Below are 269,137 nucleotides of genomic sequence, written 5' to 3'. Positions count from 1 at the left end.
AATTTTTGGAACCTTTATAACAGAGATAGCTCTCTGTTGTCCGAAGATCTTTCTGAGGACGCCTTTTTTCTTCTCAAAGGTTCCTTCCTATTGATCATCAGGTCCTATTCCGTTGTCATTGTGTCTTGGTGTCTCTTTCTCTTGCTGTCTTTTGCTGTCTTTTGCTGTCTCTTGTTGTCTCTTGTTGTCTCTTGTTGTCTCTTGTTGTCTCTTGTTGTCTCTTGTTGTCTCTTGTTGTCTCTTGTTGTCTCTTGTTGTCTCTTGTTGTCTCTTGTTGTCTCTTGTTGTCTCTTGTTGTCTCTTGTTGTCTCTTGTTGTCTCTTGTTGTCTCTTGTTGTCTCTTGTTGTCTCTTGTTGTCTCTTGTTGTCTCTTGTTGTCTCTTGTTGTCTCTTGTTGTCTCTTGTTGTCTCTTGTTGTCTCTTGTTGTCTTGTTGTCCCATGTTGTCTTGTTCTCTTGTTATATCTTTCTCTTATTGTCTCTTGTTGTCTCTTTCTCTTGTTGTCTCTTGTTTCTATGTCCACTTTGTTGGTGTCTCGATGTACTTCAAATATTCAACCTCAGCAATGAAGACGATGAGTTTTTATTAAGCACCCCTGCTATCTAGCCGCAATTCTAGTGATTGACTAGGAACTATAGTAGGTTGATAAAGATACACCGCAACAGCATATATGAAGTCGTCAAACCGAATCGGATGTTTCGCTAGAAAGAACCTTTGTTTTCCTATTCCCGGTTAGGAATTTTATGCAATCATTATCTCAATAGTCTAATTTAACTGAGAGTATAGCTATGATTGATAGTCTAAAGATGATTTCCATACGCAGTAATTTCCCCTACGCGGTAGTTCCCTAGACGGAAGAGGGCTCCGTGAGGAAGACTATATATGAAGACTCATGGAGACCTGATTGCCAACCCAAAATAGGGGTGGTTAATGCGAGGTATCATTGGCTAGCTAGATGTTCTGTTTCCAGTAGATCGTGGTTTATAGTCAACAGTGGGTCAGAGGGCGAATGTGTGATTAGTTTCTGACTACTTGCTCCATCTTAGAGAAGCTTCAGTCCACTACATAACTATCTCAGTGTTTCTTTTGCTGCAAAAATTTTATTCCTCGGTCTCTAACTCCATTATAACTCGATCATAGAGACCAAGCTTCCCAACACTAGTATACGCCCCATAAGAATACGCTATAGCCTGGTTCCTCTTGCTGCTGAGGCAAGCCGAGAGCAGGCTATCTTGAAGCTCAGCTGATTTTACCATTTCGATATACTCCCCTCGCTCGCGCCACGTTTCTCGTAGTTCCTCATCAAACGGCTGCCCATCCTGATCGTATTTTTGAGGCAGGTCGAAAGAGACGGGCATAGCTGTAAGAAAGTCGGGGAACGAGACGAGCTCATAGGGAACTGTACATGCACCTTCCCAATCGATGATTCCCGTGACATCAAAGTTCTCATCCACCATGATATTACTATGGAGGAAGTCATCATGAGCTAGAGGGAATGGACCTTCGTTGCATAAGGACAGCCGGCTCGCTATCGCTTTGATCTGCGATGGGAAGTTCTCGATAATCGCTACCATCTGTTCCGCCGGGATTGGACTTCTCTGCATCATCTGTGTGATTGTTTCTTTATCCAACTTAAACTTAACGCTATCGGCCCACGCATTAAAGAATGCGGTTGCTGTGTCGAACGGGCCGCCGATTCCTGGTAAGGGACCACACTCATACCCACCCTCGTGATTCCGGACAATCGTCCCAATCTTTGGGAGTCGTAAGGAAGTCAACTGGACCTTCAATATAAAGTGAGCGGGGAGAGACTATAGACCGGGGGGGCTAACATGACACTTTGCGACGGAGCGGTAGAAGTTTTGTCGGTATTCTTTAGGGATCACACCACGATGGGCCTCGTAGCCGCCTAGGGCGTCCATAGCAACGGTACCGGGGAGCACCTCCATCAGTATGAAAGCGGCGCTCACTGAATTGTTCTCGTCGAAATCATACGCAAAAACTCGAGGTACTGGCAAGCTGGAATGTTCCTTAATGAATTGCATTGTTGCAACTTCGTTTTCAAGCTTGGTGCTCAGGGAGGAAGTGTTCCTTCTAATATGAACCCGGGCCGCCCAGCGGGTCTTGTCGGAGAATTCCAATAAACGGACAATATTGTTGAGCCCACTTGCAACCTGGTTCAAGGCCACGCACTCTAAATGGCCGGAAAGACCTGAAGCGATTCGACAGAGCTCATTCCATTGGGTTCGATGGAAACAATCGGTGGTTTGGCTGTCACTATTTTGAAGAAAATCCTGGACGATAGCCCAAGAGGTTGAGTCGGTAGACATAATCACTCAAACAGAAGACAGTAGTTGACGGAGTAGAGGTAGAGTCACAACTCGCTGGGACTTGAGGGGATTAAGAGTGGGATATATTTCTTCTCGTAGGTATTTATAAGACGAAAAAAGGAGAACAAAAAACTGAAAGATAACTAGCGGTGTGATCCATCGGCAGATACTTATTGAAACAGAGGACTAGCACATTCTGTGTGCACATGGTGGCTGACGAACGACCGGGCCTAGTGCTAGCCCGCCAAGATAAGGTACGAGACAGAGAGGGAGCATGGTGGAGCGTGATTTTGATCATAAAGACTGAGGGGAATTAATTTAAAAAGAAGTTGTAGGAGATAGAGAGTCAAGGCTCGATACAAGTCACTACTCCGTACTGTTGTTGTAGACACCTGATAGATCAGGCATGATTGTTAGGCTGTCACCACCCATAAGTAGCTCTCAATCAATCAACCTTTCTTCTCTCTCTCTTGCTCCATTAACTGTACTTCATAGTAATGAAACAAACCCCTCGAGATGGCCCAAAACTCGAGAAATACCTGACTCTGTATTGTTTCGATATCATGTAGTTATATAGTTATATCTCATATGTACAATCGGGTGCCCATGTGGCTTTTTGGCCCAATGGGTGTTTTTGTCAAGTATAAACGAGATACACTGAGGTAGCAAATCATCGAATCACAAACGAAAGAAGCGAGGGATAGTGGTCCCAGGCTATGTCCAACTTATTCCCAATTACTCCTCCCCATCATTTTTGGGACGTTCCCATCCACACTTCTTAGGGCATTTGTCACCACGCTTAATGTCCTTTCCCTCACATCCATACGTAGCGCAGGCTGTATATAAACTTTTCGACCCCTGAGGCATTTCTTCGATGGATATAAGCGTGTGTCACTTGCCATCCGAGGCAAACAACATTGGACTCTTACCTTGGGATGAAGAAATGGATAGCGAAGTATAACTGGCGATGCCTAGGTAGACAGGTTAGCTTTGATAATACATCTAGATGTACTTAGGCTCACTATTGATAGTGGGTGAAATGGCAGGCTCGAGATAGAAATTGGTTCTGATAGAAGCTCTCTCAAAGGGCGGGAGTCTCCCAGTCTTATATTATATATAGCACGCCGTGATAGTAGCCTTGTAGACTATATTAAGTCGCTCCCCGTAGGCATGTCAGAATCACTTACCAGTTATTTTCCATTTGATCATTATTCATTGTCATCCTGTCAAATGATTGGTATTAAGCAGTATTTTGGCAAACCATATAGTATGCGACCTGGGGCAATGCCTCATAACCTGTTTTCATTAAGATCCCTGGATGGAAAAAGCGTACGTTGTATGAAGTGATGCCAATGCATCTAATGTCGCAGGGATGGGATATGTATGCCCAGGCACACATATCCCATCCCTGCGACATTAGTGGCCAATTTCCGAATGAGGGTGAGCTCAAATAAAGAAGTCACATGCGCAGCAACTCTACTGAGAAATTTGAGCTGCCCCTCCATCCAAACTTCACGTAACACTAACGATGGGCTTTCAAGTAAGTCTTCCAAAAATCAACCAAAAATCAACCTTTACTGATTCATAATAGGTTGACCGAGCATTACGTGCTACTCTTTCGCATCTCGAGCTAATACTCCGTGAGGCTGGTGACAATGTGTGACTCACAGGTTTATCGTGGATTTAGTGACTGATTTGACTAGGAAACCTGCGACCTGCTGAGAAAGATACTCGAATCCCCAGGGCAGATAACTGCTCTTCATCAGATATTCGCCTCGAACTTAAAGCGGACAATTCGGGATGACTCTGCTTTGTCTGAACGTCGCTTATGGTTCCAGGGCTTCTTATCACAATCTGGAGAGAATCTAAACGAGAAGCAAGTGAATAAACTTACCAATATTACCAAAAACTGGGCACTTTCGGAAGAGAGAGTTGAAGCTCTCTTGCTGTGCTCAGTTCTCTGGTCTGGTTGTCCACAGCTATTCTGGGATGGTGATATCCGCGAACGAAACATATTTCGACGTTGCTTTGTTGACCTCGAGCGTATCAGAGAGATTGATCCATTAAGAAGAAAGGTGTTGTTGATCATCTTGTCACAACATGTCCAGGAAGAGCAGCGTCAATGGCGTATCAACGGCAAAAGACAAAGATCCAGGTCTAAGAGTTCGAACGCAAACCTTCCGAAGGTCAACCGAAATAGGATGTTTCTTCTAAGCTCCTTGCGTATCATTGTGCAAAGTCTTTGGCCGGATGCCGATGTTACGAAGCAAAGAAAGACAAAAAAGGCACTTTCACTATATTCTCGATTTGGATGGAGATGGCAGCACATTGAACCTCAAGGGATTATCCTTTCTCTGCCTGACTCCGCCGCAAAAAGGTATTTGTACTATTCTTCGATGTTGAATTGGTATTGACTCTCTTAGTTTTGAGATACATCCATGGAGCTCAGTCGAATTCGAGGCTATCAATCTATTTGTGAAAACACTACCTCAATATCGAATCCGATCTCATTTAGGGCGGGCCATGGGGTCGCTAGAATCTCATTATTATGGGAGAACAACGGCAGTTGAAACGCCCACAGGAGTCGGCCAACAGGTTGAGCGCACGAGCAACCAATATGGATCAACTACTCTACACAGACGTAGGTTTTGATCTATTCTCTTATCAAAACCTGAACATTCCTGACATTCCCTGGCCATTCGATCCATAGGCTCTTCCACAGCAAAACCGGCGGAAAGACTGGTTTTGTTTCCAGACGGGTCGGACAAAATTTCGGAAGCACATGCTTCTGGTCAAAGAGGGATTGAGTTCTCTTCAGGGGATGAACAGACTGCTGAGACTCCAAGTATTGCAACAAGCTCAACTTGCAGCGTCGATGGACAAAGTTCCCCGGGCTCTCCGATGAGTCTCTCCCATGTGTCAGCATTCCCAGAAAGACATCAATACTTTGAAAACCGATCCCCCTCGATTTCTCTTGAGACGTATCAGATGATGCCTTCTCCTTCCAGTCCTGAGATCTCGTCAAGAGCTAACATAATCCCTGAATCTTTGGTGAACCCATCTTTGTTCTCCCAACAAAATTCAATATCACAATATACAGGCTATGGTGAACCTTTCGCGGTAACTTCAATCCCACAAAATTCTATCGGCTGGAACGTCCATCATGAATCACGTCAACAACCTACCCCCCCATTTGAGAGCAGGTGCACTTCTGCTACTTGCAGCCCTTTCTGTACCCTCAATGATACGAGTTTCGCAATGGAGAGCATTTCAGAAGGAAACTCCATTATCCCGAGTATCCCAGACATCAATGATACAAGCGCTGCTTTGCTCGGAATCGCTCTAGGAAACGAAAATATTGTGCCTTTGTCGATTTTCATTGATACTAACACTGCAATGTCAGCATTCGTGCCTGAAACGCCGGACATGCAAAGTGAAATGATTCATTAGGTGTTAAAAGTTCGTTCAGTATGTTTTCAATAATAAACACCAAATGACAATCCGAACGCTAATAAGTAGACTCATCAAATATGCAAAACCTTGCTCGTAAAAAAGTCTCATTCATTGCACGATGTTGTCTATTATCAATGCTACCAATCGGCCACCCTCTGGGATATCAAGCGAACATTCCTGCAGAAGAATGTAATAATAATGTTTTGTATCGACTTCCATTCCGTAGATCTGTACATTTCCTCGTATGGACATCGGTATATCATTATTGTGTGCGTAGGAGATCTTATACCTTACCTGGATATTCTTCCATAGCTCCATTCATGACTTTATAGCAGAGATCACTGGTAGGAACCCTGTTGCTTTTCCAATTGTCGGTTCAGGAACAGAGTGTAGGTAACTAACTGCTAACTAACTAACTAGTTAGTGATTAGCCTATGTAGTCATGGTCTTATTTATTTTAAACCCGTTTACTCCGTACCACACTCACCCAATTTACCGCTGAAATCTCTCCTCGATTGAAGCTAGTAACCCATTAATAGTGATCAAGAAATTAAATACTCGTAGAGGTATAGAGTTAAGTCACTTAAAGCTCAAGGTCACTATCTCAATGAGATAGCTAGTTACGGCAAACCTAAAATATTGCAGGGATGGGATATGTGTGCCCGGGCACACCATGTTCATAGAAAGGAATCAAGTTCATTGGTTTTTGCAAAATAAGTAAGATAAGGGGTGCAATTAACAAATGCAAGGCTAAAAACAAGAAAGGGACTTTCTATATATAATATGCTTGATTGGTTTCAAGCTTAGAGCTCCATTTTCCCAGACAAGGCATCACTATCTATCTGATCCTTGCTGCCACGACTGGAACATGAGAGTTGCAACGTTCCGGCCCATCAACGCACTAGTCTCCATTGTCGAGATGAAGCTCTCGATGCCACCCGTATACCACACACCTGGAGCCAGAAGAGTATCCTCAAATGTCACTCGCGGATACAAAAGAGGATATGGGTTCCATAGCTTCTCATGGAACCAGCTAATATCATCTATCAAAAGGTCTCCAATTGTTGTATTGCTCCCCACAGTCTCGCTCTCTAGCCCCAGAATCTGGGCAATCATCTCACCCGTGGGCCGCTCTGGCGAGAAGATTTTGTACACGTAATGTTGCTGTGTCTCTTCGGATTCCATGACAGAATGATCTACTGTTCGAAGCGTACTGATACTCCAGAAGCCGCTAGGCCCAACACCATCTGGGTTTGAACCCAGATCAAGGCCCTCGGGTAGAGTGGTCAGAATAGTCTCAGGCGCTCGAGCATTCGAATCCTTCGAGCCAAAATACTTTGGTGAGATGCGGTGTGGGGATGCAAATAGTGTAACGTGCAGATTCGCATATGGAATCTCATCTGGGGTGTACTCCAAGGGAGGGGAGATAGAAATACCCGAGTACTGCAAAGGACCGGCAATGACAACTTCATCAAATACTTCATGCTCTGAGTCGGTCGCGGCATTTAGCTTTGAGGAGACCCGCACAGTCCCATTATCATTGCGCAGGATCTCAGTGGCAGTTGTATTCACTTTGATATTCGCTCCCGAGGCTCTCAGCGCGCCATCGAAAATGCGCCAATTTCCACCTTCGATAGAAACCGCTCCATCCGTAGCCATACAGACGGTAGATTCCAAGCCATGGATCAGCTGTAGATTCTGTCCATAATTCACTCGAGTACTTGCTTGAATGATCTCCCTTGCAAACAACGAGTCGATGCTGTTTGTCTGGAGAAACACATCCCCTGAGGACACAGTAGCATGGATCAAGTCAGCCGCGACAGCCGCCTCGGTAAGAGAGCTGAAAGGGAATAAGGGCTCTTCATAAAGGCGGAGAAACTTTCCAACGACACTCTTCACGAGATTTTGGGTACGCAGTGGCGCCAGCCCATACCGCCAGAAGAGCCGGCCGATATTCCACCAGCTATACGAATTCTTCAACGTGAAAACAAACTGGCTCCCATCCCAGATCCCGATGCTCTCCTCGGCCTCTCTGGGCCGTGCATGGTCAGCATTACTGACCGTCAGACCAAGGTCACGGGAGGCGTTGACCAGGTTGTAATTGATCTGGACAAAGATAGAAGCGCCCAGTTCAATGGGGTACGCTGGGTTGTCGAATACATTGACTGTTGTTGAGCGGCCGCCGACATATGATTCACGCTCATAGACTGCGATATCGACAGGGATGTCGGCTTTATCTGCAAGCTTGCGCAGTTGATACGCAGCAAACGAGCCTCCGGCTCCGGCGCCTTTGAGGAATATCAGCCCCGTATAGAACTGTGTTCTTTAGAGAGAGGCATACCGATTATTGCCACCCGCTTGGGGGGCAGTACTAGCGGCTCCTCGCAGTTGCTCTTGTTCTGCTGCATTGCCAAACGAGACGAGTAAGATGGTTAGGATGGAGTATAGGAAGAATGGGACATGCCGTGGCATAGACGCCCGCATGATTATGGTAGTACTAGAAGATGACAGAGCTAATTGGTAGTTTAATAGCAAATCTTGATTAACCAGAGTCTTAGATGTAGATTAAATCGACTCCCATGGATGGATGGAGTTGAAGTGTCAAAGGGAGGAAGGTGATGCGATGAGGGAGGGTAACTTGGACTTGGTAATCAATACCACGCTAGTCTCTTTTAGGACTGGCGTATTTCCATATCGCTTATCTTTTTTGAGGGGCATCACAGATTTGATTCACTTAACTCCGAATCAATTCAAAATGGATCCCTATGAAAGTGACTCCAGTCTCGATGAAGACTTCACCGATACCGGTGTGCTTCTAGGCTATGCCGCTGAAGATGTCATCGAGGATGTAATCAGCCATCTTGGAGGCTGGCCGGTACGTTCTATTCCTGCGAAGACTCGCTCTATAATTAACTCCAACTAACACCTTTTTTTTTTGTTCAGAAATGGCTCGATGAAGCCTCCCCAGCACCTGGAGATTTCGCCAATTGCAAAGTCTGCAACAGCCCCATGCTCCTTCTCCTCGAATTGCACGGCGATCTGCCCGATCACTTCCCAACCGACGAACGACGCCTATACCTATTTGGCTGCCCCAGAAAACCCTGCAACCGCAAGCCAGGCAGTATCAGAGCATTCCGCGCAGCGCGCAAGGTCACCGTCGGCGGACAAAACAAACAGGTTGAAGCGAAAACAGAGGAACCCCAACCCGCCGCACCAGAACAACCCAAGCAGGACCTAGGAGCGAGCCTGTTCGGCGCAACAAACCTGACAAGCAACATCTCCTCGAACCAGAACCCCTTCTCATCCGCTGCGGGCCCAACCCCCGCAGGAAGCAACCCCTTCGCAACACCGGCCCAGGCAACAGCACCTACAGCTGAAAAGCCCGCCGTGTCTGCTAGTACCCTTGCCTCATCTTTCGCCGACAAAGTGCGCATCTCCTCGCCGCCCCCTTCAGCCGCGACAAAGAAAACACCGGAATCAAGCACACCGGTGCCGTGGCCTGCACAGTCCGCATTCCCTGCGCCATACAAGAATTTCTACCTCGACGCAGAATACGAGACTCTCTCGCGGCCATCTTCACCCGAAGTGCCAGATAATGTGCAGATCGAGCCAATGGAGGAAGAAGGCGCTGGTGGCGCCGAGCTCAAGGACACTTTCGAGTCCGAGCTCGACAAGGACTTTATGAAGTTCTCGATGCGTCTCGAGCACAACCCGGAGCAGGTGCTGCGGTATGAGTTCCGCGGTACGCCGCTGCTGTACTCGACTGGCGATGAAGTCGGTGCCCGGCTGAATTCTCACAACGCTCCTAACGCCAAGGTCACCACAATCGGTGCGGGAAGTATCCCGGCTTGTGAGTACTGTGGAAGTCAGCGTGTGTTCGAGTTCCAGATTGTGCCGCACGCTATTACTATGCTTGAGGAGGGACGTCCTGGTGTTGGGCTTGGCAAGGATGATGCGGGCATGGAGTGGGGCACTATCATCATGGGGGTTTGTGGTAAGAACTGTACGCCGCAGGAGTTGGGCGTTACTGGGTGGCGAGAGGAATGGGCTGGTGTGCAGTGGGAGGAGTTGAGATAGGTGTAGACATTTTACATTAGATGAGTATTGTGCCTCCCTTAGCTTGTACATAGCAATGTTACTAGGAAAATCAAGCATTTTCTACATTTTTTGGTCTGCGTTGGCATTTTGGATACATTGCCGAGAGATCACCTTGTAACTTTTATTATCACATTCGATGCAGAGGATAGCTTCACATGTGAGTCAAACTCTTCCAAGTTGAAACGGGGTTTGTAGACATAGTCCAGCTGGTTTATGTTATGAACGCGAGTTACATGGAACTAACTTCCTTGGTATATAATTCTAAATCGTCTTACTATAAACTGATATCTGTGCAACTTGGTACAGCTAACTATATATGTCAATAATGGACACTGTAATTTGTATGCTAAGGTCTATGGGTAGATGAATAACCCTATATCGCCTCTTGTCTTGAAGCCCATAGACATCTGTCTACTTGCTCTGCACTTCAGTCACAGCAACATCAAGATGTCCGTCTACTATCGAACAACCGTTAGAGAAGTTCAATGACATAGTGATCCGAGTCCCATGTCTATATTCATTGTCCCCTTCCTGGCATTCGACGGTAGTTCCATATTTGAACGGAAGTAGAACCATGGCGTCAGCGGTATGTAGTTTTAGTCGAATGATATGTTTCAGCAACGGTGAAAACCACACTCTTCCACATGCTGCGCCACAAGAGCAAGACCTCATAGTGTATATCAGTTTCAAGCTATGACAGGCTATGGAGATTGTAGCAGCGAAACCCAGCACAAAAGCCATCTACGCCTGCGATGTCAACACGAGCTATTTTGCAGATCTCCAAAACACCGTGAAACCCACTGGAAGTGACACTATAGTGGAATGTCGTATACTCGACGTCTTATCCGAAGGACCAAACCCTCAGCCTAATACAGATATTGAAGTCTTGCTATCAATTGGAGATGGTTTGTAGAACTTGTATATTTCGTAATGATACCATGTCGTGCTATATCCCCATTGCATCTACATCTGGAACTGACTCTGTATGATTTTTGATATTGGCAGCAAAGTCGGCCTTACATGGAGGCACGACTGAAGTTATGTTATGATATGGACATGACATCTCTCTCTCTTCCTCATATTATCCAGTGCAAATATTTGCATGGATAAGTAAAAAAAAAAAAGAATCCAATACAGACAAGAGAAATGGAAAAAAAGTGTAAAAAAACGCCAGATGCGCCAGGTCCCGACTCATCTCCGAGCCCCTCCTCCATGCGAAATCTATCGTCTGTTCGTCACTTGATCGGGGGTGGGATTCATGAACTCATGTCATGGATGGAAATCAAATTTTCCCTCGCACAGCTTTTTGAAGATTTTTTAAAAAAAGGTGATACGAAAAAGAGGAAAGAAGTGAAACATTTCGAATCGACGCAGAAAAAAAAATTCAAGAATAAAGAGAGAGCTTCCGCAGTAAGCGCTTATGCGGGCAACTCAAAGCCACGACGGATGACACGACCGAACTGCTCGATGCCGACGTGCTCGCTCTTGACCTCGGAGCGGGCCTCGTTCTCCTTGTTGGTAGGCACGCGGATGACGGCGCCATCGACCTTCCAGCCACAGACATCGACGACGAACTTGTCGAGAGCGTCACGGCTGCGAATATCGAGCCAAGACTCGAGGTTCTCGGCGGTGATAGAGCGGAAGGTGTTGCCGACCTCGATGGCGATGCGGATGCGGACGAGCTCCTCGAAGCCGGCCACGTCGGCGGTCAGGTCTGCGTACAGATCATCCGAGTTCAGGGTGGACCAGAACTGGGCGTACTGGGCGGACTCGAGAAGAGTGGACAGGCGGGTGAGCTTCTGCACGGACTCGACAAAGTCGGAGGTCTGCGAGGCGGTTTGAGCTTCGGTGGTGGTGGGGAAGGGCTGGGTGTTTGTTGGGAGCAGGGCGAGGCAGAGCGAGAAGGCGGGCGAGGGGAACACAGTCAGGGCCTTGGCCAGGATGTTGGTCACGGTATCGGGTTGGATAAGGTGGGGGTTGAACTGGAAGCTGGATTTTTTGAAGAGGGTTGTTGTCAGCTTGGATTCGAGGATGTCAAGATGATTTGAAGTGTTTGTGAGAAGTATTTATGCTGTTGATTTCAACCAATGCATGGGTTCTTCCCATTCAGTATCTTCACAGAATTTCTCAACATGCCCAAGTATATTATGGGGATGTCAGGTAATAGGAAACGTTTAAAAGATACTCATCATAGTAGAGCTTCTCAAATATGATTTTCGCAATGCAGTCCATGAAAAAAAAAAAGGGGGTCCAACTCACAGCTTCAGCAGGGCCAAGTTGGCGTAGCAGTCGAATGACCGGTCCTCGCACTGCAGGGCGACATAGTCCTGGAAGACGGTGGTGGTCTCGGGGTTGTACCGGTCGAGGCCATTGAGGATGGCCTCAATATGGGCCGGCCGGGTCTCACACTTGTCGAAGGCGACCATTTTGATATTGCTGGAGGAAGGTGGGAGGTGATGCGGGTCTTTTGTCTCTGCTGTTCTTTTTGGTGGGATTTTCCAAGGTTTGATTGTGGCCGTGGCCGGATTAACCTAAAAGGGTACTTTTACCCGGAATTCTTCCGGACTATAATACACATGTGCATACAATAACTAGTTAACTAGTTAACTAACACTCGAGTCTCCGAAAAAGTGGCCAATGACCGTGAATTCATTCGTGTTCAAATAATACATAGAATACATATCTCTTGAATGCCTCATGGGATCGTGACATCTCAATCATAGCCTAGCACCAGTCCCAGGAATGGAAACCCGCTAACCACACGTGCTTGAATCCTTGAACTTCGTGAAGATCGAACGAGATGCCCAGAAGAAGCTTATCACTTCAAGAAAAAAAAAAGATAAGAAAAAAACTGAAATCAAGGCTGGTAAAACAAGAAACTCCGTTCCGTGTTTATCAGACGCCATTGTCTATGCCCATGCCCATATTGCAAAAAAAAAAGCCGAATCCGTATGCAAAATGAGCAATGCAGAAATCGACCGAAACACCTTGCCAACCTGGACCAAAACGCGAGAGAAAAAAAAGCACAAAAAAGAGAGAGAATAAAACAAGGTCAAAGTTGAAGGTGCCTGAAAGACAAAAAAAAAAACACAAAGCAGGCGGGTATCTCAATAAGAGGTTCATGCAAATGATGGAAAAAAAAGTATTTCAAGCCATGACGGGCCGGCGAGGCGCAATGGGAATCGCCTTGGGTCCCGCGGAAATTTCAAGGTTCGACATGTCGAGGTCATTGCCGTCATAATTCTGGTCATCCTTTGGCTGTCTTGCCTTGGAGACTAAGACTGGCTGAGAAGGACTGGCGCTTTCTTCGTCCCCGACAGTGCTGCAGACAAAACGTTCCTCGTTGAGAGGGATTCCGCCAAACATGGAGCCCAGCTGATGGAGAAGTGCGACGAAATGAGCATGTAATTCGGTAAAGATGTATTCATTGCCGACGATTTCGGCCAAATTACGGGCACGAATCTGGCCGGCTGCACGGCGGCCTGCCGGGTCCATACCCCGGCCGGTGAGGAAGGATGAAACGGGAGGGTACTGGCGGCCGGGCTGTCTTCCCGGGTTGTTCTGCTCGTCGCGAATCTTCTCGTCTTCCTGGAAGCGTTCAGCGGCTTGAACAATGCTGGTTGCGATGCGACCGAATGCGCGCCAGATGATGGGGCATGCGCGGAATGCTCTTCCGGCATCGCGTCCCGCCAATGCGACCAGTGCATAACTTCGTCGCTTGCCGCGGGCCATGGGGTCTGGAAGGCGGAAAATGTAGGCGATTGTGTAACCAGCGACGCCGTCACCGAAGCAGATGGGGCCGGAGGAAAGTCCCCGGGGCAAGAGCTCACAGCTTAGGGTGCGAATAGAGGAGCGTCGGAGGAGGGCATAGTCAGCGGGGTTAGGCGGGCCGCGCTGAGAGAGGTAGGTGTGGACGTGTGTGTGACATGAAGCATCGGAGGCAACTGAAGCAGAGTGAAGTGAGTCGGGAGGAGAGGCATGGGTGTGATAGTCGGCTTCGTCATCCACCTCTGAATGGATGTTGCCACATGAGTAAACTAGCTCGCGCGAGCGTAGTACCGGGCTAGTGGAATTGCCCTTGGCGTCGCGACTTCCAGGCGCACCGGGAGGTAACTGTTTGCTGACATTTTCTGGCAGAGACAAACTGCAACTGGCGCAGGTGTCACCATTTGCACCACTTCGGCTGGATTTATCTTCGGGTGAGGTCGGATGTCCCTTGAGGAAGTATGGGTGATCCTCAATTCTGGGGGACTTTGAGTCGGTAGATTTCTGAGATCGAGACGACTCTTGATCGAAGCGAGACTCATGTGAAGCCGGGGTACTCTGGGGAGATTCGGATTCGGGGTGACATTGCGGACATGAAAAAGGTAGAACCTGCGAGCAAATGATAGAGGTAGGACCATGCACCTCACAGAAGTGCGTCAAAGAGAGCTGAGAAAGTCAGTTCAAGCTCATGATAGTGTGTGTATTGTATTTTTTACTCACAATGAAATCCATGGTGGACCTGATCAAGCAATAACCAGCATCTTTAGTCCATTGTCCGAAGGCATGCTGTGACTGGATAATGACGAAAGACTGGTTATCTGGGTATCTGAGTATACGGGCTCCACACAGTGACCAAGGTTAAAAGCAAAAAAAAAAAAAGATAGCAAAAAAACAATAAAAAAGAAGTGAAGGGGGTAATAAAAGAGTTGAGAGAGAGATATTACGGAGTAAAAGAAAGAGAAGAAGAGTAGAGTAGAGTGGAGTGTTTGGTAATATGTGATAAATAATAAGAAGACAAGCAATAATAATCGAAGGGGCTAAGGCTCTCTCTCTCTGGTCTCTCTGGTCTCTCCGGGGGGGGAACAGGGTTTCGGTGGAAGATCGGGAGTTACACTCTTTTACGGGCAACTTTCTCTCCAAATCTCCCAAATGGAAGGTCAATGGAAGAATAGAACTTCTCCACTGGAAATCCACTTCTCTTAACTTCTCTTTTAGTATTTTTTGGATTGGATTTTCTTCTTTTAATTCCCTTTTACACCTTTTTTTTGGTTTTGTTTTTTGTACTCTATAACCATTTTAATATCTTTGTTTCTTTTAGTATCTATCGTACTTTCTACCTTTTTACCTATAGTTACACATCACCCTTCCGGATGCCTTCCGGATGCCTTCCGATCACATTCTTTTTCATGCTCTTCTCCTGGATTGCTGCATGTGAAAGTTCTAAAATCGGGCCGACCATTAATATTCATGGGTTTCCGTGCTTTGCCTATCTTTGCCTAGCGTCTTGACCCGAGGAGCCGTTCTCGTCTGCCCTTGGACAGTTTGCGTCCAAGTGGATAAGGTGGCTGCAAACAGGGGCTCCATTGTGGGAATATTTGTGGTACCAATGATCGTGCAGATAAATTCAGTAACCAGGACTATGATCTTGATCTTGATACATCTGTGGTGAAGGGTATTATGATCTATCAAATATTAAATAAATCGTCAGGGATTCACTACTCCCATTTTAGGCATGTCGCTTTGTTTGTTTGTTTTTTCTTTTTTTTATTATTTTTTTGCTTTTGATGTCACTCGAAAATCAGCATGTGTCAGATCAGTCGACAGCCGTCTCTATTCCAGCCATCAGCCCGGTGGATTACCTCGGGGAGTAATCTGGAGATACCTCCGTGTTAGGGGCACCGGTAAGGAGGTGAAAGGAAGAATTCCCTGACCTCCGATTTGCTGAACCTCATCATATATTAAGATGTGTATATATAAATTTCTGAGGAGTTCAGCTATACTCCCCTCGCTTCTAGACGATCTTTCCAAAGATGCAAAGATGTTCATCTTTCCCCAAGTGGGACAGCAAACAGTTCCGTGGGAAAAGTGGGAATTCGGGGGAAATGATTCCAAAGGTTAGCGTGTGCAACAGGGATCTAAACTTTATGGGATTTCCCGACAAGCCTCCGGGAGTCGTAGGATCATACTTAAGTTCCTCCGTACTTTTCGCCGGGACATTCTCGTTTTAGCTTTTAATGATATAACGACTGTTGTAACGATATATACTTTGAACTGGAAACTCATGCTTCAGACAAGTCAATCCAAGGATATCCAATATACCCCCTTCACCCGGATGAGGATCAACTTCGGAGTTAATTTCCAAAGTGAACTCCCATTTAAATCAGCCTTTCATCCGTCCCATCCAAATTGACAAACGGATGCGGCTAATGTACCATCTCCGATCCTACTCCGAGGATATACAGGCTATGTTGTATATCCAAAAAGATGAAACAGACCTTAACACTCTGAAATAGTAGTTGTCCCGGCATTGAGCAGGGATCATAGATCCTAGATCCTTGCCGACATAGGTCGCCAGGTGACCTCTTACCTTGCAATCAGGCAGCCTTCTACCACTAGTTGACCTAGTCGCACACTAAGTACACTAGTGTTCATCCTGTGTAGCATCCTTCAAAGTCCTGTCATCTACTCCGTACTTTTATAATATACACCCCGTCTCATCATTCCTTCTAGATTATTCTCACCCTATCACACCGAGGATATAGTTGATTTTCGATCCAATTTAAATTTTATGGTGAGGGATTTAACATCTGGAAGAAAAAAAAAGGGCAAACCCACTAATCCACTGAACGCGAGCGGATCCCCTTATTTTCGCCAAATAGGCACACGACACTTTAACGGTTCCCGAGGTCGGCTTTTTTAATGGATTGCCGGTTTCTCCATACGGAGGATTGAATTCCGTCCATATGTTGTACCTACCTAGGTAGGTAGGCCCATTTTACTAATAAATCTTGGACGCCCTAGAGTTACATATGAATTTACTAGTATTTACTAGACTCACGTTAAAACACTAACTTCAGTGTTCCACAATATTCTACACGTGAGACAATGTAAATTATATGGGGTTTATATATTGGGAGGGTTAGACACGGAGCTTTAGACGGAGGATACGGAGTATGCGGAGTACTACTAGTTATATGGAGAGTGCAATTTATTACCCAAATCCAATTATTTCGGGAAGGTGGTTTATGTACATTCCGTAGTACGTAAACGCCGATGTGTTTTTCGTGCAGAAAGTGGATCGGCTATGAGACATCCTTATATTGTCCTCGAGGTCAGGAACAATCGGTAAGCTAAACCTGGAACACTTGGGCCGATCCAAGACATGGACGATCTAGCCAATCTCGCCACGTGGAATGCCCAAAGTACTAGATTGTTGATCAGCGGTCTTAAATGCAACCTTACTATACTTACAACCTAACTAGAAACCTAACGACAACCTACAACCTACAACATTGTACGAAGTACAATAGTTAACTAACTAACTAACTACCCCATGTTATTGGAGTCTATGGCTGCACAGCATTAATAGAGGCGAGTCACAAGATCTGGTCAGTTGGCCACTCTCGACAAGTCCGTTGCTCCATCGGACAATTAACCGCTAATATATATGGGTACTCGCTGTTGTCGCCACCCTGCGGGTATGCTAGTCTACGTGGCTTATCGGGTTGATTATGTATCATGTATGCGTGTTGTGCAGCTAACTATAGTTATGTATTGGTGATGGATTGTCCCTACTAGTTAGCTAGCCCCACTAGCACCAACTACTAAGTTATCCAAGCAACTACTAGTACTCCGTACTCCATAGGGACCGTCCCGTTTGAACCATATATCCTAGGAGAGTGGAACAGGTTTAATGAAAACAAGTTTTATGACTAGTATTACACTTGCAGGTCTTTAGTGTAAGCTTAAACTATCACATGGCATTTGACCGGAAGATGTGACGGGTCTAGCAAACAATTGATTTATTTCCACAAGCTACATCTTTAAAGAGGTATGTAACTAATTACTTGACCTAGAGAAGACATATCAAGATTGTGAGATAGTAAAGCTTCATTTAGCCGCCCTGGGCGGAATCGTCAAGTTTGATGTATGATCACCCGTCAACTGCCCAAGGGATGTCGGGCATGCCCCTGGAATATGGAATCAGAAGTGTATTTCTTTCTTGTTTTCCATCAATAGCCATCATGACACTTGCGAGATGTTGGCTCATCGTCGCGTTATCAGCCCTACTATCCACGTAGGCGAGTGTGGAAGGCGATACCACAGAACACTGACCAGCATCCAAGTAGGAATAACCCCTTATCTTTGGTAGAGGGATCGTTTTGTCTAGCGAAACAAGACATTTATTCAGTCAATCGCATGGGGCTGGTATTGAATCAAATGCTGAGTTCCACTGAGTTCCACTGAGTTCCATTGCTGATTCAGGGTCTGTTCTCAGGCATGACCCACAGACATAGTCCGAGCATGTCCTATCCTCTTCAAGGACGATCATACTTAGGCATGCGCATGTTCATCATTGACAGCATATTACCCGCCGGACCAGAGGTTCCAGCTTGGCCCTGAAGACTCTCCAGCAAATTCTTAGCGAGGTTGATGTTGATGTTCTCATCCTCGTCATCTTCACTGGAGATCTTGGCAGCCTTTCCTTTGGATGCACTTGCTTCGTCAGAGGACAATTCTTGCGGGCGCCGGTTGAGATCGAGTACACCCGTCCCTTGCAATTCCGCCTCCATCCGCCGGGAAAGCTCCTTGATCTGCTCCGTATCGTCTTCCCCGTCCGAGTCGAGTTCTTCCACTCGTTTGCGGATGGAATCTGATCCGGAGGGCATGCCCATCATCTCTTTCATCATTTTAGAGAATTCCTCTTCGTTGAATGATGCGTCCTTGTCCTCGCCTTCACTGTCGACTTCTTCGTCATCATCATCTTCATCGACGTCAGAATCCGACCCAAAGTCATCAATGAAATCGGCACCATCGAAGCCTGCTGAGTTATCATTCAGGAACTCTTCAAAGCGAGACACAATACGTTGAAGATTTTCCTGGGCACCAGAGTCACCGAATTTGCCAGCATCTTCTCCCTTTCCTTCACCCCTTCCTTTGAGCTCTGCCTCCAGATCTTCATAGTTGATATCGAGCCATTTTTCATCGTCCTCTCGCTTGTCCCAGGTTTCTTGAATTTCTTTATCTGTGGGAAGGGGTTCATCCCCCGTCTCCACATCCTCGAGCAGGAACTTCATTTCCCTGACTGCAGGCTTGTCTTGATTTTGGGGATCGTACAGCAGCATCTCGAATCCACACGCAAGTTTCATTCCCGCTTCCGCCCGTTCATATGCTTTGCGATCCTCACTTGACGGCAGCTTGCCCATCCAGGTATTTGGCACAGGAAATTCCTGGCTCTTGAGTTGCGCGTATCCAACACGGGTAAACCGAACACTAACGTCGACCAAGTCGTCCGGCTTGAAAACAAGGTCGGTCGCATCCTTAGCTCGTAGTGGTCGCAGCGCGATCGGATCACGAACATAGAACGCCTCCACAGCAGGTGAGATATAGGCTGGCTTTTGGTGTAGGAGGAATGCAACCTTGCGGGGAATTGTGATGATGGCGGAGTGAAGGTTTTCGCTGATTTGCTGAGGGTACTTGCGCAGACGGTAAAAGGCCTCTTCCTGAATTATTGTCGAGCGAAGAAGGCGAACAGGTTCATTCTGGATGATCTTTCGTGCTTCCGGAAGTGTGATTCTCTCGGTGACCTGTCTCTTCGTCTCTTGCTTGGGTTTGATGATTCGGAGCTCTCCCTGGTTGATCCACACCTATCCCATGGATTGGCTGGTTAGTATAATGTCTCTAACAAACCGGTGTGAATTAACTGGCCATAACTCACCCTATTGTCTGCGACATCTGGCTCTATCCATGCTGGGAGTGTTCCCGCAGCTTCAATGAGAAGAAACTCGCCATCGCCGTCCGCCACTTTGACCCAAATATCTTTGTGTCGCTTGGTCAGTTCGCGGAGGAAGTAGACAATGACCCATTCATCTTCAATAGAGTCACCGAAGATCGTGCGACCCTGTAGTGAGGTGATTCCTAAACCCCGCGACAATTAGCTTTACGTTTTGGTTTAGATGTAGGTCTCAAGAATAAGAGTTCCGTACCATCTTCTTTTGTAATCTCCAATTTGAAGGCCTCACGCTGCCAGATGTAATCCTTGAGCAAATCTTTGGTTATATCCGCTGCTGTACGTTGCACCTCAAGCAATCGTGCCCGGGTCTCGGCAGCTTCATCGATAACGGTGGGGGTGGGGGGAGGGCGGGATGTGATAAATCGAGTATTCGACAGCGTCGTCGGGAAGCTCTGGTTTTGGGATAGGACGGAAGGTTGATTGAAACCATGCGATATCCTCCTCAGAAGTCATGATTGGTCTTGTGCTGTCAAAGATCAATGACCTCATGCATTCTTCGATCGAAAAAAAAGTAAAAGCGGCGAAATTCACATCCCGTGATCTACACGCTAATCCCAATTAGGTTAGAAATCAACAGAGGTGTCCACGCTAAACCTAACACAGCCGGGAATAACTCGCCCAAAACACGTCTGTGATTGTCAAGCGTGAACTTTCAGTCTAAACTTCGCTCCTGCCCTTATTGACGGTGATGGTCACGCGCTGAAAGGTTTTGGCCCACCTCTCCCTGTTCAAACATGGCCTTTCCTTACATCGACACGCCGCGCACCGAATACGACGGCAACGCGACTTACCTTACAACCGGGTTTCGCAGCGCGGGGCGGCATCACTTGTCTGCACTCGATTCCCTTGAAAATTCGTTCCAAACACCATCTAAGGACAATGATGTGATCAAAGGTTTCGATAAACGCGTCACTCCGCGTGTCGGTGCTGCTTCCAAGTCAACAAGAGGCGCGTTACGACATCTTCCAGCAACAGCCCCCGAGAAGGGAGAGTTTACCCCGTTAATGAAGAGTGCGACGAAGAACAATCTTCTGAGGAATATGTCTGCGGCCCGAGGAACAGATGGTCCGAAAACCCCGGGATATCAACGAGAGACCCATCGCAGCAACGCCCATACACCCGGCTTGCCTGCTATGGACATGTCTGACATATACGAGGAGGATCGGACAATGGAAGAGCCAACTCCGGTTCCACATGCTGCAAGCAGTAGTGCGCAAAGCACACCGTTGCCCGCACTTTCAGGACGCAACGGAGGAGTCCTTGGTGATGGAGGGAATAATTTGTCGCTCAAGGACCAAGCCATGGTATGATGCATATCCCAACCATTATCCTTTTGCACCCAACAAATGCTGACGCCAACAGGCCATTGATCAACTCAGCAAAGTCAATTTTAGTTTGAAGCTGAGGATTCACTTTATGGAAGAACAACTGCAAAAGGCTGGCCCGGAATACAATAACGACGCCCTCAAAGAAAACAGAGAGCTCAAGGTCTTGCGATTAACGATGCAACGCGATATTGCCCGATACCGAAAGAGCCTACAGCAGGCAGAGAAAGACCTTGAGGACTACCAGCTACAGCTTGTGGAATTAAAGGAGAAATCTTGGAGGGAGCAAGCGGATCAGACGGTACAGCGTGAAATGGATATCATGCGCGAAGAGCTTGAATCGCGTGACATCGAACTCCGAGAAGCGCGCAACGAGTTGAGGCACGTTAAAGATACCCAATCGCAAGAGACCGATAAGCTTCGCGACGATATTGAGGATTTAGAAGCAAGTTCGAGAGAGAAAGACCGGCTACTCGAGGAACGCGAAGAAGAGCTGGAGGATCTGAAACGTAACGCCGAGGAGAATGGCGCAGCTTCGGAGCTCCAGCTTGAGCTAGACCGTGCTAAGGAGCAAATGCAAGAGCTCCATGATAGTCTTTCCCGGGCCAAGTCCGAAACCAGAGAGTCAGTGGATGCCGCAAGGCAGGCTATTGAAGAAAAGGACCGCGCTGAGGAGGATTTGAGAGAATTGCAGGACGAAATGTCGAACAAATCTTTTACCACCAAAGGACTGAGCCGGCAAATGGAGGACAGGACCGAAAAGCTCGAAGAAGAGATACGTGAGCTGCAACAGGATAATGATGCTCTGAGGACAGAACTGAAGAGTAAAACCAACCATGCGACTCTCCTCGAAGAGCGTTACCAAACTATTCAACATGGCCTAGAAGATAACGCCCACCAACTGGTTGAGGACCTTGATGTGGCCAGGCGTGATCGCGATCAAGCTCGACAGGACCTAAAAACTACTTCTGCTCGACTACAGGAGGCCTTGGACGAACTCCAGCGTGGAACGGACGAAAAGGAACTTCTTCAAACTCGCCATCACGCACTGACCGATGAATCGGGAGGACTACAAATTGAACTTGACCGTGCGCAATCCAGAGTCCGCGAACTTCAAAAGGCAGTTCAAGATGCCACATCTCGCGCTCAGGACGAAGGACACAACATTCGCTGGCAGCACAAAGCGGAACTTGAACGGCTGCAAGAGGAGATCGAAAACCTTCACCACGAGATTGAGGAGAAGGAGGGCCGATTTGCCGTCGATCAGAGCCGTTGGGAAAGCAGCAAGCGGACTCTGCAATCAGAGAAAGCATGGGCAGAAGGCCAAGCGGCAGACTTGAAGCGCACTATCGATGCACTTCAGGAAGCTGGCAGCACATATTCTGGGAAGGAGTCTAGGCTTCAAGAGGCCATTGATAGCGAGAAAAAGCGCTACACGCAAGAAAAGTCTATGCTGAATCGCCAAATCCAAGATCTGAAAGACGACCTCGATAAGACGAGACGCGACCTTGATGAAAAACGAGACGAACTTCTTACAGCGAAGCAGGATGCTCGGGTATCTAGACGCGAAGAGCAAGCACTTGTAGACAAGGTGCGAGCTCTGGAAGACGAGGTGATCGTTTTACAATCGAGTTTGGCGGATGAGCAAGAACTTGCTAAGGGTCGACAAAATGGGACATCTGACCTGGACAAAAACCTGGAAAAGTCTATTGCCGAAAGACAAAAGCTCCGTGATCAGCTTGCAAATGCTCATGTGGAGATATTTGACCTGAAAGCTTCGGCGCAGGAGATTGAGGTTGAACGCAACGAGCTCCAAGCTCAACTCGACCGAGTCCAGAGTGCAGATGACACCACCCGGTTTGACCGCGACAAACTTGAACTACGCAAGACTGTAACACGACTCGACAACGAACTCAAAGTACTGCGAGACGCCAAAGTGTCCCTTGAGGACCAGCTTGTCTCAGAAAGTGAACGGTTTGCAGCAGAGGAGGGTCGTCTTTCGGCTGAAATTGACCGCCTTCAGGACAAATTGCTTGCTGGCTCGGGCAACCGAGATCGAGAACTCACTTCGGCCAAGACGAAGGTACAGCGCCTGGAGCGTCGCGCCCAAGAACTGGAAGCTCTTCTTGAGCAGCAGCACCCTCTAGCAGAGAATGAACAATCTGGCACACATGGGGACTTGTCTTTACTTCGACACAGCCTGGAGGAGGCTAAGAAACGGGAAAAGATCCTCCTCCAGCGTGAATCCAAGCAAAAGTCTTCTGCGCAAAGCTACAAGTCCCGAGTTGAGGAATTGGAAAAGGATCTTCATGATGCGATGATGAACAAATTTGAGTCCCACTCCTCCCATAATTCTCCATCAAACAAGCTTCATGAAGAGCTGCGCAGTCTACGAAAACAAGTGGCTGAAGCACACCGATCCCTCCAGAAGGTGAACACGAAGAACCGAGAGCTAGAACGTGCCGTGATGAAAGAAGAAGACCAAAAGGACTTCCATGAGCTCCTCAGGTCCTCCACCCTCGAAGCCGAATCACTGGCCCTAAAACTCTCCGAACGAGAAGCACGCCTGAACGAATTGAAGTCACATGTGCGCCGGATTCGCGAAGAACGAGATGCCCACAAACGCGAGGCTGAAGCTGTAACCAAAAATCTCGATATGTTACAAAGACGCCACGACGAAATCCTCGAGAAAACCTCCCTTTCCAAGTCAACCAACAAAACCAAACACGAGAAAGAAATCCGAGGCTTAGGCAAGGAAATCATCTGGCTTCGCGCTCGCCTACAGCGTGAAGAAAAGTTCCGCCGTGATCTTGCCTGGAGCAAGGGCTTGATGGAACTTGGTGAACGCGTCCGGGTTGCATGGTTCGTACCCCCATTTCTATCTAATACTATCTGCAATATAGCTAACATGTTACCGACAGCAACGATGCTGATCTCCGTATGATTTCCGAGATGGGTGTGCAGGCCCGTGACCGAGCTCCTATCCGCACTCCCCGTCATAAATTAAAATCTGCCATATCTCTTGTGAGGGCCGCTGTTCGCATGCAAAAGATGAGCAGTGATTGGAAGCGGACCAAGAAACTGGGCGAGGGCTTGAAGCGTGCTAAGACTGAAATGCTCAAGCGTCGTGATAGCTCGAACAAGAGCTTGCTTGGTCAGTAGATGGATCGGTGCTGTGTTTTATGTCATTCGTGATTTTGTCTGTTCTTCCAGCGTCGACCTTTAGTCATGAGAGATTCCCCCGACATGTCTTGCAAGTATACTAGCTTTTTTTTTCCAACTTGTTGTTCGTGGTTCTGTGTCTACCTTCATTTTTATCGAGGCGTTCTAGGGCTGGCTTTATGTCAGTTTGTTCGAATCATTTGTGCATAGTGTCATCCCAGTGAAGAATTTAATGATTAACAGTTATTTATGTAGCATCTGCCAGTACAAAAATTGAGTCTTGAATGGCATTAATTACACCTACAAGCTACGGCGAAAGAACCATATAAGTGTGTAGTCTTCAAAGCAGTATGTATGCAGCTACTCACACGCTTTCCTATAACTCGCCAGGATAGACACATGAAAATATTTGCTCAGCCAACGCCGGCCATTGCCAAAAAAATAATTGAGAAACGCTTCTAAACACCAAACTCTTCGGAGACACCCACCAAAAAACCACAGTAATCCGAAATGAAGCAAGCATTGACATGGACACAGATAAAGCGCAGGGGTAAAGGAGACTATGAGCAAGGCCATGAGATATTCAGCTTTCGTCCTCCCTGGAACAAGCCAAGGGAGCCAGGATTTTATGCTGTCGATCGACTGGGATAGAAAAATTCGCATTTCGGAGGCCATGATGGGAAGAATCTCGTTCGGAAAATACAATCATGCGCCTTCACTGCCGAATTCTTGGGTCCATTCAGAGTTCCTTGTGAGATCCTCTCCGCTAACGGTTGGCCGAGAGTTCTTAACTGCCTTGATGAAATCCTTCAGATTGAGAGCTGGCTCTAGAAGCTTATCCGCATCGACGTCAAGCCAGTTCATTTCCATTGCGCCCGCATCCCCTGGTGAGCAAGGCGTGAGTTTCTCTACGCCCTCGTCGAGTACCTGTAACAGAGTTGGGTCAGTCGCCGTGGATTGGAATGGTGAGGACTGAGTATACATACCTTCTTATAATGTGTTGCTCCTTGGATCTTGCGGATTGGCTGCATCAGTGCATCCTGCACGCAAATACTAATATCGCTACCAGAGTAGCCTTCGCTTAGATCGGCCAATTGACGATAGTCGGTCTGGGTCATCTGGCACGGCGTCGAGCCCACGGCTAGCATGAACATCTTCATTCGTGCATTGAGATCGGGAAGACTGATGTGTACTCTTCGCTGGAATCGTCGCCGAATAGCAGCATCCAGTTGCCAGGGGATATTGGTTGCGCCCAAAATCAGAACACCCTTCGAGTCTTTGCCGACACCGTCCATCTGTACAAGTAATTCTGTTTTGATACGCCGTGAGGCCTCGGACTCTCCTTCGCCACGGGGTCCGCACAGCGCATCGACCTCGTCGATGAAGATAATCGCTGGCTTATTCTCACGAGCCATGTTAAACAACTGCTTCACGAGTCTAGACGCGAGTTAGTACGCAACTCTCGAAGCTCCCGTAGATGAAGATGTTGCCCTACCTTTCACTCTCACCCATCCACTTCGAGACCAGGTCACTACTGCTGACACTGAAGAATGTGCTGTTTGCCTCCGTTGCCACGGCTTTGGCAAGATAAGATTTTCCCGTTCCCGGAGGGCCGTAGAGCAAGATACCCTTCCAGGGTTGACGCTTGCCAGTGAACAAATGAGGGAACTTGATGGGAAGAATGACAGCTTCCTTCAATGCTTCCTTTGCATTCTCCAGGCCAGCAACATCCTCCCACTTCACGTTCGGCTTGTCTGACAGAATAGCTCCCTGAAGCGCCGATCGAAGCTTTTTCGCATCCGCATCTTCGCCGTTATCGTCATCTTCCTTCCTGTACGATCCGGTGCTGTTAGCGGGGATAACATAGGACAATAGCCCACTCGCTAACACTGTCTATCACACATATGAGGGGTGCTAGAGCGAGAAGCTCTTGTCAAAAGACGTCGAGTACATACCCTCCCTTCCCACTGCCTTGCGCCACCTTTCCATTTGCGCCAACCGCACTTGGTTTTTTCCGGTCCTCAGCCAGGTGATTTTTAAGCTTCTCCGCGCGATCCATATACTCGCCGGCCTTTGAGCGGATCATCTCCTTCGATTTCGGGTTCTTCTCCCATTTCAAGGCCAGCATGAACAACTCGAGTGCGGAGTAGTACATCTGATAAGCCTTTTCGTACTCGCCATCGTTGTCATTCTCGATCGCCTTCTTGACCGTATCGATCGCCCGCCCCAGAAAATCGGTATTACTCATAATGGGCAATGTGTGTGCTGTCTGGGGTAGAGGGAGCAAGTCGACCGCGGAGGCAGATGTGATAAAGCGGGGAGAGGGGAGCAAGGGTTGGGGGGGGCAATGGGCCAAGGCTGGAGGGATAGGCAACGAGTTGCTAGAAGAGAAAACTTGAAGATCCTTTGGTTGTAGAAGAAAAGAGGTACAAAACAGCCCTAGAACCGAGGGTTGATGGGAATTGGAGGGGAAAGTGAGAGTGGAAGTTGTTTACGGGCGGGAAGCCATTGATTTTCCCTCCTCCCACTTCACCTCCAAGTTCACCATGGACGCCCAGAAACAGCTTCAAGCACTCTCGGAAGAGTTCCAGGGATTGCAGACCGGTATGTCTAGATATCTAATTGATCACAACAATAGCTACTGACCTTTCTCGCACATCCAGAGCTTGAGGTTCTGGTCGATGCCCGCCAGAAACTCGAATCGCAGCAGCAAGAGAACGAAGGCGTACAGACCGAGTTCGCCCAGCTGGACGATGAATCCAACATTTACAAGCTTGTTGGCCCGGTGTTGCTGAAGCAGGATAAGACCGAAGCCACCATGGCCGTCAACGGTCGGTTGGAGTTCATTGAGAAGGAGATGTTAGTGCTACTACCTTGGCCACTATGAACCAACGAAAATATGTGCTGACCGAGAACCAACAGCAAGCGAATTGAAGGCGAGATTGAGGCGACACAAGAAAAGAGCGAGAAGATGCGCTCAGAGGTAAACCGCCCTCATCCAACTACAATCCACCACCCCACCATATGCATATTCTAACCCCTCATTCAGCTCATCCAACTCCAAAGCCAGGCTCAACAGCAGGCGGCTGCTGCTTCGGCGTCCGCATAAACTCAAAAGCTCCCTGGACCCGCAGGCGAAGAAGGATATATCACCCGGTGACCCGGCGATGCGATAGGTGGCGTGCGGGCTACGAAGCTGGCGTCGGATGGGACCAACCCTCAACCAGTTCACTGTGATTCGGTACGTGCACTATGCAACTGTGAACCCTACTTTGGAGGTACGATATCTCGAGGAATTACTGGGCATTGACCGAATCCCAATTGAGTTGGGATAGCTTGGAGGAAATGTATGATCTGTGCAGGTGCCTGACACCAGAACAGCGCATGGATCGGTTTAAAGATATACCCTCAAAATTTTAATACAACGCTATCAAAAGTGATCAATTGGTCTTTGGATGTGGAATTATCTGATAGTGTCAATCATTCTGAAAATTGATATACTTGCACGATGAAGTCTCCCCATGCCTATATACGTAGGTTAATTCAAGTTCGATATTTCAATAATATCTTCCCATCAAGAAGGATGTACACGAATGAAATAAAGAAGGCTTTGAAAGCATCCCAGAGCAACTAGAAGATGGATGACTTCTGATACCATAGAAGCAAAAGAAAACATCATGTGTATATTGACAAAATTCTATTCATTGATTCATAATCAAACATTTATGTACGAAAAACTCTAGTTATCTAGGACTTGACCAGCAGGTTGGCACCAGTCATCTCCTCGGGCTGCTCGACGCCCATGGCGGCGAGAACGGTAGGCGCGACATCACCCAAGACACCGTCCTTCTTGAGGCTCCAGCCCTCTGGGGCGTTGGCCATAACGAAGGGAACCTTGTTAAGGGTATGGGAGGTCTTGGGGGTGCCCTTCTCGTTGAGCATCTCCTCGGCGTTTCTGCGAATGTGGGTTAACTAGCAATCCTCTTGATGAACAGTGTTCCTGTGCCGCAGGATAACTTACCCGTGATCGGCGGTAATGAACAGAGTGTAGTTGTTCTTCTTGCAAGCCTCATAGATCTCGCCAATGGCCTTATCAGTGGCAGCAACACCCTGGATGGCGGCCTCGTACACGCCAGTGTGGCCGACCATGTCGGGAGGGGCGAAGTTGTTCATGACAAAGTCGAACTTCTTCTCGCCAAGGCGCTCAGCCATCTTGGTACCGACAGCAGCTGCACTCATCTTTGGGTCAAGATCGTAGGTAGCGACTCGGGGCGAAGGAATCATATCGCGGGTTTCGCCGGGGAAATCCTTCTCAATACCACCGTTAAAGAAGAAAGTGACGTGAGCGTACTTCTCAGTCTCAGCAATGTGGCATTGCTGGAGGTTCTTCTTGGCGAGCCATTCGGCCAGCACATTACCCATGTGCTGCGGGGGGGAAAGCAACATCGAAGGTGTAGTCAGTCTTGTACTGGGTCATGGTGGTGAGGGAGATGTTCTTGGGGTAGGGGAAGTCGGGACGCGGGGAACGGTCATAGTCGCCCAGCAGCTGGGTGATTTCACGGACACGATCCGAGCGGTAGTTGAAGAAGAAGAGGGTATCGTCATCTATACAGGCTCAATTAGCTGTCATGACATTGTCTTTTGGGCTCGGACCTCACGTACCTTGGACACGGCGTTCCTTGCCGCCAACAATGATGGGCTTCAGGAACTCATCGTTCTCGTTCTTCTCATAGCGCTCCTTGATGGTTTGTAGCGGGTCCGAGCTGTCCTCACCCTCGCCAGTGACCAGACCCTTGAGGCCAATCTCAACACGCTCCCAGCGCTTATCGCGGTCCATGATGTAGTAGCGGCCCACGACAGTGGCAATTGCGCCGATACCGATCTCCTGTGTCTTCTCAAGCACCTGTTGCATGAACTTGTCGGCGCTCTTGGGGTCGGTATCACGTCCATCGGCGAAGAAGTGGATGAAGACCTCGGGGATCTGCATGTCCTTGGCGACCTGGAGCAAGGCGAACAAATGAGTGATGTTGGAGTGAACACCACCATTCGAGACCAAGCCCAGAAGGTGGAGACGTCCATTACCCTCCTTTGCACGGGTGAAAGACTTGATGACACTGGGGACCTTGCCCATCTCGCCCTTCTTCATGGTCTGGTCAATGCGAACACTGTCCTGCCAGACAACACGACCAGCACCAATGTTCAGGTGACCGACCTCACTGTTGCCCATCAGACCCTCGGGCAGACCAACAGCGAGCGAGGAGGCATCCAACTCGGCGAAGCCCTGGGCGGTCTTGGAGTTGGGCTCAGCGAAGCCTGACATGTGTGGGGTATCGGCCGCAGCGATGGCATCTCCCTGGGGTGGGGAGTTGGGGCCTGCAATACCCCAGCCATCAATCACAACTATAAGGCTTGTATTAGCCTGCATATCCTTTGGGGACCTGGGTGGCAGTCAATCATACTCAAGGCAACTTTTTGGTCAGCCATAGTGGGGTTTGTTATTGTGATTTGAATCACACCTAGAATTATATGAACAATGATCAATTGCTGAACCAAGAGAAACTCGACAGTAAACCGACAAAGCTGCTTACCTTTCAACAGATGTTTAGAGGAGAAGAGACAGAGAGGAGAATCAGACCACCAACGAAGAAAAAAAAGGCCGCCGGTGAAGGAGGGGCATGGGCCCCGACGTCACCGTCACCGGGTGCCAGGAGCGTATTTGCTGAGATAATCATGTGTTGCGGCCGAATCTACAGGGCGTCTTCCGACTCTTCCCTAAAAACTTAACCCCAGCCGGGATCTACTCGTCCTTTAGATCTCTTTCCTCGGGATCCTTTCAGACAACATTCCCGACAATGGCTTCTCGATCCCCGCCAGTGGGCACCCCGCTGCTGAAATCCCCTGTGCCTGAGACGCCCTTGAAAGATGCGCCAACACCAGCGCCTGAAACAGTACCGTTCCCTTCACCACAGACCTTTGAGATAATCCCACCATTGCATGGTATTCTTTCTCGCTTGCTCTCCTCAAAAGGGCAGCAAACCGGTTCATCGGACGCACCCGGAGATACAACAGGGGTCCCAGGAGCTTCCCAGACGCAGACCCAACAGACACCTTCAAACATCCCTAATGGTGGACACAATGGCAACACCACCTCTTCACATGCTGTACCAGAAGTATCAGTCCTTGGTTCAAGCGCTCATCCGCCGCTCGATGTGAAAAACCTCCCTACCGAAACCAGCTCTGTCAGGATTCGAATCCAGAAGGCTCGTACAGTCGTCGAAGGGCTACCGGATGTGCATCGGTCTGTCAATGACCAACAAAGGGAGATTGCAGAGCTGGAGGATCGTGTGAGACGTTTGCGCTCTGTCATCTCTGACTTTGGGAGTCGAGCAGGAACGCTACATGAGGACAATACGAGGACCGTGGAAGCATGAGGACCGTGGAAGCATGAAGCTTGAACTTCGAAAATCCCGGTTCAGAATGGGAATTCTCAAGCCAACCAGGTGCCACATGCCTTTCGATTCAATTCATTTGGCGTTTATAATAAGGAAATACCCTGGTGTTTTTTTTTTTAGCGATCATTTCAAGACAACAAAAGGCGCCATCATTTCATTAGCTGTGGCAACTCCAACAACTCATAATATATTTCCTCTTCTCTCTTTTCTCGAATATTCAAAGGGATTTGCCAATTATGTAATTGTCTTAAACCTCCAATTGTACCAATTTGCTGCAGTTACAAATTCTATAACCTAAAACCCTAATCCGGTCAGCTCTCTCCGATATCGTTCGGTGTGCTAAGGTTCAGCGCCTGAGGCAACCGGCAGATCCCCTCCCCCACCACTTCCATTTAATTTTTCCCCTTCTCTTCACTTCCCCTCCTCCATATCCAAATTTTTCTGTTTATTTCCAGGCAGATTACCATCCTTCATCATGACTTACGCTCTTTCCGAGTCCCACCGGGACGTGAGTAACACATCTACCCTCATTTATAGCATCTGGATCATTAACTCATCGATTACAGCAAATGCACAACTCCCTCGTGTCTAGCGACCCGGAGATTGCCTCCATCATGGTACGTTAAAACTATACCATGGGACTTGCAGTCGAATGCATTTTCCCCACCAGAAAGTTCAGCTGTGCTAATTCTTCTATCCGTACAGGAGAAGGAAGTCCAGCGTCAGCGTGAGTCAATCGTTCTGATTGCCTCCGAGAACTTCACTTCTCGTGCTGTCTTCGATGCTCTTGGTTCCCCCATGTGCAACAAGTACTCCGAGGGTTACCCCGGTGCTCGTTACTACGGTGGCAACCAACACATCGACGCCATTGAGATCACCTGCCAGCAGCGTGCTCTGAAGGCCTTCAACCTCGACCCCGCCAAGTGGGGCGTCAACGTCCAGTGCCTTTCCGGTAGCCCCGCCAACCTCCAGGTCTACCAGGCTCTTATGCGTCCCCACGACCGCTTGATGGGCTTGGATCTCCCCCACGGTGGTCACTTGAGCCACGGCTACCAGACCCCCTCCCGCAAGATCTCTGCCGTTTCCACCTACTTCGAGACTTTCCCTTACCGTGTTGACCTTGAGACCGGTATCATCGACTACGACACTCTCGAGCGTAACGCCGAGATGTACCGCCCCAAGTGTCTGGTCGCCGGTACCTCCGCCTACTGCCGTCTGATTGACTACAAGCGCATGCGCCAGATTGCCGATAAGGTTGGCGCCTACCTCATCGTCGATATGGCTCACATCTCCGGCCTGATCGCCGCTGGTGTCATTCCTTCTCCCTTCGAGTACGCCGATGTTGTGACCACCACCACCCACAAGTCTCTCCGTGGCCCCCGTGGTGCCATGATCTTCTTCCGCAAGGGTGTCCGCAGCACCGATAAGACCGGCAAGGATGTCCTTTACGACCTCGAGAACCCTATCAACTTCTCCGTCTTCCCTGGCCACCAGGGTGGACCCCACAACCACACCATCACTGCTCTGGCTGTTGCCCTCAAGCAGGTCGACACCCCTGAGTTCAAGCAGTACCAGGAGCAGGTCATCAAGAACGCCAAGGCTCTCGAGGAGGAGTTCAAGGTTCTTGGCCACAAGCTCGTCTCGGACGGCACTGACAGCCACATGGTCCTCGTCGACCTCCGTGCCAACAGCCTCGATGGTGCTCGTGTTGAGGCCGTTCTCGAGCAGATCAACATTGCCTGCAACAAGAACTCCATCCCCGGTGACAAGTCGGCCCTCAGTCCTTGCGGTATCCGCATTGGTGCCCCCGCCATGTCTTCCCGTGGTATGGGCTCCGAGGACTTCAAGCGCATTGCCCGCTACATTGACCAGTCCGTCGCCATCTGCAAGAAGGTCCAGAGTGAGCTTCCTAAGGAGGCCAACAAGCTCAAGGACTTCAAGGCCAAGGTTGCTGATGACAGCGTTCCTGAGATCCTTGCTCTCCGCAAGGAGATTGCTCAGTGGGCCAGCACCTTCCCTCTCCCCGTTTAAATGGGATATTGAGGTCCGAGTATGAGTTGCGGAAAAATAAGAGGGGTCCTGAATCCAGGATCTCACGAGTTCAACATCATTTCGTATAACAAAAGAAAAATACATGGGTGCGTTTTTAGGGGTTAATTACCGGACTGCTTTTTCAACCTGACGCGGGTCATTGGGATATGGGAAATGCTTTTTTGCATGTGAAACGAGCAATGTTATTTTTGGCGGTTGGGCCTCGCACTTATTCAACAGCGGGCTCAACATGAATTTCTAAGGGGAAAAGTTCAACATTAATTGGGCGTCCTATGTACATTCTACAATCTGTTCTCAACACAAGGATCTATAGAATCCAAGGACTATTTTCTTCTCATCTGCTTTTCCAGGGTTATTTCCTATCTAGGTAATACCATAGTGTAGCCATCAGTTGCCTTTGCTGGTTAGTCTTGCCTGGTTCTGAATGCATCACGCTACCAGTCCTCCCAGGCGGGTGAAAAGCTCAACCTCCATTCGTCCAGCCGCGTCTGGCTGCATGAGAATGCTGCCTATCGGATCTTCCTCAAGATCCTCCTCCCACATCGGCCTTGGTTCGGCATTGGCCTTGAATCTATTGTACAGGCACATCCGCAGGTGCCAACGAAGGAGGTCAGGACTCACACGCTGGGTTCCACTTCTGGCAGAGTCTCGGAGGCGAGTACCACCCATTCCCGTAGGATCACTTCCGAATACAATAATCTTGTAATTGGCCTATGTTTATCGCCATTAGTACGTATCGGCGAAATAGCAGATCTGACTATAGAAGGGGTCTTACATCGGGGTCAATTCCAATTTGGAAAGCATTGAAGTGTGCGTGAATATCCGCACGGAGGAGAAGCCCATTCTGGGCAGAATAGAGGCCAGAATCTCCAATCTCACTATTGGGGCGAGTGTCCGTAATACAGCGCCGGTATCCGCCTCGTCTCCATTCCTCCAGCCTGATTACAGGGAAGACATGCGTAGCGTCAACATCTTGGAAAGGGTGCTCTTCGATAAAAATGGTAGATAGCCCGGTAATTGTACAACATCTGTCTCTGTTGCGGAGGCTGTCGCGAAATGACCTTTGCTATAGAAATGATTAGCTCTGTCGCTACATGCTTCTGATCATTCCGATATCGACTTTACCAAGCGGTCTCGTTCACTCTGACCCTGGTCCTGGGAACTGATGTCACGAGTTCTGATGCGGCGTGGAGCACTCTCAGTCGTGAGGTTGACAGTAGTGGGATTTCTCTCTGTACAATCACCAACATTGGAAACCACAGTGATGCTAGGCGTATCAACGTACTTGTATCAAGGACTATGTAGTTGCCGGGGCTGACTAGAGCCCGACTACTAGACGGGAGTGCAGCACCTGTTGTGCCGTCCTCCTGCAATTTGTAAATTTTCCACATCTTCTCCTCGCCGGGAAAGATAAATATTAGTGAGCAGTATCGATAAAGCATCTCAGGAGAAATGTATTGATATTGCTCGTCAGTTGGGATTTCCAGGGCTATAACAAGGCTGTCAGTTGTCGTACTGGTTCCTATGAGGCAGGCTATCGTGACTTACCAGCCAGAAGAGAACCGTTGTCCTGGTAAATCCGGAGGTTCAACCGCGGGGATCTGGGTGGTTGGAGTTCACGAGTGGCCATGTTGAAATAGATTAGTAGAGAACAATTGATAGAATAGAAAGAAAGGTAACAGAAGAGTGACTGGGAAGTAAAGCCATACTTCCCGATTGGGTTAGCTTAGTGACGTCATGTGATAATGCTTTACTGCTGCCACTTGTTTCTGCCTTACCTTTCAATATATCTACGAGCTACCTATGTTGTACACATGCGAGACCATAGTAAATACGACAAACTATACAGCGTGTAGTTAGCATATATCCTAGCCAAATATTTCACCCTTCTCCCCTACCATGGATTCAAAGCTATACTCGCGATGTGGGCATGTACGTCCCTTACATCAATTTCTATCAGTGTTTGGTCGAGAGACTCAAAGTTGTGAACATTGCCGAAGCATCGTGGCTAGAACCGGTGCGCGTATAATGGACCCTCCACCTACCGAGGAGCTGTCGGCTCCAATCGAGTCGTCTCCAGATCCCCTTACATTCTTATTTCCAGCTACAGAAGTCTATATAGAGGGTTCGCTAGATCCCCTATCTAGAACCTATATATAGTGTTGAACAATCTCCCATGCATGCATGCATGTTGTTTTCTGCAGACTGAGCCTTTTGATATTTGTTTGCTATTTGCTATTTGCTATTTGTTGTTTGCTACAATTGAGCAATGTTCAGATAGTTTCTACAGGGTATATAAACCCCTGCATTTCTAGTTTTACCAATTAACAATTCTTGCTTTGCTTTCTCCCACACACATAGTAGTAATCTACCATAGATTGCTCATCATATAGTGCTCGCGAACGCTACCTCTGGACCAGTTCCGCTCCAAGTTCCGCTCCGGCGAAGTCAAAAGATGCCAGAGGCAAAGCTAGAGCACAAGCCAGTATATAAGCAGAAGCCAATATACAAGCACAAGCACTCCCTCAAGAATCTACCACGGGTCAGTCGCCTCTTCTAGAACAACCAATTCCTCAAACGATAGCCGAACCCCAAACTCGTACCCCTCCGATACCACTACTGACCCCGCAGTCTCTAATCAAGAGTGGTCCTTGATCCAGTCGTTCTACAACCGCCTACAATCATACTCGATGGAGACCTGTTCCCGTTGTCGTTAGCGATGGTTCAATATAGAGCTTGCCGATGGGGTTTGCTCCAACTGCCGAAAGGCTGATAGAGGTCAGGCTGCAGGGTTATTTAGTACGCTAAATAACATGCAGCCGGATGAGATGCCTCTTATATTGCCGGAGCTCACTCAGGTAGAAGAGATCTTGATATCGCGGGTTCATGTATTTATCGAAGTTCGCTTGATCCGTGGCCAGCAGTATCGCTACCAAGGCCACGTTGTACATTTTCTAAGAGACATTGGCATAATGCTTTACTGCTGCCACTGTAAATCGTCTGTTTCTACCTTATTTGTGCCTTATTTACACCTTACTTCTGCCTTACGTCTGCCTTACTCTTCAATATATCTACGAGCTACCTATGTTGTACACATGCGAGACCATAGTAAATACGACAAATTACAACTTGATATCTTAACAATAATAGACTATCACATAGGCTTATACCTTAGTGCTTTCTTAGTACTACATTCGTTTTACAACCTCGCCAAGGAACCCGTGGTATAAGAGCAGTGACTTCCAGCGAAAAGAACTTCCCCTTGTCAACAACACACATCTCATCACGCTTCGCCTGCTGTCGGCCTCTTTTCTTTTTTTTTTTTCTTAAAAAAAAAAAAACATGGCGGACTCCGAGGGCCCTCGTGTAAGTGTTGACACCACTGCCATGACTTCGTTTCCCCAAGCCTCCCATTCCCCAATGCAATCAGACCTCTACCATGACCATCATACTCCCAACGATTATCACATATTCATCGATTGTTGAAATATGGACTAATAAATGATAGCTTTTTTGTTACTATTATTATATGCCGGGCCATACGGAAGCCAGCTGCCGCCGCTTAAGGGCGCCTGGGCGCCCTTAACCGGATGTCCCTCCCCCCGCTCCCTGTAAGATCCACATGCCTGCTTTGGGGATATATTGTTGATTTGATATCTGACTGCTGCAGACCAAGCGAAAGGCACACCGCGCCTTTCGAGGCGGAAAGGCCAAGAAGGGTATGTCATGCTGTTGTCCATGATACCTTACCCAAAAGTTCCCTCTCAATTTCGTCTCACTTCACTCTCACTTCACTCTCACTTCTTTCTTGCTTCTTCCTTTTTCACGTTACTCTGCTGCTCTGTTGTTCATAGACGAGTGGCTAACGTATTAACAGCCAAGACTGCTATAAAGGAGGGTACGTGTTTATCCCAAGCGCAAGGCACACTAGGCTAGAAGCCGCGGCATCCTTTCCCACACTGATGACTGCCGCGAGCCGCTTAGAGGCCCTCGCAGCGAGCTGTGCAGCAAGCAAAAAGGCCGCTAACATTCTTACGTCTCGCCGGAGAACATAACATGACGGACGTGGAAGCTGCCACGTTCTTCCAACGCACGAAACAGCCAGTTCTTCCTGCCTATATGAACAACACCTTGTCTATGATTACCAGCGACACCGAGGCTGCGCAGATCAGAGACGCTCCTCGCTAGTGTTGGTGAAGCGCTCGGTAACCTCGACAGTGCGTCTGCAATTCTGTTCATCTTGCCTTCCCCTAGCTATCAGTGTAACCTGTGTAACCTTTATCGATAGCTAACTATGTATCGGTAGGCAATATAGTTGTTAAGATACGAAGATATAAGTATAGAATATATCGCACTTACTATAGGCTCGTATATAAAACACGTTAGCGAAGAAGTATGTTGTACATGACTCCACAAAAGTGTCAACACCCCTTCCGCTACCGCCTTCTTAATTAATCATACCGCCCTTCACCCCTTAGCTTTTATTGGTGGATATCAAGCTGGCAGAACCTGGGGTGTTCACACTTTTACGTAGTGACTTGTAGTTTCAAAATAGTAGTTTTATATTAAGCAATTACCAGCAAAACAACTGAAATTTATTTATGATACGAAATAGTGAGCCCAAGCTCCATGGTCACATGACATTATTAGGTAATTGGTAACCTGACCGAGCTGTGTTCTGGTTCGTTCCAGCATCGATAAGGACCCAGTACCTTATCGCCCCGGACCCTTGCGGAGACCTCATACTTCCCCCAACTTGTCTTGGATTAAAACCTGAAGCAGTGCAGCACTTCTTGAAGAAGTCACCGGTGAACCAAAAGAGGACAGGACCTTACCCGACATGGCAAATACCGCACAATGCTACTATTGCTTTGAGTCCCTCCTCGCTTCATTCGAGGATCGCCAGCCCCCCACTCTGGCAGCCGTAGAGGCACTATGGGAACAACACGAGCAAACTAAGAAGTTGTCGAGCCTTGAAGAACAACTCGAAGTGGAAGATACAGACCAACAGCAGTCCGTAAATGAACAGGACGAAGATGACGATTGCAACCAATCGATCCAATCGAGTAGTCAGCCCAAGAAGCTGCAACTGCCCAGAATCAGCCGTCTTCAGAGCCAATTCTCCGCCTCTTCCAGTGCAGCCACATCTTCGTCGTCGTCCGCATCCAATACTTCATCCAACTCGCTACAGTCGAACTCAACCAACATCACCACGCCAAGTGCGGTTACCGAAACCCCCCAGCTGAGATCACCTGATCAGCGATATCCCCTGTTTGTGACATGGAACACCCTGTCACGAAGCGGACACAAGTCTCTACGCGGGTGCATAGGCACATTCGAGGGGCAGGAACTTGCAGCGGGGTTGAAGTCCTACGCTTTGACCTCGTACGTGGTTCCCATTGAATACCCCCTCTTTCGCTACAACGCTACAAAGGTACATTCCTATCTATATATCACACTGACTCACATGTGATCTTGCTTTAGGGCTTTCGATGACACCCGTTTTGAGCCCATTCCCAAATCTCTTCTTCCCTCCCTATCATGCTCCCTCACCCTCCTTGGGTCCTTCGAGCCGTGTGCAAATGCCTTGGACTGGTCTCTGGGTACTCACGGGCTGCGGATCTCCTTCATCCACCGCGGTCGTCGCTATGGCGCCACTTATCTTCCTGACGTCGCTGTCGAGCAAGGCTGGACCAAAGAAGAGACCGTGGAAAGCTTGATGCGCAAGGCGGGCTGGGATGGTGGTAGTGGTGGCAGTACTGCACGAAGACTGCTACGTGGTGCAGCTGGTGGGAACTCCGGTGGTACTAAGCCCTGGGATCAGGTCTCGGATTTCCGTACCGTCAGATATCAAGGTCTCAAGGCAAGCGCTAGTTATGCGGAGTGGCAGGAATGGCGAGGGTGGGTTCTCTCTCTGGATGATGGGGAGGAGATCCTGGAAGGCACAGATTGATCCGCATTTATTTCTAGATCAATTTGCCTTTCGTCCCACATCTCAACGCTTGAAGTGGGACTGATGATTGTAATGACTATGATGATACTGCTCCTTTAGTTTCCTTCGTGGGTTTTCCGTTCACAGCTTTTCGGCATGGGCATTAATAAGGGATGGCAATGGTTTGGATGTCCGCAGTCATGACGAGGATTTGATATGACATCCCAGCTTTATAAAGATAGTGAACGAGCATTTCAAACCGAGACTCATCAGATAATTATTGATTATAAAACACTGGCATACTTCATTGTATTTGATAATAATGTGATATGCAGAGACATTGAAAAGACCCAAGTAATGCAAAAGTCCCAGGCCAGAGAAGAGCAGCCAATGATTCTTTCAAATCCGAATATGAATATTCCCACGGACGAAACAACCATACACAAAGCCAAGGATACATATCCACGCCTCCTAACGCGGAGTACGACTCCATAAACCGGCAACCATCTCCTTGACCCTCCGCTCCTGTGCCCGGATCTGCTCCTCAGTCTGCCCACGCGCATTACCACGACTATCAATCTGCATCTGAGTCGGACCACCAGCATTAACCGGCACAGGCGGAGGAGCATGGTGCTTCTCCTCGATAATCTCATCACCATTAACACGCTCAGGCTTAGGATCAACGCTCATAACGCCATCCATCGTGAAACCGCCTCCCTCACGGAGTTTGTTGATAGCGCGCACGGTATCGATAGCACGGTGCAGCGTGCGACGCGCATTGAAGTTTTTCTTGACCGTTGGCAGCAGATCTTCGCCCGAGCCGACCTTTCCACTGTCGGAGGCCAGGTTAACCCATGGGTGCTGGAGAGCTTCGTGCGATGTCATCCGGGACTTCGGGTTGACTGTCAGACAGCTGTTGATGAAGCTACGGGCTTCCTGCGATACGCCGCGCCAGTACTCGATCGGTGTGAAGGAGTAGTCTGCTGCTAAGATCGCTTGCATCTCTTCGAGATTGGAGTCCCGGTCGAAGGGCGTGTATCCGCATAGCAGGAAGTAGGTGATTACGCCGATGGCCCAGATGTCGCTAGAAGGGGATGTTGTCAGTGAAAGATAAAATAATCGCAGATAAGATGGACTTACACTGGCTTGCCGTGGCCGCTCTTTTTGAAGATCTCCGGTGCCATGTATCCTGGCGTTCCGCAGGTTGTGGTCAGGACGTGGAACTGCTCCTCGTCCATGATCCTCGACAATCCGAAGTCGGCAATCAATAGATCCGCGTTGTCTTCCGGCGTGCGGAAAAGCAGGTTCTCCGGCTTCAGATCACGGTGCACGATGCCATGGTCGTGCAGATAGGCCACGGCGGAGAGCACTGCGCGGATCAAGTCTGCAGCGTCAGACTCATAGTAGCTGCCTTTGCGACAGATGCGGTCAAAAAGTTCCCCGCCCAGCGCGAGATCGGTGACAAGATATACTAGACAGCATCATTCGTCAGCGGGGGCGCTATTAAAGCGATTGTAGAGGAGCAAAACACACAGTTGTTCATAGTCTCGAAGTAGTCAACCAGTGTGAGGATGTTCTGGTGGCCCAGCGACACCTTCTTCAATACTGCGATCTCATTCCTGACCTATATATTTCAGAAGAGGTCAGTTAATGCTCCCGTAGTTGTAGTTCTCCCAGCACACACCATATGTTCTCGCCCGGACATGAGACGCTTGTTGATGACCTTTGCCGCATAATAGCGACCGGTATCGATGTGCACACATTCCTTCACAACAGAGTACGAACCAGCGCCCAGTGTCTTTCCGGTCTTGTATCGGCACGGTTGAACCTTCGGCTTCTGACCGCTCGGGGGTTGTGCCGCCATTGCGAATAAAACCAAGTGGGGGATGCGCGACGCGAATTGTGGGGGGAATGGGGAATTCGTGTGACGCAGAAGACGAGTGAAGGACTGAGCGCAGTTGCTAGAGAGATTTCGACCCGAAGGTTGCGCGATAGTTATGTACGCCTGTCCTTATGTACCTGCGCGAGTCAAAGTCAGCCTTACGGTAAAGTGGCACAGGAGTCCAGCGCGAAAGACCCAGGATGAGAGTGCGCAGAAAGTACTCACAGTTGGGCGACAAGGGCTGATTACCCGTGGACAACTATATGGCTTATGGTATTGCCAACGGTTTCTGATGATCGAGGGCTGCGGGGGTTTGAAGTCGGAGATCGTGGGGAATCGCTGGCAGGGCTACTGGGAAGGGCTGAAACGTCCGATGAAACCGTTAAAGACAGGTTAATTTCTAGGAATTAAAAATATAGAATCTTGGAAGAAAAAAATAAAAAAGAAGGAATTTGAATTATAAAAGCCGAGGCTTAAAAAAATAAACAGCGCGATTATTAGAGAGGCATTTCTGTCCAGTTGACTATTTACATAACATTTGCCCGACTCAACGCCAACCCAATGCAAAGCAAAAAGAAAAACAAAGAAAAAACAAAAATAGTACATTCAAAATCGCTCCAGCACTTCCCCGACAATGTGTTCCAATAGTTGTAGCTTGTGGAATTTGGCTACACTCTCCAACACTTGTAGTTTCTTCTCGATCTCCTTTCGATCAACTGTCGCAGTCCATGTACCACTGCAAGAACAGTGCTCCATGAAATCGCTGATCTTCAGACTACTGCACTTGGAGCACTTGATATCCTGTGTCTGCCATTCAACAACAAAGCCATGGACTTGACCAATGAGGAATTCTTCAGTCGCCAAACGGTCGTACTCAGCATGACAGAAGGGGCATCGCCAGGGTTGGGTAGATTTGCTGGCTTCTGCGCTGGCATCAGGCAGCACATCTTCGTCGCGGCAGAGATCAAGATCTCGAATAAGACAGCAGGAGTTGCAGGACATTTCCGGGAGCTTCAAGCTAGCACTAGGGTTCTCGAATCGGCCCTCCTTGCTGAATTCTCGGACCTCGAAAAGGGCAAGAAGCTCGCGTCGCAGCAACCGGGATTCTAGGGTTGTTGTCTTGGACAAACTCAGAACCTGCATCAGCAATTTTGTCAATTCCAAAGATGGGTTGCGTTTGTCCTTGGGGCCGACTAGGACTCCTGGCAAAACGGGGAAGGCATAGTCGGAGGCAAGCTCGGGATGAAGCATCTCGTCGCGTTGTCTGCGGATCAATCCCGAGATTTGCTTCTTCAACGGCTTCGAGAATCGATCGGAGAGGATGGCAGTGATCTCATCGTCGTCCGCTTCGTTTGTCCGTCCAATGGGAATCTGTGTTGGCCGAGGCGTTGAAGACAAATCTCCGTCTTGGAGCTCCGGCCGTTTCAAGCCGTGCATCAGATCGATGTACTCGACAATCCAGTCATGGAAGATAGTCTGCATGGGCATTGGTAGGAACCGGCTGAGTTGCCAGTGCATCGCTGTTTCGAGATCCTGTTCATCCGCTTCGGTGACCTCTCGACAGCCCTTGCCTCCGTAGTTGTATTCATCGTACCAAACGAGATAGTCCCAGTACTCCTTGATCTCTAAATCGATAAAGTGGAATGAAGGGTTGGCGCGGATTGACTTGAGGACATACTGACTGTAGGCATAGGCGTTGCCAACCTCGGTCTTGGTTGTCTGGAGAAGGAGGCGTGTAGGGCTGGCAAAGATGACATGCGAGCCAACGCGTCTGAACTCTGCCATCAATCTCTGGAATGACTTCCGTGACAATAATCGCACGTAATTGTGCAGAGACCGGTCGTACAGACAAGACACATGGCTTTCCACCCATCGGATAAGATGCTGGACCATGATATCGGCCATGTTGTTCCCTGTACAGGCCTCAGTCCACCAGTGTTTTACCATCTCTCGGAGAACGACAACACCGGCGGAGGCAAATGCTTTCTCTGAATAGAAAACACCAGTATCTTCACCGTCCCCGGAAGGAGCCAGTAGCGTATCACTGCCGTCCATTTCATTGATGATAGAAGATGTCAGGATTGTGTTGATCGACAGATTGCGAACCTCGAGTTCAATGCATACTGTAGAGTAAGCACCTGGTACATTGACAGATGGCATGTTGACCTTGTCCAAGGCACCTAGGATGTCATCCCTTTCATAGCCCGCGTGATCAGGACGCGGGCCAGATGACCACCAGAGTACAACATTGTTTTGTTGAAGGCGTCTGGCGTACGAGATATCGATGAGGTATCGAGGATCCTCACTTTCCAGGTTACAAAGCGGAACATCACCGAACCGCGCGAGCATGGTCAAGTGCTGAATCCAAGAAGACAAGTATAGATAGCGTGTGACTAGACGTCTTGCAACGAATGCCTGCCAACCTAGTGGAGGAAGTTCCATATCCGATGCTTCGGGCTTCACGGATAATACTGGATACTCCTTCAAGATCGGAATGTCGTGACACAGTCGGTCTTTTTGTTGGGATTGAATGACAAGAACAGCAGGCTGAGCCTCATCATTTCGAATCTTTCTGATCAGATCACCAACTTCAAGATGAGCCTTCCTTCGCGTCATCACTTGGGTGGTTTTGAAATGAATTTTGTCCTGGTAGTCGAACGCATGCTGCGACTCATCGCCAGATGCGGCTTGAATCTTGCGTGTGAGAAGCTCAGTGTAGAGCTTATCGACGTTGGGAAGACCCTGCACATCTCTTGTGCGGTTGAGAACGATAATGTGCGCCTCATTCTTGGATGTCGAGAATATTGCGAAGACTTGCCTATCTCCAGAGACAATGTGGTATAGGTAGTGGTACACTAATGACGAGTCCATCAGATAGGGTTGCTCAGAAGATGTGTGAAGTAATGTTGAAAGGTCAAATCCCTTGTCCAAGCCGTCACCTAGGACGCCACGCTGCTGTTCATCGAACGTACAGTGGCTTCCTAGCTTGAGCACCGCTCGAGTACTTAGCGGGATGTTTCCCTCGTAAACACCCTCAACGCTAGGGTGCTGGAAGAGAATATCCATCTTGTCGGCTTCTTCTAGATATTTCTCTTCTGACAAAGACATCTTGAACAAGTAAACCGAGGGATGTCCATTGGGTAGGGTATGGTTGACCTTCTCGACTTCACAGTCTGGAACTTCAATGTCCGGCAAAGAGTCTCGTTTCAAGTTCAAGAAGAATTGCCGTGGAACTCTAACGCTGAGGGCATGGATCTTTTGGTCAATCAGTACAAAAGCTCGCACAACTCCCGGAACGCCCGTTTCGCAAAGCTGCAGGACCTGCCAGGTGCTGATGTACAGCATTTGAGCTTGATTGCGGAAGAAGTTACTCAAGGAATCTGAGGCAACGTTGGTTCGTTCACCAAACAGCTGACGACGACGAATACGTGCTTGTTTTTGGATCTTCCATTTTTGCTTCTGATACTTGAGGAACCCTTCGTAGTTTTCTGACATCGATGGCATAACTGCTGGCAAGCTAGCGAAGGGGTCAAGAGCTGTCTTCGAAGCATTTTCTGGATGCTTTCTCTTGTGGGAAACCTTATTGTTGTTGGGCGAGTTCGATTTTTGAGTCGAGCCCGCAATTGCTTCATCTATATCGCCAGCATGCTGAACCCGATGCTCTAGAATATTGGCATTTGTCGACGAAAGTGGCGTCTTGTCGGACTTGATGAATAGGTCAGTCATCTTCTTCTGCTTGAACCTGTCATCCTTCGTGTTGATGCGACGTTGCAACCAATCGGGGTGGGCAACTCGGGGCACTGGGTTTCGAAGCTTCTGAAGCGCAGCTGGAATGGTAATCAACTTCTGGATCACGGAACCCAAACGCTCAAGGTAATAGTCCCAATCGATCACAGTTCGGGGATCCATATCACCAGGATCTTCTTTTAGCCACTTGCGCAAGAAGAATCGCTTGATGTTCTCTTCAGCTGAAAAGATAGCCACAGGAATGGCTCTTTCGGTGACAGGCGTATTCCGTGGGCGTGATGAGATGATGTATTTGCAGTTAAGGCCTTTGTCCTTGATCATCTGTTCGCCCAAGAACTCCGCCAAGCGTTTTGCCGTCGTGATGGATGTGGACTTTTGGGAACCGTACTCTTCTAGGGTCTTTGACATGCTTCGATTTTCCGAAATAAGATCGATCAGCTCTTCGTCGGCCAATGTCGTTCCGTGCTCGTATAGAACGTCCAACCATCGGTCAGCAACACGGGCCACAGCGGCGTAGGTCTCGGCAAGATTAGAGCCCTCTAGAAAGAATTTGAAGAGCTGCGTCTGGAAGATCTTAATCAACTTCAGCTCTCCTCTTCGCTTGACTTCGAATCCCTTGAGCTCAGCTAAAGAGCCGTCGTGATTGAAGACTGCATATCGTTTCTTCAGGTTCTTGTCTTCCTCCTTCGAGGTTGGCAAAATCATTGCCCGGTACGGTCCATCCACTTCGAAGAAGATGGAATTTTCACTGTGAGTCTCGTACTTGAAAGATTTCGGATCGACAAGCGCCTGGTACTGGTGGTTGGTGTATTTTGCATGGACAAGGTGGTTGAGCATGACACAAGGGTATGAGATACCCAGTTTCTTCCCGTTCTTCAGAGTGAAGGAGAAGTTATCGGGGAATCCTCCCGGAAGCATACACCAGATACCGTCAGTATCCAATTCCAGGGGACGACCAATGCGTTCGACAAGCTCTCTCGCCATTTGAATGATGTGAGCTCCTGTCAAACAAGTGACACCGGCCATTTCCATGGAATACCACCGAGAACCCTTTCGCATCACATATCCGTAGAAACTGTTGAGAATGACCTTGTGGGCAAGCTGGAGAGAATCGTACAGAATAATCATCTTCTTAGCCTCCTCAATTTCAGCCGCTGAACCTCCCGACGACGACAAACCATCGGCTTTGTTCTTCCAGGATTTTTGCTTGCCCTTGAAGTCGTATCGTCGATCACGGAAGTCTCTGACAGTATCGACATAGAACGGGTTTTCTCGTTGGCAAATGATAGCCTCTCGCTCCATCGTCTTGCTGTCGTGAATCTTGTGGTAAATCTTCTTGCTGTAATCTTGCAGCCGTTTCTTGACCACTCCAGCTTGCTCTTCAATGCTGAGTTCGCCGAAGGACCTCATTGGCGAGTTTGAATACCGGCCTGGGAAACGTTCATTTGCTGTGGCACGTCGGATCATGTTATATTCATCACGTTTGGCAGGCAAGAATTCACCTCGCCATGCCCAAGGCATGCGTCTATCACAGGTTTTTCCAGGTCGGTTGAAGTCGCAGGCGGCGCAATTCGACTCATCAATCAGCGAGTCTGGTTGCAATCGGTTGGTGATCATGATGTTGGGATACATGGAGGCGACATCCAAATGGTAAATGAAAGGCACTTCATTCCGGACTGGATTGTTCTTAAGATCGAGCAAACGCTCCACAATTTGTGCCCTGACCTCATCATAGTTCACGACATCATCCATGGATTTCTTCTCTTCAACCTCAATACTGAACTTGAGGGCGTGATCGAGATCCTTGAGAAGCTCATCAATCGCAGTAGGATCGACGGTAAAATGAGTCGGGATATCACTTCGGAATACACCAGCTTCAATACTTTCGACGTGGCCGCCGACGTAGGTCTCTGACTCAAGAAGATGACCTTCATAGAAAGCTTCTGGGGGATTCTTGTGTTTGTTGGGCAAGACAATCTCATGCTGGTAGGCCTGAACCATGAGAAGCATCTCACACAAAGTTCCAGTTCCCTTCCGCAAAGTTTCGTCGGCATTAAGCGGAATGATCGTGCAGAGCGAGAAGATGAACGGGTGGACATATTTCATGTACAGGTAATAGGTTGCAACAGCATCGGAAACTGAGTATTCAGCCAAGGTCTGTGGCCTTTCGCTCGCATACGGTGTCATAAGCTCTGGGTCGAGTTCATCCGGATCGTAACCAAGCTTTGCAACAGTCACAGCTTTCAAACCACGACTTCCCTGAGGAAGGTAACTGTCACGGTTGACCCAGGCGAAACAATCCATATGCACACAGTTGTCGGCTTGGTAGATGTCCTCGCTGTTTTTCCGGAAGCCGATCTCCATATACATGTCAAGTCCCAGAATACTGGCTCGTGTCTCCACAAACGGCCAATCGAAGAAGTCACCGTTGTATGTCGCAATAACAGTAGGCTTCGATATTTTGATATGCTCAAAAAATCGCTCAAGGACTCCTCTTTCATTGGGTTCATTGAAAATAATGAAAGGTCCATTGTACTCTGGTTTGGGGGTGTACTCGAAGTCATGAATGTCCTCGGACACAATCTCTCTGTTAGTAATTAAGAACCCTTGTCCATCAATCATGTATGAAATCATCATAATCTGATCCATCGTGGCGTCGGGGAATTTCAGCGGTAACTTCGTACACTCGATATCAAAAGCGAGAACGACAGGATCGGCACGCTGAAGCCGGTCTTCCAGACAGGTCAGCGATATCACGCCATGGTCTGCCTCGACATTGTACCACTTTCCAATCCGAATGTCTGCAATATGTCAGCTATTAGGCCTCGCCGGGAGACACAGAAAATACCAACCTTTGTCAATGCAGACCCGGACATGGTATGGCACGTCGTATTCTCGAATATCAACAATAAAATCACTCGCTTGTAGATTGCCATTAGGTCGTTGCTCATTAATTATTTCGTCGTCAAAAAGGTCGATTCCAGCAGTCGCACTATGAGAACCATGAATTAGCTAGTGGTCAAATCGAATCATGTAATGCAGAACAAACCTGGTCATCTCAACGTATGCGTCCATCGCACTCTCATTTTTCTTGTTTTTTCTCTGCGAGAGGTAGGAGGGTCCTCCTAACCTCTAAAAGGTTGCTCACGTTGGCGAAGCTGAGCTTGATGTAGGTCTTCCGGTAGCCGAGAAGGTGATTTGGGAGGTTGAGATCTTCTTTCTCAAGTCGCTTGAATTTTTTGATCATGCCCTCAAAGGTTCGGCGACACCACTCTTCTACATCCATCTCGTAGCCCTTTTTGACTGCAATCAAGAAATATGGATCGTATTCCACAGTTGCTTTGAAACTTCCTCCGTCGTCCTGCAGGAAGTAATAATCCACGCCGGCACGACCTCCAGGAACGTCCGAGTCCTCAATTGATGTGCTATGCATGTTGACCAACCAGCCGGCCCTTGTCTCGCCAGACTCGAATCGTGGGAAGCCAAGAGTCTCATCGATGCTGTTGGCCAACCGAATGGCCTCAAATTTCTCATCTTGGGAGGTTGCCTCGGTCGATCGTAAGGAGTTGAATTGGACTGTTTTGGAGCGTCGAGGATTCGAGGATGCGGTATTAGATCGGAACTTGTTTCCATACTTGCTAGGCTTTCTTGAAGGCATTGCGACGCTTCGCCCGGCTGGGCTTGTGTTAAAGTACCTCTTTCAAAGGGCGGGACCAGTGTAGAGCATTAAATGCGCACTTGGTGGATGTCAGACGAAACAAGAAAAAGAAGAAAGAGTAGATGGGCGCAAATATAATGAGATCTGGTTCTGGGCTAATTGTGCCTCTAGGAGGGTCCAGCAATGGCCTACGATCTGCTCTAATCAAATCGATTTCGATGGTCCCGACGCGTTCGCGTACCGCCCATGCGCGTGTCCAAGATGTTAGTCAGCCTTCCGGAATAACCATCTACTTTGGAACAAAGTCTGGATTATCTATTCCTCCGATATTGATGATCTTCTTCGATAGCGGATGAAGACAGCAAGTGGGAATCTATTCTACACAACTATGGCGGAAGACTCACGAGACCCCAGCTCTCTTCCGGAGGCTGGTAGCAACACACAAACCCCCAACGACCTAGCCGATTCGCAGAAACAGAAACACAATCCGTCTCAGTCACAAACTGGAAAGCTATGGGATGCCTTCGGAAACCCCGAAGAACCCGCGAACGCGCTCGCCAAAGCGACCTATAAGCCCCGAGGCAAGAACCCTAAGGATGTGCCATACTCCGAGATTATTGGAACATTCCCGGTCTCCGAAATGTCAACTCTTCACAAAAGACCGTGTGCTCGGGAATCTTTGTTGACTGGCATTGGTGTCGGATTTGGAGTTGGTGGTCTACGAGGTGTGCTAAAAGGTATAGCTGCACTCTTTTAGTATTGGAGCACTGGAATCACGGGGCTAATATACGCATGTAGGACGGTACTATCTATGGTCTGCTGGAAACTGGGCTGTTGGCATGTTTGCGATCAGTTCATTAGCCTCATATGAATACTGCCGCTGGCGACGAAATAACGAATTGAGTGGCATGGCAGAAGCGCTCGATCTGATGAACCAATTGAAAGCCAAGAAACAACGTGAGAAGGATACGGCAGAGGAGGAGGCGGCATTGCGCGCGCGTCTTGCTGAGGAGGAAAGGAAGAGCAAGAGTTGGACCAATCCCTCCAACTACAAATTCTGGTAGTACTGTTAATTCACGAAAGGGAGTCGTGGAGTTTATGTGGTGTTTCGAAAACTGTATATTCTGATCAACGGATCAAGGTGAAGTGGTGATCGACGTCATGTCATAAGTCATCTCTGTGTATCATAGCTCTCTGCAAAGTTCATATTGTCCAATCAATCATCGTTGGATTCTCTCGTTTGTCTGAAAGAAAAAGAGAAGGGAAAAAGAACCGCCCATATGCCTGCGCCTGAAGAGAGAAACGCCGAAGTAAAGATATCCAAAATGTGGCTGCGTGTTGCGCAGTCTTGCTTGCCCCGCTAGAAATTGAATTTCACTCGCTTCTGAATCGCGCCTTCGTTCATGCCGTGCAAGTTGTCCAGCTCAACGCCATCCCTCCTTCTTTCGCGTCGTCTTTCACGAGCCTCCCGGGCTTCGCGATTCTTCCATTCTGCCACTTGCTTTTTTCGCTTCTGTGATCGCTCCCACGCAATTGAAGCGGTGGGCTTGAAGCCTATACCATTGATTCCATATCCATCATCCGTTGGGTCGGATGGATTGTGGCCTGTTATTTCCGAATCATGCCATACAAGCGGGTCTTCTTCAGACGGAGTATCCGCAAGAGGAGGGGATAGTCGTTGCTTGCGTTTGGATGGCGATGAGGGATTCACATGCTTCCGAGAAAAATTTGCGGACTTCTTCTTTGATGGGGAATTGGGCAAGGGAGTCTGATCCTGTGTTGCGGGCGGCTCGAATTGTAGCGCTTGGCGGTCACCGGGTTCGCTGCTAGTGGCCGGTAGGGCATCAGGCATATTCTTGAGCTCGTGGCTGTCAGGTTCGCATGCTTCCGGTGCCGGTAGAGCCAAAGATCCCCGTGGGTTGACAGTCAAGGTTCTAGGATCTGAAACAAGGTCGCCACGGATGGCTAACTCTCCGAATCGTCCAACAACTGCAGTGCGAGGACTGTAGCTTTCCAGCTCGCCCTCGTCCCGAAGTGAAACTTCTTCAAAACTGTCAATAGAGGCTATCGATGCGGGTGATGCCGAGGGGCTATAGTAGTCTGATTCCGAGGGCTCTCGTTTGCGCTTGGGAGAGAAAGATGAAGGTAAGCCTGTCGGCATCATACTGAAAACGGACGTAGTGGGGACGTCACCGAGCAACCCGATGGATCTCATTTGTAAATAAATAGGGTATCCACCACCAAGTTGTTCTCACGAAACGAAGGTCTTCATTCTACAGAGCCCATGGAGGTCAGGGTTAAGAGGGGTTTTGGTCTTGGACGTTCGGCATTGAATCAGACTGTGGGGTACAATGATCGCCACTAAAAATGGCCGCGCATATAATTCAAGGGATTATTTTTAGTCTCTTTTGTCTTTCACTTTTGCAAGGAATAAAGATAAGTTTTTTTTTTTAGTTAAATCTGGCTTTACTCCATACATGCACATTAGCGTACTAGTATTCATCCAATGAACAACTTAAAACACTTAATTGAAAAATATCAGAGCAGCGATAGTCAGAGCTGCTGAGGCAAAAGGCCTGGTAATAATTTACAAATACCTGCAAGCCGTACCAATCGAGTGATGAAGACAAAAGCAAAACCTAACGCCATGACGAAGACTCCCAAGTCCAAACATTTTGCACATCTAGGCCTTTTGCTTCTTCTTGGAGGGCTCGGCATCCGTGTCGTGCTTGCGCTTCTTCTTCTTGTCAGACTCGCCTTCACCACCCACGGACTTTCTCTTCTCCTTCTTCTCCTTCTTCTCCTTCTTTTCTTTCTTCTCTTTCTTCTCCTTCTTCTCCTCCTTAGCCTTGGCGACTTCAACATCCTCCATCTCCGCATCACTCTGGTCAGCATCGACATCAAGGTCAGCGAGAACAGCATCCATGGCGGTTTTCTGTAAGTTATTAGCACTTGTGTCCATTCAGTATGGTGATTAGAGCTCAACATACCATGGCGACCTCGTTCTTGGTAGGGGCGGCGCCGGAGGAGTAGAATTCCAAGCGCTCCTCAACCTGGCCCTTCAGGGCCTCACCGAACTTGGTGTTAGGCTCCTCGGAGAAGTTGTCAATACGGGAAGCAATGGAACACTTGTTGGCGAGGAAACGAGAGATTCTGCCCTTGTTCTTGGGGCCAGCACGGCCGATGAAGGAAGAGTGGTACAGCAGACCATACTTGGGGGTGTTTCCCTTGGTCTTCAAGGCACGGAAAAGGGCCTTCTCAGCACCGAGAATCTGAACGGTAGAGGCGGGGTACTTGGAGAGGTTGGTCAAGCTACCAGCGTGGGAGATCAGACGGGCGCCGACGACTTCACCGATCAGAGCGGCAAGGTTAGGGGCGACGACGCTCATCTTGGCGACAAGGTAAGCGTAGAGAGACTTGCGGTACTTGGCGAGCTTGACAACGCGCTCGGCGAAAGCGACAACGTTCTCCATGTCAGACTCGGAGATCTCTTGACCCATACTGGTCTTAGCAGCATCAATGATGCTCTGGGCAACAGCCTCGTCATCCTCGACAAGTGCAGCAATGTCGTGCAGACGGTCGTTGGTCAGGGCTTGCTTGTCCTTAATGAAAAGGGCGAGCTCGGCGTAGCGCTGGTTGTCGGAGACAATCTTGACGAGCTCGGGGAAGTGCCACGAGTACCACTCGCGAACTCTCATGGAGAAGGTGTTGATGGCCTTGTCGAGCTGATCCAGAATGGCGATAGCCTGGATAATGTGGTTGTCGTCACGCTGGACGGAGAACTTTACCTTAGCACGGGAGTAAGCGTGACCGAGACCGAGCTGGGCAGTGTCCATATCACCATCGCGCAGCTGCTTGAGGAGCTTGCCGGCGTGGAGACGGATACCACGGAGAAGATCCTGGACGACCTCGCTGGTATCACCAGTCTCACAGTCCACGAATGAGAAAGCGGACTTAATGCTTCCTGCCAGAGCCTTGTCGGCAAGACCCAGGATGATCTTCTTTTTCTTGTTCGGCTTGGGGAGGTTCAATTCAAGGAAAGAAACTAGAGTCTCGGATGCGACACCTTCGGAAATGTCATTGATTTCTCCAAGAGCCTGCTTGTTGTTCCTACACATTGTTAGTGAACGATGAAAAATGAAAAGGTTTTCATTTAGACAGATAAAGCGTACTCGAAAGGCAGGAAGCTGGAAAGCTCGACCATCTTGCCAAACTTAGCAAGGTCATTGACACCCTCCTGGACTTCCTTCAAGGCATTGCCGACAGAGTCACCTTGGTGGGCGACCTTGAAAAGCGAGTAACCCATAGGGCCCTCGAAAAGTAGGAAATCGGCCATCGTGTTAGGGCCAATACAAGGTCAATCACAAGATAATGATAAAAACTTGCAACACCGGCCAGAAAACCTCGCAAAGTTCAATTTGATGGGTTGCTGGTGAGGTTGGCGACGGCTGGAAATGGACAATTTTTTTTTCTCGCCGCTAGTGCGAATCCTAAGGCACCGAACCGGAGGTATGACGGTACGTATCGGAGCAGATGTTTACCCGTCCCGCTGATATAACCACGTGACGACGTGGATGCTCGAATGTGGGCTTTTTGGCCGCGGACCTAACGTTGAACAAGCGCTCTATCATCCCTTAATTTAATATTTTTGAGTTATTGGACGTGATACCCTGTCATTCATTACCTGGGAGATGTCTGCAACTCAACTACTTAACCCCAAGGCGGAGTCGAGGGTATGGAAAATATTCCCAGATGGCCCCTCAATGATGTGCCCGCACACTAACATTTCACGCAGCGGAGAGGAGAGGCCTTGAAGGTGAACATCGGTGCCGGTGAAGGTCTTCAAGATGTTCTCAAGTCCAACTTGGGTCCTTCGGGAACTTTGAAGATGTAAGTTTTCTACGAACACACTTCACATACAAAGGCAATGGAGCTGACAAAACTTAGGCTGGTTGATGGTGCAGGCGCAGTATGCAATCCCCGATTCCTCTCGGACAGCACGAAACATCCCTTTTCTGATACAGGCTTGCTATGATAGATCAAATTGACCAAAGATGGAAACGTTTTGTTGCGGGAGATGGTTCGTTCTGCCCTCAAAATCCACAGCATTTGGAGCTTCTAAGCTAACATTTAACAGCAAATTCAAAACCCCACGGCTGTAAGACGAAATTGCCTCAAGAGTCTCGCACACATTGCTGATGAAAATTAAAAGGTTATGATCGCTCGCGCTGCGACCGCACAAGATGATATTACCGGTGATGGAACAACATCTGTTGTTTTGCTGGTGGGAGAGCTTTTGAAGCAGGCGGAGCGTCACATCTCGGAGGGTTTGCACCCCCGTGTCATCACTGATGGCTACGAGATTGCCAAGACCGAGGCCTTGAAAGTATGTAATGGTGATTGAAAGTCGAATCTCGAGATCTAACATATTGCCCACAGTTCCTTGAAAACTTCAAGCTCGAGCGTCCTATTGACCGAGAGCTGTTGCTTTCTGTCGCCCGTACCTCCCTCTCCACCAAGCTTAACGGTGCTCTCGCCGAGAAGCTTACCCCCGACATCGTCGATGCCGTGCTCGCCATCCACAGAGCCCCTGAGAAGCCCGATTTGCACATGGTCGAGATTATGACGATGCAGCACCGGTCATCATCGGATACTCAGCTCATTCGTGGTCTCGCCTTGGACCACGGTGCCAGACACCCCGACATGCCCAAGCGGGTGGAGAACGCTTTCATTCTGACATTGAACGTCAGTCTGGAGTACGAGAAGTCCGAAATTAACTCTGGATTCTACTACTCCAACGCCGAGCAGAGAGATAAGCTGGTTGAGAGTGAGCGCAAGTTTGTGGACGCGAAGCTGCAGAAGATTGTGGAACTCAAGAAAGAGGTTTGTGGAAACGACCCCAACAAGGGATTCGTTGTCATCAACCAGAAGGGTATCGATCCCCTCAGCTTGGATGTTCTTGTTAAGAATGGCATTTTCGCTCTTCGCAGAGCCAAGCGCAGAAACATGGAGCGTCTTCAGCTAGTCTGTGGTGGAACTGCTCAGAACAGTGTTGAGGATTTGTCTCCGGATGTTCTTGGGTGGGCTGGTCTGGTCTACGAGCACCAGCTTGGCGAGGAGAAGTTCACTTTCGTTGAAGAGGTCAAGGATCCTAAGTCTGTGACTATCCTCATTAAGGGTCCTAATGGACACACCATCACTCAGGTTAAGGATGCCGTTCGTGATGGTTTGCGCTCTGTCTACAACACCATTGTCGATGGGTGTGTCATTCCTGGAGCTGGTGCATTCCAAGTTGCATGTGCCGTACACCTGCAGTCCCAGGCCTTCACCAAGACCGTTAAGGGTAAGGCCAAATGGGGTGTTGGTGCGTTCGCTGATGCCCTTCTGATCATCCCCAAGACTCTTGCTGCCAACTCAGGTCACGATATCCAGGATTCGCTGGCTGCTCTTCATGATGAAGCCACTGATGGCAACACTGTCGGTTTGGATCTGGCCACTGGCGAACCGATGGACCCAATCCAAGAGGGTGTCTTCGATTCTTTCCGTGTTCTGCGCAACTGCATCGCTTCCAGCACGGGCATCGCCGCTAACCTCCTACTGTGCGATGAGCTACTGAAGGCTCGGCAGATGAGCAAAGCCGGTGCTGGTGGCCCCGGTGGTCAGGAAGAGTAATGCACTTTCTCATTTACGATGTCAGGCGGTTCATGTAAAGTTTAAAGGGGTTAAAGACTTGATCCCCTCACAAGGTTAGGGGCCAAGAGCCAATCTATTCAAAAATGCACAAACTTCACGTTGCTTCTCATTGTCGTCGTTAAAAGGGAAATAAAGTAATCAGCGTATCGTACATAAACTTGGAAGCTGTCTCATTGAGAGGATCAGTCTTCTTCTGAGGCAACGCTTTGGCCATCCCCATCGGACACAATATCGGGGGGCCAAAGTCCCTCAAAGCCTTCTTCCCTGACTGGGTCGTCCAGGGAGAGATGATGTGCTTGAGCCCACTCCCACACATCAGATTTGCAAATGGTGACCATCTGCTCTGATTGTGTAGTAATTTCCTCTGCAGCTGTACGGGTAGATTTACGTTTTCTCGGGGTGGCCTGGGGTTCAAAAAGTCCCATGCTCTTCAGTGCAGTAATCACATCCTCAGTCAGCATACCAGTTCCCAGGCCGAGTTCTTCAACGGTAATGGTCTCACGCAAGGGTCTCTTGCGGGAGCCTTTCGGGGTGAACTGGGCTTCTGTTGGTCGATTTCAAGGGAGCTACCGTTAGGTTTGCCGCGGAGCAAGAATCGGGCAATCCGTTCGGCCCAAAAACGGACATAGCTTTTGTGGCCCAGCTCACTCAGTGGCTTCTCTGGACCACCGATGCACCCACCATTCGAGTCCCACCCGCTGAGCTTGTAGCTGACTCCCATCAACAACTTCCCAAGCTGTTTGTGTTGGTAAGGCGGGAATATCAGAATGCAGGCAAGGTTGTTCGCGTCCCATGAGAGTTTCTCTTTTGAAAAGAAGCCGAGCACGTAGTAACTGTCGGATTGGTCCGGGTCGGTGAAAGTAAGGATGTAGTACAGGAAGGTCGCGACATCGAAAAAGACTGTCTTGTGGTCGAGGAAAAGTTTCGCGAAAAGGGACAGATTCTGTCCGAAAAGTTTGTGGTTTTGTCCATCAACCTCCCACACTGCATACCCGCCATGGTCGTAGACTTTCGTGCCTGGTGGGGTTATGCGATGCTCGCAGGCCCGTTTGTGTTCCTCAAATATATCCACGTCACACGAGTATCGAAAGCACCAGCGGCAGACGTAGAGTCGATCGGCATCCTTGGCGACGAGGTCTTCAGGGTAGATGGATTGGTTCCATGGCTTGAACAAGAGATCGCCTAATACGACGTTGTTCACGTTGCGATTGGCTGAGGTCTGCAATGGTGCAGACTTCGGGGTCGCCATTGATTTCTATGCGTATTCGAGCGGCGCGACGCGATATCGAAGTTGTTGGAATGCTAGGTTTCTGGGGCGTTCATGCGATGTACCGTCTCTAATGGACCAGCCATTGGTATTATCGTAGAAATGAGAGATGTAGATAGATGAAAAGAGTGAATACGGTCGCACAGGCATTGAGGGACGTTATGAGGACATGATTCTCAATTACTATTATTCAATGTCCATTGAATCCATTCAAATGTCCGCTATTCAGAGTCGACGCCTTGGATTCGAGGCGAAAAGCTAGTGACACGTGATTGGAGCGGGGATCCACCAGAGAGAGCTTCATGATGTTCTCATCTCTCTCTCTCTCTCTTTATCCTGTTGCCTGAAACATATCTCATGTACTTTTTTTGGAAATTCTTTGGATTTCCTGTTTCTTGAATTTCTTGCTCCATTCCTTACATCTGGAAAATTCGAACTTGAAAAAATTGGAAGTGTTTGCCACAGGCAGCAGCATATGAAACTCGTGATCTTTTTTCCCGTTTAGACACACCCCCCGTCTCCAAACTAGCCCCAAAGGCATCATAATTCCAAACCATTTCATTTCTTTATCAACTCTATCAACTCTATCAGCTCTATCAACTCTAGTTCTCGTTCTTTGGTTTTCGATTCTGTAACACCGTCCCACCTATTTGTGTTCCTGATCCGCAGGCTCACGGGGCATCTTCTCCACGATGTTGAAGCCCTTCCAGATCAGAAACCTTCGGGTATCCACTCAGAATCAACCCGAGCAGGTTGCGGATTCTCGTACCCATGCAGGAGTGGTCCAGATTTCTGCTACAGATTACGATGATTTAGCCTCAACCCATCCCCGCGCAAGATTGACTTACATGGATGACGATGATGATGACGACGAAACAATCACCGTAAGTTCACCACAACCTGTCGGCTCTCTATCATCAAATCAAAATCTCACCCTTTTCCCTAGGTTGGATCCGCTCTCGAGCTCTCTCAGCGCCTTGAGGAGCCCCTGGACATTAATACACAGCTTGAATCCATCGAACTTTCTCCCGGTGACATCAGTCCGATGCATATATTTGATATTCGCCGATCGAACTCTGTGACCGAGTTGTGGAAGCGATTTGAAGACAACGTTCCGAAACAAGACTTGGATGATAAGAAGAACGGCACGCAAGCTACTTCCAAGGCTATTGTCCTCGGAGAGCAACATGAAGTCCCAGCTCCTCATATTACTACTACCTCGCCATCGGTCTCTGCAAATCAGCCTCGGCCTCTTATGGAAGCATTTGAGGCTGAGCTAGCAGAGATGCTCAGTGCTGCTGAGTCCCCGGAGACTCGAGGGCCTCAACCTAATTCGCCACCGACTACTGAGCCATCAGCCAACACGAACTCAGAGCGATCCCCTCATCCCGTTGAGATTCTAGCGGCACAGGTTCTAGAACATCTTACCAACGGAGCTACTATGGTACAATCTGAATGGAGATCAAAAATTCCTGAGCTACAGCGACAGTTACAGAATGCTCAGAGACAATTTGAGACTGCACAGAAATCTCTGCCTGTGAACGTGGAAGCGTCATTGCGGACACTACTCGCCACGGTTGAGGCTCACCTAAGAACCGCTTTTAACAATCTCCCAGACGGCGGAAGGCAAATGGCAGAGGATGCATTCCAAGCAGGAAGGCCTGTCGCTGAGAATGCCGCTGATGGTTTTCGTATGATGGCCTCCGAACTCAACGAGGTCGGAAGAACATTATTTGCCGCATTTGAAAGCGAGTTCGGACGCGCTGCGTCAACAGCCCCTACGTCGACCTCGACTTCCGAGATGCCAAACCCCGGAGTATCCGGGCCATCCTTTAACACTGCTGCAGACAATGGATCTACGGCTATGGGCACTATGTATTCCCAGACCTGGAACTCCAATCCTTCAAGCACAGCCACAAATGAGAAATCAACAGCAGGCCCAGGCCAATCGACCTCATCTAATACCACACAAACAGTAGTACCTCCATTCCAAAATCATCATGGTCAATCTACATCCGCTCAACCAAATCATTGGGCACCCCCCTCGTGGCCTGCTCCATTGTGGAATCCATTCCAAACCTATACTGCACCCCAGCCTCCCTGTCCTCCTCTGCCGAATTTCACTTACTGGCCGCAAGGACCACCTGCGCCTGCGCCCCGGTCACCTCCCCCTGCGTTCAATACCCCGTTGAATGCTACACATACATCACAAGTCAAGTCTGGGGGATCGAAAATCGGACCAGCAACTAAATCCTTGTTTATTGGGAATGTTGGTTTCAAGGTTACCGACAAGATGATACAGGATGTGTTTGCTGCCAAGGGATTCCTTGTCAATGTGGATCTTCCGCTAGATACCGAATCAGGAAGACATGCAGGCTTTGGTTACGTTCATTTTCCCTCAGATTACCCGGCTTTAGCTGCAATGGAAGCCCTGCAAGGTGCCGTAATTGACGGTCACTCGATAAACCTTGAGCCTATGGACCATCCCCCTATTGAAAGTGTGCAGATTTCGCCCAATACCAGTACAACGACACACGACACCCAGACAGACCACCGCCAGGTTGAGACGAGCAATGCCGTTTGGTCCCCGCTTGGTGTCAAGCAACAAAAGAGTCCATCCAAGCCTGGCAAGACGGACAGTCGGAGAAAGTCTGTTAGCTTCATGGATCTCACGCAGAGTGTTGATCCTGGTCACGCTCGGACAGGGTCGTCCGCACTACTTGACTCTCCAGGCGAGGACCCTGCATTCAGCGCACGGTTTCCCTCACTTTTACCCGAGACGAGCGCACAGCATAACGATCCACCGAGTGGCCGGGGTGTTTCCTCAGATTTGCATACGGAGTCACATTTCCCACCTGTGTCTCAATGGGAAGCCCAACTTCTTGCAAACCGGCAGGAACGCAGTGGAACAGCACCTATAACTAGTGATTTGCATAGCCAATCACCAAATAACACAAAGCACCGTGAAGGATCTTCCACTCACGGTTTACCCTTGTATCCTACACCGAAGGCGTTTAGTCAGCCTCGGCCAGCTTCTCATCTCGATGCAGCCGCCAATCTATCATCGGCCGTTGATGCCGGACAACCTTCCGACCATAGCAAAGAATTTCGGGATCAAATTGGCCATTCTTCCGATTCCAACAAGACTGTGCGCCCAGTGATGGATCTCAATGGCCCCCAAAGGGCGCCCAAATTGAGGCGTCGAGCCACTGAGCGCAAAACTCATAAACCAAACCATTGGCATGCTGCGGAGACTGACCGTCACAATCCCCTCAAGCATTCCGCAAGTATGCGTAGTCTTGGGGATAGATCGCATGATCCTGTGGAAACAGACACATGGGCGCGTCTGTCTAGGCGAGAACGAAATGGCGCCTCTTCTCACGAGCAGATCCCCGGAAGCTTCCCGGTGGAACATGCGACGATGGCTGAAATCTCTGATACACATGATACCAGTGCTATTGAGGCTGAGGATGCGGCAATCGAACGATGTGCCTCCGCTCTTGTCGACATAGGCTACGGGGACGAACGGGCGGGCGGACGGTCGAGGATGGCTGTGTATGCGGCTATGGCAAATGGTGACCTCATGGATGCGATTGATATGATTGAAGAGGAAAGATCGATCTATGAACGACGGCCTTCGCAGTAAGGCATTGAACATCTGTTTCTTTTTATGTTTCGGGGTTATCGAGTGACCCAGTCATTCCTTTAGCTGCAGTTTAGCTTAATTGGGACTCTTGTGGCGTCATTTACTCTCGGTAGTGTTGAAATTCCACTCTTTGTTTTAATGACTTGCTAAGCGAATTATTCATGGATGTTTCGAGTCCTCAAACTATGTATCCCACGCAGCGTTAATATAACTACCCACCTTTTAATCGGCCTTCCTTGTATTATGTTGTTTGATATCCTTGTCAAATGCGACAAAGTGTATACCTACATTGATAGGACTGACTCGGTAACATATATAAACTGTTGTATAACATCCTGATAATATGCTAGTAGTGAGATTGTAGTCAAGAGACATATTTGCTTGGATATATATGCCTTTCTGAAATAAGAAGTTACTACCAACATAACATCTAGTCATGTAGTGCTATAACTAACATAGTCAATGGTTCCCAACAAAATAGATACTATTACCTATATTTGTTTTCTTTAGAAAATCCCAAAATCTCAAAGACCAATATGTGGCCGGGTTAACATAGTGAATGCTAACCGGACCGACATCAACGCCGATAAGTTTTCTGGCACCTCCGAACTCCCCGATCATCCAACCCACACCTTCAGCAATGCAGATATGGCGGCGAACCTTCGCCACGTCTGTGGGCAGACTCACCCATAGCTCAATTAATTCCCGTTCTGTCGTGCGATGCGCGCAGATCCTCCAAGCCAGCAAGAACGGTGGAGTCAGTAGCTTCGAGGACCAAGAAATCAAAGTCAATGGGGTTATTCGGTCTGTACGGAAACAGAAACGCTTTGCGTTCGCGGAAATATCTGATGGCTCGACCGTGGAGCCACTGCAGGCAATTCTTAAACCTGCGCAAGCAGCAGAGTACGTTAGACCGCGCGCGAGCTGTGATTCTCGACCTGTTTGTCAACAAAGACTAACTTGAGCGTCTCTTCTCTAGTCTGTCAACCGGAACTGCGATCGAAATATCAGGCATATGGAAAGCTTGCCCACCGGGCAAAGAGCAAACTCATGAGCTCCAAACAAGCGATGTCAAGGTTGTGGGCGCATCGGACCCAGAGGTGAGCCCAACAGCTTTCCCCCAGCTGTCGTCAGACCTCACGCTAACCATAATATCTATGGTTGCAGACGTTTCCGATCCAGAAGAAGTACCACAGCCCCGACTTCCTGCGCCAGATTCCACACCTTCGCATTCGAACACCCTTCAATTCTCTCCTTTCGCGCTTCCGATCCGAGTGCATGTTCCAACTTGGCAATGTCTTCCACTCTCATCCGGACGGAGCTTTTACACAAGTTCAACCTCCCCTAATAACGTCATCGGATTGTGAAGGCGCAGGCGAGACGTTCACGTTGGCACCACGCGGTGCTGCTATACCCAGCACCGAGAGCGAGCATTTCTTCCGAGCGCCGAAATACCTCACGGTATCGTCGCAACTTCACCTTGAAGCTTATGCGGCGGAGCTGGGCAACGTCTGGACATTGACACCCGTCTTCCGGGCGGAGAAGAGCGATACGCCGCGCCACCTCAGCGAGTTCTACATGCTCGAAGCCGAGGTCAATTTCATGTCCGATCTTGACTCGCTTACTGGCTTAGTGGAACATTTACTACGCGATCTGACGCGTCGTCTATATAATACTCCTGTGGGCCAAGAGATCTTGTCGGCAAAGAGGTCTGGCGAACCGGGCCAGGATACTAGCGCTGAGGAGACGGGATCTCTAAGGCAAAGATGGACCGATATAATGGATGGGCCAAAATGGCATCGCATTACATACACGCAAGCAGTGGAGATGCTCCAGCGTGCTGTCACCGAAGACGGGGCATCATTTGAGCACCCCCCAACATGGAATGGAGGTCTACAACTTGAGCATGAAAAGTATATCGTCGAGGTGCTCCATCAAGGGCGTCCTGTCTTTGTGACGGACTACCCGAAATCCGTCAAGCCGTTCTACATGGCCCCTTCGCAGGTCGCCGACGACAGCATCACGCCCGGGGAGACAGTAGCATGTTTCGACCTGCTCCTCCCCGAAGTCAGCGAAGTCGCCGGGGGTTCCCTACGCGAGCATCGCCTGCCCGAACTCATCCAGAACATGCGTGAGCACGGTCTGATCAAGCCCCGACAGATTCCCGAGTCTGGTGATCCAGCTCCAGGCGAGTCGCTATACCCTCATCTCAACCCCGACGAGGACCTGAGCCACCTCCAATGGTACGCTGACCTCAGGCGCTGGGGCTCTGCTCCTCATGGAGGCTTTGGGCTCGGATTCGATCGATTCCTGGGATATTTGACTGGTGTCTCCAGCGTTCGGGATATCGTATCCTTCCCGCGATACTTTGGTCGAGCTGATTGCTGAGACTTATCAGAGGTATCATTCTGGCTAGTGTATGATAGGTCTGTAATATAATATGCATGAAAACTATATAGATAAAAGAGAAATTTGCAAACCCAACCTAAAGCGACATGAGAGCTGATCCACCGTGTAACCTAGAACTGAGCCTGGTTTTGCTCCATTGACAATACAGATACCAAGTACGAAGTACTAAATGGGTTGTACTATATCCCCAAACGGCGCCAGGAGTAAAGTCGCCGATTGATTCCCGAATAGAGTCAAAACAGGGGGAACGTATCCGCAGACATCCGCATAACGGAGCCTCCGTCGCTCATATATCCCAATCTGACTAGCCAGAATACAACTTTCTTACCATCTGAACCATATGAAGCAATAAAACAAAGAAAACAAAGAAAAGACAGCGCTCGCAGATAGTAACCGGTAGTGTCCGGCTCAGCTTACCTTGTATATTACTCTCCTTTTAATCCTCTCACAATTATTAGGCCCCCAAAGTACGGAGTAACATGAAGTTAACTAGTTAGTTAGTTATAACTACTAACTAGTTAACTACATACCTGCAACATAACTAGGTGTCCCGTGTACTCCGTACTCCATAGTTAACTAACTAGTTCCCCATGTGATTAATAAAACAAGGGAGAAGCAGTGACTAAATTTCATTTTCATACTCCGTAAACCGTCGGATAATAATTAGAAGCTATGCGGTGCGTCTCCGTAGAGATTATTGACCATGGGATTTACCCACCTTTGTATGCCGATTTTGCCTATCCTTTGCTAGAGATTCTAATTTTAAGTTGTGACCTCACAAAGCTCAAATGATCGGATAATCGGCCGAAAAAGAAGATGACTAGGGTTATGGGGATTTATTCTTTTTTACATTATGGAATCTGGCCCCTGTCCCACGGCTCAGCCAAGTGATCATCCTAGACAACCAGCCGAAGAAGCTAGAAAGTGAAACACCAAGAATCCGAAGGAATGCCAGAGTCCAATGTCCTTATACCAAGCATGAGAACAGTACATCATTATGTGATATGGAGACATGATGACAGCAGTCTGGCCACAGCGGCGGATCCACGTATGCTTACTCCATATTTTGACAGAGATTCGTGAACAGGGCTGAACATCGAAGGAACCAGGAGTAAGACAATTCGACGAACTAGAGTACAAAATAAACAAGGTTAACAAGCGCTAAGTACCGCACGGACGAAAGGAATGGGTGCTTGAGTTTAATTTAGCAGAAGGAATAAAATTAAGGCACAGATCTTGTTGCATTAGTAAAGCGCCAGACGTAGACGATCGTTTCATGATAGGAATAACTTCACGGAGTGAGACTGAACGTTTTTATACATGCATACATGGCTGGGGTAGTATGTTGGCATATGTTATATACCTACGGAGTATGTTGTAGTAATTTCTTTTTATATACGAAGCACATGTACTCTTGTACGGGCACATTTTATCCCTGATTTATGCACCGGAGGATCCGGACCCCAAGCAAAGCCAAGCACTCTAGTCTGGAAATGAGGCGTCCCACAGACCGAATGTAAAAAGATGGGGCGTCGGGGGCGCACTAGCCCTTGGCGGCAGAACATCGGTCGATGATTGCTGGAAAAGTAGATACATATCAGTACCCTAATTAGGAAACAGGACAGCGAAACGGATATCTACGGCAACGGACTTCAAGGACAGGCCTCGGCATCCGGCGAAGTCCAACGGAGAGAACGTGGTCCCCCGAGTGGATTTGGTGCATTTTGGCTCATGAGTTACTTTGTCTCGGGTCTCTCGCTTATTTGTGCCGAGCATTCCAATTGTCAGTTTAGATTTATAGATTTTGTATTGCCACTTGTCCTGATGGATGATTATTCTGCCGAGAGTTGCCATGATTATATTGTTGTAGTTAATAATAATAATAAAAAAAGGCAAAAAGAAAAGAAAGATCAACATTGGATTAGAATTGTATTGGGAAAGTAAGAACAGCCTCACAGCCTCATAGAATAATAATGGCAGCGCACAGCCTTGAATTAATATATTTGAGTTTGACAAAACGAGCATTACTTTTACGCCAATAAGGGGACCAGGATCAGCAGGCCAAGGGGCCCCAACCTTACCAGGGTTAAGCATAAGCAAAAAGAAGTTTGGGCAGTGCGCGCCTTGTACGAGTCATGCAGTAGGGTATCCCTGCCTGACGTATCACATTGCAGATATCCTACATACAGAGAGTACAGACTGAATATGTGATTTGTGGTCGTAATATAATTACGCAGTTAAAATCCAATTATTTTAGTATGCACGGGCAGGGTAATTGATCCGTAATTGATAATCCCAGGATGATTACTACCTAGTATGGCACCTGGGCAGTATGTCAAAATTACACTCAAGTCTTAAGACTTAAAATATTAATTCAAGATCAACCTTCGTATTCGGCTTCAAAAACTCCCGAGTAAATATACATAATGCATTATTTCACCACATGGTTTATGCCTAATGTAAGATGGGGAGGTCAAAGCAAGTTTGAACCTTGGAAATGCCTAGGTAAAGTAAAGTAAAGTTAAGTAAAATAAAGGTACGGAATAAACGTTAACCATAAATCGGCAGCCACAGTTTCCATGGTTCACAAGAGGAAAACTGGATTTTTAGGCTTTCAATGACATTGCCCCCCTCTCCAGACCAACCACGGGTCTAGCCAACTCAAGGTTGGCATCCTCTTGGCATTTACAAATCTTGGGGCCAAGAGCCCAAGATTTATCCAGGTAGTTTCTTACCATTTTGGGGTAGGCACCAGCATTTGTCGGTGCACTGTCTTTTCTTGGACTATGGAGTAGTTATGATATGTTGAATATGTTAGTAAAAATAAAAAGTCAATATTACATACAAACATTGGACCAGAATGAAATGAAACCCTTTGACCCATGCAATGAAACATAACCATAGTACTATAAAATGAAACAAAATGAAATAAGTGTAAAAAACAACAAGTAAAAAAAAAAAAAAAGGTAAAAAGTAATTCCAATCCTTCAACCAGTCCAGCACATTCCCTACTCATCTGGACAATGGATACCTTAATTATGCTAGTGGAGATAAGCTCGTGTGACGTTTCACAAAATTAATTCTTGGCAATCTTTAATTCCAGGGTTGCAACGAATGCATGACAATACTCCGTACAAGAAAACAATCAATCGCACAGCATTTTCCATTCTGTGATGGCTTTTTTAATGTCGGTTGCCTAATATTATCCCATTGTCTTGTGTCTGACTGGAGGAATAAAAAAGAAAACTCTAAAATACCCTGGCTGACTTGGGGCTCTCGGTTATAACGTTCCAAGGTTAGGCTGCCCGTCTCGGCTCATCAATCGGAGATTATTCATGAAAGCAAATGCTGTGTAGCGGAGTTAACAGCTCAGCTATGTCGTATCTCCAACCATCCGAATGTAATCCGAGCCCATTAATAATAGATTAGCAGCTAACTAGTTAACTAACGAATACAGCTGTAGAAGGTCCACACGAAACTACGGTCGGCGAAACAGTCGGTTTATCCCGCAAGGGCACTCACTCTATGTTGTATCAGCAGGTGAGATATACATAGTTAGCGAGATGTGGAGCTGGATCCACTCAGAAAAAAGGAGTCTTCGGATAATCGGATAGCCTTTGGGGGCGTACGCAATCCACGAGATTTGTTTTCTTTGTTGTACGGAGTAGGTAGGTCTCTTTGATTAGAAATATTCGTATTCGCACATTGGTGTTACTATGCTTTTAGGTGTGGATAAGTTAGGGGGCCGATGTATATCCGATAAACTGGAGATGATTTTTCGCCTGGGGGAAATGAGAGACACCAGACTATCCTAATGTAGCAAGACTTACGGAGTACGGGATCACGGCTCTTAAGGGTGGATTCAGGCGATCTTTAGAATTAAAAAAATCCGGTCGGGGCCTGAGCTTCTACACGAACGTTAAAGCAAATTTATACATTGTACGTTGTTGTAGTTAACTAGTTAACTAGTTAGCTAGTTATGCTTCAGGTAAGGGAACACATGTGACTCGTGCTGTTGGTTATGCTTGTTTTATCGTGTTGATTGGAAGATAACCAAGGCAGAGTCAATATTAAGGCGAAAATGTAACGATTCCAGTTTCCTTTTGCGACATCGTAATAATCAGCTGCACCAGTCTGATTGGAACTTGGGCCTTGTCATTAACCTCGATTATTGCCTAGAGCCTATCATTAACCGTTGAACCATTTTGGCTGTGGCAGCACAAGCACACAGCATAATTGTATGGAGTACTAGTCCGCTAATCTTTATAGCTAGCTTGTATGTTAAATCATACACACTACACTATATGTTTCATACCTTGGTCACCCAAGCCTTGTTTCTTATTCCATTGAACCTACAACAAGGAAGCGGTGCGACCTTGCACACACACTCCATAGACCTGGTAGATGGAAGACTGGGTCAAGACGGTGATGTTTTAGTCACACAGGACGGCGCCATGTGAGACATGTACATATAATGCAGACAACACAATGTATGGATGAAGTACGATGACACCATGACCAACTCGTGCTATGCTCTTTCGTTGGAGTAGAAACACATGGACCCCAAGCCTTGTAAACTCCAAAATCTGAATCAGGGCTGAAGCCAAGGAGAAAATCAGCTGCCAAGCTTAACCAGCTCCCCCGAACCCTAATAGAGTAATCCTTGTACAACGGGGACTCGTTGGCGATAGGCTTTCAGTGGCTTGCATTTATTTGACCCGTGCGTGACATATTGAATCAAAATAGGGCTATGGTACGGAGTACAAGTTCAAATGTTCATGGATGATCAGAATATAAACGTGGCGGCAGTTTCCGAACATTTCTGGTATCTTTCACATCTTATGCGATGTACAGGGTTTTAATATTGGATCTAGAATGAGGCCCTACCCACCTGCAAGGCTAATTAAGTCCAAGGCTAGCTGCATGGTGAACATGAACGGCACGGAGCGCAGACTCGGACTAGCTAACCTTATTGCTGAGTCAAAGGTGTCAGCAGATATGCTTCAGTCGAATCATGATTTAGCCGACCGCTTGGTAGTTTACGAATCATATTAGTTTTAAGCCATTATTTATTGTTATCTTGATCGAACACGAGCGATGTCAGTCAGGTGCGAAGCAGCTCTGTACCCTTTCTATGAATACATAGCCTGTACGGAGTAGTTAAAATTGTATAGCCAGTCGTCACCCATCGAGTATGTTGTCTTTGCCCGTAAGGATCCTGTTACGTGTCTTCCTTCGCCGTGCATTATTTTACGCGCGCAAACAATGCACGTACATACATGGGATCAACAGGCTTTGAAACCTAGAGATTTCTTGTCTGATCCACAATAATCCGTACGGAGTAAACTGCACCTATTTTACTTTTAATAATTTCTTTTCTTCGCATTACTGCTTTGATCTGGACTAGGATCTTGTCAAGCTTTGTGGTCAGCGCAGTTAAAATCAAAACACACTGCGTCACTGGACCTAATACGAATACGAGTCACGAGGATATAGCCACAGTGACTTCCTTTTATGGATTCTATCATTTTTAGCCTATGAGGATATTGAATATCGGATATAAATTAAAATACTTGGCTAGATTCGCTAAGATCAACCTTGTTTGGATGTGACTCGTATGGGACTTTCCGCCAAGGGATAGGGTACTGGATAAAGCCACATCGGATAGGACCGCCCAAACCCTGTTTTTGCTATTATTAATCAATGGGGGATCCTCGGTTGCATTGGGGTGCTTAATCCCGATAGTCAAGTGGGCTTGTTTCTCTTCTCTGGTAGGTTAAAAAAATATTCTTGTGTAAGAATGGCAACTATTGAAATTAAGCTTACCAAGTCTGATTGGAAGTCCGAAATATAATATATATATATTATATATATATATATATATATATGTTTAACGACGTTGTGCACGAGATAGGTTTATCTGAAGGACAACCTAAAGTTCCTCTAGAATATAGAATTGCTAAAGTTCCCCCCTCTCTCCCCCTTTGCCAAGAATAAAAATAAATCGAAAGTGGAGGAGGGGTGGATATGACCTCTGTAAGCGAGCATAAAGTTCAGCGCCGGCCCCCTCGTGTTGGATTAAGCTTAAGAGTTCCGCACTAACCTTTTTTTGCGACCAGAGCGCCACTTTTCTGACACAGACCATTTTATGTGTAAACCTTTTCTTTTTTCTTGTGGTATGTACCTTTCTATTTATGCAGTATTACCATACAGAGTACGGAATACATTGTACTCTTATCTATTATTAATGTTGACCCTTTATCATATTCTTTATCCATTTTAGTTTAATCTATCAGGAATGGGGTCTTTGAAGGGGGCCTTTTTAACCTTACTGTCTTCCAAGGTTTTCTAAAACCCCGTAAAGCCGAGCCAAGAATTGTCATGGAATTAAGTCCAGTCCAAAAAAAATTAAAAAAAATTAAAAGAATAATTTCACTCCCCGTAACAGGATAATTAGAAACATAAATTCCAATTCTATAGTAATAAGGTCTGTCGACTCACTTTGAGTATCAATGACGTGATTATATAATTATACTTTTGGCACATTTACATTTACAACATACTACATACAATATAAATTACCTAGGCTACACAATATTAAAGCCTTTGTACAGAGTACATATTACCTATAACTGTGCCACTTCTCATCTCCTTACCCAAGGTTCCCCATGCATAAATAGTTCGAGTGGATTTCAAAGAGATTCATAATGTTATTCCCATGTGTACGGAGTATTACCGAATCTAGGATAAACTACGTAAATACGCCAAATAAATTAAAATAAAGTAATTAGAGTAAAAAAAAAAAAAAGAAAAAATTAGTAATTCTTCTCTCCATTCTTCGAACCTCGGCGTTTAACAAGTTCCGTTCGATCTTTTCGCTTGGATCGCTTGGCCCGCTCTTCTTCTCTCCGCTTCCCTTATTTAACCTTCTTTTTATGATTTCTTGATTGTTTCTTATAAACCTTTGGGGCCATTTAGTTGAAAGATTTCTCATTCTTTTTCCTTCTTCTTCTTTTCTTTTTCCCTTCTTCTTTAAGCTTCCAGCTTTTCCTTATCTTCCCTCTCACTCCTTTTTTTCTTCTCCCTTTTTCAAAAGAGTTCCCGAGACAAGAACAGTTAAGCCATTCCTTCAAAAACCTTGTGGAGTCATAAAGTAGGTCCCCCACTATCTCTCTGTCTCTTTGTGCCTTTTCAGCCTTGGCTCTCTCCCTTGTCTGTTCGGCATTCCTACGCCTTCAAGCCCACTTGCTCCACATCAATCTCTTCAGTTCTCTTTTGATCTTCCATTTTGGGACGAAGTCTTGAATCAGATAATTAAAAAAAAAAACGGGCAAAAGGCAAAAAAAGAGCAAGAAACGAAAAAAAAAAAAAAAAAAGGAAACAAAAGAAGAGCCGGTCTAACCGTCTTGGGTGACGTAAAAGCTCGGCCTTTTGCCCACTACAGGCTACCCCATACTGACTCGGATCCTGGTTCCTTTTATATTTGGACCTGAACCCTATTTTCTTCCTCTCCACTTGTGCCTCTTTCTTTTCCCTTACCAACTTAGATCTAACTCATCCCTCTCTCAGAGACCTTTCGTACTCTACCCTTAAAAAAAAAACCCTTTTATCCTTCAACCTGGCAATCAGACCAAATCAACCGGGGTCGTCGGTTGACTCGAGAGCTTGGATGGAGACGTATTACGGGCACGTTCGCACACCTGCGGACGCTATCATTCTTTTCGAGGCTTGCCGAATCGGCCTTCTACCTCGCGTGCAAAGACGATTATCAGAGAAAGAGCGACAGTCGATACGTTCCGGTTCGGTCTTTGTATGGGATGAACGAGAAGCGGGTATGCGGCGATGGACCGACGGGAAGTCATGGAGTGCCAGCCGTGTATCTGGTAGCTTTTTGACTTATCGCGAAATGGAAGGCAAGCGCGGAGGTGGCAGTGTCTCTCAGGGTTCTACATCCCGAGGTGGCAAGACACCTGAGAGTCGGGGAAGTGACGATGAGCGCGCTGATGGAACAGACGAGGGACCAGATGGATATCGTTACAAACCAGATGGTTTGATGAAGCAGTCTTTCAGTATCACGACATCCAACGGTCAACACTTGCATCTGATCAGCTACTATTCACGATCCCACCCTTCTGCCGCCAACCTACAACAACCAACTTCCGATCCTGCGTTGCGTCATGTTCGACCCCAGAAAGGTCTCTATCCCGAGTCGACAGTTAATGATCAGCAAAATCTCCCTGTTGTTACCCGTGGGCCAATGGCTGGCGCTGCTTACCCCATTACTCCTCATCCCCTCGGTGCATACCCACGCGTCACTCATACACAGCCATACCCGCCTGCCTATGCTTGGCCGCCCACCCCTCTAGCCACACCACCGACCGTCTCGGTTCAATATGGCCCTGGTCCTTCATATCTCCCCCCGGTAGGTGCCAATGGACATCCTCATTATGGCCCACCACATCATCAGCCTCCACCTCATCAACATGGCGGTGGACTCCCACCACCTCCACACGGGATGACAGGCCCATATGATCGTCCACCTCATATGGAATCAACATTACCTCCAGCTGGACCGCCACCACAACAACCAAGCTACATGAACCGGTCGCCGCGCTCAATACACGACCATGCTCAGGCCCAGGCCCAGGCCCACGCTCAAGCTCAGGCCCACGCTCACCAGGCTCAGGCCCACGCTCACCAGGCTCAGGCCCAGGCCCAGGCCCAGGCTCAAGCTCACGCCCACGCCCATGCTCACGAGCAACGTACCCCACCGGTCTACGGACATGCGCTGGTTGATCCTCGCATGGCATCGCCGCGCGTGCCAGTCCAGTCCCTGGCGCAGTCAAATGGACATGTCCGCAGTCCTCACCCAGTGAAGCAGGAGCATTCCGCTGCGTTGCCCTCTCTCAACCCTATCGCCGTGTCACCGAAGTCTTCCGATCCCTCAGGTGCTGGAAATGCAGTTCCTGGCATCAACTCATTGATGAATGGTGCAGCGCTGGCCCCTCTTTCCTCAAATGTTTCTCCCGGTGGCCCCGCACAGAGTTCAAACGGAACCTCCACACAGAGTTCTTTCGCCGAGGGTCCACGGGATATCCCCAATGAGAAGATCGGATTCGGAGGCGAGGACACAAGGGCGTTGCGCCAGCTGGACCGCGCCTTCATTGCATGAAGCGTTTGATTAAGCGGTTATTTGATGCATTCACTCAACCGATGAAAACAGAACGAAAAAAAAGAAAAAGAAAAAAAACCTCTCAAACTCGAGCCCATTCACATGGTTGATGCCCAGCTTAACCTCACGCTTTTTCTTCATGTCCATGTTCCTTTACTTGCCGTGGCTCCCTACGAAGGGAGTTCTTGCTGTTTCAGTGATATCCTTTGTTTTTAAATTTGTCATTATTAGCATCTTGCATGGGTCGGGGTAATTCGATTTCTTGTTTTTCTTTTTTTTTTTCCATGTGATAGGGTCGTGGCTACAGGTTCAATGGAACCTTTTGCATTGGGATCGGTCTACATGGTTGGGATACGGCTTTTATTTTTTAAATGGGCTACTTGTGTATGTATTGTCAATTGACTTGCTTCTATCCTATGATAATTGTACTGTGCTCTTCGTGTAATTAGATGCATCGCTGCGTAGAAGAAATGTCGCACCTTAGAGCTAGCTTGATATGTTGCTTTAGCCTTGACTCTTCCAACTCCCACTATCCAGGGCTAATACCTAGAACCTCACATCTTTCAGACGTACCTAGGCAATAGGAATGAGAAAGCGATACCCAAGACCAGTAATTGTGATGTCGACCGCGATGGATATGGGTATTGTGCAAACTCTGTTGATCCAAGTGTCCATCCTAAGCGATCATGATCCCTTTTAACGATCCGACATTTCCGACCCGTCATAGTCTCTTACGTTGCTGGTTATTCCCTGGCCCAAACCGACCTCGTGATCTAGGATGCTCTTCGTGGGAACATGGATTATCATCTCCGACCAAATTTAATTGTTAGTTCGACTTTGTTGGGGGATTCTATTGAGATTCAGATATTCTTGCAGATCTCCCATGTCGTACACCGGAAGAAACTCGTAGGGCGTTCATCGTTCATCCGGTGCGAGGTATAACATGAGCCTCAAAATAACCCAAATGAAATCGTTGAGAGCTTTCCCCCAGAGCTTTCCCCCAGAGCTTTCCCCCAGAGCTTTCCCCGGGCCGGGGATGTGCATATTGGTCATGCAAAGTTAAATTTATCGAACGACTATCTCATGAACACGTTAACCCCGAGGAAATATGAATTTCTGATCTGTCAATTCGATGGTACGAATCCTTCGAAAGAGCCCAGCCCGCAGTGCAAAACTCAATTCTGCAGGACTAGAAATTACTTAGAATTCAGTCTGACATAACATTTTTATTCTAAGGTCTACTTTTAGGAGATATGTGAGGAGGGTTATGTCAAACTCATCAAACTAGGTGTTAGGAGAGGTCTACGTGGTGGACGTCGAAGTGCATGGTGCAATGAGAGCTTGATAGATTGTTGAAGAAGTTAACTACGGAGAGACTGAGAAATCTGACACTAGACAAGGCATAGGAGCCCTGGATATTATGACAGATCAACGCTGGAGAAGGGCTCCCCAGTGATCGTCGAGTATACCGTTGCCCGATTTGAACCGGTTGGATATTGAACGGCGTATCCAGGCTACGTTCTCCGTTGAACTAGTGAAGTGTGTGCATGATCCGTCTGTTCATCGCTGCAATGCCAGGAGTCACCATCGAATTAGCTCTTACTATTCCTTGCAATACAGGTATACATCTTGTTTACATTTAGTCATCTTTTACTTCAAGAGAAACTGACGTTCAAAATATACTGCCATAGGTTAGAATTCCGACGCTATACAGATTTGTCGTAAGAAGCTGGAACCCCGTGGAATCTTTGGGCCCTTGCATAACCTCGCAGAGTAATTCGGAGGACTCGCACTATAAGAAGATTCTACATTGTTCTAGTAAGCCCACAAGAAGTTATTCAAGCTACCAATCATATAAAACAAGCATATCCAAGATGGCGATATATATTCATTCATTCCAGGACATCTGAAATCATGAACTTCCAAGATACCTGATTCTATGGAATTTGCTATATTTTATCAAGGTAGTGTAGACACTATGTCAAGTTCCATAAATTATATACCAAGGGGGACTTACTGGCTGAGAAATCTATCAGAATGCGGTCCAGAGGGTGGATTGTGTGGCTCATCCAACATACTGAGTAAACATGTTCTGGCTGTGACTGGATTTCGTATGTTATGGCGGGACATCAGTCTGGGTGCCTTCAATGTTAATTCTGCGCACCCTAAGCTCAATACAAGCCTACCCCAATCTGTATGATTGCATGCCTTGAGACTATACAAGACGATCTCATGGATATAATGGAAGCTTCCAACGACGACATCTCAGGTGACGTAAAGCAAAACAGTAGCGCCGCTATTTGGGCTGCTAGGTTGGGCAGATATATGGCTAACAGGAGGTTCTGGGCCCAGATCAGATGGTGATACTATGCCTGTCTCATGAATGTCAAGCAACAAGGCTTCCCGTTAGTCATTCTCGCGGGTAGATTTCGCGCAGATCATGATAATATGCCCGAAATCTGGCATTGTTTCAAGAATCGGCAAATACAGAGTGAGTGTAGCCAATTAAGCCAAAGGAATTCGTCAGCCCTATGTCCGGAATCCGATGTCCGAAAACATTGAGATGTGACGTTTTCTCAACCCTCACGATAGAAATAAGCGAAATACGCTGGGCCTTGATTGGAAGCGAAATACGCTGGGCCTCGATTGGTCTTCTTTTAGAAGGTTCGGGCGGATCTGCGAAGAAAGAGGAACCTCATGAATATCACTTTCCTGAGATTGTTTTTATCCACAATCCACCACCGATCTGGATGTCGATCACGTACGTGCTAGCCCGTGTCATATGAAAATCAAGTTCATCCATCGCTTGTCTCGGCAGAGGGGATACCTTTGATTTCTCTTACCTAAATTGAATGGGGCTCCAGTGTCCAGGTAGTCTCCTGATTCAGTGGCTATGAGAAGGTCAAGCATAGAGGGATCGTGATGTAGTTGATCAAGTAGTATTGACGGCCTGGTTTGTCAGGCTGAATTGTCCGAGCTTTGCCCGACCAGCTACTCCGTACGGAGCAGTCCGTACAGTATGTAGCAATGTCTTTCCTATTCCGCATACTCCATACGGAGTACGGAGTACAGTGCGTCATATTATCTCGAAAGAGACATGTTTCAGATTTCGATAGTTCCCCGCTAAATCCCAGCCCAAAATAATAAGAGCTCGTGACCAACGCCGACGAAATTTCGATGGGCAGTTGGGGCTGAAAGACCGAACAGAACCGGCACCAAGTGGAGCGAAAAGAGGTCAACTTTTTTTTCCGTACGTTATACAAAGTAGGTTGGAAGACCATCAACTGCTTATTCCGGATCGTTTAATTGGAGAGATGGGTTGGACAAGTTGAATGGAGCCTATGTGCATCCAATAGGAAGGTGGAAGCCACAAAACTTTTTTTTCGATGATCTGACTAGTGTCCTGCGCAGACTGCAATTCATTCGATTATATCTGATTGGTATATTCAGCATCATCAGGTGGTGGAGCAGTTCCGGTGGTGCCTGGCGGAATTTCCCTCATGCGGCGAACAACGGTTGGACAATTTCTCCTCGTGTCTACATCCACTGCTGGCGTGCAAGCCTTCGGAGAACGCCCGAGGTTGAGTGGGGGTAACTTGATTAGGCAATAGCTTCACTCCACATAGTATGTACGGGGGGAGGAGGTCAAAGATCAAGAGAAAAGAGAAAAGAGAAAGAAAGAGAGGCCGAGCGAGAGAGAAAAGTACGAAAAGAAGATGGTCCAGACCTCAGCCTCGGCTTAGTTGCTATATTGGTTTACGCCCTGGATGGTCATACGGCCCCGTCCTATTATCCCGAACCTAGAAGCTTCTTGGTCAGTACTTCGTACTCGCACCTAAGCTATTCCGTATGTACGGAGTACCCCGTGCCCATATAGCTCATTGTTTCATACTCCTTACTCCTTACCAGGAACGAGATCAGTTATACAGATTGAAAGCAAAAAAAACTACTTTTTTGTTTTACGGCCCCACTGGTCCCGGTGACGGGAACAACCGTTGACCCGCCTTGGACCAAGGTTGGAAGCAGATACTTCATTGTATAAACGAAAGAAAGGGGAAAGAGAAAGAAAGACAAACAATAGTGCCCCGGACGAGTACGGAGCAAGGACAGGGATTTGCGACAGAAAGGAAAGGGACTTCGCGTTCTCCATATTTTTACGCTAGATCATCCATGTACATTGCCTGACTCTCGTTAGCGCCACATGCCCCGTCATCGAGTCATTGGTCTATATTGTTGGTTCCACCCCGTCAGATCAATGGACTTGCATAGTCGATCTTATTGAGCATTAAAAAATCGAAGACTAAAAAAAGAAATTTAATTTACTCACACTACTCACACAGCTAGCTCAACCCTAGTGTCACACTACTCACACAGCTAGCTCAACCCTAGTGCATAAACTTCCATATGAAACTCCCACACATTGGATTTGTACCAAGACACTAACTAACTAGCAGGGAGATGAAAATCATCCAACTTTCTGCCGCGTGTCAGGTGATGGGTCAAAAAGGTTAAAGGGGTAGGAGGAAAAAAGAGGGCCACAGTATTAGCCCGTTATTAACTCCAACCGAGTGTGTTTCCTTGTTAGTCTCCCGGCAGATCCATGGGGGCCTTGCGCAGTCTGTACTTTTGATGACCCTCGCCACATTCCACCCCTTTGGGCAGTCACAGGTCACAGAAAGCGAGGACACGATGAAAAATGGCAGTATGTAGCCGCAAATAGTAACTAAGGTGCGAATGAAGAATACTGATGGATCCTCCGCAGAACATTGCCTATATTCCATAGGCGGAATGATGGGTGACGGATTCCGATCCTTGTCAATTCCTTGCAGCGGATGTCCGTGCTGGTTGCACTCAGAAGATCTGGCCCACTCTTTACCCCAGATTTGCTGGCGTTACACAAAGGGGGAATAATAAACGAAAATAAATGAAAATTTCAACATGGTCGAGGGCGCTTGGACCCGAACGATGGGAATTATCTAGAATAGACGATCTTCCCATCAGTTTCACCGGGATCAGCGCGCTTCTCTTCAAAAAAGAAAAAGAAAAGAAGAAAGAAAAAAAAATAAAAAGGAAAGGAAGCTAGGATAGTGCGGGGAGTGGCTTGTACACCAGCTGAATGGTTCGTGAGAAGTAATGTCACCAATTAATTTCTATTCGTACACATCATTCTACTTCCGCGGACCAGGCATGACCACATCCGGGGTTATTTGTCTTGGCTCCAGGCCAACGGATCAAGGGGGAATGTCTTACAGGTTTTACATCTGGAGTACATATGGACTCGTGACGAATCACCCACGTTATTTTAGTAAGGTCATATGTACGGAGTATGGAGTACTGCATTGACTACTATATTGTACGCAAGACAAGAATCATATTGAGGACTTGACGGATATAGATTAGAAGCCGACCCCAAGGCAACGGGTCATTTCCAAGAGAAAAGAAAAGTCAAAAGAAAAATATTTGAAATATAAAAACAGTCTCCAAAAGCAAACAAAACGCAAAACCCCATAACGATGCCCTGGTCAATTTGCTTTTTTTGGGGCTTCTTCACTGCAAATCAGAGCATCAGATCCAACATGCTTGGCAGCCTCCCCCGCATACAAAGTTTATAAGGGAAGAGGGAATAAGTAGTACTCTGTACATAGAATTTATAGATTATTTATTAAATAAATAAATATCCTTTTTATTTTATTTTGTTTTTTATTTTTTTTAATGGCTCCAATATTAACTTGGCTATAATTTTATAGGCTAATGCGTTCATAGCTAGAAACTATTACGCATTAGATTCACCCAAGCCTTTATACTCTACACTAAGAACCTAGTAGGCTGCTCATTTGTATATATTAATGTCCTTAATGTCCTTCAGATCGAACTAGTTTTTGTTTTTGTCTTTTTGCTCAACTACTATTTTGTTGAATTTCCTAACGGAAAAAAAAGTGTATTCTCTGATCACACGCACTGTGGTGGACCAAGCACATTTTCCCGTACTTCGTACCTTCCCCTCCATTTATACCCGACAGCCCGCCTTCCACCCCCTCTCGTCAGCAGAGAGTGTGCATCTGGGCTCTTATCGGATGCCCTTCCTTCAATGTTGTCCATGCATACCTCATATTTTACCCATCCGGATTTGAATGACTCTGACATTCAGAGAGAGAGTCACAACCGATCGGATATTCCCATACCTTCATTAAGTATCCGGGGCTCCGTTATCCGAGGAAGCACATCCAGCGCCAGCACCGGTGTTAGCACCGATGATGCTTCAATCGATTCACTGGATTGGAATGGCGAGAAATCGCCGTCGGTCGACCAAGAGCACCAAGATTATGAACAGGTGAAGGAATATTCGCATTTCGACATAGCGCAATTGGATGATATTATGGAGATGCCTAAAGTGGAAGAACTGGAAGAACTCGACGATGACTTGTTGAGTATCAAACAGGCGGATGTGGAGTCGGGCGCTCCCGCTGCTGTTCCACGGAAACGTGGTCGCCCGCGCAAACATCCGCTACCAACCCCCGGAGGTCAGGCCAAGATCACTAAAGGTCGCTCCAAGACTGGTTGTATAACCTGTCGAAGGAGAAAGAAGAAGTGTGATGAGACGAAGCCTTCGTGAGTTATTGTGTTGCGACTAGTGAGTTGTTTTGTCTAACACGGGATAGTTGTCAAAACTGCCAGAAGAATGCCGTCGTTTGCGAAGGCTATCCACTCAAGGAGATTTGGAAGAGTGGAAGACAGAGAATGGCTGATGGTAGGTGCATTCTACATTTTGATTTTGACTGTTCCTGATGCACTAACTTCCTTTTTTTCTTTTTCTGTAGCTCGATCCCAATCTCTTACAGCCGTCCCGCGCAGTTTACCCCTCCTCATCGACGGCATCGAAACGGATGTCGACCGTCGCTTTTTAGACCATTTTGTGTACGGTTTCAGTCGCGTGCTGACCCTCATAAACGATGATTCAAATCCATTCAAGGAGATTCTTCTGCCGATGGCGACACAACACAGGGGGCTGATGCACTCGCTAATGTGCTTGTCCGGATCGCATCTCTCAGGTTTGGATCCCGAACCCAAGCTGAGAGAGCGAAAGTACTTTCATTTTCATCACGCTATCCAAGATCTGAAAGACAATATCAATGCGTCATCATCAGCCAAGAGCCCCGACGAGGATGATCGATTGTTAGTCGAGGACCCGATCATCGCATCCACCATCGCCCTCAGCTTGAACACCATCTGTGAAGGTGAAACAAACGGCGAATACCGACCGCACATGGATGCCGCCCGGTATCTGCTACTGTCACAACAGCCACGGAATGAAAAATTCCGCCAGTTCATCGTCGAGTTCTTCCAGTACCACGACGTCTCAAACTCCCTCACCTCGCTTGACCGCCGTCCAAATTTCTTGCAAAACGACCTGCACATGCCCGATTGTGTACCCGGCGTGTCAGCTGGGATGTTTCTCGGCGTGTTTGATGGTCTCTTCAACTACATCTCGCAGATAACCCAGCTCCGCGACCGTATCCGCGAACGCTTCAACGAGGGCTATGAGCCAGCAGTGGACTACCAGACACTGAGCGAAGCAGTCTCCATTGATATGGCCATCCGTACTTGGGAGACCTCGCACGAGCCCGACACCCCGAACTGGTGTCTGGCCCAGCTATACCGTCAGTCAACCTGGGTGTACCTGTACCGGACGATCCGGCCCTCGCGACCGAGCGATAAAATCGCACAGGTTGTCAACGACGGACTAGACTACCTGGACCAACTGCCACAGGATGCATCCGCTTTTAGTATTGTGTTGATGCCACTGTTCTTGCTGGGTTGTTCTGCGTTCTTGACCGAGCAGCGCCAACGCATCACGCAGGGCTTCGAGAATCTCAAGTCCTACTCTAACCTGCGAAACATCGAGCCTGCTTTCAAGGTCGTTACGCGGGTTTGGGAGATTATGGATACCCGGATGCAGGATAGCTGGGACTGGGAAAAGATCATACGTGATATGAATATGGATTTCTTGATTACTTGAATCGTCCTCTCCCATATCCTGCTTTCTTCTCCTCTTACCCTTCTGATACCCTGTGGTTTTCTATTTACTTTACCTTGTCTATTTCCTTGCTCTCTCCTTGTTGATTATTCCCGTCTTGGAAGGGAATTCTCCCTTTGTCCCATACTGGGACCCGACGATTACCCCTCAGATGAGGCTGTACCATGTTGCGTTTTGATTTGATTGTTATTGTGACTGTGATGATGATGATGATGCATATGTATTTGCATCTCGGTGGCCGGGGGTACTATTAATTTTGCGTCGGTGTTTTTCTATTCTTTTCTTTCGGTTTGCGAGCATCGGTGCGTCGTGGACTCTCAGTGTCAAAAGACATATTAGCCAAGCCGTTCCTTCCAAAAAAAAGGCTCCCGATTCAAAAAAAAAAAAAAGTGGAGTTGGTGTTATTTCTGTGGATGAGAGATGTCGAGAGGTTGGATGATCTCATGAGTTGATGGAGGCGTTCTTGTGCTTGGAGGAATATGACCAGGCCAGGTCTGGTCTTGTTATTTGGTTTTAGGTAATTGTATATATTCAGATTTCCCTTGGGTTTCCTGTGTTGCCGAATAGGAATTGGGTCTTCATCCTTGTACAGTATCGGATTTTATTTCTTTTAAGTGTATTGGGGGTGATCACAGAGTCTAGACTTGGATCTCTTGCATCTCCTTACTGTACTTCTTTGTTCTTTTACTGGCCGTTCTAGGGACATCCTTGACTATAATGCAGTCAGATTAGTGCTCTTACGCATGACTGTATATCTGGGGATAGAAACACGAGAAGTTAGGACTTCTAAGAGGGCCCTGGCCTGAAACATATTTGTGTTCTTAGATGTCGTATCTAAAACTGCCGGAGGAAGATGGACGGCATGGTGATCCACAGAGACATGCGCCTACTCCGACAGTACATCCAACAGGGAAGAATAGCTTCACGTCCGAAGATTGGGCCTTGGCAGTTCTAGCCCACCTCCCCTATCAAAACTGCGAGTTCCATCTTCATACTCATTTCTCTACCTCTCTCCTTCCCTATTCCTCCGATTCCCTTCAGATTTCGCCTACTTATACTCCGTACTCTCCATTTGTACTCCACTAAATCTCAACCGCGTACAATAATGCGTCGTAGTATAGTTGCCCTTTCTAGTCTCCTTAGATGATAATATACTGGCCCGTTTCACAGGACTGTAAATCCTAGGAATATGTACAGCATACACAAGTGATTCCTAGAGCTGCTTTACCATTTTTTATGCCTGCGATTTTAAATACTAAATGGTAATTACAGATACGGTATTGAATTCTTACTACTAGGCTGCTAAGATAAGACTGATACAGATCGGTATCGGGGCCTGTATTAAAGTCCGCCGGTCGCACCCCACCAAAAAAAGAGTCTAATTTCAACTTTACTTCTTGTACCCACCTTTACGCACCTTCCGGGCCAGCCATCTTTCCCAAATTTGGACCGTATATAATTCACTAGTACCTCCAGGGCTACAATAGAGCCCCCTAAATTTTCAGACCGTGCTAATGTACTCCACATACCAATACGTGGTTAAGAAATGCTTTAAGAACCATTACTTGACATCGCTCAATGCATACTGACCACTGTCGTCTACAGTTCACCAGGTAGACTCCCAAGCTTGGAATTAAATTCAGGGAATTCCGATTTCCTTCGAGCACCCCGCATCCTTGCAGATGCCGGTTCTCCCACAGCTACCAAAGCTATTCAAAATGATCAAATTACCACGATCGTCAATAGCAATGTCTAGGCAATCTTCCGCAGCCTGAGATGAATGAGAAACCATAATTCACCGCAAGGAAAAGTGCCGAGTGAGAATATAATACTCCGTAACCCCTCGTCAATTAATTTGTTTTTTCTGGAACGCCCCAATTGTAGGGTGAATGTGGGCTATCAGAGTGGCGTCAGCTCTTCTGTATATGTACGGAGTAACTTCTTGCCTACCACTGTGTACTTGATATGGGAGTTCAGTGGCAACGAGGTCGTACCTAGCGTAGTGTGCTTCCGAATGCTATGCTAGCGTAACTATTGCCAGAAATATATCCCAAGCGCTTAGAATAGGTTCTGCTCAGATGGATCAGATCTCGGGACAATCTCTCAGCTCAAAAAGGGGTGAAGCATGTGCACTTAGGGCTTCTCCCCCTTGCATATAGCAGTGGACTTGTGTACAACATAGCAGCTGAAGAGTGGGGTCGTATGCATATTTTAGAAAATATTAGGATATGCATATCGCTAGTCTATACAATCTAATGAAGATCACCTCTGCAACCAGAATAAATGTTTTGTGTAAACAGAGGGAATATATAAATTGCAGAATTCCTGACCGAACCTACTCCAAAACAACTCAACCTTTTGAATAACTTCAATCATCTCCACATATCTTGTTTCCTACCTTCAATTTACTATTTTATCAATATGAAGACCTCCCTTGTTCTCAGTATCTTGGCGACCCTTTGCCAGTCAGCCGTCAGTCTTGAGGAGGGGAGTTATACAATCGGATCTAGTCTCGAAGACAATGAAGTCTTGACCCAGACCGGGATCGGTGGGGCTGTGACATTCGAAGCCAAGCGGGATGGTGAATCTTCCCAAACTTGGCACTTCACTCAAAGCAGCGACAGCAAGCGCGATTTCCTGATTGCCGACCCTGCCGGTAACTTCATCAACTGTGGCGATGAAGCAGGTTCTCCTTGTATCCTCGGATCGGAGCAGGAGGTTTACACCACCGAGCTTGTTGGTGATGACAGCTATCAGCTCGTTGCAAAGAAGTCCGGATACTTCTTGCGCACCGATGGGGATGATTTGCAACTTGCTGAATGGGATCAGAGCCCTAACGAGGTGTTCTTATTTAAGCCGGCTCTATAGTAAGTCATGGAGATATTGCTATAAGAAAACAATCAAGCTGATGAAATCCAGGGAAAGAAAGAGATATTCTTTTCAACTTGGTGATACGAGGGCGGTTGTTTGACGAGGGAAATGATGGATCTTCCACACAGCCATAAATCTCGATGGTTCCTGGAAGACTTGAAAGCTATAGACTGAGAATGGTGTATGTTATGCATACGAATGGCTCATATTCATGATCTCCTCTCAAACATGCTTAGAGTATATGAGCCTCATTTGGTTCGTTGTCAATCAAAGCGCACATATCGCATTATAGGTTGGTTCACTGTAATACCTATACTAAATGAATGTAATATATATATATAGTCGTAGGTGATCTCAGTAATAGTCCTTTGGCAAACTAAAAGTTAGGATCTGTGGAATTTAAAACCCAAGTCCTCTCGTCGGTCAGCTTGCAAACGGGCTAAGTGGCTTAAGTCATGTCTGGCATAGCTCCTTCAAGTGTATCGAGCTTGTAAAATAGACTCTCTTCTGGCTGCTCACGCGGGATAGGCTTAGTCGTAGCCTAACTCTTGGAGTATTGCTCTTTATCCTACATAAACTCTTTGTCCGAGTCCCTGAACCATCCTGGCCTCGTCTCCTTGGTATGTCATATCGTATTGCAATTATTGAAGTATCATCGTCTAGACGAAGCAATTCTATCCAATTAGCAACATGGCCGAGAAGAGAGAAAAGCAATTGAGTCTTACTAATTGCCGAAGACAGCCTGGCATTGGAAAGCCTCCTTCAAGTCGCCGCGCAGTTTGGGCTTACGCTTCAAAAGTGTTGCCAAGGCGTCTTGCAGTTTCTGATCATCATCAAAGTCAAGCTCCGATTTACCAGGGATAGCATAGCTCAGCAGGTTCTCTACGTCTTGGAGATCAACTGCCTGCTTGGCACCATGGCGCTGGTACTGCGATCGGATCTTCTCGCGTATGATCCATTCAGCACTAAAAGACTTGACCTGGTATCCGTTGATGTTCTGTGTCACTCGAGCGGCGGTTTGAAGATCGTATTGGGGTCGGTTTGGCCAGCTCTAGTAATCGAATACTTCGAGCTCGACAAGACGCACCGCGCCTCCGGGCAATCGTAGCTTGTATCCCGGGATATTGTGGCCGAATTGACTGACGGGGGCGAAGTCGGAAGGGAAGGATGTCAAGAGCTTGTTCTTAAGGAGGTCTGCAGTGATGGATCGGTGATCGACACGGATCACCAGGTCCACATCTTCCGTAGCGTGCTGCGGATCAGGTGCCATAAGGCACACGGCGGCACCACCCATCATGGCATAGTCAACTTTCAAAGTGTCTAGCCTCTGCGCAATGGTCGCAGCGACATGCTCTAGCTGGGTCTGAAGAAGCACAGACATGTCGGTTTTCTCTAATATTCCGGCGGTGAGTGTTGGCGAGGTAAAGTGAGGGGAATGCCAGAAAATGGTGGAGGAATTCGCGATGCAAGTCTGATAGAAGATGTGACCAGAGGTCAAGAGGTTATATGGGGAATGCAAGAGAGGTACTGAGAGCGAAATAAAAAGGAAGATAAATGATGGTGAAGAGCAGGGGGACCTATGCGTCTTACCCAAGAAGGCTGTCTCAAGAACCCTGGAAATTTGCATTAAGAATAGCAACCTTATAGCCTCATTACCTGAGGCATCAATGTGACAGAATTCTGAAATCAATGCAAAGAACCCCTCCTGTACTATTCTACAGCCAATGACGTTTCGTTTCGAAGGTTTAAGCGCCGACTTCGTAATCACCCACACAAGAATAGTTGGCCGCTTATGTGGCCTGGCCATGTCTTCTAAAATACCTTTTAGATACACGTTAGATATCTTTGAGGTGTGGACCTTTGATTCATATTTATCCGGGCCTTTTAATCAACATACATGGGCTATCTGCGTCATAAGAGAAACCCAGTAAGTCAACTAAATATCGTTTATTGTCTACTCTCTTGCAAGCCTTTGGAGGTCTATCAATATGCTTCCAGATCCGCCACCGTGTATTGAATGGAGAAGATCTAATCCTGCACAGCTCATTCAGGCAACGGGTTGCCCCTCATATCTACCAGCGTTTCCCTTCCTGAACCCAGTCGTTTTGAGACACGTCTGTCCCAGGGGCCGAACTTTTCTTCGTGTATCCGACCATACTGCACACTGAACCAATTCACAGCTCGTTCGTCCGGGCAGTTATCAAAAATGTCATTGTCGACCTCGAGGTATGACACCATCATAGCTATCCAGGTACTTAGTGTATCTCCCCAAATTGAAGTAGGGGCATTTTCGTCATCCTCATCATTTACAACACCCTTAGCCATACTTTCAACCAACGCCTCTTCCAGTGGATGAAATATGTTGCCGTAAACGTCGTATTGTTTGGAAGGGGTGGGATCCAGGTTCGACTCGCCAGCCACATCTGGTGTGGGGAGATTTGCAAAGGAATTTGGGACCACAATCAGCTTGAGACGCCCTGCTAGGTGATAGTTGATTGGATAGTCGAAGTGTGTGGTAGATTTATCTAGACGTTCATATTTTTTGTTCACCTTCTTCATGACCTTGTCTGGATCTGGGAGCCTTGCCAATAACTCGGGGGCAGGCCTACGGTCAGGCACCGTGACATGGAAACCAGAGTCCGTTAGCATCTCGCATACTGTCTCGTAATCCTTGTCGTGGACAGCAATCATGGCAGTCTATAAGGGTTGGTTAGTGGATGGTGCGATGTCAAATTAGTGATAAACGAACTTACACCAAATACAATGGGAACGCCCAAGTAGTTCATTGCAAGCGGGCCCCATGGAAAGATATCCAGAGGTGCAAGTATCTCGCCGATTTCGGAGGTAATGGGGTCAGGCTGGGTTTCGCGTGGCCGTCGAAACATTTTAGTGTAATATGACAGAAAGTAATCAAGTCGTGGTTCGCTTTTGGGTGATGCGAAAGACAAGGGAAGTAAAAGAAAGCGTGTGGGGTTCGATGATCTTTGGACACATGATTCGGATCGTTGCCGCTTAAGTGGGGCCTGAATGTGGGGCGGCCGAGGGTCTTAGAACATAAAGCAAAAAGAAGACGGAGCAATACCGGAGGTGGTACAGATTGATGTGATTTATGTAGTCAAGCTAGCTAATGAGGGGGGGCTCTCTTCATGTGACTAGTCACGTGATGGTAACATTATGCCCCTACAAACAAAGGTCTCGTCCCGAGACCTGAAAATATGCAAGAAAAAACAATACGAAGCAGCGTTGATCAAAGCTTGGGATGATGATGCTGTAACAACGTGGACAGTGCTTCGCGAGTGAAGGTAGTGATAAATAATATTCAAAGTCAGTTCTGCATTCGCGCATGGTGTAAATCGAACACCGACCGTGCAGAATGGCACGTGCCTCCTAATATCGAAATAGCAAAATAGCAAAATTGTACCTTTTAATATAGAATAAAAGCCTCACCTTATCTCCATAACGAAAGACATGTAAAAGAAAAAAAAAAATAGGTAGCTTCTCTTTGATTGAGCGTGTCATCCTTAGTGCAGGGGCCATGCTAATCTTCTCTGTATATTTTCATTTGACCATATGCCCCGAAGGGCGAAAGGACATCCTTAAAGTTCAATATAGCACCCATTTTCGGGCAAAATTGTACCGCCTACTGGTTTGGATGGCCCACGTGGGCGGGCGTTAGCTGCCGCTGGCCTTAGGCCTTAATTAATGCCTTAGGCAAAAGCCCCTTAAGAGGTAGTTAGTCGGCAGATCGTCCCTCCACACTTTCTAAGCTAACTTTGTATGGTACATATATGGATAGCCATATAAAGCCAGTCAGCCTCGGTATTAAGATTTACGGAGTATTCTACACAACGGCAAGTGTTATGGAATAGTCAGGGAGGAATCAAGATGATCCTATTCCTATGGTAGGAGCTACGTAAGATAAAGGTATAGGGGGTCCCTGAGCTTAGTCAGGTATTAGTAATAGTCTCCTTGGCCAGCCCGTTACAGCAAGCAGGGCAACAGCTGCTGGCCGCCTGCCCTAGACTTACGTCACACAATATGGTCCTGTCCCTGTCCTAGGGTAATTTTGCCGTCACTCTTATCGATAACGTACCTTCCTCCTCCATTTCAGTCCCCCTTTGTTAATAGCCTTCTCACTTCTCTTCTTCTGTCTTATCTCCCTTTCACTATACACCACTGTTTAGCCAATATGCTGTCTCGGCCATTATCCACAGTTTCCTCCTTAGCTGCAAAGGACGTCGACTCGGCGAAGTCCCTCAATAGGACCAAGTCAGATGTTGCGCCTCGAACCTCGCAGGTCGAGGTCGAGGTAGCGGGTATCTATTATTCGCACCTGCCATTTGAAATCCCGGGTGCTGTGGTGTTGTCTACCCCTTCCATTTCTACCCTTCAACAAACTGCGAAAGATGTCCATCTTCAAATCAACTCTGATACGTCTTACGCAAACCAGTTTATCATCGTGTTGAACCTATCCCCACAAGTGCAAGAGCTAATAGCTGGGGATCGAAATCCCCTTGAGGTTCCCTACAGATTGACACTTGATGCACAGCACCAGAAAGGAGTCCTTCGAATAATGCCGTCAGGAGCTCACGAGCGGGTAACGCAGTCATTTACATGTGAACTTGTCGAGAAGCTACTCGACATGGGAATTCGTCCAAGAGCTTATACCTTGAACGCAGCCACCCGGTACCACGGAAACTCATGTGCTAAGGAAGCCGACCAGTCTCTTACCCCGTCGTGGGATGCTTCTTCCGCTCAGGAATGGCCTTCGCTTGTTATCGAGACAGGTCTTTCCGAATCAGAAGCGCAACTGCGAGCCGACGCATATTGGTGGTTCGCAAATTCCGACTACAAAGTCAACATGGTTCTACTCTTTCATATCCGAAGATCCCCTGAGCGCAGAGTCACCATCAAACTCTATAGTCTTAGACCAACTACCCCCAGAATGACCCGTGGACTACAAGCGGAGGCCGAGCGTACTCTGCTATCCAATCCTACGCTATCTCAAACAGACTCCCTAATAGTGCTGCGTCATACGGCGGCCCACGAGATCGTTATCACCCCAAGCGACGTGAATGCTCCGCTGGACTCCCTAATAGCGCTACATCATTCAGCGGTCCACGAGATCGTTATCACCTCAAGCGATTTGAATGCTCCGCTGGTATTAGATTTCGCATCCGTCATGCGCCGCCGGCCAACCCCTAACACGAGAGAAAAAAAAAAACATTACGTTCACGGCTGAGGATCTTGCTGAGTGCTGCCGCCATGTCTTTCTGGAAGCCTGATCATTATTGCTACATGTCTTATCACTGCGTCCTCATGTATTATTGACAAGTTGAAATCAAAGCTTCCTTTGCTTCCTTTTTGACAGATATCCACATAGTAGTTATTTATTAGATTCTGGACTCCGTGGCGAAACACCGGCAAATCGACGGCCAAGAACGGCCTCACTTGCGGCTGTTTCTTACAGCCTACTTGCCGTCTGCTACTTTAATTGAGAAATTGATGGATACTCTCATTTTGTTCCGTAATTAACAAATCAGTTTTTGAGCAATGGTACAGATTGATGTGAGAAAAGCTTCATTTTTCTGCTCTGTCTAAGGCTACTAGAACTAGGGGTGCTTTGCTTACTAAGGGCTCTGTAATAGCAATTCAGGTATTTTTATTTTTCTGCCGTGCCAAATCCAGGCATCAAGGCAACAATTACGTCATGCGACCCGTGAGCGCTATGCCCCTTCGTAATATACACCTTCGCACCACAGCATCCTATGGCAATGAAGTCATAAGTAGGGCTCGAGATCTCCTCCCAGGTGACGAGGGCATTGCTACTTCCAAAGGCGGGAGCATAAGCATTTGAGCAATCTTTCGATCCAGAGGTCACCCAGTTGACCTGGATATCTCCATCCTCGGTGACAACCCCAGACGTGGCCTAGGCGCCAGCGTTGGTATACTTATCAGAGAAAGCGAAATAGCAACATTGCAACCGTTTGCGCAGTTATGCAAATTCGTGTAGCCACTTCTCATCCAGGCGAAGATATACTTGGTGGTATCGGCAAACCGAGCCAACGCACTGTAGCTACCGAACATACCACCCATAGGCTCACCAGGCGCGCCGTTTGTAGTGTTCTCGTTGGAAATTTTGTCTCCGCCAGTGGACGTCCCTTACGTCTATCGTAGTTCTAAAGGCATCAGGTAAATGGGAATGGAATGGCTGGTGATATATTCTATATCAAAAAGGAAGTAAGAATTGCCTCACTTTACCACTCGCAAGTTTGGAGGCCAGATTTCTTTGGATTCTCTATATTTCACAAACATCAGAGTCGAGGGTGCACTCACTTCCACCTCATATAAAAAACCACGTCTTACTTGTTCCTTTAGAAAGTCAACGCCAATTGCAGGCATTGACAAGTTTCACCTAATAACCTCCACATATAAAATCACCTCTCACTTCTCCCTCCACAAAGTCAACAGAAATTGAGAGCATTGACAAGTGCCGGGAACAAGGCAAATAGGTAAGGGCCATAGGGCCCGAAGGATTTGGCCGTGCGAGATGAATATAAGGCTAATATCCCAACAGTCATGGAAGCACCGCGAGCGAACGAGTGCTGTGCTGTAGGAGAGAAGACCTCCTCTCCTCCGGGCGACGATATCAAAGAGAATGTATACCCGGACCCAATATATGGAGCCTTCGGAGAAATCGACAAGGCGCCGGGCTACTGGGCAAACAGAGCCCTGATAGCTCCGTGGGCGAGGGTAACGAATCAGAGAAAAACCCCAGGAAGCCTGTTATATCATATGGGATCCATGCCGCTCCTTCGGGAGCCAACCTTACAGGAAAACAGAAAGAACAACAAGCGGAAGATAGTGGACGGGGAACAGTTCAACGCCCAAGTTGGGAGAGCCCGCCATACAGCTGAGGCTATGATTGCATACGCCGTGGGACAACGGCTTCCCCTTGCGGACTCATGTGAATGCTGCCAGCGGAATGATGGAAAATTTGCTGCATGCGTGCTTGTTCCGGGCCAGGAATACTGCTCAAATTGCCTATGGGCGCGAAGGGAGGATCGGTGTGTGTTTTCGAGTATCACAAGCGCAATTCCAAAGCGACAAATCACACACCGGAAGAGGAAAAGCAAGACCATCCTTGAAGCAACAACCAACAAAAGGCCAACACCCGATTCCAGGATGTTGAGTACAGCAAATCCAGGGGCATTGCACGATGTTATTAATCGGTTAGAAACCCACTTGGCCGGTCTGAGCAAAGGTGTCCGGGATGCGGAGGAGTTGTTGCAAAGCCTAAGGGCTATCCAACAATCGGGCACAGAATGAAGTACACCTTGAGCAGGAAGGATTGCCTCTGATTCATTATATTATATCAAAGCAAAAGTGTGCTATTATTGGTTATATCGCCTTCCAATAGAGTCGTAGAGTCATTATAGCCTAGGTAAATACGAAAGGTTGAGGTATATCGGGAATGAGTTAATGTATATCTGACAATAGTTGGTGCCTATTTGGTAGGACTCGAGGCTGACTTGTGTAAGAGTTGTGGATGACATGTGGAGGAGTTGAGCATGACTTGGAGACAATTGAGGAGACTTTTGGGAGGTTGTTATTGAGAAGATCTTTCATCGACCGTGAGTACTTCAACCCCATTTCCTTTGGTGTTTCTTTCTTCTTTCCTCTCTCTTCATACCACCATCTTTTCATCAAATTTAATCACTCCTCACCGAGTCCATCAAGTTCAGTCCAATCCAAAATGTCGGACGAAAGGTTAGACACTCGGCGACTATTATTAGAGTCCCACTAACTGTATGGATCATAGCAGCGGTCCGTCCAGTGAGCCGCCCCCACCACCCGTCCGTCCCTCCCCCATCGACCGGGCCCCACTACCCCAGGCCCCCACCATTTGGGTGCCAGGCACCGATATTCCGCCTTCTGGGGAATGGGCAAGGTATCTCGAACGGCTGCCTTGGGGTATCGCAAAAGAAGGCGACCTCATCAAATCCTTCTTACTTCGCTATACCCTGCCAATGGAAAAACTCCGCGAGCCTGTTGTCAGAGCGTCCATGGCAATGACCTCCGAAAGATGGAACGAAGAAATTGGCGGACGGCTTGAAAACGTCGAAGCATTGTTTATTCAGATGGTTGGCCGGGTTGCGACCGAGCGCTGCGAGTACTGTCTTGCGGGCCGTGGTATATTCCCGCTTTGTGTTGTCTTCGACGTGCCGGGATTTGTTAAATGCTGCGGCTGTTGTCTCTACCGGGGTCGCGGGGCAACATGTAGCCTCCTCGCCTCTGGACCTGGTCAGGCTATCCTGGTTCAGGGCAGTGGTTTATACGATGTACCGGCAGCTACGAGAGCCTCAGAGGGGTCCCGCCTTGCTAGTCGTGCTCGCCGCGACCATGCCGCTGATATTAACAGTATCACGGACACATTCCTTGATATCACCCTCGTTATGAATCAACTGCAAGCAAACATGGACGACATTGTTGCCGCGGCCGGCACTGCCGCTGAGAAACTCCACGCAGCACAGTCTCGAGCCGACACCCAACTACCCATCCGCAGAAACGACGTTGTCCACATCCGGAACAGCATTAATGATATGGTGAGCTCGGCAAATCGCACTAAGTCCGTCTTCGATAGGCTTGATCGAAGCTTTAAGGATGCCAAGGAGGAGTTGAGTCAGATGCAGGAGAAGCTGCCGCCCCAGTAACTCTCTATGTATTGCCGAGCCGGCAGATAGACACTTGGTTTTGTCTTTCAGAAACCTTGGCATAATCTTTCACGTGAGGAATACATTCACCTTCAGCCATCTTATCCTCTTCTACCATAAATAATACGGCGCAACGTAGATAGAGGTCCGCGCACATGTACGCAGTCCCATAGGTGTCAGGGGTCAAAACCCAGTCCATGGGGTTGATGCCTTAATGCCTTCTGACAGAAATTGACGCCACACTTTTTCCTTTCTTTTTTCTTTCTTTTTTCTCCATCGTAATCACCACCAAATCTGTCTCTAGTACTTTTCTTTAGAGATTCTGGATTGTTCCTATTCTTTTTCCTCACGATCCTTTCCTCTATCTTTCGGTGCCTAGTCCGTAAGAAAAATGGTAGAGGCGTTCCTAAGTCCTCCCCTCTCTCGCGGGCCGCCAAGTCTATATAAGCGACGCCGCCTCCTTCGGGATTCGGAGGATAATAAAGGCGATATAGATATCGAGTAATACCTATATCGTACCGACCTATTTCGGAGTATTAGCTTCTAAAACCCCGATCCGACGGCCCTTAATGTAAGAATATACTGTTTTCAGGTATAAGGCCTATCAACCGGGTAAGATACGTTGGCTTGAGAGGAGGAAACAAAGGTATATTGGGCTATGTGTGCTAAGACTAATTCTTGCTAGAATTCAGGGGTCCCAGGGGGACCTAAGATTAAAAGGAAATATACGTGTTAAGGTTCGATACCGATTAGGTAACGAACCCCGTACGATTCGTATACGTATTAGAAACTTCTATAAATATATATATCGCCTAAGTTCCTATTTTACCTTTAAAAGGACCTTTATCCTTTATAATTATTCCCCCTTCTCCTATAAGGATATCTATATCTAAAATAGATTATAACTATAAAGTATCGGGGAGATATCGGTAGTACTCTATAATAAAGAAGCTATAATTAGAATAGTTCCGAATCTTTATCTAATTTTTCTATATCTTTATAGTATTAGGGCTATATAACTATAGATATATTTATAGTAAAGGATCCTAATTTCCTAACTATCCCTAATATTTAGTATCGATTTTACTATACCCGCTATTTATAGAAATCGAATCTATTTAAAAAATATATAGTATATAAGCTACCTTCGCTCGATAATTATTTATTTTACTCCTAAAATAAATATAATTCTATTTTTCTATTTAGTATTTTTTATATAAGACTAACTCTAAAAAATACTAGTAATATAATTAATAAAAATCGATATATAAACCTCTATTAGAGGAAATATAGGAAGATCGCGTCGAATTAATCGCGATTCTAGAGTAGGTAGCCTAGTACTAGTTATCTATAAATAGATATTATATATAAGATATAGTATATCTCTAGGAGATAGATAAGGAGATTATTAACTTAGCTAAAGACTTTAATACTATCTATAAAATATATAAGTCTAATTATAAGTTTTCGGATAAAGACTAGAAGGATTTTATAGAGGCTAAGATAGATTCTTAGAAATTATTCGTCCTAGTAGTAATTCGCTAACGACCTATTTTAGTATTATAGCTATCTCGCTAATCGCTATATAATATACTTAAATCCTATTTTACGCCTTTTTATTTCTTTAACAAAAGAGTAGTAAAAATAGTTCTATACTAAAGTAGGATAATATCTCTAAATAGAAGATAATAGTTTTATTATTTAGACCTAAGGTAAGTATAATCTTTTAGTAGTAATCTAAAATATATATATTAGATACTTCGATCTTATAGTACTAGATATTATTCTAAAGGACTTAGTAGAGGATCTAACGGATTCTTTTCTTATTCCGCTTTTTAAATTATAGGTAGGGAGGTTATATATTAATATTATTTTAGGTTTTAGTTTTTAGTAGATAGTAAATAGAAATAGAAGATATAACTTATATTTTTAGATTTAATCTATAGTTTTCTATTTTATATAAAATCTAATCTAGACCCTATCGCGTTAATAACCTTTAATTTATTTTCTTTTTATAACTCTCTATCTTCTTACTTCTTTAGATTTACGTTCCTTTACTTCTTTATTACTATTTTATAGGTTAATTATAATTATACCTCTTATCCGTTATTTATTATATAAACTACGCTCTCTAATTTTACGCTAATATACCTAGTATATAATATACCTATATATTTCTATACGCGAGTAGATAGATATTAATTCGGTATCTCTTCGATCTTTTATTATCCGCTACTTTACTAAAATATATAATAGGAAGAATTATTAATATTATAATAGGTTATATAAGTCTTATAAGATAATAAGTATTCTAGACTACTTTAGTAAGGATTTAATACTAAATCGTACTAATCTCGCTTAGGTCCTTAAGGATATCGAGGGGAACCGCTATAAACTTTCGGCGTATTTATTATAGGTTTAGGATTTTTAGACGAATATTAATAATAGCTTTAGCGAAGACGTTAAGCCTAATATTAATAACTAGAATACTATAATTATATTATAGCTACCCTATAAGCTAGTCGTTAGCGTTATAGCGTATATTTAGTATTTTATCGCGAGTTTTAATAGTTTTATAAAGTCTTATTATTATACCTACTCTCTTTTTAATATCTATATATTTTAGGTAAAATATTTTCTCTTTTATCTTTAAGATTTTATTCTAATCTATTCCTAGGCTACTAGAGATACTTATTCCTAATAGATATCTAATTATAGTTCGTTAGTAATTCCTTTATTACCCGTTCTTATTACCGCTCCTAAATATAAGAAACTTATAAATAAGGCTAGTTACTATCTTTATCTATATATAGCCGAGGAGTTAGCGCGTAGCTAGTATACTAGGATAGTCGCCTTCCGGGAGGATATATAGGAATTAGTCTAGGCTATTTAAGATAATTCCTAGGTATCTAATATTATAGGATAATTCTTAAAGATATATCTAGCTATATTCTCTCTAGATCCGCGGGTATAGCGGGCTAGTTCCGGTTCTAATTCGGCGGCTATAGCTACCCTTAGGTTTTTTTCTTTCTTAGAGTTTTTTAATATTTTAATATAATTTTTAGCGTATTTACTATTATACTTTTAGGTATCTATTAATTATATTCTAATAGCTAGCTATACTACTTTACTAGATAGTATAGTTCGTCTTTAAATTAATAGTAATCCTTAACCTCTTTAATCTCCTATTTATTATTATCCGCTAGTTCTAGTAATAGTAATTATTCTAATTCACCCTCTCGTTAGTACTATAGCTAAAGTAAGGAGATAGAGAAAATATTATAGATCGCTATATATTAACTAGGGAGTAGGAGGCGATACGCCTATTTTCTAATATATTTAAAGATTCTAAAAGATCCGATTTATTAAAGTAATAGCTTCTTTATAGTACCTTTTTTTAATTATAGGTTTTTTATTAATAAGGCTACTAGGTCGTTCTTCTTAAATATTATTTTTTTATAACGTTTATTATAATAAAACGCCTATATTTCGGTTATTATTTTCTATATTTTTTATAGCTTTTCGCGAAGTTCTATAAGCTTTTAAATTCTCGCTAAAGCTACCGGTACCTCCCTCTTAACGCTACTATCCTTAGCGCGTATTTAGAAGTTTAGATTAAACCCTAATAGAGTTTAGAATAGCGATATTCTAGTTATTATATTAACGGTATTATTATAGGCGAATTCCGCGGTATATAGAAGTATAGGCTATATCTTCTATTACTTATTAATAAAGTACTAAAGATAGTATTTAAGCGTTTAGTTTATCCTCTCTATTTAACTATTAGTCTAAGGGTAGAACGCTATTAAATATCTTAGTTTTATCTAGGATATATAATATAATTTTAACTAAAACCTACTTATAAAAACTAATCTCTAGTCGGATATAATACTATTTAGTAGTCCGAATTATAATTTAATACTTTAATAGAATAGCTCGGCTAATTCCGAAGTATTTATTATAGTCGAAACTAAAAAGAAAAGATATTATTTCGAAAAATAGTCTATAACTACTAAAATTATATTAACTATCTTTTCTTTCTAGATCGATTAAAATAAGCCTATAATAAAGTCTATTAATAATTCGGTAAAAGACCGGAAGGGAATCGGTAGTAATTTAAGCTTACTAAAAAGGCGATATCTTAGCGTTTAGGCAGTTTAATATACTATATAAGATTTTATATATTTTTTTATATTTTCTTATAGGTTAATCTAATAGAAATCTCTTTTAAGAAGTTCCTCGGTCTTTATTTTCTTAAAATAGCCTATAGTAGGGTTATTATAATATATTATTATTAATTTTTAATAAATACCCTTCTTTTTTAGTATATATAGACGTCTTTAATATCTAAGATAATCTAAGACGTTAACTAACTAGTCTTTATTATTAGGTTTCTAGGCCGATACGTTACCTTTCCGGCGGATTATTTTTAGGTTATCTAATTAGAGTTTTCCTATCTATTCGAGAGTATTTATAGTAGTAGCTATATTTATAGACTAGATTACTATAGTATCCTTTAGATCGAATAGAATATCTAATTTATTATATAGCTCTTTTTATTTAGACTATAGGTTTATATCGGTATCGATATATTTTACTATTAATCCGATCGAGTTATATTCTTAAGATTTATACTTTTAATTTATATTTAGATCTTAGGTCTTTATAATACTTTAGATCGTTAGGGTCTCTAGCCCTTCGGTCTTTTTTAGAGCTAGGGTCTTTTCGTCTATAATTTAGTTTTAAATTAGACTAATTAATTCCTTTTTTATAATTACTTATTCGGAATTTAGAATTCTAAAAAGCCTATCTATAAGGTTTATTTTTCTAGGCCTATATTTTATAATAAAGTTAAAAAGTATTAAGAATATATACTAGTATATCTATCGGCTATTAAGTTTCTACTAGATTATAAATATATATAAATTAGTATAATCTAATAATATCTTAATAGGATACTTACTATTATCTAGATAGTACCACTAGTATTAAAAAGAGTAAACGATAGCGAAAAGCTCTTAATCTAGGGTAGTATAATTAAGTTTTAGGCCCGAAAATTTCTTTAACTAAAAGATTATTAGGTACTACCGATCTTCCGAATCTAGCTATAAGAGTACGCCTCTTATACCCTAATTTAAAGTATCTATTTCTAATATAATATACTTCTCTAGATTAAAATAATATAGTAGGGATACTAACTAGAAAATAAGTTTTAATTACTAAAACGCCTATAATTCGGTCGTATTTAACTATACTTACCCTAGCTTTTTACTATTTTTACTTCTTTTTATTATAGATATAAAAAGTAGGAATAGTTAAGAATATCTCTTTATAAAGCGGTAGTAGAAATTATAAAATCCTAAGAAGACTTAGATATTATAATAGCTCTTTAGTTCTTTCTATTTTTAGATTATATAGACGCGGCTTTAGTCTATTTTTACCCCCGATCTATTTACGATAAACCTTAGGAACTCAACCTCTCTCTAATAGAAAGTATATTTTAATAGTTTTATATAAAGTTCCGTTCTCTATAGTCTTTTAAAGACTTATTAAAGGGCTTTTATATAAGATTCTCGATCCTTAGTAAATACTAGGATATTATCTAGATAAACTATATATATTACGTTAACTAGCTCTATTAGCGCGGTATAAATATAGTTTTAAAAGATAATAGGTATATTAGATAATCTAAATAGTATAACTATATATTCAAAATAACTATATCTTATTCGGAAAGCTATCTTCTATTCGTTACCTTCCCGGAGTCGAATCCGGTAGTAGGTATCCTTAATATCGATCTTACTAAAAAACTAGGCTCCTAAAAAGCGGTTAAGAATCTCTAAAATAAGAGGTAGAGGGTACCGGTTTTTAATTAATATATAATTTAGCCCTCTATAGTCTATATATAGCTATAAGCCTCTATCTTTCTTTAGGATAAAAAGAATAGGGGCGCCTATAGGGCTCTTTAATAGGCGAATTCTCCCCTTTTTAATATTATCGACTAGATAGGCTTATAATTTCTTAAGTTCGGTTCTAGATAGTAGGTAAATTAGCTTATAAAAGGGGGTTTTTCCTTCTTTAAATTCGATTATATAATTAGATATTTTAGTCCTTAGTAGGATACCCGCTTTTTTATAATTAAATATATTAAAGAACTCCTCTAATTTAAGAGGTATTTATACCCGATCTATATCTAATATAGTAGCGTCTTTATCTAGTAACTAAACCTCTTTTAGTATCTTAACTAATATATAGATAATAGCGGTATTTCTTAATTATTTTATAAATTTATAGGGATTTTAGAGTTCGAAACTCTTTATTCTAAACTACTATTTATCTATACTAGGATATAGAATTACGTTAAATTTATTTATAAATATCTTAGATAGAAGTACTAGGCTTCTTTTTAGTCTAGGATCTCTCTTAATCCTAATATAGGATTAATTTACTATCTTTTTAGTCCCTCTAAAGTCTCTAATTATAAAAAGTATCTAGTATATACTATAAATACGAAATCGTTCTAGGGCTACGCCTTTTAGTAATAAAGATATAAAAGATATAGTATATAATTTATTTTTTTTAGTAAACTCTCTACTAATTATATTATATTTTATATTAGTATCTAGATCTATATATATTTCGATACTATTATATATAGTAATCGGTATATAAAGACGTACTATAATCCTAATAAATAAGTATTAAGCTAATATATTAGGATCTACTCTAACTCTTCGACTTTTCCTAATTATCTAGAATCCTAAGTTTTTAATACTTAGATAATAGATTAAACTAAGGCTTTCTAGGGGTAATCTTAAGCTTAGTAGTTTTTATCTTTATAGATAAAATAGGTATTTTCTAGTATCTTTTCGGTACCGTTTTTCTTTTTAGACTATATATTATTTATAGAGCTTCGTAAATTATCTTAATTATTTAATCTATATCCCTAGCCTTAGCCTTAGATTCTAAAATCCCTAGGTTACCCTCTACCCTAAGATTATCCTCTACTTTAGAGGGTCGAGGTTTTAACGTAAGAGTAATTTAATATCGAATTAGTATAGTTTCCCTATCTTTTCTTATCCTAGTAATAATAATTTAAAGAGTCCTTTTTAGGCCTCTAGTATATAAAATAAATATAGTAAAGCGTAGATACTAGCTTTAATATTTTATCCTAGTTTATTAGTAAAATACTATTATTAATAGTAATTATAATATCTTAAAGAGGTTTCTATAGTTTTATAAATAGGATCTAGGTCTTTTATTCCTCGTTCTAGTTTAGGAGGTAATTCTCTAGCGATTCGAGGTAGTTTTCGAAATTATAAGGATCTTAATAGGGTTTTATTATAGCCTCTTAGAACTAGATAAGAATATCGGTAATAATATTATAGGAGTTCTTTAGAAGTATCTTCGTCTATTCCCTAAATATATCCTAATCCGATATCTCTTTAGGATATTTTTATTTATAAGATATCTATTTTTTTTTTATAAGAGATATATAGATAATTTATAATAGTAAGGATTTTTTAGATTTTTAAAATATATTTTTTTAGAGCCTTTTTAAAAAGCGCTTTAAGGTTATTTAGCTAGTCCTCTTTTTATTTTATACTAAAATCTAGTTTAAATCGGCTAATATTCTTTTTAATCTCTCTTTTTTAGAAGGATTCGCTTTCTATAGATAAATCGCGGTAATTCTAAGACCTTCTTATTATTTAATTAAAATCCCGAAGTTTCTCTTTATTTTCCGCGACCGCTTTTTAGGCTATAAGAATATATTCTTATAATACTACTCTAGCTTTATATTCTATAATCTTTTCTTTTAGGCTTCGAAGGGTTTCGTCGGTAATATAAGAGCTTTCCGCCGCTATTTCGGTAGTTTATTTAGATAGGTCCTAAATTAGTATTTCCTCTCGTTCTTCCGTAAGTAGAAGTATTCCCGATTCGCTACCGGTTTAGATAGGATACTCTAGCGCCTTAATATTATTACGCGAGCTACTATAGGTAATTAGGGGAGCTATTATATCTTAGGTAGTTAAAGAAGAAGAATTAGAATTATAAGAATATACTATTTTTAGATATAAGGCCTATCAACCGGGTAAGATACGTTAGCTTAGGAGGAGGAAATAAAGATATATTAGGCTATATATACTAAGACTAATTCTTACTAGAATTTAGGGGTCCCGGGGGACCTAAGATTAAAAGGAAATGTACGTGCTAAGGTTCGACACCGATTAGGTGACGAACCCCGCACGATTCGCACACGTATCAGAAACTTCTATGAATATATGTGTCGCCTAAGTTCCTATTTCACCTTTGAAAGGACCTTTATCCTTTACACTTAAAGTCACTACTATACCCGCCGATAAAGATCCTATACTATATCTATACTATAAGATCTATAGTACCCTCGACTAGTATAGTCTCCTAGCGAAGTCGCTTTTCTATATAGTAAATATAACTATCCCTAGCGCTAGCTTTCCTCTACTTCGCGTTATTATTATAGGTAAACCTTCGGCTTCGGATTCGATACCTCTAGGGTCTATTAAAAACGATCTTATTATCCTTCTTAACTATTATACCCTTTTATATATTTAGGTAGAGATAATTAACGGCGATAATTTCTTTATTTCTACTCTATTCCTAATCGAGTTAATAAATAAGCTTACTATCGCGTTCTACTATCTTAAGGATAATATCGTCCGGCTTTTAGATAAGGCTCTTAGAACTAGATAGTAACTTATCTCTCTATTTAATATTAGTAAGGATTCCCGTTCTATAAAGGCGGCCCTTATTATTAGTATTCTACTATTAATATAAGCAAACTAGTTCTAGCTTTAAGCTTATCTAATATATTAGCTTATATCGTATAACCCGCTAATTTTTATAGATATCGAGTTTCTTACTAAGAAACTTAGCCTCCTTATAGAAAGTAATCTAGTCTTATTTAAGGATCGTATCGAATATACTAGAGAGATTTAGATAGATTCCTTAATCGGAATTCGAGGAGATAATAACGCTAGTACTTTAGGAGGCTTTATTGTAAGAATATACTGTTTTCAGGTATAAGGCCTGTCAACCGGGTAAGATACGTTGGCTTAGGAGGAGGAAACAAAGGTGTATTAGGCTATATATACTAAGACTAATTCTTACTAGAATTTAGGGGTCCCGGGGGACCCAAGATTAAAAGGAAATATACGTGCTAAGGTTCGATACCGATTAGGTAACGAACCCTATACGATTCGTATACGTAATAGAAACTTCTATAAATATATATATCGCCTAAGTTCCTATTTTATCTTTAAAAGGACCTTTATCCTTTATAATTATTCCCCCTTCTCCTATAAGAATATCTATATCCGAAATAGATTATAACTATAAAGTATCGGGGAGATATCGGTAGTACTCTATAATAAAGAAGCTATAATTAGAATAGTTCTAAATCTTTATCTAATTTTTCTATATCTTTATAGTATTAGGGCTATATAGTTATAGATATATTTATAATAGAGAACCTTAATTTCTTAACTATCCTCGATATTTAGTACCGATTTTATTATACCTATTATTTATAGAAATCGAATCTATTTAAAAAATACGTAGTATATAAGCTACCTTCGCTTAATAATTATTTATTTTACCCCCGGAACGAGTATAGTTCTATTTTCTATTTAGTATTTCTTATATAAGACTAACTTTAAAAAATATTAGTAATATAATTAATAAAAATCGATATATAAATCTCTATTAGAAGGAATATAAAAAGATCGCGTTAAATTAATCGCGATTCTAGAGTAGGTAGCTTAATACTAATTACCTATAAATAGATATTATATATAAGATATAGTATATCTTTAGGAGATAGATAAAGAGATTATTAATTTAGCTAAAGACTTCGATACTATCTATAAAGTATATAAATTTAATTATAGATTTTCGGATAAAGACCGGAAAGATTCTATAAAAGCCGAGGTAGGTTTTTAGAAATTATTCGTCCTAGTAGTAATTCGCTAATAATCTATTTTAGTATTATAGCTATCTCGCTAATCGCTATATAATATATCTAAATCCTATCCTACGCCCCCTTATTTCTTCGATAAAAGAGTAATAAAAATAATTCTATACTAAAGTAAGATAGTATTTCTAAATAAGAGATAATAATTTTATTATTTAGACCTAGGATAAGTATAATCTTTTAGTAGTAATTTAAAATATATATATTAGATACTTCGATCCTATAGTACTAGGCGTTATTCTAAGGGACTTAATAAAGGATCTAGCGGATTCTTTTTCTATTCCGCTTTTTAAATTATAGGCGGGGAGGTTATATATTAGTATTATTTTAGGTTTTAGTTTTTAGTAGGTAGTAGATAGAAATAAAAGATATAACTTATATTTTTAGATTTAATCTATAGTTTCCTATTTTATATAAAATCTAATCTAGACCCTATCGTATTAATAACCTTTAATTTTTTTTTTTTTTATAACTCTTTATCTTCTTACTCTTTTAGATTTATATTCCTCTACTTCTTTATTACTATTTTATAGGTTAATTATAACTATACCTCCTATCCGTTATTTACTATATAAACTATACTCTCTAATTTTATACTAGTATATCTAGTATATAATATATCTACGCGTTTCTATATATAAGTAGATAGATATTAATTCGGTATTTCTTCGATTTTTTATTATCCGCTACTTCGCTAAGACGTATAATAAGAAGAATTATTAATACTATAATAGGTTATATAAGCCTTATAAGATAATAAGTATTCTAGACTACTCTAGTAAGGATTCGGTATTAAATCGTACTAATCTTACTTAGATCCCTAAGGATATTAAGAGGAACTACTATAAACTTTTAGTATATTTATTATAGATTCGGGACTTTTAGACGAATATTAATAATAGTTTTAGCGAAAACGCTAAGCCTAATATTAATAATTAGGATACTATAATTATATTATAGCTATCCTATAAGCTAGTCGTTAGTATTATAGCGTACGTTCGGTATCTTATTATAAGCTTTAATAGTTTTATAAGGTCTTACCGTCGTACCTACTCTCTTCCTAGTATCTATATATCTTAGGTAAAGTATTTTCTCTTTTATCTTTAGGATTTTATTCTAATCTATTCCTAGGCTACTAGAGACGCTTATTCCTAGTAGATATCCGATTATAGTTTATTAATAATTTTTTTATTACCCGTTCTTATTACCGCTCCTAAGTATAAGAAACTTATAAATAAGGCTAGTTACTACCCTCGTCTATATATAGCCGAGGAATCGGCGCGTAGCTAGTATATTAAGATAGTCGTCTTTTAGGAGGATATATAAGAATTAATCTAGGCTACTTAGGATAATTCCTAGGTATCTAATACTATAGGATAATTCTTAGAGGCGTATCTAGCTATATTCCCCCTAGATCTATAGGTATAGCGGGCTAGTTCCGGTTCTAATTCGGCGGCTATAGCTATTTTTAGATTTTCTTTTTTTTTAGAGTTTTTTAATATTTTAATATGATTTTTAGCGTATTTACTATTACGCTTTTAGGTACCTATTAATTATATTCTAATAACTAGCTATACTACTTTACTAAATAGTATAGTTTATCTTTAAACTAATAATAATCCTTAATCTCTTTAACCTTCTATTCGTTATTATCCGCTAGTTCTAATAACGGTAATTATTCTAATTCGCCCTCTTATTAATACTATAGCTAAAGTAGGGAGATAGGGAAAATATTATAGATCGCTATATATTAGCTAGGGAGTAGGAGGTAATACGCCTATTTTCTAATATATTCGAGGATTCTAAAAGATCCGATCTATTAAGATAATAGCTTCTTTATAGTACCTTCTTTTAATTATAGGTTTTTTATTAATAGGGCTACTAGGTCGTTCTTCTTAAATATTATTTTTTTATAATACTTATTATAATAAAATACCTACGTTTCGGTTGCTATTCTTTATACTTTTTATAGCTTTTCGCGAAGCTTTATAAGCTTTTAAATTCTCGCTAAAGCTACTAGTACCTCCCTCTTAACGCTACCATCCTTAGCGCGTATTTAGAAGTTTAGATTAAATTCTAATAGAGCTTAAAATAGCGATATTCTAGTTATCGTATTAATAATATTATTATAGGCGAATTCTATAATATATAAAAGTATAGGCTATATCTTCTATTACTCGTTAATAAAATACTAAAGATAGTATTTAAGCGTTTAGTTTATCCTCTCTATTTAACTATTAGTCTAGAGGTAGAACGCTATTAAATATCTTAGTTTTATCTAGGATATATAATATAATTTTAACTAAAATCTATTTATAAAAACTAATCCCCGGTCGGATATAATATTATTTAATAGTCCGAATTATAGTTTAATACTTTAATAGAATAGCTTAGCTAATTCCGAAGCGTCTATTATAGTCGAAATTAAGAAGAAAAGGTACTATTTCGAAAAATAGTTTATAACTATTAAAATTATATTAACTATCCTACCTTTCTAAATCGATTAAAATAAGCTTATAATAAAGTCTATTAATAATTTAGTAAAAGGCTAAGAGGGAATTAGTAGTAATTCGAGCTTACTAAAAAGGCGATATCTTAGCGTTTAGGCGGTTTAATATACCGCGTAAGATTTTACGTATTTTTTTACGTCTTCTTATAGATTAATCTAATAGAAATCTCTTCTAAGAAGTTCCTTAGTCCTTACTCTCCTAAAATAGCCTATAGTAGGGTTATTATAATATATTATTATTAATTTTTAACGGATACCCTTCTTCTTTAGTATATATAGACGTCCTTAGTATCTAAGGTAACCTAAGATATTAACTAATTAGCCCTTATTACTAGGTTTCTAAGCCGATACGTTACCTTTCTAGCGGATTATTTCTAGATTATCTAACTAGAGTTTTCCTATCTATTCGAGAGTATCTATAGTAGTAGCTATACTTATAAACTAGATTACTATAGTATTCTTTAGATCGAATAGAATATCTAATTCGTTATATAGCTCTCTCTATTTAGACTATAGATCTATATTAGTATTAATATATTTTACTATCGATCTAATCGAGTTATATCCTTAGGATTTATATTCTTAATCTACGTCTAAATCTTAGGTCTTTATAATATTTTAGATTATTAGGGCCTCTAGCCCTTCGGTCTCTCTTAGAGCTAGGATCTTTTTATCTACGATTCGGTTCTAAATCGGACTAATTAATTCCTTTCTTATAATTACTTATTCGGAATTTAGAATTCTAGAAAGCCTATCTATAGGGTTTATTTTTCTAGGCCTATACTTTATAATAAAGTTAAAAGATATTAAGAATATATACTAGCGTACCTATCGGCTGTTAAGTTTCTACTAGGTTATAAATATATATAAATTAGTATAATCTAATAATATCTTAATAAGATACTTACTACTATCTAAATAGTACCGTTAGTATTAAAAGGAGTAAACGATAGCGAAAAGCTCCTAATCCGGGGTAGTATAGTTAAGTTTTAGGCCTAAAAATTTCTTTAACTAAAAGGCTATTAGATACTACCGACCCTCCGAATCTAACTATAAAAATACGCCTTCTATACCCTAATTTAAAATATCCGTTTCTAATATAATATACTTCTCTAGATTAAAATAATATAATAGGAATATTAACTAGAAAGTAAGTTTTAACTACCGAAACGCCTATAATTCGATTACGTTTAACTATACTTACCCTAGCTTTTTACTATTTTTACTTTCTTTTATTATAGATATAAGAGGTAGGGATAGTTAAAAATACCCTTTTATAAAGCGGCGGTAGAAATTATAAAATCCTAAAAAGACCTAGATATTATAATAGCTCTTTAGTTCTTCCTATTCCTAGATTACGCGGACGCGGTTTTAGTCTATTTTTACCCCTAATTTATTTATAATAAACCCTAGGAACTCGACCTCTCTCTAATAGAAAATATATTTTAATAGTTTTATATAGAGTTCCGCTCTCTATAGTCTTTCGAAGACTTATCGAAGGGCTTTTATATAGGATTCTTAATCCTTAGTAAATACTAAGATATTATCTAGATAAGCTATATATATTATATTAACTAGCCCTACTAACGCGGTATAGATATAGCTTTAAAAGATAGCGGGTATATTAGATAATCTAAATAGTATAATTATATATTCGAAATAGCTATATCTTATTTAGAAAGCTATCTTCTATTCGTTACCTTCTTAGAGTCGAATCCGGTAGTAGGTATTCTTAATATTAACCTTACTAAAAAACTAGACTCCTAAAAGGCGGTCGAGAATCTCTAAAATAAGAGGTAGAGGGTATTAGTTCTTAATTAATATACGGTTTAGCCTTTTATAGTCTATATATAGCTATAGGCCTCCGTCTTTCTTTAGGATAAAAAGGATAAGGGCGCCTATAGGGCTTTTTAATAGGCGAATTCTCCTCTTTTTAATATTATCGACTAGGTAGGCCTATAACTCCTTAAGTTCGGTTTTAGATAGTAGGTAAATCGGCTTATAAGAGGGGGTTTTCCTTTCTTTAAGTTCGATTATATAATTAGATATTTTAGTCCTTAATAGGGTACCCGCTTTTTTATAGTTAAATACGTTAAGGAACTCCTTTAATTTAAGAGGTATTCGTACCTAATCCGTATCTAATATAGCGGCGTCTTTGTCTAGTAACTAGACCTCTTCTAGTATCTTAATTAATATATAGATAATAGCGGTATTTCTTAATTATTTTATAAATTTATAAGGATTTTAGAGTTTAAAACTCTTTATTCCGAACTACTATTTATCTATATTAGGATATAAAATTATATTAAATTTATTTATAAATATTCTAGATAGAAGTACTAGGCTTTTTTCTAGTCTAGGATTTCTCTTAATCCTAATATAAGATCGATTTACTATCTTTTTAGTTCTTTTAGAGTCTCTAATTATAAAAGATATCTAGTATATACCGTAGGTACGGAGTCGTTCTAGGACTACGTCTTTTAGTAATAGAGATATAAAAGATATAGTATATAATTTATTTTCTTTAGCGAACTCTCTACTAATTATATTATATTCTACGCTAATATCTAGATCTACGTATATTTTAATATTATTATATATAGTAATCGGTATATAAAGGCGTACTATAGTCTTAATAAGTAGGTATTAAGCTAGTATATTAGGATCTACTTTAGCTCTTTAACTTTTCCCGATTATCTAGAATCCCGAGTTTTTAATACTTAGATAATAGATTAAATTAAGGCTTTTTAAAGGTAATCCTAAGCTTAGTAGTTTTTATCTTTATAAATAAAATAGGCGCTTTCCGGTATCTTTTCGATACCGTTTCTTTTTTTAGACTATATATTATTTATAGAGCTTTATAAATTATCTCGATTATTTAATCTACGTCTTTAGCCTTAGCCTCGGATTCTAAAATCCTTAGGTTATCCTTTATCCTAAGGTTATTCTTTATCTTAAGAGGTCGAGGTTTCGATATAAAAATAATTTAATATCGAATTAATATAGTTTCCCCGTCTTTTCTTATCCTAGTAATAATAGTTTAAGGAGTCCTTCCTAGGCCTCTAGTATATAAAATAGATATAATAAAGCGTAGATACTAGCTTTAATATTTCGTCTTAGTTTATTAGTAAAACGCTATTATTAGTAATAATTATAATATCTCGGAGAGGTTTCTATAGTTTTATAAATAGGGTCTAGATCTTTTATTTCTTATTTTAGTTTAGGAGGTAATTCTCTAACGATTCGAGGTAGTTTTTAAAATTACGAGGGTCCTAGTAAGATTTTATTATAGCTTCTTAGAACTAGATAAGAATATCGGTAATAATATTATAAGAGTTCTTTAGAAATATCTTCGTCTATTCCCTAAATACGTCCTAATCTAATACCTCTTTAGGATATTTCTATTTATAAGATATCTATTTTTTTTTATAGGAGATATATAGATAATTTATAGCGGCGAGGATTTTTTAGATTTCTAAAATATATTTTTTTAGAGCCCTTTTAAAAAGCGCTTTAAGATTATTTAGCTAGTCCTCTCTCTATTTTATACCGAAATCTAGTTTAAATCGGCTAATATCTCTTTTAATCTCTTCTTTTTAGAAGGATTCGTTTTCCGCGGATAAATCGCGGTAGTTCCGAGACCTTCTTATTATTTAACCGAAATCCCGAAGTTTCTCTTTATTTTCCGCGACCGCTTTTTAGGCTATAAGAATATATTCTTATAATACTACTCTAGCTTTATACTTTATAATCTTTTCTTTTAGGCTTTAAAGGATTTCGTCGGCGATATAAGAGCTTTCCGCTACTATTTCGGTAGTTTATTTAGGTAGGTCCTAAGTTAATATTTCCTCTTATTCTTCTATAGATAGAAGTATTCCCGATTTACTACTAGTTTAGGTAGGATACTCTAACGCCTCGGTATTATTACGCGAGCTATTATAGGTAGTTAGGGGAGCTATTATATCTTAGGTAGTTAAAAAAGAAGAATTAGAATTATAAGAATATACTATTTTTAGGTATAAGGCCTATTAACTAAGTAAGATACGTTAGCTTAGGAAGAGGAAATAAAGATATATTAGGCTATATATACTAAGACTAATTCTTACTAGAATTTAGGGGGTCCTAGGGGGACCTAAGATTAAAAGGAAATATACGTGCTAAGGTTTGATACCGATTAGGTGACGAGCCCTATACGATTCGCATACGTATCAGAAACTTCTATGAATATATATGTCGCCCAAGTTCCTATTTCACCTTTGAAAGGACCTTTATCCTTTATAGTAGGCCTATAACTCCTTGAGTTCGGTTCTAGATAGTGGGTAAATCGGCCTATAAGGGGGGTTTTCCCTTCTTTAAGTTCGATCGTATAATCGGATATTTTGGTCCTTAGTAGGGTGCCCGCTTTTTCGTGGTTAAATACGTTAAGGAACTCCTCTAATTCGAGGGGTATTCGTGCCCGATCTATATCCGATATAGCGGCGTCTTCGTCTAGTAACTAGACCTCTTCTAGTATCTTAACTAATATATAGATAATAGCGGTATTTCTTAATTATTTTATAAATTTATAGGGGTTTTAGAGTTCGAAACTCTTTATTCCGAACTACTATTTATCTATACTAGGACGTAGAATCACGTTAAATTCGTTTATAAACGTCCTAGATAGAAGTATTAGGCTTCCTTCTAGTCTAGGATCTCTCTCGATCTCGATATAGGATCGATTTACTATCTTTTTAGTCCCTCTAGAGTCTCTAATTATAAAAGGTACTTAGTATATACCGTAGGTACGGAGTCGTTCTAGGGCTACGCCCTTTAGTAATAAAGATATAAAGGATATAGTATATAATTTATTTTCTTTAGCGAACTCTCTACTAACTATATTATATTCTACGCTAGTATCTAGATCCGCGTACGTTTTAATATTATTATATATAGTAATTAGTACGTAAAGGCGTACTATAGTCCTAATAAGTAGGTATTAAGCTAGTATATTAGGATCTACTCTAGCTCTTCGACTTTTCCTAATTATCTAGAATCCTAAGTTTTTAATACTTAGATAATAGATTAAATTAAGGCTTTCTAAAGGTAATCCTAAGCCTAGTAGTTTTTATCTCTATAGATAAAATAAGCGCTTTCTAGTATCTTTTTAGTACTATTTCCTTTTTTAGACTATATATTATTTATAGAGCTTTATAAATTATCTCGATTATTTAATCTATATCCCTAGCTCTAGCCTCGGATTCTAAAACCTTTAGGTTACCCTCTGCCCCGAGGTTATCTTCTATCCTAGAGGGTTGAGATTTCGATATAGGAGTAATTTAATATTAAATTAGTATAGTTTCCCTATCTTTTTTTATCTTAATAATAATAGTTTAAGAAGTCCTTCCTAGGCCTCTAGTATATAAAATAGATATAATAAAATATAAATACTAACTTTAATATTTCGTCTTAGTTTATTAGTAAAATATTATTATTAGTAGTAATTATAATATCTCGGAGAGGTTTCTATAGTTTTATAAATAGGGTCTAGGCCCTTTATTTTTTATTTTAGTTTAGGAGGTAATTCTTTAGCGATTCGAGGTAGTTTTCGAAATTACGAGGGTCCTAGTAGGGTTTTATTATAGCCTCTTAGAACTAGACGAGAATATTAGTAATAATATTATAGGAGTTCTTTAGAAGTATTTTTATCTATTTCCTAAATATATCTTAATCCGATACCTTTTTAGGATATTTCTATTTATAAGACGTCTATTTTCCTTTATAAAAGGTATATAAGTAATTTATAGTAGCGAGGATTTTTTAGGTTCCTAAGACGTATTTTTTCGGAGCTCTTTTAAAGAGCGCTTTAAGATTATTTAGCTAGTCCTCTCTCTATTTTATACCGAAATCTAGTTTAAATCGGCTAATATCTTTTTTAATCTCTCTTTTTTAGAAGGGTTCGCTTTTTATAGATAAATCGCGGTAGTTCTAAGATCTTCTCGTTATTTAACTAAAATCCTAAAATTTCTTTTTATTTTCCGCGACCGCTTTTTAGGCTATAAGAATATATTCTTATAATACTACTCTAGCTTTATACTCTATAATCTTTTCTTCTAGGCTTCGAAGGGTTTCGTCGGCGATATAAGAGCTTTCTACCGCTATTTCGGTAGTTTATTTAGATAGGTCCTAAGTTAATATTTCCTCTCGTTCTTCTATAGATAGAAGTATTCCTAATTCGCTACCGGTTTAGATAGGATACTCTAGCGCCTCGGTATTATTACGCGAGCTATTATAGATAGTTAGGGGAGCTATTATATCTTAGGTAGTTAAAAAAGAAGAATTAGAATTATAAGAATATACTATTTTTAGGTATAAGGCCTATCAACCGGGTAAGATACGTTAGCTTAGGAAGAGGAAATAAAGGTATATTAGGCTATATATACTAAGACTAATTCTTACTAGAATTTAGGGGTCCCGGGGGACCTAAGATTAAAAGGAAATATACGTGCTAAGGTTCGATACCGATTAGGTGACGAACCCCGCACGATTCGTATACGTGATAGAAACTTCTATGAATATATATGTCGCCCAAGTTCCTGTTTCACCTTTGAAAGGACCTTTATCCTTTACACGTACTCCGCTTATTATTATAGTAGAATACCCTAATCTCGATCTTTAGCTAGTTCTTAATTAATACTAAGAACTTCCTAATAATAATCTAGTAATCGTTCTTTTTAGTATAGGTAAAGACAAAATGATATCTAATGCTATTAAGGTAAAAATACGTTAATTAAATATGCCTATTATAAGCTACTTGATTCTATACTAGGTCGAAATAGACCCTTCTAAAGATACTATATATCTCTCCTATCTTCCGGCGGGAGATCTACTTCGGGGTATCTACTAATTAATAAGCTTTATATACCTATATTTCGTTTTTACTAGGATTGCTTTTAATAGTAATCCCCTTAGTTATCTCTACTAGCTTAGTAAGACGTTACTAACTAATATAGCCTAGGCGCCTATACTAAATTTAGATTGAAGCTTCTGACTTTAGCTTACTTATTAACTTCTTTATAGTAGTAAGAGCTATATCCTTCGACGTCTTTAGTTGTTTTAACTATATTAACTTCTAGTCCTAATATACTCTATATACCGGTTTTCTAGTAGTTGTTTCGATATAGTTCTTTCTAAAGTTTATTACTATCCCCGCTTTTATTATTAATCTATTAGATATTAGATTACTATAGAAATTAGGCGAGTACTTAGTATTATATAGCTTTATTTTAACTACTTTACTACTATCGACTACGCTAATACTATAGATTATTATAGTGCCTACCCCGTCGATGCTTATTTCCGTATCTCCTACCCTAACGCTACTCTATATATCTTCAAAAGTTTTAAACAACTCCCGATTGTTATAGATATATATCTATACGCCGGTATCGACTACCTACCGCTTTCCGATCGGTTCGATCTCGGTATCCTAGATTCGGGTAGATATAATATTAGTAGAGGTTGGAATTTCTTACTTACTAGCTACCGGCTTGCTTACCTAGGGCTTACTTTCTTAAGGTACGCCGGCCTATAGCTTAGTTTCCTAAGGCTTACCTGCCTTTAGTACGCCGGCCTATAGCTTAGTAGCCTATAGTCTAGCTACCGGTAGCGTGCTAGCCTATATAGAGAAGAATCTATATAATAAGTTATCTTCGTTATCGAGGGTGGTATTTGCTTACTACGCTGCCTTCCCCTATTATACTAGGTTTTCTTAACGTCTCTTATTAACCTAGGCCTTCTAAGTAGGGTTAGCCTTTATAGCTTTCTCCTATTTCTATTTAGCTTCTTTATTTCTAGTATACCTAGAAAGCTTATCCTTATTAAAGACGTCCTAATACTTCTAAGGTAGGTAGCGTCTATAGTTCTATCTATATAGATATAGCTTTAATTTGAACGGTAGTTCTTCTCTAGCTAACTTTATATTAGCTAACTTTTTATCCGATATCTTTAGCTTAGCTTCTTCGTAGCCTTACTATATCGAAAAAGTAGCTTTAGAGATACCCCTTTAATTAGTAACTAGCTTACTATAGGTAATCTTCTAGTAGGCTCGATACCGATTAAGAAGCTTAGTAAATCCGATATCTTCTTTATCTTATAGTCTTAGAGTCTATATCTCGTAGAATCTAGGTAATATTACTAAGATAGTATTAAGGAACTAAGTCGAAGTATTATTTACTTCTAGTATTCCTACTCTTTTATAGCTTAATTAAACTATCTCTTAGTTTAATAGCTATTTGTCGATATTTATATTCTTATCTAACCCTCTATCTAGGCTTCTCTATTATTAACAGAGCCTAGTAGAATAGGTCGGATTATACTCTAAGGCGAACCTTTCTCGAAGGTTTCGGAGTAGACTATATAGAGTCTTATAGTCTATAATAAACAGCTAGAAGTTTACGTAAACGTTATTCTAGATTGCCGTTATAATTATACTTAACCCCTTCTTTTCCTAGATATAAAGTATATTCTTTATCGACTAGTTCGATTAAATCACTTTATAAGTATCGACCTATTTGTCGCCATACTTTTTCTCCGCTTCTTTAATCGATATAATCTCTACCGGAGCTTTCCGTATCTCCGGTTCTTTTTCCTTACTAGGATTATATAGCTCCTAAACGTCAAATTGCACTACAATCGATTCGATATTAGCGATCTATATATCCTAAGTTTCGGTATTCTTAAGAATAACGCGGGAGGATAGACCCGCGGAGAGATAATCGGCCATGATTTAGACAGATTTCCGATTTTTCTTCGATTTAGGGGTTGCTTCGTCGCTAGGTAGATGACTTCTCTTCTATCACTTTGACTACCTTAGTATCGATTGGAAGTAGGGTTGATCTTTGAATTGATGTTTTAATGGAACAAAGCCGGGCTCATAACTGACAGAAATCTGACGTATTGAAATGTATGCACCTTAGGGCTGATATGGAGAACTCTGCATTTTCTACATAATAGAAACTGCTGTTTCTGTGCGGTTATGACTAAGCTAGATTACATAATCTGTATGGTATCATCCCATGTATGCAACCTTGCAATTTGACACATTTCTATGACTGTCCATATTCCAATGATCCTTTAGACCCGGCCTGCAAGCAATACACTGGGCGCTATATCATGGAAAGCCTAGGAATGCCGTCCCACTGGATCTGGCGGCCTGTTGTGGTGTTAGTCGCGTTTGCCGTTGCCCACTATCTCTTCGCTGGTCTGTTACTCCAATACAACCGCTTCGCCATTGATGTTGCTCAAGCACGAAAATCTGAAGGAGGCGCAACTGGTGGGAAGTCTAAGCTCGCTATCCGCCCAACAGAAGAAACGCGCAAAGTGACAATATCGCTTGACAATTACGGTTTGGATATTCGAAAGAGACAAAACCCCTGGGAAACCGCGAGCATACTACGGATCCTGAGACCCATTACGGCTGAGTTTCAGTCGGGAGAGCTAAACATTATCATGGGCCCATCTGGAAGCGGCAAAACATCGCTACTCAACTCCATAGCCCACAGGTTGCAAGGTTCCGCAGGGACACAGTACCGCGTCCATGGTAACATGCTATACAACGGCGCCGTACCCTCAGAGAGTGTGGTCCGCTCAGTGACATCCTTCGTAACACAAGACGACGACGCACTGATGCCCTCACTGACCGTCCGCGAGAGTCTACGATTCGCGGCAGGTCTACGCCTCCCAACCTGGATGACACGCGAAGAAAAGAACCGACGCGCAGAAGAGATCCTCTTTAAAATGGGACTGAAGGAATGCGCCGACAATCTCATCGGCAGCGACCTCATCAAAGGCATTAGCGGCGGCGAGAAGCGGCGCGTAACAATCGCAATACAAATCCTCACAGACCCCAAAGTCCTCCTCCTCGACGAACCAACCTCTGGCCTCGACGCCTTCACAGCAATGTCCATAATCGAACTCCTTCACAGCCTCGCCGCCGAAGGCCGCACTCTAATCCTTACCCTCCACCAATCCCGATCAGACCTCTTCATCCACTTCTCCCAAGTCCTCCTCCTAGCGCGCGGCGGCTACCCCGTCTACGCAGGCCCTGGAACGAACATGCTCGCGCACTTCGCCAAGCAGGGCCATGAATGTCCGCGCACAACCAACCCAGCAGACTTTGTCCTGGATCTCATTACGGTTGATCTCCAGCAAGCAGACCGTGAAGTCGTCACGCGTCAGCGTGTGAAGGGCCTTATTTCTTTCTGGCAAGATAACCCTCTGGAGCTAGGGCTAGACCGGCAGACATCGCAGATTGCCACACCTGCAGAACTAGGGAGTCTCAAGCGCCAGATGCTTCCATTCCGAGTGACGTTCCCACTGGTATTGCACCGCTCTGTGGTCAACTTCTGGCGCCAGCCGCCGTTGGTTATGGCGCGGTCGATGCAGATTCCAGGGATCGCGATTATCATGGCACTTTTCTTTGCGCCGCTGAAGAATGATTATGCAGCTGTGCAATCACGTATGGGGTTCATTCAGGAGTTTGCAGCGTTGTACTTTGTCGGTAAGTTTACTCCATTATTTTTCGGCTCTCTTCGCTGGACCATCCTTTTTCAAATAATCATACTAATCTCTTAAATAGGCATGCTTCAAAATATCGCAATCTACCCCAGCGAACGCGACGTCTTCTACCGCGAAGAAGCAGACAACTGCTACACTGCATCAACATTCATCCTCAGCTACACGGCAATCGAGATTCCGTTCGAAATAGTCGCATCACTAATCTTCGGCGCGTTAGCCGCTTTCGCAGACAACCTACAACGCACCGTAACGATGTTCCTCATCAGTGCGTTCAACTGTTTCTGCATAATCAGCTGCGGCGAGTCCGTGGGTATAATGTTCTGCACGCTGTTCTCCCACGTTGGCTTCGCCGTCAATGTGACGTCTACCCTACTCTCCATCTCGACCATCCTCGGCGGCGTCATGAGCCTCAATGTCAACAATGTGCTGCAGGGGTTGAATCATCTCTCGCCGATTAAGTATGCCATTGCTAATCTGGCACCGTATTCAATGCATGGTCAGGTGTTTCATTGCTCTGATGCTCAGAGGCTGGCTGATGGGAGTTGTCCTGTTGATTCTGGCGAGCAGGTGCTTAAGCTTTACAATCTGGATACCAGTGGGCCGATGAATATCATGGCGTTGGGTGTTTGCACGATCATATATCGGGTTGTTGCTTATGCGTTTATCAAGGCTATGAGATCGCATAAGCTCATGGAGTGGTGGAGGGAGTGGCTGGCTCAGAGGAAGGCTAGATAGATCTGGACTATTTTCCTTTTTTTTCTCTCATGAATCTTGTCTATTTGTCTGTTGTTTAGTTGAGATACCCTTTCACTTGCGGTTTGTTTTATTTTTCAGATATTGGTGCTACATTTTTAACCATTTTGATAATGAAAGTCCTGAGAAAATAATCCAAAGGGGTGAAGACTAAGCCCCTCGTATATTCATCCACCTAGGCATGTACACACTTCTGAAATTGACATAGCGAGCAGTGTGTCTGTATATAGTATCTTGGAAAGTGCGAGACAAAGGAAAGAGCGAGCTAAATACTAGTGTTTTAGTTTAACTCCGGTCGTTCTTGCATTTATCCCATTTATCCCATCTTTTTTTTCTTCATCCTTTTCCCTTTCCTTCATAGAACAAAAATGTTACAGCCTCAGGTCATAGTTGGTGCCTGAGGCAGCTACACTCATTTGGTATGTTGATGGCTCTTTTCCCTAGTTGAGTGTCCTTTCACACAATGTCACACAACATACTGATAGCTCCAGTTTATGGGCCGTCCATACAAAGGCTGCATGTTATGCTATTTTGTACACAACACTCAATTCCGGGGAACCAACCATTCCCTCCGAAGGTGAACTCGGCTGGTGCTTTTAATCCATCCAATTCTGATTGCCTCTGTTATCCAAAAGGCCATATTTTTAAGGTCAGCAACAATGAAACTTAAATCCAGATCTACCTGATGCCTCCAAATTTTGAGGTCTAGATGCCTTGGCTTCCAAACATTACACCAAAAGCAATGGCAATAAAGAAACTCTATACTATTCACTACTTTGGATGCCAAGATACCTGATTTGAATACCTACCTAGGTAGGTAGGTAAAGACAATGCTGACTATTCAAATATATTCACGTGATCATATATACAAGCCATTGGGCACCAAGGTCTGCGATATGTCCCTCCACACCGCAAAAGAAAGCACATTATTGACAAATATGGAAAGTCAAAGCAGTGTCAAATATGACCTGCCCAGTTGGTACTCAACGGTGAAGCCCTTGAGTCACATTCTACCCGAGAGCATCCGGTTCTACCCAGCAGGGCAGGCTGTCACCTCGAATGCCGAATACATTCTACTGTGTTGTTCAATGAGAATACCTATAACTAGTTAGTAAGGATTAATCTCCACTCTTTAACAATGGTTCTAGACCGGCAACCAAGAATTAAGCCATTTGCCGAGTAAAAACCGGTAAGTCTTGGCTTTTGGAACGACTAAACGGCAAAAGAGTTGGGGGAAAAACTTTAAGCATACCTAGGGTAGCCCCATCCATTGGATAGAATAAGCTTAATAATCAGCTTCTTTCAGAATTCCAGAAACATTTAGCCGAAATGTGTTCCACGGTTGATGACGAGCGGTTCACCCACATATTCGATCTCGCCTCTCAATAGGAACAAGCCCTGACAGACCTGCTACATGTAAATGGGTAACTCGGCACTTTGAGTTATAGAGTTATGTACCTGTCTGCCAGGAGTCCATACCACGTGTACTTGCGTTGTACAACATCCTATGGAGCAATCTATAGCCCTATGACGAAGGTAATAGTACATTTGTAATGACAACACTCAAAAAAGATCCAGCAAATCAGATCGATGCTACGAGTCGGAAATCTCCCATCGAAGATATCGAAGCTACTCGACCCCTCAGTGGACACTTTGAACGCCATCCGCTCATCCGACTGGCGGAGGATCGACATTCTGTACAACGGGCTTGAGGGGTGGAGTCAGATCTGCGAATGGAAGGTTGGTGTGTTGGGAGGTCTGTTAAGGGTCCCTGTCTATAACTTGTTCTAGAGCGTGATCATACTTGTTCTCGCTGTGTTAGGCAGAAGCTTCGTGGTTCCACTATTCTTTCTTCCTATGTTGACGTGCAAATTATTGTGTGATCGTCTGTTCATTCGGAGATTTTATCGCTTTGTTCCTTTGCTCGTGTGCTCGTGGGTCTTTCAGGGCTTTTTTTGCCCCCCAGGATTTTCCAGGTTTTAGGTACCTTTTTTCTCCCCTTCTGGCCTTGAGTCACATGGTTTAGAAGTCAAGTAATACTATGTTTGAGAGGAAAGCTTTTAAGAAGTAAGGATCGTATATTTCATGTAAATATTTTCAAGATCTGATGATCATTTGTCTATTCGCGAGTCTATTCCTATTCCCCCCACCATATATAACTCCCATCTATATCCAATCCAAGTGTGGGGGGTATTTCCAAAAACCGTAAGAAATCATAGCTCGTGACGAGACATCCTGCCCCAGCAGGAATCAACCTGCCATAGATGGGGAAAAGACATGTCGAATCAACCGAACATGTTGCATAACAAAAATAATCACCAATCTCATCCCCCAAAAAAGGTCATCACCATCTAGGGTAATATGTGAAAGAAAGAATCATCTGCCGGCTAGGGCTAGATGCGAAGTGCGTGAAAAGGTATAAAAAAAAGAAAGGATGCACGGTTCAACCGGCAAAACAAAAATCACCGAACAAATATTGGAACAAATTTTTTCAAGACTGGCCAATGGTCAGGTCAAGCTTAGTGCTGATGGGGCAGCCGTGGGTGGCATGGTCATCAGTGGGCTTGAGGTAAGCGGCAGAGCAAGCAGAGTCACCAGCCTGGCAAATGGCCTTAGGACAAGTGGAAGTCTCATCAGTAGGGATGACAGAGAAGCCGAAGTCCGTGAACTTGTTGTTGCCAGCCTCCATGTCGATGCAAGACATGTCCCAGAAGATGGTGTCACCGGCCTCGGTGTACTCGAACTGGAGAACATCGTGCTGGTTGGGGTCGAGAGCCAGCTTGATAGAGATGCCACCGCCGTTGGGGTTGGTGCGCCATGTCTCGGATAAGGTGCCACCGCCGCTGGTGATAGTCTGCATGGGGCCGACGTCGCCGGCAACGGACCAGGCGTAGACGTCCTGGGCGAGGTTGTTGGTGATCGTGACACCGCCGCCGTCACGGCGGACCATGCCTGAGCGGCGGACCATATCCTGGGGAAGAGCCGAGACGATGGTGGAGAAGAGGGCAGCAAGGCCGAGAGTCTTGGTGAACATCATCTTGATAGGTGAGATGTTATATATAAGAGAATGATATAGTTGGATTGTGATTTTTGAATCTGGTCGACAGATGTAAGGAATGCAACGAGAGTAAATCTCGAGATTTGAAGAGAATGAATATGAATAGAAGGAATGTACTGATTGTGATGAAGAATAGAAATCTCCGGAGGGTGAACGAGGGGGTTTATATAGATATTTTTCCAAAGAGACTCATACAGACCCTGAGTGATCCATCCAGGCACTGAAAGAAAACGTGTGAAGCCACCCCTGCCTCGAGCCATGGATCGGGTTAGGGAATTGTGGGCCAATTCAAAGGCAAAAGGCGAAAAGGCAAAAGAATAAAAAATAAAATAAAAATAAAATAAAATAAAATAAAAGGGTGGAACCAATTCAGAGAGTCTCGCCCCAGGGCTTGCTTATTGGAGTTTCTATCAAGTCCCAGAGAAGGCCCAGACCATTGAACAGTTGGGTAGAATCAAACTGCAATAGTATTTACGAGATATGTAAGATATATACTACGTACCTACATTGTTCTACGTATCTGCATCACCTGCATTGCTACCAGTTAGGGCATCACCGCTACCTGCACATCGTATAGTTAGTTACTCTATAGTTTAAGCGTGTCGGTATAGAGGTTTCTACGTGTTCATACGGGTTACCACCTATGAAATCGCCCCACTGATCGCCTAAAAGCCCCAACTGACAGTGTGGCAATAGTGTCCACTACCCCTTGAACTCCACGTCATGACCCAATCCGACGGCCTCCGCGGTTCTTCCAACCAGATGGAAGGAATCAGACTAAAATCTCTGAACCAGCAAAACTCTATGGCAAAGAACATGGGAGAAGCTTGGAAACATGGCTGCACATCCACTTATCTCCCATTTTTCGCCAGGAACCACTGGGGTTTGGAGCTCGTTATACGCGGATATGTTGGCCACCACAACATTTCTATCCTCTTCCTCGGATGACATTCGGGGAAATTATGGTAGAATTGAAAAAAAAAAAAAAAAAAAATAAAAATTTAAGAAATTAAGAAATTTATTCTAAAATCTAGAATTTTAAAATCCAACAAAATCTGCGGCAAATATTCCATGGCAACTAATGAGTGTCGAGAAGAAGCCAAGGTGTATATTGTACTTCAACATCATAAGGAGGCAAGTATATTGTACAATAATAAGCAGTATTCTAATATCAATCGAGCCAATGATAATATCTCCTACGGATTATTACTAGAAGTACTACAATTACTGCAATTACCAACCCGACCGGCCTGGCTCCATGTCCTGTATATGTCGATAGTTAATTCATATACAAACTTGTCCTTACTAGGTAGATGAGAATGAAAATACTATGTACAATAGTACCTAGAATGTAGTGTTGGAGTGTTGCCCTGAGCCTCTAAGCCAATGATATATTTAGCAACACCCCGCTAGACGCCTCTTACGTTGATCTGGACCCTGACCGTACCTGGCGAATCGAGTCTGGCTCATGTTCTGTATTGTACACAGAACATTATCTGATAGAATCATTTAGGGTAGCATTACCTGATAAAGTCCGACTAAAACCACCTTAAAAAAAGGCCATTGGCAATAGCTGTAGAATGGCATTTACCATGAGCACAGAGATTGTGACAATAATAATGATAATAATAATAAAAACAACTACCCTTGGTATACCACAAATGATTCTCCGATGTCTCACAATTATTCTGTTTTAATTCTTAACTTCACACACTTGAGCTCGGATGCTACTTGACTCCCATCAATGTGCCTCCGTAAGCCACTGAGGTCAGTGTCACAGTCATCGGTGGACATGCCCAGTCTGGGTGGGACTAAGTAGCTGGCCCCCCGACCCCCATCAAACGCCCCACCAATGAGGGCCTCTCCGATTTCATTCTCTGCAGTTTACCCTGCAGTCTAGATCGCCAGGGGAACCAACCGCTAATGAACGGTGCCTGACAGGGAGGGGTTGGACGGAGGATCCCGGATCAGGCATCTACCAATACGGAGCGCGCATGGCTGACAAACTAGCCAATGCGCCCTCGCTGCCGTCCTCTTTCTTCCGGTGACCAGCCAACTCCAAGTTAATCTGACGGTGGATGTGCACCAGCCAGTCCACATAGCTCTGGGCCTCGTTATTCCGGTCCTCCAGCAGGAGTCGGGCGAACTCGTACTCCGCCCCATCCATGCCTTGCCGAGCCAGTTGGATCGTTACGGACTTGGACCCGCGCACCGTCGACAGGTACTGCAGCAGATTACGCACCTGTGCGTTCAGGTGCGTCTCGAGCACAGGCAGGGACGAAGTGTTGGGGTTCAGGCCTTGGAGGGAGTCATGGCCCGGCCCGAATAGGTCTTCCAGTAAATTGGGTGAGACCTGCGCGTGCAGCCAGAGGATAATCGCCTGCCCGTTGTCCACGATGTAGACACCACCATCTTCAATACGAGAGAAGCTGGCTCGCAGGGAGGGCGGGATTTGAAGCTGTCCGTGCTCGTTCGCAAATCCATCTTCCGGCTGCATGTTGTGCACGGGGATAATGCGAGGGTAGAGGTACAAGGCCATCTCTGTGCAGCCCATTGCCCGGATCATGCGCATGTCATGCACCCGTCGGTCTGATGACTCGGGCCCGGCTTTGAATGCTCTCGACTTGACCAAGCTGAGCATGTACATCGAGAACTCCTTCAGATTCTCGGGTAGAACTAGCTGGCCGGGTGGGTGCGAGCCGGAGAAGATCTTACGGTATCCGCTGAAGATATCAATTGTCTTCTCCGAGATATTGGATCGGATGTCCTTGAGGCTCTTATCCAGAGTTTTCGAGGCGGCTATAATCGTATCAGTATACATAGTCAACGTCTTCTGGTAGATTATCCAACTTACCCTCTTTGGCAATAACTGAGACCACGGCATCCTGGTCGACAAACTTCATCGTTTCCATGCCTCCTTCATTCACTGCCGCCACAACGTTGGTACATCGGACACGGCGTTGACCATCTGCGGAAGTGTAAAGCAAAGCGGCCTGGAAGTGGGCATCCAGCTTGGGATCGAGTTTCCCATCGTAGCTGAAGAGCACACCGATAGCCTTGTCGGCGTCAACACCGGCAATCTCCAGATCGGCGCCAAGTGTGTGTTGGACAAAGTTTCCGTGGTAGGCAGACACTTGAAGTCCATTGGAGCATCGGACTTTCATCAGGGTTTGATAACCCGTCTCACGAGTGACGGCATGAGCGATTTCATTCCGTAGCTTGAGGATATCGCGTGGAGCATGGAAATTAGGGTAAAAGAATGTCTCGCCCCCGGTTAGACTAGAGACGTGTCCTATAAGAGATGTTAGCCGATACTCCTCTGTGTTGGGAGGGGGGTGCAATGGCACTTTCAACATACCAATTGTTGCTACATCGAGGTATGTGCCACCAGGGGCTGCCATGAACAGATCCAAGCCCACGCCAGCCTCAGCCAACTTGCTTGCCGTCTTCTTCCAAGCTGGGTTTTCTGTGGTGAAAAGTTTCCGTTCCGCATCCGTCCCAGCAAGTTTAGGATCTTCTCGGATCGCCAAGTGTCCCGGACCGCAGGTAGGTAAGCTAGCCACCGCGCAGACGATCTTTCCACCTGTAGATTGCAGTGCGGAGAGCGCCGAGTTCAATGTTGGCAGCAATGCTGACTCGGGGTTTTTGATAGAAGAGAAGATTTTGGGTATCCGGCCGAGAAGAGAAGTGATCAAAGACCTTAACATAGTTAGTGATCTGTAGTACACCAGGAATAAGGGATCTCATACTTCGATTCATATGGGTCCACAAAGAGACCTTCGCCCAACGGAACAAATGGCTCATCCATATCAGTCATAACCATCATTTGTGCTTGATCCAATGCCGCCTGTGGATGTGTTAATAGACGAAAGCATAGCAGGATGAGGAACACATACGCTCAGGTTGTAGAAGTGCACCTCCTTATCATACGTAACAATGCCGACCTTCGCTCCAGCGGGTAATTTCCTTGATGATTCATCTCCTTCGGCGCCCTCTGATCCATCATCGCCGTATAGAGCATCCTTGATACCTGCACACACACCCTTGAGGAATCCCCGATGAACCGACTCCCGGCTGACATCGATCAAAAAGAGGGTTTGAAGGCCCACCGGCTCCTTGTTCCAGTATTCCTTCGGGACCGTGAACTCGACAGTTCCCATCAGCAATTCAGGACGCTGCATGCGATCCACACGCGCACCAGATGGGTCCAGCGGCGCAAAGTATTCGGGAGGCGTATCGTTCGGGAACGTGCACATATTACAGACGAACTTGCTGCCGCCAGATCGGAAGGACATAAATGGGTTGATATATGTTCGGCATCGTCGGCATCGCGGGGGGCCAACATCCCCGAAGTCCAGCACGGGGATCGGTTGTTCGCCGGGATCCAGAGGGGCGAGGGGCTGCAGGATCATGCCCAATGGCAAGCCGGTCGAGGTAAGGAAGTCAGAGGCGGAGGGGATGTTGTTGAGCGTCAAACGAGCGTATTTAGGAGATGAGTTGCCTTGGTCTTGAGCCACGAACGGGATCGCCGCTGGTGGGGGGAGGTGTTGGTCCATTGTCGGGTAGACATGGTTGAAATAGTACTGAGCGGGCAGATCGCGCGATCGTGGGATGCTGGGGATATGCTCTGGGTCAATTCGGCCTGAAGTAGGGACAGAACCTGCACCACTCTGAATTCCAGGTATTGCGGCGACAGACTGCCCGGATACCAACCCCACCGCCGGCGAAACTGGTCTGTCGGCATGTTGGTTCAAACCCGTATTCAGGAACTGCGATTGTTGCTGTTGTTGCTGCGGTTGCTGCAAGCCCCCTTGGTCCATGCCAGTGTTGAATCCCTGCGCCGGGGGTGCTGCACTACCCCCGATATCGTGGTGGGCATGACGGTGCTTCTTCCGGTGTGTCCTGGCCCCCGCATCTGCTGCAATTCCCAAACCAGTCATCTGAGAGGCTAGACCTGCCATACCAGGATCTCCTGCTACACCCATTGGTTGTTGTGGTGCATTGTATGCGATTCCGGGACTCGCCAAACCCGGTTGTTGGGGCGAGCCGTAGGCGGCCCACTGATTTGGCGCTGGATTGGCGTAAGGCGCTCCTGGTTGTGGAGGCGCGGCGCCTGGAGGATACCCAGCTGGGTATTGCTGAGAGGGAGCCTGAGCCATGTATTGTGGGTTGGAGGGGTCTTCGCCAGATCCCTGACCCATGGTGTTATACATTGAAGGGTCGGCCATGGTGGATCATGCCGCGGGGGGTGTGAAAAGGCAAGAGGGGTCACACAAGGGTGGGATTGAGAAATAGAGAGGAAAGATACACAGTCTCAGCAAATCATAACGGGAACAGAATTAAGGAATCACGAATAACAAGAGACTCTTTTGTTGACGATATACCGGATTGACCACCTAAACCCACTCGGATTTATGTATTTCCGAGGTTATTCACGTGGGCCAACCCGTTGTCCTCGTTCTGTTCTTCGTCTTCCTGATCTTCCTCTTCCTTAAATCTTACAATTATTATAGAAGACAGCATCCCCAGATGATCTTCAAATTGCATTGCCAGCTTGCTTTTTTCTTAATAAAATGTAGTACCCCTGCTCTTTGTCACCCACTCTGCATAACTCCGTGTTAGAGAGATAGACTAACCGGAGATTATCCTACACTTTGATCACTGCGAAGCCATACATTGTTGGCACACATGTCAACATCCTCTATCATCCAGGGCTTTGCCCTCGTGTCAGCACCTTAGTTAGGCAAAGCAATTCGTCTTTGCATGACTTGGCTATCATTTCCCCAAGTCCAATTTTACACTTATCATATTCTCTCCAATCACGTCAGATTTCTAATCCTAGCTCCGGCTCAAGGTCCTTAGGGCATATATATAATTTTTTTCTCCTTGTTCCTCTCACCGTCTCTTTTCGGCTTTGATGGCTCCCGTCTAGCCTGAGCCGACTACCCCCAACTCCGTACACCGTAGATATATTACAGGATTCTTGTAAGTTTGGAGATTTCTCTTTTCCCTCCCTCCCCCCTTATCTTTCACCCTAAAGCTCCTTGCATATGTATACATTGGTCACATACTCCTTATCATAGACCTGACCATAAAACCAGACCCGAATCGCAAATCAAGGAGAGAAAGAGTAGATACACCAGTTCCTCTTCAACCTACAATGGCGACTATCCATGATGATGATGAGCGGTTGCTTGCTCGCATCGGCTATAAGCAGGTATTGGCGCCCAACGCATTGTGACGATCATAGTGGGGCACAATCTGATAACGATCAACCCGAACTAGGAGTTACGACGAGAGTTCTCCAAATGGTCGACTGTCTCGTATGCCATCTCTATTCTGGGAGTCCTCGGCTCCGTGCCGGCGACATTTGGTTCGCCGTTAGCGGCTGGTGGCCCGGCCACAGCTGTATGGTGCTGGTTGATCGGTTCATGCATGGCTATGTGCATTGGAAGCTCCGTGGCAGAGTTGGTGTCCGCATATCCTACAGCTGGAGGGATGTACTTTGTCACAAAGCACGTCGTACCTCCCGACCAGGTCCCCATTTTCTCCTGGATCCAGGGTTGGTGTAACCTCCTTGGACAGACAGCAGGAGTCTCCAGTGTGGCATACACGGTCAGTCAGATGTTGCTGGCATGTGTCAGTATGAATTCGGATCTTGTCGATGGCAAGTATTCCTACGCACCGTATGTCAGCCAGCCCCAATTCTATATTCTTAAGCTTATATCATTCAAGGACGGCGCTGGAGACCGTGCTAGTGTCAATCGCAATTCTATGCATTCTTGGGGTGATTTGTTCATTGACTACGAAATCCTTGCATCGAATTATTCTTTGGTTTGCTCCCATTAACAGTGTGTATCGAGGAAACTTGGTTGTCGAACTTGTACTAATGAGTTCACAGTTGGGGCGACTATCTGTATCTGCATTGTGCTGATTACCCTTACACCTGATCTGCAGCCGGTCTCCTGGGTCTTCGGCCATTTCACTGATGGTTCAGGATGGGGCTCAAAGGTCTTTTCCTTTTTCCTGGGCTTCTTATCTGTTGCCTGGACAATGACCGACTACGATGGGACGACACAGTACGCGACCCCGAAATCCATTTCTTCTAACTTACATTCTAACCTTTCACCTTCATTATAGTATGTCTGAAGAAACCCATGATGCCGCTGTGCGGGGACCAATTGCTATCCAAACAGCCGTCTTAGTGTCCGGGGTACTTGGATGGCTTCTAACCGTCTCAATGTGCTTCTGTCTGACCGATTTCGAAGGGATCTTAGCCTCCCCCACTGGTCTTCCTGCAGCCCAGATCTTCCTCAATGCTGGTGGCAGACGAGGTGGCACAATCATGTGGGCATTTGCCATTTTGGTCCAATTCTTCACAGGTTGCTCAGCCATGCTGGCAGATACAAGAATGGCCTATGCCTTTGCCCGAGACGATGCGCTTCCATTTTCAAAGTAGGATGCTTCTGACCTCCACAACTGATTCAAGTTCCGCACTGATACACTATAGGTTCCTTTCCAAGGTCAATCCTCGCACTCATACCCCTGTCAATGCAGTGTGGTTCGTGGTTATCTTCAGCGTATGTCTGAACTGCATCGCCATTGGCTCCACGCAAACAGCAACCGCAATCTTCAACATCACTGCCCCGGCACTAGACCTGTCTTATGTGTCTGTCATTCTTGCCCATCAACTCTATAAATCGAAAGTCAAATTTATTGAAGGCCCCTTTACCCTCGGCAAATGGGGTACTCCTATTAACTACATTGCTGTTGCCTGGGTCTTGTTCATCAGTACAATTCTCTTCTTCCCGCCACAGCTTCCTGTGACGCCCGCGAATATGTAAGGCACTTGAACCCGATTGATGTCCAGACATGAAAAAGTATGCTAACACGTCCTCCCTAGGAACTACGCCGTCTGTGTTGGCGGCTTTATTGCTGCCTTTGCTTTGATATGGTGGTGGGTTGAAGCTCGAGGGTAAGAGACATCTAAGATTAGCCCATACTTCTAACATAACATAAGTGGAAACTGACATGTTCTGCTTTCTTTCTGCAGAAAATACACTGGTCCTCAAACCAATGATATCATACGAGAGGTTCCCACCGAGGACGATAGCAATGATGCCGAAGAGTCAGACGAGATCACTGTTTAGATGACATATTCCTCTCTTACACCACGTTGAGATGTGGTTTCATTTTTACATTATGGATTAGATATAGACTATATTCTGCTTGTTTGAAGATTTGGGCATTTAGAAAATGGGTTGTTGATTTCGGGTTAAAATTGTGCGTCGATGATAATGTTGTTTTTGCATAGAATACTACATGTGGCATAAACTTGAGCGAACTATCCATAACGTCCTTGATTATAAAATCTCTAGGTGCTGAGAAGAAAGAGGTGGCTATGAATGCTGTGTTGATCATCAAGTTATACACCTGGAAAAGATAGAAATACATGTCACTTGTATAGCCCTAGTTAGCTGCCTGCAACAACAGCCAGGCCCTCGTAGATTTTCCTTTTGACAGCAAGGAAACTCCCTATTCCACGGCCACCAGGCCGAGCCAGCGAAGACTGCGCCGTTGCTTCAACTTCGATCTTGCCCGTTCCCGATTTGCGCACAGCGACGGACTTGTCAATGAGAAGTGTTCCCTCGCCTCGGAACTCGGCAGTGTGACCAGCAGATTGCATCAGCTTGCGAAGATCGGCCAATCGCAAGTCACCGACATGAAGAGGGCGAGTCATAGATCTGGTTCCTGCAGCCATGCTAGCTGGCAGAGTGTCGAGCAAAGGATAGACCTCCACCTTGTCGGTTATTTTTGTGTCTGCTTGTTCCAATGTTGGAGTAACAGCGGAAGAGGCTGCTTCGTCTTTCAGCTGCTTGACCTTCTTGCCCGATGTTTCTATTTCCCCGATGTCGACAGGCTCTGGTCCTCGCAACTGTGCCGTAAGAGCAACGACGCCGAGGCTGCGGACATGCTGCCAATTCAAGCGTCGAACGAGTGTATTGCTCAACTTGACCATCCAGGCATTTGTATCGACACTTGCATCAATGACTTCGCCGTTTGCCGGAGTGAAGATAATGGCAGCCGAGTCAAATGCAGGGTCAGAAACCGTGGCGCCGAGCTTGACTGTCAGCAGTTTCTGGCATTCGACTGCCAATGCTGACGTTTCCTCTTTCATGCCACCAACCAGGATCAATTTTTGAGGTTGGATCAGTGGGATTAACATCTCCAAGCTGCGCTTGTCGTGCAAGCCCATGAAGTCGATGAAGGCAATCCTAGCGTTGATAGTGATGGTTTGCGTATGATAAATAACCTTCGCAGGACCTTCGAATGACTGGCCTTCTGCTTCATCTTCAGACTCCGCAGCTATATCGGCGTCTTCACCATCTGAGGCAAGGCTGAGATCATCATCGTCGATCTTCTTGCCATCAATGTGAGGACGCTTCCGTCCTGCTGCGCCGCCGGACAACTTACCTCCATGGGGGCCGGCGGTATCATCCCATCGTCGTTTTTGACCAAGTTTGGTCTCGGCATCGGTGCGCCGTTGTTGCATATCAATCTCTTCGCGTTCTTCAGCTCGGAGATACTCCTCTGGGCGAATGAATTCCCCATATTCATCTCCCTTCTTTCTCGGCGCCACGTAAGGGAACATGCGCTCGCGGCCCTTCTTGCCGCGCACGTCATAATCATAAACGTTCTTTCGACGAAGAAGGATGTTGATGCCCAGATCTTCGTCGCTAACGGCAAGTTTGCTTCGAGTAGCGTGTGCAAGTGAGGCTGAAAAGTTCAGCGCGCGACCCTGCTGCTCGGGATCCGAGTCCTCGGAGGAGGTTGAGCTCGATCCGTCATCGAGGGCATCCGCGGCGGTTTCAAGAGTTTCTTGGCCAAGTGTTTGGGAGGTATCCTGAAGTTGGCGCTTAGTCGCGAGATACTGCTGGTATATTAACTGCTCCCCGGTATCGAGAGGGGCTCGCTGCACATCTGTCCAAGACAATTCTCGTCCACCGCTGTGGACTTGTTCGATGTGTTCGCCGTCTGATCCTTTCTCTAGAGCCACCCCATCTCTTCGCTCCTCGTACCATTCCCAAATCATGCTTCCAATTGTTGTCGAACTCTGTGATAATTTCGATTCTGTAGTCTTTATATCCTTGCGGAACGACTCCGTCAGCAACAACAGATTGTTGGGTCCTTCGGCCACTTGTCGAAGCGCATCCTTTGAGAAGCCCCAGTCTAGTGATGTATCGGATGCGAGGATTACTTTAGGTCCAGGCTCTGCCAGCAGCTTCTCAAGTCGCTTCTTGCGTTCAATGATCTTGAGATGTTTGAAACTGAATGGCCCACCGCCCTTGTTAGAGCTCTTGTCCTGACCACCCGCCCTTTGCCCGTTCGTGGCATCTGTGCTTTCTGCCGCTTCAAATTCGCGAACAATATTCTCGTCCATCCATTCCAGCATGCTTCGAGCAAGACGGATGGTGTTGGTAACCTTTTTGCCAGCCAGATACAACCCAGCTCCTTGAAGAACATCCTCTTTGTCACCATTTGCGGCATCGCGCCAAGAATGTTCTAGTGAGTAGGCCAATTCAAGAACTCGCGCACTTGTGTCTGTAGGGATGAGAACCGTTCCACCTTTCGCAAGGCTACTTCGGATCATGTCGAGGAGGAGATCGTCTCGCTTTTTCCGACCCCCGGAAAGTGCCAGCTTATCGCCTCCCGTTGTACTGCAGATCAAGGCCGTGGGTTTCCGCAACTGTTCAATCACTTCCGTTCCACTGGCACCAGAGCCACCGAACCACGCAGCACCCGCGACTACGCTCTCGCGAGCTTGGTTCCAATCCATTGCGTAAACAATAGATTCCAACCCATGTTGAATATGCCATATTGTTCCACCGACGGTGTGACCGGCATTGTAGGCTGTGAGAGTAAGCCCATTCAACGGCGGGGAGAAAGGCGATGGGAGAGGTTGGTGCGGTTGGGAATATTTGAGTGGCTGAATGAGAGAGAAGTATCGAGAAATTTCTTCTGCTGTCGGCGTTTGAAGAAGTATTCGGCTTGTGCTGCCAGCGGCTTCGGCGTCTCCGCCCGATATAGTCGCAGATCCTGCTGACGATGCACCCGGCTCTGAAACAGAAGCCTTCGGTAGAAAAGTGGCAGCGAGCGGAGCGGAGGCATAAAGGTCTTGTAAGAGCGTACGGCCAAAAGCGATAACAGGATTCGTTGCATATATTGGGATTTGCGTGAAGAGGGGGAATGTTCGGCAGCAATGGACTAGGGCGCCAATATGGGCGGGCGTCGCGTGTGTCAAGAGAATGAGGGAAAGTGTAGGAATATGTCTGATAGTAATATTAGCTCATCTGAATTCAAACGAGGAAACGCGATGATCGCATGCTCACTTCTCAAGTTCCGCTAAATCAAGGGTATTAAACTTATCATCCCAGCCAACATCCACTAGGATCTTGATGCCCCCATCAAGCTCCAGGATAGACTGCGATGCCCTCGAAGACGACGACTGAGCGCCCAGGAGGGGAGTGAAAGTGAACATCCTGAGGGTCTGCCGTTACTCACGGCAAACCTAGGAGCCGCGATTGTTCTAGATCAGCGATGCGGCGACAGATTGGTCACAATCAATGCAGCTGTATGCCTCGAGATATTTAGTCAGTTCCAAGATTGATCCATTATCCCAGAGTTGTCAAATTGATCCGACTTTCGCGAACAAAGACGAGAGATATCAGACGGCGGGTGAGCTGTTTGTTCGGTTTGCACGTGACGTCCATCTATGCTACATGTCCAAGTCCAAAAGGTCGAACATGGTGGAAACAATTCCATCTTTCACCCATCCCTATTACTTACACTACTTGGAAATTCTACCAATGAGGTCTATTTATATAGGGCCGAGGATTCTTTTTATTATGGACCACAAGGAATGCTATGTTGTTTACCAATAATGCATTCGAACTCTCGCGATCTTCCAAAATGGAAGGCTGTGTCTTGGCGACAATGGCAAGACGTTGGTGACTGAAACTTCGTGATACTATCTCCATAAGACAGTTTCTTACACCCTCGAGAGCCAGAATACATAGTTAGAGATAGTAGAGAAAGTGTTTATACTGACTGTAGCGATTCGAACTAAATTTGATTCTACCTGATTACGATAGTTTACCACTGCCAATTTTCCGGGTGAAGGTACCAGTCTACCTCTTCGCTCAGCTTCACCAGTCCAAACTCGACGTAACGAGCCTCTGACCATCCAATTTTACTGATAATTGGCCATCCCCTTTGAAACCCCGAAATGTGACTGTAGGTCGGGCATTTACATAGCATGCTTAACATACAGATTGCCTGTGGGCTGATCAAAGATGATCTTCGAGATTCTGGACTGGCCTGGTGCTACGGCGCAACTAAGTACCTGTCTTTTGATTATATTAATATCCCGTCTACCTGAACTGAATCTGAACTGAATCTGAACTGAATCTGAATTGAATATGAATTCGAAATTGTTGTATGCTCCAGATCCTTGCGTGATATATTCTGAACGAACCTATAACCATCGGCTAGACATTCGTTCAATCATTTGATCCGCCTCTCGCTTCTTTTGGTCATAGGGGGCTGGTTCCGGACGGTCGTATCCAAATCCTTCTATGGTCACTTGACGGCGAGCATGTTCTTCAGTCAGGGCACGTTTTTCGGAATCATCTATCCAATGTGCATTGTCACTTCTTGATACTTGCAACCTGTAATGTAGATCGTAATGGTCCAGACGACACACAAGGAAGCGTGCTCGCTTCATCTCCTGCTCCGGCGAAAGTGCTAGCAAACGTGATCGTTTGAGGTGATGTTCGCGTACCCCTAATATCTTTCGGGGTGTCTGGGTTGTGTTCGGCCATAGGTGAGGACATAAGGTTGGACGTCTGTCTCTGCGTTTCTCTTCCTGGTTCTCCAAACTTTGAATTATATTGTAGAGAGAGTAGTTGAAGAAGAAATAATTCAGAATCATATTTATACATGTTCAACACAACACGCTAAATTTAATAGGAAGAAAATTGGCAGATCTGTTGGCCGTTAGTTTAGGGGTGGGTGAATCTTTATAGGGTAGACTGTTGTACATATATATACATCGAGTCCTTCACTCACTATTTTTGAGTAGTTTTTTACTCACGAGCTGGGGATATCTCTTGACTTTTAATTTAGCTACTAACATTTATCTGACCACCGCGCAACTAAGCGTTGCCTTGTGCCATGTTCTACAACGGGACTTAAATATACAACTACAGCGAACAACATACATGCTTCCTCCAAACCAGTGCTGTAAGAGTACGATGAATGCTCATCTAGAGAACAATGAAGGCCAAATAAAAGTATTGAGAAAAAAAAATCAACAAATCGAAATAATAAAGCATAGATATCCCAAACTCCACTAAGAAACTATGGAGGTACACAATAGACTTATCTAAACGGTGACCACCGGGCTGAACTGACTGACTGCTCTTTTGCAGGTGCTGGTCTGGGCCGTCTTCTACCTTGTCCTTTGCTCCGTCTTTTCGATCTCGAGACCTTCGTGCGTGCCGCAGGTGCAGGAGTTCTCCCAATCTAATTGAATATGATCAGCGTAATTCTCAAAAATTTCAATACATGAGGCACGTACCGGATTCTGCCATTGACTGAAAGGCCGATGTCTTTCAGCCCAAGGTGGCAGCGTAGAGTCAGGTTTGATCTCATGGTCCACCAATTCCTCCCCTGCCCACACTCTGGCTCGACGAACAGCAGGAGGGTCAGGGAAATGTCTGACCCTCTGAATTGGATCCTTGACATACTTCTTGGCCTGTTCCAAGAACCCATCTTGCAGATTAGGTGGAATCTCAGGACTAGGTGCATCCGCCTGCGATCTTGCACCCGCCTGATTTTCTGTAGTCTTCTTCAACAGTGCCACCGGCGGTTTGTCTGATATTTTCTCCGCTGCAGTTGCTCGCATTTTCTCCCGTTTCTCTTTTCTTACTCGTGCGAACGACATAAATTTGTTCATCATGGCCTCAGTCGCTGTCGTCATTCGAGTCGCAGGTGGTGATGGTGCTGATGGGGATTCCATCCGCATCCGTTTACTTGACTCTGCAACCCCTCCCGTTTCGAGCTCTCCCATTTCCAATTCTTTCTGTGCGTCTTCCAATGTCCCCAGCGCCCCCGAAGAGGACTTGGTGATAGTTGTGCTTGGCGCTTTCCTTCTGACCCTTCGTGACGTTCAACACCGCCTAAGCTTTCAACTTGAACCAAACATTAGCATCATTGACTGGGGCGACAGATAAACAAACAGATCGACTCACAATTTTTTTGCTTCTTTCCATAATAATTCTCAATCTGTTCAGGGTCGAAGAGCCCATCATGGGGTACTGGCGACAGGCTATTCGTCGATTGGGCGCTATTATCGTCAGCGGCATTGAACTTTCTAGGTTCACTGGTCTGGGAAGAAGTGCCGACCTCGTCAGAGCCGGAGCCCGAGAAAACGCTACTACTAGGTGATTGCTCTCGAGAGCCTCGGGCTGAGTTGGGCTCAACCTGATCGTCATCGGCGTCACCAAAGATTGAACCATCTTCTGAGACTGCATCTAGAGCCCACCGGTTAGTGTATTGTCCGAGTAGGTCTTCAGTATGCAACATGTAATATCAACGGGTTTCGTCCTCTTCCCCGGAAACGTGGCAACCAATCAAAAACCTTGTTGCAGACGCCTCGGGTAGGGATGCTTCTAGGTAGCTCATTTGGTCTCACAGTATAGTTGACACACTCGCACACCATTCAAAGAGTCCATTGGCACACCCACCCATATCAGATCGTCTGATCACTTTGAATGCATATAGTGAAAGGGAAATAAACATGCACAGAATGAGAAAATCATGTCGAACTAAGTACATTTGTACTCACCATTTGGTGCATTTTTCCCATCATTCTCAAGAGGTACTGGGGTTGTCGGTTCCGAATAAGTCCCCTCTGGATTGAGTTCCAGGTCGGACTCCCGGGTCACAGACGACCTTCTAGAATCGCCTGGCTGACTTTCGTTGCTTCCCCGTTCGCTTTCCGGGTCTGGACTTGCCGAGCGCGAGGCAGTTGGCCATTCCTCTAATCTCGGGTGATTGGAGACAATGGAAGGCATGTGAGGCAGATACGGTTGCGGCATGTGATCATTTCGTGGTCGGACTGCCATATTTGGACGATCAAAGTTATTGAAGTAAAAGGCGTCACTTGGTCTTCGACTGGATTGCTGGGAGGACCCTGTCCCAAAGTGTCTTGTGAAGGGCACTGGCGGCAGAGCTGGGTACCAATTGTAACCGACAGTCTCAGCCTCGGGCAAGGGGCCCTGGGCTAGGGACTTATAGATGTGCTCTCGGACCTCCGTATCAATGAGCGTATGTTCGAGACACATATACGCAAATTCGAAAAGAGCCGTGTACTCTAACCCAGTCCATTTCTTGAAGTCTCCTTCTTCAAACGTCCATTGTAAACCCCCGAAGTCAAGTATGACACTAGGTTCTGAAGGTACCTTTAACCTTTCGAGTCGAGTGACCACCCAACGAGGATGTGGTGCAGCGCCTCCAATATAGATATCGGGTAGAGGCCTGTTAATTTCGCTCTTCACGCCTTCTGGGATGTCGGTTTTCCTCATGTAATCCCAATTCCCAATTTGTATAACCGGACGGTTTACTTTGGGTGGGCCGACTCGCACAGAAAGATCGGGAGAAGGCATAGTCTCAACCCTGCGCCTCTTGGCGCGTGGTTCTTCATCGTGATCTTCTTCGTTTTCTTCGCTTTCTTCGTCTTCGTCCTCATCTTCATCCGATTGATCTGGTGAAGCCGTCTCGTTAGGTGCTCTAGCTCCACCCTTGGTGGCCTTTGTCTTCTCGGTGGCCTTGGTGGCCTTGGTGGTCTTGATGGCCTTGGTGGCCTTGGTGGCTTTGGTAGCCTTGGTGGCTTTGGTAGCTTTGGTAGCTTTGGTAGCCTTGGTAGCCTTCGTAGCTTTGGCAGCTTTGGCAGCTTTGGTATTCGCATCAATTGTGCGTTTTGTGCCTTTCGTGCTGTTTTTGGCATTGGCAACCTTTGCAACCTTCGCAGCCTTTGCTGCAGCTTTGCTTGCGTCCTTATCGGCCTTTGCTGCGGCCTTCTCCGCATCCTTTAGTCGCTTCGCTGCATCCCTCGCAACTTTCTTTTCCTCCTTCTCAGTTTTCATTCTAGCGGCTTTGGCGGTTTTGGCGGCTTTTTCGGCCTCAGAAGGCTTAGCCGGTAGAGGCTTGACCTTGGGCCGAGTGCCCCCAGTCATTCCTCGAGTTGCGACCATCTTTTCGAGTTACTCGATGGTCTCCCAATCTGATTTGAGTTGTTAGCTAGAGAATCTGTAAAATGAGAGCACGGGGGTCATACTTATTATCAGCTGTTGCTGTTATAAATGATGGTGATTGATCTGGCGATAGAGTATTCAAGTCAAGAAAATCGTGGTGTTCGTGGTAGAGGATAAATCTGGACATGTTGGCTCTATATTAATATATTAATAGAAGACAGAGACGGGTCACCTATTCGAGCCAGTAGACAAAGCACGAGCAAGTGACGACGAAGAAACTTGCAGCTACTTGCCAACACAAAGAGAGCTAAAAATATATTTTCGAGACCTCTCTTCTTTGTTGATTGCGCCCAGTTTATTGCAGATGCGCCGAGTGCCCTTTGAGAAGAGCGTTCCAGGTCAATTTTGATCCAAATTTCCACTTCGTACAATTGGAAGTAGCTTTGGTCTAAATTAATCAGGGTGGCTAATAGGTGTAATGCAGCGAGTTTATAGTATTAGCAACCATTTTCAAGCCGGGAGCATTCGTTCACTTCAAATGAAAGGTAGGAGGGACTACAGAAGATCAACGCTAGCTCGTGAGAATGTAACAAAAAGAAGTCAATAGAACAGACCACCCAATTAATCCAAGAAACCGAAGCCGGGCAGCTGAAAGAAAAAGAAACAAGAGTATCATCGGGCTTCCAACGGATGAAAAACAATGAACAAGGACTGGAACCACAGAAAGCAATGCAGTACCAAAAATTCGTGTTCAATTTGAAAAATAATCGCATCAAAGAGAATCCATCTCAGAAACAGAATACCTCATTTTTCAGCCCAGATGATGAGGGTTGAGCCGGTATTCCTGATCATTCCGAGAATCCGCATCCATCATATTTACTTCAGGGGAGAGGTCCGGATTTTTGTATTTGAAATCCAAGTAGTATCCTACATATGTAGTATGTTTAGTACGTCTTACTAGACACCCTGGGGAATGGGGAATTGCAAAGAGGCCGGCAGGTTAGGGCTTCCAATATTACTTCCATACGGGGGATGTAAACTAGCCATTGCCATTTCCATCGACAAGCAAAAGCTGGCCAGGTGAGATTAAATTTGATCTGTGTCCAGATTCGGCAATGGGCCCCCTCATTTCATATCATGGAAATGCCTCTAAAACAAAGCGAAACATATTTCGCCGTTGTCTTGGGTCAGACACCAGAATCCGACCAGAACAAACAAAAAGCTTTCAGGATCGATGAACCCTGCGGACATGAAAAGATAACTATTTGATCGAACGAATGATCAGCATAGCCGTTGGAATGTACTTGGGAAGACATTCTACTATGCTGTCATTGCTCTGTGCTGAGGACTCAAAAACACCATATCAAATGCCGAAGGGCAGGATCGACACGAGAAAGAAAAAGAATTCATGGTAACTTCTGCCAACTGGGATTGATATGATTGACTGGGCCAGATTCAACCCGTCTTTGACATGGTTTGGGCTATTATTAGCGGACGCCTGTTAGCATACAACAAAGGATATGTATCCCAAAGTCAGTATCCAGATAGATATGAAAGCGCCACGTACAGGCCAGGCCATTGGGTTTAGGATGGCTTGTAATTTTTCAGCGTCATGACACAAAGAGAAACATCCTAGTGTTGGAGATGGTATCTCATGAACCTATCGATCTGGTTGCTGCTCGGATTCCCACATTCTGAGACTATCAAACCCCCCACCGGTCAATATCCAGTGTTTGTTCTCACATAATTTTGGGTTTCCAAGTTCGCAAAATTATCAAAGCAGAGACGAAGAAATTGTCCCGGTACTACAGAAAGAAGATTCGGAAGAATGTACACATGACCAGGTATTCTTTGAAAGGAGAATAAAGGAACACACAATTAGAGGACCTCCTCTCATATGCACCACGTTGGGCGCAATACATTAACTTTCGGTCTGTCGGCTCATGTAACGTACGAGTATGTAGAAGGAGCATGAGTCAGAAGTAAACACTGGTAGAATAAGAAAACGATCAACAGAAAATACTCTCATCACTGAGTTTCTCTAGGTATATTGGCAGCCCCCAAGGATAGTGGGGTGTCTGCATTATGTGGTCTTTAATTATGTCACAATATTGTAGACCCAAGCAAAAATGTGCGCAATGAATCGTATACACGTTTCCCATTCAGGTAGACCGCCTATTGCCAGTACCTGGGCTCGTCGAATACGTGGTAGCGGTGTCCGCGAACACCCTGACCGCGGAACAAGGCAGGGAAGCGGCGGCCAACGGGGACCATCTCTTCTGGGATACGCATCTCGTTTTCGGGTTCGGGCTCGCCAATGACGAACTTTCCAACCTATATCACGAAACAGTCAGAAACTAAGCCCGCGTGGGAGAAGAAATAAGAACAACAACATTACTTACCTGGATCTCCGTATCCGTGATGGTATCACGACTGATTCTGGCGTAGCCAGTGCGGTGCAACTTCTTGAAGAGAAGGTACTCGCACCATCTATCCCAGTCGGTAGGATCAATATCCTTCATCTGGCTACGATCGCTCACGTAGGTGTTGTAATTACCCTCGAGCGGCTTGGTGACGAGGTAACTCAGCAGGATCAGAGGACGCGGGGAGTCGCCCATCAGCTTTGACAGATACTCACTCTGCAAGCGCCGGTCCTCGGGGTCCTCTTCCTGTCCGGAGTGGAACACAACAACATCAACCATCTCGCCGTACATGTCGAGTGTGGCATGGATTGCAGGTGCCAGCTCACCGACAGGTGAGGGGAGAAGGTGGTGCGTAGAGTTGACGATGGGGAACTTGGACAACAAGGCGGAGCCCCAGGTGTGCTTGTTGGGACCGGGGCCGAAGTCAGTGTAGTAGCCAAGGTCCTCGGCGATGAACTGGGTGACGTCCTTGTTGCCCATGATGATACGCTGGTTGTCGGATTCGAGGAAACCAATAACATCCAGCTCAAGCTCACCAATGACGTCGCGCATGCGGCGCTCGGATGACCACATGTTGTTATCGAGGCCGAAGTGGACAGTCCAGATACCAGCGGTCACAACCTTGTCCTCCTTGTGATGAGGAGTGTAGTCATTGGTCGGGAAGCGGAGGTAGGCGATGGACACGGAGAGCAGTTGTAGCACAGCAAGGACGTAGATATAGTACGATCGCTGCTTCCTGCTGTTGGGGTTGACGGGCTTGTGAGCTTTGCGGGAGCGAGTCGAGTTCGAGGTCGCCGCAGAGAAAACACCCGCACCAATGGAAACCATTGTAGTGGTCATGAGCCAGTCAGTGTGCTCACGAAGGAATGGGCCACCTGGCACGAAGGCATAGGCAACAATCCAAACGTGGAAGAGCAAAAGGGCCACATATACGATGAAGCCGATACCGAAAGTGCTCGCAGGAGAGTGACGAACGCTGGACACAATCAGAACCGGAGCAACGGCCATGATATAGAACGCAAGAATGAGGGCGCCATAGAATCCAGTCCAGTGGTGGTAGCAAGTAAGAAGAGCAGCACCAATAGAGCCGACACCGAAGGCAGTCCAGCTTCCAGCGATTCTAGGGTGGAAGATGCCATACACAAGACCGGCTCCCATTGCGAAGATCGTCAGAGCACCGTGAGGAGCTGCAAGCGGTCCGCGCACTGGGTATCCGTCCCAGACCCACGAGATCATGGTACTCGAGTCAGTCAAAAGCGACACGATGGCGAACATCAGAGCGCCAAATCCAACACCAGCAAGAACGGACGAGCCCTTCTTGCCACCTGCTGGCAAGTAATCACCGCCGCTCGTGTTTGAACCCCTCTGGGATCTTAAAACAGCGAACAGAGCAATGAAGATGCCGACTTTGTTCCAGCCACCATTCTCGGCGTGAACAATTGGCCAAAGTGGGTTGTTGGTCTTGCATGCAAACTTGGCAACAACAGACATAATCAACCCAATTCCCCAAGCCATGATACGAGCTTCGAGGCGAGGAGTGTTGGCCCTTTCGGAAAAGAAGCTAGCGGTCCATGCTGCACAAGTGGTAGAAAGAGCGAACCCAGTCACAAAGAGACGGTTGGCAGGATCCTGGAACTTGTATCCGAGAAGACCCACGAGCGAGAGCAGATGAAGAAGGCGAAGATTCTTCACAGCTGCATATCGCAGGGATGGGATAACGTAGAGCAATGGGGACGTGCAGCAAACAATGGCAACCTCGTATCCGGAGATACCCATGTGCCAAAGAGGGAAATCTATTAAGATCAGACATGTCCATCAATACCAGAGAATAGATGTCACTTACACCAGACAAGGACAGGCAGAGCAGTCACTATGGTCCAGAAAACAAACTGCAGTCCATTGTCAGTAACGCAAGAGACCAATGATCGACTGGTATAAATTTACCCCATTGTAGACATCCGAGGCAGCATCAATGATCTCAGTCCAGAAGAAGCCCTCGCCAAAGGTATTGCCCACGGGCTTGTCCTTCCTACGTACGTGGTTAATTTCTGGGATGGTTGTAGTTGGTTATGGGATTGAACACACTCTTTTTCCAAGACAGAATCTGCAGTCGTTTTCAATTGCCTAATGAGGACAAACTTAGACAATGTTTTCTTTGTTCGAAACCAATGTAGCCTTTGACACTATACATTTGATGCGGGCAGTGTTATTTTGGAAGCCACGGTACATACCCTCTGCTAACACCCTTAACATCCCTTACCACCAGTTCGAAGCTCTCAAAGTCAAGAGCTGTGACAGCATCAAAGCCGACATCGAACAGGATTAGGGACCATTCAAAGAAGGCATATTTGGTGTAAGCTAAAGGTTTAACTCATTAGCATGCGATAACCCCCAGTTGGATGCTCACAAGGGCGAGTACTCACCACCAGGAACCTTGTGGACCTTGTGTTGAATAAAATAGTAGATCAACGGAACCAATGTTCCAAAGAACAAGCTGGCCATAATTTTGCGGTACTTAACGGCACGGCGGTTGTTAGGGCTGAGCGCAAGGCAACCCAGGGTCCACGGCAAAGTGGCCACCAAGTACGAGATCATGAAGATGTCATGCCAGTCATGGTCATCGGTAGACGTGACATAAGTCCAACCACCGCATGTCAATGTCCGGAAGATGCCCACGCCGGCAACCAACTTGGGTAAGGTCGAGTTCGGACGTGAAGTGAGGATGTACCACAGGAAGACGAGGGCGAAGCGAGGACCAGAAGTAATCGCAATGAAGACCTGGAAAAAGGATCGTTCGGGATATCGGTCACCGATGGTCGCAGACACGGAGGGGAACCATTCGATTGGGTAGCCGTAATGTTCATTTTGAACGATCTTGTGGTAGTGCAAAGCAACTCCAACAATCAACGCGCTGAAGAACGCAGCATATGCGAAAACCGTGTGAGTCCATGCGACCCATTTGCCGTTGATCTACAAAAATATCAAGTCAGTGGCGTTTCTAGATCCGCAATGGAGGGCGCTTTAGAACTTACGGTAACCACGGCATCTCCGTCCTTGTATCGGGGAGCCATGGCGGCGCGGAGGTAAAGACAATCTCTGCACCGATATGATAAAAAATAATTCAAAAATTGAGAAAGAAAAGAGCGTCAAGAAAAAGAATGAAAGGCAAAACGACTTAAACAAGATGTCACGAGCAAATGGCCCCTGAGGAGGATGAAAACAACATTCGGATCCCTCGGTGCTTCTAAGAGCCCTGTACGCTAACCCAAAGCGGTTAAGCGCACCCTGGGGCTGATCGGTGTTTTTTCAATGCGGGATGTCGACTTTTTTTTTTTTTTAACCTCTTCAGTGAACAGCAATCATGTCCGCCGCAACAGATAAGGCTCGATTCTTCCTCGAGAAATCAGTACCTGAGCTTAAGGAATATGAGCGCAAGAAGATTTTCACCAAGGTAAGCCGCAAAGCGGAGTTATTCCATCAGAATGACAGCTGATCAAGATGACAGGATGAAATTTCGTCAATTGTCAAAAAAAGATCTGATTTCGAGCACAAGCTCAACGCGCGCGGTGCGCAACCGGTGGACTTTGTGCGCTATGCTGAATACGAAATGAACCTCGATGTGCTACGAAAGAAGCGGGTGAAGCGACTTGGGATTCGGTCGGCAGGATTCAACGGCCAGCGACGCATCTTCTTCGTTCTCGACCGAGCTACACGCAAGTTCCACGGCGATATCAACCTCTGGGTCCAGTATATCGAATATGCTCGCAGACAAAAGGCACACAAAAAGCTCCTCATGATTTTCACCGATGCTCTGCGACTACACCCTACCAGCGCCGACTTATGGGTTTATGCCGCTAAGCACGTCCTCGATGACCACGGAGATATGACACAGGCTCGGAGTTACATGCAGCGCGGTCTACGGTTCTGCAAGAGCACGAGGACTATTTGGATTCAATATGCAAAGCTGGAATTGATTTACATCGCAAAGCTGGTCGCTCGCCAACGGATTCTCGGTCTTGACGAGGAGAGCCAGAAGCCCAAGCCGATTCAGGAAGCAGAAGTCGATGACACCGATGCCGACATGATCGCACTCCCATCACTCACAGCTGAGGACATCAACCCAAGCACAGGAGATGACGGAGAGGTGGACCAGGTTGCACTGCAAAACCTGAACGCCACGCCCGCTCTGAGTGGTGCTATCCCGCTCGCCATCTTTGATACCGCCACAAAGCACTTCGACAACGATGATCGGTTTGGTCAGGAGTACTTTGACATGGCTTGGGAATTCCAGGATGCGCCTTGTCTCCGCAAGATTTTGGAACATGTCATTGAGACGATGCGCGCCAACAAGCCTTCCAGCCCACGGACGCAGATTTGCTACACCAAGTTCCCGACCGCTGGAATCCCTCCCACATCCGCCGAATTCCCGCGGGCGCTTAGTAGCTCGCTCGCCCGCCTCAGAGAGTATCCCATGGGCAAGGATCTCGCACGCCAAGTGATCCACTGGCTTCAACCTGTTCAGGCAACAGAGGGCCTGGATCCTTCATTGCAGAAGGTTATTGCGGCTACCGTCCGCAATGCGGAGCGCGCGGCACAGGAGTAGCATACATATAGCATACCCAAGTATTTGTACTTAGCACTTAGGCGTTGATCGGATATTATCAAAATTCAGGGTCCACTGGCGAACTTGTCCCTATGCTATCAGGTGGTTTGCATGGTCATTATCAATCATCGTATTTGCTTCCTCGGCGACCACTTTTCTTGTCGCTGTGCTGTTTCTTGTTTTTAATCCGACCCTCATTTTGAGCCTTCTGTCTGTTTTTTTTTCTCCCGTTAGATTTGCTCAATTGCTTCCATGGAAACAGTAAACATACAACTTTTGCACACGATTTCTTTGCGCTTGGGAGGTTTCCCCGGGGATCGCCTCCTTAGCCGAACTTTGCAATAGCTGATAGAGCTTGTCATAACAGGATTCCACATTGTTAGACTGTTTCCGCTCCTCGTCCGACTGAATGACTAGACATTGTGTTCTTTCAGCGGCATATCGGGAAGCGCGTAGTGGATGGTGTATCAGGCGGGGAACTAAAGGCAGCAATGCGTCCAATGGGACTTTCAAGGTGGCCTTGGAGTTGACCCTATTTTCCCTCTCCGGATTAGCCAACATTCAATACTATTGATATTCAAGTGGGGAAACTGACTTGTTCACATTTTGCCCGCCCGGACCGCTAGATCGACTGAAGGAGACCTCGCAGATGTTGCGGGGAATGGTCTTGGAATTGAGGGTTTTGAGCCAATCCCTGGCTATTTGTACATCTTGGTCAGCCTGAGATGCAAATCTTCTCAGGGGTAACCTCAATGGTAGTGCCCGAAGGCTTTGTATACGCCATTGGCAATACATGAGAGGCGGATACACAATAACTAGTAAACTAGTTAGTTATACGAGAAGAAAACCGAAGAGGTGGAGTGTGACTAATTAAATCTTCTAAGAAACCTTGGAATGCATGCCGTTTCTCGCCAGGTCTAGCCCCCCTTAGCGTAGGTAACGGAAGCTTTCTATTTGATTGGAATAGTAATTTAGAGTGATTAGAGTGATTAAGGTAATTGAGTAAATATAGTTAGAGTGGTTAGAATGATGTATAATATAGTGATAGCATATTTATTTTCTACGTTGTAGTGATTGTGCTAGTTATATAACTAGTAGTTATATGGTTAGAATCAACCATTGCTATTTACACAATTTACCTTGATAATATCTTCTTTCTCCTTGAATTTATCTTAAAAAAAAATCAGAATCTAAAAAAAAAAAAAAAAAAAAACAAATATCATATCCTCGTGATATGATGCTGCAGCGGACATCCCCAAATTCAGAATCTCAACGCCTCCAACTGCTCACCTGACAAACTTTTCTCTCCCTTATTCCCACTTCTCACTAGAATCGCCCCCACCCTATTCCCTATTCCCTTATTCCCTTCTCCTCATCGCCTATTTTTCTTACTTTCAATTCTTCCCCTTTCCCTCTTGGGTGAGGTCTGAGAACTCCGACCCATCTTTTTCTCGCCCCACCTTAGCTTGCGATTGCGAAAATTCCTAGGACCCTCCCCGAGACTTTTTTCTCCGTAGATGAAACCTCCTCCTTCTCGAAGTCTACATGACGCCCAGTACCCCAGATGAAGCGCTTCACTTTCGCGGAAAGACTCTGACCCCGGAAAGCCCTCGACCCTTACACATCCCAGAGCCATCCAATATCCCAGTCTTAGAGAACCAAATGGACCCCATCTTCAACGATACCTCCACCTATGAACGCTCGGTGTATAAGCAGGTCCCGCAAACACACGATGGATGGTCGCATGGAGGGCTAAAAGATGGGGAGGGACCGAGAAAGACCCAAGATGCTGATAGTTTTCATGGCTTGCAACCGAATCGTGCGATGCAGAATGAAATGATTGCTTCTGCATACTACCCTCCCAACCCAGCGTCGGTGTCCGAAAACCCCGGCGATCCGAGCTCAGGTTTCTTTCATTCCGATTCCACTTATTCTCACCCCGCTTCGGCTGCTCCGGTATCCCAAGGCTTTGCCACTGGGAATGAAGTAGATCATGCCCATGACTCGGAGCAGTCAAGGATGCCGGATCGCCTAATTGATGAGAAGGACAGCGTGGGACATAGCGCGGGAGGTGTCAATTTCCAGCAACTCCTCGACAATCTTTCCCACCCCAACCCTGGTGCAACCATTCCCGCCTTTCCTTCGGCTGATAACACCTCTATCCACCAAGCACCTGCTGACGAATCCCCCAAATCCCAGGGCATCCCTGCCCACCCTCAAGCCCAAAGCCACGATTCTATCCAGGCCCATTATAATCCAAATGGCGAGGTGACATATCACCAACTGCCGTCTGCCCATGATGCTGCTGCTACTGCATCACCTGCCTACTCCACCCAACCTAGTAATATCCAACGCCAAGATCAGTCCCAACCATTCAACAGTGCTTCTGGAGGGGCCTCGGTCGCCAACAATATACTTCCTCCGGTTGCCACGTTCCCGCAAACCCCATCTACTGGTGCCGAATCTCAGGGCTCCTCGCAAGAGACTTCTGTCGCTTCCAAGAAAGGCCGTGTTGACAAGCAGGGTCGGCCAATCAAGCTTTCTGATGATGATACGCCCTGGGGTCCAGAGGTCCAAAAGAAATATGATGAGTTTCTGCACGATGAGCGGATCTATGTGACGGAAGGTCTTTGGGATCGGTTCCCAATGGGCTCCAGGTTGTTTGTTGGTCAGTTATGTTCCCGCCTATATCTCCTCTTCGTCGATCTAACAATTTTCCCATGTGCAGGTAATCTCCCCACCGAAAGAGTCACCAAGCGAGACATGTTCCATATCTTCCATAAGTACGGCAAACTGGCTCAGATATCGATCAAGCAGGCATACGGCTTCATACAGTTCCTGGAGGCGAGTTCCTGCCATGCGGCTCTTGGCGTCGAACAGGGAGCTATCGTGCGAGGCAGGAAGATACGTGAGTACCTGAAGCCATAGAGCAATCTTTCTCGCGAAGAAAGACCTAACTGTCCCCAGATCTTGAAATTTCAAAGCCTCAGCGATCGACTCGGCCCGCTCAAGCACCTGAAACTTCCCGTGCACCGCCGCCACGTCGTTCCCGGTCCCCTGAGTTCAGCCGTGCCGCTCCTGGGCGAACCAACGCCCGGGCCCCGGTCGATCGATATGACCGGGCTAAGCCCTATGAACCTAGTCGGCTTCCATTTAGCGATTTCCGGGATGAACCTTCTCACCGCAGCAGACGCGACGATTATCGCCCTCCACGATCACCTTCCCCGCGACCGTTTCGGGGTTCCAGAGATGGGTATCGGTCGCGCGACAGAACGCCAGAAAGATTTGATCGCCGCGAGCGAAGGCGCTCACGTTCTCCGCGTTCTCCTCGCTCTCCTTATTCCAGAGATCGACGTTACCGGAGCATCAGCCCAAGACCACGCGGCATCTATGAAGGCGAGGCGGATTTACCTGTACCTCGACGAGCTCAGCGAGATGTACCAGAGGTGCAGATCCTTGTGCTGGAGGAACTGGACAGGTAGGTTGAATGTCTTGAGATTTGCTTGAGCACAGTCACTAACATTGTCAAGGAACTTCGTTCTCCATGTAGAGAACGCTTTCCGCAACCGTGGATTGCGAGTGGATGTCCTGGTGCTTGGTCCACGGATCCCTCTTGGTGCCGCCGTGCATCGTCAGTTTATTGAAGGTGTTCTTGCCGTCGTCCGCCTTGCTCGTCCGAACCAAGTCTCTCGGAAGATTCCTCTGCAGCTATTTGATCGAACCGCTGGATTGGATAATGTTCGCTTCCTTGGTAAGCGTATTCTGCGTTCACTTCTCCGTCGATGCCTTGCTAATCCCTCTCTGTTCTTTATACACAGATTACCCGGAGCTCGAGCCCAATATGTCTGCTGAGCTCCTGAGCCACCAGTCCCAAGCGATGCAGCGAGGAGCGGCCCCGGCCGCATTTGCACCTAATCCTGGTTTCATCGTCCCTCCAGCACAGCCTATGCCGGTTCCTCCGCCTGGCTTGCCTGCGCTTTCAAATCCACCCAATATTGCCAACCTCATCGGTTCATTGGATGGTCCTAGCCTTTCAACCCTCTTATCGGCGCTCCAGCGACCTCCCCATTCGCAGCCCGTGTCTGCTACTCAGTCGCCCTTTTCCTCGCCAAACCCACCTCCGGCCGACCTCGCTAGTCTCCTGACCAACGCGCATCGGCCTCCACCTATGCAAACCACCCAACAACCACCCCTCCCCCACCCACCCTTCAATCTCCAGCCTGTAAATGCACCAGTCATCACCGACCCAACCCTGCTCTCGCTTCTGGCCAAAGGACTAGGTGGACAACCGCAGCAGGGCCAGGGACCCGTCGGTCCCCAGGTACAGAACCTGATGCAGCACCTGGCTAAATGGAAGCAATGATTTCACGACTCTCTTACTACCTATCATCCCCATTTGAACTTAAGGTTCATTTTGTCAATGTTCATTTTCGGAGCTTGGCGTTCTTGCATCCCTACCTGGTGGATTTTAGTGCTCTGCGTCGGTTCCTTTTTTTTCTGGCTGGCCAAAAACCAGTTCTCGCAACACTAGGCGTTTGCTTTTCTTTTCTTTTCCTCTTTGCTCCTCATGTGTCACAAGTGCAGTAAGTTATTAGGAGATATTAGGGCAATGCGGTACCTAGGATGGAGTTGGCCTTACGTTTCAACCATTGGACTCTTGCTCATTGTGATTACTGGTTTATTCGCCCCTTTGGACATAATATGGATGTTCTCTAGATACATATTTTGGGTTATTATTGCTTGTGAACATCTCTCCCTTTGGCGTCACGTTGTACGTACATATTCCCTCGGCCAGAGGGTGAGATCATATAATCTTACCTTGACAACTCGGCCACGCTTCGGAAAACTCGAGACAGTTTCGTATTTTGAACAGATTTGCGGGCATTTACACACTTCATATAATGGCCCTGTAATCCTTACAGGCGGCGATAGACTGGTAGTCGTTTCCAAAGTTTTGTTTCATATCCTAGCAAAATATGGCAGAAGTTATCCACTAGTACGTAGTCTTACGCAACCCAATGCATTGCAGTCAACACTGATGAGCCCTCGATCTTAAAGCTTAGGTTATACAAGGCATACATGGTAAGACTGAGCAAGCAAGCCATCCCAGGCTTGCAGCTTCCAGCAATGTACCTTTGAAATGGAGTGATCATCAAGGTACGTGATAAGAGAGGATATGCTACATATTGTACAAAAGCCGCCGACAAAGTCCCCCTAGCTTCTTATTTCGAATTCCAGCCTTTCTCCTTCAACTCCTTCACCTTTGCCGCATCCTCCTTTTGAATGCGCTCAATCGTCTTGTCCCGGTTGAACTCCATCACACGCTTTTCCTTGAAGTATTTCACCTAGTAGACGTCAAGAATCTTGAGTCAGCAATCTGCGAATGAATAGATATAACGTAGAGCAAGCTAGAAAGCACCAAAAACCGGCAATTCTGAGCAGACAATTAAGGATAGATCCAACCGTACGTACCCAGCTTTGTGAACATGCCGCCTCAAACTCCGCGACCTCCTTGGCGCACTTCTGTCGCGCCTTCTTATCATCTTTAATGCCGTCTAGAATATCGTTCTTGTCAAGACAGGCGAAGAATGAATCGCGACCCTCCCAGCAGCGCGCGGACTCGTTCGGTCTGGGGCAATGCGGCCGCCGTCGGAGGCTGCGTTCTTGTTTGAGTCGCCGGAAGACCAAGGATTCCAGCCCATTTTGGAGAGATGATTATGTTGAGGAGGGAGCGGATGAGGTATTGGCTCGTCGAGTTCAATACAATAGAGAGTATCCTGTAGTTTGTAGCAAGTTGTGCAGCCAAAAGGTGTCAGTGACGGCAGATGTCGAGTTGTTGGCGGGTCGGGCCTGTGACCGCCAAGACCGTTGATCCCAGGCAGGCGATCTCCATCTCCGGTCCCTTTTTCACTTTCGCACCTCCACGTTCTGGAATTTACATATAATTTTGAAGCCTCTGGCAGCGGATACTTTTGTTTTTTCTGGATTTTACTTAGATCGCCGTCCCGAATAGCGTTGCATGTTCCCTTCCCTTCGCCTCCACCATTGTACCCTCGCCTCGGGCGCCAAGCTCAATCCGACCACCTTGACACCTCGACCTTGAACGGAATTCACGAGGGTGACAAGAAACCCGATTGTCTATCTAGTTGATGTCCGCGCGCCGACGTCCACCAGCGCGGTCGCGCACCGAACTCCCTCCGCTGAAGATCGTCCGCAAGATCCTCTTGCTGCAGCTCGCATACTATGCCTGCGCCACGGTCCTCATCTTGTTCACAACCGTTGTCTATGGCGCACCGTTCTCGCTAGACCTGGTCTTTGGCTGGGACTCCCTGCGCGGTGATACGACCATTGGATGGATGTTGGGGTTGGTATGGATGTTGAATTGCATTATTAGGTGAGTTGTCCACTGGTTCGACCTTGTGGGCAGTAACCCGATCAGCCGGCTAACTATAATCTCCTCTCGGGGATATTCAGCGTCATGTTCCTACTTGTTTTCGTATCCCGCTCCAAGCTGGTCCCGGATTTCGCTCTGACGATCCACTTCCTCCACCTCATCGCCACTACTTTGTACACTCACTCCCTCCCGTCAAATCTACTTTGGTGGGGGCTTCAATTCGCCAGTGCAGCTATGATGACATTCCTCGGCATGTGGGTATGCCAAAGACGGGAACTCGAGCCTATCAAATTTGGTGGACACCGTGATAGCACTCAAGCTGGCCCGTCGTCACAAGAATCTGCCGGCGATGGCCAGCAGGAGTCGAGCTTTGGCCGTGGCCGCGGTCGAGAACGCAGCTTGCAAGAATATGAAATGGATGATATGAAGCACACCGGCGAGCATGCTGTATGAATCGATCGCGCTTGCTCGCCACTTCGCCCCCTGCCCCATCGTTGATGTTCCCCGTTGGGGCTATGAACGCCTTTTTGCTGCCCTATTATACCGCTTTTTTTCCCTTCCTATGTCCCAGCCTACCATGGACTGTTTGATGCACCTCTTCCATTTTGTATACCCTTGCGGCAGTTGCATCTGTATAGATGGCGTTTGTTCTGAAGGAATTGATTTCCATATTCATTTTGTTCGATTCCTGTTTACATTAATACCTGCTAGGTTTGTACTCTTTTTCTCGATCAGACAATCTGACGAGCTATATGAAAACAAAAATCGTCTATAGTCTCTACTTCTTGAAAGGAGACATTGTCTCTCGTTGTACCTAAGATTGGCATCGATCTCATCAAACGTAAAATGCAACTGAGTGGAAACTTGTGCTATCTGTTATGAAGAAAGTATCCACGTGCTATCTAGAGTAAAGTCTGATGGCAACACAGCTTCTACAGGGCCCTCCGTCCAAAGCAGCCCTGGACAGAAATTGTAGTACGCGATTTGCTCTCGGCTTCCCATGCTGCCTTCCCGGCTTCATAGCCGTCTAGATAGCCATCTGAAAGGCGCGCATATATAGGATCACGGATAATGGCCAGCCTACATTGCACTACTACCTTTTAGAATCGTATCCTTTGCGGGCAACCTCGCAAAGTGAAAAGTGATTTTGAACTTCATCTTTCGGTTGTGGTACTTCCTGTCTTAGGCTTGGAGAATACATATGCTACATGTTTAGAAGAGCTTTGAACCGAATTGGAAACTGGCATATATATTATTGACGCTTTACTGAAGGAACCTTCCGTTGGTCTCTTCGACGAGCAAATCAAACTCGGGCTGGAACTCAGTATAGAAGTTGTGCTAAGGTTGTTAGCATACATATTCTCAAGCACTTAGGTTTATATATACTCATTTCACTTACAGGATTCTGGGCAGCCTCGGCAGTGAACTTGGCTGCATCATCATTGATGATCTTCTTTGGGAGACCATTGGCTGCTGCTGCTTCAGCAAGAAGCTGTGACTGACAAGCGTTCTCTAGCATAGAGTAGAGGATGGCTGCTTCATCAACAGTCCGGCCGACAGTAAGTAGGCTGTACAAAGTAAAATATAATTAGCCAGATAGAACTAGACGCATATAGCAGAAACAACCGCGAAAGTCGACTCACCCATGATTTTGCAAGATGCATGCAATGTTTTCCTTGCCCAATGCTTTCGCAATCGCCTTTCCTTCCTCTACCGACAGAACAACGCCGCCATGATCTTCGTAAACGCCTACTCTACCAAAGAAGTTGCACGCGTCTTTATCCAATTTGTCAGCACCAACACCAATGCCAGCTCAAGAGAAAAAGAAGGCCACTAACCTTGTGTAAGCATCTCAATTGGCTTCCCAAATGAGCTCCACGTCTTTCCATGAATACCATGGGTGTGCGCCGCAGCCGTAACATCTGGGCGTGCTTTGTGGATCTCAGAATGGATCAGGAACCCGGATTCATTAACAGGCAGCTGAGCTCCCCCGTCGACGACGAATCCATCAGCATCCAGCAGAACGAGATCCGAAGCCTTGATAGTCGAGAAATGTTTGGCGAACGGGTTCATCCAGAAATGGTCTTTGAGGATCGGGTCTGCAAGTCGTCAGACTACCACTTGCTCGCTCATAACGCATATTTTATTCAAAAGAGAGCGTTTCACTTACCTCGCATCGAAATGTGCCCGGAGACACCCTCCCCATACCCTAGTTTGCCAAAGTATCGGAATGCAGCAGCCATGTGCTCCTTCATCCACTTACGCTTCTCGGTCAGGTCTGAGAATGTGGGAATGCCACGGAGTTTCAGAGTGCCATTTCGGCCTCCACGAGCCAGACCCTGGAACGATGTGTCGTTTGCCGCTGGTGGGAGTGGAGGTAGTTGATCTTCGTTGATCACGCGAACGGACTGCTCTTGCTGTGTTGTCGTTGTAGATGTCGACATGGTGGAGAATTGTCTGAATTGTCTTGGTTTAAAGTACTATCTCAGGAATTGAGCCTTTGAATGTTGAGAGTTTATATTCGTGAGGTCTGGTTCTCGGACTTAACTCCGAAAGCTCTTATCTATGGACGGAACCCCGCTCTGTCGTTGGAAGGCGCTGGCAGCCAATGCGTTCGAATACATTTGGAACTTGAATTTGAAGTGGAAATCGATCATCTACGATGCCGTACGGAGTAAATGTACGTATTGGCTCCGGAAGGACAAGATTATAAGATTGGTCAAGGTGTCCGATGTTGGCTCTTTACCTGCAAATCTATAGAATTTATCTGCATGGCCGCATTATATGTATTATTTCATGAGCTGGGTATACAAAAGTAAGTCTTGATCATCTATATTATGTGATTTATATTACCATCCACATGCAGTATAGGCCTCATCGCCTAGTTACTCTGTAGGTAATCTTCCAAGGTTGGAAGATGTATAAAATGACTAAGCAACAACACGTGACCCGTTATCAGCCATGTGGGCTTCCTATCTCCAGGCCAATATCCCTCTCTCCTCCAATGACCAAGTCGTCTGATGTCAAAACATTGAGAGCCGCATTGAAGACATATTATTTCTGAACTCCACATGCCCCTGATTGGCTAGCTCAAAAGGTGTTCCTCAGTTACTTCATTGCTCTTTTTTTCTATGCGACTCCATTGAAATAGACATTGGACACCTCTAAACCCATCATGGCGGAAGGAGATCCCTCATACATAGACTATGAGGCCTTCTTAGACCCAGACTTCTCCCCATCTTCATTCGCCAATACATTGGTGACAAGCACAAACAATGCAACAGATACCCCGTTGGATTTGTCAACACCATTGTCACGGGTGCTCTTTGATCTTCAGGAGATTGACACACATATCCATGCATTGACAACAAGATCAGCACTCCCATTGCTTTCACACACCCAAAGCCACACTGCTGCTGCCGATAACATCTTGAAACAGTCAGGGACACAGATTGCTTCTGTGACTCAAGGGTACGAGCGCCTCCAAAAGGAGGTTATCCAAAAATGGGAAGCAGCCGACGAAGCCCGCGTTGCTGCTGAAAACTCGCTTGCAACTGTCCGCCTAGCCAGAGCTGTTGCGCGCTGCCTAACCCTGGGCAGACAGCTGGAGAGCCAGGTTTCTGAAATAACCGGACGAGGCGCAACAGGGCCGACGCCCTCAGCAGGACCGGATGGAGCAGCCTCACCGTCAACCGGAAAAGATGGCTTCCGTGCCCTGGAACGAGCAGCGTACACAATTTTGAATTTGCGAGAAATGCTGTCAGCCACTACACAGGGCGAGGAAGGCTACGGTTTGGATCGGGTGAAGGTCATTCGCACTCTACGCGGAGAATTTGTCATTCCCGCAGAGAACATGGTCAAGTCAAGAGCGCAACAGGCCATCAACAGATTCTCTTTGTCCTCGAACTCGGCAAGCGCCAATGGCCAGTCATCCGTGCCGTCTGGCTATAAGCAAGCCCGCGATGCACGAACACGGCTCGCAACCGCCGCCACAACTCTATATCTTCTTTCGCCTCCACCGAAAGGCGACATCACTACAGCCGACTACAAGCCCGAACTCCTATTGTCAACATTACAAGGCTTTATGCACACAGCGATCATGACCTCTGTAAATTCCCTCGCCCGGGCTCTTACTCAACTCCCAACCATCGACCGAACCCTCATCGACACCTCCGCACGATGCCAAGATATAGTCGCGTTGGAGAACATTCTCAGAAATCTCCGCCCACCACCACACCCTCTCTTGGCATCCACTACCATAACCGACGAACCCGCCACCGAATCCCAACCAGCGGCCCCACACAAATCTAATCTCCTACAGCCTCTTCTCCAGGCTCTAGACACATCATCACTTCCTTCCTACTATTGGCGCTCCCTCGCCTCGTCTCTCGCCCCGCGTGTCCAGGAAATCGTCAGCCGAGGCGGTGTCTCTTCTCGTACATTGCGAACCAACCGTGATCGACTAAGAATCGAGATCAAAGAGTGTGTGCTCCGTGCGTCGCAGGTGTCTGCTACCAGCCTGTTGGCTGAGAAAGGCCGACCTGGCACTGACACGGTGGTGGTTGGAAACTGGGAACGAGAAGCTGCTGTGATGGTGAGCTCGGTTATTGGTCCTCTGGGTCGATAATCCTCTGGCTATTTCAAGCATGATGTACATTCCACCGAGTTTTTACAAGGGGATTCAAGATTCGGTACGAGATAGATGAGTTCAGTCGCAAGGACTAAGTACAACCCCAATGAGAAATATAATTGTATGGCATCATCTATCTAGGGATCTAGGGTGGTATAGTACATGCACAGTTATAATATATTGTAATTAAAATACCCAAAATTACTAACAAGCTTCACCCGAAAGGTCATCCATAGTTCACGTGCAACTGCCCCCTCCAATTTACCCAATTCAACCTCCTTCCAACTTGATCTGACCTCCGGCATAAAATTGATGTATACTGTTGGCTATGGTGGACGAACAGACAGCTTTGATCGGGCTTGATACTCCTGTACCAACAAGGTCCTGGAAGCTGACCGTTTTCGTTGCCTGCTTAAACCTCTTTGCGGTACGTCAGCGACCAATGTGCAGATCACAGAGCTAACTCATCATAGATGAACTTCGTCAACTATGCCGTGAGTCTAAGCAGACTTGGGTCCTCCGACACACCATGCTTACTTACTAACGGGCGGCACAGCTTATTCCTATCATTCCGGATTTGTTGGCTCAAAGCCATGTCAACCCTGGCCACTGTGCGGATTCCTCTATGATTGTAGGTGAATGTTCGAATGACTGAATTATTCTAGATCAGGAATGGACGACGATCATCCTAGGGCTCTGGGCTTTTGTGCGAGCAGTCTCTGGTAGTAAGTAATTTCTTCCCACAGGATTAAGCAGATATAAATTAATCATACAATGTAGCTCTCGTTAGTATTGTTGCGGACGATATCCATAACATGAGAAAATCAACTCTCATCTCCCTGGGGCTAATGGCAGTCTCTGCACCCCCTATGTTTGTCTGCTCTGGTATCAGTCAGCTAGTTCTTGCACGCGGGTTGCATGGCGCAGCATCCGCTGCCATTATGGTATCGAGTATGTTTCTCGTCAGTGTCCAGGTTTCAAGTCAGGATAACGGAGCAGCCATGGGTTGGATCGCTCTGGCCATGACACTCGGTTGTCTTTTTGGATCGGCAACTGGCGGCCCGTTATATCAGTACGCCGGGGGTGTCGGTATCGTGGTAACCAGCGAAGTGCTGATCTTTTCCAGCGTTTATCTAACGATCTATGAGAGCAAACGGTATAAAAGGTGCGCCACCACCGTGGGTCATAGTTCTCAGGAATTGGCTCAAACCAGTGCAGACATTGAAAGTGCACTGGATAAGCCATTGCTTGGCAGCTTAGGCCATCGCATGAAAGATTATTCTGATACATTTCTCTTCCTCGTCCGACAACGCAAGGTCATTACCATGCTTTTCTCCATGACAATACCCTGCATTTGCATGGCATGCCTCGAAGCTGTGAGACGAAGACTTCAAACGAAGACTGATTAACAGTGGTGTGCTGACCGTTGCAGGTACTACCGTCTTTTATGAAGAAACACTTTGGATGGAGTCAGACGCAGATGTCTCCTGTCTGGTTTCTGCAATCCTTCCCCCAGATTGCGAGTCCTCTAGTTGGCAAATTAGTGGACCGACATGGCACAAGACTTAGCTTTTGCAGTGGCTTTACTACGACCGCGTTTGCGCTGACCTGTATGGCCCTTGTCCAACAGGACAGCATCGTGGAGGTAGGCATTTTCGGGACAATGATCGTTGTAATGAACGTGGGGACGTTGCTTGTCGTCATTCCGTCAATGGTAGGTGGTCCATTTGTTTCGCTCTTGCTCCCTCGCTTTTCTTTCTGGGAGTCTAACTGTCCCAGGCAAGCGTATCTAAATCTATGGATCTTGCCACCGAACAAGGACAGTCAGAGCCTGGCAGAGCAGTCGCTCAGTTCAGTGCTTTGCTGAACCTCGCCATGACTGTACCGGGTATGGTGGGCCCCACGTGGGGGAATATCGCCATGGAGATTGGGGGTTGGACCACCCTCTGCCTTTCCCTGGCATCTCTCAACGCCGTAGGCTGGCTCACCATCCCAAACCGAGAAACAAGGGACGAGCTCGAAATCAATGAAACATTGGACGAAACATAGAAAATCTGATCGATGATAGACAATCTAGATACATCGACATGAGCGCGGAATTGAACAGAGCGAAATTGGAAACAGTCAATCGAACCCTCGGGGCTTGCGGTTTCCGCTTAAGAGATAGCATCCTTGGCTGTGTCAGTACGTTTTCATCCAAACAAGGGTCATAGACTTACCAAAATTGTCAACTGGCCGAGTCCAGTTGCGCTCTAAAGTTACCCCGGCTGCTTCACATAGTCGACCAACTATCTCACTGTCCCATTTGCCGCTCATAATACCATGTAGCCTTTCCCCTTTGGTAAATGGCACTATCTGTCCGTCCACCTGGACAGTGAGGTTGCGCTTGGCAACGTGGTAACTATTGTGCATAGCAGATACGGGATCCCAGGAGCCCTCAAAGTCCCAGTCAGCGCAGTCAAATACCTTGTCATCGAGCACTGCATTCGCATGGATCAATCCATTCTGCATAAACAGGCGCGATTGCCTTCCTGGTAGGTCGTAGGCAGACAGAATCAGCTCTTCGTTCCTGCAACCATCTACCGATAGCAGCAGCTTAGCGCGCCTGGACTTGGTGCAAAGGAGATGATTGATCAAATCCGCTGCCGTCTTCCACGGTAGGTTTGTAATACTGTTTCCAAACCATAGGAATAACACGTCTTCGCCACCGAAGGCGTCATTATCTTCGAGTAACTGGACACAATCATCGTACGATCCCAACATCCCATGACAGATCACATATTGAAAGCTGCTCATGTTCTCCAATAGCTGCGCCAGACTGTTTGCCAGGCTGTCTGGTGCAATATCCACGGCAAAGTAAGCCGTTGGTATCCGTCGCTTTTCTACAGCCGTGAGGTAAGCCAATGTCTTTTTGCAGTTCCTAGATGAAATTTGTAAGCTTTTTTCCCCCTTCCCAACACTCTGGCATAAAAATTACTTTCCCAGGGATGGGATGCGTGGGAAAAAGCACTGGGGAAAAAATAGTGAAAAACATATACCCAGCTCCAAGTTCGATGATCAAACGGCTCTGACCTGTCTCGATCACCATCTGGTCGCTGTACCCACTCAACAAGGCCAATTCGGCTCGGAAGGGGTAGTACTGCGGGCAGTCCATGATTTTTTCAAACAGCTCTTGGCCGCGGTCGTCCCATAACAAAATTGATGGTATGGATCTGAATGATGAGGGCCTTGTCAGACTGGCCACCAGCTCCTCACGCAGGTTAGTTGAGTCCTCTCCCTGGAGACGGATATCCCGAACTTCAATGGTACCATTGCCGTTGTGCATTTTCTTTGTTTGTTTCAATCACCACTGTGCTGTTGGTTCTATTATGATATAAGTCGTGGCCTGCATGACTGATACATAGATTCAATCAGAACGAATAGTCTAATTATTCAACTGGCTAACCACCCCAATTGTCTAGCGTGTCCTATTTCCATTATTTTCCTTTACAACTATCGTAAGTAATAAATAGCTAGGTAAACAGGTAAATTTATGTAACATAAGCTATCACCTCAATTTTCACATTGAACATTTCTTAGGTTTACTACTGTAAAAAGAACTTACGATGCCTGGCGCTACCGCAACCCCACTCGTTCTATAGCAAGTGCGATCTAGACCGAGCTTCCGCTCGGTCTGCACTTCAACTGTGTCTCTCCTGAAGGACATCTTGTGCTCCACCTTCATCATTACTAGCTTCCCAAGGTCATACACTCAGCTTACCTAGTTCCACGCTGTCACAGTCCTCCATAACTCCTGGCGCAAGGATGATCCCTCTCTTAATGGGATTTCAGCTCTGAGCAATTACCGGGTAATATTTGTGTCGGTCTAGAAAGGCAACAGCTAGTCCACATCGAGATGGTGAATCTGCGATTCATAGCCCATCCTGTGACATCACTACTTGGATAATTCAATTGATGTTATCACCATTTTGTGTCAACCAAAGTTTTAAACAGTCATCGACGCGATCCGTATCGACAATGTCCAAATCTTGCATGCTGTCGCTAACTCCCAAGGAGGTGAACTAGGTCGGCGAATACTGCGTTCCACCTACTCGTATTTCGCTTTACTAGCATAGCACGGAAAACATTCCAACATTACCATCCGTGGGTTTGTAAAAAATAGAATACGGTAGTAACACAGTAGTTATACCGAAAATGGTAGTACAACGGTAGAACATGCGTTATTACTAGTCAAACGGTGTTCATATAGTATGGAGTAAAATACGTAGTCAACCCTAATACGTACTGGATTTAATGTAGAAAACGTTATACTCGGTTTAGCGTATTAAAAAGTAAATACGTAGTAGACCCTAATAGTTACCTACTTTCTACCTAAGTTACTACCTTAGTAAGCAACCTTTTTCTCTCCCTAACTATAGTAATCGTGGGCAGCTAACTGGGTGAAGAGAGATCAACAATGAAACGTATTTGTATGATGGATGAAGGGGAAAAGAAGAAGAAGAGGGAGAGGATACTATCTGGCAGTCCTGTCAAACAGGGCCATGTGATACTGATCCCAACACACCCCATTATTCCTTTAGAAAAACCCCTTTTGACTTCTTGTCGGTTATTGGTAATTGAGAACTAGCACTGGTATTGGAAATGGCACTAGTATTGACACTAGGCGGCACTCGCCCTGGCTCATTCTGGCTCATGCTCTGGCTATTGTTCCGAATAAAACAAAACTTCGAAATGTAGATTTTACGGGGGTCTCGCTAGCTCGCCGTCGAAACCAGTCGCCTTGACTGCTAGATATGCGTAACCTCCTAACGTAGGAAGCACGCTGATGGTGCTGCTGCTACTCTTTTGAAGTAGGCGCTTGTATGTTTCGAGGATCCCATCGTGGGTGTCGAGAAAGTGGTTGCGTGGGCCAATCTTAGTCGCGAAGCAGGGTTTTCACCATCACATACTAGCGAGGTGACAAACACTGGAGAATTCGGGGTGATTACGGGAATCGATGTCCTCGATGATCGACGATGGAAGTGGGGCTGCGGGGCGGGCCGAAGATGTCCCACAAAATAAAAAGTGAAAATTCTGATTGGTCAGGATCCTCAAAATTGATGATGATGTGCTCGGGGTCCGGGAACCAGGGCCTCATAACCTGTCCGTGAAGGAGAAGGCTACGCAGTAAATGGGTATTAACAAAAGATAATGTATTGTGGACTCTAGAGAGAAAAGGGAGGAGAGAGGAAGCTATGTAAACAAATCATCTAGAAGTCCTAGGACTAACTATGCGACTACTCAAATTATTAGTTAAGTATTTTTTTTTGTGTTCAAAACACTATAGGGTATCTTATGAGTATTCAAAATAAACATGTAATAGAAGCCAATACGTACTCACAAGATCAATGGTGGAACATGTAGAAATTCCTGAATACGTATTGAGCTGGCAATACCGTGTTAGAACAGTCGTACTACCGGTATTGAAATATGAAGAAATCCCCGGATGGTAAGTGGGCTACGCTAATAAGCTGCAACGTAGTGGGCCGGTCACTGTGCCTGACAGCCTCTCACCTCCCCGGGACTAACTGGAATCGGCTAGGACATGCAGGGATTAGCCTTCAGCTAAGCAGTGGGGTCGGGGAACCAAAGAGCTCCACGCCTGGACCCCAGCCGTCTATTGCGGAAGTGGCTCAACTTTCAGCTCCTCAAATCAAGGTTAGAAGGTTAGGACAATCTCAAACTTTCGTAGCCCAGGCCAATGTCACCGGCCTTCAGTTGCCCATGTCTCCTTGAACGCCGTGTTATCTTTCCATTCGCTCATAATTCGCGCATGTGGGTGAAACCATGATTTACCAAGTTTCTTGCAAAATGACACAGCCAAAACACTATAATGCAAGGGGTTTCGATTCCTCTTGTTTGGCATTCTGAATGTCATAGTGGCGCAAGAGGCGCTGCTTGAACGTGGGTTGCAGACATTGTCGGAAATGAAGCCTTTCGTCCCATACAAATGGCGGTATCTCCATTTGTGTGGGGATCAAAAGCCTCATTTTTATGGGTTAACAGCGCCTAGTTATTCTATGCCGAGTTGGTTACATGAACGCGGTCTAAAACAAGGCTTAATTCAGGCATAAGTCAGGCCAAAATTAGGCACTCAGGCATTAAATTCAGACATATGTTATTGAGCGCTATACACCGTCGTAGGCTATACCTTCAGGTCCGTTTGCATTCCTTTTTAAAAAAGCGCCGCCGTAAAGTCGTTACAGGACGCAATACCCACTCGAAACTTCACCGCGTCAGGATCTTCCTGGTACATTACTTCGACATGTATTTAATGCTAGTGCCCATCAGATTTACCAGAAGACTTCTCGAAACCTATTCACTAACTTCCAAGCCATGCATATTCTGACCCAACTCTCACGGCTCCTCGCTGCCCTCCAGCCCCTCTCTTCGACACCCACCAGCTGCTCTGCAAGCCAGGATGCGGTTTCCAGGGCCGTCGCTATTATTGATATCACCCAAACTATGTCGCTCTTTGCAGTCCTGCTCGACGACCACGCTTACGCAGACCTTGGCCGCGTCTTCACCTTGAATGCCACGGCCGATTTCAACACGACCGGGATCCCCGTCTGCGAGGGGCTGCCTGCTATCATCGAGCGTCTCGAGGATCTGCGCAATGCCCCCAGCATGATGGCCATTTCGACACAATTTGTCGAAGTGCAGTTGCCTGTAACAGCGCGGGCGGTTAGTTACGTTACCGGTAATATGTTTACGCCGGGCTGGACGGAGCCGAGTTTCACTGAATATGGAAAGTATGGAAGCCATCATCCTCCGGAAGAAAAGGGCTTTGAGGCCATTAATGCAATTCATTTCCAGGTACATTACCGATTTTGTTCTGACGGAGGCCGGGTGGCGGGTAGACTCGTTGGTCGCTGTAGGATGGGCAAGTTACCTCGAAATAGTTGAGCCTATCAATCCTTGTACTAACATTGAGTAGGCTGTTTTTGATCGGTGGGAATCTCGACCAGGACATGCTAGGAATGTCAAAAGTGAGCTGTAGGCATTGTGTAATTACTGTTGCCAGGAATTATTCAGTGTGTTCATCGATATATAGACCTGATAAATTAGACTGCAAGCCTCCAATATGGACTTGACTTGAGTCTCATGCCGCTAGATAATCGAAGAACTAATTGCAAGAGGCAGATGCAAAGCAGAAGCAGAAGAAAACAAAACGAAAAACGGTATCAACGGAAGTGAGTGGTCGGATTATCCAGTCCAGTTTCTGCTGGAAGGAATGTAACCAACATCACATCCGGATTCGCAGAAATATCCTTCATCATCTGAACTGTCATTTTCGGTAACTCTTCGAATGTCTCATCGTTTAGTAGATACGATGGTGAGGACAGCTTGACTTCAAGCCTTCCGTCTCCCAGAGACATGCTCTCCAGCCCAATATCGTCCTGTCCATACGGCTCATCATATACCCGTGGAGTGCCATAGTCTGTGCCGCCTAGGACTAAGGAGGCGTTCCAGTCCGTGTCGTCATGCTGGACCCAGGTTCCCAGCGGAGCATTAGGGTCCCATTCGGTGCAATGCTCTACGATCCTGGATAGCTCCATTCCCTCAAACTCCATGCTGTCGGTGCCTTGCCGCTGAAGAAGCTGGCAGAGATCATGCATGCTCCAATCATTCTGCAGCTTTGCGCGCACAGGCATGATTTGCAGACATGGGCCCATGACTGTGTCGAAATCGTGTCTCTTGCTCCGCCGTCCACTGGTGACGAGCCCGAAAACAATATCACGCTTCCGCGTCCACCGTGCAAGCGTCATCACCCAGACTCCCTGGACGAAAGTGGCCAGTGTAATTCCGGGAGGGCTATGGAAGTTCTCGACCACTGTTTTCCTTTCGACCAGCTGACTGTTGCCATCTGTTCCAATGGTGTCCGCAGGTGGTGTCGCTAGGTAGGTCATGGAGGAGCCACTCAAGAGACATTTCCAATAGGAATATCCACCGTGCTCACCCAGTGCGTCGGACGAGTATACGAAGTCAGCATATGAACGGCGGGGAGGTAGGGGATGGCCATCGAATGCTAAACCCCAATCACCCCAAAATTCTGAAATGCTGAAACCATCGTACTGTGAATGCGACATACGAAGGACGAGGTATCGGTTCTGTGGAGTGTCGACTGTCACGAATTTCAGCGGCGAGGATCCCATAGGCAGTGGCTCTGATGCTCCAGTATCTCTCAGGAGCTGGTCGAGCGCGGCGTCCGTGTCTTCAGCAATGGTGTGAACGACATGTGGAATCTTGGGCAAGCTTTTCAGAATAACTTGGTAGAACCTTCCTTTGTGGAAAGCGAAGAGGGTGCGCAGGACGTCGTGCTGTGCGACGAGTGCTTCCCAGGTCAAAATTGCCTTATTTATGTCAAGACGGTCCCCGACGTTAAAAACGAAGAACGTCGCGCAGTTCGAAAGCGCAAACTCCTGCAAGCTGGTCGCGGGAATGATATCCGAAATCTTCTCCACGTCCATTTCCATTGGCCGAAGAATGTCATGAATCAACTCTTGTCTAGTGTTGGCCTCATTGGGAAGTGCATGGAAGGGCTCCCATACATTTTGGCCGTTAGACTGCTTGGGGTTATTGTGACTGGCTAGCTTTTGAGCCGCAATTTCAGCCATAGAGCTCAATTCCGGGGCCATCAGAACATCTTGGACTGTAAGGTAAATTCCCCGTGACCGTCCCGAACTGACAAGCCGCATAGCGGCAATAGAATCACCCCCTCGAGCGAGGAAATTATCATCAGCACCAATGGAGTCCTTTGGTAGACGGAGAATTTCTGCCCACAAATTGCGCAACTTGATCTCAACGTCAGTGGAAGGCAGCCGGTGCTCGTTTTTACTACATTGCATCGCGAGTGATACATCGTCCAGTGTGAGCTTGCTTACAGCTTCGCGCAATGCTTTGCGATCCGTCTTGCCTGTCATTGTCTTCGGCATGGTCGTTACACGGAGGATCAATGATGGAACCATATAGGGAGGCAAAGCCAAAGATAGTGCTTGAAGAGCACGGGAATCTTCCTCCCGACTTTCCGAAAATGCCTTGAATGAGAACTCCGGAGCACGAGTTTGGCCTGTGCTCAACTGTTCGTCATTCGACGGAGAATCTTGCACGGAGCTGTCTCCAGTGGTTCCACTTTGATTATGATTCTCAACGAAGCCAACTAGATGGTTTGTTCCGAGTAATGAAGCCACTTCGACAACGATAGACGAGTTAACCAATTGGTTTTTGAGATGGTACTCCACACCTGATAGCTCGATGCGCTGACCACGTAACTTAGTCTGCGTATCTCGACGCCCAACGAAAACGACGGTCCCGTCAGTGTTGTACCGAACGAGATCACCCGTCTTGTAAACCCGATCGCCCGAGCCATTTGGTCTGAATCTGCGCAGCCAGTCTGGTGGTGATAAAAATGCCTTTGCCGTGCTCTCGCTGTCGTTCAAGTAGCCCCGTGCTAATATTGGGCCTTCGATGTAAAGCTCGCCAACCACACCAACTGGCGCTAGCCGGGATGAATCAGCGATATCGACCACCCAAAAGATACATCCAAGTCCACGACCGATCGTTCCGAGTGGGTTGACTCCATCCTGCTCTTTAATCGGATGTATGGCGCAAATGGTGCATTCTGCAGGCCCGTAGCCGTTGCAAACCTGTGCACGTTGTTTCCAAATTTCCACAACATTGTGTGTTATCGGCTCTCCACCAAGGGAAATCATTTGCATGGTCGGGATATCCTCTTGGCCTAGTGCGCGCATAACTGTAGGGGTCGAGAGTGTAATATTCGCACCGCTTTCTCGTGCATACTGCGCTGGCTGGTTCATACGTGCATCGTTGGAGGGAATGCAGACACATCCGCCGAGAACTAGGGTGGTCATGTGTTCGTACAGATTGATATCAAAGGAACAAGACGCAAATTGGAGCATTCGTGACTCTCTACCAATTTTCAAAGAGGCTCCATGGGCAAGAATACTCGTGGAAAGTGCTCGGTGCTCTAGTACAACGCCCTTTGGGTGGCCTGTACTTCCAGAGGTGTAAACAACAAATGCCGGAGTGTCAGGGTTTGTGTTCCAGACTGCATTGGTGCACGAAGGTAATTGCTGGATGAGGTTCAAGGTAACGAGCAGTTTCTTAGCATCTGTCTGCGAGAGGTCAAACTGATTATGCGACGTCTCAGAACACACAAAATACCTGGCACGACTATTTGACAACATCTGATTGACCCTATTCTGTGGAAGACGATCGTCCACTAGAGTACAGGCAGCCCCAGTCTTCAGGATAGCGAGCATTACAACAGGTACTAGTCGGGGCTTTTCAAGACAGACTGGTACAACATCTTCGGGATGAACACCAAGCTGCTGTAGGTGGTTTGCAAACTGCGAAGCAAATGTATCCAACTCATGGAAAGTCAGACTTCCATCCCATGCATCCACAGCTTGCCTTTTAGGCTCTGCTGCAGAGTGTGTTTCGACCGATTGGTTCAGTGTATGACTTGCTGCCACGGGACAGGCATTGTTCCAGTCAGTCAGGCGTTCGAGATCAAACGGGCTTAACATATTAATCTTTTGGAGAGGAACATCCGAGTTCTCATGAATCTGATGAAGAACATGACTGAACTGATGGAGAATATGGATCATTTGATCCGGGTGGATGATGTGACTGTTGAACTGGGCAGATAAATTCACAAGCTGCTCTCCTGGGGAGATGGTGCATTCCATTGTCAGTGGGTAATTGCTGAAAGCAAGCCGAGATTTCACTTCCTTGCCATTAATCAACACCTCATGGGGTACGTCATTCACCATTGCAGGTTGAATAATTAGCAGAGATTGCAGGTTGCAGGCGGACGCCGCTTCAGGGCTCGTTCGTCGGATATTTTGCAATCCCGCCTGCTCAAATGGAACCATGTTCGACAATTGTTTTTGAATGCGGTCAAGAGCCTGGTCAACTTTGAGACTGTGGTCAATCAAGTGCCGAAACGGAACAGTTGTGATGGTTGGACCTGTCATGCTCTCGATCCCTGCCACAGGCGCATTTCTCCCAGTCAGAGTCAAGCCGAAAATGACATCAGGTGATTCGACATAGGCTGCGATAACCATACTCCAGGCCAGGTTGATACTTGTGGCCAATAAAAAACCTCTTTTGGCAAGGTTTCCCAAGTAAACCGGGAGGTTCTTGGATTCATTTGCCCATTCGGAACTCGACTTCTGATGGGACGGGGGGAAGGTAGACGGGGTCGGCCCGGCAAGTTGTGTCTTCCAATATATATCTTGCTTTTCATTATCTGCCTCGGTGATGTACTTAACGAAATGGCTAAAATCAACTTCTGGAAGGGCCACATCACTCCGATAAGCACACTCCACTTGGGCGAAGATTTGGGGAACCTGCCACCCGTCGCAGGCCGCATGGTGAGCCGTCCAGATGAGCCGGTCTGGCCGTGTATGTTCGTCGCTCAACAGGATTGCAACATCAACCAGAGGTGCTCCAAGTCCCATTCGGCTAATGATGAAGCTCATTGTAGACTCGGTGTCTAGTTTTAAATCGTCATATTCCTCAACAATTAGCGGATCTCGTATCACAACTTGCAAAAGCTTGGTGGATGTATCAATTATTCGCGTTCTCAAGATGCTGTTCAATTGTGAAACGGTCTTCCATGCGTCTTTGAGCCTACCTAGCTCTGTACCAGGTGCCAGGTCGAATATCCGTTGCGCAATGTTTCCACCAAGCCTTTGTTGCCCAAGTACCATCATGCCTTCTTGCAGTGGGGTGCAAGGTAGAATATCATCGATACTCGCTGCATCGATGTCATATTGTTCTTTGGCTTTTTGGAGAGCAAGCTCTTGCTGCTCACTCGACAATAGTGAAAAGGCTGGAATCGGCTCAATTACTTTCCCAGTATCCTCGAGGTCAGCCATCCTGCTCGCCAAATCGGCCAGATTATCATGGTTCAAAACATCACTCATAAGCAGAAGCATTCCTTGCTTGCGCGCAATTGCGATTAGCTCAATAGCTGTGATGGAATTTCCACCCAGTCGGAAGAAATGATCATCGGTCAAAATATCGATATCCAAAGCAAGTACTTCTCTCAGCATAGTTTGGAGCAATTTCTCTTTGTGTGTGTTTACTTGCTTAGAGGAAGCTGGAAAGTATTTACGCAGCTGGGTTTGGCTGAGTTGTCCAACTTCTTGAACCACTCTTTTTCGATCCAGCTTGTCAGAGGGTTTCGCCCTCGGGATTTCAGAAACAGGGAATATGAAGGTAGGAATCATATATGAAGGAAGATGGAGCTGTAGTTTCTCTCGAATTTGTTGGCTAGTAGCCAAGAACTTTTTGCTCGCCGATAGAAGGATACTTGTCCCTCCTGCGATTTCAGAAGGTGAATTCTGCTCAACCAAAGACTTTGGCGACGTCAGGCAACAGAACGCGATCAGCTGCGATTTGCTCGGAGACACCGCGGTGGTGCAAATTTCAGCAATTACTTCCATCTTGATAGGAAGTGTTTGCACCATGGCATGTTCTATCTCCGTCAAATCAATCCGCTGTCCATGAAGCTTCTTCTGTTGGTCTTTCCGGCCAATATAAAGAATTGATCCGTCGCGATCGTACTGTACCAAATCACCGGTCTTGTACAATGTGCCATTTCGACCTCGCACGAAGCTAAACCCTGAGGTTAACCATCTTGGCGAATTCACGAATGCTGCATCTGTTCGTTCTTTGTCGTTTAAATACCCTTGGCCGACATTCGGCCCTTCCAAGAGCATCTCGCCAACTCTTCCGACAGGGAGAAGTATGTTGTGGTCATCTGGATCCACAATCCAAGCGCAACAGCCCAGCGCAGGGCCGATGTTATTCTCGGCTGTTGAGTCGCGGTAAAAGACGCCAGCATTGCTGCATACTGCACATTCAGAAGGCCCGTATCCCATAACCAGCGTGCTGTAGGGAAGCCATTTGTCAATTAAACCTGGGCCTGGTGGCTCACCGACCAGCTTGAGCCGTTTAAGACTTGGAACGTCTCTTGGATCAACTAGCCGAGCAACAGATGGGGTCAAAATAGCTGTGTTGACTTGGAACTTTTCAATGACCGATGCTATTGACGTGAGTCTTTCCGAGTCGGAAGGCACGCATAGACATCCGCCCATACTTAATGTTCCTAGCGCCTGGTAAATGGCAGCATCAAACCCATACGAGGCAGAATCGAGCATACGGGTAGTCTCGTTCAAACCGACGGTTTTCGCTGTGTAGTTGAACGTGGACGCCAGGTTGGAATGTGATATCAGAATGCCCTTCGGGGTGCCCGTGGTTCCTGATGTTAATACGATGCACGCAGTCGTTGACAAAGGATCTAGCGGACAACGGACATCCATGCTGACTGCGCTGCTGCTGCTGCAGCTCTCGCTGCCACTGTCGCTTATCCTATCAGTCACTGGTACTGTTACCACCGTTGCTGCAAGCCGGCCAGCCAGCTGGAGATACACCGGTGAGGCTAGCACAACCTCTGCCTTGACTTGCTCAACTATGTTCTTCAATCGCGACTCTGGCAGTCCGGCGTCAAGAAGCAAAAAAGCGGCGCCGAGTTTCAGCACTGCGAGCATAGCAACCACAGTAAACCGCGATCGTTCGAAAGCGAGGGGCACCACAACGGATTCTCGCACACCGAACTCACTAAGATGCTGCGCAAGCTGTGACGAACAACAGTCCAGCTCCAAAAAGGTAAAAGAGCCATCCCAGGCGTCAACCGCAAGACGTCCGGGCGATTCTGAGGCCCACTGTGCAATTATACTATGCAAACTTGCAGCATGAGGCTTTGGTCGGTGTGCGTTCCATGTCCATATTTGCTTTAGATCCTGTTCCGGGACAATCAATGCTCCTGTCTGTGAAACTTCGGACTCGGGCATCATCGATTTTCAAAGCGTAAACAACTCAATCTTGTTAACTGTAGAGTTCACGAGGTGTAACAGGACACCCAAGTAGCACTTGATATACGGTGACTGTTCATAGGTTTTAACAGTTTCTAAAAAAATAGAATACGGTAGTAACACAGTAGTAATACCAAAAATGGTAGTACAACGGAGAACATGCGTTGTTCCTAGTCAAACGGTGTTCATACAATATCTAGTAAAATATGTAGTCAACCCTAATACGTATAGTTATGTACTGGGAAGCCTGATACGTATTTAATCTAGAAAACGTTATAGTCACCCGGCTTAGCGTATTAAAAAGTAAATACCCTACTTTACTTCGTACATATATATTGTTAGAACAGGACCTACCTAGGTCCTTATTAGAAGCCTTAGTAAGCATTTAGGGGTTACCTAGGTATATAACGAGTGAGAAGTCTTCCACTCGCTCTACATAGTAGGATTTTGGTATCAAGCCACATTGTCTTTCTCAGTTGGACAGTTAATTATTCCTAACCGGGGAATAGCTTTAGGGTTGTTATACCCGCCACCTCACTCCTCGATAGTCTTGTAAAACAGGTTCACAAGGGCGACCCCGAGTTCTGCCGATCTGGAGCATAATATGTAAGTTTGCGGTAACAGAAACCACGCTACGTTGCTTGAGATGTCTTCCGAGGAACTCCAACGATGGCACCTTCAGACCTAGATCAGCTTCGCCAAAATATTGCAACTTGGTCGGGCTGCCAGGAAAATGTGCAGAGACGGAGAGACCTGCGGGCGTCCGCCCTCGCAGTGGCCGCCTCTTTGGGCACTCCTGAGGATATCTTTGCTGACGCCTTTTATCAGGTAGAGACATCCACGTCTGTTGGTCTATGGGCGTGTTACCGGGGCTAACCGCAATTCTAGCCGGTACTGGCAGTGGGCATTCTAGTGGCTATGGAGACCCAATGGCTTCAATGCCTGTCCACCAACACTGCGCCGCTGGTCGGCATCGATCAAACGGCTGAAGCTTGTCTCCGGCTTCTAAGCTGCTTTCATCGGAGAATACCTAGGGATCTATCCATCTAAAGTCTCATGTTGTATCTGATTAATATCGGTGGAACCTTCCATCGTTCATTTTTGTCTACGTACCTGGGTAGCACGAGGCGACAACAGGCAGGAAACAGGCCCCTTTCTTCCACTCCGTGATAAAAATTAAACAATCCAACTCAAGTGCTTGGAACGCTGGCCTGTTCCGGTCCCAAAGATATATACCTAGGTATAATACAAGCTTTCGTGTCTTTCTCCAACCTCTATATCTTACTTGTCAATACTGAAGGCATCGCACACCACTATGTCGCTACCACGCAACTCGCCCATGTTTGTTTGGATCGACAAGATCGGTCTCTCGAGCGCTTCCCGTCCAGGCTTCTTATGCATCGCCGTCATCGTTCTTTTTCTGATGCAGCGACTGTTTTCTTGGTGGACTCGGTACCGCAATCTGCCCATCTATGGCAAGGACGACAAGGACATGCGCAAAGCGCTCACTCAGGGATATGAAAAGGTAAAGAATCAAGCTTACCTATAATCCCGTAACTTGTTGATTTGAATAAGAATAAATATAGGGTGAACTCTTCGGTATTCCGACACCGGTCGGCGTGCATCTTTTTCTCCCGCCCAAATTTATCGCCGAGCTCAATCAGTTTTCCGACGATGAGCTGAATCTAGAAGCACAATTTGCGCTGCACACACTCGAGGGAACGACCAAATTTTCGAAAACACAGCCGCTATTTGCCCAAATCACACACAAAGGAATTAATCGAAATGCTCGGGGGACAGTCCAGATCCTGGAGCACGGGATTCGTGGCCAGCTGGAGCAGATCGTCGGATCCTGCAGCGGTAATCTCCATATTTACCGTTGATGAAAAAGAATCATTGGGCTGATTTAAGCTTGAAAAACAGAATGGACTTCATTCAACGCGTCCGATCTCATTAAGCAAATTGCAATGGCAGGATGTAATCTTGTGTCTCACGGCCCGGAATTGGGAGTCAACGGAATATGGGTGAGCGGAATAAACGTACCAGGACGACAATCAGAAGCTGATACTCGCGCAGCTATCAGAGGTAGAGGGATACCTTGATGATGCCATGCATGGCCTCGTTGATGTAATGAACTATCCCCAGCTCCTCCACCCAATACTAGCCTTGTTCAATAGCAAGTTCAGGCGTCTCCCCAGTCGTCTCCGGTACATCAAACAGACCCTTCGGCCAGTCTTGGACCAATATCGCAAGTCTGAAAAGAAGCGGGTTGATGGAATACAGTGGGGGTGGGACTATGCCAACAAAGAGCAGCAGGATCTGGAATATCAGGCCCTCACACAGATCATTCTCTACTACTTTAATTCCATCTTCATTATGCCTACGGTATGTGCCAAATCCTACGCTAACGGATTGTCGGAAGCACTTACATTTCTTTAGCTCGTTGCCCTCGTCTACGACCTCGTCTCTCACCCGGAATGCATCGAGCCTCTGCGAGAGGAGATCCGCCAGGTCTTTGGCGACGGTGCCGCGGCAGATTTTACACCAAGCAAACTTGATCAGCTTCTAAAGCTAGACAGTTTCCTCAAAGAATCGCAGCGGGTTGCGACTCCAATTCTATGTATTTGATTTACAAAATCCGGTTTCATGCACTACAGCTAACCCACACAGATACAAAGGGGCGCATGGCCCAGAAGGAGGTGCGCCTTAAGAGTGGTGCTATTCTGGCACCAGGCACCCCGCTAGGTGTGCCATTGTGGCCATTGACGCACGACCCGGAATTCTGGGAAGAGCCTGATATGTTTGACCCATGGCGACACGAGAAGTTAGGACAACAGCAGGGTAACCATATCGACAACCTCATGACGGCTGTGCGGTAAGTCATTCGTGTCTCTTGGCCACCCAATCCATAGCCTCTAACAAGACCCCAGACCGGGCTGGCTCCTCTGGGGCCGCGGGCGCCACGCTTGCCCAGGTCGCTTCTTCGTCGTTCATGTCATTAAGATCACGGCCGTTATGATCCTCTCCCGATACGACATGCAATTCGCTGACGGAGTTGCGCCGATCGGTGGGTACATTGGGTGGGGCTACATGCCGGATTCGACCGCAAAGATCCTGCTTCGGGCGGCAGCAGCCCTATGAGGGGGTGAGTACATAGTAATCTTGACTATTGAGATTCTGCGTGGCCCACTGATACAAGTCTGCGAAGGGGCATAACGGCCAATATCCCAATGCACTTTTTGACCTAGTTTGTGCCTGAAAATGCGTTGTTGGTGCCATATTTTGAACAGGCAGAAATTGTAATACCTGAATTAGGCTAAAGCCCGCTACAAGCTTTAGAAATAGGCTCGAAAACCCGACCTTTTTAAGGGTCGAGTCGGGTTAGGGTTCGGGCTTTATAGTTTTACGGAAGTCTATTATAAGCTATTTTCGAACGAAATTGATTAGTTTTTTAACCTTTTTTTTTAACCTTATTCTATAAAAAGGCATCACTTCTCACTTATATAGGCCCCGGGGATAAGGGTAGATACATTGAAAAAATGAGGCAGAAATAAGGCGGTACTAGATAGAAACTACATATAGAAGAAACCTATACCCCACAAAGTCAAACTGCAAGGATATATTCCACGTCGGTGTGGCTGTCCGGACCATGTCGTCGAACTTTTTGTAGCCCTGATACATCTGTCTTTGTTGTCAGGAAGAGATAGTCTCGACACGCTGCGTCTCGTCGCAAATGACTCGGTTGAAATGAGTACCAAAGATCTGAACCGCGTGTAGGTTTATTCTTCCTGTTCTTAAATTCGTCATGTTTGCTGCATGTATGGTCTTTACCCCAGAATGTGTGCATTTGTCGCAATTTCGCTTCCATATCGCTTCCACCTCGCTTCCCATGTTTCCATAAATATGGACGAACATTGAAACAGAGCATGCGAATCACCGACCCTCGCTGATTTCTGTTTGCTGCACCAACTCCAGAATGGGAGTAGCATGCAACGAATGGTACTCGTTTAAAGTCAGGACCATTCATAGTCATCTGTTCTTCTCAGTGTAATCGTATACTTCTTCCTGGTTTCACTGCTCATACTCCGAAGTGGAAGCCTGCGGGGAATATAGATCGATGAAAGCTCCCGAGAATGAAGAGGTTCGAGAAGCAGCAAATGTTTGAGGAACTTGAAGTATACAGCAGGCTATCACTAGCCAACTGCAAGCCAAGAGCATCAAGGTAGCCTTCCAAGTAGCAAATTTAACAGAGAACCCACTCGCGTGAGCATCTGTGCAGCCCGGCTGACGTTCTGTCATTCCATAGAATATGTCATGCTCCAAGCAAGATTCGTTGTCGGTTGGGAGATCCTGCTATCACCGAGGCCCATCCGACATTGTGAAGGGATTGCTGGATCATCCCGCATCTTCCAACATTTTCTCTCAGTGGCAGAACCAGATAAGATGAGATGCCCATTCATCATGCGTTCTTTTTATCACGAGGTCTAGAGCAGCCCGATTTTCGAGGAGCGAAGACCCATCATTAGCAGACATGATAATTGGTCTTTGCAAATTCGATCGCTCAAGTTGGTACTCAATCACACAGGCAGTTCCACATCGCATTTCTTTGTCAGCGGACTTTCTGATATCCACGAATGACTCCCAAAGCAGATTATGCATGTTTGCGCCAACGCTGCCCCAGCATAATGGACATGCGTAAGCGCCGCCAGATTATATCCTTCGGAAATGATGTGAAACAACTGCAACATCACCCCCACCCCGACAGTGTCAACTTTCACCACTCGATGCGGCCGTTCGCGTCCAGTCAGTATGATCCGGGATAAAACAGAGATTCGAGTGACTATAGAGACCCCCATCGCCTGTCGAAGTTTGACGGTTGATACAGGAGCACGCCTTTCCTTGTGGCAAGATACTGACGAAGCTCTTCTTTTTCAACGATTTTCCAGCGAGCGGAATTTCATGCTCTGCTTTGCGGCAGCATCCAAGGGACAACAAATGTGCATCATCGGATTGGAGAATGCACTCCATTTTCTGCTGACTTCTGGGGCGCTTGAGCAGTGCCGCAAAACAAATGTACCATGAGCTATCTCTGGCCCATGCATCCCTAGCATCACAACACAGTGCCGCACGATTATATTCTTTAGAGACGACATGAAATAACAATAATGTCACCCTCACTCCGACAGACTTGACTTCCGTGGGGTGCCTATATTTTTGGCAAGTAGTCGCCGGCGTCAACCCCAATCGACATCATCAGAAGACCCCTGTTCTTGTGACGGATACTGGTGGAAATTATTCTTGTTGAACGATTTTCCCAACAAGAAGGATTGCTTTGCTTTGTTTTTTGTAACAGCACACACAAGACCTGGGACTTCTTTTGCCCCAATCAGTAGTCATTGCCACTTGGGGACAACAAAGCACGTGGAGGTGGACCTGTGTACTACAGGCCATAGTACCAATCGTCGAGAGGACCCTTTTGTTAGGGCTGTAGGGCTGCCAACAAAGAATGGGGAAGAGAAAACAAAGGAACCTGCTTTCCATTGGCATGACAAATGAGGCGCAGTATCAGCTTGGGGAACCTCATCTTTGGACGAAGGATGTCTCTGAAATTTGCATATCCCGGAATGGAGCCCTCTTGACACTAGCAAGAAAAACCGGGGAAGGACGAGGAGTGCATTGCTTGATGGCAGTATATATCAACACTTGAATATATATGCATATAGGTAGATGCACTTGCTGGAATGAGGGAAAATCACAAGCGCGGTCTCGATTTCGAGCGACAGTCGATCAAAGATGATGTATATGATATCGGTGGGCATCGCCTGGAGGATTTCCTTGCTGCCGTCGGTCATTATATGAAAGTCGTCAATAATAACACGACGACGATGATTACTAGTTGACGAATTCCGAAATCGAACAATCACCTCTGGCTGTTCGGCAAAGATTCCAAGATGGGGCCTATGCACTTTTGCGTAGCAATAGACGTACATCACTTTCCTTCCGCCAGGTATATCGACCACAATGATAATTTCTTGGTGTCAGTTCGCTTGAACAGAACACCACTGCCGATACACCCACTGGATCCCGCGATCGCTACTCGCGAGTTCGGTAGTAAACACAACACTGATAGCCAAGGAGGTCTTTTGTTGTTGTTGTTGTTGATGCCTGGCAACCAAATCGAAGAACCCTTTGTTGGTGCTGTTGCCTACAAACGTTGGGTCTAACCAGGAATTGAAGGTTAGAATGGCTGCAATCATCTCGAGTGGAAAAGGAAATACGCGACTCACTGTTCATGTGTCTATCCACATGGGGTTTGGCTCGTCTCCTTTGTGGGCTAAACAGGCGTGACAGAGCTGCTGGAGGAATTTGGGTTTGAGCATTCGACATTCGACTTTGACTTCAGGATATTGGTCTCCACGTCGATACTGTGTTGCAGTTGCCATGGATAAGGTGTTCAGCACAGTAGTTCCATGCCTTAAAGAAATGTTTTGGTGCCCAGGGGCAAGCTCAGGGTGTGCCAGAAGAAAATTCTGTATACACACTAAGCGGTTAAATGGTGTGATAAGCTTTGCGAAGAGGGAGGGAAAGTATGGGAATACACAGGAAGGAGACAGATGAGGCAGACGAGGGAGATGAAGGGAAGAGAATGAGGATGGGGGAGGGTGGAGAGGATGGGTGGAGAGGAGGGGTAGGAATGAGCAAGAGAATGAGTTGGAGATGGAGAGAAGAATATGAAGAGAAGTTTGGGAAGGCAGAGACAAACAAACGGAAGCTTCTAGACCCTCAACCTTGGAATTGTCCTATCATTACATACACATGGATATGCTTATTTGAGCCTCCAACGTTTGAATGCGGACGACCCCGGGGGTGATCTTGGGAAATGAACTAATAGAAGCTCTCAATATACGCCATACTCGATGTAAACAAACGGTCAACATCATATGTTCTGACTTGGTATTTTCCACCGGTAGGAATTCGTGATCATTCCTCTACAAACCAGACGTTCTAGCATGTGATTTGCTATTCACCCTAAACATCCTTAAAACTTATGTACTCAACTTAGAATAATGTCAGCTATTTCAATAATCATAGTCCATATCCTCCTATACCACTACTATAAATATCCGAACCTTGTTGTCGCACCATGGGCAACAGACCCTTGGAAGTAACAAACACCCAACACCTGGACACATAAGTCCCAGGTACCAGCAATCAGCCGCGCCCAGAGCCAAGGCGCGAACTAGCGTATCTGACCAGGTCAGGAACAAAGGAACCTGTATGTACCTTGGGCCGACTATCTCAACACCAGGTCATCGGGACCTAATTCGTCAGCTCGTACAGAATCCAAAACAAAAACCTCCGAACATCGGAAAATAATCCCCATGCATAAATGCATATAAAAATACTCCGTAGGGTGTGACACAGATAAGAGGGTAGATCTACCTTTGCAAGTATGTCGTACAAGTACCTGAACGCGGTGGGTGTTCCAGAGGAGTCAGATGACTCCCACGCTGTGCACCACGGTGGTGGGGATCTCTAGGCAGTTCTGAAAGTGGCTGGGAGCTGGCGTGTGCACTGCATGTTGACTCAATGCCCTGGCTGCAGAGGGGGGCAGATGCATGTCAGTTGCTGAGGGGGGGTTGGGGTCCAATTAGATTGGAGGAATGATATAGGTATGGATTAGAGAATACAGAGATAGTGCGCTTTGTCCGTTTCGTCCGGTCTGGAATTTACATGTGAGTTGGACTCTCAGCCTCCTGGTACTTATTGTATGTACTATGTATGTGTATCGGTGTCTCCAAGGCTGGGGGATAAGGTTTATTGGTGTTTTGGATGGATGATGTATCTACCTAGGTACTCCATAGTTATCTCACTACTCTATACGGAGTAGAGACTGCTATAGTTATAATATGAGATATCTAAAATAATACAATGTATCAATGTATTAATTTATTAATATAGTAATATTATTGCATTCATCCTTATGGTCGCAGTCCAAGGCGGCTCCTACGTGGCCACCCAGGTACGCACCCCAACACATAATCAGGTACAAATTACATGGATGGACCTGGTATGAGATGCAGAGCATGGTCTATGATTGGACTGATCAGTCAGATAATCAGACCGCTGGAAAGGCAAACGGATCGCCTCTCCAGGGGCAAAAAAACACAACAACAACAACAACAACAACAACAACTGGAAATGTGCGGAGTACAAAGTACCGCCACACAAAATAGACAAAATCGATGATCCCTGGAAGACGTGGAAGGTGTGGAAGTTTTAGCCGTAGCCTCACAAGTCAAAGACGTCAGCATATCCACCGATCCGGACAACCCAGGAGAACCCCCGGTTGTAATTCGGGTTTTATCGATAAGCCCTGCAGCTTGGTACCTGGTTATACTTGGCCGTGCGCCTCATTGCCAGCCTTGCAGATGTACCTACAGGTACCCGGGGTCTGGGATTTCCCCCCTCTTCTCGTGGGATGTAGCGACGATCTATGCGTTTTCTTTGACCCCCCTCGGTGTATTTATATGGAGATACAACGTGGGTTTTAGATTGTATTTCTCCGCTGTACTCCGTACAAGACTTTTCCCGTGACGGTCAACTAAACTGTCGATCATTCAGATTAGCGGCAGGAGCCCCATCTTTACCTATTTCATCTATAGTATTTATTCACATCACCGAATTATATCCTGCAAACTATATATACGTAATGGAGATTAATATCCCGCACTTGGTCAAGGAGGGGAACCATGTCTTCCATGGAAAGAGTGAATATCGCCTCCTTTAGTTCCCGCCAATCGTGCTTGCTAGATCATAACCGAACCTCCATGGGGCCGATCTAGGGCCAATGCGGTACAGTACATAGTCAGGAATTTTTGATTTGTTACAATATAGGTCAAACTCAAGGAAATATTAAGCACATCATCCACATCGGCCGTGGCGTCACATCCGATGAGGTATTTGACCCCCAAAGTCCAAATCAACTTTGGAAACGAATAGAGTACATTAAAGTACATGAGAACCAGGGATCTGAGGATGTTGTACAGCATTGACTTCCAAGGTTTGGAGTTGCCGTTTGCAGACTCGAGGGAAGGTGGGGGGAAAGTTTAGCAGCGACGCAGGCACGATGGACCAACGGGCTTAGTCCCAGGGGGTGAAAGTTTCAGATGGAGAGTTGCCTGAATGCGGTTTCAACGGAGCTATCGGATCAGCTAAATGACGAGTTCTTTTTCTTCTTATTATTTCTGGGGTCCTTAGATTCCTTGAGTCCCTTGGGTTCATAAAGTAATAAAAGTATTGAAAGTGGTAGGTTCTAGAATTCTAGAATGTATACAAGATGAAAATGAGATCTATCTCTTATCAACACCCCCGCAGTCTACGGAGTACATGTAGGTGTAATCTAAAATTAACTTATAGGTTTGAGCCAATGTAAGATCCTCCATAGGAAGGCTCGAGCAAAGGATTAATACTATATGAAGACTTCGTATCGGGGCGGACCATTCGGAACTCTTTCCCCTACCGCGTAACCATTTCTCTAAGAGTATGACGAAGTGCGATACATCTACACGATGCAAGGGGGGTGGGATATGGTTGAGGGAGGGGGGTTAGAGGGGGGAATGGAGGAGTATATTAGAGGTTAACCCTAAGATCTCCACCAAAAGAGTCTCGACCTTTTTTTCTCCCCAAAAGAACCAAACTTGTCGAGGCTTGGCAGTGCCTATTTCCAGGGTCTGGGAAAGATGGTTAACGTCAAGAATCCCCAATTTCGATGGTTTAACCTACCTAGGTACTTTTTGTATAATACATCCCTATATAGATCGGAGGGAAGAACTAGGTCTAGACTTGGATCTTCAAGTCCAATGTCCAAGTAGCTTCAAAGTAGCTCCAATAAGTTCAAGTAGTTCATAGTAGTTCAAGTCACTAATGAATCATGGAGGTGCCTGGTGCCTTTTGAATAAAATGGAGACACGCGGATATCTGGTGAAACACTTAATGATTCGCATCGGTAGCCCCGGAAGGTCTTTGAGTTCCTGTTGAGTTCCTGTCTTTTTTTCTTTTTTTTTCTCTTGACTCTCTTGACTTCTTTTTTTGCCCCTCGCTTCCCCGATAAGCCTCTTCTTCTTCTTCTTCTTCTTCTTCTTCTTCTCATCGTCACCATTTTCTGTTTTCTGTTTTATATTTTCTTATTGGTATATACTCTTATATACTCACCTTTTTCCCCCCTTTTTGTTCATTTTTACCTACCCGGCTGATCGGATCTCTATTTCTTTTCTTTTCTTTTCTTTTTTTCTTCTTGGAAATATTTCAAGAGATGATCGCGATCAGCTAATGACCTTCCCTTTTCTCTTATTTCTTACATTCTTGACCTCTTCTCCCCGCCCTTGCGTTTGGGATCCTAGTACTCCGTACACACATTCTATTTCCGCCCCTCTTTCTCTTCTTTCTCTTCCAGAGTAAGCGCACTTTCAAATCGTACGTGTTGGATCTTCTCCGAGTCTCTTTTGGTCTCCTTTTTTTCTTTTTTCTTGGCCCACTCAAGTAGTGTTCAGGTTACTGAATTTGCGCAAATGTTTACAGTCAATCCGACCAGACTCCGCGTCTTGATCTCCGATTTCTCCGTAGCGCTGCGGTTTTTACGACTCGACATAGAGACATATAGAATCCCAACTGGTCCAGGGGTGATTATTCCGATCGGATTGTCGGATTTGCGACTGGTGGTCAGGAACATTCGCATTTGGCTCTCCGAAGACCTGACATCACTTCCGCCTCCCACCCTCTTACGTCGATATGGCTTCCTTTCTCCCTGTCAACAACTCGGCCCCTGAAGACCACGCGATGGATGGAGAAGCTACACCCCGTGCCATCCCAAATGGTGTGCCGGTAACACCGGATGTTTCTTCGACCGAGCAGTTTCCGGACGGAGTCTCACACCGCAGCCGCGGTAGCGACACCTCATCCCGCACAACCTTGACCCACGCTCGAACCCCGTCAACGTCGGACGAACACATGCACGATTCCGAGGGAGAACAGGAGGATTCCGATCATGATCAGAACCTAGGGAGTAACGCACCGCCCTCGAAAAAGAAGAAAGGTCAACGGTTCTTCTGCACCTCTTTCCCTCCTTGCAATCTGAGCTTCACCCGGAGCGAACATCTGGCTCGCCATATTCGAAAACATACTGGTGAACGTCCCTTCCAGTGTCACTGTTCTCGCCGATTTTCCCGACTCGACAACCTCCGCCAGCATGCTCAAACGGTCCATGTCAATGAGGAGATTCCCGGGGATTCGCTAGCAGCCACGGGCACACGATTCCAGCGCCAGGTCCGTACAGATCGAGTGCGACCACCAGGTCGGGCGCGGGCAGGCACCGGTGGTAGTGTCAGTGGTCATACCCGAGGTCATAGCAGGAACTTGTCAACCTCGAGTATTGCGTCCACGGCTTCCACATTCAGCCAACCTCCGGAACTTCGGCGGCGCCCCCGCCTTTGATCATGGCCAACGATCCGGCAGCTCGATCCCGACTGGCAATGGATTCCATGGGAGAACCTCCGAGCACACCCCCGGGCCAGATCCGTGGCGCTCCTGGTCCCTCGACAGCTGGATCACCATACACCCCCTCCAATATGTTTGCTGCTACTGGCGGAAGCCCCCAATTCGCTTCACCCATGTCTGGTACAGCACATGGGTTCTGGGAAGGAAAGACGGCTGCCCGTCGTCTTTCAGTGCCGACGAGCAGCAACCCTTTCCTCACACAGCACGGCAACGCATATCCCCCGGCATATCACACCCCGGCCGTCGCACCTTATCCAAACGCGGCTGGCGTATTTGCAAGCCCTACTAGCACACATTACTCGGTATCTCGTGACGAGGGCACCCTGAGCGCGGCTGAGGCGGAGATGCGGAGAAGAACTTGGCACCCTTCGTCGTACACAGGGTTTCCACGTCCTGGAACCAGTGGCCTAAACCAATATCATACACCCGATAATGTACCGGCCTCATTCGGCGTCAACGGTTCGACCGAGCACCCGCCCCGACTCCCCGGAATTGAAAGTTTCGACAAAGTAGTTCAACGGCCGATGACCCCACCCACCAGGAAAGGCAGTCCAATGCAGCTTGAGGGCCACCATCGTCCACCACATAGCGCAGCCTTTGGATCTGGATTCAATTACACGCAGCCAGCCCACCGTCCACCACCCCCCATCTCCGGCCCTGGTCACCGACGAGGCCATGTGTCCTGGGATATGTCTTTGCATCATAACCTAACCGGACTGGATATCCGAGACCGACGCCCATCCACTGCGTCCGCTTCTCAATGGGGTCAACAAACGCTCGCGGAACTCCAAAATGTCTCTTCCCGCCCGTCGTCGGCTTACCAGCCTTCATTTGGCCCAATGGCCGAAAGAAGCCCCGAAGAGTATCGGGGACATCGCCCGAGCCTTTCAACGGGGAGCCGCACGCGAACCTCCCCCGAGGATTCCAGTAGCAGTGAGGGTGTACATACCCCATCCACCGCTTCGCTTGAATATCATCCCGCGATTGTGCACAGCAGCGGGTATATCGAATCTCAGGATTCCTGTCTACCTTCCGAACACCCTCCACAGGTAAGGAACTCCTGTTTAAACGGATGGCTATCGCACTGGTTACTAACGCCGTCATAGATCTGTGACCGCCAATCCTCCCACGCGGACGGCTACGAAGCCCACAACGACCGGGAGCCCAGGCCCGACGTCTTCTCAGACTCTCCTGCCCGAAATTCGGGCATGGGTCGGCTGGAAGCTCTTGTCGCCGTCGCCACAAGCGAGAACAAAGGAGCAGCCAAGCTATTTCTGTAAATTGTCTGGACAAAGCCCTCCTGTTCTATACCATTCCGCGCCATTTTACATATGAAAGTCATCTTCGCTTCCTGCAATTTGCTGGAGAGCGATCATCATATACTTGGCATTCCACCTTCCGTCTATCTCCCACTCCCAATTTACAACCCACTCTTTCCGCCCACCCTACTTCCAACATTCAGCCCGTCGGCCTTTGTCGGCTTTTCCAACTCTTTTCTTATTTATATATTTCCGGGATTCTCATATTTGCCATTTTGTGATAGCGAGACCCTTGATGAACTGACGACTTTGACGACAACTGATACACGACCGGGTAATCTAGCCCAACTTTCTTTTACTTGTGTTCGGGGGTCTTATATTTTTGTTTATGCTCTTTTTTTTTTTTGGGGGGCAGTTCTGGATAGCAATCTTTTTCTCGGATGAGTTCTCAGTCCTGAGCTGCATGTCCTGGCGTTCGCATGGGAAGTTTTATGTGAACGGAGTCATGTGCATGACGATACCCTTATCGATCATTTGGTTCTCTTTCATTTTTGGTCGTGGTCCACGGTGTGACTGAGTGTTGCATTTCGCTCTCTCTCTATCTCTCTCTCTGTGTGTGGGCTCTTCATCTCTCCCATCCTGAGTCCCTTCCCTCTCTCTACCTTCTCGTTTCGTTTTGTGTCTTACTATATTTTTGGGGGGTTGGACCGTATCTGACGCTTTAACGGACTATAACTATGGGAGCTTTTGATATATTTTTATGATCTGAATATGACTGGAACGCATTGATGCTGCTTTTCTTCTAGTCACCATTTATGTACAAAACCATTCAAAGAGACCATACACTGAGACTAAGTAATAGTAAGAAAACCCCAGAACCGGAATAGGGAATGAGGCAATGACTTGCAGGTGACGTCGACGGGGAATTTAGCTCTCCGGGACTGGGCCTTGGTTCATCCCCACTTGTAACCCTGTACGTTTCCACCCGAGTTGGGAAGATATTACAGACATTTTAAGAGAAATTGAGGGATTGGAATAATTAGTGAACAAGATCCAGTGGTCAATTGATATATTAAAAGTAACACAGTATCTGAGAGGGGAAAAGAAATAAAGGAATAAGGAAAGAAAATAAACGGCAGAGGCAAGTTCTAGTACATGCGGACAAGGACTGAGAACAAGACGTCATAGTCGACTCTTTCCCCGGTCTTGAGAACTACCTATAAAACCAAGGATACTCCGACCTTTTAACCCCAGCATTTACTCCAATTACACACTCTCTACATCTTCCCCTCCCAACACTCCACTACACATCATGTCGAAGAACCGGGTTCCATTGTTTCTGGGTCTCGCTGCAGCGGGCGCAGGCGGTTACTACTTGTACTCTGCCGGCGGCGATCCTTCAGCAGCAAAGCACCAAATGAGAAGTACGTGCCCTGTCTGACAAATTCCCCAATCCTATTGAATTGCCGGGACATTGAGCTAACTCTCCTCTTTCACTCCAGTCGATGCCGAAAAGGCACGTGAGAAGCTCCCAGGTACACAAAACGCCGAGAAGGTTGGCACGGATGTCGGCAAGGAAGCCGGTGCCAATATCGATGATGCCGTAAGTCATGTTCTGTTCATAGTGGTTAATACGACAGGCCATACTAACCATCCCAATTCTAGATCGCCAGAGCCCGCGCTGAAGGCAAGCGCATCCCCGAGTTAGCTCAAGATGGCAAGGAAAAGCTTGATGAGCTCCGAGACGAAGCAAAGGCCAAGTTCAATACCAATCGGGAGAAGGTCAACAGCAGTGTTAACCACATTGATCGCGAGGTCGAGCAAAAAGCGGCTGATGCCAAGGGTGCTGTCTCTGGCTGGTTGGGTGGCAAAAAATAAGCCTTCTTTTTGCCCTTGAGCCTCGACGATTTAATATTATTATTTATTACGACGATGGTCGGTTGGGGAATATCACGAATAATTCCATGTCTATGAAACTTGTGCGTGTTTCTTGTTGTAAATGTAAGTATCCATGTAGTTGAAGTTCGTGTATGCCGAGTATGCAATGCATCCGGTGTTGGTCTGTGAGGGCGCGTCATGAAACGGATTATTGTCATCCAGTCCCTTCTTGATAGTAGAGACCAATTTGGAATTGATTTTCTGCCATGCATCGGAGCAAAGAAATGTCTTGACGCTAAGCTTGGACATCTTGACATTCCAATGCCGGAGTATTACCGTAGCGACGAGAATGCCTGGGCTTGGAACTGTCTTGTATTTTATACTCAATTCTTTTTTCTACAGTTTATTATATCAAGACTTATGCCTTCTTTTTGAAACCAGTCCGCTCATATTTCCATACGGAGTATTTGAATTGAAGTTCATATAGATCCCGCCCACGCGTTTCCATTTAGCCCGAAACGGCTAGTGTTGATTTTTCAACGCGCCCTCGAACGCGTCTCTCCTTTGCACCTTCTCTGACATCTCCCACTTTCCACTTCCCACTTTCCACTTTGTGCACTTTCCCACTTCTTATTTGTTCTAATATCTCGGTATCTCTTACTTTGTCTATTATAATACAGTTGTATCCATCGCCCTTTCTTCATATCCTCCCACGACCGGCAGAAAAATTTTCAGCAGTCGCGATGCCGCGCACCTCCCGGTCAAGTTGCGTTGCCCAGCCAGCCATTCAAGCCTTCACTCGGGCAACCAAAGCCGGCATTACTCCGCAGCTACCTGCAAAGAAGATAGCATCTCTTCCAGTCTCGCCTTCCAAAAAACGCAAACTGCAGGAACTCGAGAACTTCGACAACGGTAGCAGGCAGGCACCAATTGAGGAGGAAGGCACGCCCTCGAAAACTTTGCGGCTCAATGAATTATCCGTTTCCTCACCACACAGCGGCCACTATGCCTCTCCAAAGAAAGCTTCGCCCGCGAAGACCCCGAGTCGGACCCCGAGTCGACGGGTTGCCCCTGTCAAGCAAGCGCCCTCGACACCCGCGACCCCTTCAAAGCAACGAACCTTGAACTTCGAGAAGGTTTTTCCGGTGCACGAGGAAACCCCAGCTATCGAGCGGCCTGCGTTCTTCAACGATATTCTCAACCTTCACTCCTCCTTTGTGCAGGCTTTCTCCATTCACATGGCCCACAATGGCGCAAATACCCCTGCGGACCTCCGAGAATTCCTTGGCAGCGTGACCCGCCTCTGGAATAAGCGCAAGGTGCAGACGAAGGACTTGCAGCGTCTTGTGTGGGTTTGGGATCAGAGTTCGAAAGCGAAACACATTTCATATCGTCTGGCAAATTATGGACTCGGCAAAATTTGCATGGAGCGCACCGTCCAGGTCAATGTGCAGCCTCCAGCTTTGCAAGACTCGTTCGAAGAAACCTTGGACTTGCTGTGGGAAAAGGCCCCAGAGGCCCTTCGGGATGCCAATGAGGAAGCCCAAGCAACTCTGTTCATCGAGTCTCTCGGTCTCTCCACAATCCACGAGTCCCTTACCCCTTTCACTGTTTTCCAGAAAGGCCAGCAACGACTCCAGGATCTAAAGGGTGGTTTGCTCCGCTTGAAAGCCGAGAGAATGCGCTCAGAGTCAGCAGAGACGACTCCCCTGGAGCGGACGGCAACGATCAGCCGCCGCCAGGGCCTGCTGGATCGCATTAAGAATAAGGAGCTACGCCAGTCCAAGCTCCCTCCCCCGCCTGCTAAGAAGGAACTCGTGCGACATGCAGCCCTCGATCGGGTGGAGGAGGTAGCTGGAATTCTGGCGCTGTTGCGTCCCGCAGGGTATGTGGGCAATGGTATCAAAGCCATGCTTGCAGCCCAACGCAAGCCCTTCAAGCTCGATGTGATGGTCGAGCATGTCCGTGACTCGGTTCGCAGCGAGATTCCCCGTGAGGAGGTGGAGATGTGTCTTGAGATTCTGTCGGATACAAAGGTGGCTGGTGACTGGATCAGTATGGTTACTGTTGGCCAGATGAAATCGGTCGTGTTGAAGTCTTGCAAAGATGTCTCTGCCAAAGATATCGGCGCCAGGGCCGCCCAGCTGAAGGCTGACTGGGAGAAGTCTGCGTCTTGTGTACAGACTACTCTCTTGTGATTTTCTTGTGATTTTCTCCTTTTTTGGTTTACTCTTTTGCTTTTCATTGTTGGATACCTCGCATCCGCAGAGCCGGTCTGCTCGCGGTTTTGCATCAGCGCTCGATACCCTGTACTTTATCATATGTCTATTAGCATTAAACACTACCTTATGTAGTACTTAGCAATTAGGTCCTTGGACACCCAATCATAATACCATTACTACACCACAACGCTAATTGACGGTAAATCTGCTGCCGAAAATGGCTACCTGGTTTAAGCTCCCTGATCACTGGAACACAAAACCAGGCAAAGGGCTATAAAAATATAAACCAGGCCAGACAAGGCATATGGCACGAAGTCTATGTTCTCGAGGATTGGAGACAGCATGATCAAATGTGACCTCGGCGATAGATATGGAGTATATGTCCTAGTAACAGTCCTCCTGCGGGATAGTCCTTTTGAAGGTACTTTCAGGTTTTCTGGTGTATCCAATTCTAGTTTACAAAAACAAATGATTCGTAAGAGGGAATTGCAACTCATTATATTCGGGGAAACACTAAGAAAAGCACTTCCAGGCGGCCAAAGCTTTTGGGGATGTAAAGCGTATCCAGACCTATTATTTCATTATGGCCAAAGGGGGTGTCCGCAAACTTAGAAAGAGTGATTGTCCTATGGTTAATATTAGGCAGTATACTCGGGTTGGTTCTCTCCGAACATCACTACTGGCCGCCATTAGTACCATGAAGCGCCATCCGCCAGGTAAAATTGCAGCAGCAAGCAAGGTTGAAGAACAAAATCCAGCGAAATAGACCTGACTGAGAGTTTCCAGACAGGGTTTTTCAAGCCCTAGAGCCTTTCCAGATATCAGAGCTTAAATTCTTCTTGTAGAGCAATATCATATTGTTCTTTGTCGTTCACCTTTTGGTCAATGAATTTCAGCGCATTAAATGTCCAATAAGGCGCCGTAACAACCCAGAAATCTGGGTCACCACTATCAGCTTTTGAAAACTTTGGTTGAATATAATCGTAGAAAACTTTGAAAAGGGCCGTGGGGCTATGTAGCGCGAGAGAGAACCAGAAGGTTCCGTTATCCCAGCCTTGTTGCATCGCAGGGTATAAGAAAGGTGGTGATGGCAGAGCCGTCTGTTCAACTTCCAATGCTGTCATAAATTCTTTGTGAAGGATTTCATAATCTTTCATATCAATCATATCGATAGCTTGGTTTGATAGCCAATATGGGGGTGGATCATTTCTAGAGGCTGAGAGCATGCCCATTCAAGATCGATAAAACATTGCACATTCCACTCGTCATCCACAAATATATTGTTGGGATGGATATCCGTCAAGGTTAGAAAGAACGGGCCGGTCATAGTAGCAAGCCAAATGCTCCTCATCACCATTAATGCTGATGTCTGATACATGCCGTCCCCGAAATTTTGTACAGAGTTTGGTTGGTAGCGTAGACGGTTTTCATGGAATGAAAGAATATCATGGATATACGAATCGACGGAGGTGTATGCCCTATCCCGCGGGATATCAACAGGTATTTGCTCGTTTTCTAATTGCTGAATTTGAAGAGTGAGTGGCCTATTCTCCAGCTGCAGATAGCCTCCCTCATCTAGAATAAATGAGCCGATTTTTGGTAATGGAGTGCGTGCCAATGCGAGAAGGGTGCGAGAGAGACCGTGAAAGAGATTGGTCCGTAGTTTTGGGTCATGGCGACCCTCTTCCCATGATTTAGAGAGCATTTTACCCTGGCATGGCTTAATGTACTCAATCAAGAGATAGCCAGTGTTCAAAGAAGATACGTTGGGCAGCGGGATATAACGAGAAGGGCTAGTATAGCCAAACCATTCTAGAATTCGGCGTCGAAACTTCTCCAGTAAGCGAGGGAGAAATGGTCGGTTATCAAGAGCAGTAAACTATTAGGCTTAGTGAGCAGATAATAGAGGGATTTGTATTAACAGACATACAGTTTTTCCCGACCTCAGTCCAAACCCATACAAATATGGGATGGGAACATCAGGGCAATTCGTTTGGAGCCACGCATATGTTCCTGCTTCACACAGTATCTTCTCATCGGCATTTCCCGGATAACAAATATCTCCAATTCGGTACGGAAGAGGGAAGCGTATGATGAGCTGCTTGTTTTGGCCTGGAACATCAAAATCGACGAGGATGCAAATATTGAAGCTGCCTCGCATCCACTGGTCAGGCTCAGCAACGTGGAAGTTTTCTGCAGGACTCCCAATGTGCTGAGCGACGATAGATTTTATCAAGTCGCGGTTGCGGTACAAGTAAGAAACTCTGTTGAGCCCAATAGCCCAGTTCATGAAGAACATTAGCTTCGCACTCTTTCGCCGCAGAGTATGTAATGGTTCCATTGAGAAGGTTGCGAGGCTTCAGCGTAGCTGAAGTACTACTATGGTTGTCGGTCATTTTGAAATCGAGGTTCACCGAAACGAAAAGGAATGTAGAGAATAGGTAGGAATATGGAGTACTCCGTAGATCCCACCCACTTAACGCGCGACGCGTGCACGGACCACACGAATTCTGGCAGCGCGTCGAATTGGACTCGTCCAAACTACCTTGACACCAGCATTTACATTGTCCTTTGCTGCATTTCTTTTCACATCAACCGACACCATGTCTTCCCGACCTGACTTGAAGGTATGGATTGAACTATCGGATATTCCTAAGCCCACAAATACAGCATTCACTAACTCAAACACCCTGAATCGACACAGGTCGACGACGAAGTCGGCTTCATTGGTTTCTACCGTGGCCTCCCTACACCCGATAATAATGAAACCGTCCGCGTATTTGATCGAGGCGACTGGTACTCCTCACACGGCGCCGATGCTGAATTCATCGCACGCACCGTCTACAAAACAACCTCCGTGCTGCGCAACCTAGGCCGCAGCGAAACAGGAGGCCTCCCCTCGGTCACGATGAGCGTCACAGTTTTCCGAAACTTCCTCCGCGAAGCCCTCTTCCGCCTGAACAAGCGTGTCGAAATTTTTGCCTCGGCCGGCTCGGGAAAGAGCAACTGGAAATTGACGAAACAAGCCAGTCCCGGTAACCTGCAAGACGTGGAAGAAGAGCTCGGCAGCGTGGGCGCGCTGTCAATGGATTCCTCGCCCATTATTCTCGCCGTGAAGATCTCCGCTCGCGCAGCCGAGGCCCGGAATGTCGGCGTGTGCTTTGCTGATGCGAGCGTCCGCGAGCTGGGCGTGAGTGAATTCCTCGATAACGATATCTACTCCAATTTCGAGTCGTTGGTTATTCAACTCGGCGTCAAAGAGTGTCTTGTGACCATGGATGTAGCTCGCAAGGATGTTGAGCTGGCGAAGATCCGCGCTATCGCCGATAGCTGTGGGATTGCTATCTCTGAGAGACCTGTTGCCGACTTCGGTGTTAAGGATATCGAGCAGGATCTTACGCGATTGTTGAGGGATGAGCGGTCAGCCGGTACGCTGCCTCAGACGGAGCTGAAACTTGCTATGGGGTCTGCGTCCGCGCTGATTAAGTATCTCAATGTCTTGACTGATCCTACGAACTTCGGCCAGTACCAGCTCTACCAGCATGACCTATCGCAGTATATGAAGCTTGATGCATCGGCCCTCCGCGCGCTGAACCTTATGCCTGGCCCGCGGGATGGGGCTAAGAGTATGAGCTTGTTCGGTTTGCTGAATCACTGCAAGACACCTGTGGGGAGTCGCTTGCTAGCCCAATGGTTGAAGCAGCCTCTGATGGACCTGGCTGCGATAGAGCAACGGCAGCAGTTGGTTGAGGCATTCGTTGTTAACACTGAGCTGCGCCAGACTATGCAGGAGGAACATTTACGTTCCATTCCGGATCTTTACCGGTTGGCTAAACGTTTCCAGCGGAAACAGGCCAACTTGGAAGATGTTGTCCGAGCATACCAGGTTGCCATTCGTCTGCCTGGATTTGTGAGCACGCTAGGTGATGTGATGGATGAGGAGTATCAAACCCCTCTAGAGACGGAATACACGTCTAAGCTCCGTGGTTATTCTGACAGTTTGGCCATGCTTGAAGAGATGGTTGAAACAACAGTGGATCTTGCTGCCCTGGAGAATCACGAATTCATTATCAAACCAGAGTTCGATGACGGTTTGCGAGTCATCAGAAAGAAGCTGGACAAGCTGCGATACGACATGGATATGGAACACCGTCGAGTTTCTAAGGATTTGAATCAAGACATGGAGAAAAAGCTCTTTATGGAGAATCACCGTGTACACGGTTGGTGCTTCCGTCTCACCCGAAATGAGGCGGGCTGCATTCGCAATAAGAAAGAGTACCAGGAGTGTTCGACGCAGAAGAACGGCGTATACTTCACCACATCCAACATGCAGTCCCTTCGCCGAGAGCATGACCAACTGTCCTCGAACTACAACCGAACCCAAACTGGTCTTGTTAACGAGGTCGTCAACGTTGCTGCTTCGTATTGCCCCGTGTTGGAGCAACTCGCTGGTGTACTAGCACATCTCGATGTCATTGTAAGCTTTGCCCATGCTTCGATGCATGCACCTTCTGGATACGTTCGCCCAAAGATGCACCCCCGGGGAACTGGAAACACCGTTCTGAAGGAAGCTCGGCACCCTTGCATGGAGATGCAGGACGATATTTCATTCATTACGAATGATGTCTCCTTAATTCGCGATGAATCATCTTTCCTCATCATCACTGGTCCCAACATGGGCGGCAAATCTACATACATCCGACAGATTGGTGTGATCGCACTCATGGCACAGACCGGCTGCTTTGTCCCTTGTACCGAGGCCGAGCTGACCATTTTCGACTGCATTCTTGCTCGAGTTGGAGCCAGCGACTCGCAGCTCAAGGGTGTATCGACGTTCATGGCGGAAATGCTTGAAACATCCAACATCCTCAAGTCCGCCACCTCGGAGTCCCTGATTATCATCGATGAACTCGGCCGTGGAACTAGCACATACGACGGCTTCGGCCTGGCGTGGGCTATCTCAGAACATATTGTCACTGAGATCCGTTGCTTTGGCCTGTTCGCAACTCACTTCCACGAGCTCACTGCCTTGGCAGACCGATATGAAAAGGCCGTCAAGAACCTGCACGTCGTGGCATTCATTGGAAACGGCAATGAGGGCGAGAGTGAAGCTGAAACCGAGGAAAAGAAAAAGCGCCAGGTCACCCTTCTCTACCGTGTGGAACCTGGAATCTGTGATCAGTCTTTCGGTATTCATGTCGCCGAGCTCGTGCGCTTCCCGGATAAGGTTGTCAATATGGCCCGTCAGAAGGCTGAGGAACTTGAAGATTTCACCTCGGCAGCAACTGAAGATGGGCAGGCACAGCCTTCTGCGCCCTCGCTTGACAAATACTCCCAGGAAGAGGTGGAAGAGGGAAGTGCGCTCCTCAAGGGAATGCTGCTGAAATGGAAAGCGGCAACTGAGGGCAAAGAGATGACAGCAGAGGAGAAGCGACAGGTCATGCGTGATCTGGCTCAGACTGATGAAAAATTACAAGCAAATAAGGTGTTCCAAGGTATCAAGGCTCTATAAGGTTGTGAGCTGTTCATGGGTTTGGCGTTCATGGAAGGCAAGGGTTTGAAAAGGCATTGTTGTGTACTCATAATTTTGCATGTCAAGATGAACTAGAATTATATTTTCTACTATAATCCCTTCTGGATTCTCCTTGTAGCAGGTCACTAACGTAGTTGTATACCCCGTTAATATAGAGGCCAGTCACGTGTAGGTCGGTCGGTCTAGATGATCAACGCGGGATGTGACGAAGCAACTTTATTCCCAAATCCAAGTCGTCATTCTTTTTATTATCTTCAATCCGTTCCTTCGAGGCTTAAGCTTACAAGAAAAACTTCTACTCCTGGTCTTATCCTATCGCTGTGCCTCTAAACCACCCTCGACTACCTCATCTAGCTATGCGCGCAAGCTAAACGCGGACGGCCTGAACCACCTCGATTCATGCACCCCTTTTCCGTCCTCACTCTTGGGATCTTCGTTGCGGGCTATATTACCGCGAGGTGGGACCTTGTTACCCGTCTATACGAATTGGCCATATTCGCCTGGGATCACGGTGTCGTGGTATGTCTTCCATTGGCCATCGGCCATCGGTCCTTAGCTCCCCTCCGCTTGCGACTTTATCAGCTTGGTGCCAGCCCACGTTATATCTGCAACGTCACTAATTTGTGTTATATTTAGACACGAACTGCGAAAGGATTTTTGTTTCTTTCCGTATTCTTTTTCCTCCTCGTCCTGCCAATTAATCACCTCGCATCTAAGGAGGGCCAATTGGTGAGCAACAGCGGAACAACCAAAGCTTTGGGCAGCGATCGAAAGATCAAAGCGCTTAGTGTTAGCTTATGAGTGTTTGCTGACGACTTTGGGGGATATATAGCATCCGCGCCACGTGAATCTCGGCGTCTCCGCGCGCGAACAATTGCGCCGTCGAGGTTCGTTCTGAGACTCAGGTGGAGGATGACAATATGCTCATGAGCGATGGACTGTTGCGGGTATTTTGGCCATATGACCTCCCACGATCCTCGTCCCCGGGTGTGATTGTCGGATGGCGGAACTCGGAGCTTGATTTGTTTGTGCTCACGGTGCTGGAAGATGTCGAGGTAGGTGGCTACAATTGCCTTGTATACTCGTTCGATATAAACTGATTATGCTTGTGATTGAATAGCCTAGGAATGTTGACAATGCTCTCCGGGCTGGCATTCTCTTTCGAAACAGCCCTCACCCGATTGTGCGCATCTTCACTTTATGTGGACGCTCTCAGATGCATGTCCTTGGCTCGACCAACTCTCCCGAGTCTCCGACGTCTTTCAACCCTTCCCACCTTGATGTGACTACAATTGCATCCCCGAAATCTCCTCGCATCTTTTGCCCACCAGAGGCAAACCTGTCTGTCCAGGTTATCATGTACCACCGCCCGCACCCAACACGCATGGAATACATGTCGCTCGATCCGATTTCGCTGGCCTTGGGCGATAAAGCGACAAAGACAGAAGTATGGGGCCCATCATCAGATAAGATCGAATCGGAGGAAGAGGGGGACAAGGCTGGGCCTAAGTTGTTGATTGAGAAGCTCAAGCTTCATACGGTCGTCAAGCACATCCCATCACAGAAGGAGCAAGCCCTCCCGCTCATTATCAACCAAGTCAATTGTGCATATGAGATGGGGCAACTCATGCACAAAAACAGCCATTTAATCGGAATTCGTGCGAAGAGAAGTATGAGCGTCGGAGAACGTGTCGTGGAATCGGCGACAACCCTGTGGGGTTTCATTGTCCTTTGCATTGCTCACGTCTTCTGGCAATGGCTTTGGCCCGTCGTCACCCGCATATTTGTCGTCGGGCTTGTATGTCACCGGTCTGTTGCGGAAATTGTCTTGCGGGTTCTCGAGTGGCGTGCTCGGCCTGATGCCGCTGCTCTCAAGGATATCTCAGCAACAGCCCAACAGGTTGATATAAGGTTGCAACAATTTTGTTACTGGCCGATTCAATATGTTAAGCTTCGTCAAAGAAAGGATAACTGGGAGAGTGTCACAACCAGTCATCCAGACTATATTCGGTTCTACAACAGTCTGTGGCTTGTCGCCAATGATGTGATCATTGGGATTGCGTTGGGATCCTACATTATTGACAACGCGAACTGGGTCGCCTCGCAAATCAACACTGTCTTGACTGGCTGGACAGTGGAGGGGCTGCAGCGCACCATTTCGTGGTTAATGGATTGGCCAGCTGGCTTGAAACTCAACAATGAGCTTGCGGCGTTCCTCGGTGACTTGTTCCTATGGGTCATTGAAAACTGGGCAGCTTGCATTGCCAACCTTCAACCTTACCTTCCTGCTGTCATCTACATTGTTGGATGTTCAAGCTTTGCGGGGGCTAGCATGCCCATCGCTCTCTTCTCTGACCTTCTTTCGATTCTGACGGTCCACATTTACTCCTTCTACATTGCCTCTGCTCGTATCTTCAACTGGCAACTCACCATTATCATTTCTCTTTTCCATCTTTTCCGTGGAAAGAAACGCAACGTACTCCGCAATCGAATCGATTCATGTGACTACGACCTCGACCAACTCCTCCTTGGCACTATACTTTTCACAGTCCTGTTCTTCCTACTGCCTACAGTTGTGGTGTTCTACCTAACCTTTGCCTCGGCCCGGATGTTAATTATATCAATGAAGGCAGCGCTTGACACCTGCCTCGCATTCTTAAATCATTTCCCGCTCTTCGCGTTGATGCTCCGCGTGAAAGACTCGCGACGGCTACCTGGGGGTATCCGATTCGAGCTTCGGAATGAACCTGACAAAAGCCCAGCGGAAACGGACTCGTCTGCACTGGTTTCTTACATCCACCTTGAGGTATGTCTCCGTACTTACCCAAACATCGCCTCAGAAAACTGACACAGATTCTAGTCTATTCCCCTCCCCCTGCGTGCCATGTTCGACCAATACTTCCAGCTGGGCCACCGGCTCCGAAAACACTACCTCGCGCCTCGCGTTATCTTCTGCCTTATGACCGGCCGTTTTGTGCCACCCATCCACCGCCGCAACCTCTATAGCATGCAATACAGCATGCTACCTGCCCGTCGAGCTGGTATGGTAGAGGTGTGGACATTGCTCACACAGCCCAAGAAAGGCAGTAGTGGAAGCAGTGGCTCTGGCTCAATGGGTGGAGGTATTGGATCCTTGAGTCATCCGATAGCCAAGGTCCCGGCCAATTACGGTCAGGGTGATCTTCGGAGACGGGGTCATCGCTGATATCAATAGACGAACTCTTCTTGTATATAATGATAATGTTCTTATCTAAGTTAATATTCTTAATGTTGCCTTGTCACTATAAAGTAGGAACACCTCCGGAGCAGAATAGACATATCAGTATATTTAGTTAAGAGGCGAGATATGCTATGTACACAGAATGATCTCCAAAAGCCGACGCCGTTGAACTCCTGTCCACGAAATTACATAGTATACATGGGAAATGCATGTCATCGCTGAAAAGGCCAAATGGGGCCAGAGCCAGGCTGCCCCTACAATCCTCCAAGAGGAAGGTGGGTTCGTAGAGGGGCCAGATGTCCCTCTTCATGATTTCTTGAGGAACTCTGCGTCTGTTTCACTGCTGCCGCTCTTTCGGGCATCATCCACCATGGCATCAATGCCCCGTTCCTTGAGAACTTTCTGCAAGCATTACGATACCTCTGTCAGACATATTGAACGACTCGGGATATATGGAGATATAATAGAGGACATTAGGCAAGGCAGGACTCACGGTCAAACATCCTTTGTAGTTCTTAAATAATGCTTCGCAGTCATTGGATGAAGTGTTGCCTCGCAGATATTCTGTTCTAGAATTAGCTGCTGTTGTTTATGCCTATGAATGAGGCATAGATGCATACTCTCGCTATACCACTTGAGAAAGCAAGTATCATATTTCCTGGTAGATATATTAGCTTTTGGTTAACATGTGGAGGCTAGATATGTTCAACTAGGACTCACTCTTTGATATCGTTACATTCGGGGGCGATAGAAGCTGCCATATTGGGCGTAATAGGAGATTATTTATTAAATAATATCCCGCAGACCTTGTACTCTTCTTGCTAGTCGAAATTTGAGTATTTTAGAGAAATGAGAGGAAAGAATGCGGTGACGACTTGAAGATCGGCGGAAGTCCATACAAATATCGCCACTCTGGGAAGGCGGTCAGGGCGGGCCTACCATTTCTCCATTGTCATTTTCTCGCCGCGACTTTTTTTTCTGAGACCTTGGATCTACATGTCACTGCTGTTCCGCGTTTCTTTTCCTCATTTTTCCTTTCGCCAGATCTAGTGAACTGGAGCTCTGCTAGTCATCATGGACTCTGCAGAATTTGCCCCGTTCCAGGACAAGTTAACCTCTGCTCTGGTGCAGGTGACTCGAACTGTCGGACAGCTCTCATCTGAAGACCTGAACTTCCATCGCACCTCCAGCGCAGAGTTTTCCGAGTCGCTGGATGAACAGAGCGCGCGCATTATTGCGCTGACCTCCGCCGTTATCAAAGCTGCCACCGCCGGCACCGATGTGACGGGACCAACCCTCCACGATGAGGATTCCGTCGAGGACAATTGGCGTGGCGTGGTGGATGTGATTGACTCGCTCTTGGAAAAGGCCGATGCCTGCTTGGATGAATTCACTGGTGTGATTAAGAAGCTCAGTCCTTCGCAGGAAGAACAGGCACCGATCAAGAGAGCGCCCAACTTCCCGACTATTTACGACTATGGTCCCTCCAAGATCCCCAAGCCGCAATTGCTGTTCAATCGCAAACCGGATAACACTGATATGGGCCCCTTCAAACCTCTCCTCAAGACCAAGCCCCATGCGATTGTTCCGTTGGAGAAATGCTTGAAGACCAAGAAGATGGAAGGTGGAATTGGTTATCCTCACCCCTACGAGGCGGAGATTCTTGCTTCGGAGTACCCGAAGCCAGTCTACCAGGTCTCCCCTCCCGTTGAGTATTTGCCTTTCGAGAGCACCACGGCTACTTTTGTCGATACTTTGGATGGAGTCAAGGAAATGCTGAAGGAGCTCAAGAAAGCGAAAGAAATCGCTATCGATTTGGAGCACCACGACGTCCACTCGTACCACGGTCTTGTCTCTTTGATGCAAATAAGCACCCGCGACAAGGATTGGGTTGTGGATACCCTGCAACCCTGGAGAGAAGAGTTGCAGATGCTGAACGAGGTTTTTGCGGATCCGAAGATATTGAAGGTCCTGCACGGTTCCACCATGGATATCATCTGGCTGCAACGTGACTTGGGCCTGTATGTGGTTGGGATGTTCGATACTTTCCACGCTGCATCTGCACTAGGTTTCCCAAAGCGAAGCTTGAAGTTCCTGTTGAGCAAGTTCGTCAACTTCGAAGCTGATAAACGGTATCAGACCGCTGATTGGCGGGCTCGCCCACTTCCACCGGCCATGTTTGACTATGCACGTTCCGATACGCATTATCTTCTTTACATCTACGACCGCCTACGAAACGACCTGATCGACAACTCCACCGAAGAGGCGAGCCACATTGATTACGTTAACGAGCGGTCTAAACATGAGGCCCTTCAACGCTATGAACGCCCTGTATATGATGCCGTCAATGGACATGGCCCTGGAGGCTGGTACGATCTGTTGTGGCGCAATTCGGCCAACTTTCCCAAGGAGCAATTCGCTGTCTTCAAGGCTGTTCACCAATGGCGCGATGAAGTAGCGCGCGCTGAGGACGAGGGTTGGCAGTGCGTTTTCCCCAAGCACATGCTTTTCAAGCTTGCCACGATGATGCCGCTTGATTTGGGATCACTATTCCATACCCTATCACCCATGACTCCCATTACGAAGGAGCGGGCACGCGATCTGTTGGAGGTTATCAAGCAAGCCAAGCTTGCCGGTCTTGATGGTCCGGAATGGCGCGATGTGGCACCCCCGAAACACCTCGCAAAGGTTCTACAGACTGCTATCACGGAAGGCGTCAATTTCCCCATTGCTGAACGCTACGAAACGTCTCAATTTTGGGGCAACGTCCTGGAAGCCAGGGACTCACCCCCTCCTCCAGCGTATGCGCTTGCCGCCGGCGCTGAAGCTCTGCGCCTTTCCCTTCCCCTGCCACCCATGCCGATGACCGTGTCCGAAACCCGCGACCACCTCGGCACCGCAAACCAACCCGCTCCAGCCCCCAAGCCCACACCTACTCCGGCTCCCCAAGAGCCAGAGGAGAAGAAGTACTTCACTGTCAAAGACCTCGGCGGTCCCCGCAAGCGAAAGGTCACTCCAGTCAACAACACAGAGCAAGCCCTCTCCACCCCAGCCGACCTTGACGACACAAGCAACGACCCCGACTCCACGCAAAAGAAAAGCAAAAAGTCCCGCAAGGAGAAGAAAGCCAAAAAAGCGAAATCCGACTCCAAGTCCGAGAGCGAGGCTCCGTTCGACTATGGTACCGCCGACGCCGTCCTCAACGCCCCATCTGCTGCCACAGTCGCTCATCCTCGTAAAAAGGCTTTCAATCCGTACACCAAAGCGATGGAGGCCCCCTCAGGCGCGCGGAAGATCAAGCGGGAAATCCCCGGCAAGTCTCTTACATTCCGCCAATAGACGGCTGGTCCGGAGTCACAAAAGGCATTTACGAATGGGGTTTTGGTTGGTTTTCTTTCTTTCTTGTTTAGTTTATTTGTTTAGTTAGCATAGCGATACCCGTGCGTCAGTTGGGGCTCTGGGATTCTACTTCTTGTTATGTACATGTATAGAATATCAGGTTCTTCTCTGCAATGAGATGTAAAGTTTGCATATTCTTGTAGATCAGATTAAAGTTTATTCTTTTTTTTTTTTTCCTCATGGACGATAGTAAGATTTAAAAATGAGACAGTGTTTCAGTAAGCCCACAAGGTTGGTGGCCTGAATTCGCAGGTCTTGATATGCATGATACGCATATGTTGTAGGATAACCGGTCAAGGATATTGAGAAGATTCATCAACTATTGTATTGTTGTAGTGTACAACATTGTTGTAGTTCTTGTGAGCTAATGGCAAAGGGTGTAGATATAGTTAGGTATGTTGTACTCCGTATGGGGTAAGAGTCAACGACATCATCGCCCCCTCTGCATTGACCATTCCCCGCTATAAAAAAAAAAAAAAGAAAAGAAATAAATGCAGAGTCCCATGGATCGCAACATGGGTATTCTATACTTTTTGTACACCTGTTCTAGGTATATTGGTGCGATCATATCCGCTTTTATGAGTTCAGAAGTAAGACAACTGTGAAATTGGAGATAATTATATGCGTGTGGAGTACAAAGTACAGAGTAGTAATTCAAGTATTCATGAATCAGTATACTCCGTACTCCGTACATAGAATATACTCCATACGCCACAGAAAGGACACATGCAGCCAATGCCGATCCCTACTATATCGCAATGATAGCAGGTGATGAACATGGATTCCCGCGTAAGCGGAAGGATTCCAAGGTTCCCATACAAGCGCGAATTAGCGGAAGCCCGGATCGCTCAAACGGGCCGTCTGTCTAGCACTTGACTAGTTACTCCGTATAAGTACATGACACTTTGATTTTATATGCAAGTAACGAAGGATGATACATATCAGGGGTTGGCCAGTGATCTACAGAGCTTGGGCGTTGTTTCATAATGGACGGGATGGGATATGGGATGCATACTGGCCCGTGTGAATGATCGGCCGGATGGAAATGGATATTTCGAGTCATGTAACTAGCCTTGTAGCCTTGTAGTCATATGTTTTGGCTGTAATCTTAAAATGCATGTCTACATTTTTCATATGCATGCTATGCATTCTACATGTACATACATACATCCTACATGCTGTATGTATTGGATAAGGGAAAGTTCGTGGAGAGAATCGAACTCTCTCCCCCACTCACTCCACTTTCCCGGTTTAATTACCCCTGAGCAAAAAGCATAGACCAGGAATGCATCGACTTTTTGAACTTATAATGTCTGTGTCGAGGGGATTTTAGGAAGGAAAAAAAGCAAAGAGGGTTCAGTGCACCCCCGCATGGTTTTCTTTTAGGATATTAACATTACTATGTAACTACATATAACTATATGTACATATATAATAGTTATATTACTTTTATTGACTCAAAAATTTGATCTTCCAGGGGTTGTCCCAGTCCACTGGTACTGCAAGACCAACCCACTGGTTCAATTCAGGACACATCTATGGAGAGAAGATAGGAGAATATATAAAATAATAGAAAACTATAAAAAATAAAAAAATACGAACCTCCGTACTCCGTACTCCCTTGTCGGATGTAGCCGAGGAGGACTCCGCTATATTCCGAGACAAATCCATACTCATGCACAGTACGGAGTACTTTAGTGGTATGATTCTTGGAAGAATGAGGCCAGAAGTACGGAGTATGTTACTACCTAGTTAACTACAGAGTACATACATAGGTAAGTACATATGTACTAAATATTTAATACGGTAGAACATTAAATACGCGTAATTAATTGATAAGCCAACCCCCGAACCCTGGAGTGACCATACTCTTTTTTTGGTATGGGAAATCACTCTTTTATCTCCGTACCCAAGTCCGAATCAACCTGAAACCAGGTTACGATGCCGAGTAGTTCAACACGAATATTGTCTCCATATTCATCTATCTGGTTCTTATTCTGATTACAATTTACAAATATATATATATATATATATTTATATACACGGCATTGAATAATATAAGTACTGTACATAACATTCCCGAGACATCCACATGGAGGTCTCGTGGGTTTAACCTGAATGGGTCCAAGTCTCTTACTCTATAGACGCAGGTACCGATTAGCCCTACCCACCCCTGCAGACATGAAACCGTGTCACCTTTTTGTGATACGTCTTGATTTGTGTGTTCATTTTGCTTTTTCTCATAGCCGTTTAAGAAAGAAGAAAATTAAACATTAAGAAAAAAAAAGAGATCTGACGTCAAGACGTTCTCTTATATGTACTTTGTAAAATATAATGTAAAATATAGTGCACAGTCCGAAGGACGTGGAGCTAAGTACGGAGTGCGCATTGGCCAAATCCTTAGGACAAGGATGTTGATCAAGATCTTCGTACTCCATATGCCAGTCCATAATCTCGAGAAAGGAGGATATTCCTATTAGTGGCGAAGTGCATTGGGCCAGGGGTAAAAAAAAAAAAAAACTTCTCTTGTCTCCTTGCATAACAAGATACGTATCATTCCTATTTTTCCTTTTTATATAACAGAGAAAGCATATTATATTCGGTAAAAAATAATATAAAAAATAATATAAAATAATATAGTTAATATAATAAATAATAAAGGTAAAAAAAAGAAAGCAGAAAATTAAAAAAAAAAAAAAAAAAAAAAGAAAAGAAATCCACATCCACATCATTGTTCCCCAGAACCGCCCTAACAGCAAACTAACGAAATAAATAACTCCCCTCTTTACTTGCCCTTCACCCTTAACCCTTCTCCCCCTCTCTCTCTCTCTCTCTCTCTCTCTTTCTTTACTTTGATGATTCTTCTCTTCCTCTAATTCGCAGTACCGTGGTAACTCACTCATCCCCCCTCGGTACGGGTGTTTCTTCTTTTCTCTCAGGGGCCTCCGTTCTCTATATTGAGAGTACCCCCCCATTGGCATCGCAATAGCCAACTTTTGACGACCCGTCACTTCAAACTCGACAATGTCCGTTGCGACGATGCTCCAACCTGCATCCAGACAATCGCGAGCATCTTCCTCCTCTTCCTCCTCGTTTCAGCCCGTGGCACGACAGAACACAATGTCGTCGAACGATACTCGGTCGCTCCGCCAATCCAAGCGGATGTCAGTCACAGCCCTATACCTGTCCATGTCCGCCAAGGACCGAGACCTAGAGATTTCTGATGATTTGGCACGAGGTACGTCTGATTCTGGCTTATCCCCAATGGTCGCGCTAATCCTCCGACAGCACAAAAGCACCTGCGGGATTTGAAGTCGAGGATTTCATCACAATCGAAAAAGAACTTCGTGCTGGAAAAGGATGTGCGATACCTGGACTCTCGAATCGCATTGCTCATCCAGAATCGAATGGCATTGGAAGAAGTAAGGGTTCGGTTTCGGCGGAAATCGACACATTGGGCTAACCTGTTGTCTTTCTGTCTAGCAAAATGAAGTCGCCAGCCATCTCGACGATACCGCAGACCCGCAGGAAGGGTTCTTCCCGAACGATGAACGAACCCAGAAATACGGCAATCTCCTTTTTCTCCTGCAATCAGAACCCCGCCACATCGCCCACCTCTGCCGACTCGTTTCCATGGCCGAAATCGATTCCCTCCTCCAGACTGTCATGTTCACCATCTACGGAAACCAATATGAGAGCCGTGAAGAGCATCTTCTACTTACTATGTTCCAGTCCGTTCTCACATACCAGTTCGATAACACACCGGAATACTCGTCCTTGTTGCGTCAAAACACCCCAGTTTCTCGCATGATGACCACATATACACGCCGTGGTCCCGGCCAGAGTTATTTGAAGCAGGTGCTGGCAGACCAGATCAACGCTCTGATTGAGTTGCGGGACGTGGATCTGGAGATCAACCCCTTGAAGGTTTATGAAAGCATGATTAAGCAGATCGAAGAAGAAACCGGCTCTCTTCCGGATTACCTAGCTCGATCTGTGACTGCCGAAGATGCGGCCGAGAATGCGCAGGTGCAAGCCATCATTGCTCCACGTTTGAAGATGTTGACGGATATCGCGAACGGATTCATCACAACCATCATTGACTCGGTAGACGAGGCTCCGTATGGTATTAGATGGATCTGTAAGCAGATTCGCAGTCTGTCACGCAGAAAGTATCCCGATGCCCAGGACCAAACCATCTGCACCCTTATTGGTGGTTTCTTCTTCCTGCGCTTCATCAACCCGGCAATCGTTACTCCTCGCTCATACATGCTGATCGATGCTACGCCCACGGATAAGCCTCGCCGTACCCTGACGCTGATCGCCAAGATGATTCAGAACCTGGCGAACAAACCTTCCTACGCCAAGGAACCTTACATGGCCAGCCTGCAGCCCTTCATTCAGCAGAACAAAGAACGTGTCAACAAGTTCCTGCTTGATCTGTGTGAAGTCCAGGATTTCTATGAGAGTCTTGAAATGGACAACTATGTGGCCTTGTCGAAACGGGACCTTGAGCTCCAGATCACTCTCAATGAAATGTACGTCATGCACGGTCTTCTAGAGAAACACAGTTCAGCGCTTGCCCAAGATCAATACTCGCACCTGTCTGTCCTGCTCCAAGAATTGGGTGGTGCTCCCCCTCAGGTTCCCCGCAAGGAGAACCGAACCATCACCGTGCCTTTGTTCAGTAAATGGGAGACTGCTCTCGACGATTTGACAGCCGCTCTCGATATTACCCAGGAGGAAGTGTTCTTCATGGAGGCCAAGTCAACCTTCGTCCAGATCCTGCGATCCCTGCCTCAGAACACCTCAGTTGCGCGCCGACCTTTACGCCTCGACCGCATTGCTGAGGCTGCAGCAACCTTGAAAAATGATGCCGTGATGGTGCGTAAGGGCATCCGAACCATGGAACTCCTCAGCCAACTGCAAGACATGGGCGTGATTGACCGCTCGGACGAATTCAGTCTGCTTCGTGATGAAGTGGAGCAGGAGCTGGTGCACCTGGGTTCCCTCAAGGAAAAGGTTCTAGAGGAGACACGGAAGCTCGAGGAAGTTTTCGCAACTATCCGCGACCACAATGCCTACTTGGTCGGCCAGCTGGAGACATACAAGTCTTACCTCCACAACGTGCGTAGCCAGTCCGAGGGCAAAACCCGCGTCGGCAAGACGCCAAAGAACCAGGAACTTGGCCCGTACAAGTTCACCCATCAGCAGCTGGAGAAGGAAGGTGTTATCCGACGCAGTAATGTGCCGGAAAACCGACGGGCGAACATCTACTTTATGTTCAAGAGTCCCTTGCCAGGCACCTTCGTCATCAGTCTGCACTATAAGGGTAAGTTCTTGGATTCAATCTTCGAGGGATGAAGGAATATCATTACTAATGCATTGTTTAGGACGAGCCCGCGGATTACTAGAGCTTGATCTCAAGCTGGACGATCTCCTGGAGATGCAGAAGGACAACCTTGAGGATCTCGATCTGGAGTATGTCCAGTTCAATGTCACCAAGGTGCTTACACTCCTAAACAAACGATTTGCACGAAAGAAGGGGTGGTAAAGGCGCTATATACCCTAGGCTTCCTCAAGTCTGCCACCCTTTGATGAATGATGAGCTCGAGCAGAGGTCGAATAGCCTCCCCATACGCTCTGCCCGGTCATGTCCTCTTTTTATTTTTTTTTTACTCAACGATCGACGGTGCCCCGGGCACTTAATTTTGCGATTATGATGGACTCCAATATATGTCATGCCTCTCTATCCCACAATGGATTGGATGCCTGCTCTACGCAACGACTGCTTTACCCATCTACGCAGTTCGGGCAAATGCCCGTTGTGAATGTCACTGACACACGAACATACTCTTAATGGAGAATGATCAACACCCTTTCCCCGCTGGTACGGGGATGTCAATGATCTTGTGAATTTTGGTGTATCTTGTTTGTGTCATTTCCGCTACCTTCCCTATTATGTCTTCCCTTTTCCAATGTCTCTCCCCATCCTTTCAATGTCTATACCCAGCGCATAGTTGTTATCAATTGTTTTTCCCCCCGGTTTCATTTGGCCTTCGAGGCCTATAATCCCCCGGCATGTCTTTCTGCTTTGTGTTTCCATCACCGCCTAGGCCTCTCCGGTCTTCATGCGCTGTGTATAATAATGCCTGTTTGCGATGTGTGTTGAATGTTGAACTGTTTTGAATTGAATACCCGTATGTTATGTTGTGAATGGTTTATTTCTTTACAGAGTGCCTAGACATATTAGAATTCACTTTGGGACCTGTGAGCTACTCTGATATATCTGTTGTCTTCTCTCGTAGGTCCAATATGTCAAATGCTAGTGTCCACTGACATGCAGAGTGGATTCGTCACTGACACTTCGACACCGCCACGTTCGCCCCTCGCTTGCCCCTTTTTCTCTCGAGTGAAATCTTCTTAATGTGTATGCCCAGAGTTATTGGGACATCTAGGAGGATATTTGCAACAAATAGAAAGAATAGTACAGATTTGGAGTCGGAACCCAGGTAGAAAGTGCTATACATACTCATGTTATAGTTATGCTACTCCGTACATACAATATAGTTGATCCTTTGGATCCAAATGACAACTCAATAGCATCAACTTGCAAATTGACGGTAGCCTAGCCCCTGTAAATCTTTACAACATAAAAGCTGAGTTGATAGAATGTACTTCGTAATGTTATTGTTATTGTTCAATAAGAAGAAATAACATTGGACGATCCCCAAAGATCCCTCAGACCTTTTTTTTAATCTTAAAGTGGCCACTTACGCCAGTCCCCCTCCTCCGCCTCCCGCCCTTTTTCCAGAACAACAACTCTTCTCTTCTCCCTCGACCATATACCTCCCATCCATCACAATGGCGGCCACAGAATCCCAGTTGCCTACCGACCCCAAGTACGACCAGTACGACTTCCCCACCACCGCTCCGGAAGCGCAGCCTGGCCACCCCGGCCACACCTCCCCCGAACAGGATGCAAAGGTGCACCAGCTCCGCGCTGATCTCGAAAAGCTCGGATACACTGAGCGTTTGGATACGCTGACCCTCCTGCGGTTCCTGCGCGCCCGCAAGTTTGATGTCGAGGCTGCCAAGACTATGTACGTCCCTCGATTCTCGCCGGAGGGCATGAATGTTCTTCTTTTCTTTTCTTCTTTTTTTTTTGGGAGTTGGCGGAAAGATTGCTATTCTGCGCTTTTGGCTTTCAGCTTTTATAGAGGCCTAATGGTCTAATTTGATATCCCAGGTTCACTGCAAGCGAGAAATGGCGCAAGGAGTTCGGCACTGATGATCTAGCTCGTGACTTCGACTACCCCGAGAAGGAGGAGGTCTTCAAGTTCTACCCTCAGTACTACCACAAGACCGACAAGGTTGGTTTTCCGTGGATTTTACACGCCTCCCTCCAGATGCAGTACTGACACAATCCCCCAACAACCAGGATGGCCGCCCCGTCTACATCGAGAAGCTGGGCAAGATCGACCTGAACCAGATGTACAAGATCACCACTGCCGACCGCATGCTGCAGAACCTGGTGTCCGAGTACGAGAAGCTGGCTGACCCACGTCTGCCCGCTTGCTCGCGTAAGGCCGGCAAACTCCTCGAGACCTGCTGCACCGTCATGGACCTGAAGGGCGTGGGTATCACCAGTGTGCCATCCGTCTACGGGTACGTCAAGCAGGCCTCCGACATCTCGCAGAACCACTACCCGGAGCGCCTGGGCAAGCTTTACCTGATCAACGCGCCGTGGGGCTTCAGCACCGTCTTCGGTGCCATCAAGGGCTTCCTTGACCCCGTCACCGTCAGCAAGATCCACGTCCTCGGCAGCGGATACCAGAAGGAGCTTCTGGCCCAGGTCCCCCGCTGAGAACTTGCCCGTTGAGTTCGGCGGCTCTTGCAAGTGCGCCGGTGGCTGTGAGCTCTCCGACTTCGGCCCCTGGAAGGAGGCTGAGTGGGCTCGTCCTGCTAAGTGGGCTACCCCTAAGCAGGCTGCCGAGCCTGTTGTTCAGAACGAGGACCCTGGGTATGAGAAGAAGGATGTTGAGGGACAGGAGGGTGCTCAGACTAGCGCTTAGGCTTGATGAGGACTTTTTCCTTGTCTTCTTTGTGGAGCTCCAACAAGCCGATCGACGATATCCATTTATATGGCGATTGAAAATAGACACCCAGATAGGGATGTTGGGGGACTTTTTTCAATCCCGATCAACCCGAAAACCTCAAAAAATATAGCCTGGGGGTTCCGGTAACCCCCAACATCACCCCAATCGCCCCAATCGCCCCCAGAACCGGAATCTCTCTCTGGCAGTTTCAACACTTCTTCGCCGATCCATCCACAGCCTGTGGACTCCTTTCTCTACATTCACTGTTTTGTGTTTTTGCTCTTTTTGTTCCGATCTAGATATCATGGAGAGCTTGCTTCTGTTTTTGCTTTTGCCTATCAAGATAAGCAGCGTGTGCTGCCACTGCTCTCAATATAGAGGGATAGGACGTGATGAAATTTAAAAGCGAGTTGGCGAGTTGGTGTGAAGATGGTGTTTGTCTTTGTTGTTTCTTTGTTGGTAGTACATATTTGAAATAGTAGCGGTCATGTCGAGGGCACAAGTTGGGTCTATGTTGCTTATATTGTACGATATGTGAGTAGCAGTAGGAAAGGGAGCAAGAGTAGAAAGGTAACAATATTTGCCTTCACTATAGAGATAGCAGACATAGTTCAGTCTGGAGAAATGAAAGATGATAGGATTTTGACTCAACAGAGCCATCAACAATAAACAAGACATGGTATCATGATCCCTTGGACAAGCCCAGGGCCCCGAAACGCCCCCAGCATTGCAATAGCACCCAAACATAAAAAAAAAAGAAAACCACACACAATAGAGAAGATAACGCTAATCACACCAAAGTCCTGGAAGCCCTCACTTATTCATATTCTCCACCACTTCAGCAGCACGCCCAGCCCTCTCAGCCTTGCCCACTGTCGTTGCTAATGCATTGCCCTCCGCACCGGCCTCTATATTAGCATTACCCTCGCCCTGCAACCGCAACAGCATCCGCAAAGCATCCTCATAGACACTGGCAATATCCCCACTCTTCCACCTCTCCTGCTCCTCCTCCGTCCCGAGCGCAGCCTGCAACGTCCACGCCGGGTCAAGATTTCCACGGGGGCGCCGCGAGCGCACCGACCCAGTTCCATTCGGAGCAGAATCAACATCGATGCCATCCGCGGCTTGGCCAGGTGTTGTATTCTCGCTTTCATTATGCGATTGGGGCTGCAGATTCGCAGATTCGCCCATTTCCGTATCATTATCGGCGTCTTTCCCGCCATTTCCAATCTCCTCTTCATTTTCATATTCGTATTCCTCTTCTTCTTCTTCAATCATCTTCTTCAACTGCGCGGCATATTCCTTCGCCGCACGCCGCGGCGCATCCCGTCTCTGCTGTGCAACAGTTGTATTCAGCGATTCCAGCTGCGCGTAAAGCGACGTCACACGCGACGCAAGATCTGTGTCGAATGCCTCGTACTCGACTTGTTCTGTTGGCGCGGTGAATGCTGCCGGGAACGGGAATTGTGGTGAGGTGGATTCTATGCCGTTGATGCTAATTGAGGTTGAGGCGGATTCGAAGGTTTGGTTTATATACTTTTTTTTTTCGAAATTAGAGTCTGGAGCTGTGTAGATAGATATATAGATGTAGATATTGTTCGGGTCTTACCTCGTCGATTAGCTCCCGGACGCGTTCGCGCATCGGATCGGGGGTGTCATCGTCAGTTGCGGTAGGGGGAAGTAGAGGTCGAGTTTCTGGCGCGATAGCGCGATAGTGTTGGCGTAGAGGTAGGTGAAGTCTGCTGGAGATTGGAGCTCGACTTTTCGATAGTGTGGTGCTGCCATGATGGGCTTATTGTGCTTTGTTGATGTTTTTTTTTTTTGTTCGCCGCGATTTGCAGGGAGAAATGGGCTTGGCGTTCATCCCCGCAAACGATGTCATCGATGTTGCATCGACTTGCTTTTCAAGGGTTTCTTTTTTCTTTTTTATTTCCTTTACGCTCTCTATTCTTCTTATTCTCTTATGTTTATTCCTTTTGTTAAGATACTTTACAGCTCTACGTTTCCTTCTCATATCACTCTGTCCCTCTTTCCACTGTGATAATGCGAGTGCAGCATACTCAGTGATACTCTGTTCTACAAGGCTCAAAGAGCCATTGGGATGCGTTGCGTCAACACTATCTAGAATATCCCTTTATATACCCTCACATAAACCATGGAGAACTCGTCTTCCATTGCCCTTGTGGATAATACCGTCCCACAGCAACCCACCGGCGAAGGATCTACACGGCGCACATCCACCCCCAATCATCAAGGAACTCTGACGAAACACCTGAGCCGCGCATCCGTCCAAAACCAGCGCACAAAGCGGAAGTATGCAAAATGGCAACCTGATAGACTTGGTATCGTGCCAGACACAAACGACTCGCTCAGCCGAGAATCATCCCAAGTGCGCGGCGGCTCGATTTCAGCAAGCTCTGCCGGAGAAGGCAGCGGGGGCAGAGATGCCGAAACAGCTGAATCTGTGCCGTCGCGAGTTTCAAATAATAATGGGAGCAGCAGCGGCCAGGTGAACGGAACAGGAGACCAAACGAACGGCCGCGAGGACTCCAGACCGCGTTCTGAAATGGACGTTCTCTACGAGAACCAGCGGGGCTGGTTCATTTTTGGTGTCCCACGTTACTCGCACAGCTCGCTTTTGAACCTCGATCCCAGCCCCTGGATGACTCAGGACCGCAGAGCCAGTCCGGTTGATATCACGAATGCCCAGCTGCCTGATCCGAGCTGGGAATGGACGTGGAAGACATGGTATGTTGACATGTCTGGTGATACCGATGAGCAAGGGTGGCAGTACTCTTTTTCATTTTCCTCGTCTTCGTGGCATGGTACGCAGCCATGGTTTCATTCGTTTGTTCGGAGGAGACGGTGGGTGAGACTACGGACTAAGGCCCTTGCACGACGGATCCTTGATCGCTCGGACTTTGAGAAATCGCATATGCTTACTGAGGACTATTTTACCATTCATTCGTCCAAGGCCAGAGGCCGGGAGCAGAGCACTGCGGGATTGTCCCGGGTGGAATCTGGATTCTTGAATCATGCAAGCATGACGGTCGATGAGGAACCGCATATCGACGAAATTGGGGATATACCCAGCTTGATACATGCTTTGAAATTAGCTTCCATTGATCGAGAGAAGATCGATGCCCTGAAGAAATTTATTGAACAAGGAGGCGAAGAGCTCTATTATCTGAACGACAAGGTGAGCCGGACAATTTTCCCGAATCTGTATGTTGAGACCGGGCTAACTCTACTTTGGCGGATACCAGATACCAGATATAATGCCCATGTTCCTATTCCAGACCTCCCGCTGGCAGTTCGTAACATATCTTTCTAATGTCATTCGTGAGCTGTCCGAAACTCCCTCCGATTCCGATAAAGACGCCGATGCAGTTCAACGCAAGAAGGACAATCTCGCTCGTGCCGCGGAATCTTGCAAGAATCATATTACTGGACCAAATGTCTTTAAAGATGGCTATGGAGAGTCAGGAACGGAATTATTAAGCTTGACTCCATTAGCCAGGCAGGATACATTAATGGCTAAGCGTCCGGTCTTGGAGGAGCGTGCGAGGTCGATGAGGCGGGTTTTCAGGGGCATTCCCAAGGCTGCTGAGATTGACCGTGAAGGTCACATTTATTAATGTATTAAACCCACTCTGTATAGGCGAAATAGATATTATTATTGGGAAGAATATAGAGAGAGAATGGCGAAGTATAGCAGCTCACCCGGCAGAGCCAAGCTCCGGCCACCGCCTACCCATTCGGCGGCCAGCAATTTTCGGGGCAAAAAGGCCCATCGAAAAACACCTCAGCAACGCGCCCAATTCTTGTCTCCTTTCCATTCATGTCTCCGGTGCCATTAGAGCATCGTCCCTTATGCTCTTGCGTGGCTGCCCGTGTCTAAGGAGGCGTCTGTCTGCCGTCTTGGACACTGTCGCGACTGGCCCCGATGAACCTCTTCTGTTTCTCTATCCCCGCTGGGCTGCGCCTGCTTTGCAACGTCGACGGATATCTTCCCTGAGACCGATTGATGCTCCAGTGAAGATAGGTCATACTTCCGGTGCCCAATTCCGTGCAGCCGTCCGCCCCTCTCCTTCGTTTTCTCGACACTCGCGCCAATGGATCTCCTCTGAGTCTTCCTCCCGGTCTCCCAACGATCTAAACCTGCAATCGTCCCCTGCGGTAGTTGGAGAGTATCACAAACTAGGCGAAGGCGAGGAAACTGGTACCGATGGTTTGAATGAAAATGGCGGGGGTCGGCTCTCCACGGGTCAGAAGCAATCTGTCAATTCCCTCGCAGATGCCGAACACGTCACTTCTCAACAACCACTACGTGGCTTCGCATTGACGAGAGCGAAGAGGATACAGAAAGGTCGACTGCACAATAAACCCCTGAACGCCAAACCTTCGTCTCCTACGCACCGACAACTATTTTTACGAAATACATCGATTCGAGATCGGAAGAAGTTGCGGTTTCGTGAATATATGAAGAAAAAATATCAATCTCGTTCAGCAAAGCTCTTCGACAATGCTTGGTTTGATACTAGGGAGATTCTGGACCAAGTGCAACGCGATGTCCGGAAAAATGCCAAGAAGAGTCTGAACAAGAAGGAGATACTTGTACCAGAGGAGACTCTCGCCCTGTTTTCTGGTGTGACTCGCTATACCTTGAAAGATAATATTTGGTACATCCCGCTCCATAATGGATGTCGTGTGCACATTCTACCTGCAAGTCAGAGCAAGGGATTACTCCGTCGAGTCGTTTTGAGTGCCACGGACCATATTATGGCGCTGGTGGAAGGGCATTTTACCCGCGCACAGAGCCTACAAGCTATGGGGGATCCCCTTGTTGATATCCACAAACCACCGGTTCCGATGTGCATTTCTCGGGGCGCGATGCAGCGTTCGAAACTGCCTGTACCATTGATTCGTGGAAATTGGCATTTCGGTGAATCGTCCGATAGCAGCTCGAATTTAGATGAGATCCTACTACCTCGTCCACTTATCGCGACCGTGAAGGAGTTCAACGAGCACGTCGAGGATGTCACATCTGCGAGGCAGCCGACGCTCGATGAGAAGGCCATGTCTCTATCAAAGCTTCCGCACGTGGTCCGGGTTAAACTACATCTGAAGGCGTTATTCATGGAAGAATCATACTCCAATTACATCTCGACCGCGGCCTTAAATAATGCACTGGAATTCCTTTGTCGACACGAGTTCCTTGAAACTGCGCGGGTCTTGTGTTCATGCACAGAGCATGTGGCTACCACTGATACATATAACATCCTCCTGCGGGCTGCTGCGCGGCGTCAGGACGTGGCTGTCTTCCGCCATTTCCTGCGGACGATGCCTCGGTTAAACATGCGTCCAAACCCAGAAACATGGCTCGCATTGCTCAGCGCCCTAGTTGACCCCAGCGAGAAAGCCCAACTCATTGAGCATATGATCCAGCGTGGTCACATGTCCAACCTTTCCACCATCCACAGCGCACTCCAGGAAACCATCCAAGATTCGCTTTTAGTGCATTTGGACAGTGGAAAAGATATAGGCTCCTTTGTTGGCCTCATGACCAATACATGGGGCGCTAATTGGTTCAGTCCGTCCGTGGTTGGCCAGATGTTCAGTGTGCTCGCTCGATTAAAGGATTTCGATTCCATAGACCAACTCATGGAAATCTGCATCGACAACAACCTCACCGTTAACAGTTATCCGCTCAGCCATATTGTGCAAGCGCTGGGCGCGAACATCCACGTCGCTTTGCAGTATACCCTCCGGTTTTTCGAGCATCCTTTGTTCGAGGTAACCTCGCAAAATTGGGAGGATTTGTTTTTGGCCGCATTCAGGCACCGCCAGTACAACATCTGCCTCGTCATATGGCGGTATTCCTGCATGAAGCGATCCGTGACCTATAAGATGAAACAAGCTGTCTTGACTTCCTTATGTCGCAATGCGTCTTTTGGAAAACCCACCAGACTCGACAAAGATTTGTGGGATTCTGATGCCGGCAAGGTCATTATTGGTATCGACTTGCACCATGAAAGCTACCGGCTTCCAGACTCCATTCTAGACGATATCCCCTCTGAGTTCCGTCACAATCCTATTCTCTATCTCATCGGATGGAAGCCGAGGGGTGAAAAGCGTGATCTCCAAATCCGCCTTGCCAATGCCCTCATTAAGCGGGACCTCATCCTTGGTGCAACCCGCTATGTCCCCCAACATCCTTCCTCGATTATGCTGGATGCGGCGTCTATCTTGGATAAGGAATGGCGTGGTGTACCGCGGCCTCTGACTTGGAAGATGCAGAACGCCATTCAAGTTCCCATCGTCCGCAAAGACAAAGACCGAGAGCAAGAGAAAGACAAAAACCAATAATCTCCCAATCCTCCTCCCTTTTGCATTACTCACGCATTCTTCGACCCTTCTACCTTTTTTTTGACGCTAGCGTGTTGCATGAATATCCCATCTGGCGGGCTTGTTTTGGCTGGTATTTTGTTTTTGTGTACTCTACTCTGCCTACTTGCCCGTCTTCTTGTATCTTATACTTGTACATTATCTGGAAATATAGAATCATAGAACTGCAATTACCAGAATAACAGATTAAAAATATGTACATTTATCTAATCGTGAGCGAATACATTTTCCTCTTTCAATCTAAGCACCATCAAAATCTAAGCAATGCATCGAGATCATTCATGAAAACTTCATAGGCAGAACCAGAGTCCCCGTCACTTGGACATCTCACTTCCCTCATTGAAGCGAGATCCCCATGAATATCAGCTTCGCAGGCTAACGCCTTCTCCAACCCAGCCCTATCAGCCACATGTGCCGGAGATGGAGACCGAGATAGAGACCGAGAAGCAGGTATACTAATCCCCTTTATAGAAGAAGTCGGCTCCGCGCAATCCTTATATAAGACATCACACTGAAGACGTCTTGAAGATCCCATCCCTGACGGAGACGCATTCCACTTTCTCTCTTTTGGTGTAGTTTGGTTGTGCGCAATATCATCTTCCATCTCGGACGAAAGGGACGGGGAAGTGGAAGTGGAAGTGGAAGTGAGAGAAGGCAGTAGCCGGCGCATCTCCGAATAAGACGAATACACGGCACTCCAGCGAGGAATTTCATGATCGATTCCCATTGGCAGAAAGCCATTGACGTGGAATTGGTTTTCGTGATTATTACTAGCTTTCTGGCTGTTGTGGTTTCGATTGGACATTCGTCGCCGGGGAGGTCTTTCCAAATGGGTTTTGTAAGTCTTGGTAGTATCCCTTATTTTCTTCGTTTTACATATTTCACATACCTGTCAATTGAATCTCGCGGGATGCAGCATTGATCTTCTTTGCGACAGTGTGTGCACTGGTGATATGGCGGAGAGATGTCACATCGCTTTTTGCGGGCGTGGCATGCTGTGCATGCTATTTTGCCTGGTTGACGACCTTGTTTATTCTTTGTTATCCCAGATGGGCTTTGGATGTGTCTGACTGCTATTGGATCCATGGGGAATGAAGAGATTTTGGAAATGTTAAAATATACACGAGGGACCTCGGCATAAGTTATATATAAAGGACACGGGGATCCACTATTTCACAATCAGATCCAGGCTTCCCATAACTCCGTGGCTCGTAGTTCGTAGCTCCGTCGGGATACCGAGATGAATGCCACGGGAAAATGTGATGGTGGTTTTGTTATTTCTATTTCGAATGATACTTTGATTTTAGAATGGGCTACTCCGTACAGTCACTATAGCGATGTGCAATATATAGTCTACATAGGCTCTCACCTCAGGTCCTTTCTTCCCCCCAATTTATTAACCCCATCGCATGCGCCCATCCAAGCCCTCCAAGGCAACCTTGAAAGATTTCAGAGCACTTTAAATAGCAGCTCTATCGGCGGTAGCTTACATCATTCCAATACAGTCAATCTGCCAGGAGTGATGATTCAAGCCATCAAGCTGGGAAGAACCTGTTTTGTGAAAGAGCTGCTCCATTATGGAGTGCCCTTGTTCCCAGTGTATATATAAATGAGCCTATCAAGACAAAAAGCAAATGCAAAGGATATCCTGGAAATATTGTTTGAAAATGGGTGGGATATCAACCATCCAATGGGCCCAATGGACCCCCGATTCTCAGGTGAGTCAAACTACCAATGTCTAAAGTTGCCTTCTTGTGACGCCCTTATAGTAATGCCCTAGATGATCTCGAGATGACACTTGGCTCCTGATCACGGAGCCGATCCTAACCGTCGGTGCAACATTGAATTCACGCCACTGTCTTACGCTGTTGAACACGCCTCTTTGCCAATCGTCCGTCTGCTGCTCAATCGTGGCGGCGATGTTACAAAAGGGCAGGTTTTACACCATGCAGTTGTTCGGACTCCGATACAGTGGAGGTTCTGAAGATCCTGAAGCTCCGAAAGCTCCTCATTGATCAGCAAGCACCAATTAATGGGATCATGTTATCATGATCATAAGCCCTCTTAGGGCATGTATTTCTTTATGGGAGAAACTCCTCTGCACAAGGCAGTGTTCCTTCGCAAAATCGATGTCATTCATCGTCTTCTTGGGGAAGGAGCGGACCTTAATGTCAAAGATGCCAGGAACCAAACTGCTATACAGTGTGCTGATGAAGATATTCGGACAGAGATCACTGGATGGTCACGATACTAGTTAAGGTGACAGCACGGCTTGCCCTAGCAAAGCAAGCCCTCCCCGGGAAGGTGCCCCCCCCAGCCAAGGCCCACCGGCCCCCCAGCTTCAAGTCATCCCATGGAATTATCCAAGAAGATCATATAGATTGCAATGAGATGTTGATATAAGTTGATATAATCTTGGATGTGTTTGTAGGTGCCCAGGTGGTCTCTTTATATACTTAGGTGATGTTGGTGGCATGTGACATGGGACTATCAGGGAAGGTGAGTTGGAGAGTTGTCCATTTTAGGAAGGCACCTGGGATGTGAACATATAAAAGGACCCCTCCTACCTTTCTTCCTCTTCTTCTTCTTCTTCTATTCTTTCTCCAGCCTTCTCCCTCTCGACCACCGTCTCGCCGTAGCCCCCATGAGACAACAATACGGGGAGGGTCCCGTAGCAACCCGGGTGCCTATGCATAAGACATCAACATCGTTGAGGCCTATGCAGCTCCACACCCAAATCAAACGAGTCTTTCTCGTGAGTGTTCTACAACAAGTCGCTACGCATTTGGGCATCATAGTTCACTTGTCGAGTCCCACGGAATACATGGGGGTGTTTACTCACTCTTTTATTGTAGAGCTAGTCACCTAGGTAGTACCTGTATACTCAGTATATCATATCAACATCAGTGGAGAAAGTGACTATATTCACTAGGCTAAATAGTGAAGATGTAAACCCTATCCCCAAACATCCTCCTGCCACTTATTCTTCTTAATCGAAATCCTTTATATCTAATTCAGGATCAAGCCAAATGATATTTTCACGAGGCCATTCCATTTCCCTTATTTTACACAAACCTTCGACTGAAGTAAATGCTAGTTAGCGACATTAAGAACAGTGCCTGTAGTACCTAGGTTGAGCAAGATGCAGACAATTTATGTGCATGATTTAGGAACGAAGGGATATGGAATAGCTTGATTCTAAAATAAATATAAAAGATTTCCTTTGCTAATCTTTCTATACAATGCAAGTTCCACAAGGACCCCAGCTCCCGTGAGGTAGGTATATCTATTCTGGTCATTTCTCATACATTATCATGACATGTCATGCCAGCACAGCTTGACAGAGCAACGAGGAAAACTTCATAGTGCTGCTAACAACCAAAAAGATCAAATCAATGACCCCATATTCGCATGGGAATGCCCCCCACACGCATCAGGTAGACCAGGTACTGATGGTGGGAGACCATAGGGATCAACAAGTGCCGTCCGAATCGCGCCCACACCTTCTTTGAGATAGAGCACAAGCCGGTAGGCCGAGTTTCCATTCAAATAATATCGATGGAGCTGCTTGCTACGAAGGAAGCCCAACCGCTCGTACAGTTTCATCGCGCCGGTATTGGTGATTTCAGTTTCGAGGACAATCTGCCCAGACACGTACAAGTCAGCCAACATACTCTCAAGACCGCGTTCGAGGATCAACAGCCGTCTCCGCTATATAGACATACCTCATCTGCATCCCGCTCGATCATAGCATCGATAGCCATGCGCACTAGCTTGGTTGCAATTCCCCGGCCACGGTACTCTTCGCGCACGGCCAGCATGGCGATATACCCTCTCAGCGGGCCGTCGCGGTGTGGCTCTAGCTTCGATACCACGACCCCGACCATCTCGCCCTTATCGTCCATCGCGAGGAAACACAGGTCACCCCATTGGTATAGGAAGTAGCGGTAGACGTAGATGCTGTAAGGTTCGGACAGATCTTTGGAGATCAGCTGGCGCATTGCGGCGACATACTCATTTTCGCGCGAGTTTTCATATCGCACGTAGCGAAGATCAGGAGCATTGCTCATCACAGCGATGTCATTGAAATGGGTTGATGGTTGGAGTTGACGAGGAGAAGGGTGGGATGTGTCGGGGAGGAAAGTTAACTAACTCTCTCTGCCATGTGATGCCGATCCGCCCGTTCGCGGACTTTATGGCACTTCCGTTGTTTTTTTTTATCCCCTTCCTCTTCTTGTTTCTTACTTTTTCTTCCAATTTGTTGGGTTTGTTCTTAACATTCAAATTCCAGGCAAACTGATCAGGTCCTCCCCTTCTTCTGCCTCCCTCGCGGTTGGTCGCCATGCTCCGCCGCCGCACGGGCAAGGACGAGGTCCCGCCCTCCAACAATACAAAGCCTGAGAAAGAACAGCTTCATGCGGAGGTTGTTGATACAAAAGCCACACAGCTTGTTGTCAAGCCCCGAAGTAAACGTCGCAATGGGTTCATCTTCATGCTGGGCGGGATCTTCGGCATCTTCGTCGCCTTGTTCTTCGCGAACCAGCAGGAGGTCATAAGCCTAGATTCCCTCATGGACCTGAATCTCGATTCATGGATTGATGCTATTCCACAGGGAATTGTAAGTGACGTAAAAGAATTCTCGGTACGTGATTTCCAAGGGAGTGCTCTTATCTCTACACCTGGTTACCATCCGACTGACTTCCAACTGGGACATAGCAACATGAACGCGATACCGTCAGCTATGATTCCTTTGCTGTTGGGCTGCATCTTCGCTCCATGGGTGTAGAGGCCAAACACCCCGTTGTGATGATCCCCGGGGTTATCTCGACTGGCTTAGAGAGCTGGGGCACGGGGGAAACTTCGCGGCAATACTTCCGTCGACGATTATGGGGTAGCTGGAGCATGATGAGAGCTTTGGTCATGGATAAAGCTGAGTGGAAGAACCATGTAATGCTCGATCGGGATACAGGCCTTGACCCGCCTGGCATTAAGCTCCGTGCGGCGCAAGGATTCGATGCCACGGATTTCTTTATCACAGGGTATTGGATATGGAATAAAATCCTCGAGAACCTGGCTACCATCGGCTATGATCCGACCAATGCGTTTACGGCTGCATACGACTGGCGACTCTCATATCTCAACCTCGAAGTTCGTGATAAATATTTCACTCGGCTCAAGTCCTACATCGAGACCGCAGTTCAGGTACAGGGCGAGAAGATCACATTAGCATCGCACAGCATGGGATCTCAGGTGGTGTTGTATTTCTTCAAGTGGGTAGAGAGTGAGGAACATGGGAAGGGCGGTAAAGACTGGGTCAACAAACATATCGACTCGTGGGTCAACATTAGCGGTTGCATGCTGGGCGCCGTCAAGGGATTGACTGCCGTTCTGTCCGGCGAAATGCGGGATACAGCGCAGTTGAACGCCTTTGCTGTGTATGGACTGGAGAAGTTCCTGTCGAAAGAGGAACGCGCGGAGATCTTCCGCGCGATGCCTGGTATCTCCAGCATGCTACCGAAAGGCGGCGAGGCCATATGGGGAAACTCGACCTGGGCGCCAGATGACCAACCAGGTCAGCCCCTGACCTTTGGCAACCTGCTCCGTTTCCACGAGACCAACTCATCCTTGACCCGACGCAATCTCACTACGCCGGAGAGTCTTCAGTACCTCATGGACCAGGGCGAGGATTGGTACCGGAAACAAGTCCTGAATAGCTACTCTCACGGTGTCGCCCACACGAAACGCGAGGTGGAAGCCAACGAGAAAGACCCGCGTACCTGGCTCAACCCTCTAGAGTCGCGTCTACCCCTCGCCCCAGACATGAAGATATATTGCTTCTACGGTGTGGGCAAACCCACAGAGCGCAGCTACTTCTACCAGGAAGAGCCCGACCCATTGGTCAACCTCGAGATCAGCATGGACACCACCATCACAAACAACGAGGGCGTCGACCACGGCGTGTTAATGGGGGAGGGCGACGGCACCGTGAATCTGCTTAGCACAGGCTACATGTGCGCCAAAGGTTGGCGCATGAAGCGTTATAACCCAGCTGGCACAAAGATCAAGGTCTTTGAGATGCCTCACGAGCCGGATCGTTTCTCCCCCCGCGGTGGTCCCAACACTGGTATGTACTCTTTGCTCCCTTATCATCCAACTCTTTCCCACGAGATATGACAGGCGACTAACTTCATATAGGTGACCACGTGGATATTCTCGGCCGTGCCTCACTCAATGACCTTCTTCTCCGTGTCGCTGGCGGCAAAGGCGATTTAATCGAAGAGACTTTCGTCTCCAAAATCCGCGAGTATGCGGATCGTGTACAAATCTTCGACGAAGAATAGATCGGATTGGGGTTCCTTTATGACTGTTCCGAATAATTGTTCTTTGGTTTGGCTCGCGTTTTGATACACATATATATATACCTCGTTTTTTTTTTTTTTCTATAGACGGATGGAGGTTTTGCTTATGAGCCAGCATTTCTGTATATTTCGATGATAAGCCCTTATACGAACTCATTATATTTCTATGACAACACGTATTGGCCCTGTTATAGCTTAGCTTATAATACATCGTACTGAAATACTCCAATAAATCAGGCCATAAATTCCAGCCTCTTGTATCACGGATCAGCGCGGATACAGACTTCGTACCTATAGCCCTAAAATAGGGACTTATGCAAGCTAGCACCAGCTGATCCCGTTGGGATCGACAGAGCTGGACTATTGGCCCATGCGAAAAGCAAGGACCACGCCATGTCCCGTCCACTGTTGTGGAGAGTCCTTTATCACACCCGTAGACTGGTGGGGTTGTCAGTGCTCATGCTAGACCTAGGGATGAAGATTCGAGTAACTAGAGGCTAAGTTGAAATGTTGTACTCCGTATACTAGATGCGTGTACTATATACAATGACAAAACCCAGAAATGTAAATAATGTACAATGATTTATTCATACGCTAGTGATTAAAAATAATGCTAGCAATACCCAACAGGACCTCAATCCGCCCAAAGTAACGATAACAGACATGCACACGATACAACTAGGGGTTGTCACGGGAGGCGTAAAATGCATTAGGTTGTTGGATCAGCTTCGACTTTGATAGCCAGAAGTGAAGAGAATGGGCGAAGTTCGAGGGTGGGGAGATGGCATCCGTCAAAAGTACCAAAATCCCTTTCACCCTAGCTGCCACGGTTACTCGAGCTCTAAAATATGAACCCCGGCTTTCACTGTCCCCTTTCCTCGGATCTTGTCGCGTTGAATTAACACGGCAAGAATCCACTGCCGACGCCGCTTCATCACCTCCCAGGCGACGTAGACACAAACGGAGAGTAGATCGAGACGATCTTTTATGTGCCGATGCAGAATTTCATAAAAACAGCCGGCATTAAAAAAAAAAAAACCCCTTCTAGTGCACAGCGAGTGGTGGTGCAGCAAAAAGCACCGAAACTTTTTCATCACAAGAAAAAGAAAAACAGGTTGAAGTTCCCAGGCGCCTATGATGAGCGAGCGACACGAATGGTAAAAATATTTGTTCATCTAGACGAGCCGAAAGCAAAAAAGGTGGCTCGCCCAGTTCATAAAGTCGTAGCGAAAGACATGGGTCAGAAAAATAAAGGATCGCCCGAGGGCATCCGAGAATGTGTACAAGCGAAGGTTGGCAACGGTGGCGGTGCGGGGGATTGGCGAATGTAGGCAGGTGAACAAAGGCCTGATCCTCTCCACCACCGGTATTAATATTATAGACGGAGTTGCCAGCCCAAAGTGGGGTGGCGAGGCATATACAGCCAGAAGGTCAAGAGTACCTTCAGCTCGAGGCGGAAGTACCGCGCGAACCGGAGGTTTTATTAAAAACCTTAAGGGGTTGAAAAGTTGCTCGATGCAGATAATGTTCCCAAACATTGTCGTCAAACATAACGCCGATTCAAAAGTAGAAGATGCAAGAATGCACTGCGCCAAGCGACACGTGCAAGTGAATCTCGAGGATTAGCGTCCAGCCTCGATGTCGTGATTCGAGGTGAGAGTTTCGCTTTCCCAGGTGTAATGATCGTCCACGGGGCTCAAAGAGCCCGAGGAAACGGACGAAGAAGAGCCCACGGTCCACTCATCGCTGTCCAGGTTGAAATCGCCATCTAAGCTGGCAAGATCATACCCGAAGTCGCGAGAAGAGTCACCGATCTCGACGTAGTCGTAGTCCCAGCGGAACATCTTGTCGGCCTGCACTCGGGGAAGGAACCGGGTCTTGGCAAAGTAGAAGGCAACTGTGGCAAGTAGACCACCGCAGACCAGATCGACTGCGTAGTGGTGAGAAAGATACATGGTAGCCCACCACATCCACAGGGTGTAGGTAACCCAGAGGGGCTTCAATCGCGGGAAGACGTGGCTCATGAACAGGGCTGCCAGGGTGGAGTCCGCAGCATGGAGCGAAGGGAATGCACCGAAAACAACGGGGGACTGTCTGAAGCCCGAAGTGTAGAGATCAATACCCAGTAGCTTGTCAATCCGAGCAAGACCAGCCGGGTTTCCCTGCATAGAGTAGTCGGCTGGGGCCAAACCATACAGATTTTCATACCAGGGTGGCGAGCAGGGGAAGGCCAACTGAATGAAGACGGCGATCATGCTAATGTATCCGAGAGTCCGGGCGTACAGAGGGGTAGTTCCGGGGGGCCGAAGAAGAAAAGGATCAGCGAAACGACGAATGGCGCTCCGTAATGGCAGAGTCCGTAAGGAATCCATGCCAGAATGTCAAGCACCACATTTTGGTGGGCGGATAGAATGTTGCTGATGTTGGCACCGTACAGGATGTTTTCCATGGCTGGTAACACTCGGACCCAAATGGCAGGCCGCCAATCGCTTGGAACGAATCTAGAAAACCACGCGTTAGCAATGTTCATATCCCCGCATATCCTACTCACGCCACAAGGCCATGGCAGGCGCATCTGCAAGAAACATAACAGAAAGCAAAACTTACTGGCACCCATAGAAGAAGATAAGCCATCCAGCAACGGGGAGGAAAGGCAAGAAGAATTGCCGGGTGATTGGCATAAGGAGGGAGCATAAGAGTCCGGTGGCGATCGCGGTCTTTCCCAGTGGACCAGGAGACTGGATGATCGTCAAGGAGAAGAAGCCGATGATGAGGAGCAACAAGTATTGGAAGTCATACAGCGTCCATCGGTGTGTCTGTAAGGACTTAAGGGTGTCGACAGGTGAGAAGGAGGTTTGCAACCTCGATATGGACGAGGTGGGCGAGAGGCGGCTCCGGAGTTTGGACCGGAGCTTGCGACGCATGCGATGTGGCACCAGGAGCTGGAATGAGCGCCATGGCACTTGAATCTGAAGCTTTCCAAACTGATTCTGCGTACGATCTTTCCATGACGGATAGGAAGCGCTCATATTCGGGGCGACTCTCCTGTAGGAGAGTCCGGATCAGTTTGGAAAAGGGTGGTTGAGACTTCAAGGAATGCCGCGGGACCAGACGGAAGGAGGTCGCGTAACGGAAAAGAAATTTATCGTTGGCCAGAAAAGAGGCTCATGAAAAGTTGAGTTGGGCCGATAGGAAGGCGAAGGATAGGGCCGAGGGGGCGTGAGTCCCAGGGAACTCAGGAGGTCACGTTGACAAGGGTCGGGATGCAAGGAGAGAAGGGCACAACCGATAGAACCCAGGATAAACAGAACTCGAGAAAACCAAGGAAACCACTTAAAGCCCTTAAAACGGAGATATTAAGAATTAAAGAAGAGAGATGGGAAAAGGGAGAAAAGACCTGGATTTCATCCATGGGAAATTGAAGTATTGTATTTGGTATTTTTGGTATTAGCCAAGATCTATTTTTTTTTTGTAATTTTTGCCGGTATGATTACATCCGTGTGTAGTACTCTGTATTGGATTACCTACAGCATAGTTATGTATTATTTGACCTGTCTATGGCGTCACTAGTCGGTTTTAGTGTAGTACATTTTAAAATCCTCCATTTTTCAGGTACAACATACAAATATAACTAGATTGAGGTAGTATAACTATTCGATATAACTACTATTCCAATTCTGACCGGTGCCCTCGGTAGTATTTAATAATACATACAGTCCTGGACATCCGGTCTGAGAATTTAACTCGGAAGCCACGGAAGCCACGGAGATCACATTTCTGGGCATATCTCGGACTTTGTTATGCCAATGGTCCGACATGTTGGTCTTTTTATGCAGATGACTCCGAGACTCCCGAGAATCTTTGTCTACAATTTGTATTCACTTGTGTATTATATATTGATATATAACATCACGCTACTCCGTATGTTGCATATCGACTTCATAGTTTAAACTTCATTTAAATTATACCTAGGTGCCTAGGCAAATAGGTAACTAGTTATGTAGTAGTAGTATTGCTGAAAATGGTTCCGAGGTTCCAAAATTACAGCTGGGACGCAAATTTTCCATATAAGATCCATCGTCGGAATCTGATTGGCTACTTCTCCTTTACCCCCATCGTTCAGTTCCGGTATTATACCCCCTTACCCCATCAGAACTATCTAATTTCGCTTATGCACGGTCTGTAACTCAACTATCGTCCTGGTGATTCAAAACAGCACTAGCTACAGCGCTAGCTACAGGACTAGTTACAAGACTAGCTACAGAACTAGCTATGTCATACTTCCTCGTATTAAGGCTGTCTTCAACGGCCAACGTTTGCTCCGTTATCCGTACTCCGTATGTTATAGTGTCCATTGGCATCAAGGAGACTCAGCCCCGGTTATACGGCTGAGCCACACACAATGAACGCCCGATAGAGCCCCGGTTTGACAAGTTAAACTGGTTACCTAGAAGAAAAACATCAGCCTAACACTAATGGGCTATTGGGGCTGTTTTACATGGGGCCAGCGCGTAACTGCAGATGTACAGCCTATCATGTAATAATGCCCTACGTTCAGGGGATAACGGATAGCCCCTCTATGTTGTAGGGGAGACCAGCCTCCTCATTTTAGACTACAACTAGTGAACAACATATCTGCCGTAAAGAGAAATTGCACAACAAAGGACGGCACAGCTATGGTTGAATATACTTTCCACCCCTTGAATCTGGTGCACATGCGTTTCAGAATTCAAGTGTCGCGCGACCCCAGCCAATCACACCTTGACTTCGTCTCCAATCCAGCGTCAAAGCTCCCTAGTCATTTTACGGCATTTTACAATATAGGCAGCTGTTACTCTGTAAACTGTAGGTAATCCCGAAGTTTATTATTACGATATTGTAGTTTACGATGTATTCATTTTTCCATTGAACCAGCACGAGTTCGTATTCGTATCTGGGGGGCGGGTGCCTAGAGTGGGTTTAGCAGTGATGCAAGACTGATGTGTAGAAAAGCTGCGCCACATATATGAAGTCAAGCTGTAACCTTGAAATCAACCTTGGAAGGAGGTCTTGTTTGCTTTGCTACTAAGCCTCATGGGGATATGGGTGCAGGTCAAGAATGTAAGATATCCCTATGATACTACTTCTTATCTTACATGAATACTCAGTGAGTTCATTCACCTAACTCATTGCTTTGTTGTCAAGATATGTGAATGAGCCCTTGGCATTGCACAGGCTTACATTTCAGGCATATTCTAATGGTCTTTCACACCTAATTTCCATTTGACACGCCCGTGCTTATTTGATACGAAATATGTATCATGATCGACGTTTCTGCGTCGTCGATCCTACCAGGTTATCATATTACATCCCCGCAAACCCAATGCAAACCCAATGCGGCCAGTGGGGAACATGACTACATTGTACATTTTATATTTCATATCATTCCTTGAGGTAAAAAGAAGTTGCAAAGATTTAGAGAGTCTACATTCTCGTAGTCGTGTGCTATGCCAAGTATAGGCTCGCTACAAGCGCTGGTATTTGTGAACAAGATTCCTAATTATTCGGCTAAGCGCTTCTCTCGCCATTCATTGACTATGACGTGGCGACCAAGGCTAAAAAGAGAACAGTTATTAGAGGTCTGTGCATAATGTTCGGCGCTTATCCTAATGTTGGATATTGTGACTGCAGCATTATCTTCTTTTTCACTCCAGCTCAAAGCCTCATAACAACTGACCACACCATATCAGAGTGAGCACTACCGAGGAACACTGCTTTCGTGCAAATCACCAAAGACTCGCATCATTACTTTCCCATATATTATATATTGCATTCAATATGTCGCCGACAGTTTCAATTTATGTTGCCATCAGCATCGGCGACGGCATTTACAAACACTGGGGTGTTTTCATCGATGCACCCGGAGAAGAAGACAAAATTTTCCTCCAGGTAGCGGGCTCGGATGGCAGATTCCGCTATGAACTGGAAACAAGAGATGTTCGACAATCAGATAGACTGGTGGAGTTGCTTTCCCTATATGATGTGGATGTCGCCGAAATCAACTCCATCAAGACTGTCGCTAGCCAAGTCACCGTCCACAATGAGATTCGAGGTTGGAACTGCCAAGACTACGTCCTAGATCTTCTGGAGGCATTGGAAAAAGAAGCGATAGTGAACAGCAAAGACGCGAGGTATAAGAAGCAGAAAGATTTGCTCCAGGGGAAGCAGGAAGGACTGGCATAGGGTGTTCTCCTTAGTTATGTGTGTGATAGACATTTACCTATGCATATGAATATATAGGTATTAGTATCAGGTTGCCCTAGTATTTATTGAGGTCTTGTGCATTCTATTTCGAAACAAATAATATTTTCATGCTATTGTATCAGGTGTCCGAAGGAGTCAGAATCCCAGACATCATTAGACGAAGTCGATAATTACTGCTGCAGTATATATTATTATGCCATGTTATCTCTGATTGACCACCGTTAGCCGATTATGCCAAGGCGCTTGGGGGAGTCTGTGGAGAAAGTGCCGGAGAGTGTCACGTTGATGAATGCGCCTTGTCCAAAGACATAGCCACCGCAAAAGAGCTCGGCGACTTGGCATTTTCGGTATGCCACCATAGTAGCAACATATGTGGAGCTCCTCCACTTTCTGATGGTTGATGACCCTTGTGCTATGCAGGGATCGGTATTTTGGTGATATTAGGACTAACGACATCATGGTGAAACAAGATCTTAGTTTTAATGACCGCTATATTCTTGCTAGAAACTTTGACTGAGAGGAAAGCAGCCATTAGATAAGCGAATCAAAGTCCTCATGCGATTTAGTTCGCAGTTCGCAGTTCGCAAATCAAAAAGTAAACCCAAACGCCATCCGATGTATCGCCGAAAACCGAGAAAAATGAAAAAAAAGTCGCTCAGCGCCAACATCGTAAAAAGTAAAAAGACTTCGATGGCCATTCAGTCATGCTGATGGTGGTCTTCATTAGCGTCAGCCAGCATCTGGAAGCCCTTCACCAGCCCCATTGCAGAACCAGCGGCGATACCGCCAACCAGTACCATTTGTATACCTCCAATGACACCCTTGCGGATATTTCGACGACCACGCCAGCCACTGACAAAGCACGTCTTTACATATCCGAAGATAAACAACGCAATGACCATGGTAGCAATGGACCACCGTAGGGCGATGAAGGCTTCATGGGGTCCGACGAAAAAGTATGGTATGAGAGGAATAAATCCACCGATAAAGTATCCCAGGGCGATTGTCAAAGCACAGATTATAGCGCGCGAGCCTGAGGGTTCGGGCAGAGTGTGGTGGAAGTTCATGAGAAAGGATGGAAGCATAGGAGAGTTAGACAGATGATTTTTGAGTTGCGCGACCAGTTCAGAAGGCATCTCGTAGGGCTCGAAAATATCGGAGATGGTCTCAGACACGGAGGCGGGGTCCGTCAAAGTCTGCGTTCGGGTCTCTTTTAATGTAGCTTTGTATGACTCTCTATAAACTTGTCAGTTCTCGAATCTCCAGGATCACTTCTAGCAGACTTTCATAAGTAGTAGGATCCAGGATCTAAGTAGACTTACTCCTCGCTTTTAGCACCGAGATACCCACCGAGTCCCATCGATATGGCCCCTGCGATGAGTTCTGCGAGCCCACCGAAAACGACAATTTTGGTATCACCCAATGCAGATAGTCCAGCAGTTAGGGCGAAGGGCACAGTCATGCCGTCGGAAAGACCGATGATGGCATCGGACACGGTGCGACCGTCAATGAAGCGTGAAGACTTTCGCTCCGAGTCATTATGAGGGTTTGTGCTGTTCCCAGCCTCGACATCCGGTCGAAGTCGAGAATGAGAGTCCTTTTCATCCTCCGAAGAAGGACTGCGATCGGAGAGGGGCATGTAATTCGACATCAGGCCGGTCAAGGAGCTGATTGACATAGGTGAGGTGAGATTGGAGGGATTGAGTGAAATGAAACCTTGCTGTATCCCTTGAATGGGATTTGAGAATGTTTAAGTGAAAGCGAGGGATACGAGATTAGCCAGTTAGAGCACGAGGTACAGTCATGAGCTCTTCCCATGCTTACATCCTTACATTTCGACAAAGAAAGTCATCAGGTCCCACCGCTCCAACAGCCTATCGAGTGACCCAAGAAGACAACGTGCTTGGCGACAGGGCACGTGCAATGCTGATTCGAGGAGGGTCAGCTTCAGTGCGGGGCCATGTGGGTCTATAAGAGGGACTCCCGCAGCTTAACTTGAAGTCTGGGACCAATCAGAAATTGTTATTTCTAATCTCCAATCTTTTGCCCACAGACCTCCGCACGGCTCACGTGCCAATATAAACTACAACATTCGCCGTATGCCCATTGCCCTAGGAGGGGTTGATCTTAATGGGGATTGCTAGACATTTTAGTCTCAAGGTCGCCTAGACTTGATCACATTGGTCTAGAAAGGATTCTCTAACAGTCACCACGTGGGTTATGGGTACTTCTGTTTTCCTCTAACCTGAATTACCAGGTATATCACATCACGATGCCTCTTTGGGGGTCATCTAAATCTAACTAAACGAGGGCTGTAATTACCGATGTTGAATCCCCGAGGAGCACTAGTGCCCTTTTGAGCATGACCTTCACCTCCAGCGCCCTCTGTGGCAGGTGCCCATGGTACAGGTATCCGTAGAGGATTAGAGATGGCAGATTATAGATGGCAAGAAGGTGGTTACAAACATATTTCTTTCACTTCCTTCTTCACTTCTTCCCTTTTCCATCCTCTTTCTTTCCTCGCACTTGTTCACGACAGAGCTTATAGTCTCACCCTGAGCAAAAGCAACTATGATTCTCCACTGGGGCTTCGTTATTCTGACGGCTCTAGCCAGTCTTGTATCCACTTACCCAACTGGGGGTGCTCAGCTGTGGGGCCAGCTGCGAGAAAATGTGAGTGGACCGCACAGCATCTATACTAGGAGCAGATGGCTTATAAGAGCACTCTCAGATCAAGCATGTCATCTATCTGACTCTTGAGAACCACTCGTTTGACAACATCGCTGGCTATTGGGATTTCCATCCTGAAATTGACAATTTGCGCAATCTCACCTATTGCAATGACTACACCAACCCCAATTGGACGGTCTACGGAGAGCCACTAGCAATCTGCGCCGAGCCGTATGCAACCGAAGTGCCACTAGAAGACCCGGACCACAACTTTGGTGGAGTTACCTACCAAATCTTCCGCCAGTGGAATCCGACAAAAGAGGATGTCCCCAACATGGGTGGTTTTATCGAGCGCCAATCGGAGAAGTACAATGCTACCCCTGGAGATTCGGCATTCGTGATCAAGGCCTTGAACGAAAAGAAGACCGCCACTCTGGTGGAGTTGGCAAGCAATTTCGCCTTCTTTGATTCATATGTGAGTAATAATTTGGCCTCAATTTGACTACAATATATATTGCGGAAATATATATTGCAGATAACTGACTGTTGACCCTGTTTTGTAGTTCGCCGAGCACCCAGGTCCCACTAACCCAAACCGGCAATTCGCAACTTCGGGCTCATCCTGTGGTTTTGCCGATAACACTAATCAGTCCGCTGGGTTCTGGAATAATGTGACTGGGGCTACTTGTGCGATCTCGATCTTTGAATCGCTCAGCAACAAAAATATCAGCTGGAAGAATGTAAGATAAGGTTTGTTCGTTTATACTGACAACTGGCTAAACATTTCTATATAGTACTACGAGACCGACATCGTCGATGGATTCATGTATAAAGTCAGTCACTCCCTACACCCATCCAATTGCCAGCTCAGTGACTAACAATGGTGTCAAGTGGGTGCAAGACAATGCAATGGACCGTCTCGTCCATGCAACAGAGCTCTATCATGACCTGGAAGCCGGCACATTGCCTTCATTCTCGTACCTGAACCCGGAGTGCTGTTCAGTTGACTCGATGCATCCTACCAGCAGCATGGCAGCAGGAGAGCAGATGGTCAAGCACTTGTACGACGCCCTGCGTCGCTCCAAGTACTGGGACAATGCGTCAGTTCCATTATTATTACCCTGATGCTGAGTGTGTTAATACTAACACTCGAATAAAGTGTTTTAATCATCAACTTTGATGAGCACGGTGGGTTTGCCGACCATGTGCCTACTCCAGTCAACGTGCCCCAACCCGAAGACGGTATGGTTTTCAAGGGCAAGTCATCAAACCACAATTTTACATACGACTTTACACGCCTGGGAGTCCGGTAAGCATCTTAATCCCAATTTGAGTTTTGCCATGTGAATATCCAGCTTATCCTTTCACCATAGTGTTCCTGCCTTTATAATCTCACCCTGGGTGCCCGCCAACCACCTCATCCACAATCAAGGCACCATGTACGCTGAGAATTCGGCCTACACTCATAGCTCAATCCTGCATTTCTTGCAGGAGTTGTGGGAACTTGAGGGCTTGAATAACAGGGTCCAGTGGGCCAAGACCTTTGAAACGATTTTCACCAACGAGCGGCGAGATGATACGCCCGAGACGTTGGTTAAGCCGACCTGGTATGGTCAAAGTGGGCAGCCGGAACCGGAACCGTTCGCCCTTTTGAACCAGGAGGAAAGCTACTATGCACGTCGCCAGGGCCGAGGCTAAGACTAATGCATAAGGGATGGAAATGGAGAATCGTCATATTGATAATGCAACTATGGTGGAATGCTGAGGAATGATCATTGAGATCTCCGGCTAGAAATGCGGATCTCCCATTTTATGACATAAATATCAGTTCAATGGATCGAAACGATGCCTACTACAATGATTTAGTGGGCCATGAGAATCCAATCCAGTCAATTGACAACTGAAATCTTAATTTATCAGTATGTAGTGTACTAAACCAGGCACGATCTCGAAGCAGAGTCGAGTTTAGAACCCCGGATTGATTTACGAAACAGAATTTGGAATGTACGACGCATAGTGCTCGCAGGTTCGAACTGGAAAATAGGATCATATATCAGGACTGGCCGTCATTCATAAAGCCTTTGCCGAGACAATAAAGAAATAGGTATGAACAAGAATGTGAAAATTTCAGAGAAGATCCGAAGCAGGAGCGAATCCAATTTTTGAGGACCAGCCCTTTGCCATGGACTAGGGCATGCGATGAAGCGATGAAGCGCGAGATGGAATTTAGATAGAAGCAGAAAATATGTCCAGTGTAAACCGCGAGCGGAGAAGTGTTCATTGCAAAACCTGGTGCAAAACGAGTCAGTACGGTCGAATCAGAATGAGAATAAAAAAGGATGTAGGTCCGACATACTACTTGCGTTTCTCAGCATCCTTCTGCTCCGACGAAGACGCGCCAGCCATATCCCACAGTCTGCTCTTGTAAGCGGGGAAGGAGGTGTGGTTCCACATGTTGAAGAGGACGCTATTGGGAAAACATCGGGTTAGTCGGCGCTAGCAAGCCAGGGCGGGAAAAGAGCAGCAAAATAGAACACACCTCTGGGTCTGGTCCTTGTAGGCCTCGTCTTTGACCTCCCTTACTTGCACTTTCATGCCGTCCCTGGTAAAAGCAATATTCTTGCGCTCCATCTTTTCGCGCGTGTTTTTGCCTACATCCTGCACGATGCTGTAGACGACGAATCCGACCGCAGCAAGGATGCCAACAAAGACGAGGAGTAGGATGAGGGGAAGGATACTGCGGGCGCCCATGGTGGGGTTCGTTTATCGGGGGTATCGAAGGGTAGTGTCTAGTGAGTTGAGATTTTCAACTTTGGGGAAAAAGAGGTGAAGATCTGAAGATTAAGGCGGGTGGAATCAGGGGAAGAAAACGGGGCGGACAGAAAACAATGGATTAGATGCCAAGAATAGATTGTGGTAAATAGTTGCAGCCTGGGGGTCTTCTAGACACGGTTGCTGCCTGGAGTGGACCTGGATGTTTCCTGTACAACAGGAATGCTGTTGAAATTCCAGCCGGGGTAGGGGAAGGCTGAATATGTTATATGTGATTTATATGTGATTTTAAAGTAGAAAGTGACGTTTCCAAGGTTTGATTCGAGGGGAAATGGCGCGCATCGTGGCTGTGTCTGAAATGTGGCTTTCAAGCCCAGCCCTAGAGGGTTTAGCCACTTGCTGAGTCAATTTTTTTATCGGGAGGTTCCGGCCCGGTCCTGGTGGCATTTTTGAGGTTAATTTTAGCCCAAGATCATATCTCTAGCTATACGGAGTTATTGGAGTAATTATGTACTTAATCAGATATTCCAAGGTTGTATAACAATCTTGTTATCTTTACTTGCTATCACTATGAAGATCACCTCTATTACCCCAACATGAACTAAAAGTTCTCCACTACCTAAAACAGCATGATCGATGAATCTTCTGCGTCATCATGATAGAGTCTTAAACTCACGACTACAACCGTAACTGGGCGGTGAATATTTCGTCCAGGGAGCTTCTTTCTTCAAGATAATCTGTCTGGGACATCTCTCTACATATTCTAGTTCAAAGACCCAGCAGCTCAGCCAAATCCGACACGATGTGTGACGTCCCTTTCTTTCCCATCTTCCCTGTCTGCTTCCAATGCGGCACTGACCAGAACCCATGTAACTGCAAGGTGGTTGGCCCGACACTTGGTAAGTTCGGTTCTTTGTAGTCTGAAGTCTGAATCGCCGGGGAATAAGCCCATGCCTGACAAAATGAACAGGGTTTCTCTCTACTATTGTAGCAGCAGTAAGTAAAATATAGTATCTTCTCGGATGACAGCATGAAGACTCTCTTGTTTTACTCCATGCTCATGACAACCTTTTTTTAGGTCTTCTGCTACCCCCTATCGATCTTCTGTGGTTGCGGTTGCACCCAAGCTGGAAAGGAGTATGTCTTGCTGTCCCGCTACTTCTTGATGTACAGACTAACAAATAATAGCATGCTGGGATTCCCTGTCAAAGTAAATCGGAGAGTCAGTAATGCTATTCCGATATGAGATTAGGAGCTAGGTTCATTGTATCTAATCATTTTATCCTAATCTTATATTGTTACAATGCGCTTGATAAAGCTAAGCACCATGCTCTTTTTGAATGGCTTTTTTCGTACAGGATTTCTGCCCACATACTTTTAGAACTCTCGACCTTTCGCCTAATTCATAGAGTTGCTAGGCATGGATTCTCAAACGCTGTTAGTGACATTGCATTTGGCTATTAAAAAATTATTACTGGCATATACTGTAAGAAAGAGAAGTCAATGTCCCGAAAATAATACCCCACCTTGCTCAGCGACTTGTATCCCAGAGACATACTCAGGTGGAAGTTTTCTCGGGAGCAGGTAGATAACTCGCAGAGTATTCATCCGCTTCATCATAGTCTTTCAAGTCCAGTCTTTTTAAGAACCCCCCTTCCAACAAATCTAGCACACTTGACGAGGCCAAAAGCTGCGATCCGAACCCAGGCTGCTCAAACCAACCCGCAATGGGTCCCAAGAGAATATCAAATGCCTTGGTCACCTCGTAGACATGGTAGTTGTACGGGAAGCTGCTGTTGGGTGGTGCGAAAAGGTTGGATGGTGGCAGGGACCGCTCGATATATGGAGCTCCAAGGGGTGCTAGGAACTGTCCATATTCAGATCCAAACCTATCAAGCTTCTGGCCCACGCGGAGTGTGATATTCCCTAGAATCGACACATTCTCGGTAGTTATGGCAAATCCGTCGAAGTCTGGATACACCCAGTAACCCTTTGGGTCGGAAGCGTTCAATGTCCATTTCTCCAGGAACTCGACTGGGCAGAGCTCGCCGAAGCGGGAGTATGTCTCGAGTTGATTGGAGAGAGGGAAGAATTCAGGGAGGTCCTTGGGACCAAGTCGTGGATCACCACAAACAGCAGTGGAGTTCACGTAGGTCACCCCTCTACAGGGGTCGGGATAGCATCTTTCTGGGTAATCTAGCTCCTAAGAAGTATGAGCATCGAATGTTCTAAATTCTGGGGTATCGGAAAATAGGGTATTAGAGCTGACCTTGTTTGTTTTATGTCTGATAGGAGTAACGAAGGACGCGGCTTCTGCTAGAACAACCGAAAGAAGCACACTTATAGTTGAGATGTGCATGGTGAATAGGAGATATATCCTGATAATCTTTGCCTGTGTGCTGGCTGAAGAAAGGAGGCGGACTCAGTAATATACTTCAAAGTGCCAAGGAGGATTGAACTTCAGATCTCGCCATCTACGGCGCTATTCAAATCGTGCATCTAAGCCATGCAAACAGATGGGTCTGGTCTGTTGTTTCCCTTCATGGGATTAGCCACACGCCTCTTTGAGCCCACTTCATTCCAATCGGCATCCGGTATTTATCCCTTTGCTATTCTGTCCAGGTATCATTACCCAATTCTTAGGCTGGTATTTCTGAAATTCCAACATATCACACGATCGAAGGGAATGGCCTACAATATGTTGAATGTCTTGCAATCCCTCTCCATCCCTTACGCAACTCATCCGACTACCCTTTCCGTTATCCTAACGGAGTACTGCAAGTTACTGAATAGGATGGAAGTAAATGATGTGTGATGAAACGTCGTGTCTATTGACAATTTGAGCTCAGAATTCCCTAGGCACGATTAACTCCAATCATTGCTTATTTGAGAGTGTAATTCTGGGTTCATTTTCTTGTACGAAGTATTCCGTATACCTATTCAAATAACACGAGAAATAAGGGGCAATTGAAGAAATCAGCTGTGTTAGCTGAGCTCGTAGCTGAGCTCGTATCAGCCACAGAAATATGCAGACAGATACGCAGAATTTCCTATTTGGGAAAATGAGAAACAACTTACCCCGTACCCCATACTTCGCACCCTAGCATTAATTAGTTCAATAATCTTCCCAGTCAAGAAAACTTCCTTACTCGTGTTATTACAATGCTAGATTTTCCAGTCAATTTCTTTTTTTTTTTTTCCAACCCGAGAACTTGTGATTCCCTTGTCAGCTATCATTGGTTTGTATTATTTGGCTTGTCCTTATTTGCATTTCATCTCAAACTGGAGCGAGAGGTTTAAAGGAGTAATATAATAAGGCGATCAATTATACATCACACATGCAGGTGATAGGGCAGCATGAATTTGTTCGGCCATGAGATTCGAAACCCTCACCTTGGCAGGTTCGCAGAAGGTGATCCTTCACAACGCCAACCGGTGTGATAATTCATGCATCAACTTGATACGTCAACTTGCCTACATATGCAAGATTGATTGCAATAAATGCCCCTTGTCTTCCAGTAATTACAATATGGCACTTGAGATTCAGAGTATCTACAAAAGCCCCTTCCACTCCACCACAACAATCGACATCTTCCCTCGTCCTTTGTTTGGGCTTTCTGGAGTCCAGTCCTTGAATGTACCAATCTCCTCAAAGTTGTTCTTCCCAAGGACTTTCGAGCTCCCTGTATTCCCAACAAAAAAGCTACTTTTAAGAAGATGAAGGTTCATCCGAGGGATAGCCCATTCTTGAATGACCGTTCGAACAGCAACACTCATAACTCCTCGGCTTTGTTGAGTAGGAGAAAGATAGTCTATCAACACTGTTAGTAATTGAGCTCGAGTTACACTAGTTAGGGTGTCCATACATCCTATACCCCAGACGATATCCTTGTGCCCCGCAGGTAAATCATTATTTTGCTTCTGTGCCAGCGCAAGCTCTGAGCTATCGGGTCGCAACTCATAGAATGAATACCGCGATATTGAGATCTCTCCAATCAAGACATCTCGAACCGGTGCGCCGGTCGCATGATCTCGTTCTGTTACTTCGCGTATGCAAAGGAAAGGACATTTATCAAAGAACACTGGTTCCTCTTCGCCATTTGAACCGTCACCCTGATGACTTTGCGATGCTTCGAATTCTTTTTGCAGAGTAGACAGCAGCTCTTTATTCTCTGCTATATTCGTTTTCATCCAGTCCACCCCGTGCTCGGGTAGAAAAGGGTAAGGTGGCCCTACTAGCCAGGAGTACACGCGTGAATCATTGAGAACTTCGGTCATAACAGCAGATGCCTCTTCAATCTGGTGTTCGCGGTATGGAGTGATGATGATGTTTGCGCATGGTGCTGGGAGTTGGAGATAGGGCTCTTTAGTGAGCAGGTTATAGTGGACAACCATTTTCACACAAATCAGACTAATAGTAGAGTCTCAATTGGAATAACTGTACAGATTTCAGATGTGCACTTTATATAGGCTTGCATTTTAGCTTCACAAGGCTCCTTAATATATTTGTGAGTCACTCGGAAAATGAGGGCTAACCAATTCTGGGCAACGGTACTGTTAGCCCGATGATACTTTACGAAGTAGCCAATTTGATGACTTCAACTTATTCGCCAGTTACTTCCCTCTGTTGTTACAATAGTCCGTGTGAGGATATCTTGCCCGAACTCACATGATGTGACTCAGAACTATGACTAGAAATACTCTCGCCCTCGCGATCTCACGATCTCACAAACTAACTGCGCTACAGATGACCATATACAACTGTGCACTCATATGTCTGGAGGTGACAACTAGACCGATCGATAGCCTCAGCAACAGCAGTGGGAATCATCAGAGCAAGAAAAATCGGCGCAAAGTTCGAAGGCCAGCCAGTTAAGACCACCTCTGCGACCACAACGTCCCGCAGGAAGTGGCTATCAGGAATACATAAACAAGCAGCGGAGCATAGGAATGCACTAGAATCTAGATAGCAAAGCACATGAACACATATATCGCTGTGTGTGGGCAAGTCGGCGAGGAAGTACTGCTAGCATAGGTGGAACATTCGAGGCAAAAGAGGTATACAATATCCGGATGTATTTATATGTGGGTGGTATTAATTAGACAGTCCGCCGAGAAGGTTCAGAAAATGGGAGCGCTTCATAATGTTCTATTATACACAGACCCCCGCTAGGTGCCACCGTCATCTCGAAATGGCATTGTACTTTCGCTTGGGTATATGAAATGTTAATTTACCGGCACTCGACTAGTCAATTGCTCCAGGCGCCCTGCCAAGGCTCGATGTTTGCGCATGACCTCCTCCCATTCGTAGGCCATATCTTCGGTATCTTCCTCCTCGCCCAGCTCGGTCAAGATCATGCCAAAGTCACCGCCAAGGCGACCAAGACTTGCGGCACAGTACAAAAGCTGGGTGAGTAGACTTTCCCTCGAACTCCGATCCCGGACGTTGGGAAGATAGGAGCGCATTGTATCCGTGAGCAACTGCACGAGATGCATGGGGAAAGTAGCCAAAGCCGGGGGGAGACGTTGCAAGGGGTCATCTGAGTGTGCTGGCTTTGACTTGGCCTTGGAGTGGGCGTCTGTACCTCGTAATCCTGAGATGGCAAATTCAGATTCGGATTGCTCAGAGTTAAAGATATTCTTGTATAGCGAGACAATCGCAAAGCTCTGCTCACGGAATATCTCAATGTATCTTTTTAGATAGCGGTCGGTTTGCTGACCGCCAGACCACGAGGTCGTATCTGATTTATCCTTGCCACCAAGTCTCCGTTGGGTTTCTTGGTCTGCGAGTTCGCGGAGGGGATCCAGAGCTTCAAGTGTTGATACCAAATGCGCTAATCTGCAGACCAGGAAGATGGCCCCAAGAGCGCCTTCTCCTGTCCCGACTGCCCCATCACTCTGAATCATATCTAGATCCGGGGCTACTCGCCGCAGCCAACCCACGGTTCGGATACCAGCTGCTAGCCGCAGGTTCTGGGTTCGAAGCCCCGTGATCAGATTACTTGTCATGTCCTTCATAGCATCCTCTGCCTGAGATGCAACATCTTGAATCAATGGTGATTCGGGGTATAATGTTTGTAGTCGCTTGATATGTGCATGTAGGTCGAGTGCAGAGGAGTAAGTTGTAGAGGAGGCACCGGTACCGGAGTTGACTGAGGCCGCGGAGACGGCTTTGGACAGCAGACTTGGTAGCTCCAAGATATCTGACAATCGATCGACGTTGCGAGAGAGCTGCATCGCTTTCTTCCGTCGCTCTAGCGCGGCATTGTCTGTGATTTTACTGTATTTGGTGGAGAACCCAACGGCCTCCTCGTCGAGTTTAGGGATAGCATCACGTAGCTGTTGCGCCTCGCGGGTCAATTGTGGGACAGAGGTACATAGTGTGGACAAATTATCGGCAGAGGTGACAAATGCTCGGTGTGAACGGTTCGAGAGGGCTTGAAGGGACAGAAGGGTTGAGTGGGAGGATTGGGCAAGCGATGGGGGTTCTGTGGTCTGGAGAGCTTCAAGTGACAAGGTTGAGAGGCGAGTGAGGTATCTGTCGGTGGTTATATCATGCGATTGATTTGGATCAAGATGTGGAGCTAGTAGCTCCAACAAGTCGGCCATGGCGGGTTGATGCTATTCGGAAGTTTTGTGTTGTAGAGGCGGAATGGATCACCCCCCGTTGGCCCGTGCGGGTCAGTTGTATTTCCGAATGGAATGAACTTTTTCTTTGCTTTTTTGAACTTCGCTCTTCCAAACTGTTTTCCGCTTTACGATAGACAGATATTTCAGTTCTTTTCTTCTTTTCTTTCTTTTCTGTCGTTGTCCTTCTTGCTGCAAATAGGATACTTCTACTAGCCCCTCCCCCGCATTCGCAACACATTACATTCCCCATGATCCTTCCACCATGGGGAAACCACGGGTAAGCCTCCATTTCTAAGTGATTGAGATGTACCTTGGCTTAAACAGACTCTTTTCCGACTTATAGATGATCATTTTAGTTCGCCATGCACAGTCAGAAGGCAACAAAAACCGCGATATTCATCAAACTATTCCAGACCACCGTGTGAAGCTTACTCCTGAAGGACATCGACAAGCCCAAGATGCAGGCCATCGACTACGTGACCTCCTTCAACCCGACGATAAACTTCACTTCTTCACTTCACCTTATCGGCGGACAAGAGAGACCACCGAGGGAATTATTCAATCCCTAACCTCCGATGCACCTTCTCCTTCGCCTTTCTCAAGACACACTATCAAAGTTTATGAAGAACCCCGCCTGCGGGAACAAGATTTCGGTAACTTCCAGCCATGTTCTATGGAGATGGAGCGCATGTGGATGGAGCGGGCAGACTACGGCCATTTCTTCTACCGGATTCCCAATGGTGAATCCGCAGCAGATGCCTATGATCGAGTGAGTGGATTTAACGAGTCTCTCTGGCGCCAGTTTGGCGAGGATGACTTTGCAAATGTGTGCGTTCTGGTTACGCATGGCCTCATGGCACGAGTATTTCTCATGAAGTGGTATCACTGGAGCGTGGAATACTTCGAGGACCTTCGTAACATCAATCATTGCGAGTTCCTGGTCTTGACCCACAACCCAGAAAATGGTAAATACACACTTCAGAACAAGCTCCGGACCTGGTCAGATCTGCGAAAAGATCGAGAGCGTGGAAATGCATCCAAAGAGCAGGTCTCTGCGCCCGCCCCGTCTACTGGTCATAGCCTCACCGACCATATCCCAATCCGACGAAAGTGGGGCGGCTGCCCCGACGGCTGTACTCATGGCATGACTGCAGAGGGGAAACAGTCGTTGCGAGCGAATCTACTGAATTCCATACGTCACGAGCATAGCTACGCCCAACCAAAGCATGCCGATGACCATGTAGGCAGTTTTGGCTCCAAACTTCACAAATCTATATCAATCGACGATGTAGTATCGTCCTCTGAAAGCAGTTCGGCGCAGAATGATACCAGCCACATACCCAGTGCTAGGCACGTCTCCAACCCTCAGCACAAACTTCGCGACGATGACAACGGAGACACCACAAAGCAATATGATTCCAGCTCAGAAGCCCGGCTAAGCGTGAATCCATTGCACCCAAAACGACCGAACTTCCACGGGCTGAACCGAAATAGTGAAAACCATCTCCCCCACCTGCCAACAGCTACATCTTCATCATCAGCGCACCTAAAGTACGCCCTCCTCCACCTTGGAGGCCGTGACGGTGGAGGCTCGATGAGCGGAGCGAACAGCCTCGCCCCATCCGACGACGAAGGCGACGACCACGCTCACCATCGTCACACTGCACCACGCTCTCCTAGCCTCGCCACTGGAAGTTTGTCCCATGCGAGCCAGCACCACTTCGAATTTCCGTCCAGCGAGCAAACCCAACAGTCAGCTCCCTCTCAGGGGCTCGAAGATGACGGCGATGATGAGATGAGTGGCAATCGCACCGAGAAATTAAAGAAAACTCGCCTGCACCATCCCCATAACCACCACCATCATCATCACCACCATGTTTCTTCTTCTACCGACCAATCCGAGCACCGCATGGCTAATATCCTAGGTGACGGAGATGAGTCATCCAACCACTCAGAAACACAGATGGGAGAACGAGAAAGTTCGTCAACAGATTCCCCATCTCATCTCCACATCGAGGAATTATCCTTGGAAGAGGAACAAAAGCAAGATCAGAGCATCCAAGGGAGCGTCTACTAATATTGTTCCCGTTGCTTTCGTTGATGCCCTGACGACTTTATACGTCTGCATACTTCTCATTCTCCTTTGCTAGTTCTTGTTTCTTTCTTCTCTGCATCTACTCTTACGACCCGCGACGACTGTCTGGATGAATTTTGATTACCCCCTAGTACAACTGCATTTTTACCTATCTCTTATTTCAGCCCGATGGCCCTTTTCTGGTGTTAGGCTAGAATCCAATTCTATCACAAAAATGACTACAAGATCTGAGTTATGGTTCATTAAACACCCGAAAGGGAACTGCCATGTAACCCAAGACGTTGCCGGATCTAGCAGTAGACAGAGAGCAGAGGGTAACTAATCTAATAGAAGATACTGATACTACTCAAACAGAAGGTACAAGGGAGATATTGATACAAGTCCTAGGACAAAAACAGTAAAAGTTTGTAGTCCCGACAAAGACAATAGTTTGCCGCTGATTTAGTGGCATATCTTCAAAGAACAGCGGCATCAATAGCCATAGCCACAACCACGGACGCCAATATCCAGGTCAAACGCAGGACTAATGGAGACGGGAGATGTGACGGCTCTGGCTCACCGACAGCGCCGAATGGCAAAGGGCAGATATATATAAGCCAGCCAAAAGAGCCGGCCAAATTTAGGTAGACTACATAAGAGGTCAGTCCAGTCGTGGGGATGGACTGAGTCTGAAATCAGACAGAAGATGTATCGAGGGTATCGATATCCCCTGGATGCATGCGAAGATGCCACGGGGAGAAGAGACCCCAAGACCAATCGTTTGTCATCTGTGTCGCAAGTGACACGAGAGAGGTGGGAGCGATGAAGTACATCATGCGGCTAAGAAGGGTTGTAAATGATCCTTGAATTGTTGATCTCATTGATTGGAGAAGAAAGGTTCATCAGAGAAAGATAAAAACAAATCGAGGGGATCGAAAGAAGAAAAAAAAAAGTGAATGAACAATTGAAGATTTGAGATGAGAATTGAAAAAAAAAAAAAAAAAAAGATTAACGTCGGGCACTGCATATAGCGTGGCGAATGGGAATAATGTACCGAGATGAAATGGAAGTGGAAGAAAGAAAGCACTCTATGGGTAATCACCGCGAGACACAAAATGCCAAGCATAAAACAAAAGGACCAAGGATATAAACCGAAGTCGTGGGTAATAAACAAAGAAGTCAGATTTTGGGGATTCGTGATAGTCGTGACTGCGGCGCCGGCAACCTTCGGAGTGAAAGATCAAAGACCCAACAATGAGATTCAATATAAGACTCGATGAAACCGAAGTCAATATTAATATAACAAGTGCAGTCGAGATTTTGCATCGTGGGCTTGCCGGGAGCATGCCAATGTTCGCTGCGGGAGCGTTTTTTCCCTTTTTTTTCCATTTTATAAGATTTTCTTCGCTTTGCCAAACGAGAACCAGCGGACGCAGAACAGAAGTACTTTTTGGAGACGCGGTAGGCCAATTGCTCAGAAGCAGGCGAAAGCTAAAGGAAGCAAAAAGGTCGAAAGGCGCAAGGATGGAAACAATTCAAGCAGAAGAAGAAACGGTATCGAAATAAATCCCATGCGAATCGCCCAAATGAACGTTGGAAGAAGTCTAAAGTTGCAGTAAGAAGAAATTCAAAGAGGTATCAAGACTTGTGGTCTCGAACCGTTGACACCGTCTGTTCCATCCGGGGTCGTGGGCAGAACATGCCAAATATCGTCAACTAGGTTGCGATCATCGGCTGTTGCATGGAGTGGAATGCATTGTTGCACATGTAGTGCTCGAGATGCTTAGCACAGTACGTGCAGCCGCACGACGAACCATGACCCGTCCAGAGACTCTGTGCGAATGGCAAGCCGTACGCCGGAGTGTGGTGGTAGGATGGGGGCTGGGATCGAGATGCAGGGTGAGCCATGTACTGTGAGGGTACGTTCCAGCCTCGCGAGTAGGGCGGAGGCGGAGGTGGGTTGGCGTAACCCCAAGGGCCAACTGAGTAGTAGTCAGGGGTAGTGGGGCCGCTAGAAAGGGTAGAGGGAGGCGAATATTCGGACGCGGTCGGGTTGAGCCAGGAGTTCTCAATTTGCGAGCTGCGCTGGTACTGCGGCGGGATAGGGCCTTCGGGAGACATAAGGGGCTTGGTAACAGCCTGGCCGCGGACCACGTTGGTCTCAAGAGGCGCCAGAGTCTGGCGGGACTCCTGAACCCGAGCCGTTGCCTTGGTCCGCCAGGTATCCCAGTGCGCGCGCCACGAGGCGAAACCATCCTGCTTGTCGTAGATGCGGTCGTGAATCTTCCAGTCGAACGCGAAAAGCCATTCCAATTCCATGTGGTTCAACTCAGCAACGGGGATGTTGCTAACCTCAGCCCAGGATTTATTCTGGAAGGTATTGTCATCGAGGAACTTGCTGCCCAACAGAAGAGCCACAGTCAACATGCGATAGACCTGGCTACTGTCTGTCTTGGTGAAGGCGCGTTTGGATGACAATAGGCGCACACGGCTGGCCAAATAGAAGAGACCGAGCAGAATGGTAGAACTTGGGAGGCGTGTCGAGGACAAAATCTGAAAGACGTATTTCCGAAACTGGGGGGAACCGAAGATCCTGGGTAGATGCTTCGCACGAGGTCAATATCTGCAATGGTGATGTTGGTCTCGAACAAATCATACATTCCCTGAGCCATCTCTGCCACAAAGTCGGACATGCGATCCATCTCATAATCCAGGTGAGCTGCAACACCTCCAGTTGCCTTCTCCTCCTTACGGGGTTGTTCGGGCTGTTGTTGCATCGGGGCGGCTTCCTGTCGACGGTATTGAGGCGGCATCGTAGCATCCATGGGCGGAAGTTGGACGTTGCTGCGGATTGAGGGCAATCCAGTGCCAACCATGGGGTTGAACATGGGCTGCTGGTTCATCATGTGATGATCGCGAGCAGTGTTCATCAGATGGGCGGACTGGGGGTGGAGATTCATCGAAGTGGGTTTGGCGTAGCACAGAGACTGCGAGTACTGTTCGATGAACTCATTGCCACTTTGGTGGTAGCGAGGCGGGAAACCCTGCGTGACCAACTGGGTAGAATGATGGGTCTTCCATACGACCACCGTTGACATGGGGAGGCGTAGGCAGGCCGTGGTGGCCTGGGACGAAGAAGGACGGCATCTTGAGAAGGGGAGGCGCAGTAACCAGTTCAGGACGGGGGACTAGACGTATTCTATTGCCAGAGAAGACGAGGAATCAGCACACGAGGCCTCCGGGATAGGCAAAAGCCAGATGGACCGAGAGACAAGAGTTAAAGAAACAAGGCGACGAACCGTCTACTCCACCAGATCCTGATCCTGGGGGGAGGGAAGAGGAGAAGAGCGGTGCTCGGCGAGCGGATCGCTCTGTCGTATTCCTAGGAGGCAGTCTCTAGTTGAATGACATTGAGGTGCGTTCAATGATCCAATGGATAAATGAGGGTAAATGAGAATTGGAAGGATCGTGATGAATGGGTGAACAAGACACAATCCTCACTTGGAGAGTCGAAATGATACAGCCTGTGAGGAAAGGTGATAGATCACAACCCAGCCAATTCCAAAATGCTTTGAGAGGCGAATAACCAGGTCGAAGCGAAGCGGAAAAGTCCACGTAAGAGTGAACTGAACGCGCCGGGAGAATGAAGAGCACCGGTGGAAGAAAAAAAAATTTCCCACACGTAGACGCAAACCTCACAGAATGAGGTGATCAACGACACTTAGTGAAAAGCTCGTTGACACGGGAGAAGGTTGATACAGAAAAGAGGTTGAGAAGAAGGATGAAGAGAAGAAAAGTGTATAGGGGCGTTGTGTGGGAAAAGGCCGTTGGGTTGCCCCGGTAATTTTACATGTATTTGGTATACACGGAAGGAGTCACTCGGCCCACATATTGGAAATTCTAAATTTAAAGAAAAAAAGTGTTTCGCACATTGTCTCTAGTTACTATCTAGTGCTATGTATCGAATAAATTAGTAGGCTCCTACAATATAGAAATAGTGATTGGATGTGAATTTGGTATTATATTTAGTTCTTATTGGACTTCCTTGAATCTCACCTTATTTAATTTTTTTTCTTTCTTTTTTCACTATAAAATTCTACCCGGTATTTCCCTGAGAGTTTGGAACGTGCAGATATTGTACTATAAGTAGTGTAATTGTACTGTAATTGCAGTGTAAGATTGTCGATAGTAGTAAAGAAAAAGGGCCCTAGACCCTGAAGGCAAACCCGGTGATGCAACCCCCGTGTCACTGGTTCTCACTCTGGTTCTCACTGGTATTGTATATTGGTATTGAGCTTTGGAAAAAAAAAAAAAAACCTAAGAAACTAAGAAACTAAAAAAAAAGGCTGCTCCACCTAATATCTTAGTAAGCTCAGTTATATTTCAATTCGAAGGTTACGTTTTTAAAAAGATTGAATAACTACGGAGTAGTTAACTAGTGAATAGTTAACTAAATATTTAGTGAATAGTAAATACATGTAGTAAATAAATGTCCTATATGTCCTATATGTCCTATATTAAATGACCACCATCTTTATATCTATGTTGTATATAAAAAAAGAAAACCCTGTAAACATCGAATGTCGCATTCCCTCCGTTGCTCAGTCTACAAAACCCCCCTACGTAGTGCTACATACGGAAATGTTCATCCGGGCTTTTCCATACCCACTCCCCATGAACAGACTATGGAGTATATACAAAATAGGCACTAACCAACAAACCAAACATCCTTACAGCTGTCGTCGGGTCATTTTCTCTCTACTATCCCTCAATATGCAATCACACTAGATATGCAATCACACACACCCATTACCCCGTACAACCAAGCAAGGGCAACCGAGATCATGCATCTGACAAGCACTCCATCTAGCATTCTCCCTACCTCTTTTCTCTAGTCTCTCTGACATGTCAGAGACAGTTTAACTGGCCACCTAGGGAGGCACCGGGGCTCTGACTCACCGTAGACAACTCCACCCTCAAGGACCTGTGTGTTGATCCCTGCAGCCTGCATCCTAATACGGAGTAGCGTCGTGATTGATGCATAGCCAGCTGTACATAAAGTGCTCCCTCCGTCCATGTACTTGCTCTTGGAGGCAAAGACAAGTGTTTTGACAGATATATATCTGAGCTGACAGCCCTTCTATATTTATGTGCCTATCTGCTTAAAAGGCGCATACATCTACCAAAAAAGAAAAAAAAAAAAAAAAAGTCCCGCATATATATATTAAACTTATTTCTCTGAGAGGGGTCTCGAAAGACATTATTAATCTTTAAATACTTAAAATACTTAAATACAACAGGCACCGAAGACCATGCGTACTAATAATACTCGGACCTCGTGCCCTGCCATGCTCCATTTTCGATGTAGTTCTACCGATTCTTCCAAGGTACCACGACCTAAATGTACATATAGTACCTGCCTACATACCTTGCACTCCGGATTCAATGGTTATAGCCAATATAGATAATAAATACACTAAAAGCTAAGCCTACAGAATACAGAATACAAAAAATAAAAAGCACAAAACCGGATAGTAGGACCAATGATGCCCGACCGGCTACATTCGGCGGCTTTTTCCCTGAAACAAAAAACATCTCCATATTTCCTAGCTGCACTATATGATTCAAATACAACATAATTTTCCCCCTCAACCCCCGTAAACCAAGGGAAAATTCGGAGAATCCGGCGGCAAAACACCCCTCCTTATTTTCTGAGGGCGGGGGAGGCAAATAAGAGGACACAAGTACATATGTTTGTTGTACAAGATTAATGGCTTAATGACCTCGGGAACGTTATATCATTTGTCATAATCGTGGTCTATCATCTCTTGTTTCTTGTCATTTCTGTTTCGGGTTATTATTGCATATACTGATATTTTATATAGCTGAAGTATAGTTCGCCGGTCTGCTAATGTGATTGGTATCCTAGTATGCTACCCCCAGCTGAGCATTTGTGTTTTTACGTCAGGTGTCCAGGTCATGTCTGGATAAAAAAAAATATAATTCACAAGTTGGAGGGTTCGATACACTGCCTCTAAATGGCAAGTGCCCATGAAGAGAATATTGAAGGGCAACTGATTACCAATTAGACAAGGCGCATAGTTATAAAAGCCTTCAACATAAGCAGAGGAATGTCATTAACCTTCAAATATTTCAAACGTGTTGTAAAACAAAACAACAAGACTGCTATTGAATGGGATCTTGAAGACTCAATCGAGCTTATACGTGAAGGCAAACATAGAAGTTTTACTAGACAAATTATATTATTTAGACTCGATGCTCGACAAAATACTAGGATCCATTATAATTCATATCAAAAATATATAGAGAAAGAGATATGCAGCACTCAGAGGAAAAGCGCAATAGCGGCAATAACACCAAGAGCAGACAGGAAGCTGGAGACAGTGAAGGACGAAGCACTGTTGAATACAGTTGATACACTTGCTGAGTTGTTGTTTTCGGTGGTAGAGCCCGAACTTGTGCCTGCACCTGCAGTAGTAGGAGAGGAGGCTGTGACGGGGAAACCTTGGCCGTGGCTGAGTAGATGCCGATGAACCTTGAAGGTGTAGCAGGGTTGATGCGTGTGCGTGTGATGCTGGGCAGGTTGGAGAGATGGTGATAGCAGAATACGCAGTGGAGGTGTGTGTGCCAACAATAACGGTCGATCACCTGTGCGGGAACAGATGATGTTGTGCACTGCACCGGGTGCTGTTGGTGGTACCGGCAACAACAGTCTCTGTCGTGATATGTATCGTCTGGTCACGGGCTGGGCAGTCGGTCACTGTTGCCGGGTACTGGGTTACGGTTACGGTTACGGTTCTAGTTGAGAGGGTTGTTGAGATTGTACACTCGTTGCCGTTTCCAGAGTTATGGCCTTTGCCATTTCCAGATGGGCCGGTAGGGCTGGATTCCTCGGCAGTGGTGATTGCGTCTTCAGCAGGGCAGACGGTGGTTGAGATGACGATGGCGTCTTGATAGGGACCGAGACGCTGGTTGACGTGGATGAACCACAGTTCTTCTCGGACGAGATGTTGTTCACATCCACTGTTGTGCCAGATATCGCCATATCAGGGCAATCAATTAGAATGAACATGTCGACTTCGGAGCTAAAAGCTGTCCATTGCTTGGTGATGGTCTTCTATCAATACTCTCAAAAGCCACATCCCTAAATTAGGCCAGGTACATTAATGCAGAAACCAATTTCTTTGTCTTAAACGAGACAATCCTTGCTTCAAATTACCAGCTTAACGCCACATGTCATGGCAACAAAGGTTTTAATCACATCTCACTTTCCAACACTAGGAGCCTTGGGAGTCTTGGGGTAGATTGCCATGTAGAGAGACTCCGGGAGAAAAGCCACGATATCCTCATTTGGTTATTTCATTTGCTCATGTAAATTTACGTTTTCGTGGTGTTTACTCATCCGTCCATTCGACTAAACTCGCTAGATTCTATATAAAAATGATGGTCCCAAGCCATTTGATGTGGCTTGCCCACGTTCTCCCAGCCGGTGCACTCAATATCACCACGCCTGCTCAAATAACTCCCTCTTCGGCTCCGCTCTCGGGTTGTGGTTCTGAGAACTTGGTTGAGGATCAGGTACACATTAAACGAGCGCTTAGAATGGGGAGATTGGAGGTTGTTCTTCTTCTGCTTAGGGCTTGATATGTCCCTATCGCTAGAAGCCACATTACTCCCTCAAACAGGAAATTGAGTAGTGCGAGCAGGGGCTTGGACTGTCTAGCCATGTTTTAATGCCCTTTCCGAGCGGCACTACACTTTGCGTTTCCTAGACTAGCATGAGTCTTTCAATAGCTTGGTCTATTCCTGGAAATGTGCGCTATGGCCCATCAGAAACGAGAAATACAAGACATGCCGAGAATTTTACATACAATGCGTTGCAAAAGAAAAAAAAAGGACAGCGAAATGCAAGATCTTAGAATCAAAAGCTATCAACCGAACCTTGATGACAGCCTGTTTGTCCCCATGTATGCCATCTAGTCTCAAAACGCCCAGAAAACAGAACAAGTAGGGTAGAGAGCGAATGAAGGCAAACGCTCGATGTACCTAATGACACACAATGCACCCGAAAGACAAAAGAAATGCTAGAAGACAAAAATAAAACTCTGAAGTTCATCACATCATATATATCATACCTACCCTACGCGAGAGACGTGGGCAAGAAACAAAAGCAGAATAAGAAAGACGCCGATCAAACAGTGCCGTATTGGCCGCGTTCTGTGCCTAACAGGGCTTGTCCCTCTTGTGGGACTGAAGATTCCCGTGATTCCCTCCGAGGTGAAGAAGAGGGGATCCAGCCGCGCATCCAGCCGTGAACATGTCTCCAGCGACCGCGACCGTGCTTTGGGTCATCCCCATTACCGCTGATGAAACTCTCGTCGTCTTCATTCTCTGGACCATCGCCATACATAAGAAACTGAACGCCCATGAACCCGTCCAGTCCTAATACACCGAAGGCACCCAGAAAGAACGGGGTAGCGCGCCCGATCCATTCCAATCGGTCATTTCCATGGCCATCGGCCCAGCCGCCGCCGCCGTATGGGGAGAAATCAAACCAAGCGTTCGGGTTTGTAAGCAACGAGCTGGAGTAGAATAGGTTCCCACAGAATGCGGCCATGAAGAGTAGTGGGGAGAGGCCTTCGGTGCTCTTGCGTTGGTAGTTCTTGTATAGCTGTGGAGGGCGCGAGCCGAGATACAGGATTGTTGACATCCAGGAGAAGACGCGGCCGATGATCTCGAAGATGGCCTCTCGCGGTGCCTCGGAAATGGGTGGATGAGGCTTATCGGTGGGGGCGGCGTTGGCAAGTACGGCACAGAGGAGTGATGCCATGAGCATCGTCCGAGGCAGTGCGAATGGCGGGCTCTGTGCGCTGTTGCCCATCCTCACGGATCGACGCGAGGAGCTCAGCTTCTCGTTTGAGTATGAGGCTGCTTGCCCACGGGTTGAGTTAAGGACTGATCCGGCGTGGAAACTCACATCCTTAGCCTCGGAGCGCTTGCTATCCGTGTTAACGGCAGCCGGGGTCTGATGGCCTGAGTCGCCTGGAGGAGGCACGCCTTGAATGATGTCTCTAGGAGCCGAGTCATGCGAGTGTGATGGGCTGTTGAACGAATCATTTTGGCCAGCTTTGTAATGTGTGTACCAGAAGAACTGGAATACCAGAGTGATATCAACGAGAACGTAATAACTGGCGATCACGACCTGCCACCCTGCCTGCCGGGTGTATAGCGCCCCAACGAGGTTGCTCGCATCACCAAGACACCAGATTACCAGGAAAAATATCGATAAGCCCGAGGTCGATTGCACTTGGAAGTTTTTATAAATCTGAGGTAGTTGTGCGAAGAGCCATGAGACTATGCTGAGGGTCCCAAGAACGGAGGAGACTGCGGCGAGGGGAGTGGGGATGCAGATGTGGAGATGTGAGGAGATGGCGGTCAGGAAGGGGGAGGTCGGTTCACAGTGATCAGGAAGAGTCCCAAAAAGGAGGTTCTGTAACAACGGAAGAGACATGGTCTATGTATAGGAGTATCTTTGATCGATATAGTGGCTTGATACAAGCCTTGGTTGTGCGCGTAGGACCGTGGGGCATCAAAGTATGGGGCAAGGGCGATAAACGAATCCGAGGTAAACGAGATAAGGAAGGATGTATACTCTAAGTCTAAAAGAGTTCATAGAGCGAATAAACCTGGAAAGAGAAAGCAATAAGTATGTGTACAAAAGCAAGAACTGGAGAGAACAGCCCTGGGGGTCATTCGGAAGTGTCACAAGAGCTGAATCGCCTTATCGAGTTTATCGGGGCAGATCGGATGACTCATGGACTCATGCGATAAGCATAAATGGGGCGTATCAGGGCTTCACCGGGGTTGGAAATGCAGGGTGCTGCATTTAGGCAATACAAGCATTATGCTGTACGATGGAGGTCATAATGGCTAACTAGTTAGTTATAAGTGATTAATTAGTCAAATGTTTTATATCTATATCCCTAGGTATGTACTACCCAGACTCGTCCAAGATTTTACATTGCCCCCATAAATGGATATATTGACGCTTAGTGTTAGTAGCTACAATCCTCGCGGACAACTCTAGGGGTACTAGTGCTTGAGCTCAAGGTCTGTTTTCGTCTTATCAATCACTTTATGGTGACAACAAAGGTCTGAAAGCTCCTGAGATGACCTATTTTCTCGGTGCTACGGAGTACTTTGTACATAGTAGTTAGAATATCTTAAGGTAATAAATGTAGCGCAGCGGGATGCTAATAGGCAAGCGGATCAACTGACTCTACACTTGTCCTTCTACAATGTTATATAGTTATAACTAGCTAACTATATATTGTAACTATGTTATATGGATTTTTATTGAACTTGCCTTTTCCTTTTCAGGTGCTCATTTTTGCTTACAACATATTGACATGGGCTTGTGATATGTCATTTCGTCTTCCAAGTTATAAAAGAGAGACTATCTCTCGTCCTGGAGCAAAATATGTGAATATCCTACCTTGGAACATTTCTCTCAAGGTCTTTTGAAGGCTGCTTATAAGTCTAGCTACCGCCGGTACTTCGCATTCTAGGTCTGTCTCCCCCTCCTCCCACTACGTAGAGTCAAAGCATAACTAATGTGATACTAGTTGAGTCAAGTGCAAGCGAAAGATCAAAGAAATGCAAACAGCAGCTAGCGGCTCGGAAAAGGAACTATAATGGAGCTAGTGCATATAGAGTTTGATCGTCGGGGTATTATCAGGTTAGGGCATGTTGTTATGAGATTAGTTACAGGTTAGCCTTATACACGGCAGCTCGTCCACGCCCCATATAACAGGGGCACGCCAATGAAAGACCTGCCAGAAAACCAATGACCAGATCTGGACTTGGTCGAAGACCATTTTTTGCTTGCCAATGTTTTTGGCGTGCAGATCGACACTTTCCCTCCTAACTGGGAATGAGCGTGCTATGGCTAGTATTCCAGCATGTATAAGGCCCTTTGCCCACCTCTGGATTATCTTCCTTTTATTATACCTTCATCTGCTCAAGCTGCTACACTCTTTGTGAGTTCTCTCGCGTCCACTCTTTTTTTTTTGCTGTTATCAGCGTCCATTCTTTTATCAATATCAATCACGCTACTTTCTCTTAATACTTAAAGTATAATTTCTACATTTATTCCGACAATATGAAGCAATCTATCATCACTTCCCTTGTGGCCCTTGCCGCCTCTTGCTCCGTAAGTGGAACCTCCACTATTTCGGATTGAAATTGGGTATGAAGCTAATCATCTATGTATGTTCATAGGGTGTCCAGGCAACCGAGAGCTTGATCAGCCTGCCCGTCGGCCTCTGTGCTGGCATCCTTGGAGATGCCGAGTGCAAGCAGCAGAGCACCACTAACGGCCTCATCAACGTCCCCGTTAACGCCTGTGTGGCTACTCTTGGCCAGGCCAAGTGTGACCAGGCCACTTCCTCCAGCAGCGACAGCGAGTCCTTGATCAACGTTCCGATCAACGTCTGCCTCGCTGTCCTCGGCGAGGTCCACTGCAAGCAGAGCTCTGACTCCAATGGTGGCCTGATCAACATTCCTATCAACCTGTGTCTGGCTGTTCTGGGCGAGGCTGATTGTCAGGATGGATCCATCTCGTCCTCCTCCGCGGCTTCCACCATCCCTGCTGCTACCTCTGTGGTTGAATCTTCCATTCCCACTTTGGTGGCTTCCACCACTGCTCCCTGGATCGCCCCTGCTGTCACCAGTGCTCCTTCGTCTGCTGTTGGTGTCTCCCCTGTCTCTTCTGCCAGCCCTCGTCCTTCTGGTGTTGCTGCTGGACGCTCCTCCTCCGCTAGGGCTTCCTCTGCTATCACCGTGACTGTTACTCGCACCCAGACTGTCTGTGCTGCTACCTCGGTCTGCGCCGCTGCTACTTCCGCTGGCGTTAAGACTTCTTCCCTGCACCGTGTTACTCCTACCACTGCCGCTGGTTCTTCCACCGGTGTCTGGGTCACTGCTACTCCCAGCTCTGTTCCTTTCAATGCTGCTGGACGTTCCACCGTCTCCGGTATTACAGTTGTTCTCGGCGCCATCGTCGTCGCTGCTCTGCAGATCTAAGTGACTCTTTAAGCTTATCAAGATACATGTGAGAGCAAAACTTGTTGGTGGCTATTTGTATTTCTTCCCGGTGGTTTTGAACTACCGTTGACAATTATATTTCTCTTGGTGCTAGACATAAGACTCCATCTTAAACTTTACATTTATTTTAATAATTTATACTACTTTGAGCAACCGTAGTATTATGATATATGTAACATCTCCAATCAAGCATCTTAAGAAATGAATTCGCAAATCGACCTCAACAGCAATAATCCCATGATTATAGTTCCCACCGAGCCATCGAGCCATTTGTCGCCTCGCTTGACTACACAAGAATAGTACCGTCCTGTATATAACCGCGCACAGATCGCCGGTACCGCATTACTTCGCGGAGACATGATACGCCAAAACAGTATCTGCATATAATCAGTGGTCAGAGACATAATCAAATCAGGAGAAATGTTGCGACCGTACATAGCTGCCAGCATAAAAGGACCCGTGATACTCTTATAGATATATTCGCCCAATCCGGGACCCAAAAAGACTACAATGCGGAGATAGACTGCCATTGAAAGAAGGTCAAGAGCGGCGTTGAACAGTGGATGAAAAATGATTTCTCTGCGGAGCAGGACAAGATGAATTGAAGCCCAAACCAATGGAATGAAATTCTAGATAATATTAGCTGCTCAAAAATTCTCGCTAGTTCGAAAAGAGGTCATTACCACAGTCATAAAAAACCCCCACGATGCTCCCACGATCACCAAGTAGAGGGGTGAAGGGGAGCTGGCGGCTATACATGCCACTCGCAGCCATTTTGATGTTGTCCAATATTCGTCGTCAAATTTCGTAGGAAGATGGATAGGCATATTTAAAAGATTAAGAATAAAGGGAATAAACAGTGGATTTGGTTGAAAGATGAATGAGTGTGGGAGAGGGGATTATAACTTGGAGCATAGCTGTGTTCCTATCGCAATCAACACTGCCCCTGGCCCCCTTGGCCCCCATATTATTTTACCAAATGGCCCTATCAGCCTCATGACGTTTTTTTTTCGCTGAAATAACGTCCATTAATAGTTTTATTATCTAAAGGAAATTGGTAGTATACTCATCGGTAACTGTAGAAGAGCCTCACCGTTCCCGCTATCCCCTGCCTGATCTACCCCGGATTTATACTTGGCATCCATCAATTTACTAGTCCAGTGATTCACCGGACTAATTTCAGAACATGCATAGACATAGAAACCTATACATGCGTTAGCATCTGCTGGGTAGAACAAACCAGTTTTGACCTGGAAAACGGTTCAGTATTAACAGAGCGATGGTGTGCCCATCACTGGATGAGGCCTTTCACCTCATAGATTAATGTTGGAAATATAGTGCTCCTGTAGAGCGATATAATAACAATATGTTCCAATACGTAGACGAAGAATGTCACAAATTAGTGGCACCAATACTAGATCCATTAGGACTTTCACCAAGATGGACGGACGTGGTTATAAACTGACAACTGACCGGGGAAGTGACTATATAACTACATATTGTCCCTAAATATCAGACATTGATATTCTCGATTGGTGCGGGAATTGATAATATAACTCCAGGATGCTTGAACGACCGGCTCGATATCAAAGCTAGGCACTTTCACTCAAATATCACGTCCATTGAGCTTCAATGCTAAAGATGGACTATCTTATAGTCCTATTGCCAAAACCGCCAGCCATGAGTAAGACGGGCAGAAAGTGTCAGCTCAGGCGTTTTGGTATACTTGTAGTATCACAACGCGATAATGAACACACTCGAAGCACAAGTATACATAACGAAGTGATGTTAAGACAATTTTGCTGTATTGGAGGGTTTGAAGTTACTGGCGGCCATTCTTCTGTGAGTGCTTTCTTTGTCTATTTTGGGAAATGGAGAAAGGCGGTCTTCGTGGCACGTATTAATCGCTTTATATGTGATCTACCTCAAATTAATGTCCTCAAAGTAACGTGTTTCATTTCAGTTGATTTTGTACACTTGTCAAAGCCTGTGGTCCCATCTCTCTTATTATGTTACAGTCTTGTTATCTTGACGTACTTATTGTCTGGGGAGCTATTGAATGACCAGGTGGTACGACCCCTCTCAGTCAAGTAGGTTCATTGTCATGCGGTCCATTGCCCAATTATCATGCCACTCCACACTACGTATCACGCGGTCTCAAAGTGATGCAATAAGACGGGGATTGATAGGCACGTAACCCCCGCAAAGACAAGGAAGGGTTCTTTGGTTCGGGTAGGCTATTGGACAATGGGATCAGCGGTCGTACCATTCGTGGACAACCTGTCGACGTGTGTCAAATGAATTACATCACCACATTCCCCGCATTCTGGGGTAGTATATATATATATATATATACCTACATCTACACACATAAAAGAGTTGGCATTTCTGAAGTTCAAGAGTCTCACTTCTACATTCATCAATTATCACAACTACTTCATAGATTTCCAATATGGACAATATGGACAAGTACAATTCTCAATGGGTCTCATTCCACATTCGGGACCACATCAAAGATGGCGAGATCCTAGTGCAGAACACTGTCATTGAAGGGTATTTATAATCCCAGGAATTTACAATGCTTCTACTAACACCCGGCAGCGGCGAGTTCGCCGACCCCAACGACCGCCGCAAGTCGCTCACTGAAGAGGAGATCGACGAGATCAAGATCTCCCCCGATGGCGTTGGTGAGATCGGCGCTAGCAGCCGTCGCGGTAGCGAAGGCCGTCTGGACTTATTTCATGACAATGACAAGATTTGCGAGCTCCACTGGGAGAATCGTGGTGGGGAATACACCAACTTGGTTGAGGTGTTGGACAAGAGTGACAAGTACACCATCCAGCATGGAGGATGGAGTTCTGAGACCGGTCCCCTGGGACATGTCTTTGTCGATGTTATGGAAAAGAAGAGATAGTTGCGCTCCACAGGCTGCATCAACTCCCTACTTGGGTGTTGAAGAGCGAAAAGCGTTGCGGTCCGTGGAGCATAAGTGGGAATATTTGGCGGGGAAAGTTGGATGTATTATCAATTACCGTAAACAAGCCCAAAAATACCAAAAACAATGGAAAACTTGGAAAATTAGTGTCAATTCTTTCATTCCACCTGGGCACCTCCTTTCCAGTATTAATCCTGAAGCTACTTATGTATTTCATGGAAGTAGCGAAGCAATTTCAGAGAGTACCCATCGAACCACACGGCGTTTTCTGAGGTGACGTTATTGATGCCGAACACGAGCAACGTCTGATCGCCAAGGAATCAGGTATATGGCTCCGGGTCCTCTTCTGGCATTGTGTACGTAATATGCTAATATCCATGGACAACTGTTATGAGAAAGGACTACGTGGTGCACGTCGAAACGGTGCAATGTGAGATTGATAATGAGTAGTTGGAAGACTAAGAAATCCGACAATCTATGGATAACCTGGGAAAGAATCAACCCTTGAACAGGCAACTAAGAGTGCCTTCCACGAACCAGGCCTTATTCTTTCTCCAGCCGTGGACGATCAAATCTCTTCCCAGCTTCACCACCTCCTCAATTTGCTTTTGCGTGCCCCATCCAGGGACTCTACTTCCCCAGCAAACCAGATGCACACCAACGTGGATCGCAGTTCGGAATGCTATTTCATCTTCAAGGGCCCCATATCCCTCCAAGAACCCTTGAATAATCCACACTCCACCGTCCACATTTTTGAACAGCTTTGTTTCGTACAGCTCAGCAATCATTTGACCCAAGTCTAATGCGCGGCTTCCAATCTGCGACATTTCCCAATCGACAATGAACATAGTCGTCGGGGATTGATCAGTGAGAGGAACATTTGGAAGAAGAATACTAGAAATCGCGTCAGTAACCTGGCTCGGTTCGTGGAGTCTAGACCCAAGACAGCATACTTTCCAGTCCAAAAGTCGCCGTGAATAACTCCATATCCATTATCGTGGCTCTGTTGCTCAAGCTCTGCTGCAGCGAGGTCACGAATCTTCTCGAAAATGTCCCGGTTTCCCTCTAGAAGATCGGGGAAATTATTAACGGTGTCCAGCAGCATAGTGTAGTTCACCCAGAATTTCAAATCTTTCATGATTTTATTCCCACCAAGGATTTTTGTAGATTCTATTTGCTGTTCCTCAGCCGTCCAATGGTGAAACGATCTCAGCCAGGACCCAAGGGCGCCGCCCAAGGCTCGCCCCGACGATTCGGACAAGTCATGGGAAACCTTTGAGAGTAGGAAGCTCTTTAGGTCGATTGAATTTGGAAGATCTTCGAAAACCTGAGTATTTGTTTCTCGGTTGAAGTCCAATAAACGCGGTGTTTTGACGGTTATTTTGCCATTTGTATACACTGCCAGGCCATCGAGAGCTTGAAGGATGGCTTCCTCGAAATACTAATTTAAGATCAGTATAGTTCAAAGCAGGGCCATTCAATGGACAGCAACTAACGCATCTTGTGACATCGATTTTGAAATCCGGGTTAGAGGCCGAGTGATCTTTGGTATGCTTGATGACGACAGATTGGCCAGTTGAGGAAAGTGTGCCTCGGTAGACAAAGTTGGCTGTGCCTCCAGACAGGCGCGTGAGCGAAGAGCATGCAAAGGGAGTGGGAGAAAGTTGCTGTGCAATTTTATCCCTTGTTGGGTCCATTTCATCTGTATTTGCGGCCATGTCGTATGAGTTGTTTGAGTGAAGATAAATATTTCAAGAATACGAAGTACAACCGCGTTTCCTCCTCTAGGCCCAAAACGCGCTAGTACATATACGGTCCCCGCATTTATAGTGGAGGCATCTCGACCTCATACACGAGAATTCACTACCTACAGCATAGGTATAACATAGCTATTTAAGGAGCGTCAGTGAGAATACTCGACTTAGACCAGCCCTCGATATAAATATCGCAACCAAGAGAGATAAGGATGCTTAATAATTCGATAAATATCATTAACTACATACCAGGAGGGTATGAATTCATGTCGTAAATGTCAGAACGGAGTCTTCGTGAGAGAGTACACAAGGTGCTCATCAATCAGGGATTTCTCGAGACAAAAAACAAATGAAGAAAAAGAAATGCAGCAAGATAAAGTGATGTCTGTAAACCGAGACCAAGTCTTGAGCAAAGGAAAGCACACCTGTAACCCATATTCCATGACGTAAGGCTAGAATGGCAGCACGATAAAAGGAATAGATAGGATAACGAAAGAAACCCTAGGCAAAATAACACTGTTCGAAGTCAAGATCCACTCAGTATTCATCCTCATAGCGGTGTCTCGAATGGCTAGTATGATGAGAACTATGAGAGTGCCCGCTGTGACCACTATGACTACTATGTCTCGAATGGCTCCGATGGCCATGGTGGTGACGGTGATGGTGATGGTGGCGGTGACGGTGATGCTCATGCTCATGTTCACTATCATCGTCATGCTTCTTGTGATCCTTCACTTTGTCCTCGATGAAGTTCCCGAGCAGAGCACCACCAATCGCACCCAGCAAACCGTGTTCCTTCTTATGACCGAGGTAATATCCCGCGACGCCGCCAGCGAGTGAACCCCCGAGCCCACGGTCCATACCCCGGTCAGTGTCGGTCTCTGTATCGGAGCGCTGTTCACCACTGCGCTGTGCATCTTCTGGCTCGGATACATAGACAGCGGGAGGGTGGGGACTCGCGGAGGGTGCGTACCGTGGTTGGTCGGCTGGATGGTCGTTGCTAGGAGCTCAGTGTAAGTGTTGGTTCTCACAGTTGGGTATGTACCGCCCACTCACTAGTATCCTGCGTTCCCGGGGATTCTGTCTTGCGCATGTTGGTATCCTACCGGAGTCACCGGCCCAAGATAGTCTGGTTGCCCTGTGGGCGTATAACTTCTCTCGATGGAGGATCCGTATGGCTCGGGCGCGAGGTGGTATGAACTTTGTTGTGGAGCATAGAGTTGGGTTTCATTTGGACTGGGCTGGTAAGGCTCTAATCCGGGGTTATGGTAAGGCTGTTGGTTCCCGTATGGCTGCTGTTGGCCATATACCGGGTACTGCGGCTGATCCTCTGGGGGATAGTAGCCAACCCCGCTCGGCGTAGGCGTTGAGTGCGAGTTGTAAGGGTATGGATCCGCCATGATGGAATACGTCAAAGGAAACCTGCATCAAGAACAGGAACACGAAGTGGGTTTTATGTAGCTATATGTAGCTAAGGTATGACAGATGACTTGTTGGGGGTGGGGGTCCTATAATTACATAGTGCGGCTGACCTGCCCACATGCCCACACGACCCTCGATCTTCCCTTTGGAATGCACTTTCCAATCAGATACTGATCACTTGCTTCACTTGTTTCTCTGCATACAATGAAGGGGTGTGCCTTCCGATATTTCTTTATTTCTTTCTAGGAAAATATGTTCGGCAACTGATATTGTATTGAGATACGATCAGTTTGACCTGGAATGACAAGATGTGAAGGAAATAGAACTGAACACGGATGAGTCGGGGTATTCCGGTGAAAATCGAAGAAAAAGATGGAAAGCATGGTGTAAATAGAGCTGGCCGTTAGACGTTCGGGGTCACATCGCTCCCTAGGGCGATGGAAAAATGCAGAACAAGAATTTGCGCCAAGCAGTGGCATCAAGACACAATCCGGAAAGGGGAAAAAAAAGTATAGGTGAAAGGAAAGAATAATAGTCAGCCAAAAGTGATGCGCCCAGCACATTCAAAAACATCCTGGCCTTCATTGCCATGCAAGGCGGTCCACCTATCAATACATGGGTTTGGTTTCAAAAGATCCATATACGCTTCCAAGGTTGGTTACACTGGACTCTAAATGCCACGAGCCGACGTTGAGCCGTTAGTCCGCTGTGACATCCATTTCACTAGCATGTCATCAAGCTGATTGTTCATCTCCTTAAGTCTCTTGCTTTCCTCTTTGAAGAGACGACCGGTGATGGGGTGGTCAGGGCCAGCGGGGGGTACATTCGATTTGTCGTGGACAATAATAAACAAGTCGCGAATGTCGTTTTCTTCGTCCATGTATGTTCGTAGACTGGAGTCGCTCCACGTCGGGGTGTCCACAGAAAGGGTGTCGACTGAGGCGGGAGCAGCCGTGCTACCCTTGAGGTAATTAACGTCCTGTCCGGGTGATAATGGGGGCGACGGTGGCGATAGAGAGCGTACTTCTCGAGGAGAGACATTATTCGTTGAGCCGCGTGCGCTCATCGGGGAATAAGCCTCCACAGGAGAAATATTGACAGGCGACTCCGACTCATCTCCAGCCACCAGCGTAGGGACAAATTTATGGGGTGGAGATGTAACGGACGTGGGTCCAGTCGTCGTGCGACTTGGATCATTGGGTCCTCTCCATTGAGCTTCACTGGATGGTCGATCAACAGGCGACTCCAGGGAATCCATTGACTCAAGCGGAGTAGCAAAGGGGTCCTTAGAAGGACTCGATTGGCTAATAGGCGATTGCAACACAATTTCACAGTCTTCGTAGCTGCTTTCTCTATCTTCTTGCAGTGACACCTGTCGAATGCTTTTGTTGGCCTGACTCTGGTTAATGGCCTCGTTGCCCCTAGCGAACTCAGCCATTGTAGGATCAAGGACTGGGTCGACCTTCATGATTCCTGGGGGTTGTTTGTGTAGCTTGTTGACCGAGCTTTTCTGGGGCTTGGAGGGCCGCTGTTGTTCGGGGGACACAGACTTTGATGACATAGAATCCATCGAAGTCTTGGGTTGGGGTGATGTGCGGGACGAGTCTCCAGGAGATCTTTCTGGATCGTCAATGTCATCTTTGCTCTTCTTGCGCTTGAACAACCCGCTGAGCATCCCAGGTTTCTTGTCTTTTCGCTTCTTCTCCTCTTTCTCTTTGATTCTATCCTGTGAGTTAGAGCCCTTTTCGATGGATTCAAGGCTCCCACGAGGCTTCACCAAAACATTAGTGAACTGATCTTCGGATAAACCCACGATGGGAAACATACCTCTTTCCACTCAGCCAAGGTGCTTGTGCTGTTTTCATCGCGAATATCGCGCAGGAGATTTGGCGTGAGAGAAATCTTCTTGGGCTCGGCCGTGTCATCTTTGAAGAAGGAATCGGTATTCCGTACAGTGCCATTTCTGGATCTACTGACGGTGGGTTCTGCTTTGTGAAGGTGAGTTCCAAATACGATCTGAGAGAGTTTAGTTGAGTGTGTATACCTTCGGCCTCAAAGAACTCTTCACTAGAAGGGCGTCGATCGGAGCTTGAACGCTGCAAATCTTGTTTCTCTGCACCGTTGGCATCGGCATTCTCTGTGGGGGGTTCTTTCTGGGCTTTGGGCCTAAGAGGTTCCACGACAATATCCTCAGCTTTCTCTTGCACATCTTCCTCTTCTCCGTCCAGAGTCTCATCATCGTTGAAGAAGTCGCCGTGTTCGGAATCATCGTCCGTTGAGTAATCCACGTCGGAGGCGTCGATGTACGTCGGGGCACCAAAGTTGACGGTCTTCGCATTCCGACGGCGCATGGCCTTTTTCAGAGGATTCTTCGACTTTTCGTTATTGTCGCCCAACATAGTCGCAGACAGATCCACGTTTCTGTGTTTATTCAATCTGGCAAGCCTTTCTGTTGGTGTTTCGATGTGTTCTGCAGGGAGGTAACCAATGCTGCCATCCTTCACCACGCGCACAAGCCACCAGTAGCTGTTACTGTCATCGAGAAGAACCATAGTATCACCCTTTGCAGCATTTGCTTGCCCATCGACCGTTGCGACGAAGTTATGAAGCGCATATACAAACTCAAAATCGATATCCTCTGTATAACATCAGCTAACGCCCGACTCATGCCTATAATCCCCGAGAGTCCGTACCATCATCGATAGAGGGCGAACTGGAGATTTTATCCATCATATCATCGTCCATCATATCATCGCTTTCGCCGTCTGCTAGGTCACCATCTTCATGGTCGTATTGATTGTCATCCTCATCGTCTTCCTCATCATCTAGTTCTCGATACACCTCCTTATCACCGCGATATTCGTGATTTTTGTCTGGTCCGCCCTTTATCTCCGCTCGTGAATCTTGTTCGGCATGGCGAATAGAAAGTTCCTGATGGGGAGCAGGCCGGCCGCTCTCAAGAGGATCTGGATGTTCGGATTGTTTGGTGTGATCTTTAGCGGAAGGGGTATCGTGATCTTGAAGGTCCAAGGTATCTAGATGTGGCGGTCAACACCGGCAACTTCGAGCCAATTGGCCTCGCACAATAGAAAAGTTTGACCTACCAGCTCGGATCATCTGAGGCCTAGTCATGTTGCAGTGTAAATGAGTGTGGTATCAGGAGCAATGGGATTGAAACAAGTCGTGAGCGCAAGGAGTGACTAGCGATCCAGGAATATGAATGTTAGAAGACAAGCGCGGACAAAAGCAATGCGCAAGCCTCCGAATTTCTTGTATCCAGGTAGTACACGAATGCTGGACAATAAAGAAAAAGCCGACCGGGGGTCGCGAGCACTTGGTGAATCGATCTGAATGAGAGACAATGCCTTGAATGAGAATGGTGGGGGCTGGTGTGAACTTCGGTCCAGCACGGAGGTCGACACAAGGAGAAAGAAATTACTGCCAGAGCGACAAGGCGAAAAACAGAAGGAGAACAAGAAAGGAACAAAGAGATGTCTGCCAAGGCGACGTTGAGTCTGAATAGTAACTCCTTTCACATCTCCAAAAGCCAAAAGGAGGTATTCCCAAACAAGCGCCCCTTGCGCGCGGTTAAACCCATGGCCTGACCCCTGAACGTATATGCGGGTAATAATGGCCGACTGTTTACAACATAGAGCTTCCATGGTCATATTGGCTTTTGTATGTCTACTATGCTATTATAAATATATAAATATATTAGGATTTCTTTTATTTCCAGGCTGTTCAAGTAGATAATATCTCTTTCAGCACTCTATACTCCGTAAGGAGTACAAAACACTGTGGAGAAACAATCAAAGTGATACATATGGAATAATTACATAATTCTCCAATATGGCCACTATGCTTTTCTGTATAACTTGATGCGGAAATTAGGGCCAGGGCTGCCTTTTAGTCATGTGATTTAAAAGTATTCTCGTCATCACCCGAGTTTCCCCGGTTTTGCTTCCCCTCCCAGTACCAGACTACTTGACCAATACCTCACCTTCTATTCATCTCTGACTATCTATCTTTGTACCCACCGTGTTTCATCACGATTTTTTTTAAACAGATTCAAGTTCAAACCCTTCTATTACGACTTACTTTACTTCACTATTTCAAACGTTCTGTCTCCACTTTTGACGCTATCACCCCACAATAACATCTTCAACGACAACTATCGGAAGCATATCGAACAAAAAACCTTGGAAGCCAAGCAGGGGGTTATATAACCCTACTGCATGCCTATCACGGGCTGAGAATACGACAATTTCCGCCCTGTACTTCTCGTTAGGGCATGGAACATAGCGAGAGGGCCGGATTGGCAAGTGGTTTGGCTGGTTTAAGGATTGAAACGAACTTTCATGAGCGGAACAAGCCCAAATGGGCAAATGAAAACACTAGAAGGACAACAGTGGGCGATGGTATCGAGAGCGATCACACCAATCAATCTCATGATTACGCGCGTCGCCACGATACTGATGAAGACCGCAGTTTGATAAGTGATCTACACTCAGCGACCCCTCCCATCTCCGTCCCTCGCCACGATGAGCATCATCACCCAGACGATGCCGACAACTTCCCGCACAAGCCCGAGGGTCTGCAGGGGTCCCCTCTCGACAACTACGACAGCTATCTGCACACTCGTCGACCTTCGATCTCTTTCAACCCAAAGGTCTCTGTGGACTCGGGTAACCAAGTTCCACTGGAAGAGCCACTGTCGATGGGAGATGTGAGGAACCGTCCACCGCAAAAATTCGAGTCCCGTAGCTCTGGACTCCGGAATGCTCTTTCACAGGATGATGAGCATCTCGAACCACATCGCGAGTCCCCGAGCTGGAGTCCCAAACGATCTCTGGATCGGAGTTTCCCGACCGGGGAATCCCGAGCCCAGCCCTTTGCGAGATTTGATAATGGCTCGACCGCGAACTCCGAACCCGATCGTCCGACTTCCCTGACATCGCAGTCGACGGTATCTCCGGTCACGGACGAGGTACGAACCCCTCCCGATTACCCCAGCCACACGTTGCTGCCGCCATTTTGCGTGCCGTCGCCGACTCAATCCTTTGCATCGCCTGAAGACCGCAGCAGTTCTTGGTCTGGAGGGATCGCAACACCCTTCGGAAGCAAGCGCAGCTCTACTCTAGATCGCAGCAGCAGTCTTCGGAACTCCACCCGGCACAGCTCCCGGCGATCGACTAACTCGAGCGGCAAGTCGCCCGCCAGTATGTTTCTTTCCATGTGGAACACTGTTGAAGAACCTGCTCCGCAGCCTGATGACGAAGGCCAGATGGTTGGGGACGACTATGTTCTCGGAAAGCAAATCGGGTTTGGGGGTTCAGTGCGGTAAAAGAGGCCTATAAGGCCGAAAAGCACGGTGAAACCAAAAGACTTGCCGTGAAGATCGTGAAAAAGCAGATTACAGGGCGAAGCGAACACGAAAATGACGAAGTGCAAGCCGAGTTTGACCACGAAGTGCGAGTCTGGCGGTACCTCAGCCACCCGCACGTATTGACGCTCGATGCCGTGTACGAAACAGATTACGCCACGTTTTGCTTCACCAAACTTGCTATTGGTGGCACTCTCTTCGATCTAGTCCGCCAAAATCGATCCGGTCTAGATACGCAATTAGCAAAGAAATATGCTTACCAACTAGCCTGTGCAATCCGCTACCTGCACGAAGACGCCCGCGTGGTTCACCGAGATATTAAACTAGAGAACTGTTTGCTCGATCCTATTGAGTCTGCTGACGGCACGACATCTTCCACGTTGGTACTGTGTGATTTCGGAATGGCGGAATGGATGTCCATCGACAACGGTGGCGACTCTCCCGATCCCTACGAGGATGCCGCTGACCGCCCGCCGCCTCAGCAAATGGGTCCTGCAGGATCCAGTACCAGTGTCGCGGGTAGTCTGGAATACGCATCGCCCGAACTGCTTCAATCAGTAGACGGTGTCATTCACCCTTCAGTTGACGTCTGGGCCTTTGGCGTTATCGTCTATACCATCATCGTCGGCTCACGGCCGTTCCAAGACTCTTTCGCTCCTCGCATCCAAGCAAATATTCTCAGCGGCACCTGGGATTGCAATGCCGTATGTGCTAACACTGTGGACGGCCCCCTTCGCCAAGATCGCAAGTGCGCCCTCGACCTGATCCGCGGGTGCCTTGAAATGGACCCCAACAAGCGTTTGAGTATCCGCGGTGTACTATCTTCGCCATGGCTACGAGAGGTTCATGAGACAGCTGAACCCTCACCCGACACTATGTGGAGACTATGAGAAAAGCTCATTTTTTCTTCCATTCGGTTATTAGCAACCCCATATCCTGCCCTTACACTCGAACTCCAAGGCAGATGAGACTGGTTGAACGTCTTAGCGTCAAATTTCCTACGATGTGACGGCTCTCTTTTCCGGCGCCGAGGATTCAACAAGCGTCGATGCCCTCGGGAGCCTTCGAAATCACTATGATACCCCTCCGTTTTACTTTATTCTATTGCTTTTCTCGCTTTGCTTCTTCCTTGTGTTTGTCCACAATCTGTTCTCAATATCCCCCTTGCGGCGCATTCTTGATTTTTGCCTTCTGGTTTTAGGTTTGGTTGGGTTCTGGCTTATGATTTGACATCACGAGACAGACGATTATGATTTACTCTTATAACGACGTGGCGTTTCATCTTATTATTGCTATTTAGTCAGATTTTGCATGAGCATTCGTCTCTTCGGTTATTTGCTTTGTGTGGTCAACTTAGCTTGATCATTTGCCTACTGGTGTACTTTTATATTTGCGGATCTCTGGTTTCTGTTTACTGGTCTCGCTTTCTCTTTCTTCTCTACTCAATTTGATGAGCCATCTGTCCGGGTGGCTGGCCTGTCCTGGTTATAGTACAAAATTAGGCTATGTATTCCATTTTGCAATACAAGAATAATCGCCCATACAGCCTCTGTCTTTGACGTACGACTTTGATATCTGATCCACCTGGCTCAAAGTGATACTAGGCACATTTTATCTCATCTTTGGATGTGCTTTTTAGTATGGTTGATATGTAGAAGGATACCTCTATATAGATCACCACAGGTGTTCTATGTTTCAACCAATTACTGTTCTCCTACATCGTAGCTAAATAATTAGGGGAAACATCTAAAATTCCTGTTACTTGTAGGAATCAGTATAAAATACATAGTATAGACATTTCGGGCTTTTCAAAGCCTGAAGGCAGTACAAAGCAACAAACGAACAGACAACTTTTCCATATAAAACCATATATGCCTACAATAAATACGTAAACCTCGAGGTGGTGATAAAGATCTCTTGGGAGAATAGAAAAGAGAAAAAAGGCCGAGAGGCATCTAATTGCAAAGCCTAACATATCCAACAGAACATATTTATACATATACATCCGACCAGTCTAAACCAGCCTTAAAAAAAAACAGTGCCAAAACGAACAAACAACCGGACATCAAGTACGAGATTCTCTCCAAACCCTCTCAAATCTACCAAAGCCTATTCTCCGGCAGAACCTTCTCCTTCTTAACACCAGCAGTCGACTTCCTCTCCTCAGAAGAGCGGAAGAACAAACTGGGCCCTTCAAGCGGCTTAAGCAAATGCGAAAGATAACCCCGATGCGCAGGGTCACGGTAATACTCAATATCCTTACGCTTGGTGGGATCCGGCAAACGGAACTTCAATTGCCGGTTGTTAACGACGGTACTCCACTTCATCCAAGCAGCCGTAGGCCGAACGCCAGCGAGTTTGTAGAGCTGCTCGGAGCCACTCTCGCGCGCCCACGCAGTAGACAGGAAGCTGTGGGTCTCGCCGTCCAGGATACGGCGGATGGACGGCCGCGTGTAGTAGCGGGTAGTCACTGAGCCGCCGGCTGCTTCGATGGCCTCGATGGCGGAGGCGGAGACACGCGAGGCAACGACGTGGATTGGTTGTTTTAGACCTTCGGCGCCGTCGCCGAGGATCTTCAGGCCGTCGATGGGTCGGCTGATGCATCCGCTCTTGTAGAGCTCTTTCAGTGTGATCGGGTGTTTGGGGTTGATGCGGCCCTGGTCGATCCAGTATTGGAGACGGTCGAGGTTGACGGTTGCCATGTCGACGGAGAAACTGGATGCGAGGAAAAGGGTGCATTAGAGATGTGCTTGTGCTTTTGAGGCGTTGGGGTGTTTTTTTTTTTTTTTCTTTCACAGGGGAGGTCCACTTACATGTTGACGCCGCCGCGCTCGCCGTGCACGATGATATCCTTGGTCTGTCCACCATTGAAGCCCGCTGGGACTTTTCCGTGCTGACCTTGACCCTTGTGACCGCGACCGGAGGTCTTACCCTTGCCGGAAGCGGGACCACGGCCTCGACGAATGCGCTTGTTGTAGGCAGTCGGGTTGTCGGAGAGGGAGGCTAGGATGGAAGCATTGCGGGTTTGCTGGGATTGTGGGAGGAGGAAGGCGAGTGGGGAGGCCTGTTGGAAGGATCGGGCAGAAAATTGCGCCAGCTGCGTGGGCAGCCCCATCAGCCGGGGAGACATGGTGTGTGATTGTGGTTATAGGCTCGCCGGTGTTGGATTCCCGGTTTGGTGGTGAGTTTCGAGATCTCTGGTCGGGACGGGTTATGTTTGATCCGTCTCCGGCATGGCCCCAACTACAGTATGGTACAAAGGTTGGGACACCGAAGACTATACTATGTTGCTCGTTCGGTTTGGCCATTTTGATACCTTTATCAAGCATGCGTTTGTTACATTCCATTTTTTGATATATTTACTGGTGGAATTGAGCACAATCTGGTAACTGGGTTACTGTACATGTCTTGAAACTCGAACCTGAAACTACGTGATTATCTCCACTACGATACTGATATTATGCAATAAGACTGATGTTTCCAGGGAAAAAAAATTTACCAGTTGGTAAATCTAGATTGATATGCTGCAGAGCTAAAAGCTGAGTCTGCTAAAGTAAAACGCCGTATGTATGCAAAATGCAATGGGAACAGTACACTGCCGATGTGCTTTCAAGCACGTTCGACTGACATCGGCGAAATTTAAAGCCAATAATAACGCCGCTGATGCCACCCCCGAGGTTAATCTCCTCTGCGGGGAGGCGAAACCCGATTCCCTTCTAAAATGGAGCGCCGAAGATATGCCAGATACAATCGTGAAAAAAAAGATCAAGTCTGTGCAGATGAAAAAGGAAAACAAGCAAGAGAAGGACATAGTAAGCTGTACAGCGAATGAGATAATTTGTTTCTCGTGTGACGGGTCGTGGCGCGGTGAAGTCATAAACTCAGGAGATGAGAGAGTGGTAAGAACAGGAGTACAGAATGCTTCAACCGGAGTAACCGGTGGGTGGGTAGATAGGGTGTAGGTAAGGAGCTTGGTTCCACCCATCAGGTTGGACGTAGGGCAGCAGGCCGGTCTTGCGAGAAGTGTTACCCTTTCCAAGCGGCTGATAGTGCATATGGTCAAACGGAACATTGCGCTGCTGCTGTAGAGAGCTCGATGGGGGTGGAATCAACAAAGTGTTGACGGAACGCACAGGCCGGTAAGGCGAGTTGCGGTTGGCGAGGAAGAAGGAAGGAGAGAGGTGTGTCTGTGGGGTGTGGACAGAATAGGCTGAACCAGCCGGCGATGCGGTGGCAGAAGACACGCCAAAGGGGCTCTGGTGGTGCCGGCCTAACTCTGGGAGTGAAGGGGTGGTGGTGTACATGCTAGATGGCATCGGGGGTACGGAGAGAGGAGGCATCTGCTGCCAATTCGACGGCCGATTGTAGATAGGAGGCATAATAGCTGGAAGGTGGGAAGGTGCTGTGGGAGGGAGCGTCTGAGGCGCGGGATAAGAAGTTGGAAGGGAAGGCGGATGGTGAGGAGGCGGAAGACGAGAAACGTTCATTGGTGCCACCGGGGCAGAAGTGGGAGTCAAGACAGGCGGCAGGGTGGGCACCGCATTCATTGCACTCACCGGGGCCGCCATCGAAGGAGCAGATGTGGCGGAAGACAGCGCAAGCCGCTTGGTCGGATAAAGTTCATCACTCTCATCGCGGCTGCGTTTCCGAGAGCCCCCCATCGCAGTCTCACCACCTATGTGTTGTGGCGGCAGCGAGTATGGCAATCCATTAGGTGGCATGTACCAATTGGGCTGCGCTTGGGATCGGAAAGCATCGGTGCTAGGCGACGGCAACTTGGACAATGGCGACAGCGATTGCATGCGGGGAGGCGAAACATGGAGCATGGCGACTGACTCGACGGGTATCACTGAGGCCTGGTTGAAGTAGTCCCCGAAGAGTCCCAGTTTGGTGTGCCACCGGGACCATTCGGCCTCGGATGCGAACAGATCGTAGCGAATGTTGCTCAAGAACTCGACCTCCATAATGTGAATCTCGTGCACCGCAATACCCGATACCTCAGCCCACGTCTTATTGGTGTAAGTGTTATCGTCGAGGTCTGTGGATGAGTCAGCTATTTTGACCAATAAGAGTCAAGGGCGGTGAACCCGATAAGAACACTCACATTTATTGCCGAGCATCAACGCAACCGTCATCAACCGAAACTCGCTGCCTTTCTTGCCCTTGACCCCAGAGTTGAACTTTTTCAGGCGGTAGATAAACAGAAGGGCCAGTAGAATAACGTTCTGGCTGACTTGAGTAGTGGAGAGAATCGTGGCAACCCATTTCTGAAATCCGACGGTGGGTACGGCTTCGGCGACCAGGGAAGGAACGGGATGTTGGCGGTCTTCGATGGCTTGCAGTTTTGAGGTCTTTTCGAACCAGAAGAGGCAGGTCATCTATAAATGAAACAAAGAAACGTTTAGCTCATGCCGTGGCATCACTTCTGTAGACGGAATTCTCACCTGAGCTGCAAACTCGGCCAGACTGCCCTTGCTGTTGTTGATGGATGAAGGAATGCGGAGTTGCAACCCAGTTGCACCATTTGACTTCTTTTGAGCAGTCGGTTCCGTTGCGCAGGCTTCTTTGATTGGATGGCTTTGCGGTTTCATGGTCATCATGGACGAGGAAATGGAATCGAACTGAGGGCGCGAATGGCGGTAAATGTGGGAGGGCATCCCGTTCGGTTTCCCCCATATGCGATAGGTGGCATGGCATTGTAGGTGAGGCCTGTCATATCGTGAGGTGGGGTTGGTAGACCGTTCCGAATGGGAACAGTCCGAGAGGATCCCGATGTCTGGCTCTCAAGGACCTTCAACGGTTGATCCTCAGTCAGGTCGATGGTTGGAACTCCCAGTGTCGAAAAGGAAGAATGATAGTCCACAGTGGAAGACATAGGGAAAGAGTGAGTGATGAACAGAGAGGTCGACACATGGAGTTTTATTTCTTTTTTTTTTTTTTTTTATCAAAGCAAATAAAGGCGTCGGCGGAGAGAACCGAGGAGTTTCAGTGACCCATGTTCTCTATTAAAAGGGTGCAAAGTGATTGAGGTTGCTGTCCCAGTTGGAATGCAATCAAGGAGGAAAGGGCAGATATGTTTTATTGAAAGTGAGGAAAAAGTGTCACAGGGAGTTTGAATGATGTATATAGAGTAGCCACGATAGGCCCATATAAGGAAAGTAGTGATAAACCAGAGAGATCCGGCTGCTCCACTCAGAGATGAGGAAAGGAAAAGAAAAAAATAATAATAATACAGGAAAATGTATAAAACAAAATAAAATAAAATAATAAAATGTAAAATGTAAAATGTAAAATGTAAAATGTAAAATGTAGTCAAGGCATCATCTCCATTAACCAAGTCCACAGACCCCATCCGGAGAAAGCGATAGTGGCCATACACAGAGTTTGACCCGGACGCAGGTCCAGGTTGATCCTCCTTTCTGGGCTCGTTTGGGTTCCGGGTTTGGTCAATCTAGATTTAGAAAAAAGAATAATGTAATAATGTAATAATCCAATAAGGTAACAAGGTAACAAGGTAACAAGGTAACAAAATAACTAAATAACAAATAACAAAATGACAAAAATGACAAAAATAATCAAAGTGGAAATACCAGTTGATGTCAGAGCCACAGGGTGGTCAACAAGTGGATGCAACTGAAAAGGGTAGGTCACAGAATGTTTACTTGGTCCTGGCCTCACATTTGCAGTTAAAATGAAGTTGACCGAGCATAGCGTGGAACTAGTGAAAGCGAAAGAAAAATAAAAAATGTAAGAAAAAAAAATTAATTTAAAACCCAAATCAAATTGTAAATCAAGTTTGAAATCAAAAGAGAGAAGGGAGGTTCAATCCTGAGACCCATATCAGATCCAATAATAAGTTCAGGTTTAGTGTCAATAAATTACAAAACCGTGTTATGCGAGGTGAAGGGCTGTGAGGGTGTGTGTGTGCAAGCATGTAGGTACTCCTGCAAAGAAAAGAGAAAGGGCTAAAGGGGGGGTTGCCGGGAAGCGCGGGGCCTAGGGAGGTTTGAGCACGGTGGCTGGGTGTACATAACAAAATACTGGGAAAGGCAAAGGAATGAACCAGAAAAAGGAAAAAAGGAAAAATAAAAATAAAAAAGAGGAAACCAATAATGAGAGAATGGAAGATCAATTACTTGGTTTAGACTAGAGAGACCAAAGAAACCAAAGAAACCAAAGAGAGAGACCCAAGAAAGATCCAAGAGAGACCAGAGAGAGACCAAAGAGAGACCAAAGAGAAACCAAAGACCAAAGGGAAGATCGGGAGTCTCGGTAAGAATGGTACATTCTTATGTAAGAAGGCAAAATTACTGGGAATTGGACCAATAAAAAGGGGAATATGTCAAATATACACGTATACTGTAGTATTACCTAGTATTACCTTAGGAATGGTCCACTAAAAAGTCTCAGGCCAAATTTCTCTTTTTCTCTCTCTCTCTTTCTTTTTTTTTTTTTTTCTGTTTTCTTTTTTCTCTTATTCTCTTTTTTTATTTTCATGTTAATTTATCCCGTGTACAACCGGTCCATGCTTGCTCCCAGCTCTATCACACCTGTGCTCGCGTACTCCCCGACTTGTTAGCCGCTGCCAATCACTCATTGGTTCATTCTCTTATGGGGTTTTGTATGGACGGGTTCGGAGATAACTAATTATTTAGCATGTTCGCGTCTTTTCGTGTTCGAGAGTCTTGGTCTCATCCCGCGTCTCCCCTGCAGCCCACTGTTCCGGACGACTTTCCTGTTTATGATTCAGGGGGGATATCTCATCATACTTACTCCATACTCCATACGGAGTACAGGGTATCCCAGTGATGGACCAATTTGATAGTTCAGGAGCCTTGGGGGAGGGCCAGAATCCTATCTTCTAATTCGTTCGGCTTTTATGCACTGGACTTCCCCCCAAGGTATTTTTGCTGCCTCCTACTTTGGTAGAAAAAGTACTGGTACATGTACCTCTGTCGGTATTTATGTCCCGTCCAAACGCCCCTGTGTTAAGCCGAGCCTAGAGTGGTATAGTTATATGTTGTATACACTTATTGTTAGCCCCCAGTGAGCAGAATTGGATGTTTCACTCAAAACACTGTTTGACCTATCTAGACGTGACAAGCCTCACGTAAGGTGGCATGTAGTTGCACTTGTGATCTAGTGCAGTAGGCTAAAGAAATCGAAAGTGCAACGGGCCCCAGATTGGCTGGTGGAATTGGAATCCATCGGTCACTCGTGGCGCCCCAACGGTCATCCTTTTGAGAAAAAGCCGAGATGGTTTATATCTAGAAATGTGCACACTCCTCACAAACTAGGTATAGAAGAAGTACAGAGCCCACGGGTAGTCTCTTTAACAGTAAGCACGCACGGAGCACACACCATTAAGTGGACGTCTCCCTTTAGACGCACCCATGCAAAAGACATCCAACGTATTGAACTTCATCCCGGAAAGATCATCGGACTCTCACAGGGAGATTTTTGGTCTATCACACCACCAGTTCACATCCGAAACCAGGCAACTTGGGTAACCTCCAGACTTGCCTACAACATAGGGACGATCCAAATGTGCTATTTTAGTGGCAAACCCACGGTCAAGCTGAAAACCAGGCGTTGGGTCATCAAATCGTGGACTTTCATAAAAGGAAATAGTTGATCGGACAAAATTATAAATCCAAAAAACAATATATATATATTGAAAGAAAGAAACTGCTATCTCACCCCTCTCTCTCTCTCCACTTTCTTGGTTTCTGAGCCACCGCCACGGAAGATGTTTCGTTTCTAGAACCCCCAGACAGAGAAGGTGGATTTGAACAAGGAAAAGTCCACTGTGTCATAGTGCTCCATCTTGTCAGACGATCCATGCTGTTATCGATGGATTTTTTTTTGAAAATTCCAAAGTTGCTTTGAACTAAAGACGACTACTCCGTACTGATTGGCGAATTACTAGAGTGACCCCCCGTCTTTTACTATTTTGGGCCAAGGGTGTGTTTATTCGTCACAGTCATACAGAGACAAAAAAGAGAAGCCCAGCCTTGGAAGTCAGCATCAAAGGTGTTTGACTCGGAGCTTTGTCCCTTTTTTTTCCGCCCTTGATCTACATTCGCTTTTTATCTTTCTTCTCTTTGGTGGGTCAGAAATAGAAAAAAAAAAAAAGGAGTCTTCTAAAATGGACTCTTAACCTTGCCATCCCGGTTGCGGCACTTCATTTTGACTTGTGCACAATTCCCGACAGCTCCACAAGTTACCTATCGTCTTTCGCGGGTGAGATTCCTCGGCACAGTACGGAGTACGGAGTACTACCTGCAGAGTTCACCTGGGCACTGTCAGGCTATTACCGATCTT

At 46.5% G+C, this 269,137-nt stretch overlaps 96 protein-coding genes across 96 annotated transcripts; 49 read left to right on the top strand and 47 right to left on the bottom strand.

The window, feature by feature from the left end:
• Positions 1-1,100: 1,100 nt before the first annotated feature.
• N7516_004163 (aminoglycoside phosphotransferase family protein) lies at positions 1,101-2,045 on the bottom strand (the record flags this gene model as incomplete). The annotated part of the gene is made up of 2 exons (XM_057216883.1): positions 1,101-1,778; positions 1,833-2,045. The coding sequence occupies 2 exons, from the start codon at positions 2,043-2,045 to the stop codon at positions 1,101-1,103; spliced, it is 891 nt and encodes a 296-aa protein (XP_057078766.1).
• Positions 2,046-5,588: 3,543 nt separating this feature from the next.
• On the top strand, positions 5,589-5,780 carry N7516_004162 (uncharacterized protein; the record flags this gene model as incomplete). Its single annotated transcript, XM_057216882.1, has 1 exon — positions 5,589-5,780. The coding sequence occupies one exon, from the start codon at positions 5,589-5,591 to the stop codon at positions 5,778-5,780; it is 192 nt and encodes a 63-aa protein (XP_057078765.1).
• An 837-nt stretch (positions 5,781-6,617) lies between these two features.
• N7516_004161 (putative prenylcysteine lyase) lies at positions 6,618-8,267 on the bottom strand (the record flags this gene model as incomplete). Its single annotated transcript, XM_057216881.1, is given in 2 exon segments — positions 6,618-8,106; positions 8,125-8,267. 2 exon segments carry the CDS (start codon positions 8,265-8,267, stop codon positions 6,618-6,620), a joined length of 1,632 nt encoding a protein of 543 aa, XP_057078764.1.
• Positions 8,268-8,538: 271 nt separating this feature from the next.
• N7516_004160 (small subunit rRNA maturation protein TSR4) lies at positions 8,539-9,860 on the top strand (the record flags this gene model as incomplete). Its single annotated transcript, XM_057216880.1, has 2 exons — positions 8,539-8,658; positions 8,727-9,860. 2 exons carry the CDS (start codon positions 8,539-8,541, stop codon positions 9,858-9,860), a joined length of 1,254 nt encoding a protein of 417 aa, XP_057078763.1.
• A 595-nt stretch (positions 9,861-10,455) lies between these two features.
• On the top strand, positions 10,456-10,794 carry N7516_004159 (levodione reductase; the record flags this gene model as incomplete). Its single annotated transcript, XM_057216879.1, has 2 exons — positions 10,456-10,467; positions 10,582-10,794. 2 exons carry the CDS (start codon positions 10,456-10,458, stop codon positions 10,792-10,794), a joined length of 225 nt encoding a protein of 74 aa, XP_057078762.1.
• A 505-nt stretch (positions 10,795-11,299) lies between these two features.
• Positions 11,300-12,307, bottom strand: N7516_004158 (CSN8/PSMD8/EIF3K family protein; the record flags this gene model as incomplete). The annotated part of the gene is made up of 2 exons (XM_057216878.1): positions 11,300-11,870; positions 12,141-12,307. The coding sequence occupies 2 exons, from the start codon at positions 12,305-12,307 to the stop codon at positions 11,300-11,302; spliced, it is 738 nt and encodes a 245-aa protein (XP_057078761.1).
• A 721-nt stretch (positions 12,308-13,028) lies between these two features.
• Positions 13,029-14,378, bottom strand: N7516_004157 (folliculin domain-containing protein; the record flags this gene model as incomplete). Its single annotated transcript, XM_057216877.1, has 2 exons — positions 13,029-14,312; positions 14,367-14,378. The coding sequence occupies 2 exons, from the start codon at positions 14,376-14,378 to the stop codon at positions 13,029-13,031; spliced, it is 1,296 nt and encodes a 431-aa protein (XP_057078760.1).
• A 3,806-nt stretch (positions 14,379-18,184) lies between these two features.
• N7516_004156 (putative regulatory factor Sgt1) lies at positions 18,185-20,112 on the bottom strand (the record flags this gene model as incomplete). Its single annotated transcript, XM_057216876.1, is given in 4 exon segments — positions 18,185-19,513; positions 19,585-19,784; positions 19,853-19,975; positions 19,989-20,112. 4 exon segments carry the CDS (start codon positions 20,110-20,112, stop codon positions 18,185-18,187), a joined length of 1,776 nt encoding a protein of 591 aa, XP_057078759.1.
• A 281-nt stretch (positions 20,113-20,393) lies between these two features.
• Positions 20,394-24,161, top strand: N7516_004155 (putative spindle-pole body protein (Pcp1); the record flags this gene model as incomplete). The annotated part of the gene is made up of 3 exons (XM_057216875.1): positions 20,394-20,963; positions 21,022-23,846; positions 23,906-24,161. 3 exons carry the CDS (start codon positions 20,394-20,396, stop codon positions 24,144-24,146), a joined length of 3,636 nt encoding a protein of 1,211 aa, XP_057078758.1. The 3' UTR covers positions 24,147-24,161.
• A 690-nt stretch (positions 24,162-24,851) lies between these two features.
• Positions 24,852-26,394, bottom strand: N7516_004154 (AAA family ATPase VPS4; the record flags this gene model as incomplete). Its single annotated transcript, XM_057216874.1, has 4 exons — positions 24,852-25,073; positions 25,133-25,583; positions 25,642-25,977; positions 26,102-26,394. 4 exons carry the CDS (start codon positions 26,392-26,394, stop codon positions 24,852-24,854), a joined length of 1,302 nt encoding a protein of 433 aa, XP_057078757.1.
• A 279-nt stretch (positions 26,395-26,673) lies between these two features.
• On the top strand, positions 26,674-27,267 carry N7516_004153 (tubulin-binding prefolding complex subunit YKE2). The gene is made up of 4 exons (XM_057216873.1): positions 26,674-26,750; positions 26,810-27,005; positions 27,069-27,129; positions 27,196-27,267. The coding sequence occupies exons 1-4, from the start codon at positions 26,693-26,695 to the stop codon at positions 27,253-27,255; spliced, it is 375 nt and encodes a 124-aa protein (XP_057078756.1). The 5' UTR covers positions 26,674-26,692; the 3' UTR covers positions 27,256-27,267.
• Positions 27,268-27,893: 626 nt separating this feature from the next.
• N7516_004152 (phosphoglycerate mutase, 2,3-bisphosphoglycerate-independent) lies at positions 27,894-29,630 on the bottom strand (the record flags this gene model as incomplete). Its single annotated transcript, XM_057216872.1, has 5 exons — positions 27,894-28,101; positions 28,168-28,535; positions 28,591-28,751; positions 28,809-29,546; positions 29,606-29,630. 5 exons carry the CDS (start codon positions 29,628-29,630, stop codon positions 27,894-27,896), a joined length of 1,500 nt encoding a protein of 499 aa, XP_057078755.1.
• A 368-nt stretch (positions 29,631-29,998) lies between these two features.
• N7516_004151 (mediator of RNA polymerase II transcription subunit 9) lies at positions 29,999-30,577 on the top strand (the record flags this gene model as incomplete). Its single annotated transcript, XM_057216871.1, has 1 exon — positions 29,999-30,577. One exon carries the CDS (start codon positions 29,999-30,001, stop codon positions 30,575-30,577), a length of 579 nt encoding a protein of 192 aa, XP_057078754.1.
• Positions 30,578-31,049: 472 nt separating this feature from the next.
• N7516_004150 (glycine hydroxymethyltransferase SHM2) lies at positions 31,050-32,629 on the top strand (the record flags this gene model as incomplete). Its single annotated transcript, XM_057216870.1, has 3 exons — positions 31,050-31,106; positions 31,165-31,215; positions 31,304-32,629. Coding segments are annotated over 3 exons (1,434 nt in total), but the record flags the coding sequence as incomplete, so codon positions are not given.
• A 450-nt stretch (positions 32,630-33,079) lies between these two features.
• N7516_004149 (HNH endonuclease signature motif containing protein) lies at positions 33,080-34,280 on the bottom strand (the record flags this gene model as incomplete). The annotated part of the gene is made up of 5 exons (XM_057216869.1): positions 33,080-33,361; positions 33,426-33,716; positions 33,776-33,882; positions 33,936-34,139; positions 34,199-34,280. The coding sequence occupies 5 exons, from the start codon at positions 34,278-34,280 to the stop codon at positions 33,080-33,082; spliced, it is 966 nt and encodes a 321-aa protein (XP_057078752.1).
• A 2,402-nt stretch (positions 34,281-36,682) lies between these two features.
• Positions 36,683-36,889, bottom strand: N7516_004148 (uncharacterized protein; the record flags this gene model as incomplete). Its single annotated transcript, XM_057216868.1, has 1 exon — positions 36,683-36,889. The coding sequence occupies one exon, from the start codon at positions 36,887-36,889 to the stop codon at positions 36,683-36,685; it is 207 nt and encodes a 68-aa protein (XP_057078751.1).
• Positions 36,890-37,490: 601 nt separating this feature from the next.
• On the top strand, positions 37,491-38,603 carry N7516_004147 (AMMECR1 domain-containing protein; the record flags this gene model as incomplete). The annotated part of the gene is made up of 2 exons (XM_057216867.1): positions 37,491-38,035; positions 38,135-38,603. 2 exons carry the CDS (start codon positions 37,491-37,493, stop codon positions 38,601-38,603), a joined length of 1,014 nt encoding a protein of 337 aa, XP_057078750.1.
• Positions 38,604-39,053: 450 nt separating this feature from the next.
• On the bottom strand, positions 39,054-40,446 carry N7516_004146 (serine/threonine-protein kinase; the record flags this gene model as incomplete). The annotated part of the gene is made up of 4 exons (XM_057216866.1): positions 39,054-39,666; positions 39,723-40,053; positions 40,116-40,206; positions 40,267-40,446. The coding sequence occupies 4 exons, from the start codon at positions 40,444-40,446 to the stop codon at positions 39,054-39,056; spliced, it is 1,215 nt and encodes a 404-aa protein (XP_057078749.1).
• Positions 40,447-41,070: 624 nt separating this feature from the next.
• N7516_004145 (DNA polymerase epsilon catalytic subunit POL2) lies at positions 41,071-47,869 on the bottom strand (the record flags this gene model as incomplete). Its single annotated transcript, XM_057216865.1, has 4 exons — positions 41,071-47,012; positions 47,064-47,203; positions 47,261-47,313; positions 47,360-47,869. The coding sequence occupies 4 exons, from the start codon at positions 47,867-47,869 to the stop codon at positions 41,071-41,073; spliced, it is 6,645 nt and encodes a 2,214-aa protein (XP_057078748.1).
• Positions 47,870-48,257: 388 nt separating this feature from the next.
• N7516_004144 (uncharacterized protein) lies at positions 48,258-48,933 on the top strand (the record flags this gene model as incomplete). Its single annotated transcript, XM_057216864.1, has 2 exons — positions 48,258-48,606; positions 48,668-48,933. The coding sequence occupies 2 exons, from the start codon at positions 48,258-48,260 to the stop codon at positions 48,931-48,933; spliced, it is 615 nt and encodes a 204-aa protein (XP_057078747.1).
• A 296-nt stretch (positions 48,934-49,229) lies between these two features.
• Positions 49,230-50,084, bottom strand: N7516_004143 (uncharacterized protein; the record flags this gene model as incomplete). The annotated part of the gene is made up of 1 exon (XM_057216863.1): positions 49,230-50,084. The coding sequence occupies one exon, from the start codon at positions 50,082-50,084 to the stop codon at positions 49,230-49,232; it is 855 nt and encodes a 284-aa protein (XP_057078746.1).
• Positions 50,085-50,552: 468 nt separating this feature from the next.
• Positions 50,553-52,205, bottom strand: sik1 (snoRNP complex protein NOP56; the record flags this gene model as incomplete). The annotated part of the gene is made up of 3 exons (XM_057216862.1): positions 50,553-50,804; positions 50,860-51,979; positions 52,042-52,205. 3 exons carry the CDS (start codon positions 52,203-52,205, stop codon positions 50,553-50,555), a joined length of 1,536 nt encoding a protein of 511 aa, XP_057078745.1.
• A 355-nt stretch (positions 52,206-52,560) lies between these two features.
• On the top strand, positions 52,561-54,541 carry N7516_004141 (chaperonin-containing T-complex subunit CCT6; the record flags this gene model as incomplete). Its single annotated transcript, XM_057216861.1, has 7 exons — positions 52,561-52,602; positions 52,665-52,759; positions 52,817-52,838; positions 52,908-52,949; positions 53,007-53,027; positions 53,082-53,255; positions 53,309-54,541. The coding sequence occupies 7 exons, from the start codon at positions 52,561-52,563 to the stop codon at positions 54,539-54,541; spliced, it is 1,629 nt and encodes a 542-aa protein (XP_057078744.1).
• Positions 54,542-54,744: 203 nt separating this feature from the next.
• Positions 54,745-55,811, bottom strand: N7516_004140 (putative histone acetyltransferase (MysT1); the record flags this gene model as incomplete). Its single annotated transcript, XM_057216860.1, has 2 exons — positions 54,745-55,085; positions 55,133-55,811. 2 exons carry the CDS (start codon positions 55,809-55,811, stop codon positions 54,745-54,747), a joined length of 1,020 nt encoding a protein of 339 aa, XP_057078743.1.
• A 710-nt stretch (positions 55,812-56,521) lies between these two features.
• N7516_004139 (RNA recognition motif domain-containing protein) lies at positions 56,522-59,475 on the top strand (the record flags this gene model as incomplete). The annotated part of the gene is made up of 2 exons (XM_057216859.1): positions 56,522-56,713; positions 56,776-59,475. The coding sequence occupies 2 exons, from the start codon at positions 56,522-56,524 to the stop codon at positions 59,473-59,475; spliced, it is 2,892 nt and encodes a 963-aa protein (XP_057078742.1).
• Positions 59,476-60,115: 640 nt separating this feature from the next.
• On the top strand, positions 60,116-61,863 carry N7516_004138 (asparagine--tRNA ligase SLM5; the record flags this gene model as incomplete). Its single annotated transcript, XM_057216858.1, has 3 exons — positions 60,116-60,378; positions 60,455-60,575; positions 60,643-61,863. 3 exons carry the CDS (start codon positions 60,116-60,118, stop codon positions 61,861-61,863), a joined length of 1,605 nt encoding a protein of 534 aa, XP_057078741.1.
• A 7,690-nt stretch (positions 61,864-69,553) lies between these two features.
• Positions 69,554-71,056, top strand: N7516_004137 (camp independent regulatory protein; the record flags this gene model as incomplete). Its single annotated transcript, XM_057216857.1, has 1 exon — positions 69,554-71,056. One exon carries the CDS (start codon positions 69,554-69,556, stop codon positions 71,054-71,056), a length of 1,503 nt encoding a protein of 500 aa, XP_057078740.1.
• A 6,088-nt stretch (positions 71,057-77,144) lies between these two features.
• On the top strand, positions 77,145-79,073 carry N7516_004136 (Zn(II)2Cys6 transcription factor; the record flags this gene model as incomplete). The annotated part of the gene is made up of 3 exons (XM_057216856.1): positions 77,145-77,665; positions 77,716-77,804; positions 77,875-79,073. The coding sequence occupies 3 exons, from the start codon at positions 77,145-77,147 to the stop codon at positions 79,071-79,073; spliced, it is 1,809 nt and encodes a 602-aa protein (XP_057078739.1).
• A 2,439-nt stretch (positions 79,074-81,512) lies between these two features.
• Positions 81,513-81,959, top strand: N7516_004135 (RICIN domain-containing protein; the record flags this gene model as incomplete). The annotated part of the gene is made up of 1 exon (XM_057216855.1): positions 81,513-81,959. One exon carries the CDS (start codon positions 81,513-81,515, stop codon positions 81,957-81,959), a length of 447 nt encoding a protein of 148 aa, XP_057078738.1.
• Positions 81,960-82,686: 727 nt separating this feature from the next.
• On the bottom strand, positions 82,687-83,343 carry N7516_004134 (uncharacterized protein; the record flags this gene model as incomplete). Its single annotated transcript, XM_057216854.1, has 2 exons — positions 82,687-83,013; positions 83,050-83,343. The coding sequence occupies 2 exons, from the start codon at positions 83,341-83,343 to the stop codon at positions 82,687-82,689; spliced, it is 621 nt and encodes a 206-aa protein (XP_057078737.1).
• A 662-nt stretch (positions 83,344-84,005) lies between these two features.
• Positions 84,006-84,847, bottom strand: N7516_004133 (uncharacterized protein; the record flags this gene model as incomplete). The annotated part of the gene is made up of 2 exons (XM_057216853.1): positions 84,006-84,659; positions 84,716-84,847. 2 exons carry the CDS (start codon positions 84,845-84,847, stop codon positions 84,006-84,008), a joined length of 786 nt encoding a protein of 261 aa, XP_057078736.1.
• A 1,304-nt stretch (positions 84,848-86,151) lies between these two features.
• N7516_004132 (uncharacterized protein) lies at positions 86,152-87,204 on the top strand (the record flags this gene model as incomplete). Its single annotated transcript, XM_057216852.1, has 1 exon — positions 86,152-87,204. The coding sequence occupies one exon, from the start codon at positions 86,152-86,154 to the stop codon at positions 87,202-87,204; it is 1,053 nt and encodes a 350-aa protein (XP_057078735.1).
• Positions 87,205-88,541: 1,337 nt separating this feature from the next.
• On the top strand, positions 88,542-89,291 carry N7516_004131 (DUF3716 domain-containing protein; the record flags this gene model as incomplete). Its single annotated transcript, XM_057216851.1, has 1 exon — positions 88,542-89,291. One exon carries the CDS (start codon positions 88,542-88,544, stop codon positions 89,289-89,291), a length of 750 nt encoding a protein of 249 aa, XP_057078734.1.
• A 427-nt stretch (positions 89,292-89,718) lies between these two features.
• On the top strand, positions 89,719-90,676 carry N7516_004130 (DUF3716 domain-containing protein; the record flags this gene model as incomplete). Its single annotated transcript, XM_057216850.1, has 2 exons — positions 89,719-89,732; positions 89,785-90,676. The coding sequence occupies 2 exons, from the start codon at positions 89,719-89,721 to the stop codon at positions 90,674-90,676; spliced, it is 906 nt and encodes a 301-aa protein (XP_057078733.1).
• Positions 90,677-112,344: 21,668 nt separating this feature from the next.
• N7516_004129 (putative ABC efflux transporter) lies at positions 112,345-114,483 on the top strand (the record flags this gene model as incomplete). The annotated part of the gene is made up of 2 exons (XM_057216849.1): positions 112,345-113,731; positions 113,810-114,483. The coding sequence occupies 2 exons, from the start codon at positions 112,345-112,347 to the stop codon at positions 114,481-114,483; spliced, it is 2,061 nt and encodes a 686-aa protein (XP_057078732.1).
• A 2,509-nt stretch (positions 114,484-116,992) lies between these two features.
• Positions 116,993-117,538, bottom strand: N7516_004128 (putative extracellular thaumatin domain protein; the record flags this gene model as incomplete). Its single annotated transcript, XM_057216848.1, has 1 exon — positions 116,993-117,538. One exon carries the CDS (start codon positions 117,536-117,538, stop codon positions 116,993-116,995), a length of 546 nt encoding a protein of 181 aa, XP_057078731.1.
• A 744-nt stretch (positions 117,539-118,282) lies between these two features.
• Positions 118,283-118,507, top strand: N7516_004127 (uncharacterized protein; the record flags this gene model as incomplete). Its single annotated transcript, XM_057216847.1, has 1 exon — positions 118,283-118,507. One exon carries the CDS (start codon positions 118,283-118,285, stop codon positions 118,505-118,507), a length of 225 nt encoding a protein of 74 aa, XP_057078730.1.
• A 978-nt stretch (positions 118,508-119,485) lies between these two features.
• N7516_004126 (Sec23/Sec24 family protein) lies at positions 119,486-123,106 on the bottom strand (the record flags this gene model as incomplete). Its single annotated transcript, XM_057216846.1, has 6 exons — positions 119,486-120,358; positions 120,414-120,851; positions 120,918-121,258; positions 121,309-121,406; positions 121,456-122,751; positions 123,062-123,106. 6 exons carry the CDS (start codon positions 123,104-123,106, stop codon positions 119,535-119,537), a joined length of 3,042 nt encoding a protein of 1,013 aa, XP_057078729.1. The 3' UTR covers positions 119,486-119,534.
• A 613-nt stretch (positions 123,107-123,719) lies between these two features.
• On the top strand, positions 123,720-125,709 carry N7516_004125 (uncharacterized protein; the record flags this gene model as incomplete). Its single annotated transcript, XM_057216845.1, has 8 exons — positions 123,720-123,776; positions 123,845-124,245; positions 124,295-124,410; positions 124,461-124,638; positions 124,700-125,014; positions 125,070-125,399; positions 125,463-125,534; positions 125,613-125,709. 8 exons carry the CDS (start codon positions 123,720-123,722, stop codon positions 125,707-125,709), a joined length of 1,566 nt encoding a protein of 521 aa, XP_057078728.1.
• A 323-nt stretch (positions 125,710-126,032) lies between these two features.
• N7516_004124 (cleavage polyadenylation factor subunit CFT2) lies at positions 126,033-129,098 on the bottom strand (the record flags this gene model as incomplete). The annotated part of the gene is made up of 2 exons (XM_057216844.1): positions 126,033-128,889; positions 128,950-129,098. 2 exons carry the CDS (start codon positions 129,096-129,098, stop codon positions 126,033-126,035), a joined length of 3,006 nt encoding a protein of 1,001 aa, XP_057078727.1.
• Positions 129,099-130,094: 996 nt separating this feature from the next.
• Positions 130,095-130,440, bottom strand: N7516_004123 (uncharacterized protein; the record flags this gene model as incomplete). The annotated part of the gene is made up of 2 exons (XM_057216843.1): positions 130,095-130,363; positions 130,401-130,440. The coding sequence occupies 2 exons, from the start codon at positions 130,438-130,440 to the stop codon at positions 130,095-130,097; spliced, it is 309 nt and encodes a 102-aa protein (XP_057078726.1).
• Positions 130,441-131,069: 629 nt separating this feature from the next.
• N7516_004122 (uncharacterized protein) lies at positions 131,070-133,875 on the bottom strand (the record flags this gene model as incomplete). Its single annotated transcript, XM_057216842.1, has 3 exons — positions 131,070-131,764; positions 131,872-132,153; positions 132,468-133,875. The coding sequence occupies 3 exons, from the start codon at positions 133,873-133,875 to the stop codon at positions 131,070-131,072; spliced, it is 2,385 nt and encodes a 794-aa protein (XP_057078725.1).
• A 2,175-nt stretch (positions 133,876-136,050) lies between these two features.
• N7516_004121 (uncharacterized protein) lies at positions 136,051-139,369 on the bottom strand (the record flags this gene model as incomplete). The annotated part of the gene is made up of 8 exons (XM_057216841.1): positions 136,051-136,209; positions 136,278-138,091; positions 138,142-138,187; positions 138,243-138,327; positions 138,384-138,422; positions 138,530-138,656; positions 138,722-139,268; positions 139,331-139,369. 8 exons carry the CDS (start codon positions 139,367-139,369, stop codon positions 136,051-136,053), a joined length of 2,856 nt encoding a protein of 951 aa, XP_057078724.1.
• Positions 139,370-139,659: 290 nt separating this feature from the next.
• N7516_004120 (snoRNA-binding rRNA-processing protein UTP6) lies at positions 139,660-140,901 on the top strand (the record flags this gene model as incomplete). The annotated part of the gene is made up of 2 exons (XM_057216840.1): positions 139,660-139,749; positions 139,804-140,901. 2 exons carry the CDS (start codon positions 139,660-139,662, stop codon positions 140,899-140,901), a joined length of 1,188 nt encoding a protein of 395 aa, XP_057078723.1.
• A 121-nt stretch (positions 140,902-141,022) lies between these two features.
• N7516_004119 (peptidyl-tRNA hydrolase domain protein) lies at positions 141,023-141,696 on the bottom strand (the record flags this gene model as incomplete). The annotated part of the gene is made up of 3 exons (XM_057216839.1): positions 141,023-141,113; positions 141,173-141,433; positions 141,497-141,696. The coding sequence occupies 3 exons, from the start codon at positions 141,694-141,696 to the stop codon at positions 141,023-141,025; spliced, it is 552 nt and encodes a 183-aa protein (XP_057078722.1).
• Positions 141,697-142,446: 750 nt separating this feature from the next.
• N7516_004118 (putative RNA-binding protein (Nab3)) lies at positions 142,447-145,264 on the top strand (the record flags this gene model as incomplete). The annotated part of the gene is made up of 5 exons (XM_057216838.1): positions 142,447-143,569; positions 143,630-143,790; positions 143,869-144,347; positions 144,432-144,652; positions 144,720-145,264. The coding sequence occupies 5 exons, from the start codon at positions 142,447-142,449 to the stop codon at positions 145,262-145,264; spliced, it is 2,529 nt and encodes an 842-aa protein (XP_057078721.1).
• Positions 145,265-146,046: 782 nt separating this feature from the next.
• N7516_004117 (uncharacterized protein) lies at positions 146,047-146,603 on the bottom strand (the record flags this gene model as incomplete). Its single annotated transcript, XM_057216837.1, is given in 3 exon segments — positions 146,047-146,246; positions 146,374-146,469; positions 146,481-146,603. The coding sequence occupies 3 exon segments, from the start codon at positions 146,601-146,603 to the stop codon at positions 146,124-146,126; spliced, it is 342 nt and encodes a 113-aa protein (XP_057078720.1). The 3' UTR covers positions 146,047-146,123.
• A 447-nt stretch (positions 146,604-147,050) lies between these two features.
• N7516_004116 (protein SYS1) lies at positions 147,051-147,748 on the top strand (the record flags this gene model as incomplete). The annotated part of the gene is made up of 2 exons (XM_057216836.1): positions 147,051-147,295; positions 147,376-147,748. 2 exons carry the CDS (start codon positions 147,051-147,053, stop codon positions 147,746-147,748), a joined length of 618 nt encoding a protein of 205 aa, XP_057078719.1.
• An 810-nt stretch (positions 147,749-148,558) lies between these two features.
• N7516_004115 (class II aldolase/adducin domain protein) lies at positions 148,559-149,739 on the bottom strand (the record flags this gene model as incomplete). Its single annotated transcript, XM_057216835.1, has 5 exons — positions 148,559-148,633; positions 148,695-148,863; positions 148,939-149,071; positions 149,134-149,394; positions 149,466-149,739. The coding sequence occupies 5 exons, from the start codon at positions 149,737-149,739 to the stop codon at positions 148,559-148,561; spliced, it is 912 nt and encodes a 303-aa protein (XP_057078718.1).
• A 731-nt stretch (positions 149,740-150,470) lies between these two features.
• Positions 150,471-151,922, top strand: N7516_004114 (putative Golgi transport complex component Cog5; the record flags this gene model as incomplete). Its single annotated transcript, XM_057216834.1, has 1 exon — positions 150,471-151,922. The coding sequence occupies one exon, from the start codon at positions 150,471-150,473 to the stop codon at positions 151,920-151,922; it is 1,452 nt and encodes a 483-aa protein (XP_057078717.1).
• A 331-nt stretch (positions 151,923-152,253) lies between these two features.
• Positions 152,254-153,974, top strand: N7516_004113 (uncharacterized protein; the record flags this gene model as incomplete). The annotated part of the gene is made up of 7 exons (XM_057216833.1): positions 152,254-152,352; positions 152,399-152,419; positions 152,482-152,560; positions 152,618-152,650; positions 152,706-153,301; positions 153,358-153,639; positions 153,705-153,974. The coding sequence occupies 7 exons, from the start codon at positions 152,254-152,256 to the stop codon at positions 153,972-153,974; spliced, it is 1,380 nt and encodes a 459-aa protein (XP_057078716.1).
• Positions 153,975-154,081: 107 nt separating this feature from the next.
• On the bottom strand, positions 154,082-155,250 carry N7516_004112 (histidine-specific methyltransferase; the record flags this gene model as incomplete). The annotated part of the gene is made up of 3 exons (XM_057216832.1): positions 154,082-154,101; positions 154,145-154,845; positions 154,964-155,250. 3 exons carry the CDS (start codon positions 155,248-155,250, stop codon positions 154,082-154,084), a joined length of 1,008 nt encoding a protein of 335 aa, XP_057078715.1.
• A 3,050-nt stretch (positions 155,251-158,300) lies between these two features.
• On the top strand, positions 158,301-158,964 carry N7516_004111 (uncharacterized protein; the record flags this gene model as incomplete). The annotated part of the gene is made up of 2 exons (XM_057216831.1): positions 158,301-158,780; positions 158,902-158,964. The coding sequence occupies 2 exons, from the start codon at positions 158,301-158,303 to the stop codon at positions 158,962-158,964; spliced, it is 543 nt and encodes a 180-aa protein (XP_057078714.1).
• Positions 158,965-159,148: 184 nt separating this feature from the next.
• N7516_004110 (uncharacterized protein) lies at positions 159,149-165,850 on the bottom strand (the record flags this gene model as incomplete). Its single annotated transcript, XM_057216830.1, has 1 exon — positions 159,149-165,850. One exon carries the CDS (start codon positions 165,848-165,850, stop codon positions 159,149-159,151), a length of 6,702 nt encoding a protein of 2,233 aa, XP_057078713.1.
• A 690-nt stretch (positions 165,851-166,540) lies between these two features.
• N7516_004109 (uncharacterized protein) lies at positions 166,541-166,747 on the top strand (the record flags this gene model as incomplete). The annotated part of the gene is made up of 1 exon (XM_057216829.1): positions 166,541-166,747. One exon carries the CDS (start codon positions 166,541-166,543, stop codon positions 166,745-166,747), a length of 207 nt encoding a protein of 68 aa, XP_057078712.1.
• A 439-nt stretch (positions 166,748-167,186) lies between these two features.
• On the top strand, positions 167,187-169,012 carry N7516_004108 (cytochrome P450; the record flags this gene model as incomplete). Its single annotated transcript, XM_057216828.1, has 7 exons — positions 167,187-167,396; positions 167,458-167,731; positions 167,795-167,895; positions 167,948-168,256; positions 168,311-168,491; positions 168,542-168,746; positions 168,802-169,012. 7 exons carry the CDS (start codon positions 167,187-167,189, stop codon positions 169,010-169,012), a joined length of 1,491 nt encoding a protein of 496 aa, XP_057078711.1.
• Positions 169,013-170,556: 1,544 nt separating this feature from the next.
• N7516_004107 (uncharacterized protein) lies at positions 170,557-170,953 on the top strand (the record flags this gene model as incomplete). Its single annotated transcript, XM_057216827.1, has 2 exons — positions 170,557-170,678; positions 170,818-170,953. 2 exons carry the CDS (start codon positions 170,557-170,559, stop codon positions 170,951-170,953), a joined length of 258 nt encoding a protein of 85 aa, XP_057078710.1.
• A 5,709-nt stretch (positions 170,954-176,662) lies between these two features.
• Positions 176,663-178,781, top strand: N7516_004106 (C2H2-type zinc finger protein; the record flags this gene model as incomplete). The annotated part of the gene is made up of 3 exons (XM_057216826.1): positions 176,663-177,253; positions 177,283-178,476; positions 178,534-178,781. 3 exons carry the CDS (start codon positions 176,663-176,665, stop codon positions 178,705-178,707), a joined length of 1,959 nt encoding a protein of 652 aa, XP_057078709.1. The 3' UTR covers positions 178,708-178,781.
• A 1,217-nt stretch (positions 178,782-179,998) lies between these two features.
• N7516_004105 (uncharacterized protein) lies at positions 179,999-180,564 on the top strand (the record flags this gene model as incomplete). Its single annotated transcript, XM_057216825.1, has 3 exons — positions 179,999-180,110; positions 180,189-180,289; positions 180,352-180,564. The coding sequence occupies 3 exons, from the start codon at positions 179,999-180,001 to the stop codon at positions 180,562-180,564; spliced, it is 426 nt and encodes a 141-aa protein (XP_057078708.1).
• A 90-nt stretch (positions 180,565-180,654) lies between these two features.
• On the bottom strand, positions 180,655-180,873 carry N7516_004104 (uncharacterized protein; the record flags this gene model as incomplete). Its single annotated transcript, XM_057216824.1, has 1 exon — positions 180,655-180,873. One exon carries the CDS (start codon positions 180,871-180,873, stop codon positions 180,655-180,657), a length of 219 nt encoding a protein of 72 aa, XP_057078707.1.
• Positions 180,874-181,307: 434 nt separating this feature from the next.
• On the top strand, positions 181,308-182,762 carry N7516_004103 (DNA replication factor Cdt1 C-terminal domain-containing protein; the record flags this gene model as incomplete). The annotated part of the gene is made up of 1 exon (XM_057216823.1): positions 181,308-182,762. One exon carries the CDS (start codon positions 181,308-181,310, stop codon positions 182,760-182,762), a length of 1,455 nt encoding a protein of 484 aa, XP_057078706.1.
• An 845-nt stretch (positions 182,763-183,607) lies between these two features.
• On the bottom strand, positions 183,608-185,127 carry N7516_004102 (uncharacterized protein; the record flags this gene model as incomplete). Its single annotated transcript, XM_057216822.1, has 3 exons — positions 183,608-183,995; positions 184,049-184,665; positions 184,717-185,127. 3 exons carry the CDS (start codon positions 185,125-185,127, stop codon positions 183,608-183,610), a joined length of 1,416 nt encoding a protein of 471 aa, XP_057078705.1.
• A 262-nt stretch (positions 185,128-185,389) lies between these two features.
• N7516_004101 (mismatch repair ATPase MSH2) lies at positions 185,390-188,298 on the top strand (the record flags this gene model as incomplete). The annotated part of the gene is made up of 2 exons (XM_057216821.1): positions 185,390-185,413; positions 185,491-188,298. 2 exons carry the CDS (start codon positions 185,390-185,392, stop codon positions 188,296-188,298), a joined length of 2,832 nt encoding a protein of 943 aa, XP_057078704.1.
• A 420-nt stretch (positions 188,299-188,718) lies between these two features.
• N7516_004100 (uncharacterized protein) lies at positions 188,719-189,217 on the top strand (the record flags this gene model as incomplete). The annotated part of the gene is made up of 3 exons (XM_057216820.1): positions 188,719-188,838; positions 188,956-189,048; positions 189,152-189,217. 3 exons carry the CDS (start codon positions 188,719-188,721, stop codon positions 189,215-189,217), a joined length of 279 nt encoding a protein of 92 aa, XP_057078703.1.
• Positions 189,218-189,239: 22 nt separating this feature from the next.
• On the top strand, positions 189,240-191,524 carry N7516_004099 (phosphatidylinositol N-acetylglucosaminyltransferase; the record flags this gene model as incomplete). Its single annotated transcript, XM_057216819.1, has 3 exons — positions 189,240-189,374; positions 189,440-191,125; positions 191,180-191,524. The coding sequence occupies 3 exons, from the start codon at positions 189,240-189,242 to the stop codon at positions 191,522-191,524; spliced, it is 2,166 nt and encodes a 721-aa protein (XP_057078702.1).
• Positions 191,525-191,845: 321 nt separating this feature from the next.
• On the bottom strand, positions 191,846-192,300 carry N7516_004098 (uncharacterized protein; the record flags this gene model as incomplete). Its single annotated transcript, XM_057216818.1, has 4 exons — positions 191,846-191,941; positions 192,033-192,103; positions 192,160-192,197; positions 192,260-192,300. The coding sequence occupies 4 exons, from the start codon at positions 192,298-192,300 to the stop codon at positions 191,846-191,848; spliced, it is 246 nt and encodes an 81-aa protein (XP_057078701.1).
• Positions 192,301-192,613: 313 nt separating this feature from the next.
• On the top strand, positions 192,614-194,878 carry N7516_004097 (exosome nuclease subunit RRP6; the record flags this gene model as incomplete). Its single annotated transcript, XM_057216817.1, has 1 exon — positions 192,614-194,878. The coding sequence occupies one exon, from the start codon at positions 192,614-192,616 to the stop codon at positions 194,876-194,878; it is 2,265 nt and encodes a 754-aa protein (XP_057078700.1).
• Positions 194,879-198,058: 3,180 nt separating this feature from the next.
• Positions 198,059-200,492, top strand: N7516_004096 (Ras GTPase activating protein IRA2; the record flags this gene model as incomplete). Its single annotated transcript, XM_057216816.1, has 4 exons — positions 198,059-198,176; positions 198,227-198,360; positions 198,422-200,270; positions 200,332-200,492. 4 exons carry the CDS (start codon positions 198,059-198,061, stop codon positions 200,490-200,492), a joined length of 2,262 nt encoding a protein of 753 aa, XP_057078699.1.
• A 1,310-nt stretch (positions 200,493-201,802) lies between these two features.
• N7516_004095 (SEC14 family lipid-binding protein) lies at positions 201,803-203,013 on the top strand (the record flags this gene model as incomplete). Its single annotated transcript, XM_057216815.1, is given in 4 exon segments — positions 201,803-202,041; positions 202,188-202,311; positions 202,380-202,793; positions 202,807-203,013. The coding sequence occupies 4 exon segments, from the start codon at positions 201,803-201,805 to the stop codon at positions 203,011-203,013; spliced, it is 984 nt and encodes a 327-aa protein (XP_057078698.1).
• Positions 203,014-203,850: 837 nt separating this feature from the next.
• N7516_004094 (uncharacterized protein) lies at positions 203,851-204,822 on the bottom strand (the record flags this gene model as incomplete). Its single annotated transcript, XM_057216814.1, has 2 exons — positions 203,851-204,532; positions 204,668-204,822. 2 exons carry the CDS (start codon positions 204,820-204,822, stop codon positions 203,851-203,853), a joined length of 837 nt encoding a protein of 278 aa, XP_057078697.1.
• Positions 204,823-205,192: 370 nt separating this feature from the next.
• Positions 205,193-206,675, top strand: N7516_004093 (uncharacterized protein; the record flags this gene model as incomplete). The annotated part of the gene is made up of 2 exons (XM_057216813.1): positions 205,193-206,236; positions 206,304-206,675. 2 exons carry the CDS (start codon positions 205,193-205,195, stop codon positions 206,673-206,675), a joined length of 1,416 nt encoding a protein of 471 aa, XP_057078696.1.
• A 235-nt stretch (positions 206,676-206,910) lies between these two features.
• Positions 206,911-209,406, top strand: N7516_004092 (uncharacterized protein; the record flags this gene model as incomplete). The annotated part of the gene is made up of 1 exon (XM_057216812.1): positions 206,911-209,406. One exon carries the CDS (start codon positions 206,911-206,913, stop codon positions 209,404-209,406), a length of 2,496 nt encoding a protein of 831 aa, XP_057078695.1.
• A 289-nt stretch (positions 209,407-209,695) lies between these two features.
• Positions 209,696-210,531, bottom strand: N7516_004091 (Zn(II)2Cys6 transcription factor domain-containing protein; the record flags this gene model as incomplete). Its single annotated transcript, XM_057216811.1, has 2 exons — positions 209,696-210,266; positions 210,335-210,531. The coding sequence occupies 2 exons, from the start codon at positions 210,529-210,531 to the stop codon at positions 209,696-209,698; spliced, it is 768 nt and encodes a 255-aa protein (XP_057078694.1).
• A 2,301-nt stretch (positions 210,532-212,832) lies between these two features.
• N7516_004090 (peptide alpha-N-acetyltransferase MAK3) lies at positions 212,833-213,593 on the bottom strand (the record flags this gene model as incomplete). Its single annotated transcript, XM_057216810.1, has 2 exons — positions 212,833-213,087; positions 213,171-213,593. Coding segments are annotated over 2 exons (678 nt in total), but the record flags the coding sequence as incomplete, so codon positions are not given.
• A 194-nt stretch (positions 213,594-213,787) lies between these two features.
• On the top strand, positions 213,788-215,786 carry N7516_004089 (phospholipid:diacylglycerol acyltransferase; the record flags this gene model as incomplete). The annotated part of the gene is made up of 3 exons (XM_057216809.1): positions 213,788-214,087; positions 214,162-215,569; positions 215,641-215,786. 3 exons carry the CDS (start codon positions 213,788-213,790, stop codon positions 215,784-215,786), a joined length of 1,854 nt encoding a protein of 617 aa, XP_057078692.1.
• A 1,640-nt stretch (positions 215,787-217,426) lies between these two features.
• N7516_004088 (phosphatase PAP2 family protein) lies at positions 217,427-218,833 on the bottom strand (the record flags this gene model as incomplete). The annotated part of the gene is made up of 3 exons (XM_057216808.1): positions 217,427-217,983; positions 218,088-218,305; positions 218,412-218,833. 3 exons carry the CDS (start codon positions 218,831-218,833, stop codon positions 217,427-217,429), a joined length of 1,197 nt encoding a protein of 398 aa, XP_057078691.1.
• A 2,788-nt stretch (positions 218,834-221,621) lies between these two features.
• N7516_004087 (uncharacterized protein) lies at positions 221,622-222,026 on the top strand (the record flags this gene model as incomplete). The annotated part of the gene is made up of 1 exon (XM_057216807.1): positions 221,622-222,026. One exon carries the CDS (start codon positions 221,622-221,624, stop codon positions 222,024-222,026), a length of 405 nt encoding a protein of 134 aa, XP_057078690.1.
• Positions 222,027-222,745: 719 nt separating this feature from the next.
• N7516_004086 (VIT1/CCC1 transporter family protein) lies at positions 222,746-223,725 on the bottom strand (the record flags this gene model as incomplete). The annotated part of the gene is made up of 2 exons (XM_057216806.1): positions 222,746-223,283; positions 223,370-223,725. The coding sequence occupies 2 exons, from the start codon at positions 223,723-223,725 to the stop codon at positions 222,746-222,748; spliced, it is 894 nt and encodes a 297-aa protein (XP_057078689.1).
• Positions 223,726-224,618: 893 nt separating this feature from the next.
• On the top strand, positions 224,619-226,415 carry N7516_004085 (Phosphoesterase; the record flags this gene model as incomplete). The annotated part of the gene is made up of 7 exons (XM_057216805.1): positions 224,619-224,720; positions 224,779-225,192; positions 225,281-225,457; positions 225,512-225,550; positions 225,609-225,817; positions 225,877-226,026; positions 226,091-226,415. 7 exons carry the CDS (start codon positions 224,619-224,621, stop codon positions 226,413-226,415), a joined length of 1,416 nt encoding a protein of 471 aa, XP_057078688.1.
• A 657-nt stretch (positions 226,416-227,072) lies between these two features.
• N7516_004084 (uncharacterized protein) lies at positions 227,073-227,468 on the bottom strand (the record flags this gene model as incomplete). Its single annotated transcript, XM_057216804.1, has 2 exons — positions 227,073-227,184; positions 227,257-227,468. The coding sequence occupies 2 exons, from the start codon at positions 227,466-227,468 to the stop codon at positions 227,073-227,075; spliced, it is 324 nt and encodes a 107-aa protein (XP_057078687.1).
• Positions 227,469-228,291: 823 nt separating this feature from the next.
• Positions 228,292-228,735, top strand: N7516_004083 (uncharacterized protein; the record flags this gene model as incomplete). The annotated part of the gene is made up of 4 exons (XM_057216803.1): positions 228,292-228,388; positions 228,460-228,485; positions 228,568-228,626; positions 228,678-228,735. 4 exons carry the CDS (start codon positions 228,292-228,294, stop codon positions 228,733-228,735), a joined length of 240 nt encoding a protein of 79 aa, XP_057078686.1.
• A 312-nt stretch (positions 228,736-229,047) lies between these two features.
• Positions 229,048-229,848, bottom strand: N7516_004082 (TNT domain-containing protein; the record flags this gene model as incomplete). The annotated part of the gene is made up of 2 exons (XM_057216802.1): positions 229,048-229,692; positions 229,759-229,848. 2 exons carry the CDS (start codon positions 229,846-229,848, stop codon positions 229,048-229,050), a joined length of 735 nt encoding a protein of 244 aa, XP_057078685.1.
• A 1,193-nt stretch (positions 229,849-231,041) lies between these two features.
• Positions 231,042-231,884, bottom strand: N7516_004081 (GNAT family N-acetyltransferase; the record flags this gene model as incomplete). The annotated part of the gene is made up of 2 exons (XM_057216801.1): positions 231,042-231,301; positions 231,356-231,884. The coding sequence occupies 2 exons, from the start codon at positions 231,882-231,884 to the stop codon at positions 231,042-231,044; spliced, it is 789 nt and encodes a 262-aa protein (XP_057078684.1).
• An 831-nt stretch (positions 231,885-232,715) lies between these two features.
• Positions 232,716-234,098, bottom strand: N7516_004080 (Dor1-like family protein; the record flags this gene model as incomplete). The annotated part of the gene is made up of 1 exon (XM_057216800.1): positions 232,716-234,098. One exon carries the CDS (start codon positions 234,096-234,098, stop codon positions 232,716-232,718), a length of 1,383 nt encoding a protein of 460 aa, XP_057078683.1.
• A 283-nt stretch (positions 234,099-234,381) lies between these two features.
• Positions 234,382-236,196, top strand: N7516_004079 (acid phosphatase DET1; the record flags this gene model as incomplete). Its single annotated transcript, XM_057216799.1, has 2 exons — positions 234,382-234,396; positions 234,463-236,196. 2 exons carry the CDS (start codon positions 234,382-234,384, stop codon positions 236,194-236,196), a joined length of 1,749 nt encoding a protein of 582 aa, XP_057078682.1.
• A 1,713-nt stretch (positions 236,197-237,909) lies between these two features.
• Positions 237,910-239,630, bottom strand: N7516_004078 (uncharacterized protein; the record flags this gene model as incomplete). The annotated part of the gene is made up of 3 exons (XM_057216798.1): positions 239,493-239,630; positions 238,852-239,392; positions 237,910-238,786 (listed from the first exon to the last, which is right to left on the bottom strand). Exons 2-3 carry the CDS (start codon positions 239,289-239,291, stop codon positions 237,910-237,912), a joined length of 1,317 nt encoding a protein of 438 aa, XP_057078681.1. The 5' UTR covers positions 239,292-239,392; positions 239,493-239,630.
• A 2,909-nt stretch (positions 239,631-242,539) lies between these two features.
• Positions 242,540-243,526, bottom strand: N7516_004077 (uncharacterized protein; the record flags this gene model as incomplete). The annotated part of the gene is given in 3 exon segments (XM_057216797.1): positions 242,540-242,901; positions 242,915-243,237; positions 243,483-243,526. 3 exon segments carry the CDS (start codon positions 243,524-243,526, stop codon positions 242,540-242,542), a joined length of 729 nt encoding a protein of 242 aa, XP_057078680.1.
• Positions 243,527-244,405: 879 nt separating this feature from the next.
• On the bottom strand, positions 244,406-245,725 carry N7516_004076 (PQ-loop repeat-containing protein; the record flags this gene model as incomplete). Its single annotated transcript, XM_057216796.1, has 1 exon — positions 244,406-245,725. The coding sequence occupies one exon, from the start codon at positions 245,723-245,725 to the stop codon at positions 244,406-244,408; it is 1,320 nt and encodes a 439-aa protein (XP_057078679.1).
• Positions 245,726-247,355: 1,630 nt separating this feature from the next.
• Positions 247,356-248,298, top strand: N7516_004075 (uncharacterized protein; the record flags this gene model as incomplete). The annotated part of the gene is made up of 2 exons (XM_057216795.1): positions 247,356-247,426; positions 247,495-248,298. Exons 1-2 carry the CDS (start codon positions 247,376-247,378, stop codon positions 248,296-248,298), a joined length of 855 nt encoding a protein of 284 aa, XP_057078678.1. The 5' UTR covers positions 247,356-247,375.
• A 2,473-nt stretch (positions 248,299-250,771) lies between these two features.
• N7516_004074 (aegerolysin family protein) lies at positions 250,772-251,233 on the top strand (the record flags this gene model as incomplete). Its single annotated transcript, XM_057216794.1, has 2 exons — positions 250,772-250,872; positions 250,921-251,233. 2 exons carry the CDS (start codon positions 250,772-250,774, stop codon positions 251,231-251,233), a joined length of 414 nt encoding a protein of 137 aa, XP_057078677.1.
• A 518-nt stretch (positions 251,234-251,751) lies between these two features.
• On the bottom strand, positions 251,752-252,972 carry N7516_004073 (uncharacterized protein; the record flags this gene model as incomplete). The annotated part of the gene is made up of 3 exons (XM_057216793.1): positions 251,752-252,148; positions 252,208-252,695; positions 252,751-252,972. 3 exons carry the CDS (start codon positions 252,970-252,972, stop codon positions 251,752-251,754), a joined length of 1,107 nt encoding a protein of 368 aa, XP_057078676.1.
• A 537-nt stretch (positions 252,973-253,509) lies between these two features.
• N7516_004072 (uncharacterized protein) lies at positions 253,510-254,408 on the bottom strand (the record flags this gene model as incomplete). The annotated part of the gene is made up of 3 exons (XM_057216792.1): positions 253,510-253,524; positions 253,744-254,008; positions 254,065-254,408. The coding sequence occupies 3 exons, from the start codon at positions 254,406-254,408 to the stop codon at positions 253,510-253,512; spliced, it is 624 nt and encodes a 207-aa protein (XP_057078675.1).
• Positions 254,409-255,100: 692 nt separating this feature from the next.
• On the bottom strand, positions 255,101-257,562 carry N7516_004071 (SH3 domain-containing protein; the record flags this gene model as incomplete). The annotated part of the gene is made up of 5 exons (XM_057216791.1): positions 255,101-256,201; positions 256,258-256,415; positions 256,475-257,068; positions 257,124-257,465; positions 257,535-257,562. The coding sequence occupies 5 exons, from the start codon at positions 257,560-257,562 to the stop codon at positions 255,101-255,103; spliced, it is 2,223 nt and encodes a 740-aa protein (XP_057078674.1).
• A 1,159-nt stretch (positions 257,563-258,721) lies between these two features.
• N7516_004070 (uncharacterized protein) lies at positions 258,722-260,703 on the top strand (the record flags this gene model as incomplete). The annotated part of the gene is given in 2 exon segments (XM_057216790.1): positions 258,722-259,752; positions 259,767-260,703. 2 exon segments carry the CDS (start codon positions 258,722-258,724, stop codon positions 260,701-260,703), a joined length of 1,968 nt encoding a protein of 655 aa, XP_057078673.1.
• Positions 260,704-261,912: 1,209 nt separating this feature from the next.
• Positions 261,913-262,943, bottom strand: N7516_004069 (mitochondrial 54S ribosomal protein uL15m; the record flags this gene model as incomplete). The annotated part of the gene is made up of 2 exons (XM_057216789.1): positions 261,913-262,528; positions 262,627-262,943. 2 exons carry the CDS (start codon positions 262,941-262,943, stop codon positions 261,913-261,915), a joined length of 933 nt encoding a protein of 310 aa, XP_057078672.1.
• Positions 262,944-263,736: 793 nt separating this feature from the next.
• N7516_004068 (uncharacterized protein) lies at positions 263,737-265,688 on the bottom strand (the record flags this gene model as incomplete). Its single annotated transcript, XM_057216788.1, has 4 exons — positions 263,737-264,851; positions 264,918-265,191; positions 265,258-265,376; positions 265,436-265,688. 4 exons carry the CDS (start codon positions 265,686-265,688, stop codon positions 263,737-263,739), a joined length of 1,761 nt encoding a protein of 586 aa, XP_057078671.1.
• Between the last annotated feature and the right edge of the window lie 3,449 nt (positions 265,689-269,137).

Source organism: Penicillium verrucosum (assembly GCF_028828655.1).
Source record: "Penicillium verrucosum strain IBT 35672 chromosome Unknown utg000001l_segment0_segment0, whole genome shotgun sequence".
NCBI lineage: Eukaryota > Fungi > Ascomycota > Eurotiomycetes > Eurotiales > Aspergillaceae > Penicillium > Penicillium verrucosum.
Note: the sequence above shows the minus strand (reverse complement) of the source record. Positions and strands in the feature narration are given on the sequence as shown.

Bases quoted from the DNA above. Each gene is read 5' to 3' on its own strand.
- N7516_004153 (XM_057216873.1), top strand. From the start codon at position 26,693: ATGGACGCCCAGAAACAGCTTCAAGCACTCTCGGAAGAGTTCCAGGGA. The intron at 26,751-26,809 runs GTATGTCTAGAT...TCGCACATCCAG, and splicing joins GTTCCAGGGATTGCAGACCG to AGCTTGAGGTTCTGGTCGAT. The intron at 27,006-27,068 runs GTTAGTGCTACT...GAGAACCAACAG, and splicing joins GAGTTCATTGAGAAGGAGAT to CAAGCGAATTGAAGGCGAGA.